At 36.9% G+C, this 249752-nt stretch overlaps 8 protein-coding genes across 14 annotated transcripts; 7 read left to right on the plus strand and 1 right to left on the minus strand.

Moving 5' to 3' along the window:
* Window positions 1-1894: 1894 nt before the first annotated feature.
* LOC129364104 (synaptosomal-associated protein 25-A-like) lies at window positions 1895-34774 on the plus strand. Of its 2 annotated transcripts, none has more exons than XM_055036541.1 (8): window positions 1895-2023; window positions 16784-16889; window positions 17791-17832; window positions 23097-23145; window positions 28280-28397; window positions 31770-31889; window positions 32763-32907; window positions 33475-34774. In XM_055036541.1, exons 2-8 carry the CDS (start codon window positions 16818-16820, stop codon window positions 33541-33543), a joined length of 615 nt encoding a protein of 204 aa, XP_054892516.1. In that variant the 5' UTR covers window positions 1895-2023; window positions 16784-16817; the 3' UTR covers window positions 33544-34774. The 2 variants fall into 2 exon arrangements, with proteins under 2 accessions (XP_054892516.1, XP_054892515.1); XM_055036540.1 differs by lacking the exon at window positions 28280-28397 and adding an exon at window positions 28624-28741.
* Window positions 34775-36523: 1749 nt separating this feature from the next.
* LOC129364106 (cytochrome c oxidase subunit 5A, mitochondrial-like) lies at window positions 36524-39339 on the plus strand. Of its 2 annotated transcripts, none has more exons than XM_055036544.1 (5): window positions 36524-36686; window positions 38151-38267; window positions 38653-38774; window positions 38958-39074; window positions 39216-39339. In XM_055036544.1, the coding sequence occupies exons 1-4, from the start codon at window positions 36614-36616 to the stop codon at window positions 39069-39071; spliced, it is 426 nt and encodes a 141-aa protein (XP_054892519.1). In that variant the 5' UTR covers window positions 36524-36613; the 3' UTR covers window positions 39072-39074; window positions 39216-39339. The 2 variants fall into 2 exon arrangements, with proteins under 2 accessions (XP_054892519.1, XP_054892518.1); XM_055036543.1 differs by having other exon boundaries at window positions 36525-36686; window positions 38958-39080.
* An 11473-nt stretch (window positions 39340-50812) lies between these two features.
* fam219b (family with sequence similarity 219 member B) lies at window positions 50813-57323 on the plus strand. The gene is made up of 6 exons (XM_055036542.1): window positions 50813-51152; window positions 52686-52794; window positions 53129-53222; window positions 53313-53390; window positions 53561-53612; window positions 55319-57323. Exons 1-6 carry the CDS (start codon window positions 51078-51080, stop codon window positions 55466-55468), a joined length of 558 nt encoding a protein of 185 aa, XP_054892517.1. The 5' UTR covers window positions 50813-51077; the 3' UTR covers window positions 55469-57323.
* A 1054-nt stretch (window positions 57324-58377) lies between these two features.
* Window positions 58378-121438, plus strand: LOC129364101 (AT-rich interactive domain-containing protein 3B-like). 5 transcript variants are annotated; one of them, XM_055036533.1, is made up of 9 exons: window positions 58378-58699; window positions 60664-61296; window positions 91173-91247; window positions 91384-91456; window positions 110119-110302; window positions 111856-112115; window positions 113811-114101; window positions 116051-116143; window positions 116234-121438. In XM_055036533.1, exons 1-9 carry the CDS (start codon window positions 58664-58666, stop codon window positions 116431-116433), a joined length of 1845 nt encoding a protein of 614 aa, XP_054892508.1. In that variant the 5' UTR covers window positions 58378-58663; the 3' UTR covers window positions 116434-121438. The 5 variants fall into 5 exon arrangements, with proteins under 5 accessions (XP_054892508.1, XP_054892510.1, XP_054892509.1 ...); XM_055036535.1 differs by having other exon boundaries at window positions 113811-114086; XM_055036534.1 differs by having other exon boundaries at window positions 113814-114101.
* Window positions 121439-122085: 647 nt separating this feature from the next.
* Window positions 122086-139226, minus strand: LOC129364378 (semaphorin-7A). Its single transcript, XM_055036956.1, has 14 exons — window positions 139086-139226; window positions 137516-137649; window positions 137371-137415; window positions 137203-137295; window positions 136893-136977; window positions 136506-136616; window positions 135668-135810; window positions 135389-135567; window positions 134734-134836; window positions 133437-133617; window positions 131218-131333; window positions 130916-131061; window positions 128326-128408; window positions 122086-124586 (listed from the first exon to the last, which is right to left on the minus strand). The coding sequence occupies exons 1-14, from the start codon at window positions 139168-139170 to the stop codon at window positions 124252-124254; spliced, it is 1839 nt and encodes a 612-aa protein (XP_054892931.1). The 5' UTR covers window positions 139171-139226; the 3' UTR covers window positions 122086-124251.
* Window positions 139227-140257: 1031 nt separating this feature from the next.
* On the plus strand, window positions 140258-151041 carry LOC129363988 (synaptotagmin-4). The gene is made up of 5 exons (XM_055036337.1): window positions 140258-140343; window positions 143274-144277; window positions 148019-148190; window positions 150163-150329; window positions 150422-151041. The coding sequence occupies exons 1-5, from the start codon at window positions 140325-140327 to the stop codon at window positions 150569-150571; spliced, it is 1512 nt and encodes a 503-aa protein (XP_054892312.1). The 5' UTR covers window positions 140258-140324; the 3' UTR covers window positions 150572-151041.
* An 18481-nt stretch (window positions 151042-169522) lies between these two features.
* LOC129363967 (collagen and calcium-binding EGF domain-containing protein 1-like) lies at window positions 169523-202276 on the plus strand. Its single transcript, XM_055036318.1, has 11 exons — window positions 169523-169829; window positions 172105-172185; window positions 194721-194773; window positions 196035-196169; window positions 196429-196566; window positions 197166-197299; window positions 197474-197582; window positions 197779-197918; window positions 198831-198866; window positions 199552-199587; window positions 200186-202276. The coding sequence occupies exons 1-11, from the start codon at window positions 169717-169719 to the stop codon at window positions 200366-200368; spliced, it is 1158 nt and encodes a 385-aa protein (XP_054892293.1). The 5' UTR covers window positions 169523-169716; the 3' UTR covers window positions 200369-202276.
* A 28668-nt stretch (window positions 202277-230944) lies between these two features.
* On the plus strand, window positions 230945-234512 carry LOC129364322 (cytochrome P450 1A1). Its single transcript, XM_055036887.1, has 7 exons — window positions 230945-231035; window positions 231337-232207; window positions 232309-232435; window positions 232527-232616; window positions 232829-232952; window positions 233084-233170; window positions 233372-234512. Exons 2-7 carry the CDS (start codon window positions 231368-231370, stop codon window positions 233667-233669), a joined length of 1566 nt encoding a protein of 521 aa, XP_054892862.1. The 5' UTR covers window positions 230945-231035; window positions 231337-231367; the 3' UTR covers window positions 233670-234512.
* Window positions 234513-249752: the final 15240 nt, after the last annotated feature.

The following is a 249752-nucleotide window of genomic DNA, read 5'->3' on the forward strand; positions in this document are numbered from 1 at the left end:
TCAAGGGCTCAAGGGGAAAACAGCTGTGCACACCCAGAGCAATCTCAGAAGGACAGGGAGGACCGTCCAGGTTCATGTTTATGGAAGTGCAGACTCAAGCTGCTGTAAAAATCAGCAGATATTAGCATGTTTCAACTTGCACATGAAAAAAGATGCAGCGAGATCATTGGACTGTCTGCATTTTAACGCCTCTCTTCAGATAGAAATTGTGTTGCTCTGGACGTGATGGTGGTTAAGTGTTTGTGCAGCTCTTGCACCGAGTAAAAAATGCACTGTGATGTTCCGAGTTGGAGTGAAAAAAAGCGAACAGATGGCAGAATCGGTCCAAACTACTCCTCTTTCGAATGCACTCGCTACCTGTGTGCTGAGAATGAAATGCTGGAGTGCATATTTTTCAGAAGGCTGAGTTCAGACAAAGAGAAAGAAGGTCAAGGGTGTAAGAGGTGTGTGTGGAGAAACAAAGCACTGGAAGAAACTGAAAATATCACAGCCACTTGTCACTTCAACACTGAATCTTAAAGCAGAGTAGCTTTTATATGTTTCCTTTTAAAATGTCCCTTGTTTAGATGTAACTATTTTTTGTTGAAAATTAATGCACATTTTTACATTTTAACTCAGTGTCTTTAGATCCTTCTAAAATCTATCTACTAACCTATCAGATTTAGGATAAAATACAAACATATCCAGTTTGCGTCCTGATCTTGTTTATAAATGACAGGGGAGAATCTGTTCACAGGAGACAGAAAGCCAACATGGCTTTGAGTTGGGCTGAGATGCCCTACCTTTTATCCGCTGCCTCTGACGTCAGAGGGCGCGGCCATTTTGTGGGTAAATACAATTCAGGGAAGCAGGAAATTAGAAGTCTGGCTCTTCAGATTAAGTCTTATTAATTTAGGAAGCATAATTTTGCTTTGTATTACATGTATTACAGTAGCATACATGTTCTTTCACAGGGATACATTTCTACTAACAGCAAAAATAATGTAGAATATTTGCATGCATTATGTTTTGGTAAATATTTTCTAGGGTTTGATGTATTTCTAACATAATTTCCACTTTCTAAATCATATAATTACTTATAATATCAGTACTATTACAAATTATGAAACAAACAGAAGCAAAAAAAGAAATATCAAACTCAATTTTGAAGTACCTATTGAAAGTACCATATCAGCTCCTCCTCATTACCGAAAAAACAACAAAAAGTCTCATTACAACAATAAACTTTTATCTATTTTAAGATTTTTGGTGACAGAAGAACGCAAAGTAGTGCCCAACTGTGATTTGGGAGAAACCTGCAAGATCATTTCTTTCCCCTTTCTTATCACTAAAGGTTTAAATAAATGCTGTACAATTTTATTCAACTCTGCAGATGCAATGCTTTGTTAAACATTGAAGCTGTAAATCAAATATCCTTCGTCTTGAAAAAATTCGTTTCAACTCTCGCTGTATCTTGAAGACCATTGTACTGCTGCAAAGCAACCCCACCTTCTCTCAGAACCCCAGTTTGTTCCTTTGCAGCCTTCAGCATTGCATTATCTTTAGCTCCATCTATCTCTCCATCACCCCTCTAATAGCGTTATACTTCCTAATAATCTTCTCCCTGTTCTGCTTTGGGTCTTTCTTGGCTGTTGTTTGCTCATTGATGTTGTTATGCCTTCACAGAACAGATCTGTTTATACTGAAATTAAAAATGTAGGCTTTATTTACTTAATTTGTTGCACTGGAGGTGTTTTTGAGTGTGTGTGCTAAAAGTACTGCTACTGCAAGGCCTGGAACTCCTCGAAAAGGAGTTTCAGAAATATCGTTTTTACTCGTGTTGATTTTACTTCGCAAAGGCCAAACCGGAAGTTCCTCTGTATAAATCCGCCAGGCGGAGCGCGTGGTTCGGGAGGGGGGAGGGTAGCGCGTTTCCACCGAGGTTAGTCTTTTAAACCGAGCTTTGGAGCGGACAGACATTTTCATCCTGTCCACACTCACAGCAAAACAACAAGGGAAAGACGAGAGAAAGAAAGTTAAGCGGGTAAGTTTGACTCTGTCCTTCCCCTCCCCCCTCTTAGTTTTGGCATTTAAATGTAACCGCACCGATAAAAGTTTAAAGAAGTATTCATAGGTGTGCGCTTCATAAGTTCGCCAGTCGCTGCTTGTTTACCAGAAGGATATGCGAATTGGGACAATTCATCTTTTTCGTGAGTAGTGCCGCTTTTTAAGACCTCTGCCGAGCTTTCTTTTTATTTATTTATTTTGCATAAATCCCATTTAGTGACGCCCTAAAATATTACTGTCGTGGAGCTTTTACTTCATGCCACTTTCTGTGTGAAATTCATCGGGACTGCCTGTCTATTGCGGGGATTGTATGGAGGTGGGGAGAGTGGATCTGTGTTCAGCACCCTGGACAGCGAAGCGCTCAGCTGAACTTCAGGCTGCGCTGACGCTCCACCGTTACGGCAGAAAACACGTTCAGAGATACTTCACCTACCAGGCTTCCTCAAGTTCATGAAGAAAATCAGTTTCCCTCTAGTTTCTGGTGTAAAACACAAAAGAACTATATATCAGTTAAACCAAAAAAAAAAAAAGCCAAAAGATACCGACATATACCTTCATTATATTAAATTAAATTAAAGGTTGCGCCATGAATGAGAAAAAGATGTTAAAGAAATGTTATTTCTCAATGTTTTGTCAGTTTGCCAGATTTAGATTAAAACTGGACAATAATTACATGTCAGCATGTGCAACATGCATTCACAGAGCTCTGCTTGGTTGCTGTATTTGTTCGGTTACCAGGTTTCAGCTGCTATGCGTTGAAACCCTGTTTGCCATCAAGTGCCATTTGGCCACTCGGATGAAGTTTCACTGTTTGTCACCACGTCTGATTCAGATCTCAGTCCCCAAGAGCCAGCAGCTCATGGAGAGTGGTGAGGATGAAAGAAAAAAAAAGATTTGATGAAAATATGGGCTAATTGCAATCAATGTCATTGATATTAGTTTTAGGTAAACCAATGTCATGTTTTACCAATGTCATGTTTTACCTAATATCGTGCAAGACTGCAAATAATTTTGAATAATTAGCAGCATGTGCCTTTGATATATTACTTTTTCTACAACATTTACTGAGTATATGATAAACAATTGACACGATTCTTTTCCTGTGTTGTTGTGGTGAAAAGCATGACGTGTGTCAATGTCACTTTATTTTTAAAGCAACTTTTTTGATGTTAATTAGAGATTGGTTCAATTCCAATCCATTCTAAGAGACAGATTTAAGTTCCTGAACAAGCATGTTGTGAACAATATAAATTAAAGACTTTCTTTTTCCAGTAATAAACCTTCAGTGGCTGACAGAAAAAAAAATGCTGCACTTCTCCAAGAGAAGTTTTATAGTGTGAAAAATATGGGTTTAGGGACAGTAGTTTCTCCTGAACCTCATCCAGGGTGAAAACAGCCAATCTGAACTGCTGAGTTACAATAATACATTTTGATTTAGCCAGAAAACTCCCATTAAAGCAGAACATTTCTTTTTCCATCGAGCTTTGATCAAGGTTGAAAAACTAGAAGAAGCGAAACTGAAGCAGTGAATTAAGCAACATGATCCACAGCTTTGAAAATGTCCCTAACTTGTCATGGACAACAACTTTCTTTGAACATGGGTTCATCAGAGCTTCAGATAATCTTCAGCTATAAGCAAGAACATCACAGATTTCCTTGGTTTGTTCCTGTTTCTCTCTGATGAAGACATGCATTAGAAAGAAAGTTTTCATCTCTAAAGCTGTGAAGTTATACAAGCACAGAGTTATGCTCAGCCTCACTCAGATAAATGCTGTCGATAGTTGTTAAGAACCAGTTTAAACTTTTACTACTAAAAAAAGCATGCAGGCCATCCCTGTTTCCTGTTCTGCGTCTGGACTTGTGGTAATACCAGTGAGGATGTAGGGCTCAGGCTGAGTGTTAAGCAGGTCAGCTGCGTATTCTGCCTTCATTTGGCAGCCTGGTGATGTTTGTAGCCAGGAGTAAACAAGTAGATATTTCAATTAGGACAGGAAATGAACACCCACACACAGAGTAAAGAAGGAGTCTGACTTACAACAACAGAACTGTAACATTGATCAACAATGCTCAGCTACATTATCATACCAAAATAAATCAGAAAAAAACTTTCAGACTCTTTTTTTGATATATTTTATGAAAATATATCAAAAAAAGAGTCTGAAAGTTTTTTTCTTTACTAATCCATTGGTTAATATTCATCACATAAAAGAAACAATGATGATTTTTATGTATTTGACAAGATTTAAATTATGAGGCTTCAATTACAGAATAATGTTCAGAATGTTCTGTAAACATGCTAACACAAAGTATGTTTATACACACACTCCTTATTAAAGGCCAAAGTTGATAGATGGAGAATTTAATGCTAAAATTAAAAATGAAAGTAAGATCTTAAGATTTCCTCAAAGTTTACAGTGCAAAATACAAAATCGTAAGTATTTTGGTTCTAGTTTCTAGTTCAAACATCACTAGGAACAAGACAAAACTGACTTGCAACAACTTTTCAGCAAGATATAGGAACTTGTTTTAAGAAAATGATTCTTTAATATTGATTTTTTAAAAACTGGGAGATTTTCACTTATGACATGACATTTCCCCCATGTTTAAGTGAAATAATCTGCAAATGGACCTGGTATTATTTCATCTATATCAAGGAATTATTGACCTGTAACAAGCTCCTATGTCTTGCTCAAGCATTACTTTAGTTGGTATTATTTCAAGTGTACGGTACTTAGATATTTGCACTAGAAAATTGACCAAAAATACATGGTAAGACTTGATGTTTTTGTGGTGCAGGAGTTTACAGAAAGAAATTGTGCTTACTAGTTTTCTACAATAAGTTCCATAGAACAAAAGGGGGAGAATGAAACCAACATTGATTCACCAGCTGTCAAAACTAGGACCACCAGGGTAGAACCACCAAAGAACTGACTTGTTTTGGATCATACGAGGCTGTTGAATTTCTCAGAACAAACTTGAACTTTTGCTCTGGGATTCTGTTACCTTCTTGCCTCTCTTGGCTGGAGAGATACCCAGAGACTGGCCGATGTCGGTTCTGGCTCAGTTCATTGAATATCTTGATGATTCTCCATGTTAAACGGAGAACCATGTTATACATAAAGAAAGGTATTTGCTAAAGGAAGTTACCAAATGACCCAGAGAATGCAGTAAACCATTTGATGTTAATGAAAGTATTAATTGTAATCAAAATAAGTAATTGTAATCTTATTAGACATGGTGATCAGTCGTCCTCTGGCACAGTGAGACTGAGCCTCCAGAGGAAGACTTGAGGAAATCATGTTACACCTGAGGAAACATGGATTCTATTAATAGACTAGAGAAAGACAAAAAATGTAATCAAATCCTCATTGCAGATAAAATACAATCTCATAGCTGGAGTTATTTTCGCACAGAAACTTGGAAACATGGAATTATCCAGGGTTTAAATAAGTCATCCAAAATTAAAATTATGACTTACTGCGTATTCTGAATTGGCAAAACAACATAACTTACAAAATCGTTTTTATTTTGGAGATTTAGTAAGACTGGTTTTAAAAGGTCCAGCGAGAACATTTAAAAGAGAGCTAGAAGAAAACAGTCATTGCAGGTGACACATGCAATTTTACCTGCTTTGTGCACCACAGAATATTTTCCCCAACATTTTAAGGAGAAGCTGTAACTTTTCATCTCATTCTTTCAATCTGAAATGTTGTGATGAAGAAGAAACCAGGCTGCACATAAAATCAGCTTCCTGGTGGGAAAATTGTACCTGCTGTCATCACACATAAGAACCCCATTGCCACCACCTCCTCGTCTTCCTCCTGTTCCTCCTCTTCCTCCTCCGTCACTCCACTCAAAAAAGGTGAGAAATTACCACCAGGCTCCAGTCCAATACTGCTACATCTGTTAAAAATAAGCATTCTGCACACAAGGACACATTCTCCTGTCACCTCTGTGGATTGATCACATTTTTATGTTGCTCACCTGTGAGGTTGGAACATTTAAAGCTCACGTTTTTTCCAGCAGGATGTAATAGTTGCAGTGTATGGCCCATTTTTTGGCAAAATAAATTTGCCAATCATCCACCACACTTTTGTTTTATAATTTAACTTCATATTTAAATGTTATGATACAGTATTATACATGTACCTTTGTTTTTTTTTTCCATCTCTGTTTTGACATCTATCTGTGCGTTTGGTTGCTTGGACATTATTGAAATGATTCTCAGTCGATCCTAAACGTCAACAGGCAACACTGTGAAAGTGCTTCTCACAATATTTGAGTGTTTCATGTGACGGGGAGTAAAATTCATACATTTGTTGAACATGAGGGATCCACACAATACCCTCTGGTGAAAAGCCCTGCTTGTTCTTCCATTTTCTTTCATTTCACACCTCTTGTCCTCTGCGAGCTGAAGTGGCAGCTGTGCTCAGAGCTTTTTCTCTGTCTCACCAACCCCTCTTTCTTTTCACACACAAACAAGTCCCCCCCCAGCCTCAAACACACACAAAATGTACTCCAACTCTAATGCGCCATCAGCCTGTAATCTCTAAGTTCCCTGAAATTGTGACATGATCTCCTCTTATTGATCAGGATGAAGCGGCAAAGCCGAAGTAATCTGATTCCTTGCTTCTTGCTGTAAAAATGCTCCTGTGTTACCTTGAAGGCAAGGTTATTGACTTCGGGGAAAGAAGAATAGGCAAATAATTCCCATTTGGGAAGAATTTATTAGCCTGTTTTAGACACAGATATATGTTTATCATGAAAGAATCAATTAATGCCTACAGTTATCCTCATTTTTGTGTATATTCAATGTTTTCCAATAAATAGTGTAAAAAAAAGTATTGTGCTTTTTACAGTTCAAACCTTTTTTTTGAATCAAAGTCAGTTGCTTCAGATCATCAAAGAAATATTGATATCAGGAAAGGATCAACTTAACAAATACAAAAAGCAGTAATTACATTATGATTTCAGAAAAGGGAGGAAGACTCTTTTTGCCAATTATTGTAAAAGCTCGACGACAATTTTTCCACTAAGCAAGTTTAAGCAGATGTTAATTAGTTTTTCATGTATGGTCAGGTTGATTTGGACTCCTTCTTCCACCCATACAAAAGAAACTTCTCCTTTTTAGCCAAACTTAATTTATAACCAATTTGGAAAACAACAAACATTGAACAAATGCTAAAGATAAATGTGTAAAAAGAGTGAAACACACAACAAAAACTACACTGAAATTGGTTTTGTCATCTGAAACATTTAATTGGCCCCAAGAGGAGTCACTTTTTTATTGCTCTGCCTCTCCCTTTGAAAAGATGGTGCATGCAGATATGCATAATTGACAACAACCATGTAAAGAGCATGTGGACAGGTGTCATCTTGAATGTGTGCATGCTATAGCAGAGAGCTGCAGATATGTTCATGATTGCGCTAAAGTGACCAACAGATGGTTATGGAAAAGGGAAAAATGTTTGACAGAAAGTGAAGAGAGTAAGAAAAAGAGTAGTTTATGGGTTATGCAAGTATTTTCATGCTTGTGTGTATTCTGTGTGACAACAGATTAATCCAGTGGGTTTTATCCTCTGTGAATGGGACAGTGGGACTTTGCCATGATTATCCCTGCAGGCCTTGAATGATTGCTTTGAATCTCCTGTGCTTCCCACATTATCATGTTTGCCTGCCTGCACACAGTTCCGTCTTTCTGCTTCATAGGTAGCATGCTGACAAACTCACTTTAATTGACCAGTCATGAAATAAAAGACAGAGGCTCTTAGTGGCAGCTATAAATACTTGATTTTGTCAGAAGATATGATTAGCCTTTTGAAAATCAATTAAAAGGTGCCAAACGTTAAGGTTTTCATCTGCGTGATCACTCACCTCTTCAGAACTTTGTTTTCTGCCAGTTTATTTAATCTGCTTGTCTTAACTATTGCCTGTCTGCAGTAGCTTTCCGCCTGTCTCTCTTTTGGATTATATAACGAATAAATGCCGGAAATACAATCTGCTCAAATGAGACAAATCATCGCCAACTGCTGGGAAACTCTTGCCTGTTTTGTTTTAGGGTCTGTAACTGCTAAAACTCAAACCTGGCATTTTGGGAGTTTTCATTCAGTGGGAGAGCTTGTATGTCTTTGTTGCTGAGTTGTTTTTCTAAAACCTGAAAAATAGAATCTTTTTGTTTAATTTTTTTCAAGTTTAAGAAAAGGCCTGTGCACTCCTGTTTTGACATGTCTAAAAAAAATCTTGAGAAGTTTTTTTTTAAGTTACTCCATATTTCATCTGTAATTTTCCACAGCAGATTTCTCTCTGTGAGTCCCTCCTGCCTCTCCATAGGGAACGCTTTAATTCAGTGAGGCCATATTGTCACAGCAGGCGCTGCTGTTGGCAGGAAATCGCCTAGTTCCTCTCACACTCAAACGCTGTGCTTAACCTGAGTGGAAATCAGGAAGTTTGATTTTGACACAGAGCAATATTAAAATTAAACACTGCATATTAAAATTGTTGAAAAAAAGACTCGGAATTTGTAGAAATATGAGCTTTTTAGTCTGCGCAGTCAAAGAAAACTGGAAAATGCAATGCATTTGTATATCTCTACAAGAAGCATGTAGTTTAATAACTGTTGTTTCAAAACAGTGTTGTCCTAAAAGACTCATGATATCACTTGAGTTTTTCTTGACAATATTCACAAACAACAAAAATTGTTTTTCTTGTAAGCGAGGGAAAAGTGTACAAACTTCTAACAGCTCAGCTGATGGGCAGTGTGTAGCAGTAGGTGAAGGAGGTGGAACAATGTGTTATATACTGCAATAAAGATTGATCATAGACTATTTCATAAACTCAAGTCTGTTTTATTCATTGCATTCTTAGAAATTTAAAATTTTTTTCAGACCATTTTGCTGTTTCAACAAATCTGCCTGTTATATGAGTAAAAGAAGCTCGTCCAAGCTTTTCTGTCTATACGACTGGAGCTGCATAATATATTATCAGTGAGGCAGAAAGTGGTGGGTGAATGGTCTGAATAGTTTATCCCTCAGGCTATCCTCTTGTTCTCTGCTCTGGTCAGATCTTGGTATATTTACAGAGTATAGGTCAACAGTGGGTTTGCTCTGGGGGTTTGGTTGTTATAATTAGAAAACTGCAACATATAATAACTATTTAACCACAGAAAAAAATGTTATGAACTCTACATCCCCTCTGTGTGAACCCAACTTGACATTGAAGCAACAACAGTGCAAGAAACCTGGGATGTGTGTGTATGTTTGAGGATTTTACATGTGTATATGAGGCGTGTTAGCCTCTCTGATGCTTGGATAAATAAAAAATAATAATGTTAAAGTTTTGAACATGTTGGTGTTGTTGTAACAAAGAGTAAGTGAAGTGTGTATGTGAATAGAGACAGTTATTGAGCTATATTCTGTGAACTAGATCAGTTAAATGTGTGTATGTTTATTTGGTTTGGACAATGTAATCAGTTTAAAGTGAGATTGATTGTGTAACCTACCAATGACAATTTTGAAAATATATTTTGTTAATAAAAGGAACAATATGTTTTGTTTTTAGAGATCAAAGTTGCTGTAAAATAAGCATTTCATACAGAAATATCAGACATACATGGCTGAAATTTCTCAAAGAAATTGGGTAGTTGTTTTTCACAAAGGTATTTAAGAGTTTTTAGTGATTTACGGCAGCTTATCTAACATGAAACATGTAAAAGAAATTTCAAGCATGGTTTGTGATAAAACTGATCAAATTTTTCCATGTCATGTTTATATCATGGATGCCACGTTTTTATTTTTAGATTGGATAATCATTATATTAGTGTATTTCTTTAATAAATTAAGACAAACCATCATACATAGACCATCAGAACAATTTGGGATGAACAAATCACTGTTAATGTTGGCACAGTTTTACCCAAAGAATAATAAACCAAAGACTCCTGTGTTGTGTTAAGTTGCTGGTCCCACCCAATGTCTTTGTGCAGAAGCATTACCCTTCACCGAACCCTGATTATTAATAGCCTGACATGGTGAGTCTGTGGACAATGTGACTTTCACTTAAGGGAACACAGAGAAGTTAGGAAAAGCTGTCTATTCAATTTTAGATGCACAGGTTGCCAGTTTTAATTTGTTGCGGTATATTTTCTTTTGCATAAATTATGAGGTAATTGGCCTGCTGTGCACAGAAAGCCTAAAATTGTTCAAATAAATATTACAGTTGCTTCTCAAAGCTTAAATACTATATGTCTTATTCGCTTTGTTTATTTTTCTTTCATAATATCACAGCGAAGTTTAATGTTTCCCTTTTCAGTTGCATTAGTTCACTCTGTGCCATGCAATTGTGCTAGAAATAAATTTACATGGACTTAGACTAAGAAAGCAATACCAGAAAAAGCAATACTAATTTCACCTCACGCTGTGCTTTCCGACTCATTTCCTTCTGCACCTGGAAAAGATCTGTAGAATCAGACAAACATGCAGCAGCTTCCCTAAAATCACCAGATTTAGGTTAGTGCCTCTGTAAACCCATGAGAAACATGCAGCCAAACAACTGAAAACCTGACCTGGTTTCCGTGACTGTGAGATTCGGAGCAGCCACACAGTTTATCTGGGATGAACACGATTCCTGATTGATAGCAGCCTTTTCATTGCAGAGGCGAGTCAGTTTATCATGACAGAATTACATTCTGCTTCAGCTAGCGATAATTAGCATGGCTCCTTTCTTCTTTTCAGTCCTGCAACCCTGCCAAGCTGCAGGTAGTATCAGCTGTAGTTGTAGCTACCCTGTAAATCAATGCAGATAAATACAGCTTGAAAATGATTTTTTGGAGGGTTTACAAAGAAAAGAATTAACAGCATTTTTCTTCTAGTTATGTTGATATGTGGAAACACTGAACAGTTTATGCACATGACCCCAGTTATCAAGGGCCTGATTGTTTTATCCAAACACTGACTCTTCATAGAAATCTTGTGCTTGTGTATGTTTTTTTCCATTATCCTTATTTTTTTCCAGGGGCTTTTCCCCATAAACCTTATACAAAAAGACATAATCAACCAATTTCTTGAATTTAAGCTTTTCAACCTCAGTCAGATAATTCACGTTCACACTACATATTCTCATTGCTTAGTCTAGAAATTAAACAGTTTTAAAATTTTATCTGCATGTCTAGGAGCTAAATTTAAATAGTGAACTTTTCATGCAACTGTTATATCTGTTCTTCACAAATTAAATAATCAGTATTTTTTTATTTTTCAATTATAAACTGATCTGTTGTTTTTTGTTGTTCTTTTTTTAGATAAATCTATTGACTTTCAGAACTTTGAAACGCATAGATTTTTTTTTTACTGAGTTCATGTAATTGTATAGCAGACACTTGACAGGACTGATGTTTGTTTCACTTCCGGCTGCAGACTGCAGACAGCGATGTGAAGTTAGATAGTTGTAACTTTTCTTAAAAAGTTTTAGAAATTAAAAAAAGGTAAATTAATTTAAAAAGGGCATGCATCAGGTAACACTATTTATGTACAAAAATTACAATAATTTATTCATTTCATTATGTCATCTTGCTGTAGTAACCCTAATTGCTTTGTGGAAAATACTTGATACAATTTGTGGTTTCAGACAGTGATGCATTTCATTTAAAAAAAATCAATTTTTATTGCACATTGCTTAGAGGCCATAACATGAAGTTTAAAATAAATAAAACCTTCAATTTAGAACATAGTTGAGGTTTTATCACACACTAGGACTGTAAGGCTATTTCAGTGCACCATTCAACACATCTATTTAAGGGTAAGTGTTTGCTTTGTTTGTTTACATGCTGTTCAACCAGGTTGGCAAACTCAGTCAATCCAACTCTTGCTTTGCTTTTAAGAGTCTTTTTAAAGATTTTGTGCATCACAAGCTGGTAGTAATGAAGTAGTTGCCTGGCAGAGTCAGACTGACTATTAAAGACAGGTGTAAATAATAATGCGTGTGAAAATGAACTCTTTTTACCCAAATACACCAGGAGAGACAATGAAACAGCAGGCTAGATTTGGAAATGGAGAGGAGACTTTTAATCGGAATCGTTGTTTTGTCTCCTTGGCTCACTTCTCTCCTCTATCAATTGTTACTTTACTGAGGGGTTATATTTTTTTCTGAAGAATGTTTCCAAATCAGTTAAAATTTTTCAATTCTACAGCTTTTAGGATTAATGCTGTTAATACTTCAATCAATAATTCATTGTTGCCCTTTTAGTGTCTCTAGTGTCTCTTTGACTCTATCTGCTGTTATGCTTGGGTTTGTTGCTCATCCCTGCTCCATATCTGGCTCAGTTTCCAAGAACAAACCAACACCAGCTGCGTTCAGCCACAAGTGAAGTCACTTCTGTGCATATTTGTCAGTTAGTGACGAAGAAGCAGACTTTTATGTAAGTTAATAGAAAACATTTCAACTCGAGTCGTTCATAATATACAGTAATGCAGGTGATATATTTATAGACAGAAACGGCATGGACAGTAGATGAAGAAGAGACAAGAAGGCAGGAGATAAAGTCATGAGACAGAAAGAGAGAGAGGGTGAGAGAGAGAGAGAAAGAGGGAGGGAAGAGAAAACAGTGGAGACTAAATCCTCTTTCCCTGCTGACTTTAATCTCTCCATGGGATGAGCCTGGCCGTACAGTCCTTCCAGCAGCTGTCATTCAAGACAAGTGATGGCTCGCAGGGCCCAGGTGGGGGATGGGGACACTCGGACCCTGCTGTATGTCAGCTTTCACTGCAGCTGCATATTTGGATGTGAAGCATGAGTAGCATGTTAAAGAGGAAGGGACTTTAAGATTCAAAGATGATGCCAAAGGGATGGCAAAAGAAAATAACACTGATAAGTAGATATGAATCTGAAATTGAAATTTGAATAAGCTTAATCAGAAATATTTAAAAATATTAAAACCTTACCCTTTTGCTGCCAGTCTCTAATCTATTTTCTTACCAATTTTGTCAGGAGTTAAAACATTTTCTCTCTACTGGATTGGTATTTTGTTTGTAGCTCTATATTCTGTGCTGAATAGTCATTTTATACTTTTTGTGCTGTGGTTTTAAAGATCTTAGGATAGCATTTCATATAAATGTATGTTGGTAATGTATTCTTTTTTATTTTGTTTATTGTTTTGGATTGTCTTCACATTTTTACATGTCAAAATGAACATATTGTGACTACAGCAATAAAAAAACCTTCTACTAACTAGGACTGCCCCAAACTACTGTCTTAAAGCAAATCATTTAGAATTACATGAGCTGATTCAGGACTAGAGGAGGATTTTAGTCTACTAAAAATTAATAATGCAAATTTGTGCAAACTTGTAATAGGGAAGAAACATCTTTATTTTAGTTTTAATAAACTGCAAATAATCTTATAACTGAGAATAAACACTGAAATCTGACTGGAAATAAGAAGAAACTGTGCTGAGGGTGTGTGAGTTGACAGGAAGTGGTGTAACACCTAAGAGAAAATCAATCAGCATTGGATCAATAACAGCAGATCAGTGGGAGGAGGCACACAGTGAGGAGCATCAGGAGATTGAGTATCTGAGAGCATGGTAAAAAGAGATGACTAACAGTTTGGTTTAGGTTAGACTGGACCTGAAACATTAATGCATGTTTCACCAGATTTGACTTGTTTTGCAAAAATACAGTGATATGAGTTAGCAAAACTACAGGTTAATCATCAAAGTTGCATTTTTGCAATTGTTTACTACCACTTAGTTACCTTCCTCTGATAAATGTTTGGACTTGTTACTGTAATATTCTGCCTAATGCGGTTTTACTGCTACAAGTGTAACAATGCAAAGGGAACCAATGTTACAATGAGCTAATTCCATTACCATCACAGCATCATTATCCATAATGTGGTAAAGAAGAGTTTCATTATGATATTGCAAAATAATATTGCTCAATGTTTGTCATAGCTTCTCTGGCATTCAGATGAGCACAATATTTTAAAAATTCATTTCCGTTGTATGCAAGGTATCATATATTGGCAGAAATACAGGAAAATATCGAAATTAAAATTTATGCATAGATAGACACATTGAAATGTTCTAAGACCTTTAAAAGCAGACAACACAAGAACTTAAAAGACAACCTTACCCTTTGGAAACATCCAGGAATTAGACAAACATAAGAAGCAGCATATGCAGAATTAAATTAATCATAGTCTTATTATTATTCACATTAAAAGCAAACACCTTATTTGCAGAAGTAGCATAAATAAAATGTAGCATTTATAAAAGTTCTTGCATTCAAGTCAAAACTTAAGACAATGGTGAAAATACAAAGGCTGGATTAACAGCATCTGAAAAATTTAACTTTTTTTGTTTGAGAACATTAAATTAATAATTATTAGTTATAAAAACCATTTAAAATGGTAGTAGGAGGGATGTGCATTATTTCTTTAAGAACATTAACATTAGTATATTAGCCAGTTCTACTTGTAATTCTCAAACTTGTTAAATTCCCATTTAGAAATACAACATTTTCCCATGAAGAAAACATTTTGCAATTAGATTATATAAAAATACACAGGAATTTGCATGAGTTGGATTAATGAGCACTTAAAGTTTGTGGTTGCAAATTTTATTGCTTGAGGTTTATATTACTTTTGAAATGTAGCTGTCTTATGAATTACTTTCCAATAATGTCATTCAGCATCCACAGTAAGCTTGTCTGCAGCTCTACTGGTGTTTACTTGGCATGGAATTTAAAATGACCTATTAAATCACTATAATTAGACACATGTACAACAGTCGTGCGGTTTGTCTCATAATTGCAAGTTAATTTGTGGTGCAATAAAAAGCATCTAATCCCGCCAAAATGGCAACAGTTTGTCAGATAAACTGTTAATCAACCACCTTTAAATCATGCTCCTTATTACTCACCTGGTTCCTTGTGTCATTAATCCGTTTGGTCCAGTTTTTCCCTCATCAAGTTAGCGTGTTGTTGCACCGCATTCATAGACACACAAAAGCTTGTCAGATTTTAAAATAGTGCATCAATTTGCTCAGTTGTGGCTCTCTCCTGCTCAGCTTGTGGTTGCCTTCAGTGCTGCTAACGTATGAACTCATTGTTAGAATTACATAAGCAGTCAAATAACTAGAAGGTAAAATGCCAACATGAATATTTAAGTGTTTTTCTTGCCAGTCTTTGCAGACAAGAACTGTCATATATCTATATATGAAGAGATGGAACATGAATGTAGGAGAGGAGCACTTTAGGTGGAGCAGTTTTTTTTTTCCAACTCCCCCCTCCATCTTTCTTCCCCATCACATGTTCAATTATTAACTGGTGTGACGACTCCGTGGGGAAGAAGGTAAGAGTAATAAGGACAGAAGGTGAGACAGAACAAGGAGATAATTTATCAAACATCCATCTGTGACTCTAACTGACCTTGTCTGCTCACCTCAGAGATCTACTGACTGACAGATGAACTCGAGGGAAACTAATGCTCAAGTCTCAAAAATCTGCAAGCTATCACAGTTGAGAAGCTGCTTTTTCTGTTTGTCTCCCTAAAATTGTTTTACATAATCTTCTGCCAATGGCATTTTGGATTACAAAATGGTTCTCTTTTTAAATTTTGCCAAGTCTGGCTAAAAAATAAAATACCTCAACACATTCCCTGACAGATTCTGGAAAGCAGCCGACTCTAAGTTCCTTTTATACACTCTGTCATGAAGTAGATTAGATCACATAAAGCTTTAATGAGTCCCGAGCTGCAAGCTGCTGGGTGGTTAAATTTAAATCAAGTGACACAAGAACAGAAATTTTCTAGTATGAGTTCAGCTATTGAAACTAAAATACATTAGACTCCCAAATGAGCTCTGGTTGGAGCAGATCACATTATTTGTCTTGTTGAAGTCTTAATTATTGAGTGAGACAGATGCAGAGTGTGAGGCAGACTGTAAGAAAAGAAAGAATCAGAATAGAGTTGGTTTCTTTTTTCTCCCCTCAGTCTTTGTTGCCTCCATTTTGAACTCCATGTCCCTTCTTCAAACTCGAGAGTAACAAGCACATCCATTTTTCATGCAGTGCACCACCAATGAATCTGTGCATGGTTATGCACATGACTACAGTAAAAATAGACTCATGTCTCTGTTTAGTAGTCAATCCTATGGACATTTTTTCTTGTTCCTTTTGATACTCTTCAGTCTGTATTCAATGCCTCGACAATTGTGATCATATTATATAACATACAGTTAAAATGACATAATTATACTCAGTTTATTTCCCCCTCACTTTGTCTGATATTAAATATGGCTAAATATTTCCTGCATTAGGTCAATTACGATGACCACATTTATTTCTATTTGATCAATTCTAGAATATTGTCGGAAAAATAAGAGTGGTCCCACATTTATCTCTTTAGACTAAACTAAACTGGTAATGACTGGAGAGTCATTTCCTGTGAGTCCTGCAGCAACTTTGGCTAAAACGATAAGTCAGTGAAGCAGTCATTACTCTCAATGCAATATAAAAAGCCAGAGAAAAGTTTACAAATGCAACTAGAGACAAAGAGCTTAATTTTTGGACACACATCTTCTCATCTGCTGAAGCTTAAATTGAAAGTGTTTTAGTCTAAAGACCACTGAGGGGGGACATAAATAATGATAATCTGAATGAAAGCAGAGCAATACAAAGCAAAATGTCTACCCCTCCTGCTCAGCAGTGATCAAAACAATAGTAACATCCTTTTCTTTCTCTCTCTCCAGTGTCTTTTAATTGAAGTGAAGTTCAACAGTCGTCATGGCAGATGAAGCAGACATGCGCAATGAGCTGGCCGACCTGCAGACACGTGCAGACCAGATCGCTGATGAGGTAGGTTTTCAAAACACACAAACCAAGTTATTTAAGGAAAGACAATTCTAATTTTAGAATAATATGCCTAACAACATGTGTTGTAGTTTCTGGCAACCACAGAAAACAAATAAACCTGAATCAACAAGGTAACAGCATGGAAGAGCAGCACAGAGGACAGACAGAACACAGAATGTGAGGCTAAATATGGTCTGCACTGAAAAGAGCATTGCTTTGTGACATGCCAATTATAATTTGACATTTCAAAATGACCTGTTCTTATAAGGACACACAAATGTACTGCCAAAGCTCAAAGACTTTCAGACATAGTACCTCTAATAACTCAACAGTTTCTTGATTCAGCAGTTGGTTCTGAAAGTCTCTTCTTCTCCACTGTAGGTGGGATTAGGAAGAACTTTGGCCTCCTTAATGAGCTGAATGGAGCTCGGGAAGAACAGATAATTCAGTGCATCAGAATAATAGGATGGCTCAAATGGTCTCATTAAAAATTCATGAGGAGATAATGCAGGGCCAAAAGACGGCCATGGATGGAGTTTAAAAAGTTAGTGAGGCAGAAGAAGGAAAACTAGACAAGAAATATTTTGAATGGAAAGAGGGAGCAGGGCTTAGGAATCCCGTTTAAGAAATAAATCACTCTGGAGAATGTTTTTAAGGATTAGTAAACAAAAGGTATAAATTTCACAATTAATGAGTATAAGAACAATAAATAACCTGTGTTAATTACATTACAGGATATCTGTCCACATAATTTGTTTTCCGTTCTCCAGCTTATTACCAATGACTCCAAAAGAATTTGTTTCACTCAGAAAGTCATTGAGATGTCCCTGTGATATGTATTGCAGATTATGCACTGTATCTGCTTTTTGTGCACTTTCAGCTGATTTGTTTTCTCTATTTACAGTCCCTGGAGAGCACTCGGCGTATGCTGGCTCTGGTCGAGGAGGTGAGTCCAATCATTCAATCACATGCGTTTCGTTAGCATTTACAAAACCACATAATTATCAGTTGGGACATTTTCCTTTCTATCTTTTGCAAGTGTAGCAAGGTCGTATATTCAAAGCATTCTTTCAACATCAAATTTTTATTTGTAATCTGCAACTGCACAATAATTTCACTAATTTTACATGAGGCTGATGTTTTGTGTCATCTAAAAATGTGTGAATATTTGCAGTATAAGATAAAGATATAATTTCTTTGCAGGGCAAAAAAAAATTAAACAAAGTACTTGATCCAGCTCATCTCACTTTAAGAGGAAGAAGATGATGTAATAAAAAAGGCAAAACTAGCAATAGCACAAAGGTTAAAGTCTAAGCAATTCTAGTTGTCGGGGTTAGTTTTGTGTTAGGATTAAGGCTTTGCTTATGTCAGAACCAAAGCAAAGAAATTCTAATATATTTTATTATTGTGAAGAAACTTTCATTTATCAACAACTCTCTCTCAGTTTGATGGGCTTAATAAAGCTTTTAATTATCAGTTTGAAAGATTGATGTGGCATTTTTGTGAAACCCAAGATGAGTATATACAGTTTCAAACACATCCTGGTAAATTACATCATTGTTCTTTCTGATAAAGCTTATGATTAAACAGCTCTGACTATTTTACTTCTATAATGATGCAGTCTCACATGTTGAACTTCTTGTTTCTGAGGCTTCTTCAGATAATCTTAGTCCAGTCTCTTGACAAGCTGATATATTTTAATGAGACAAAACAGGGGATGGAATAAAGTCTGACCTGAACTGTTATCTCCACAGATAAAACTTTTCATTGACTGGATGAATATCTGACTTTTAATGTTAATGCCAAGAGAATGGCACTTAGTGGTTCCAATCATCTCTAATATGTCCTGAGATTGGTCTGTGTTTGACATAAACAGCGATGAACATTTTGAGTTCCCAGCATTCAGTATTTCATACATCTGTCACAAAGTGATTCAGCTGATGGCTTTCCCACATCCATGACACTCTGGGATACCCTTAAGCACTTGCTAGTACACTGTGACCGCTGCACAGAGGGCTTACAGTGAAGCTTATGCTAATTGAATAAGAAATCAGAGCAGTGAAAACACACTTGTTCTGTTTCTCATTTCAAATCTGTTTACTTAGGCCTGGCCAGGTTTGGTTTTAATCCAAACTGTTCCCACATAAAATATATTTAAAAAATATTATGCTGTGGTTTCATGGAGTCTTGCTAAGGAATGGCAACCAGCTTGCAAAGTCTTTTCCAATCCTTCAAACTTTAAGGTTTAACTCGTTAGATAAAGTTAATGGATTGCATTCATCTCTGGGTTTTCTGCTCAGAGCTCAGCACTCTCTCTGTCATGAGAAGATTAAACTGTTTGTGAGTGTTGGAAAGTAGATTTTGTAACCTTTGCACCAAGATGGCTTCCTGAGTGCTAAGTAGAAACCAAAGGTTTTTGAAGCCCATGTTTTGATAGTATTGAGGTCTCAGAAGTTGAGACTGATTGTTTACAGAATGTTTTCTAAGCTGTTAGATAATATAATACACATGTTAACATGAAATACAATGATTAACATAGTTTTATATACATATGTCCATATGCTCTCCAGTTTTATATACTTTAATCAGTGAATTAAGCAAATGGATCTCTCTTGACATTTTTGCTAATCTAATTGACGTATTATGTCAGAAGTCTGATTCGAAAAAAAACTTAAAAAGTGTTTGCTAAAAACTGCCAAAATGTGCTGTGCTTTTTTATTTAATTAAAAAAAATTGTATAAAGAGTTTATAAAAACTGTTATCTTTACTGGAGGCCTGCAGTAATCATAAATGAAAAAATAGAAAAAAAAAAAGGATGAAATATGGAGAACTGGGTGTAGGATGGATATTAATAAAGAGAACAAGACCGAAGCACACAGCGAACGGGCTGGAAATGAAACGAGAGGAGTATGAAAGATGAAGAGAAAGATACAAAAAAGTATCTAAGGATATTAAGCTTCCACAGACTCTGAAGCACTTATTGTAAAACTTTCTAAAAGAAATTCTACCTAGCTTGGTGGATGAAGAACTTTAAAGATGAGTTTAATAGCCAAGCACTGGGACAGCAGCAGCAGCAGCTGTTTGAGGCCCACATATTGTTATTTTTATGTACAAAACTTATAAGCGTGTATCAGTCGAGGCATTTTAATTTGTTGGGCTTTTGCGAAGATAACCAACACACATCTATCTGTAATTATTTCATCATATTCCCTCCTCTGCTCAAGCTTTTGACCCCAGCTGAGTGAGAATTAAATTATTTAAGTGAATGCTCTACGCCTCCTTTGTTTTGCTGTATTTTTCTGATTGCATTACGCCACCACAAACTGGCCTGTGCTATTTGCTAGAACACTTTGAGTCTTGTTTTGAGGATAAAGATATTTCAAGAAAGGTGCTGGTCACCTTGCCACTTCACCATTTTTGGTACAACCTTTTGAATCAATATCTAGCCATCTGCAATGGGATTAGGCTGAGGAGTTAGAGACACTACACTGAATTTCCCATGCCTTATATAGGATGATACATAGGACTACCTGTCAATCAGTTCATAAAATAAATGTGTAGAATTGGGACCAAACATTACTCTGACAATAACAACATTTATTGTTACTTTATGTTTTGTAAGGTTCAGATTAATCACTTGTTTTGTGACTAAAGCAGCTCTTCTGTGATCAAAGCAGCTCTCACCACAAGAGTTATAGATGTGATATTATTTCTTTAATCTCACAATGACATTACAGATTATGCTGATAGAGTGACTTAGTGAGTAGCAAAACGACTCCAGACAATAGTTGTGGACTTTGTTTGGCAAGATGATCTGTCTTAAGACAAGGCAGATATATTTGGAGTGTTTGGTACAAGAATCTGTCTTAATTCAAAGACAACAGAAACCACAATAAACCCCAAAGGATCTTTATATAGTCGTCTTCCATCTTTGGATTGATATAATCTTCCACAGAGACCCATTAAACTGACTGGATGAAGTGGCTTTGATGAGCCTCATGAACACCTTAGATAGCTTTTAATGTGGAAATAGTTGAGGGCTGCTGTGGAGCTTTCGTGGAGCCACTTTTATTTAAGAATGTATGTGTCCCAGAAAGAATTACAGTAGAACAAAATAAGCAATATTATTGTCTATTACACAGACAATAATCTGTGTATAATAGATGAATGCATCCGCTTTATGTGAACAAAGGGACTTTGTATTTGTGCCCAGTTATCAAAAAAATAGATCAATTTATTAATATAAAAAAAAATCAAGGTCTACTTTAGATTAAGCATTGCTATGAGAAGCAAGGAAAGAATATATTTATAGTCATGAAAAGCGCCTTTCATTTTTATAATTTTAGACGATTAATTTTGGAAGATTGCTGAACAAGACCAGGTGATTCACTGTAAGGTGTGAAAAACCTGACTGCATATATGCGTGAGCATGTGTGTGCATTTTGCTGGTTGTGTTGGAAGAGTGAAGTCACCTCATATAATGCCAGCTGGCATAGTCTGATATCCTGTCCTGTAGTTTTGAAATCTCAACCTGTCTGTGATTTCCCATGATTCCCTCTGGGTAAACAAGCAGCTCTTTCATCTAAGGTTATTGACTTGCAGATTTTAGCAGAGCTGAACACCCAAAGGCATTCATTAGGTCACAATGCACTCAACAAACTATTTCTTTTGTTAAATTACATTTTCAGTCTTCACGAAATAAAAATTTGTCACCACAACCGGTATTTATTTCACTCATTCCAATATAAGACATGCATTTGTTTGTGTGACATAAATATACGAGACACGTCTGTGCCTGTGTGACATCTATAACTGTTCTAAGAAGGTCACTGCACACTTTGATCAAAATTAACTCATGCATGAACAGAATGGCCTCTGGATTTTAATATCTGTTGTGAAGCAGAACCCCGGAGAGTGCAAAACTGTTGTTTAGTCACATGCACTCAGTGGTTAGCATAGCTATTGTACGCTCGTTAAAGTGTGATATTTAATAATGAAGCTCCTGCTGAGAGAAATAACAACACAGACATGTTGCGGGTACATGTGTTATTATATTTCAGATCGTGTCAGCTTTCTAAGTTGTATTACAACGGTAATACATGGGAATGAAACAGATAAAATACTTACCTTTTGATGACAAAGTTCCTCCCAGGAATCTGTGCAAGAAAATTCAGGGATACGTCTGTGCAATGTTTTTTCTATTTTTAATGTCCAAGTGGCTTAATACTTTTACTTTAACCAAAGATTTTGGTTGCACATTTTAAACAAGCAAAGTTTAATTTGTTTCAGTTAAGTCAAACTTGTAAATGAAAGTGCTTTACAGAAAAATAATTATACACTCATAATGATACAGATTAAAAACAAGAATTACAGTAACAGAAAAAATGAATCTGAAGCATCAGAACAAATCAGAACAACAATTCAGACCTTTTAAGATCATCTTTTGACAAAAAGGGGTTTAGATCCGTCATCTAAGGACGAGTGGGATGTGATCGAGTTTCCTAGTGTTGCCCAGAAGTCTTAAAATTTTTTTAAGATGACAGTAAGACTGTCTATTGTAAATCCACACTCTATTACCTTGTAACAAAAAGGACAAAAAATATATGTTTGTTAAATTTTCTAATCACTATTATCTGATTTTGGTGAAGCTTATTGATATTATCATACCAGGGATCCAAGAACAAAGCCTTGAGAAACTCCACATCTGATCTTTTTGTCATTCCGTTGTTTCTATGATTAAAAGTCTTACATAAACAAGTTCCGATTTTTTTTTTTTTGTGAAATCTGAGTATTGGAGATACTTCTCATAAAACAAACAATAAAGTACAATAAAATATTAAATGTTCACATTGGAAAAAAATAACCAAAACTCACAGGAAGCTATTTACATTTGTGCAACAATACATATCATTAGTATTAATAAAGGAAAACAGATCTCAACATAAAATTTAATCAACTTCAGTTCTCACCATTTTTAGAAAAGGTGCAATGTTCCAGTAGAGGACATGTGTATCAATCAAGCTGTTTCTGCAGGATCATCTTTTTAAATGTGATTTCAAATCGTAATGTGAGTAGTTTTTGCTGTCCCTGTATTTCTGCTCCATTCTGCTTGGTTTGCTGATACTCATCTTTCACTTTTATTCCTCTTTTTTCCCTTTATCTCTTTTCCTTGATACCCCCTCATCATTTCTCCGTCTACCTATCTGCCAGAGTAAAGATGCCGGCATCAGGACTCTGGTCATGTTGGATGAGCAGGGAGGTAAGTTCAGAAAGAGAGTTTGCTGAACACCGCTATTTTGATCCAGTCTTCCCTGTTCCTGATTCGCTCTTGCTGCCTGTAGGACCATCGAAACGCTAGAATATGAAACACATTTGAATTATTTTATGTCTTATTCAGTCAATGTCTGGAACTCTAACACTAATCAGAGTCTGCACTAATATGGCTGTGAGGGATTTACCCCTCCCTAAAAGGTGATGTCTTTGTGCTTCTATATTCCGATTTATTTATTAACTGTATTTTGTTTGGAGGAAGCAACTTGCTTTGTTTGGTGTTTTTGTTTTAATCATTTTTCTTCTCTTTGAGGTCACCTGGTCAGGTGTTGCCATGGAAGCGCGCCCATGAGCAGTGCTGACAAGGACCTGGTGTTTTCAATCAACCTCAGAATCTATTGTTTGAGAGAGGGGAGATGTTTTTGGATTTAATTTGGGCCCAGATTGTTTTTGTTTTAGTTTGAAGATTGTTAGTTGAAATGTAAATTTCTTTCTAGGAATATAGTGTAGTACAAATGTTGTTTTCACTTGTAAGTGTTGACTCCACCCCTTAATTAGTCAAGGAAGAGCCAATGCTTTAAAAGGCAGGTGTGTTAGATCAGAAGGGTCTCTCCCTCTTGTGTGTGAACCTGTCATGATGTAACTGGATGGAAATGTTTTTGGAAAAAAAAAAGATAAAACGAATAAGAGCTCTATAACTTCTGGACTTTGTTTGATTTTTTTTTCGATTGCAACCCTACAATGGCTAACAAGATTATACTCTGTTGTGGAGCTAGTTCTCTGCTTTGCCTCATCCTGCACTCAGTCAGACAAAATACTGCAAATGATGAGTAAAAATCAGTGACCATAGCCGATGCACTTAGAGTCATTTTTAACCCATAGAGCTAGATTTGTAACATCTAAGATTTTTTTTTATTTTTATATATGTCACATTGGAAACCTCTCAGGTTTTTAGCAAGTTTATATTACAGCCATGTAATGTGAAGGATCAGTTTGTGGGAACTTTACCTATTTCAGACTGATATTTCAGGGAATATTAGTCACTCTAATATCACTCTTCCATTGCACAGATCTTAACTAACTGAAGATCAGATTCTATAAATTTGTCTGTTTAATATAAACAATTCAAAATAAGTATCAGAACAAGGTTCCATCAGCTCTTTTAACATCCAAACATTGTGCAAATGAATGAGTGTGTAAATCTATTCATTTCTGAAAGCGATGTGCCATTTGTGCAGTCATCCACTTACAATGAGCACAAATGGACCAGCCTGCTTAACTGATAATCAGGATCACTTTTCAGTAATAAAACAGTTTCACTTCTTTGTAATAAAAGTGCTAAAATATTAGGAATGGGATAAAATGTGTGCTCAGCATATGGATAGAAAACAAAGTAATCTATCTGTTTGCTGAAGAGAGCAAAGTGATCCGCTGTGGATAGTTTGTCACAAAAACTGATGATAAATGTTTCAATGTCAACTCCCTGCACTTCAGGCTTAAAGGACACATGGACAGTCAGTCAGAGAGTAATGCTATGGGATGAATGTTGAACAAATTTTAAAAAAAAAGGAGATTTAATGCTTTCTTGACGCATCTCAAAAGTAAAATATTTTTGTCAGGAATGAAACATTATTGTTTTGGCTATGTGAAGAACAATACTATTAATTGTGGCTGTTTTTACAGCATGTTACTACCGAACAATGCAAAGTCCTGTTTCATTCTAAAACCTTTGCATTAGACAGCAAACGATAGAGGTTTGCATTACAGAAAAATTGTGACAAACACCGAGAAAATGACTTAACTTTGAAATGAACATATGGATGTTTAAAGACTTGAATAGGAAGAGTACATTTCTTTCTAAGAGTCATACCAATATATGAAAGACATATATGTTTGCAGGGTGTTTGCTTTTTGCTGTCTCCCTGACAGAGTAACCTAATTGGCCTGTCAAAACAACAGATAGCCTGTTATCCTCCTCTCGCATGTTTTCCTGCCTCTCTGAGGAACTGCTGCTACAGTGCGCAGCTAACCGCTGTTATCACAGGACACCAATCAATTCTCAGACTTAATTTCCTCCGCCCCCAAGCTAATGTCCCCTATACCTGATTCCTATCTCCTTCTCAATCTATCTTCCTCGTCTTTTCTCCACTTCATGCTGTTTTCAGTGTTTGTTTTCTTTCTTCGACCTCTGCACTTCTCTTTGTTGGATCATTTTTTGTTTTATGTTTATCTTTATGTAACTGTGTCTGTAGTAATGGTGTGACTATTCCCAATCTCCCATCTTTGACAGAGGCTGTTAGAGGTCATGTCTGATTTGACCCATTATTTACTTCCTGCTGCATGAAAAAAAGCTTCTAAAAGCTTGCCAGGCATGTCATCATTAATACAGGCTTGCTTGGCTTTAAACAGGGGTGTGACTAATCCCTTTGCCCTTTACACACAAGGCTGTATGCACACATAAAGCTCACACTTAGGAGGAAATATGTCACTCCTTCCAGTCATCTATTACCTGTGGTGGAGGTGTCACAGACATTAATGAACCCCTCCATGCTTGGCTCGTACATGCACGATGGCCTATATTTCAACAAGACTGGCAGCTGATGGATTATGGTTCTGGCTTAGAGATCGTCCTGTAACTCCAAATTTTACGTATTTTCTCAAACGGCAATGATGCCCAATAAAAACAGCTGCTTTTATGAACTTTATAATATTGTCTTGCTAATTACAAGCCAGACTATTGCTTTTATTAAATGTTTATATTTACTGTCTATGGTGAGAATAAGAAAAATATTCATTTTTGTTCTCTTTGTTATTTGGAGGTGTATAGTAACTAGTTATATATACTTTAGTCACTTTTTGAGAAAAAATTACATCTAGGAGTAGTTTTATTACACCATTCTCTTTACTTTAGCTTTTACTTTATTCTCCTGTTGGCAATGTTTTGAACCTTGCCTAAGTATTCAGAGCCTTAAAACGTTTTCTGGTTTCATTATTGTGCAGTAACAAGTTTTAATGTGTACATCAATACTTATACAAGGAAAACATAGCTTTTCTTGCTCTGTAAATGCATTTATTATATTTATCAAGTCAGTAGATCAAGTTAAAATATGCAACTTAGGTACTTGGGAAGTGTAAATGTCTCCATCAAAGGCCAGATTCAAAGAACAGTTATTCTTTTTTCTGTGGAAATGAAACTAAATGATATTTCCTGTATTACTTGGGGCATAATCAGTACCCAAACCTCATTTCTGTTGAGGATCAAATGGTCTCCTCTGCTTGATGGTAATTATAATAGACTCTAAAAAAAGAGATCATATCTGAGAGTAGAGTGTGAACAGCTGAGGAAGTGCTTGTTCTGACTGATTGACAGGTTTCATTTATTCGTTTTCAGAAAGCGATGTTGTTGTTACTGGTACATGCATACAATTTATTGCAAAAGTACTCATGACTCGTGAACCTTTTTACAATCATTGTTCTGTTGGAGATCAATCTTTTGGAGCCTCCAACAGGTTTTCTCTACAGTATTTACCTCCATCTATCTTTCCATAAATTGTGCCCATCATGTCCCTGTTGCAGAAAAGTATCTCCAAAGAATGATACAGCCAACACCATGTTTCAATATGGATTTAGTATGTTCAGGGTGGAGTCTGGAGTGCACCCTTAGCTTCACTTTATTCATTGCCTTTTTAATGTAGTGTAATTGTGTCTTAATTTAACCCAGAGCTCCTTGTTTTACCTGTTTGCTGTGCCCAATAAATAACTTGCAGCAAACTTCAGGGGGGATATTTTTCCTGATTTTTTTTTACAACCATTTCTTTCTTATCAGCACTGTTCCATTAAGACCATTTATGAAGTGCAAAACTCATGTTTTCACCATCACTGAACTTAATTAGATATTCATTTCAATAATAACTGATGACGTGACCATTTTATAATAAGGTTGTGCCTGATTTTTTGTGCAACCACATTAGTTAAGAGCAGTGGATGTCTTCAGCTTCTCCAGAGTAACTGGTCTCTTAAATGACTCTCTAATTAATACCCTCCTTGCTCGGCTTGACAGTGTAGGTGGAGAGATGTCAAGTTTCCATTTGTGCCATGCTTTTAATAGTTTTGAATGACAGGTCAAGCAGTGCTCCTTGAGATGTTCCAAGCTTGGGATGCTGTTTAAAAACCTAAATCTGCTTTAAACCTCTCCACAAATTTATCACTGACAGCCGTTGTGTCAGTGATCATGAAGATATTTTTTCGCTAATATGTCCAAACAACTCTGCTGAGACTAAATTGTAGACAGGTAGACAATATTTGCTAATTAAGTGATTTCTGCAGACAGATGACTCCATTGTACTTTTATATAAGGGTGAAAGATTAAAAGAGGATGTATGCATGCGAAAGTCACCCTTCTCTGATTTTTATTTGTGAGAAATGTTGAAAACCTTATAATTTCTCTCCCACCCCACAATAAAGCATCACATTGTGGTGGCCTGTTGCATATAAAACAAGTAAAATGCAACTGAGATTGCAGCTGTGGCGGAAGTTCAAGTGGTATGAATACTTTTGCAAACATAGTTTATATAGGAAACTATTTGTTACATTTCGCTCAGTTAAATACTCTATTTTTTTTTTATGTCTCTGAGATCTTATTTCACACTCTTCAGCTGTTAAGGTTTACTTCATTGGGTCGGTCATAAATTCCTCCTCATTTCTCACTCTGTTGTCCTCTACTGGAGCTATGTTTGATGAGCAGAGGCAGTGAAGCAGTGGAAGTGGCAGAATAACCGTCTTTATGTTCAGATGCAGTTCTGGATGAGGCACTCGGCTGCTGCCACTCAGATGAAATACTCTGAGAAAATCAAAATGTCCTTCGGGATGGAGGTAGGATGGAAGACAGAAGCTGATGCAATCTCAAACAATCCAAGAGACAAAGTTGCAAGGAAAGTGAAAGACGATACCGCTGGAGTTCGTCTAGTTTCAATTCACTGCACAAGCGTAAATATGAGGTTCTCTCAGTCCTTGCTGCCCGCTTTGCCATCTGCATTTAGTCTCTTGCCCTGTAGCATAGAGAGCCAACTAAACACAAACTAGTCAGCTTCATTTCACTGCTCTCATGCCTTTGTCCTTACCAGAACAACTTGATCGTGTGGAGGAGGGCATGAACAAGGTGAACGCAGACCTGAAGGAGGCCGAGAAAGATTTAAAAGATATAGGACAGTGCTGTGGTCTGATATGCCCATGTGTTAAAAAGTAGGTACCGGCCAGGAGCCTCGAGCTCTTGCCTGTCCAGTGCTGGTGGTGGTGGTGGTGGTGGTGATGTCTGATGTCTCTCTTGTCACAGTCTATGTCTTTTTTTTTGTCTCTTCTCCTTTGTCCTCCCCCCTCTATCCCCCTTTCCGTTTTTTTTCCACCTCTCTTCTCTTCTTACGTGCTTTCGTTCTTGTGATGGGATAAATGACAATGTGTTGCTAATCAGAACAACTGGAGCGCATCGAGGAGGGGATGGACCAAATCAATAAGGACATGATGGATGCAGAAAAGAATTTGAACAATCTAGGACAGTTCTGTGGTCTATGTTCATGTCCCTGTAACAAGTAGGTGCTGCCTGTGTCGCCCGAATGCATGTGTTCCAGTGCCTACCTGCCTTTCTATCCATCTGCCTGCTTCTGGTGTGTAGAGCATGGTAATTTGTGTTGTGAGCAATCAGGCCTGAAGTCACAACGACACACTGTCTGAACAGGTACAAGCACCGCATGCACAAGCACGTGTGCATGTCTGAATTAAAACTAAGATCACCAAATGATTGTTGCATGCATACAGCATGTACTACTTGCATGTGCATAAGTGTTCTTTTAGTGATGTGTTTGCCCTCCAGTCTTCATGATGGTTGCCATCAAAAGCCCTTCATTCCACAATGGATGAAAAATTCCCTTCCAGCAGGTAGCAGCATCAACGAGGATCTCGACCACAGCATGAACCCACCTTTTAAGTCCATCCTTCACTCCTACACCTAACCCAGTAGCTTGATGCCTGATCATCATGTGTAGGCTTAACCAAGCGACAATTCAACTAAATCCATTGAATATAATAATTCTGTGTCCATTTGAAAATCAAATGATCGCTAATCTAATTTATGTTTTTAAATTCCATTAGGGGCTCAAAAGCTGCTTCTAAAAGCAACCCAGTCATTTTTGGCAGTAAATTAATAATTTTTGGTGTCTGGAAAATGAGCAGTTTTAAAAACCTTCCACTTTGTAAGCCACAATCAACTTAACAATGAGAGCGCCATTAGCTAGCAACCATAGCTTGGTTTTACCGTTTAATGCATTGTACAATGGCTACTGGAAAAGACAAGTTTTTGAACCACTGTAATTTCTCAAATCTAACGTCAGCACAGCTGTTGAGCAGAAGGTATTACATCTCTTTTGTCCAGATTTACGGAGATGCTGTTTTTCTACAGGACTTTGGTACTGTATGCACTGTAAAAATGATCAAAAACTGTTTTAATATTCATATTGAAGGGCCAGAGTCATGAAGACAAAATCCTAATAAATCGATTGAGATAAATATCTCTGTTTAAAGATGATAGAAAATGATTCAATGATGAATGAATGGGGATTCAGTTTATTTAAGTGTCCAAGTTGGGTAACAAGTTAACATTACATTGAACACACTGGACCAAGGTGATCTGTTAAATTTATGCAACCATACTGTAATATTTATTCAAGATTATAAACTTTGAGTACATGATGCCTCAGTCTCCTTCCTCAAGACTTTCTTACATTGTAATATTCCACAAGAGTTCAGTTAACAGGTTATCTGAACTCAAAATGTTCAAGTTAAACCTGTAGTTTGACAGCTTAAATGAGTCCCGTACATCTGGCCCACAACAGCCAAACTATGGCCATTGAGTCATGTCTGTGCACTTTAAACCTGTGTACCTATGCATGTGCTTTATTTAATGTTCTGTCTCAGAGCTATAGAAAACACAAGTGACCTACAAAAAAGGAAGGAAATAAGAGAGAGAAATAAGACATAGCAGCTTTTGACACTGCTTGATGATTTTTTTAAATCATTTTTTATAGGGTGTCTCCATTCGACCAAATTTCTCTAATGTCTTCTTCTAAGGTCTGATGCCTACTGTTTCAGAAACTTTACATATAATTAGATGCTATCTGTTATCCCTTGTTTTCAGCAAGTTATCTCCTTCTGAGCTATGTGGTACTACCATGACATCTTGGACGTAACAGAAATTAAATGTATTGTTTGGTGCTTTGACAGTACAAAAAAACATATTCTCCAGTGCACTGGACTAATGGTTCAATGTTTATCTTTTTTTATTGTTTTCTTATGTGTATAAACAAAATGTGTAATTAAAATTTTTGGTATTTAATCCCACAGTTGATATTTTGACAATTGATCATCTTTTTCTCCAAAACTGGGCTGGACTGGATGCTGGCAGTCAATAACTGATCTTCCCATTTAGGACTGTAGGGATCAGTGTAAAGGAGTTGTAGTTTTTGTCAACAACTGGCACATAATTTTTTATTTGTTTTCAGGTTTCATCTCTTTACTTGATCCACTTTGATTCAGCTTCCACATGTTACTGTTTTGGTTTAAGATCTTGTATATTCTATAGCTCTTTGGTCCTTTTCTTCCATTACCCACTTGCTATATAGTCTTGTGGTTGTAGACTCATGTTTCATTTAAGACATATTAATTGAAAGCATTGGGTGAAACAGCATGAGACGTCATTTTCTTTTCTTGTTAACAGTCTAACTGGATCACCTGATAGGTGTGAAAAACCAACACTAACAAAAACTGCTAGATAATTCAGAAAATCAGTGAAAATATTTTTTTTCAGTAATTTAATTCGAAAGGTGAAATGTTGGTAACAAGGCAACATGTTGGTAATTATAGGTCACAGTTGATAAAAAAAAACAACACCAAAAAAACAGCAAATGTAGCTGTTATGACCTCCACAATAATGGAGAAGACTCCTGACAACAATTATTCAGTAGGCAATTACTGACACTTCTAATCAGAATGATAATGTTATAAAATTTTTCTTTCGTTTTGTGGGGATTTTTGCCACATGGACCTAACAGCTCAGCTTTCTTTGATAGCTACAGCACCTGTCTGATTCCCACTGTGTACCAAGTCTCTGCATGTCCACTCTACAGGTTTTCATGTTTGTGTGTGTGTGTTGTGTTCTCTGTGTTAATTGTTTTTGTGTTTGAAATTCTTTCTGAATGTAAGCAGCACTTCAGCTTTTTACGTTCAATTGATCTGCATGTTGGATCAATTATTCATCAACATATTGCATATGCATGTAACGAATGTGTATCATATGTGCTTGTCGTGCTGCTTCTGTTAGAATGACTAGTTTCATGCCATTTTACATTCTAAACATATATGCACATATATGTTTTCATAGAGGAAAACATGCATGCACATTAGCGTTTCACATTTCAGTGAGCAAACAATACATGTGGACCTATAAAGATGTGCACATTCACTTTTACTAACCAGTTAACATACAGACTTTCACCACACACGTTCATCAACATTTCTAGCTTTTTGATGCCTCCCATGGCCCTGACTGAAATGTGTCTGTGGTAGGATTAAGGGCGGGGGCCAGGCCTGGGGATCAAACCAAGACGGAGTGGTGAACAGCCAGCCAGGGGCTCGAGTTGTAGATGAACGTGAACAGATGGCCATCAGTGGGGGCTTCATCCGCAGGTATACATACATTCTGTAAATGTGTGTATGTGTCTTGTTTCCAGATTCGTTCATACTCAAGATATACAGATTTGAACATGTGTCGCTGTTTATTTATAAATGTAGGTACTTAACATACATTGATTTGCTTTTTCATGCTGGTTTATAATTTTGTCTCTTGGAGTTACTCTTTCTTCTCCACAATGTATCAGGCATCCTGTATTTCTTGTAAGTACATCAAAAGAAAGTTGCAAGATGTATTGCAAAACCTTAGAGGCAGTCTTATGTCTCATCAAAACATATCTGAAGTGTTGCTTTTATTCTTTAATACATGTCTGAGAAAGCCTTAAATCTCCTCTGGCAACCATTCAGCAGCACTCGGTCCCCCAGACTGAGCGATGTCTTTGATTATGAGGCTCCTCCGCGAAGCCAAAACGACAGAGCAACCCTACCGCTTCCCCACTCAGCTCCTTCAAACTATCGGCAGCAGCAATTGGGAACCACCTGATGGAACTGCACATCTGCTGAATTCATTTTTCAAGTTGCTTTTCAGTGAAATGTTGGTAAAAATCTTATTAAAGGGTTAATAGAGGACCGATGTGATAAAACAAAGAAAGAGCTGAATTTTCTTAAAGAAACAGGTCAGTTTCGAGACATCAAATTATGAAGTCAATTTTCTTTCAAATCATATTCAATTCAGCATTTTTATAATAACTGAAGGAACTATTGCTGACTTCAATTATAATAAATGTCATAAAATGGCACTCTGTGCCTGAAAAATGCATGACACTGCCCTTTTAAATTTCTACAAATATGGTTTAACATTTCTTTTAGCAGCTTGTAGCTCATGTTTTAGGTCCAAACCAACAAGCCACAATAATTTGTATTCTGCAGGGTAACAGATGACGCCCGGGAGAATGAGATGGACGAAAACCTGGAACAAGTGGGCGGGATCATTGGCAACCTGCGTCACATGGCCTTAGACATGGGTCAGGAGATCGACACGCAGAACCGCCAGATTGAAAGGATCATGGAGAAGGTATTGCATTCATTCATATCATTACCTTATTATTTCAAATAATCAGGCATCTGGTTATTTGAAATAATCAGATACATTTTAACCTGTTACTGTTTTTTTTTTTTTTTTTTTTTTTTTAATTATAAACTAACTGACTGAAACAAATCAGTTTCCATGTAAAAGTATTACAAAAGAAAAGAACATTGCTATTCTTATAAAATAGAGTGACAAAATAGAAATTTTTCTACAAATATATATCACTGTCACAGGTTAAAACATTAATAATTACTTTTGCACCAATAAATATCAGTAAAACAAAGAAAAAACTTTATTCTACAAGGTACAATTTAGCTAAATTATGTTTAGCGTGGATTACAGGATGAACATAAGGTTATGTTCTGATTTCAAGCAGATTTATTCACTAATGGACCAAATCTGATTTACATACTGCCCTGGGAATATCTGATCTGTTTACGTTCCGATTTATAATACTTTCACTGAAATAACCCTTCCACATACCTCTTGTTTATATTTCTGTCTTACCTAAACATCCTGAAGTCTGTAAAAGCTGCTGCTTTTCTCTTTCAGGCTGATTCCAACAAGACCAGGATTGATGAGGCCAACCAGCGAGCTACAAAGATGCTGGGCAGTGGCTAAATGGCAGCTTAAAGTGCTCTCATCCCTGTTAAACCCCAGTGACCCCAACCAAACCCAGCCCTGCCCCCAACACCAAATGCCGACAGCAGGCGCTGCACAGTCATGCTTTAATTGTGATACTGGTAGAAGTTTGCACACATACACATATCATACATTGCTTCCCTCCCCTCCTCTTACCCCTACACCTACCTAACACTCCATCCAATCCCTGACCTTCTTGTCAATGTTGCTCTGTGACATCACTTTTTGGATTTTGCTAATAAATAGTTTAGTTAGGCTTCATCCACTCCAGTCTTATCCATGCTGTACATAGTCCATCTCTACTGGCTTCTGTGCCCCTGATCTCTCATCATCTTCTCTTCATTACTTTTTTTTAAAAGTCTTTGTGTAAAATAAACTGTCTGTAAACCTTATTTCCACATTATCCCGTCCCAGACTTGGTATAGTATTGTCTGCCTCAGATGCACTGCGTATTGTCAGATAGGATATTTTATGCTATATGCTACGGCTGTATAAACAGTAAACACTGAGCACTGTATAAATATATCTACATGTGAATCTGCTCAAAACTTAATAGTTACATAATAGAACATGAATTTTGTCTCCAATGTGACTGTCTCTGATATGTATGACATTGAATTACCAATCTTATTATCGGAACAGTATTATAACAATTTAATGCCACAGATGTTACACTGCAAACATTTTCCTCAGGGACCTAATCTCACTACACAAAAGCAAAGTTTGAATTATCTGTTAATGCATTAAAATCAATCAAAAATACATATTTCTATCATAAGGCTCATTTTGAAATGAGATAAGTAACAGTTGCACTTGTTTGTGGTCTGCACAGCATTATTGGGGAGCAAATATTAGGTTGTAACAAAGATCTACAGCAGTGAGTCCAAGTATATGGCACATTTCAAAAAGTGTCAGCAACATCTTTGCATAAACTAAAGACCCATTCCACAACCAAAGCAATAGAGCATTAAGTGCATTATGCATGTTTTCAGCTTCTCAAAGCATGAAATAATTCATTTATCCAAGAAAACATCCTAACTTGGCAACAGTGTGCTACATCTTGAAGAATAAACAGAGAAGGAGCTTATATCTGTTTGCAATAGTGCCACTCAGTTTTGTGTCTCCTTACCTTTCCAGACTGTGATCATCACTGTAAAATAATATGTACCTTGTTAAATGCCAATAAAACTATCTAAACTGTAGGACCAAATCCAGTTTTTCTGTCTGTTTTGTTACATTGTACCTGAGCAAAAGAGCTGCAAGGTTATAATGTGAAGCCCAGACACAGAACTAAAGGAATTGAGTCAATGGATCTTATTCACATTCATTGCTTGGCAGTATCCTAATTAACTTGTGAAGATTTGCGAGCTTTCGTATATTAAAATATAATCAAAACGAAATTGTTTCAGAAACTTAAATTCACATATGTCAGAATATGACATAGATCAGAAAATGTACAAATGGCATCAATCTGTGCAATACTTGTAAAATGACAACTTTTTATAGACCACCAGGTAATATGAAAGCATGTGTTACTGATATGCATATAGCAACAGGAATGCTTTCTAAATACTGACAGATTTTCTCTAATTTTTTTAGCAGTTTGTGTGTTCAACACTCATTTAAAGTGTTGAACTTTAAATGAGTTCAACAATGAGTTCAAAATGAGTTCAACACTTATTCAAATTGAAAATTATAGACTAATTTGTTTTTATCATTTTGAGTGTGAACTACTTGGATTGCTGTTGCCATGTGGTATAAAATTTACACAAATGGCCTCATTAGAAAAACTTCGAATTGATACTTATTTTACCAGCTTTTTAATTCTTACTCTACTCGCTCTCCACAGGAAAATGAGAAATTAGATTTGTGTCAAATTCGGATGCAAAGGAAAAAACAGAAGTAAGGTTAACAAAGAGACAAAGAAGGAAAGATGAGTAGCAGCACATTACACTAATGGACATCCACAGTGCTGCTCTGGGCTTAGGGAGGATTAGAGTACACCACGTCACTAAGAACTGAAACACTCTCTCCCACACATGGGGCTGATGGACTATAACTTAGTTACATGTAATACCAGTCCCATTGCAAGCTTGTCAGTACATGTAAATACAAAATGGTGGAAGATTGCCTTATACTTTATTCCCATAAGATATAACAGTTTTTTACTGAAATAAAATATATTGATGCTTAATATTTCAATCTGTCTTTTTTCTTTCTTCTTACTCACTCTTAATGTAAATGATTGCAGAGTTAGGGTTTTGCAGTTAGACCTGGAAACATAAGACATTGTGGAAAAAAAAAAACAAAACACTTATTTGTTTCTCATCTAATGCAATGTCTCCCCCTACTGGAAGTTTATGCAATTTTGACATGACCACAGATTTTTAGGGCAAAACGCCACAAACACTTAAAATAGCCTGTTACATAGACAATATCAACAACATAGTAAACCGAATTATTTCTGCAAATATTGTAATAGAACTATGTACAGGGTGAGTTTTCTAAGCAATGTGAGGGAGAAATGAAAGGTTCCAGAGATGTTTGGTGGTGAACATATCAGTTACATTTTTAATTAGGATATGCCATTAAAACAAAAGTTTTTGAACCCAATCAGCATACCAGCCTACTTAGGTCATTAACAAAATGATTCTCCGTTTATATCTTTGTACAACTGTTTATAAATATTTATAGCCTGAATAGCACTTCTGGATATATGCAAACTACATTTCGTTGCTTTGTACATGTGACAGTGCAATGACAATAAAGTTGAATTCTATTCTATTCTATTCTATTCTATTCTATTCTATTCTATTCTATTCTATTATTATCATAATGTCTCGTCAGTATTTGAACCTATTGTAAGTGTGGTTTACGTCTAGAAAACAAGAATTGGCGTTTCGAAATTACGTCAGGTTGACGTCCTCGACGTAGAGGCGTTCGGCTTCCTACGTGAATCACGTGACGACTGGCGCCCTCGTCGTGTCTGTCCGTCCAGAATCTCCCCCTCCACCACTAGCAGGACGGTTAACATCTCCTGTTCGGCACCATGTTTCGATCCCTTTCCCGTTTATCGATCTCAGGTTTCCGAAGTGTGGCTCGGACACGGACCGGTTACTCGGGTACGTAGGTCCGCTTAACATCCAGTGCAAAATCTTCTGATAAAACTTTGAATACGATTGGTTTGCTCGGCTAGCATATAGCCACAAGCTAACACAGGGTGACATTGAGGCATTTTGAATGCAGCTGTTTCTGTTAGTTTCGTATTATCAGTGTTTTGTTCTTTTACGGTTCATTTTGTATTTTATTTGGATTCTTGGACTGAAATTTAAAGAACAGGCATCTCGACCTTGTGATGACCCCGTTTAGTCAGTTCAGAAGAGTTAGCCGCAGGTTAACACAACTATGATCATCACTCATTGTGGTCTGGTCTCTTTAAACCCGTATAAAGTTCTTCTGCTCAGGTGAAAAGCTTTTTAGTCACTGAAAAGAAACAGAACAGAGTCTATGTTGATGAATGGCGTTATAAAATAGTCATAAATCAATAAGTCAAAAGTGCAGAATTGTGTTAGAAGAAGTTGAGAGTTAAAGAAAATGGAAGCACCCTTCTGTTCCTCGACCTGACCTGAGACATTTCACCCCTGAATAAAACCAATAGCGGACAATATTAAGCGCACAGATCTACTGCTGGTTTGATTTTATTTCTTTGACAACCTTTAATGCTCATTTGGGTTCATAGTTCATCTAAAGTATGTTCAGTTGGTGATTAAAGTCAGGCACAAATTTAGTTTGTGGTCTGACAATAACAATTGTGCAGTGGGGTCATTTGGAGCAAAGTAGTTGTAGCATTTCATTCATTATAAATGACAATTATTCAAAGAATTAGATACGGGTGAGTTACTGGTATCAGCGTGTAAAAAATATTTGTGATTTTGAAAAGTTACCTGCTCAGGTAACTTGAAAACCCTAATATGTCTGAGAATGAAATACAGAATAAAGCATTTTTACAATTATAAAATCTCAAAATGTATTTCCCCAGAAAAGTAGTTCAAAACTAATTTTAATTAGCAAATATTATTTTGTTGTGCATGCGATCGTGGGGAAGGTTGCTGATTTGAGACTGTCCCTCCAACTTTGACAACTTATACAAAAGGTAATTGTTGAAAAATTGTCTAACCTGGGAGGAAAATGTAACGTTTCACAATTGCTGAAAATTTCATGTTTTCTTTATATACAAGGCTGAGAAACTGTCAAGGTGACTGGGGTTTCCCCAGTTGTAGGGATTAAAGTAATGCAACTTAAGCACTATATTACTGGCTGGTTATGTAATAATGGTAGTCAACCATCCAACAACAAGTTGACATTCTTGTTTTACTCTATCTAGAGCAGAAGGCAAAATGTTCAGCACAAGCACTTAGAGCTTCTTCCTTTAGTTGTTCTGTATTTTTAAGTTTAGTTTTCTGTCAAATGCCTGATTTATTTACATAAAATCAGATGTTATTTTTTGCTGCAATTTTGTCATTGTTTATATCTTTAATTAGGAAACAGGTTTTGCTTTATAATAATTCTGCACTTGTGTTTTCCAGCTCCCCTGGCATCCAGATGTTATTCCCATGGGAAAGTGGAAACGGAGGAGGAGTTCGATTCTCGTTGGGTCACATACTTCAGCAATCCTGACATTGATGCCTGGGAGCTGAGGAAAGGTGAGTGTACTGGTTGCTGTTACCATTAAGAGAGTTTCCTGGTGGTTTTGCTCTTAATGTTTTGGTTTGTGTAGCTTTTAAAACTCCTCACCAGATCCTTGGGAAGACTGGATTTCTGAGGAAGTTTTAGGGAAATTCAGCTAATGTAACTTAAGAGTTTAATACCTATGGAAAAATCTTTCTTAATAACAGTAGTAGGCTGTTATTGTTCTAGAAGCCCTGGAAGGCCTGCACTTGTTTGTGAGATATAGTAATTCTTCTAACAGGAAGAACAGGGAGAATATTATTCTAACTTTGGAGGAAGTTTTGTTGATGACATCAAGTGAGACTGTTACTTCTGAAATACTTACTGGCTGGTAAATAAAAAGGATTTTATCAATTACAGGCATGAACACTTTAATTGGATATGACCTGGTCCCAGAACCTAAGATCCTGGATTCAGCACTAAGAGCCTGTCGTAGGCTGAACGATCTCGCCAGCGCCATCCGCATCCTTGAAGCCGTCAAGGTGAGTCTCACTCCCTCCTTTGGCTAAGGCAAGAGTTCAGTTTCTTTTCTAAACTTTTCATTTAGCACTTCCAAACCGAAGCTCTAATAAATACTCACAAAAATGGCAATGTTCCAGCATTTAGTGTCCTGAAATGTACTTGTCTAATTTGCAATAAATTCAAGCATATTCTCCTGTTTGCAGGACAAAGCAGGTCCCCACAAAGATATCTATCCCTACTTGATCCAAGAGCTGAAGCCCACCCTCACAGAACTTGGCATCTCAACACCAGAGGAGCTAGGAATTGACAAGTTGTAGACTGTAAGGGTGAGAAAGTATTACACTACTCACTGGCTCACACCCATGTTGTGTTTGTTGACTGTTTCAAAGTGTAGAACTGTAATGCTGCACATAAAAATACCTGTGAGTAAAAACATGTCTCTCTCTTCTCTTTTCTTTCAGGCCTTGTTAAGTGATGATTCTCCCGATTGACTCCCATTGGAAATGTCTTTATTGTTGATTTAATACATTCTGTGCTGTTGTACAAATTATTGGATATAATTAAAAAAAACAATTACCAAACGTGTTCTGTATTTGGAAGAGAACTACAATTATTATATGTGCTGATAAAAATATTAGAGGGAAGTCAGAGAAGTGCAGTTATAAATCAGAAATTCATTTTAAAGTGAAACTCAGACTCATTGCACACACTGTGTAGTAAACACAGCACACTGGGTGGTAATGTGCTTAATACATATATGTAGTGTTGCTTGTCTGTATCATTTCTTGTGCCTGTTATGGCTTACAGAAAATGAAAAGAGAGCACCAAGTTTTTAGGAAAATTGTTGCATATGATATGAAAGGATTTTTTACTGTTGTGCTCCAAAATAAAATGAAAGACAGTTTCAGTTTTGTCAAAATTCACAAGGAAGGTATGCCAGAAAAAACTACTGCTAAAGAAGCCTCGAAAATGAGAAACAACAGACCCAAAGATGAAGCAAGCTGTGAACTGCAATAAAGCAACCAGGTCTTCCTAAACACCCAAGCAGAGTTACAGGGTTATCACCTCCTTACTATGCTACATTGATTCAGAAAGTCAGGTGAAAAGATACCTGATCAATTATAGAAAGCATATAAAGTGTAAATGTTCTATTTTTTAATATACAATGAGATCATTGTATATTAAAAAATAGAACATTTACATTTTCTAAGTGCAAGAGTGCTATGAAACATTAATTATGGTAAACACTAAGTTTACCCTAATTATATGTATGATTTTCCACGGTATATTTTTTAATGAATATCTTTGTTTACAAATGCAAAGTAAACAACTTTGCAGCAACTCTGCAGCAACTTTGGCTAAACGATAACTCAGTGAAGGAGTCATTACTCTCAATGCAATGTAAAAAGCCAGAGAAAAGTTTACAAATGCAACTAGAGACAAAGAGCTTAATTTTTGGACACACATCTTCTCATCTGCTGAAGCTTAAATTGAAAGTGTTTTAGTCTAAAGACCACAGTTACATTTCAGGGGGGACATAAATAATGATAATCTGAATGAAAGCAGAGCAATACAAAGCAAAATGTCTACCCCTCCTGCTCAGCAGTGATCAAAACAAGCATTAACTTAATAGGCTCTATTGATAGAGGAGAAAAGGAGGCAGAGATTCATAAAAATCCATACTTATCAGAAATACCTTAGCAGCTCCTGTATCATCATTTCTCAGAATGAATAGGTATGCAAGGTAAAGAAAATGGCCCCTGGTGCCCATTATCCTGACAGATTTGTCTGAATCACAGTTTTATTTTTTATTCCTGTCAGTTATTCATAACAACTGTAAATAGATATTTTCTCCTATTCTCATGGATATTTTCTCAGCCTTCAAAACAGGCTCAAAAGAAGTTCAGCATACCAATTGTACATGAAACAGCAGGAGAGAAGCAAAATGAAACCATTAAACATGTGGCCTTCTGCTGCTCAGTTAAAGAAGGAGGGCCCCAATTTCTGCCAGTGTTTATCTGCCAACAGACTACGAGAAAACAAGGCGGCGGGTGCAGAGTGTGTTTCAGACTGAAACAGAGATGGTGCAAGATGCTTAAAAAGTAATTGGGTGTGAGCTCACAAGACAGTCAAGGGAAAGCACTGTTTAGCTTTCTGCGATTAGCCAACTACAATCTACATTTGCTATTGTATTTTAAATTATATTTACCAGTAAATAAATGAAGTGACTATTGATTTACAGTATTTCTGCATGTAGGAGTGACAAGAGATCCTGCGCCTGTTGGTAAACTATTATTTTGTTCACTAGAATTCAAGTTATAGGAAGAGGTTAATATAACTTCACATAAGGTCAGATAGCTTTTGTCCTTAAAGTAAAAAATCATTAGTGTCTGGGTTAGCCTAAAACAATTAAATGTACAAAAAACTGAAACAGAAAATTACATGAGCAATTGTGTGATGAAGACTTAGTGGTAAAGGAATTTGTTATTCTAATGCCTAACAGATAATATTGCAATATTTTCATATTGCAAGGAATACACTACAGTAACTTTCTGGCTCTTTTCAGAGACGCTACTTTTGAAGAAGCTAACTAAAATCTGTCTTGATTTGGTTTCCGCTGTTCTATAGCAGTGTTACGGTCACTGACCTCTAGGGGCTCTCTTCATGAGAGAGTCCTCTCTCTCTGTGTTTCAGATGCACAGGTGAAATGTGTTGGAGCTCATCAGCCACTCCATAAAGAGCTTCATACAACCAGTGTTGGATCCCTTCTTGTTTGGGCCTTGACCTGATCTGACACTTTACTGGTGACTGAGTGATTTTGGCTGTGAGCCTTTGAAGTGTGTTAACCAAAACCTGTTGTTTGTTTTTTTTTCACAGTGGAAGCTGGTAGGGGTTCTCTGCCATTTGTGTTCAACCATTTTTCTCCTGTTTTGATGGCTAGCCAGGGAGTTCAGGTTTTGTACTTTCTTTTTCCTATTTACCATTAGAAAGTTCTTTTTAATTTCTTAGCTAGACAGGGGGGGGTGTTTTGTTTGTTATTTTGGCCTTGGAGACCCTGAAGATAAATACTTCCCTGTGTTCTGTTCTTTGTTTTAGTTGACTTACCTGCACTGTAAATAAATGATCCACATTTTGCTACAGACAACTGTTTGTTTTTTTTTGTGTTACAACCAGCGCCAGATTTTACCCTTATTGGTCTTGGGGGGGGTTGTAACATAAGTGGGGGCTCGTCCGGGATTATTTTGTTTGTGTATGGCGCAATTTAGTTTGAAGGAGTTTTTAGATACTCCAACTGTACAACAGTTTGATGTCTGTAGAAAGGATGATTTGTATGAAATTGCTTCGTATTTTGGTCTCCATGTCCCTAAGTCTTTGCTCAAACGTGAACTGAAGTCTCTTGTCTTTAGTGTCTTGGTTGAAAAAGGTGTGCTCTCAGGAGAAATGGAGAAAGAGGACACCACCTGTTCTGAATCTGCTGATAAGCCTGAGGAGGTAGAGAAGACACCACCTGTTATCAAGCCGGATGGGAAAAAACCACCAGCCTCTCTCCCACGGGTTGAGCCCTTCTCTATTGAATCAAGTCCGACTGTTGATTCACGTCTGAAGGTACGTCTAGTTCGTCTAGAACTTGAAGCTAAAGAACGAGAACGGAAAGATGAATTTGAATTCCAGCTTAACTGCCGGAGAATTGAAGCTGAAACTGCCATTAAGTTGCGTCAGCTGGAGCTACAGTCTCATAAGCCAGCCACTGTTCACACTACAGGTTCTGGTGACAATGAAGACATCATTATGTCACCAGATAAACCTCCCTCTTCTCTAGCGTCGTCTACATTTGACCTCAGCAAAAATATTTCCCTGGTCCCACCATTCCGGGAGACGGAGGTGGAGGCATATTTTAATGCATTTGAACGTGTTGCTGTTGCCCTTCACTGGCCCACAGATGTCTGGTCTCTTTTGTTGCAGTGTAAACTGGCTGGTAAGGCACAGGAAGTATGTGCAGCACTCACAATTGAAGACAGTCTTGTGTATGACAAAGTTAAAGCTGCCATACTCAGGGCATATGAGTTGGTGCCTGAGGCCTACAGGCAACGATTCAGAGCCTTAAGAAAATCCTCTACACAAACATTTGTTGAATTTGCAAGGGAAAAAGGAATGTTATTTGACAGATGGTGCCAGGCAACTAAAGCTGCTGATTTTACCTCACTACGTGAGCTGGTATTGTTGGAGGAGTTCAAAAACTGCCTTCCAGACCGCACAGTTTTATACCTAAATGAGCAAAAAGCCTCCACCCTACAAGAGGCAGCTGTCCTGGCTGAGGAGTTTGCCCTTACTCACAAAAATGTTTTTGTGTGTAAATCTGACCAACCGTCTCGTGACAAGACATGGAAAGATGTGCCACCATCTCCAATTAAGAACCCTCCAATTTCCAAATCAGAAAGACAATGTTTTATTGCCACAAGATGGGGCATATTGTTTCTGACTGTTTGGCCCTGAAACGTAAACAGGCACCCCAACCACCAAAACCAGCTAAGGGGGTTGGCCTAGTCAAGACGCTCAGATCTTCCCACAACTTTCAAACCTGAGTGAACCTGATGACTGTTTTAAGCCCTTCATTTTTGATGGTCTTGTCTCATTAACAGGTCGTCCTGAGGATGAGAAACCAGTGAGAATACTGAGGGACACGGGTGGTTCCCAGTCATTCATCCTGTCTGGTTTTCTGCCATTCAATGCTGATACTTCCTGTAATGCAAGTACAGTGGTACAAGGAATTGGAATGGCTTATGTACCGGCACCTTTACATCATGTTCACCTAAAGTCCAGGTTGGCCTCTGGATTCTTTAAAGTTGCGGTGAGAAACTCATTCCCTGTTCAGGGGGTTGAATTTATAATGGGGAATGATCTTGCTGGAAACAAGGTTCTTCCTGTACCTGAGGTGGTGGATAAACCCAGTTGCATGATGGGTGAAGATGAGTTGTTGGAAGCCCATCCTGATGTGTTTGCTGTCAGTGCTCTTACCAGGTCCCAAGCCCGTAAGCTGAAGGAAGTGAACTTGGAAGACTCTGTTCTAGGCTCTGCTTTGATGGAGGACGAGCTGCCAGCAGATGACCTTGTAGAACCAGCACCCCTCAAGGAGGACTTCACCCAAAAGTCTGAGGTTTTTATCCCGCAATCAATGTCGCGTGAGAGTTTGAGCCAAGCTCAGAAAAGTGATGAAACTCTCATTAAATGCTTTGAAAGTGTGAGTGATTCAGTAAATAATAAGGCCCATAAATTTTATGTTGAGAATGAATTACTCATGAGGAAATGGATCTCAAGACCTGCCTTGCAACAGAAAGGTATTGGAGAGGATTGGGGAATAGTATATCAAATTGTTATTCCTCAAAGTTATCGTGAACAAATACTGCAGATGGCACATGACCACTCATGGTCAGGTCATTTGGGAATCACTAAAACCCATGACCGTATTCTGCAGCATTTTTTCTGGCCAGGCCTGAAAAAGGATGTTGCCAGGTTCTGTAGGACATGTAAAGTTTGCCAAATAGTGGGTAAACCTAATCAGAGGGTACCACCTGTCCCTCTTAAACCCATTCCTGCAGTTGGTGAGCCTTTTGAGCGTGTCCTAGTGGACTGTGTAGGTCCTCTGCCCAGAACAAAAGCTGGTAATCAATTTCTCTTGACTGTCATGTGTGTTGCCACTCGTTTCCCTGAAGCCATTCCACTGCGGAAGATTACAGCGCCCACCATAACGAAAGCTCTTCTGAAGTTTTTTGCAACTTTTGGTCTGCCTAGAATCATACAAACTGATCAAGGTAGCAATTTTCAATCCAAAATCTTCAAGCAGACACTACAGTCTTTTGGCATTAAACATGTTCCCTCAAGTCCGTACCATCCCCAGTCACAAGGTGCTCTAGAAAGGTGGCATCAAACTATCAAGGCCATGATGAGAAAATATTGCCATGAAACAGACAAGAGCTGGGATGAAGGCCTTCCTTTTCTGCTGTTTGCAGCCCGAGAAGCTAAACAGGAGTCTCTTGGTTTAGCCCTGCTGAACTTGTATTTGGGCATGGTGTAAGGGGACCACTGAAGGTTCTGAAGGAGCAACTCCTGTCAGCTGAGACGCAGCCACAATCTAATGTCCTTGAGTTTGTCACACAGTGTCGGGAGCGTCTATACCATGCTTGTTCGATAGCAAGAGAGTCTTTATCAGCTGCCCAAGGGAAAATGAAACATCTATATGACAAAAAGACTGTAAAGCGGTCATTTGAGCCAGGTGATAAAGTGCTCATGTTGGTGCCCACACCTGGCCCATCACTTTCAGCCCAATTTGCAGGCCCATATGTGGTAAAAAGCAAAGTCAATGACACTGACTACATTGTCCATACTCCTGATAGGAGGCGCAAAATGCGTCTGTGTCATATAAATATGTTGAAGTTGTTTCACTCCAGAGAAGAAGACAAGGACACAGGTCGTGAGGACTCTCCGCAACCTGCATCAATCTCTCTGGTGTCTGGACATACTCCCCATGATGGTTTGAAGAAGAATGATGAGGGCCAATGTGGTAGGCTTTCGAACTCTGTCATTTTGGATTCCTTGGATGCATATTTGTCCTATCTTCCCCAGGGTGAGAAGGAGGATGTGGAAGAACTGATCAAGCTTCACCCTATGCTTTTTGGCGATGTGCCCTCTAGGACCTCAGTACTGGAGCATGACATTGATGTGGGTAATACCCCACCCATTAAACAACATGCGTACCGTTGTCCCCCAGTCAAGAGGGAAATGATGAAGAAAGAGTTCAGTACTTACTGGAAAATGGGTTGGCTGTACAGAGTCATAGCTCCTGGAGCTCTCCATGTCTTCTGACACCAAAGTCAGATGGTTCTCAACGTTTCTGTACAGACTTTCGAAGAGTAAATGCAGTTACAGTCCCAGATTCACATCCATTGCCTCGTATGGAAGACTGCATAGACAGTATTGGTGCAGCCATCTATATAACAAAATTAGATCTGCTGAAAGGGTACTGGCAAGTTCCTCTGACTGCCAGAGCTTCTGACATTTCAGCTTTCGTCACACCAGACCATTTTTTGCAATATACCGTGATGGCATTTGGAATGCGAAATGCACCAGCTACCTTTCAGCGACTGATGAATGTTGTATTGGGAGACATTAAGAACTGTAATGTCTACTTGGACGACATTGTAATCTATTCATCAACCTGGACTGATCACATTAACACTCTGAAACTGTGTTTGCTCGTCTAGCTCAAGCCTCCCTCACCTTAATCTGGCAAAGTGTGAGTTTGCCAAAGCGGTGGTGACGTACCTTGGAAAGGAAGTGGGCCATGGCCAGGTACGTCCGGTGAATGCAAAGGTGGAGGCTATCCTAAACTACCCTGTGCCCACCACAAGACGTGAGCTACGCCGTTTCTTAGGATTGGTTGGCTATTATAGGTGTTTCTGCAGGAACTTCTCAGTGGTGGTGGCTCCTCTGACAAATTTGTGTAGTCCAAAGATGCCATTCAAATGGACTACTGCATGTCAACATGCATTTGACTGTGCAAAGTCCTTTCTATGCAGTGCTCCTGTATTGGCAGCTCCAGATTTCAGCAAGACCTTCAAGCTGGAGGTAGATGCAAGTGCCACTGGGGCTGGGGCAGTGTGCTCCAAGACGGGACAGATGACATCAGTCACCCAGTTTCCTACTACTCAGCTAAGTTCAAGCCTCATCAATTAAACTATTCCACAATTGAGAAGGAAACATTAGCCATGCTATTGGCTTTGCAGCATTTTGAAGTTTATGTGGGTTCAACAAGTCCTGTGATAGTCTATACGGACCATAATCCACTGGTTTTCCTGAACCGCATGTATACCCACAACCAGCGGTTAATGCGTTGGGCTTTATTGGCCCAAGAATACAACCTAGACATTAGGCATAAGAAAGGGGTGGACAATGTGATAGCTGATGTACTATCCAGGATATAATGTTTTATCTCACTGTGATATTGTAAGTTGAAGAAATGTTTTATGTAGGATTTTATGGGGGAGGGTGTTACGGTCACTGACCTCTAGGGGCTCTCTTCATGAGAGAGTCCTCTCTCTGTGTTTTCAGATGCACAGGTGAAATGTGTTGGAGCTCATCAGCCACTCCATAAAGAGCTTCATACAACCAGTGTTGGATCCCTTCTTGTTTGGGCCTTGACCTGATCTGACACTTTACTGGTGACTGAGTGATTTTGGCTGTGAGCCTTAACTTAATAGGCTCTATTGATAGAGGAGAAAAGGAGGCAGAGATTCATAAAAATCCATACTTATCAGAAATACCTTAGCAGCTCATGTATCATCACTTCTCAGAATGAATAGGTATGCAAGGTAAAGAAAATGGCCCCTGGTGCCCATTATTCTGACAGATTTGTCTGAATCACAGTTTTATTTTTTTATTCCTGTCAGTTTTTCATAACAACTGTAAATAGATATTTTCTCCTATTCTCATGGATATTTTCTCAGCCTTCAAAACAGGCTCAAAAGAAGTTCAGCATACCAATTGTACATGAAACAGCAGGAGAGAAGCAAAATGAAACCATTAAACATGTGGCCTTCTGCTGCTCAGTTAAAGAAGGAGGGCCCCAATTTCTGCCAGTGTTTATCTGCCAACAGACTACGAGAGAAAACAAGGCGGCGGGTGCAGAGTGTGTTTCAGACTGAAACAGAGATGGTGCAAGATGCTTAAAAAGTAATTGGGTGTGAGCTCACAAGACAGTCAAGGGAAAGCACTGTTTAGCTTTCTGCGATTAGCCAACTACAATCTACATTTGCTATTGTATTTTAAATTATATTTACCAGTAAATAAATGAAGTGACTATTGATTTACAGTATTTCTGCATGTAGGAGTGACAAGAGATCCTGCGCCTGTTGGTAAACTATTATTTTGTTCACTAGAATTCAAGTTATAGGAAGAGGTTAATATAACTTCACATAAGGTCAGATAGCTTTTGTCCTTACGGTAAAAAATCATTAGTGTCTGGGTTAGCCTAAAACAATTAAATGTACAAAAACTGAAACAGAAAATTACATGAGCAATTGTGTGATGAAGACTTAGTGGTAAAGGAATTTGTTATTCTAATGCCTAACAGATAATATTGCAATATTTTCATATTGCAAGGAATACACTACAGTAACTTTCTGGCTCTTTTCAGAGACGCTACTTTTGAAGAAGCTAACTAAAATCTGTCTTGATTTGGTTTCCGCTGTTCTATAGCAGTGATTTTAAAAACCTTTTTTCTTAAGTTCCATGTTAATAAAAGTCTAATAATCTTTGAGGTACTACTCTTAGCGCACACATAATTCATGTCTTTAATTATCGCTCTTTAGTGAGAGAGACTTCAGCTCATAATGAAACATTTACTTTTTCTTATACTGCTGTAAGAATAAAGAGACAGATGTAATATTTCCACTTTTTCCTCATGTTTTGACAGAACTGAATGTAATATTGAAAATAGATCCTTCTCAACCCAACAGAAAAATGGTGGGCAGTACGGTGGCGCAGCGGTTAGCGCTGCGTCTTCACAGAGACCATCTGTGTGGAGTTTGCATGGTCTCACCGTGTTTGCGTGGGTTTTCCCCGGGCGCTCCGGTTCCCCCCTCATCCCCTACAACATGCAGGTCAGGTCAGTTGGTCACTGCAAATCGCCCCCAAAACAGTTTATAAACTCCAACAATGTTCAGTTTTATTGTTAAACTTGTAAAATTAATTGGCATTTTCCTTGTATTTTCCAGCGGTCAGTTGAGAGAGTGGATAGAGGTTTGATAGTTTGGATAGGAGAGTTTGGATAGTGGTTATTTAGTTTGAGACAGTTAGTTTGTGTTTGGAGAGTTTAGGAGAAAGAGAGAGAGAGAGAGAGATCGGAGATATAGGAGTGTGTCTTTTCAAAGGCTGGAGAAGTAGTGTCAAAAAAGAGGAATCGTTTGAAACCAAAAACTGTGGAGAAATTGTTGTTTCTTAATAAAAATGCATAAAATCATCCAAGTTACACAAGCATTAAGCCTATTCACTGCCCCCTCCCTAGTTCCACAAGCACTTTCACTGTCCTCTGCCTGATTAAGCCATTTTTCTAGAGTCACAGATAAACATTATTACACAACATGCCATATGACATGACACGACTATTTGGGGAAAAATTACACACAGAGAATACATTCAAACAATATTTTATTATACACATATGTATATAATTAATTTATGTAGACAAATGATTTCGTCCGACACCTTTTGTGACGTCATTCCCAAGAGCCATAATAGACAAAAATTCAATGCATCACACGTGTTGAGATACAGCTGGCTGTGATTATACACCTGGCCAGTAGGTGGTTTCGTGAGCACATGAAGATTCAAGAAATGAACCCTTTCTCGAACCAGTTGGCAGTGTCAATGTACTTCTGTGGGTTATATGCACAGAGACAAAAAGGCATGAAACCACTGATTGATCAGTGCAGACAGAATGAGAGACAGCATATTGAGAGGAGACACTAATGTAAAAACAATGTGCAGTCTTACTTCTGGGACATCCATCAGATGAATGTGGACTGTCTTTTTCATCTATGTTTCTTGCAAGTCCATTCGAGTTCTCTAATGGACTCCGGGCTCCGTAAAGAGCATGCTTGACAAAAGTTCACATTCATTAATCATTACCTGCCACTTGGCGCTGCAACCTCTACCATCTTGGTTCATATCACCTCGTCCAACTCTCTCAGACTGGAAAACCCATTATTTCTCTGTAAAGTCCTCTGTGCAGCATTTTTGTTCATCTCCACAGGCATAAAGCCTCATGCATTAGCATTATTCTACCTTAGGTGACTATTTACAATGGACTTGACCATGAGATAGAACTCTAGAAATACTGCAAAAAGAATACCCAGCTGAATATTAATCGAATATTGATGTCAAAACAAAAGACTGAATATAATTACATTTCGATGCACAGAAACTCCTATGAAATCTACAATACACTTTTTTAAATGATCACAGCAAGGAATTTTTGCTCATTTCTGATGGCATCTAGGGGACAAGAGATATATAATCTGCGTCAACTCTGAGCATATCCTTTATATAAAAAAGTTGATAAATGAAGAGTGATTAGTAATTTTCCTTCAAACTTCATCCAAAATTTCCTCGTAGACAATCAAGCTATGGGGGTAAAAGAATAACTCCAGGAAAAAAAATAACCCCTTAGGAGGCCTTTGGAGGCAAAATAAAAGTAATAGATTTGTTTTTTGACAAATCTGCAATAATAAGAGACAGCTTTGAAAATAATTTACAGTTTCATTAGTTTTGCTTTGTTAGCAGCAAAGAGAAAAAAAAACCCAATAAAATTCATCAGGCAGGTGTGACCAGATCAGCTCTATGCAGCATTAGCACAATAATGATTGCAGGTGTTCTTATTCACAGCTCAGCTCAACTACCAATCAAAATATTAACACCTTTTTCAATGTATTCAATTTAACTCTGCAGAACTCCCTGCCATCTCCCTTTCTAATGCCCAATTTCTCCCTAATTCATTCTCAATGTGGGGAGGACATGTATGTGCATGTTCATTGTGCATTCGGGGCCCTTTGATGTGCCATCCTTTGTAATTTCAGCCAAATTCGACAAGCGAGTAAGGAGGTTGTACTACGTCTCATTACGGTCCAGAAAACGGCTGCGTCATTGTTCTGCCAACAAAACAATATGTTAATCCGGTTAAGGCGTGAATATCTGGGAGATTAATTAGGAGTGAAACGATTTTCTCAGAGGGACGAAACAAAAACAAACAAACAAAAAAACGACTACTGTGTAAACAACAAAGAACTGTGGTGCCACAGACCCCAGATAAACAAAATGCTCACTTATCCCGTGCTGTTGAGACATTCATTATTTGCAGTTAGTCACCATCTGCATAAATACATTTCACGTGCAGAACACAGTCATACAAAAGCAAACCTTGCCACTAGATGGCGACAGACTGCTCAAAAGCAGGGCAGGTTTAAATATAGCAAAAGAAGAATCAGTGTAGCATTCGTAATTTAATACTTTATTTGTTGTTACAATTGTTTTAAAATTAATTGCTAACTAGAATTTGTCCTTATCTTTTTAAATGTATTTGCATTATTTATGGTCAATCTTTAAAACTCTGGAATCGTTATTTATTTTCCCCCCGGAAGTAGAGACCCTGGCTAACACTAATAGCAACAGTAGCGGGCTAACAGAAGTGCCTAAAAGTAATCACCACGTCCCTCCTGTGGGACTAGTGTTATAGCTATGTTGTGGAATACATTGTGACAACTAAACCGAAGATGATGAACGACATAATAGAGGAGCCTGAAAAGGACACACTCCTGGAGGCGCCGCAGGAACAACAAGTTTTGTCGGTAATGTGAGCTAAAGCTAGACTGAAGACAGCTTGGATCAAAACAGAAACTGGGAGTTTAGCTAGCTAGCCTACCATGTCATCTTTGACAGTTGTTTACATTAGACCGTCTTCAGATAAAAGCTTCTGAGTTTATATATATATATAACAATAATGCCAGCATAGTGATTGTCATAGAAAATACGTCTTTCTAAACCGCTTTCTCCTGTTCGAACAGTTAGGGAAAGCTAAACAAATGTATTTGTTGTGGTCACAGTGCTGTTTATTTGTAAACCCCCAAAAAATCTATTATAGGTTGCTCATCAAATGTGTGTTTCAAGACACACTCTTAATATTTATAAGTTCACATATGAACTTAAAAGTTCCAACTTTTCCATATTTTGTCACGTTGCATCCATAAACGTCAATGTATTTGAAGAGGAAAATTGATTCTTAAGATAACTTAAATAAAAGTTTGACAGAGGGGTATGCTTTTGTGTTTAGCTATTGTAACTCTTTTTAGTTACAATATTTGTCCCTACCATTTTTACACTTTTGGAGGTTGAAAATGGTGTTCCGCAACATATCTCATATCTCAAGCTTAATCAGATTCAATGTGTCTGAAAATCAATTTTCAAGTCTGGCCAGAGTGTCTGTGTTCGATAAATAACTGGACTATGATTCTTACACATGAATATACTTTGATCCAATCCATTCTACGGTAGTGCCGGCTGCATGTTTAGGGTTTTCCACTGAAAGTTGAACTTCTGCCCGAGATTCATGGCTGCTACAATCTCACATGTTTTCTTGCATGTATTGAGCTTCATGCATTTTCATGTCAACTATAAGCTCAGTCTCTGTTGAAGAAGAGCTTTCCCAGAGCATGATGCTGCCTCCACTTTGTTCCCCAGTGTGGATGGCATGTTCTGATTATACAAAATCCAATTTATTTATAAAGTAAAGTGCAAGTGCAAGTATACCAACTACAAAAATAAGTTAAGAAAAAAGATATGAAAATCAAGTTATTCAATAATTATTAAAACATTTATAAAGTAAAACAGACACAATAAAAAGACCATGTCAGCTTATATGGTGCCAAAAGTTATTGAAAAAGAAGGAAGATAATTCTGGAGTAAATCAGAGAGGTGCAGAGAAGGAACACCATTTAGGCATTTATAAGAAAACAAGAATTTTGAAATTAATTCTGTGATGTGCGGAGGCCGGTGAAGAACAGACAAAATAGCTGAGAACAGACACACTACATTTGTTTATTCTGGGCTGTCAGTTTACATGAATTTCCAAGACTTGGTGAGGTTACAGTTTGGTTCAGTTTCCTTTTTTTTGGAGTTAGTAGCAGTGTAATTTACCAAGGCGTGTCTTAATAAAGTGGCTATATGCAAATGTATGCACACCTTTCATATTGTTGTGTAACATAAACGAAAACAAACTTGAGTATCTAAGTTAATTCCATTGAGGTTTGTGGTTGTGGTCTGACAAAAACATGTAACAGCTGAAGGGTTATGAACCCTCTTTATTTGAATTTGTGAAATTTCAGGGACCAAGTAACAGCACAAGACCTAAGATTCCAGATGGAGGCATCCGGCCGGTGGAAAAGAGAGGACCTTATATCATGTCCAGAGCTCCAGCCATCCACCTCAAATTACGTGAGCATTTTCATGGATAAAGCAAGGAGAAAGATGAGAACAAGGCTACAAACATCTACAAACTTTCAGTGACTTATATCTGTTATATTTAACTATTTAATTGAGGTTAAGTCCCTGACTTTTTAGAATGTTTAGGGTTTATTTTATCCAAGGTCATAGAATGCAGATATCATGTGCAAACATTACAGACCGACTTTAAACAGGCAAGGATTATACATTAGAAATATGTGCACAGTAGCACTGATGAATCTCAGTATGGTTTAATCCATAATGTGGTTGTTGGTTTCAATCTGTCAGCATAAGGATGACATTTCTTCTTTTTGATCATTCAAAGAGAAACACAGGGAGATGGTGAGGAAAGCACTAAAGAAGAAAGCCCTCTCTGCTGGTGTCCCAGTGGCACAACAGCCCAGACCGGGAGTCAAGAGGTGGGGAAAGAGAAAAGCAGTTTTTTTTTTAATTGTGTCACATGAAACAGGGATGTTTAAAGAGATATTTTTCTGTACCTTGTTTTTCAGGACGGTGAAGTTTAACAAGGGCTATGCTGCTTTAAGCCAGAACGCTGAGGAAATGTTGGTGGCGCTGGACTCAGACAGGTGGGGAAAACAGAAAGAGGCATATATCAATCAGATGATGCCGTTGAAGTCAAAATGATCTTAAAAGCCGTATTTACGGCTGATAGTGCTATAAAGTTGGCACTGAACTGCTGATTTAGTTTAACAGCTAAATTTACGACATTCACAGTCTCGTTTCCTGATGTTTACAGTGATGAAGAGATCGATTTTGAGCAGTATTCCTCAGGATACTCTTCAGCCGAGGTGAGTTTGTCTCACTGGACATTTTTCAGATTTGTCAGATTCTTCTTTGACATATTGTCAAACTCGCTGCGGGACTGTTGGCCTGTGGTTGCGAGAAGATCATTTTGCTTTCTTTTCACCAAGGCCTTCATTAACTCAATTCGTGCATTTTTTAATCCTCTGTGTGCACCTTTTCACACTATTAAGAAAGTGGTTTATTGGAAGCCTTGCCTTCAGAATAATTATTCAGAAACTATTGTGCAATTTTTTTTGCAGGACATCTGTAACAGATATATAGATTTTTAAAGCAAATAAGAGGTAAAAGATAAATGAAACAGTTTTTCTTATGGCACTAATAGAACATTACTTTGAGTTATTTCAACTAACAACCACGTCACAGATGACAATTTTTAATTTGTTTTACTCAGTAGTCATTGAGTTAATGTCACAGTAATTTATGTGCATAGTTGTTTTCTTTTTTCTTCTCACGCCATTGTTTAAGGTAATATATGACATATGCTGTACAGAGAAATTGCTTGGCCTTATTTCCTAGAGTTAGGGCTGAGCTCACAAGGGCTGAGCTTGTGCATTTGTTTTTTTATACAGGCTCCCCACCACAGTATTTATTTTTTTTTCATAGCTGCTCTCATTCTTCTCTATTCTCTATTCATTTGGAAGAGATCACTGTCCTGCATAAAAAGTAGTCTAGCTGTGACTGTCAGATGGGTTTGTTTTAATTGTAGAATATCTTAATGTACAGAGAAGCTGTACATTAAGATGTTTGTAGAGCTGCAGCTCAAATCATCAGTCCTACACCACCCTGCATTATATTACATATTTCAGATATGAGCAGACCTGTCCTCCTATGTCAAATCCAGATGTATATTCTTCATTTCTCATCTTATAGGCTCTAGTTAGAAACTAGAAGTCTTTTTCCTGCAACTCCTTTGAAACAAGCCAAACTTGTTTATCATCTGTTTGGACTCTCATAACCTTTTTTTAATTTTTTTATTTAACATACTAACTGAGGGTCTTTTTAAGTGGAGTTTTTTTTAATCTTTTGGGATTATGCAGAGCCTTGTAAAATATCACTTCTTGGTAAACTGACTGAAACATCCACACACGGGAAGATTGGCAGCTTTATGCAAATGAAATGTCATTATATTCTCATGATGAACTGGCAATCTTCTCAAAAATTAGTTCTAGATAAGCCCCCAATCAGTCATCTAGATATCAAAAACTGCCACTTTCCCCTTAGTTAGTTCTGTTTGGTGACTGGCCTGAGAAATACTGAAATATCTTGATTTATTGCAAATGCCTATCAATGTCTTGTTATGCACTTTTTTTAGTTGAAGAATCAGACAAAAAGGAAAGGGCAAGCATGTTCTGGATAAACCAGTTAAACTTGCATTTTTTTTATTTTTAAAACTCGTCTTTGTCAATACACCTGCAGCATGTCTATATTTCTCCTGTTTGTTTTAGTCCTTAAAATGTTAACTTCAGAGCTCTCAATTTGTTAAAATTTTGGAGGAAAAATGCTCAAGCTCTTTTTTCCTAATGATCTAATTGGGCAGGAAACTTCTGGAAATTGTCTAAAAAAACCCACATATTTCCCTCATCAGTTCTCTGCATGGGATAAAAATAACTTCAAATATAAACTCACATTTTTCAGCTTTAGCTCAGGTGTTCTGTGAGGTTCTAGTGTTTTTTTTTTTTTTTCTTTCCAGGTCCATCCTGATTTAAGCAAGCAGCTGCTTCAGGATGGCTACCACCTGGATGAGATTCCTGATGATGAAGACTTGGACCTGATTCCCCCCAAAGCCATGGGTTCTTCTATGTGCTGCTGCTTCGAGTGCCCGTCTTGCCTCATGCAGTGATGTCGGTGCTGTGTCTTGGACTTTCTGAAGGTCTGACTCTTTATTCAGCTCGCTAGTCGCTGGGGCCAAAGCTCTTCTTTCTAATGCAGCTCAGCTGCTGCATGTTGCCTGAGGAAATCCAGGTCTGAGGCCTGATGCTCGACTGCTAACATTGAACACCGAGATCGCTCAACTTCAGTGAGAATGCATAAGGACATGAGAGCAAGCCTTATCCACTGTGACTCCAAAGCCTAACTAATTGTATTTATTTATCATGTTCTGGCAGCATTCACAAAACCGTAACCATGACCCTGGTCTGAGTTGAGTGATGGAGCATTGCAACAATGTTGATAAGAATTTTGAGTCAAGGAGGAGCTGGCTGGTTTATTTCCTCCATGGTGAGCAGCTCTGTAACCCCCAAGAATCCCACCAGTATGAAGGTTTGTGTGGAAAGTTTAACTGACAAATCTGAAATGATCAACTGTTTATCTCTAACTGTTAAATGATATGGGAATACTGGCAGCAGCTCAGTGCACAATAGTAGTCTTAGCTTTATTTTTACTTCCTCTGTCATTATAATCTACATCTGATTCTCTCTCTCAAAACTCTAAATAGCAAGGTGACCATACAGATGTAGCGCCTGTTTCAACAAATAAGAGCTCAGAACAAAACTGCAACATACTAAGAAGCACTCCGTTTATACATTTTGCACATTGTACAGCTGCTGTTTATGGTTCAAAATGTATTTCTGGCGACGGAGCTTAAATTGAGGATTATATTTGGATCTTGTCATTCACTTTGTCACAGATCTACAGTTTGACTTGGACCTACCTACCAGCAATGGGAGCTGTCTCATACAGCTCTTCAATACATCTGAAGAACAGATGTATTGAAGAGACTGAAGATTGACTAAATGATTCTTAAAGGTAAATTTCTTTTGATTTGTGTAGTATTTTGGTTTAAACAACTTCTACGAAAACATGTCTCCACATCAGATTTGAGTTACATTATTTATTTATCATTGTATTTAAGTGTATGGTAAAATACTTGTTACAAGTTATTTACAGTTGTAATATAATTTACATTTAGCATTTGTATTCACACATTTATTTGCTTTGTGTTCTGTTGCTTTTGTCTTCAGGACATCAGGACACATTTATCATTGATATTACAGCATTAATTGTTTTCACTTTTGGATGCATTTTAAAATTATCATCACCAACTGTTTGCCAGAGATGAAGAGACTTTGCCGTCTCAGGAAGTTTTTATGCGCAGTTGCACAGGGATCGGATAGACTGTTGCATATATATTTAAAATTAAATTAGAAAATTACACAACTGCTCAAGAGAATAAAATAATGCAGGCAGGATTAAAACCTTCCTATCTACTGTTGCATATATGCATAGCAAAACAGTTCAACACATTGAGGAAGTATAGGACTAGAACAAAAACAAAATTCTGTGCAAGGACAATGTAGGAAGAGCTGAAAGCGGGTCATAAATCCTGAATTGGAGAGTTGAGATACGCAGCATAACCTTAGGTTTCATAGTTTTAAGGCAGGTTTCTGGTTTGAGCAGACTGCTTTATATGGACCTTCTAAATTAATTTTTTAACCCCATTTCTTGCTCTGTGGTGTGTTTCGATGTAGATTAAATTTTGCACTTAACACCAATTGCCAGTAGCAAGTACACTTGACTCACCTGTACTATGCAACGATGGGACAATCTGCTTGTTGTACAACATTGTGACAAGGTTGTGTTATTGAGTGCTGAATGCAATAAATAAATGTTTTGTTGTTTGTTTTACAACTGTAAATACTCTGTTCCCATTGTACTCTGTTGGTTTACATTATAAATAAAAAAAAATAAAGAATTCACATTACAGGGAACCTCTTTCTTTTTGGACTATCACAATCTATTCAACCACTTAAATATGTGAAATTGCAGCTCTTTCAGAATAGGATGACTAAAGCATTGGCTATCCAGACTAATGCATGTAATTTAAACAAATTATTTTCTCTAGAAATGAGTAGGATAAGCTTTCAAATTATTTAAACAAATTGTGAACGTTAGCTACTTCCTTTCTTCTAATTAGAAAAAAACATTCTGATTTAAAGCAGATCAATGAACTCTGCTATGTTATAAGGTTTGAATCAATTTTATACTTCAAAAGATTTTGGATCAAATAGCACATCTTCTCACTGACTTCTTCAATTGAAACAAACGCTTCTGATGCACAGGTGTCAAACTCCAGTCCTGGAGGGCCATTGCCCTGCAACTTTCTGATGTGCCTCTGCACATCAGAATTAAGTCATAAGCAGGGCTCTATACAAGAAGTAGGTCATTAAGCTATTTCATTCCAGTGTTTTCGACCTGTGGCGCATCTAAAAACTGCAGGCCAGTGGCCCTTGAGGACTGGAGTTTGACACGGACATGAGTTTCACTTTTTAAATCGACTTACCGACATTCATTTCCGGAAGGGGGCAGCATAGAGCTGTGCTGCTTGAACTACCTGTTGAGGTAAACATATTCCACCAAGTTTTTATAACATCTCCATTGAAAGATTTTTATGCTACAGAAGCAAAATGTGTAAATTGTGCATATACAGTATACGCCCTGAAATGTAAAAATGTATTCACTTCGGCTTTAAAAATATACACGCGACGATCAATACCTGTGTTTTTATTTCGATTTACTAAAAAAAAAAAACATACTTATGACGTTTTCGCAATAACCGCGAACATGTTCTTTGTAATCCTCAATCCGTTGAGGAATAATGAAATTACTGTCAGATAAAAAGCATGTATTAATTTAATTAAGTCGAAATACTTGTTGCTGTCGTTGGGCGGGCCTAACGCTGGTGTGCGCCATGCGAGGGGGGTGTCAACTCCACTGGAGGAAAAAAAAAAAGAAAAACGACAGGGAGTTACCTCAGCGCTTTTCGAGGTATGAGATTGGGTCATTTACCACCCTGCTCCCTTATCTATTAAAGGAGGAAATCACGAATTTTACGAAAGCGGTGGAAAAACCGGACAGAAACACGGGCAAACCTGGAGAACTGGCCCAGGAGAAAACGTCGGATTGCTCCTTTTTCTCCTTCTCCCGGCGGATCAGTCGGAATCTGAGGGGCGTGCACGCGCGCATGCGTGTGTGTTTACAAGTGTTTGAACGAGTGCCAGAAACGAGGGAAGAAGGATAAAACCCCAAGGAAAGAGGGATGGTGGACAACTCCAGCAGCAGCAAGGCGCAAATGGTGAGTGGTGGCTGTGCTTGTTTGTGGCTCTGCTCTTCTCTGACCTGGCAGCGAGCTGAAAAAGCCCCCCGACAGTTCGTTTTTACGCTTTTATTCACGCTTGCCGAGAGGAGGAGGCTGCTGATCGCGTAGTTTCCCAAAGAAAAAGGAGAGCAAAGTTTGGAGAGGTAACATGACCTTTAGAGCTGGTTACTTTTCATTCGTTTTTATTATTGCAGCTGCTGCAATTTTTATTTTTATTTGTATTCTCCTAAAAAAAAAAAAAAAAAGCGCAAGTTGGCTGACTTGGCATGTTTGCATGTTATCTCCTCCTTATCTCATGTTATCCACGTTATTTTGAGGATGTGGCAGCCAGCACGCTCTAATACGGAGGAGGTGCTTTAACTGTACGTCTGTTTTGCCCCCCACTTTTGTGGTTGTTTGCTATTGAAAATAATGTTGATCAAAAGCTAGAACCTAATTGGGGACAGTTTTCACATTGGTATAGCGTGATTATAGTTTAATTTATTATGCCAAGTTTGTGTCCATCCCTCTCTTTAACGATCGTCCACTTCCAATACCAGTCCAGGTTCTGGTCATTTTACCTTCTTGCCATTTCCTACGTTTTAAATTTTGCTTGACTATTTAGGCTCGGAAAGGTGGGCGTCCTGGTAAGGTGACCCCCATTTATTCTTCTTGTCTTTGAAGAAATTGCTTATCTATATATTATGTATTTATTTTATTATAGATGAGTGTTTATGTTAAGTGTGTGGATTATTGCGCTCACCTATAGTTTAATTCAGTTGGATTTTATAATCTTTTATGACGTCTTATTTCCTCTGAGTTTTGGTTCTAATCTCAATTTGGGCCAGATGACTGGAAACGCAACAACTGATCAAATCAAAATAGCAAACCCGTGTGACCTTCTGCTGCTAGAAAATATTGGAGATTTATAATCATATTTCCTTTTAGAAGACCTTCCAATTTGCATAAAAAGCATTGGAAATCATTTGTTGTCAAAACGGGTACAAAACACCTCCTCGCATGAATTTGAAATAAAAAAATAGCCAATGCTGAGTGGGTAAGAGGGATAAATGACCAGTACCCTTGTCAAGTGTCAACCCTGGGATTGGAAAACAATTTTTCAAAATCACTCGAGTCATTTTCTATTATCTGCTCATATATGTAGGGAAATGTGGCTATGAATTCAGTAAATAATATCAGCAGGACGTCACTTAACATTGTCTTGGTTTGATCAAGGATCATAATTTATCAAATTTCCAAAAGTCAGCGGGAATCATGAAAATCCTCAACTACATAATGAAAAAGAAGAAACACTTCATAAAGTGCTTCACAGCGGGATAATAAATAGCCCAAAATAAGTGAAAATACAATTTTAAATCCTATTTTAATAAAATAAAATTATATGTCAGACTTGTTCAACAAAATAACTGAGAGAAATTGTTCATGGGTAAAGATTCTGTGACAAATTTACGTGGAGCCCGAGTCCTAAGAGTCATTGCAGTCAATATTTATCTGCCGCCTCTGTGCTGTTTTCTATTTAAAAATGAATTTGTTGCCTGTATCAGTCATATTAATACCTGGTTTATTGTAATCTGCTTAGTTGTTGGTTTCCTTTATTTAGAGTGTGTGTGCATTTACACTATTTGAGTATATATATATAGATATATATATATATATATATATATATATATATTATATATATATATATATATATATATATATATAATATATATATATAAAAGGATAAGAGTGGAAATATTTTAATATAGAATCTAGCGCATAATGTCCTGGATTTATTATTCTTTTATTTATTTATTTTGAACCCGGTTTGAACCCTGAAAACATGTTGTTTGGTTATTTAGAAATGTGTTTTATATATGCAAATGTGTTGCTAGAGTATCTTTACAGAGAGAGTAGCTTTATTTATCTGTACTTTATGGTTCTTTCTCTTCCCTCCACAGCCAAGCATGTCTCAGGAGCCCAGTGTGGCTTTTCCACAGAGCACCTCTACAGGGGGAATGAAGCTGGAGGCAGTGATGGAGCAGCTCCAGCGCCAGCAGCAGGCCCGTCTAGAAATGGAGAGGAAGGAACGGAAGCTGCGAGAGGCCCACATCATGTACGCTCAGCAGGTTGCAGCCCAGCAGGCCATACTGGCTGCAGCCCGGGCTTCCGGGGCAAGCTTCATGGGCAAAGGCTTGGCTGGAGGCGTTCCTGCAGCCGGCTTGCCTCCTCGGGTGTCCAATCAGAGCAGCGTGGACTCGGAAAGAGAGGAGGATGAGGACAGAGGCCGGGATTCGGGGGATGAGGATGACGACAACGAGATGATGGAGGGGGACGAGGGCAGCGACGAGGATGAGGGAAACGCCAGCGGCCTGGAGTTTCTCCGCAAGCAGACCCTGGCTCTGCAACAGAATGCCTCCCGCATCCCAGCCCGTCCGTTCGCAGGCTACTCCATGTCGGCCCCCCAGAGAGCTGCCTCCCCACCTGTTAGAGTGAAGCAGGAACCTGATGAGGGCATGTCCCCTGCAGGACCAAACTCATCTGCCTCTCCTAATGGACAGGCCGACTGGGGATTCGATGACCACTTCAGACAGGTTAGTTCCTTCCTCTCTGTGGCTCCTGATGCTACGATGCATTTTCTATTTAATCTTTCTTGACTGCAAATTGTGTTTTGCTCTTTTCCTAGTCATGTCCTCTAAATATTGTGTTTCCTCTGATAATATTAGCTCTCTTAACATGTTCCTGTCTTTTGTTAAATTCTGTGAGCTTAGTGTGATTTCTCTGCTAACCCTCCTGCTGGCAAAGACAGCTTAATCTTGACTGCATCGTGCACTGCTCCGGGAGTATCTTTGTAAAACACTTCAAATCTCTACAGGGGGTTGACCGCCGATTGGCTTTTGTGGTGGGTAAAAAAAAAAAAAAGAGCCTCTTGAGTGAGTGTTGGCAGACCGCCAGGCCGAGGTGCAATGTGTTCACGCTCGCCAGTTTTCTCCTCCTGCACTCAGATTTTGAGTGTGTGTATCTTGCTCTTTGTCCCTCTTGGCGCTTTGCTTGGGCTCTGGTTTGGCTCTGGTTTGGCTCTGGTCCAAGCAGCGGAGTCAGGCGGGGCAGTGCTGCTGCTGTGAGGCTGTGGGTGGCTGCCTGGGTCAGCTTGATGATTTTGGGTGGGTGGAAAGGTTGGATGTAGTACACAGTAGCAGCCACCCCAAAAGGTTCGGCTGTGTGCCAAGTGAACTTTCCCTTGAAGGTAAATATTGCCTCGGCACCGTGTTACAGAACACTGACATGTCAGGAGGGAACCGAGCCAAGCGCCATGTGGTTTAACATCATAGCTACAGACGGAGCAGGTTAAACACGGAGCTCACGAGCCTGTAAGTGAGATAAAAAGCTGTAGCTGTGCAGAAGTGGAAAGTGCAACAAGACATGTGATTGGACAGTGGGCTAGGATGATTTGGCTCTCATGTACTTCTATTTTATTATCTATTTAAAGGCAGTGGCCATTTATTTCACTGGGGAAACAGATGGTTTCAGGGACGCAGTGCCTGGAATCATGTATTAAGTGCATGATAACTCTGTAAAAATATCATGTTGTCATAATATTTTGGAACACTCAATGAGCAATCCGAGTTTGATCCAAATTTGAGTTAAAACAAAAAGATTATTACAACTGTTCTTAAAAGTAATCTAACAAATCTGTTACATTTATTACTGTTATTTCAACACTTGAGGAAAAACATAAAACAAACACTTAGTATTGCTTCTATCATGTGAAATGTACATTTTTCTATTCTGCTATTTTTATAGTAACAATGGAAGTGTAATGACTTTATATTAGCTTGTTAATTAGTTTACCTTCCTGCTCGGTTAGCAAGCCTACAGATATAAGTTTTGCTGTTTGGTTCTGCAAAAGAATTATGTCCAAATGGTTAAATGTGCCTTTTTTGTTAGTTTGGTGAACATATAGTAGCCTTTTTTCAGCAAGTTGATAGGCTGTGCATGAAAACAAGTGAGTGCTGGACATCGCTGCGGCACTTTACTTCATGCATCCAAAGAAAACTCTGGTCATTCTGACACACTTTAAGGTCTTGTATTAATAGGATTTCAAACCCTACAGGAAGAAGAATCATTTTAGGTCAAATCCCAAAAAACAAAAAAATATTCTTTTAAAAATAGAACCCATCCTTTATCATGCAGGCTACTTTAAGGTTACATTAAATGACAGTTGTATTACTAAAGAGAAAACAATATTTAGATTCAATCATAGTTTCAAATATGTTTATTCCCTCACTGCATCAATGGTGTGAAAAAGTATATAAAGTAACAATCCTAATTTTAAATGTTTTTAGGGATCACCAAAAAACATGTGGTGATCCATATTGTTACTGTTGTGGTGAAAAAAGATGCAGTAACTCTTATCTTAGTTTCTGACATGTTTGTAATTGTAAACGGCATGCAGTCATGTTTTGTGAACCAGCTAATACCAAGTGTTGCTCTATAATACGACAGAATTGTAATATTCTTCACATTAACCACAATACAAGTAATACAACATTTTTAAGATGTTTACTCTATATGATTTGTATAAAGAAGTTAAAATAAATGTTTCTGATATTTTCACATAGGTGAATTTTTGTGTAAATACTATGAAACTAGTATTTTTATTTATTTTTTTCATTCAAGGTCATCACAGGGGAATGTCCCGTCTGTCTCAGCCTCCCCAAAAAATATTACATCCAAGCTTTTTTTTATGCCTCTTTACAAAAAGATGCATTCAAGCTTGGCCAGAGAAGACTCCTTGTCATCTCAGTGTGACTCGTTAAAGAACTGAGCCGTCATTGGCTCTGCGCTGCCAGTGAAGGTAGTCATGGAGCCAAGTTGACGAGTAGGTGTGAAGTGGGGAATTGCATGAACATTGCACTATTATATCCATATTGCTGTCATTTGTTGCTTCTCTAATGCCAACTCCACTTGTTCAAGCCCATTGTCTGAGGTTGAGATGCAAACTTTGCAGTTACATGCAGGTGTTCAATTGCTGTGAAAGTGAAATAAAACTTTTTGCTTCACTCATAAGCCAGCAATTGTGAGTTTTCTGAATTCTTTGACCTGGACTTTTGATATTTAATGTGAACTAGATCTCATCTCATGGATAACTGCAGGTTTGCACTCCTGTCACAACTGAATAATAATGCCATTATTGCACAAGAAAGACTGCACTTTTTTTTATTGTGCGTAAAGGAAGAATTCTTTGCAGAAATAAACTACAATACTACACAAATACACATTGTTTTTAATTTAAAAAAAAATCTACTCTGTCAACACTTTTCCTTTTTTACAAAAGAACAAAACACCCGATGATGAGTGTGAAATGAAACATCCTGGAAACAATGGCATTCTATTTTGCACAAATTCGCCAGAGACTAAGAATAGACCAGTCAGGCTCCCATTCGGTAATAGTAATTTTTGTTGTTATTTTTTTCTTTAAAAAGAAGGAAAAATGTGTTTTCGTGGGGGCGGGGAGGTTTTGCATTCAATGAGCAGAGGACATTTTTTTATGCAACCTATTGCCGATCAGAGCTAAGCAATGGGAAAATTACTCAATTTTGTTTACTGGCAGACTGATTAGTGTGTTTCCTGTTTAGAAAGGCTTGTCAAAGTAGACACAAATCTTGGACTTGCAACAAAAATTAGAACTTTTTTAAAGAAATGTACACGTATAAAATCTTTTTCTTTCAGAGTAAAAGATTTGAACATTTTTGAATTGTTCCATCCAGACTGGTAAAACAAAACACTTTAGATAATTCAACTAATGTACCTGTTGTGACTTCTGTCAACATAAAAAATAAAAGCTGTCACAAACTTTAGCCCTGGCATCTGATCCATGGCCCCAGTTTTGCAAACTATTATTTTTGGGCCAGTTGCTTATGGTGTGTTTATCCATGTGGGCATGTTGTCCATGCATACTTGGCGGCAGGCACAGAGAGATTAATATTTATGAATGCAAGTAGAGGTCTTGGGGCTAAAGATAACTGCCCTTAACCACATTTCCAAATTTAGCTTTGGACAATAGAAAACAGGTCATGGTACTCCTTTAGTTCAGAGAGTTTAAAGGAAACCAAGTTCCACAAAATTGGTCGAACTGGTTACTGTTTCCCTTGAGGTCAAATACTAGGTTATTTTGCTTTCTAGGGTTTGAGCGTCTCCTGAACAGTAGATTGTAACAGCCAACTTGTAGCTGACCAGTGTCCTATGTGTGGCCTGGCGTCTTTTATTAGGAGAGGTGGCCAGAGCCTGGGGGTTGGGGGCGGCATTATGGGAAGAGAATTGGTCTGGTCTTTTTTTGTTTCCTCTCTTTTATCTTTCCTGTCATTATGTCAGCTCTGCAGTATTTAATGACGGCTCATCTCTTCAGGCAGTTTCAGGTTGCACCGCTGTAGGGGGAGGGGATCCGTATAGGCAGGGGAAGTGTGTGCTTGTGTGTTTATTTTTTTATTTTCTTTTTTGTTTTGTTTTGTTTTTTGTTATTGTCTTTGAAGGACCACAGTCAAGCCTGACAGGTGCCACAAATACAGACTATCTAAAATTTTAGAAAAGGACATTTGCAGTATTCTGAAAGACAAAGGACAGATAGAATGACTCACTAAAGGGAGATTTCTATAGATTAACTCTTTGACATGTCAGTGTGTGTCTCATGTAACCTGTCACACTGGATGGAGACTTTTATCTAAAACACTTGGTGGATGAATGCTGTCAAGAGACATCACCATGGTGCTGAAGCCTCGCAACCCATAATTAGAAAAAGTTTAGGTCCTGATGTTATCCAGAACAATTAGGTGATTAAAATTTGTTATGTGTATTTAACAAAGCTGCATAGTGCCTTCTCTCCCTGACTTTCCTTTTTTATTTGTGCACAAACTTGTCTAATGATGACCTTATTCATTTCCATGACCAAAATTAAGAAATGTGTGAATGGGAAAGTGTGTAAGAAGAAAAAACAAGGCACAGCTCTAAAGTTTGTGAAGAGTAATACTGGGACATTTTTAATGACAAACTCAGGCATCAGTGCAAAGACAATAACCAACCAAGATGAAAGCAGTAATGGCAGTCAGCAACTTGAATTTGAGCTCATAAATTGAAGATTTATCTGGTTATTTATCCAGGAGGCTGAGGCAGAGCAGAGCCTTGGATACAAAAAATATCTCAAAAAACTAAAATTGTAGGATCATTCAGATTGGCATTGCTATTTCTGCTCCGATTCTGACCATCATTGTTACTCTGATGTGCACCAAAAAGTTATTTTAAACACTGTCTCAACAACAGCCTAAGTTATAATGAAACCATACAGTGATTGTACAGGTCAATAATTTGTTAATTTTAGAATTATTTCAGGGAGACAATCTGTCTCTCCATTCAAACTTTAAGCTAGTATGTAGTTAGTTTCCCCATAACATGTGGGTTTAGTCCTAGAAAGTCACTTCTCTTCTCTGGTTGTTGAATCCCAGTTGTGCTACCTGTGGCGTAACCTGCGTTTCATCTTCCCTCAAATTGTACTTATATTGCTCTTTAAAAGGGTACAGAAAAGATTCAAAGTGTCACCAATAAAAAAACTCTTTTGTAGGTCATGTGGAATCAGCTAATAAAGCTAACCCCATGATGCTTGCAATGTTTTTTTGTAACAAAAGTCCTCACAACATTGTGTTTTTTTGTTGCTCCTGATTAGCTTGAAAACAGCCATTTGACACATTCCTGTTTAATAAATGATTTTTTTTCCCTTTATTAAAGCAGTCTGCTTTATCCAACTGTCATCCAACAGATAATGCAGACACGGAAAACACATCATCGAAATGTGGCACTCAATTCCTGTAAAAAGGGGGGAAAAAAAAACATGATAACATGCGCTTTTTTTAAATGATCAAAAAATGTTTCTTTAATTGGTTTGGAAAAACAAAAGGAATAGCCAAATTTGATTTATTAATGTTTCATTAACTATACCTTTTAATAGTTATAGGTTTTATGACTCTAAAATATAATTTTCTTACTGAGGTCCATGGCTTTTCTTCCTATTTTTCCTCCCAAATGTATCAGTTTATGTGTGGCAAAAACTGCTACATTGTTTTTAACTGAATGAGATTTCCCTAATTCCTTGAAACAATTTGACTGACAGGCATTACAAATAATCCATCTTGCAGCAAAGTACTCCTGCCTATTTGAATGAATGAGAACGTCTTATACAGGGCAGATGGGTGTGGACAGACATGTTAACCAGCGTTTTCGTGTCAGTGATGTATGCATGGTGACCTCAGCCCTCTCCTAAACAGCAGAGTAAATGAATGTCAAACAAGAGGATGCACAAAGGTGCCGTGTGGAGCGAGAGATGAGCTGGGCAGCCACAGCACCCCGGTCTCCTCTGCAATAGGATGAAAACTACGTGACCTCTGTCACTTAGCATCCACATATGAATAAACTCCACCTCTCCTTACTGTAATTTGTTTGTGGTTATAGATAGTGTTATTTTGCCTTTTTACATAATGCTGAAACCAGATGTTTACACACATATTATAAAAAGACTCCCTTTGTTGTCACTGTTAATGAATCAGACTAACCTTTTCCCCTTTTAGGTCAGTTGGTGTTACCAAGTTTATTTCTATTTGCTGGATACCATAATAATAACAGAACATGTTGTAGTTTAGGGCAATATTTTGACTTTCAGACAATTTTGTTCTCTTTTTTTTTGGCTCAGATGGGCTACCTCCCCCCCATTTAAGTTATCAAAACTTAAACTGACATTAACACAATAAAAACTGCATATTCTTTGAGGTTAGCAAAAAATCTGATAAAGATTAGGGTTGGTGATGCAATATTCTTCCCTTACCTTATTTTCATTTATAGTGAAATCACAGCATATTTGATTTTCTTTCTTATGTTGAGTTTTTAATTACATTTTATTGCCAAGTTCACACTGTATAAATCTGCATTGGATTTATACAGAAACCTGTATTGATTACTGAAAGCCTGACTGACTGACTCCCAATCTCAAACTGATATTAGTGAATCTCACGTCATTCACAGACTTAAGATTTACATGGGCTTATTTCACATTTAAAATTTAGTAGTTCATTTTGATTTGTGCTTTTTTACATTATATGTTTTAATATCTGGAAACATTCAGACGGGTTGTTCTTCTTAGGAAGACATTGCACAATTTAATTCTTGCCTTGTATTCCGTAAGCAAGTGTAGCACTAGCTTTTCAGATAATATCTGTACTCCTGGCTGGAAAGATAATTATTTATTTTCTTTAAGAAAACAGAAAAAGACAACTAGTAATTTATAACTGTTAAATTAATGAGTGCGACATGAAAAACTTTTTCCAGGAAAGCTTTATCCACAACTCAGGCAAAGAATGCATTTAAATGAAAGCTGCTTGATCAGTATTGGTCATGTTGGACAAAATCTGTTTCCTCTCTGTAATTGGGCATCGGCTATTGACGAAGCGCGGGAACGCTTGCCACTCTTGCCACTCTTGAGCCTTGCTTTTCATACTCATGCACTGAAGCCTGTCTGTTGAGGCAGCAGCGTTGCATAATTTAGCTGTCGCCCCAGCAACACATCAGTCAGGAAGTGGGGAGCTGCACGGCTGCAGCAAGTAGATCGATAAGGATTGTGTGTAAGCTTTAAGAGGCAGGAATGTTTGGCATTGTTTTCAGCTCGTTTCCACAAATGGGGAGGAAATTGCATTTAGCAGATGGACTCAATGCTGTTATTTTGACAATAGAAAGTGGAATAGTTCTGCAATCAGTGTGCAAAAACACTATATTTGGCTAGAGCATTGTATTTTGTTTTTGGAAGCACAGTTTCTGTAGTTGTGCTGCATGAGTTGATGTGCCCCACTTCATGCGCCAACTTGACCTGGTTTCTCTCTTTCCGAATGTTGTCTCAGATGCCATTACTGTCAGTGGCTTTTAAATGGAGTACTTAGTATTACTCCGTTTACTGCACTTCCTGTTATGTTGATGTAATAAGACTGGAATTACTGTCTGACCTCTGCTTGTACAAATTGCCTGCAAATGGAGGCCATTCAGATGAGAAATAATGAGGAGGGCTGTGGTCCATTAAAACCTGTTGCAGTGCTTGTTCAGAACAAAGAGCGACTATAATGTGTGAGCCCTGGAATATCTTTCTTTGCGCAATCTCCTGAACCACACAGGGAATTGAAAATCTCAATCCACACAGTTTACAAAAACAGAACAGAAGACCATATATGTATGTAAAAAGAGGTACATTCAACCCATGCATTACAATGGAAAGCACTGAGACTTAAATGATGCCTATGGAGTCCATAGGCATCTTTTTGACTGCTATTTAAGTTTGACCTGGCTTTTATTTAGCCTAGTAAATATTTTTTAGCCCACAAAGGTGTTGAAAGTCAGGCTTGGTTGGCTCTTACCAGCGACCCCCATCCGCCCTTCAACTACATTTAGATTTAATTGATCTTTATGTGGATGTAGTCATGTTTCAATCATCACTGAAACTGCGATCTATTTGGGAGTATAATAATTTGTACAAAATAATAACAGAATAATTGTTGTTCTGTTTTGGAACTTCAATGCCGTTATTCCATAAAGAAAAATGAGAAACTACTAAAACTTGCATTTGTTATACAATCTCTGCTTAAAAACTATTTGTTGGTTGTTTTTTGTTTTTAGCTAAAGCCATCAAGAGGTTTATGGAAGATATTCAGAATCCCTTGTAGTCACAGTTTGCAGTCCACTGATCTGATACTTGAACTTTTTGATTCAAAAGCTGCTGATAGTGTGCGTATCAAATTGAAATAAATCTCCCTAATTGTTATTTTTAAGTGCCAAATTTCTAAAAAAATAAATAAAATAAACAAAAAATGTCAATCACTCTGACATTAAACAGCTTTATCTTATGCTGACCTCTTAACAGCTAAGTGTGGCTCCACTGCCCCCTCCCAGAAATAGAGGTATTGAATTTAGTAGGAAGATGAAGGGGGTAGAGGGGCTGCAGGAGAGTGGTTAGTGGTCTGGCTCTGCACGCTACACTGCCCCACCCAGAGGAAACATTCCAGACAGAATTAAAGAGTTAACTCTTCAAACAGTGAACATTCCCACTGGGGGCTCCCAACAAGAGACAGGGGGTTTGATGAGGGTGGTTGGGTGCATGTCCATGTGGTTGTTGAGCCTCTCATTGGTGATCTTTCAATTCATTTCACCCAGTGTTGCAGGGGCTGTAAAAGGGGGGGAAAAGCCAAAGTGCCTCAAAGGGAGGAGCTGGAGGGGAGTACCCCACTGCTGAGGGCAGAGACAGTTGGGGTTTTTTATTTGTCTGAGTTCTAAAGCACACATCTGCTCACAGACAGGGGGAGGCTCCTCAGAGTGACCGCAGTCCTTTAACCTCTGTCACGCCATGCCCTGGTCAAGCGCGGTGTCTGTTTGTCAGTGATGACTCTGCCATCTGTACAAAAAACCTCAGGATTCATGCTAGTTTAGGTTTCAGTACTGAAGTGACGAGCTGTGCTGCTCCTTGAGAAATATGCCAATATTATTTGTAAATAGTTAATTGTTTATAACAAAAATAATCATTATATTTTCATTCTTTGTTTCATTTCACCCCGGTAATGGGGGTATACTGTTTAATTGTACTGCTGACTACAAATTGGAAAAAAACAAACAAACAAAAAAAAAAACACCTGTTGCTATGCACTGCAAGACAGCTGGCTTAAATAATTAAAGCTACACTTTTCCCTCTCTGTCTGACTTGAAAATTAAAGGAGAGCTATCCACTACTCTTATTAACATAACCCATTTTAAAACGATGGTTTACAACTTCGGGGCAGCATGTCTATTAAACGGCAAATTAATTAATCAGCTATTATCAGATTATTCTTTCTGTCTTTGTTGATACAGGGCAAATCAGGGTATGATATTGTGCACAAAAATGATTACTACTGAGTTTGCCTTGCCTCCTCTATATCTAAGAAACATTTATGAGCATCAAAATTAAAATGGGTAATTGCCAAATATAAAATCATAACTAATAACCAGTATGTTAGATTATTTTAGCAACAGTAGTAACTTTATCTTTTACGGTGTTGTCATTATGTAAAAAAAAATGTGGTATTTTCTTCACTTATTTGCTGTTCATAAGTGATAAATGATAACAAATGAGTATGATGCGCCTGTGAATCATACTCACTTATTCAAAGACATTACAGTCATATCTCTGAACAGAAATTTAGTAAAGAGTTTGAAATATCCTTTATTTCACTGCAGTGTAGGGACCAGTCTTAAAGTCCCTACACTGGCTCCCTGAAGTTCAGATAATAGACTTTAAAATTCTGTTGTGAGTTTACAAATCACTGAATGGTTTAGCACCACAATACATTAAAGATCTGCTGTTGTTGTATCAACCTTCCAGACCTCTCAGGTCTTCTGGTTCTGGTCTGCTCTGCATCCCCAGAACCAGCACCAAATGAGGAGAAGCAGCTTTCAGCATCTATGCACCAAAAAACTGTAAAACAGCGGAAACCCTGACTTCCTTTAAATCTCGACTAAAAACACACCTGTTAAAATAGTATTCGAAACTTAATCAATTAAAAATTTAATGATGGAACAATGTATTGTTTATTCTATGTCGCATGACATTGTGTATTTGTGTTTATGATGTAAAGCACTTTGAAATGCCTTGCTGCTGAAATGTGCTATACAAATAAAATTTGATTGATTGAAATATCCTTTATTGTTCCTCAGTGGAGAATTCAGGTGAAATCATATTTCTCCCTCTTGCTTATTTTTGCCCACAGCCTTTATGTTTTACAGTGACTCCTGCAGCATTTTTTTTGTGCTGTGGTATTTATGCACAGTCCATAAGTACCAGTTTCAAAATGCCATAAAACCATCTACATGATACAACAAGATTTGGATGTGAACAAGCTTACATAATGTGACGTAGATAATTGTCCATATTGCTTTTATTTGATAATTGTTTTCTGAAAATGTGATCTTATTCTTTTTAATCAGTGGATACCGTATGTTACTACACCAGGGTTTTTAATTAGGTTGTTGTTGATATACTGATGTGAATGTTGACACACACTTGAAGCTTGAAGTGATGGTCCCTCTGTGTGCAAATAAGGGAAAGCTACATAGAACTAAAAAAAGCCAAAAATATTCAGTCTCAACCAGGACATGGGCAACATAAGACCTGCAGCTCAACTGTCATACTCTTTGACCCAGTATAAATACCACAAAATGTAAAGAAGCACAAAGGGGATTTCCCAGACTTTTTACAACTGAGCCCTGACTAATTAAATGAAACAAACAAAAAACTCTCCTGCACTACCATTATGCTACATTCAACCAGTATGATGTATATATTGACAAATCAGACCTTATAAATTACAAAATACAATAATTGTAAATAGGAAAAAGACAGTAGCTTGGTATAAAATGTACCATACATTATTTATCATACATTACACAATGCAATTATTGATTTAAGAAAATCTGATCCATGGGGAAAAGGCAAACTGAGGGGGAAAACACTAAACTTAAACCCACGTCATGATTCAGTGGCTTGTAGAAACACTTTTAGCAGCTGTAACTTATACTAATTGTCTTCTGCATGACCTTATCAGTCTCTCACTACGTTGTGGTGGAGATTTGGCCCCATACGTCTTTGCAACATTGCTTCATTTGCTACATGATTTACAGGTATTTGTTTAAGGTTCCGCTCTGCCACAGCATTTAAATCATGTTAAAGTCTTGACTTTGACTGAACTACAATGTGATTCTCTCGCTTTTTTTTTCTTTTTCCAGTCAGTCTTTTCCAGATTTGTTCAATATTAACTAAAGTCCAGTAATCTTTTCTGTGCTACACTAGTTAAATGAATGAAATGGACATAAAGTTAGCTTGAGCTATTTTTTCTCCTTGTATCAGTCATTTGTAAGACTACAATGCAAAATATTTTTGGTTGGTTGTGTTTTATGAAAAGGTTTTCTCCCATTTATTAAGTCTTTTTGCTGGTTTTTTGGTTTTTGGTATACAGTACTAAATCAGTGTTTAATTTTTATCAACATATAGTAGCATTCAAATGCAAAAGTACTTTTTTTCATTTTGTGGATTTGTTTATAATTGACATTGTAATCTAATGGACATTTGGTCTACTTTTTTCAATAGAGCATTTGCATTATGGTATAGCGGCTAGCTAGTGAATGTTTCAATTGACACAACTTTCTTCTTAGGAGTTTAACATGTTGATTACTGGTAGCAAAACAAGACAGGTGACATTTTCCACTTTTTTGAGAAATGGATGACAATCTTGCCATATATAAAGAACTGTTGTGCAACCATATGTTGCAGCACATCCACTGTGCTTTATCTGATGGGTGCACTGTCTTATCAGTTCACAGGTTCACTAGCAATGATATTATTATTGGTTAGAAATCACTGCATTGATTAATAATTAAAATTTCTATTTGTGGTTTGTATATCCAGATGGGTAAAAAGTTGAAAGTAAAGTGCAACCCTTGCTATTTAGTGTGAATTGAACTTTTAGTTTTACACATAATATAATGGATGATGCAATCAACCTATTCATGCCTTGTCAGGTGGTGGAGGAGGGGATTTGCAATGCAATCCAACCATCCAGCATGTAGATAACTTATTTACCTTTCAACCCTAATACAAAGTAAGCAGTGAATCATTTCAAGACACATGAACAATAACAACAATGGGCCAAAGTTAATAATTTATGAGAGAAGCTAAAGGCTTATTTTTTTCTTTATTTCTTTTTTTCCCCCAAAAGCAGAGGAATATATGGGTTCTTACAACTGCTTGGCTTTTCCTGTAAATCTAGTTGTTTTTTTAATTAAGCTTTTTTATGTAAATGTTCAGCCAATCTTTTGGTTTAAGGCTGCAATTTCAAAATGTAACATTCACAAGCATGCTTATTGATAGGTAGACTGCATTTTCCTTTTTAATTAGGCTAAAAAAAAACCCCTAACATTTACTTGGAAGGTTGTGAATTTGAACTTAATGTTTTGTTTTGTTTTTTTCCCAAACAGACCCTTGGAGATAGTCTTCCCTTCACTGAAAACTGAGATACTCAGGTCCATTGTTATTTGATCAGTTTGTAGTAAACCCGAAATCCACCCCCCTCAACACACACACAAACAGCTTTGCCAGTTTCATTCATACTTTACAACCACTCCCACAAAACGTATCTCAACACCTGCTCTTTAATGAAGGCGAACAACATAAGGGGGGAAGCCAAATGAGAAAAAGACATCCACCAACGCCTTCAGCAGCTGCAGTGAAACATGGACAAGGTCATGTTACACATTATGATATTGTTGCTAAAAGTTTCCGTGAGTTTTCATATAGACAGACAACATTGTGTTATATATAATAAAGTTTAATTATTGTATGCGCCTTCTGTTATTGTGAAGAGAATAAACTCCTGTAATGTAAAGTATTTATAAATTTGGTGACTAGAACACCAAACATGATTTTCTATTTGACTCTGATATGGAATTAAATTTATATAAATTTTAAATGTAAAAACAAAATCTTGTGATCTTTTTGGGAATTAACATGCTGAAAGCTAGATATTTTTCAGAGCATGATATAGGTATGTTTTTGAAACAACAATAATTATATTATTTATGCTTTTGAATTTTTGTGTTGATACTTTCATTTTCCAGCAATTTAAATAACACTTTAAATTGCTTTTTGAAGGAACTACTTTTAAATACATTATAAAGTTTGCTTTATTTTTAAGATTAAACAGTAACACAATTTAAGAAAACAAAAACGAAATAAGATGTTTGCTGGATTTAGTAGTCTCAAGCTATCCAAATTTTATTTGAATGGGAAATCAGCTGTCGACATTTGACACTATGTTTAAATAAGGAAAACTGAAAGGAGGTGGCTGCCTTTCTTGTTTTTGCCCTCTTGCAGTGTAAGGAGATTTACTACACATTTAGTGAACAATTTGAAAGTCTTAACACTTTATTAGTACAAACTGTACCATGCCTTCAAAGTATTAACAAGTTTTTGGTTTTTACATGCTGGAATGTGAAAAACAACGTAGTTTATTGAGATGTTTTGAATAGGCCAATACAATAATTTACAATTGTGAGCTGAAAGAAATATCAAATGTTTAATTTTTTTTTTAACCAGATAAAACTCTGGGGTTGTAATCAACATTTGCATTACCCACATTATTCTTTTGCCCCTGAAAAAAAATTCAACACAATCAAATGTGTATATTTTTAATGTCTACATTGACAGACCAGATGACCATTCCAACCAACCGATTGTGGTCAACCTACAAGGAGAGTTTAAAACAGAGAAACTGCCGGGAGAGTCATGGTAACTCTGGAGGAGCAACGGAGTTACTCCTCCAGCTCAAGGGGACACAATCTGTCAGGAAAGCCATTCGTCTATCTATGTAAGAGTAGCAAGATAGTTGAAAGAAAGTGAAAAGACTTGTGGCAGCTGGCCAAAACCCATGTAGGGACCAGAGCAAATGCGTAAAAGATGGTGCTCTGTCCAGATGAGATTAAGAGAGCTTTTACACAGTAAGAGACCAGGATGGTCTGTTTTAAGGTTGTTCCCTCAGCCCTCTTCATTTGGAATAGTCAGGTGTAAAAGCTCAACCATTGTCTGATGCCGACAAAGCAAGTGAATCTTTGTGCGGTTTGTCTGCAGAGGGAAGGAAACTGCCTGTCTATATAGAGAGCGAATGAGAGACTGTGAGCCAAAGGGAGGAAGTGACAGGTGATTTCAAGAGTACATGAGATGTGAAAACATTTATATCCTTACTATACGTTGCTCTGCGTAACCATGAAACAGAAACAGTTCCTAATTTTTCAGCGTCTTTTTCTATTTTGCTCCTTTCTTCGAATGTGTAGAGTATTGCACTCAATAGTCTGTTGCCTTAACTGGTCATTCTGGGCACATTCTTGTGGTTTGATCCTAAGTCAACAGCTTTTATAACTACATGACATAGTCCAGTTTAGTCCACTTTGAAAGAAGAAGGTTTAAAATAAACCAAATCAAATAATGTTGTCTGCATTCCCTACTCAATATGTCGAGTTCCCTGAATTATTATAGTGTGAAAGCATCTTAAAATGGAATTTTTGGCTGATATGAAAAATTTAATGTGTGGAGAAAAAGAAACACATCTTGAGGAGGAACAGGGAAGCTAATCAGACTGGGTAGAAATATTGATGGAAGTAATTGTATAAAATTATTCAAGAAAAGCTGTTTGTGACTGAAAAATGACTTGAGACTAGAGTAGCGATTCACTCTCCAGCAGGACAACCCAACGCATACTGCCAGAACAACAGAAATGATTTAGATCTAAGTTATATTTATGTCACAATCAGCCAAATGTGCAAAGATGGGAGAAACGTAATCTAAAATGAAATGTATTTCTGCAAGCAGTCAAAGCTGGAGTTAGACACAATTGTGTCACTTTTTTTATTCATTAAAAAGACATTATTTTGCTGCCCACTTCACAATTGTGCACTGCTTTTTTGTCTGTCACCTAAAACTACAGTAATATACACTAAACTATGATTGTGAAAATGCTAAGGGGTTTTTAATGCCTGTGCAAATTATTTGACATTTCTGCTGAGTGTATATTTGTAAAAGTCAAGGCGCACTGAACAGACCAATCCAAAAACTCATCAGAGCAAGTGTTTGAAAGACACAATGCACCTGAGCTCAAGGCCACTTCAGGGAGCAAAGCGACATTTAAGATGCTTTTTTTTTGTAGCCTAAGTGTCTTTTGATAGAAAACTTCTGTTTGTTGGTAAAAGACCCTACAAAAAGGGGCCAGCTGATGTAGAGGTGTGCAGTGAGAGTTGTCTATTGTTAGTGGCTTTCTAGGCCCTCTTCTGCTACTGCTTTGGCTCAACTCCAGGCTGCTTTCCGGGGCTTGTAAGCGCTAACTGGGCCACTGTGTCAAGGCGCTTGGGTAAACGCAGCAGCTGACTGGAACCTGGCACAAAGCCACACATAGAAGCAGTTGGAAGTGCTTCAGAAGGCTTTCCTTACCCTGTTGCTTCCCTGCATTTTGGTCAGCGTCGCACTGACTGCCAAAATTTCCTGCAGTTTATAGTAGCGTGTGGCTGTGTTGTTTATCTTCAGACATAAACTAAAGGTAATCAAAGTCTTGTAAGTGGGAGAGACCACCATAGGAGGAAGGAAGAAAAAGAATCTCCTGGCTCCAACCCAGGAAAAGTCACATTACACTAATAGCAATGTGTTTGCAGCTCAGCCTCTAATATTTTAATTTGCCCTTTACTCTAAAACTGCTTGCTTCCTGAATCCCAAAAGAAAAACCACAAGAAGTGAACTGTAAGTGGGATGACTATTAAGCATTATATTTTTGCTAAATGAGGATCACATATGCACAGTTTTCCAAGTCTTCTATTTTTTTCAGTCTGATTATTTTTAGTTACAAAGCATAATGTTTTCCAATAAGTTTCCTTTACTTTTTAATTACCACTTATGGTAATTAAAAATGACTTCCAAAAGTGCTAATATCATCTGAAAATTAGAAAGTGATCTTATGTTGTTGTTTTTTAAAAAATACCTGTATGGAAAATGTACAGATCTATGTTACTCTATGTTGCAAATCTACACCTTTATGTTGCAGATTTGCAGTGTCCAAAATAAAGTCAACTTTATTTGACCTGTAGCTGTTCTGGTTAATAGACAATCAAATTAGATGGAACTATGAACTACGTAAACTTTAGTCAATAATTTCAAAGCCAAAGTAGTAAATGATTAAAGCATGACATAGAAATTTCAAATATGAACTTGAGATTCAACACAGAGTTTATGCTTTTGACAAAAATAACTGTGTTTATTGTCCAGATGTTTAGCAATAATCTATATTACAAATGCTTACCAGATGTTAAAACTCTGATATGATCATTCATATTAAACTTGGTCTCATAATGTCTGAAGCAGATTTCAATGTCCCCTCCACACAAACACACACCCACTCCCAGTAGAGCCGGCCTTGATTAGTCAGCCATCTGGTCAAACAAAGACGTCTCGGGTTTTCCTGCTCTATAAATGTGATTAGAAAAACCTAAGACTGCCCATTGCTTTCAGCATAAAAAGAAAATATAATAAGATTGGTTGTTTAAAAGGTAGGTAGAATAATGCATGCCAAATACATGGATCTTTTGTTTCATTGATGTAATGGACTTAAATGGAACATTATTCTTAATTACACCATCATCATAGAAAATAATATGTCCCTCCCCCTGAATAGTTTCTTTTGCAATTTGATAGCATTTTGCATGATTTGGATATGCAAATTTAAACATTTAAATGAGTTTGGTTTACGCACACTTTTTGCTGCTGTTAAAGCACATTCTCTAAATCCGGTTTATATTCTCCTATTTTACGTTCTTAGCTGCTGTAATAACTTTTTTAATCCTGTTTTTTTATTTTTATTTTTAGACATCCTGCAGTGCTACATTCAGTTCTATAAACTTTCCACAACCAACTACATAATTTCAAAAAATATATATTTCTTGAATTCAAAATGGACAAGTCAGCCAAATTCTGCCAGTCTTTTTCTTGATCACTTCTGACGGTGTGGCAGGTCAAATACTGCAAAAGCTAAAAACAAAATTCCCCTTATTGATCAAATCCTCCCTGCATAGCTGTTAACCTTGCAATTCTTTGACGTTCCATTAGATTTAAAACTACCACTTCTATCAATGTTTGTTAAACTGAACATTGGCGTCAATCAGAAAAAGCCTAATCGGTTCATCTCTGACCGTTGGTTGTTAATGCTACCTCACAAGATTGATGTCTTTCTTGTATCCTCCAGGCATACCTCTGCTTTTAATTTCTTCCCTTATAATGGAGGCTATGCATTGCATAAGAGTATACTTTTGTGTTTTTTTTTATATAGTTTTCACTTTTACACACATTATATTCTATTTGCTCAGCAGATATATAAAGCTCAACTCATTCATATCAGCTCTAATCTGCTGAGTATCCAGTAGAGATGTAGCTCCCCGCTGCCTCTGGAGATGAGCTCCAGATGCGTGACGGCCAGCAACATCCAGACCTGGTTCCCAGGGGGGTACTGGCCTGTCAGGGTTGGAATGCCCCGTACACTTAACGCTCACTGAGAGGAAACAGATACCTCTTGCTTTGAGCGGAGAAATCGCTCCCTATCGATTTAAACTCCTCTGAAAAGCTGTGAATTGCGCTTATGGTTTGAACATTTGATACTCCGGATTCATAGAAGCGGTCATAACAGTAACTTTTCTGACAGAGGAAGTCCTCCCACTCCCTACACTTCTTAACCATGTCTCACAAAGAAGCCATTTACCCATCTGACTCCAGGCGCCATGACCTTTGTCATTTTATATGTAATTAAAAGTTTTTTTTGTTGATTGTGAATGTATCAAGTTACTGGCACTGGCAGTAGACTGAGAATGTGTACAGACTTATCAGAGTTGTGCGATATCTCCCGTCACCATTAGCTTTGGGGTGAGGTGGATGCTTGCCATTTGAAAGCTGTGAGATATGCAAGGTATTTTCAGCCAAAGCTATTGACGCAAGAGAAATGTCTTATAGCTGCTTTAAATTTTGCAATATAAGTCCTAACAAAAAGAGACAGGAACCCTGAATATTGTACAATTTCTGCTTTGATGTACAGTTGGAACATAAATTTGAGTTGTTTGTAAAATAACTACTTAAACATTCTGGAGAAATTATTATATCTGTCACTGTAGACTTTTACAGAACAGAAACAAAATATCTAAACCAAATTATCCTTAAGTGGGGGCCATGAAGCTCCTTTCTTGTTAGTAGTTGAAAAATTTTGTCTCTGCGGTCTAGTTTCTGATGGCCCTGAAACCGCAGAGGAACGGGTTAACTTATGGAGCACCGTATTTGATGGCACAGATGTGATTCACTAAAATATTTGCTCTGCCTGTGAAAGGCTCTTTGAACCAATGAGTGTGAACTCCTGGCCACACCACCCTATAAACGTTGCATTTGTGTGAGGCAACGAAAGGGGCCATCTAGTGTAATGGGGGATGGGACCTCTGCCTGAGGAATGTGGTGTCTTGGTGAAAGGGCTGGAGCTGAACAAACGCACTCCGTTTATTTGGCAAACCAGACTTACAGGTTACCAGCAGACATGTTTACTCTGCAGCTAATATCAAGATTCACTTCTTCTTTTTTTTCTTTTATTTGTTTTTCTGAGTGATTGAATTCACAATCTCTTTCTACTTGTGGTTCAAAAAGTAAGTGCAAATAAATTGTTGAAAAATGCACACAGTTGTTATTTTTCTCTTTTTGTATGTTCATCTACCTGCCCATTTGCCTGTAGGTGTCTCCTGTCTGCCCCCTCCCTCTTTTCTCTGTCTTTCTTTTTCAGCTTTGTAATTGGAGTGATTAATGGAGGGAGGGGTGGTCTTGCCTGGAGGCCTGTTTTTCAGTGGCCTATTTAGAGGTGCAGCACCGCTGAGGCCAAGACAGGTAGCAACTTGCTCCGCTCTTGGACGTTTAGCCCCTTGTCCCCGCCACTATGTCTGTTCCCTCTAAAGCCAGAAATCTCTCATAGCTACAAACATGACTGGACACTCAGGGGCAGGAATGCCTTTAGGTTGTGATCTCATCAGTCTGATCTCATAGGATCTGTAGAAATGCTGTTAATATTTTCTTATGAGACTGTACAATCATGAGTGGACATGGCTGTCAGCAGAAACTTAACCATATATTCCTGGCTGCCAGTGAGATTTACTTCCTCCTTGTCGCGCATGGAATCACGATTATCCGGAGCCTTTGTGGATGGTAGCGTATGGCCAGTTCACTGTGAAATCCTTTACAGTTGTTGGCAGGTAAAAGATGTGATCTCCTCTGCCCTCCTCCCTTCTACACTTCCCAGTCGGAAGAGCTTCAATAAGTGATCACTACAGAGAGATCAAACTCCAGTTATTTCATGTGGTTGAACTATTTCTGACCCCAATTGTGCTACTTTTGTCAGGCATGCTGGGAGAGAAAGCAGATTTGCTTCAGGGCTGTCACTTATTTTTATACTTCAAATGATCCAGCATTTTTATTCTAAAAATGTCAATGATTTAATTTTGACATTTATTTTTGCATAAAGATTGTCTTCTGAATTAGAGCTAGTTTTCCCCCTCATACAGCAAAAAGATAACTGCCTCCTATCCTCCAGCCCCCACTACCAATTGTATTCTTGCTATTTTTTTGTGCAGACTTTTTATTGTTGATGTATCTTGACTTTTTATGCATTTGTGTTCCATTGGCAAGACGACTACTGATGATGCAGTTGTCTTCTCATGTACAGAAACTAAAATCATGCGAGTATAGTACATTTAGCCATCTGTAAAAATGATAATAATAATACAAAAAACTCCCAGGTTCTGGATAGACAATGACGTGTCAGTGTAGCATCTTCAGATTCAGCCCATGAAAATCTTACTCTTAACTGGTCATGCTTCTTTTTCTTTTTTATTTTACTTGACCTAGAGACTATGTCTCCTTACTCACCATAGCTTCAGCTAATAAAAATCTAACTATTTTGTTTCCGGTGTTTGGTGAAGTTGGCTAAAGGTCCACAATCACTTTCCTGTTCTTTATTTTGCTTGGTTTTCTTTATTTTCCTTTTGTCCTCCGAAGAGCTGCCTCACACTTTGAAAAGCCATATTTTTTGACTGGTATCTTAAGTCAGCCATCTTGTTGACAATTCTTTTTGCTTATGCTAAAAATATGTTTTTTGTATTTGAGTTACTCTCATTGTTAGGATTGCACAATCTAGCGATGACAACTTTATTAGGAAATATTGCAGTCACAGTATCAGTTACCATGTATGCCTATTTTCTTCTTTCTTTCTGTACCCCATAACTCTTGTGACTGTTTACAAGTTTTTGTGTCCAGTGTTAGGATGTGCTGGTGTGAGACTTCGTCCAAATGGCTAAATATTATATTTGGATGGAATATTCAAGTTCATAACAGGCGGGATTTATTAGCCAACAATTATTTTGCTCTAAATAGTCCTTTGCGATATAAATGCTGCAGACGTTGCTATTGCAATGACAGTATTTTTGCAATGTATTCTGCAAATATATTGAAGAAAAATAAAAGGATGATGAAATTAATTATGTTTTGCTTTCCTTTTTGTGTTTAATTTACAGAAGTAGGATAACTTGGCTTAAACCACAAATCTATTTTAGTAGTGTAAACTTATTTTCCGATTTATTTTGGATCTTGTGATGACTTTCTTAACTAGTACTAGGAATAAACTTTTAATTGTAATTTACCCTCTAAATGTTACTTTTCATTCACAGCATTGTTATTGGCTGGGATCCAGATTTCCGCTTAAGGCCAAGATTGTGATTAAATTACTGCTGCCATGTCTGTTTGAAAGGTTTTCTTTGCTGAGCTGTTTTGACAGGCAGCAATTTGGCTAAAAAAGATTAGTCTAGGAATGAGATGTTAAGAGTACCTGTGGGATGAGAGGGGCTATCCTGTTATTGTTAGGTCCTGTTTCTGGGGTACAGGAATGTTGGCGAATTTCACTAAAGTTGCCCTCCCACCTCAGTCCGTTCTAGCAGAGCTCATACTGGGAACACTGCAGCATTTGGTTAACTTTGATTTACTGCCCAGGGTTGCTATAGCAATCCAGCTTGCATGAGCATGAATTGTGTGTTCTTTGAGTATAGGTGTGGCTGTTTACACAGTTTCTTATAGATGGCTGCAACTTGATGAAGGTTTCCCTTGGAAACCCTAACCATGTCACTTGAAGTTAGGATTTCTTGTTGGAGGCGCGGCGGTTAGGTCACCCTGGGAGCTATGATCCAGCCCTCATCTCAGTTTCCCTGGTGTAGTGGTAGATGACTGAGGATGATGAGTATTGACGTTTGCAGTGAGATTGCGTCCGGAGGGGGGCTGGGGACTTCCCTGTGTTTGCACATCCAGGGCTATTGATTTGAGCTGCGTGTTCAATAGCTATGGCCCTGGGGATTTGGCATGTACCTCTGTAGGGTGGGGTACAGAGAGCCCTGACAGTACCCTGGGACAGTTAGCTTTAGGGCATTTGAGGTATGACTAAGGGCTAACATGACCTTACATGGCAAAGATGTGTTTTTGACTCTTAAGTTTTTTATTGGGCTCACAGGATTAAAGTGGTGGGCTGCTTGAACAGATGTTTTAGATCAGATGTGGTGCTACTTGTTTCCATCAGTTCATGTGTAGCAAGAAATTTCTCAGCTATTTATACACTGAGTCATCTTTATTTCAACGAAGTATTTACATAATTTTTTTAACTACATTTTTGGCAATTCCAAAGTGGACAGTGAATGTCTTATTACAGCATTTAAGAGCTAGTTGAGTGAAGAGAAATCACATGATGCTTTTATTAAGGGTAAGCCTCTTCATCTAATAACAGCTGCACTATCAAATTGGAAAAGTGCTGTCAACATCCTGAGCAATCAATGCCATCCACCCCCCAGCTCTCCAAGCAGCAGCCATTAACCCCTCTTGTTCCAGCATGCCTGGCCTCAATAAAATGGTGGCTCTTCTCTGGACATCTTTCTATAGTGTCAAAGTACAATTTCCTGAAACAAATGCATTAGCATTCATGTGAGAGAGTATAGTGTGAATTGTCTGATGGAGTGCAATGAAGAATGCCACCCTGCTGAAGTTTGTTTTCCATAAAACATCACAATAATGGGACATAAATTCAGTCTACATTTCACATATATTCTTTAAGAAAGTTCTACACTGCCTAGTTTTCACTGTCTTGCCTTCTTTTGCAGTCAGACATGCTGTTGATTCATTTGATGCAAACATCAGGCTAAGTTTGGCATCCATTTGTCTTTGAGGTATTATCTCCTGGTTGCAATTTTGGCTAAATTAGTTTTTTAGTTATTGTTTTCTTTCTTTTTCCCACCATCACCATTGGACCATCAAGAAAAATGTATTCAGTTTTTTACTTCACATTTTAATTTGCTGATGAATGTTCGTCTTTAAGTACGAACGTTGTAATGATCCTTTAGTGCATTTAAAAACATTTGCATGTTAGCAAAATATTCATTTTGGTGTTTTTCTTCCTGATACTGATTAAGGGGGATATTCCGTGAAGGACTTTTGTGGAAGTGCATCCTTTTTTTCATTTTCTCCTCCTAGTGATGTCCATCTTTGGCTAACTTTTAGTGCTGTGTTATTCTTATCCCTGATTTGGCACTGAACCAGTTGGTCACGTATGGCCATAATGTAATTAGGCCACCCACTGCCTGGCCAGTAAACCCTTTGACAGCACAAGAGAAACAGACACAGTGGCTGTTTGAGCATATGGTAGCGTGTGCAGATAATTCACATGCATAGAAGAAAGGCATGAGCAGCTATGAGATTCTTACATGATAATCTTGTGTAGAAATACCACAGTTTCACTGTATTACAATTTGAAACAAGAATACTTTGGTTCTGAGTCTAATTATTATAATAATTTAGCATCTATAAATATATAGCCTAGTGTTATTTTTATTCAAATACATAGACTTGAAAGACTTGGTTATTTTCAAGGGCTTATTGTTTAGATATACCTTTTTGCCTTTATTCTATTTCTAGATTAACAGTGAGAATCTGGTTTTATTATTGCCTTAATGGTTGTGATGAATATCATCTCTTTAGACACAGAACAACTCAGACATCCTGGCTGTCTGTATTGTTTGTGAATCCAAATATTTCCAAAGAGCGAATGTGATTTTCTAAGAAGTAAAGGGACAGTAAGGTGCATTGCTACTAGTGGCAATGTCAGTGGAGCGTTTCTTTAACCTGCATAAAACTGTAGAGGTCTTGAGTTTCCCTTGTGTTTAAGTAAAATCAACCTTAGGAATGTATATAGAATGGAAATTCTTTATGATTTCAGAAATTACTTATTTAAAACCTTGGTTTTAGTTACTGGTCAAACAGCCCATGCTCAATTAATACTACAGCTATGTATAGGATTGTTTGACCATGTACACTTTTTTAATTTTTATTTATTTTGGACTGTCATCTGATCACACTTGTTTTGCAAAATCAAACTGGAAACTCATTGCATTTATTCTTCACAAAGAACAGAGTGACTGTTGTGATATTCATAAGCCTAAGCAAATGAAGACACAAAATAGTCATTACTCACTGATGTACAACATGGCTGCATCAGTACGTTTCAGAGACAGGTGAAATTATTCTAGAAGCAACATTTTGATAGTTTTTTTTTCATATTTTAGGTGAACACAATTTTTATTTACTTAATAGAATTTCAAGTTCAAATTCAAGTTTCCATGAATGTTGAAAAAATAGGCACAGTCCAGTAGCTTCTTGCATGACATTTACAAGTGAAGATAGAGGCCAGAAGATACTCATTAGATGCATCTGATTAACCAATCATCAATCTATTCATTGTTCGACAGGAGAAAATGCATCAGCAGTGCCTTGGAGAAGCAATTGTTGCAGTGTTCAAGAAAATGCAACTAGCAGGACTTATGTTACTTGTGAAAATTCACCACATTACACTAAGAATCAGTTAAACAAATGTAGCTTGTTTGAAAAAATTGTCTGGTTAAGGCCTGTTCTCTCAAAGAAGAAAATGGCAAGACAAGTTTACAAGTGTGAACCTAAATGGACTACTTATGGAATAATGTCCTTTCGACAGATGAGACAAGAAAATAAGATAATTGACTATAACGCATGTCATACCACCTGAGTAGGTGACGATGTGGATTTGCTTTGCACCCAGAAGAACCTAGTATCTTGCAGTCATTGAGCCAATCATGAACTTCTCTGTATGCCAAATTATTGTCGAGAGTTAAATGTGAAGCAATGCAGCAGAGATCTAACACCTGCGCACATCTTTTACCGGAGAGATGATTCTAACAGGAAGCAGAATATCTACCAGAATTACCTTTAAAAAAAAGAAAAAGAAAATGCATGTTTGGCCCATCCCATATCTAAAATAAATACTGAGGTCATTTGTTAAAAGAGCTGTGCTGAAATGACTGACAGCAAACCTTGAAATTCTTCCACAGTTAGTCTTATTGAAAACTTCAGGTTATACCTGCTAAAGGCAGTTCAACAAGCTCTTGATTCATAGAGTGTACATCCCCCCCTCTTTTAAACCATTGCTGAATGCAGCCTTACTTGTCAGATAAGTCAGTCAAAAATGTAAAGTAAATGTAAAAGTAATTTTTTCTAGTAAAGAGCTGTGGACTTCTCAGATAGGTGTTTGTTATATATGTGTGTGTACATACATCCACCAGTATTTTCAACACAAACAATTCTTATTAGTCACACCCATACTGACTCCATATGAAACTCTGCATTTTTGTGTGTGTACATCAAGCTGCAAAGTTGTGTCCTGCTGAGAGCAAAACAATTGTCTTTACAGTTTTAGTTGTGATGGATGTCAAACAAATCTTGCATCAACCAACACTCGTGTAAGAGGTTTTTGTGTTACACTGCTTTCAATAAAACAGTTATTAAATACATTAGGCATGTCAAGTCATGTACACATCTTCCATAAAATGTGGGAAGGTGTGGGAACTTTTTTTAAAGTCATTTCTGGGTGGAGTGGTGGACGTGATGAGGGGGCTGAGGTGACTGATCATAAGGAGCGGACCAAACACATCAGTAGCCACTCTTAACTTTACAAGGAGCAACATGGTGTTAACATTCCTCAGCTGACCAAGGTCTCATTTCAAGAGCCAACATGTCTACTCCTGGTTATTGGCTCCTGTTATAATTACTTTGCATTTGTGTGCATATGAGCGTTTTCTTCACCAGAGACAGCATAAGTAAAATATGTAATGAAGCAAACTATTAGTCACAGTGAGTAACATTGTCCACAAATCACCCGATCAGACTTATTATCAATTCGATGTAATCATTTTTTAACAAAGTAAATTCAATCTGAAACTCAACCTATGTGTTATCTCAGTTTACTAACCAGTACACAGCGCTGATTACCAACAAATGTCAATATAATGCACTCAGACAGATTGAAAGTCAAGCACATAGATTCAAATTGATCCTAGTTATCAAACAATGCAGTTAACTTGAGTTTATTCATCACATTTGAGGAAACCTGACAGACTGCAAGAAGTTCACCATTCACTTCTCCTGAATGAACAAGAAACAAAAGTGGGCTTGCACTAGGAGGAAACTAGTTTTAAACGTTATAAAAATTTAAAAATTCTTAATATTTTTAAGCTTTTTTATATATAAAATAATAAGCAAGGACAATCTTTTGGAAAAAATGTCACATCATTTATTAATTAGTAAGATACAACAAAGCAAATAATTAAAGATGCAAAAAAAATATATGTCACAGCATAATTAGAGGTAATTAGAGGTAAAATAAAATAGGAGATCTTTTTCAACAGGTCAAGAGAAATAATTTTTGGTGATGTAATGATGAGTTTTGTGATAATAAGTAGGAGATTTGTAAAAATCCAGCAGCATTCACATCACTGTCGGCTCTGGACAAGAGTAGAAAGCGCTGATTGCGTCCAGCATGTGGTAAAGTCAGACTCTCTGCTTCGAAACGCTTTTTGACAGCACTGCTTCAGTCAGCCAGGAGTGATCCCTTTCCGAAATGACAACCGTGGTCTCTTTCATTCCCAGCTTTGGATGTCCTGAGATTTTTTTATGTTGGATTTCGAACAGGGATATTGATGCAAAAATCGCATGCTATAAGACTAACTTCTGACTGAGCATTGCTCCACATAAACAAATGTAGAACAAGCTTTTATTTGGAGTCTGAACAGGGTGATTCTTATTGACTCAGTTGTGTCCGGCCTCTTTGTTAAACAAAAGTTCTTTGTTTGTTCGGTTCTTTGGATCCCTCCACAGTAGGACTTCCACCTCCAGCCAGACTAGGTCATCCAAGACCGATCAGCCACTAAACCTTTGGGTGTTGAGAGTGTTGGGTCAGATATCCTGACATTGACATTAAGGGAGTCTGAATGAAGCCAATTATAGAAGTTATTTCTTCTTCTGTTCCAAAAATGTGTCTTTTGATCCACATTATTTCCTGATATAAACAATCTGGGTGACTTTGCACATTTAAAGTACTTTAACTGTGCTTCTATTTTAATGGTTGACTGCATTTAAAGTGTCAGGTGAAATCAACTAAAAAGTTGCTTCAATATCAATGTTCAGTGAGCTGAACTATTTTTGATCTGTGTCTTCCCAGATGTAACGGGAAGATAGGATGAAAATGATTCCTAAAGAAAGCAAATGGTTTTCTTCTGGTTGATGTTTACCTCAATTATTTTTCTACTAATCTACCACTATATTTAACACAGGCTTCTCTGCCTCTCTCCTCCCACTCTATAGTCAAGTTTGTTTTAAACTACTTGGTAACTGTTTTGTCCACTAATTACATTCACACAGGCTTTTCATTAAAAATTATTTTTTCTTTGAAAATGCTCTTAATTCTGAAATATGTTTTGGATTGAGAGGTAAAAAAAAAATGTTTCGGTAGCTGAACTTGGCAAGACAATTGTTGCATCTCTGATTTATTATTGCATCAAAATCATTGTTTTCTTTAAAGATATCTTATAGCTTAATATTTTTTAGCTCATGGGAAATGTAGTTAAAGTAGAATAAATATTTATGCAATGAGTTGCATTTTGACCTAAACTTCTGTTTCCCTAAACAACTTCTTGTTTTTACTGCAGGTTCTTCTTTATTGTGTGTGTCAGTTACCGAATTTGTCTGTTTCAAAATTTTACTTTTACAGGCAACTTGGAAAAAACCTGAGTTTTGGAAAAAACCTGAGTCGGGTGACTAAAGGTTTTCAGGCACTTTAGTTGCCAGAAAACTGAAGGCAACCTTTAGTTTTCAATATAACGTACTGACTGCACAGTAATACTCGGTTACCTTTGTTCTCATTTGATGTCACAACACCTTGACCCTGGCTCTCCCATAACAGTGTCCCTCAGGGAATAATGATTGTGTATGTGTGTGAAAGTGTCCATGTGGTTTGTGTATAAACACATTTGTGTTTCCTTAACATTTCCAAGTCCAGTGACCCGCCGGCTACTGCCTGCACCTTTGCACCTTCATTCGGTTCTAATCCTTAGTTGCATGTTGGAATTATCTTTGTTTGTAAGCTAGAAATATGTCTTTGGTTTACAAAAATATGCTTTAGTTTTGTAATAAAACTATTAATCCTTCTTTTGGTTTAGTTAATTAGGGCTTGAAAAAACAACAAAGGACACAATTAATGCTTATATAATTCAGAGTAACAGCTTGGCTTCTTAATGAATAAAAGACCACCAACAAATTGGATAATTCATTGTTCTATAGTAGAGGAGAAGGAGGTTTCTTCAAGAACATTAGTAAACAAGTAGCACAATAAATACTAGGGAACAGTTTAAAGCAGGGTTAGCTTACAAAATGCACAATGGCACAAGTATAAACTTAGCATTAATCATAGAAGGAGCCAAAGGAACACAACAAACATGTATGGAAGAAAATTAACACTGCACATCGCTCTAAATTCACCATTTCAATGGTAAAACTTGGTGGGTGCAGCACCATGTCGGGGGATACACTTCCTCAAATGGAGAGTACTGTGAAACAGCATTTCAGATTAGTTTGTCATGATCTGATGAGTTGTTTCTTTCATGCTCAGCAGTGTCTACTAACTAGCACACTAATTATCAAAATGAAGGCAACCTTTAGTTTTCAGTATATCGCACTGGTTTCTTTTTTGGTTAGTAATGTGAGTATGCAGGAGCAGATTTTTTTGTTTAGATGGCACTTTCATCATGTCTTTTTCCAATGCAAAATATTTTTATCTTTCAAGTAGCACAACTGAAAACCTACCTAAACAAGGTCAGAAGCCTATAACAGAAGCCTATAACAGTCTCTATATGCTTATTTAAAATCTGAAGTATCTTTAGTCATAATCATTCATAAAGGTTAAAAGTTTAACAAAAGCGATCAAATTACAGTGCATATGGAGGCCTTACTGTCCTTTGCACACAATGTATGTTTTATGTCCACATAATCAACCAGTTGTAATCTTTGTCACATGTCAGATTATGCAGTTTAATAGGAAAAGGTGTTTTACATTAGCACTTTTTTAACACTGAAGGCTTAAAAACATTTGCCTTAGAAACATGTTGGACATATATATTTTATGTATGTTGTTATTTATAAAAACACTTTGTGTGTATGTGTGTGTGTATGCGTCTGTGTGTGCGCGTGTGTGCGAGTGCGCGCGTGTGTGTGTGTGTTAGGGGGGCATGACTGCCTTTCTTTCACAACTCCTCATGCGTTTATCTGGTAACCTTGAAACAGACCATCTGCAGCGGTTGTCCAGGTTGATGGCTGATGAATATTTGTTTAGGGAGCATGAATGTTGACAACAGTTAGACACACGAGAGTGAGAGGGTGAAAATGACTTGCTCTCAGAGGCCTTGACAACCTTTGCCCTCCTGGCTCTCATTTCAGGGCTTGTAATTGCCACTGACCAATAGGCTCCTGGTTGAAACTAGACCCCGTCCTGCTGCTATTAACGTCTCCCTCCAAAAGGATCTTGTTTTGATTCCTGATGCTTTTATAGGTTTTGTCTTTAAGAGACATTCCTGGTCTGCACATACCGTGCACTCCTTTCTGCCTTTATTTTCTTTCTTCCCGTCTTGTGGGGCCATTATGCCCCCCTCACACCTCCTTCCTACACTCACAAACATGCACACATTGATGATTAGCCTTTGCACATTTATGTCTGTGTATGTGGGTGTATGTGCAGGCCTGCAGAGATGCACGCTAAGGCAAGTGTCCAGCCCACCCTCCTCTGGCCCCTCCTGACAGCCAGCTACACTCTATGAACTTGGCCACCCGTCACAGCTGCGTTAAGATTGAAGGATGGGGGGCCCGTGTATCCAGCTGGGTCGGAAGACCTAGTTGGGGGCAGGGCAGGTCCAGATGCAGATGGTTTAGGTCAAATAGAGATGTTTGAGGATGAAGGGGGAGGGGAATTTAAGAGATCAGGGGTATAATAACTCCAGAAGTTGCTCTTTCAACCCCTGGATAAATGCATTTTTTAGCTCCGAGTTTACATTAGTTTTTTGTTGGGTTTTTTTCCACCAGTTTTTATAGCTGGATGTTTGTTTTAGCTAATTTATAGCTTGGTTTTCTATTCCCTTGAGTCCAGCACAAATGTTTTGACCTGCAGTGAAACGAAAAGAACCAAGTGAACACTTTTAGAAGAAATAACATCCAGAGTTCATTCACAGCAACTAAAATTTTATACATCTCTGTGATGTGTTGTTTTGGTTCTACTCTATCTGTGTTCATACAAATTCTCTGTTTGATTGGCATAATTTTTTTCTCTGTTTTTTGACCTTTATGTTTTCTGTGTTAATTATTGTGTTTCAGAATGGCAGTGCTGGATGGACAGATGAGGCTGACAGTAACAGAGGAAGAGGAGAAGCCTCCAGAGACTTTGCTAAGGTGAGCTTGTTAAAGTCAACAAAATCTGGGCTTAAAAATGACACGGTTCACTGAATTTTGTATTAAGACATCCTTGTCTACAGCAGCCACAAAACTTGCATTAAATTCCCTGATATGTTTCTGTGTTGACCTGCAGCTGTATGAGCTGGACAATGATCCGAAAAGGAAGGAATTTTTGGATGATCTCTTTACCTTCATGCAGAAACGAGGTAAGAACAAGACATTAAGCAGCAACAACAGACTGAATCAAATATTTTGTGGCAAAATTATCAAAGAAAGTGAAGGTTTGTTAGGATTGGTTAACAAGGATTAAGGATTAAAAAAAGAGAATTGTAAACATTTTTACAATTTTTACAATGTTCTTTACATGTCTGTCAGAACAACAGTTGGTGTGGTTTGTTCATGGAAAGGAGGACTTTTTGTGGTGTTTGCATCAAGAGTATTTCCCTGGCTAATAGTAGGAGGGATTTGCTCTCGTTTCATATTTCCAGTATGGACTGAATATTTATCATCTTGTTTTCTGCCTGTTTTGTCTAAGAAGTGTGCAGTGTCACTTTGCAGCTCCAAAAACATTTTACATTTTACACACCACACAGGCAAAAACATGTCTGGCCACCAGTCCTAAGATTATTGGCCATAAGGTCTCAGCAGGTGAGCTCTGCCTCAGCTGATCCTTAGTAGAGTGAAGTAGATCGGGGATTGGCAAAACTCATTTAAATGTTTGTGAATTAGACATTCAGGGTCCATGAACTGCTTCTACACAAACTGTTGGACCCTTCAGATTCCCACTGCTGATGCAGCAAGACTTTCATCATACAAGCCTGCTGCCAAAAAAGGCATTTGGCTTAAGTAATATCTCCTACAGTGAATCTCATTGTGGTGCTCTAGATGTGTGTGTGGTTTATGAGATAGTTGTATTTAGTGAGTAATATGTGTATCTTGCAAAAGTATTCATACTCTTTGAAACTTTTCATCTTTTGTCACATTATAACTATAGATTTTAATGTATTTAATCATAAATTAAGCTGCTAAACCTACAAAAAGGAGAACATTATTTTCAAATGCTACAACTGATTGTTTTTTTTGATCTTTTCACAAAAAAATCTGAAACATTTGCTTTGCATTTGTGTTTAGCCCCCTTCACTCTGATATCTATATAAAAGGAATAGTCAATAGACTAGTTGTTTAGATTAGATAGACTGCTGAAGATCTGACACTTTACATCTCAGCAGGACAACAACCTTAAAAATACATCCGGAGCAGCAATGGAAAGGTTTAGATCAGGGGTCTTCAACTCCAGGCCTTGAGGGCTGGTATCTTGCAACTTTTAGATGTTTCTTTACTTCAGCACACCTGAGTCAAATAATGAGGTCATTAGTAGGACTCCAGAGAACTTGAGTGCATACTGAGGAGGCGATTCAGCCATTTGATTCATCTAAAACTTGCAGGACATCGTCCCTTGAGGCCTGGATTTAAAGCCCCCTGGTTTAGATCAAAGAGTATTGGTGTGTTGCAATTGCCCAGACCCAGAACCAATTGAGAATCTGTTGTAAGACTTAAAATTTATTTACGGATGCTTCTTATTCAATCTAACTGAACCAAAGTGATGGGGAGAAATGGGCAGAAATCGCAGTCTATATGTATACTAAGCTGGTAAAGATGCATCCTACAGGAACTTGAAATGTACTTGTAGGGTTTTTCTACAAAGCACTGGCTTGGGGGAGGGTAAATACAAATGCTCACCACATTTTCAAAGTTTTGTTGGTGAAACATCGTTACATATTTCTGGGACGCCTAAATGTTGAAACATTTCAAGTTCATTTCCAAAACTTTCTACAAACATTAGTTCTCTGTCTATATTTACATTTGACATCATCAGTAGGATTAAAAACAGTATCAAAAAGTTTGGAAAGGTCATGCACTAAAAATAAGATGCAAGCAAAACAATCTCTTGTAGCTATTAGTAAATGTAATCATTTCATTGTTGGGTCTTTGGTGGCTGATTTCCAGAACAGGCTACATATATTGATGTTCTGAAACTCAAACTAAACTCAGACTAAAAACATGTAACTAATTTTTCTCTTTACAAACAAATGCCACAAAAATTTATGATTTTTGAGCTTGTCTAATGCCAAAGCACCATCTACAAAACAGCGGCCTCTCCTTGATCTGGTCTTCACACCTGGAGTTCTTGTTTAGACTGTAATGGATTGAGCAGAGCCAGAGAGACTTAAGTTTTTCAGGTCCTTTGAACTCAGGACATACTTCTCTCAATTTCTCTCAACCTGGTTATATACTTCTACAGTCCTAAGTTTAGATTTAAAAACAATAAGAGTTGTGCTGTTTATCTGTGCAGGAGTTTGAGCCAAATTATATTTCTGGTGTGTGTTACAGAAAGCGTTAGAGGAGTCGACTTGCACGGATCACGTTCCTGTGTCATCTTGTACAAGTGTGAGGTAGTGAGGGAGTGCAAGGGTCAACAGTCAGTAACAAATACTACAGCTTCTGGAGATTACCTAAAATTTTATCAATTTGTGGCCACACTTCTTTTGTGATTTTATACGTTTTAGGTTTTCTTTCTCTAAAATGTTTTATTTGACTTTTAATCCTAATTTTTGATTGAACTGTTACTCTTCAAGTTCTGAGTTCACATCTTTTACTTTAAAGTCTCACAAAATAATTTGAATTTGTTTTCATTTTGTTTTCAATTTCATCAAAAATTTGATTTACAAAACTAATTTATTAAGTAAAAAGTTTAGAAATACTATTTTATTTTGTGAGGTTCAGCAAAATTCAGTAAACTCTTGAGATGGGACAGACAAATGGTGAGGTGATTTTTCCCACCTTGGCAAGGGGCCTCTGAGTCTTGAAAGGAAAGCAACAGCGGAAGGAAAAATTACGAGGGATTCCCATTTCCTGCCTCTGCAGTTTAAAAACATGCCTGTGTGTGTGTTAATGGTGAAGGAATTTCAGCAGCTGTCCTAAATTGTGTGAGGGGCCCATTGATGCTCTCTGGATCACAGATAAAGCAGAAGCTACTCACAAACTGCCTCTTCAACCTTTACCTTTTTGCTAACTTTTCATAATAGTTCTTATCTTCTGCTGGCATCTTGTTTTGCATTTACGGCTGAACTCAGTTGTGTTTGTTGTTTAGTAATTATTGAGCATAATCTCAGCCTTAATCAACCCAAGAACCTCATGTATATATTAATTATTTGTTGCAGGAGCAAACATTAGCTAATGGCCTGACATGTACATGTAATATAAATGGATTAGAGCTGCCCACATTGGAGGAGTCTACATTGCCCTGATAAGTTACGACGGCTATTCATTAGATCCATTATGGTTCTCCTGTCTCGATTCTACTCTCTGTAGGGAAGGAAAAAGCCTCAATCTGGCTTGTCACCATTAACCGCCTTAAGGATTTCGATTAAGCTGGAGAGGGATTGTCCTGCTTGGATAACCAGTTGCTGTGTCATCGTGGAAAGGGGGGACAAGAGAGGAGAAAAAGTGGGGCTGCGAATTAGGGGTGGTGTAAATTAGTCTACATGATGAAGGGGAAAAAAGACTGATGCTGCCAACTGCCTTTCAGCGCTGTCCACTTGAGATGATTAATGGCCACAGACTGTGATGGACAGAGCCAAAGAGAGAGGCTCCTGTTCATTGAAATCACCAGTCAAGAACAGAAGGGTGTGGGGAGGGGACTAAATACAACAGTTCCTCCTTTTCCTCTACCTATAAAAAAGGAGAAAAAAAACTTTGCATGTCACCATTTAGAAGGGCAAGTGATTTCTCTTCCTTTTTATTTATTTCCATGTATTTATTATTTAGATTCAGCTTGAGTTTTGTGAAGCTCTGACCTGCAGATACTAATTTAATCCATTTACGATTTCTTCTTAAGAAATCAGAAATAACACACTTATCTTTCTTCTGGCTGAATACAATGAAAAAAATATGGTCTTAATTTAAATTTACAATCAAAAAAGAAAATTCTCAAAAACACCCAAAAGTTGCAGAAATGTGTCTCTACATCACTGAAATCAAAACGACTGTAAAACGTTTCAGATTATAAAAAAAAACACGTCTGTCCAAATAAAATCAAACCAGAAATAATTCACAAGATTTCTTCAACCTTTTTCTACAGGATTCATTCCAAATAAATACCAATATTTTTTTTTTTAGCAAAAACTATTGGTATTAATATTTAGGATGTTTAAATTGCAGTCTGATTCATTTTGTGAATATATATTGGTCGTAACTGTAAAGTAGATAAAACAAGCTTTTTCATAATGAATCATTATTTATATTAGAACAGTCGGCATCATACAGCTCTGCAGCTATTGGAGGGTTTTCACTGTCATTTTAGTACAAGCTCAAAAGGTTACAAAGTTTGCATTTTAAAATGTCTTTATTTGTTGATTAGGATTGTTCGAGTGAGGGTCTAATATTGCTTTCCGTGAGACAGAGAGAATCAGATTCTCCAAAAGAAAAAAGGAAAAGTGATTTTGCTCTAATTATTTCAATTTCCATTTATCTGCTGACATCTCGCTCCACGTTGTGTCGGCCTGAATGAACAGACGACTTGCTGCTGAAGGAAATTCAGTTTCCTTTTCACAGCTTTTTACAACCGTTTTGTGTTTCCTCTGACTTCATTTTTAAACACCTACACTGACACTGAAAATAGCAGATGAGTCTTCTTCCTGCAGTTACTTCTCCTGCTCTAAAGAATGTCATTGTCCTGGTAGAGCTTATGTTTGGAGAGTTCGCTGTTTGGAGAAAGACCAGATTTTTTTTTGTTTCCTACTAGCTAATTGACAGTCATAGCTGTTCGAGCGCAACATTGTCAGTGATTTTTTTTTTAAATTAATTTATTTTTTTATGAGTTTTATTTGGAAAAATGCCATATGTCATAAAGTTTACTTTAACTGTTGAGAAGTTACATTTTATTTACTGTTAAACTTGGAGATAATACATTTTTTAATTGCTGCATTTTCTGCAGAAGTTTACACTAAACAGGTTAAATCAGCATCACTCTGCATATACATGTAAAAAACACTTTTGAGTTAAATTAGTAAAATTAGTTGAAAAAAATAAAAGACAAAACATTTCTTATTTGAGGTGCTAGGAAATCTGGGTTTGTTAAATTTTTGGAAATCATAAGCACAATTTGTATGTTTGAGCATAAGTTCTTCATTGGCCAAGGAAAAGTTTTAGGGAACATGAGAAAATAGCTGGAAAAATGATGAGAGATGACAAAGATGAACAATTAAGGTTGTGAGAAATGTTGTAAGATCTGCTTGCTCTGATCAAGGTTGCAAGAGTGGCAAATTTTGTTTCTTGAATTAGGTTTTTCTAGAATGAAAATGATGTGTGTTGGTTAACTTATGCCATGCACAGTTTGAAAAACAAAATACAATTCCTTAAGGACAAATAAACAAAAATATTCCTTTGCCAATTTTCCAATATTAAAAAAAAAATTCTTTAGTCCAGATTTAGCTTTTTTTTGCAGCTGTGATGGGATTTGTAGTGTGGGAAAAGTGCCTTCGCAGCAAGGCATTAGAGGAAGTTCCCCAACTGTAACCCAGAGACCCAGAGCTCTGTCCACACCAATTACACCATGAATGGGCTCAGGGGGATCCATGTATGCATTATATGACTCCCCTGGTCAGCTTCACACTGGTGCTTGTAACAGGCAGGCCTTCTGTACAAACACCACATCACAATGGGAACATTCGCTGGCTCTTTGATATGGCCTCATTTTCCTTTAGTTAACACCCCACAACTTCTGGAAAGCGGCAGCACCTGGTTGGGTTGACAATAAAAGCACAAGGTATTGTGAGTATATTTTAGATGAAGTGTTGGTATTTCATTTAAAAAAAAGTTTTCCATTCCAGACAGATTAATTTGATTGGTTAGAGATGGCTATTAGATGGATCCAATACTCTTCCATAAAGATAATCCTGGTAAGCATGTTTTACTAAGAGAGAAGCAATGAAATGTAATGAAGAACGGACAATTGTTTTCCTCTCTTCTTACCTTGTGACTCCAGCCCCTTCCTCTTCTACCCCCTCCAAATGCTACTTTCCTCTCTGTTTATTGTGCTACAGTTACAACCACTGAAACTTGATAACACCACGGGGATAAGGGTGGAGGGCCGCACTGCGGCCTGCTTGGTCAGGTTCGAGGGGGAGTGACTGGATTAAAGGGCCTCCTGTCCTACACAGCATGATTAATGATCTCTAAATAAGTGGGGTCCAGCGTTTTTGATAGGGAGCCCTTGATGGGCAGCAGACAAGGGAGAGACCGTTGTGTGTCTTAAAGTGTGAAAAGAGAGAAAATGGAGAATAAGGGATGAAAAGGGCAGACATGGAAACCACAGGAGGAGACAAGGGCAGACAGGGTGCCAGGGTGACTGAGCAGAGGTTAAAGGAGACATCAGCCAGCCTGAGCAGAAACGAGGCCTTGCGCTTTCATTTCCCTTTCAAGGCACTTTGTCAGGGAGCAGAAGCCGCCTGAGCTCACCAGTCAGACAGTAAGATAATCAGGAAAACATTAGAAAACCAGAAGCTGGAGCAGAGGGGTCCGATTTTCAGGAAAGGGTGGCAACCTTAATGATACACTGACGCCAACCGCAGCTTTTTAATCATTGCTCCAAGGAAAACTCAAAAAAAGAGGCAAAACGTCTCTTTTGAACACATCCTCCCCCAGCATTTGCGATCAAACGTGTTGCGGCTTCCATCTTGATATATTTGGGTGCTGACGTTATCTTTAACTCTGTGGCACTCCACCCAGTGGCTGGCAAATTACAGCCCCGTCTTTGTGGAGCTTACATCTTCAGGGTTACGCTTTTCCTTCAAAACAAAAGGAAATAGTAGTTTTCCTGATGGTTTTGTTTTTATGCTTGTGTTGGGGGAGGTTAAATGGAAATCTTAAGACTTCATTTTCTGTTTCTTTCCAGCCAAGGCTGCTCTTTAAGTCCTTTCCTCTGCTTCCCAGCCCCCAACCCCATGCACCTCCTTGCTATTTCCTTTTTCGTTTGGGGAGACATTTCAACATGCACAGATTGCCTCAGTGCTGTTGATCTTTTATTATGACTGTAATGTACAAAGATTTGGTCAGGTTCGGAGCTGAAAGACTCTTAATCGCGATGCACTGCAGAACTGCAAAAAATATCCTTGGGTGCAGGAACATTATAACGACACCGTAGTAGTTAATTGTCCTCTTTTATTTATTGTGCTGTATATTAGAAGATCTTCAAGAAATTGTTATTGAAGGCTTTCAGAAGCTTATTTCCCTAGAATCCCCCCTCTGATCAACAAATTCCCAAACTTCTGCTATCTCTGCATGTCTTGCTTCTCCATCTGTGTCCTGTGTGTGCTCTTAAGGCAATGTTTCCTGCCCTCCACACCCCTGTGATGGATGGTATGAAATGCATTACAGCCCCCAGAGGAGCCCTACACCAATACAATAGCCCTGAGCTCACTTCCAGTGCGGGCTCTGCAACGACGTTCCATGAGCCGCACAGACACCAAGATGTGAGTGCAAAGGGGCCTAATGGAAAACAAGGGCCCAAGTGGATGTGAAGCACAGATGCTACAATCTCTGCCGGTGACATTTATGTTGATGTGTTGTGTTTTTTTTTTTTTTTCATTTTGTTTAACAATCTGTATAGTGGATATCCCATAGTTCCGAAGTAGCCTTTAGAAATTATAGTATACATTCTGCCACAGTGCATGCTCCCATGTTTTTTTTTTTTTTTAGGTTTTATTTAGAACAATAAGATCTTAATATAATGATAGACTTCTCTTATACTTGCCCCTGTCCATTAAATGCCCTAAAAGACAAATGCCTAACACGGTGTCATGGATTCCACAAGCCAAAAGTAATTTGCATTGATGTGAGTTAAATTTTCCCGGATGGCTGTGTAACCCCCCACATGCTCTCCTTTGTTTAAATATATTTGTCTTTCTCCTCGACGTATAGCTGCAGATGTCTCTCTCATATTGATCACTGCTCCAAATAAAGCTGATGGCTTTATTTGTCAATCTGGGTGGTTATTGACTGAAGCAGTTAGCTGTTTTATGAAGCTTGCTTTAAAGGACCAACATGTCTCTTTCTTGCATTGCCTTTAAAACAGAAAATAATCAGTTGGACTTGTAAACTACCACCAGTCTTGGCAAACTGTGTTAGATTCTTATAAATGTACTTTTCTGTTTGACTTCAAATTTGCATTTATCTTTGTACAAGATTGTCATTCTCTCTGGCTGTTGGTGCTTTGTTCTTTCGGTTTTTTTAAATTGGAAAAAAAAAATCTGCAGCTACTGCCAGAGTTCCTCCCTTAATAATCCATTGTTATGTTGCTGTCACATAAGCATTCTCGACATTTTCTGCTCCATCATCAAAGACGGCTGTTTACAGGGTCAGGCTAAAGGGCTATTTTTCTCTCTAAATTTTCCATTGCATGTAAATATGGAGCAGAGGTCATCTTTTATGTTTCTGAGAAACCAGGTATTTTGAAAATCTAAACTTATCCCATCCAAACACACCAAAACAGTGAGTGAAACACTGTATTTACTCTTTGGTTTTCTTTAAATGTGTTTTTATTTTTATTTTTGGCTCACCTGCTGAAAACTAGGATTGCACAACATCAGGAAAACATGTTGTGTCTGATCATATTGGTGAATGTTGCAATGATGATGTGACTTGAGATGAATTGACAAATAACTAAAGTACTAACATTTGTCAACTTTGAGTTCATAGCAAACACTGACTCAAAAACAATAAATCTATACAGCTACTTGGGGGGGGATAAAAATGAAATTTTGATTTCACATCAATATTGAGACTGAAAGTATTTAGGTTGCATTAAACAAATATATTATATATAGAGAGAGCCTGATTGCTAGGTATTTGAAAAATTAGGCAACTAATGTTGCATACCAGGAAGTTGTTTGCGATATCCATGTTGCATACAGTGATATTGCGAAAAAGATCAACTTGCATTGTATTATGCAACCCTCCGAGACAGAGATGAGAAAACTGTACCTATTTACCTCTCTCTGTTTGAGTTGAGCAAAAAAAAAAGGAATCACAAGATTATCCCTGCTTATATATAGGAACGATAATCAAAATAAACCATACAGCAGGATAATTTCAAAATCTACAAATCTTTTTTTCCCCTTACCCTGTGGAATTAAATCAGATTACAGTTTTCTGTTTTTAGTTTATGCGTGATAATAAAAACATTTTTTCTATTTGTTAAACAGCACAATATGTTTTTTTTTTCTTGATTTCATTTGAGAAATTGTCACTTTTTAATTTCAGAATTTTCCACATGTGCATGCATTACATTTTGTGTAAAAACAAGTTGGGAAAGCTCACATTATGAACTCAAATTTGAAATTCACTCTTGAATTTATGCCAAGACAAAACCTCAAAGCACTCTGCTTCTTTGTGCAACATAATGGAAAGAAATCAGAGAATTATGGACTATATCACAATATTTATTCAACCACTCTGACCATCATAATATCAGTGTTCACACGTTTTTCAAATACAAGGTTTTGTTTGGATGCAATATTTGCTCGGATATCATATGTAAAGTGCCATGCAGGAATATCTGATTGCTCTTAGACATCATTGATACTGTAATTTTTATTGTCTGAGATACTAAGCCTCACAGAAAATTTGAAGAAAGAGGGGTAAAAAAATGATGACGAAAGAAAAGAGGCAAGAAAATAAATGTGTTTCAAGCACCATTAATATCTGCACTCAGAGAAGATTAAGTTATTATTTCAAAAGCAAGAGAAAAAGCCAGATCACAGTTTTTATAAAGCTACACAGACAATGACCTTGATTTCTCACGTCCTGTGAGACTAAAATTGAAGTGTTTGACCTTAATGACCTATGCTAGAATTGTTTGCAAAAAGTTTGCAGCCTTCATGGGTATTACTGCAGTGCGGATCGGTAGGCTTCACAAAATAGGCAAGATTGTATTGAAGCAATTATTGCTATTAAACACAAGCCCCAAGTTAAAGGGTGGACATACATATTATTTCTGTTGGTTAGCTACATCTAAAAAACAACACAGGTAGGAGAATATTTCATGGAGGTAAGCATTATGCATTATTTGTGAGTTCCTTTTCTTCTTCATCCAAATACAGCACCTGCAATTTGCTGCAAAATTTCTTTTCAGTGCTTCTCTGGACTTTCTTCTGAGATAATTGGTCTAATGAAAATACTCTACAACTTGTTTGTGTAGCTGTTTGTGTCTGATTACACTTTGGCCATCCTTCAGTATGTCCATGCAGCCATGTATTCACCCATCCATCTCTCATTTGGCTCCATACCCTGTGCTGTTGATTGGGGTCTTGTCAGTTGATCTGCCGGGTCTCAGGGGACTGACGGGACTTGGGTTACAGTTGGAGAGGCCATCTCACTTTTCGTGCCATCCAACCTTTTCAATCCCCCTCCTCCCCTATTTCACCAGGTGACCCATCGTTATGACCCATGGAGAAGGACTCATATTTCTCCCTTTCTTTCTCCTTTTTGTGCAACTAGACATCTAGCACTATTTTTAAAGTACTTGGGAAGCCTGTCAAGGTTTCACTGCTCACAGCATTAAAAAATGGAAAACAAATCTATCGTCTTTATGGGTAAGAACGATTTACTGCCAAATTGCAGCGGAAAAGCTTCTAATCATGCAATTCAGTTGCTAATGGTGTCATTGTGTGCAGCCTGACAGGCTTCCCAATGATTCGACTAGACACAGTGAGATTTGCAGCAGCTGACCTTTGTTTGGAGCCTCGCCAGTTTTTCTCTCCTTTACACTGCACAAGACAGCTCTTTTATTTACTGGCTTCTGGCTCGCTGTAATAACTCCCAGAAAGAAACTCCCTGACTCATCACTCAGTTGAACAATTCACTTTTAGATTCTTTGCCAACAGCAATTTTTAGGATTAATGTCAGCTCATTGTTAAAACTCCATTAGAGCTTTCTCATTACAAGGTTTAAGCTGTGGCACAAGAAGGCTTTGTTTGGTTCTCCTTTTCTAGACAGTGAGTTAGTCAAGAAATCTGTCCACTAATTATTCAATTTATTGATTATTCAAATAATCTAAATTAGTGCTGCACAAAGTCAATATCAAGATTGTAATAACTATATAGATTACAATTAACATTTTCTGTTAAGTTTTACTTATTTAAGAGTCAATTTTGGCAACAGAAAAATCAATAAAACATATTTTATTTTTTTTTCACACAAAGGCTAAAGTTTAGAAGTAGACTTGCAATTGTGCTCTAGGTCATTCCTCTCTTGCATAAGTGAAAGTGGAATGGCAAGTTTCTCCTTCAGGATTTTTTTTCTGGACAACAGAATTTGTGGTTTCTAAAAATACAGAAAGTTATTCATGCCTTGGAAAAAAAAAAAACAACAGAAAAGCAATCATAGACCACAGACATCACCATGATGTTTGTGGTCATGCAGGCTTCTTGAAATCATCAATACTTTAACAACTGTCATGCTGAAACACTTCCTTGTTTAATGAAGTCATCTGAAAATCTGCGACACAATTCACAGCATAAATCACAGGTATCTCATTTGTCCACCGAAATTGAATATTTTCCGCATGACTAATGGGCATGAGCATGTTTATTAACTACAAATATGGATTTTAAGATCAATTCTTTTTTTCCTCTGCTGTGCAGAGATGAACTCTGTCGAACTCAGACATTATAAATCACTTACAAAACATTTTCTGTGGTTCATGTGTTAAAAGTCTGTCACAAACTTGTTAAAAAGCCTATGTGTGGTCCTTTATTTTCTTCACTTCTAAGTCATTTTTGCACAGCTGAATTAGTTTGATCTAATAAACCCACACATACAAAAAGTCACTCATTGATTCTGTCTCCATTAAGGAGCTCTGCAATGGAAAATTGAGCAGAGTAAAACTTTTAAGTGGAACCATAAAGCAAATTTTTTATTGTTGTAACATTAATACATATGCTGTTCATTTTCATAATAGTTGCCTAAGCTGGTAACTTTATTTCTAAGAGTTACGCAAATTATTTTGGGTTTTTTTATGCATACAATTCAGTTATTATTGTCCATGCATACAGTCAGAAGACTCCAGTGTTGACCTTTGTTTGGAGAGATGTCAGATTTTCTTCGTTTTATTTTTTTCACACCCTGAAAGACAGCTCTTTTATTTACCGTCTGCCTGCTCAGTGTAATAACTGGCCCTCTCTTTAGTAAATACAGCTTCCTTATTGACTGTTTACCATTTTCCTCCTTAGTATTGGCCTTGTTGACACAACTTGAAGAGAAGAATCTCTTGGATTTTATTCCAGAAAGAAAGCCAGACTGGTGCTGAAATGAATGAATTTATTGATTGATAAAATAGAGAGATATTGCAAAGTGCGTGGGTATAAAAACTTTGTGACGTAATCTGACCTCCTGTTCCAATACTTCACTAAAGAAGGAAACTATGGTACTTTATTATACCTTTATAATTCACAAGTATGTATGCACATAGCTTTAACATTTCTGGGGTTGTTAAACCTGTTTGACCTGCCTTAATGCACATAGAAGGTCATTAGGTACGAGAGTTACTCTTCTTTTTAGGGTTTATCTCATTGTGGATCATAGTCAACCATCAGCACATTTCATCCTATTTTCTTTTTTTTTATCTCATCAGTAGTTCCTCTTTCCATTTACCCACCTTTCTCCATGTGTTAGTAAAGATTTTTGAACATATTGACATGACAGGAGCTCTCTATCTCATACAGCCAGATCTGTGGAGATTATTGACTGGTTTATATTGAAGAATTTAAGAGAAGGCAGTCCTCACCTTCTCTGTATGTCGCTGTGTGTGTGTTAACCAGCTGTAGCTTTAAATCATGCTCAGAATAGCAATGTATCTATATAGTGTTACATTACATTTAACTTCCCTTATGTGGAGGGGTGGATATCTCAACACATGATATGAATTGGGTTGTCATTCAAGTGGTGGCTCTGCCTGCACTAAAGATAGCAAATTCCATGCACTCAAAGCTTTTTTACCTTTTATGTACTCAACCGTGCATCAAAAATAAAACAAACATGCCCCCGGCATACAGCAGGGTCCTGACAATATGGTGGCCCAACATAAGAACGTATAAACTTAACAGCTGGGGTCTGCATGCATAAAGTAAACTCCCAGCATGTGGAAACCAGACGCTCGTCTCTTCTGTTAGCGACTCTGTTTGATGTTAAAGAATATGGACGGTTGTCGGTGGATACTCGCTAAAAATCAAACAGTAATTTTGTGAATATTTTTGCCTTTTATTATGAGGAATGAAAGTTTATTCATCTTTTAACATTTTCTCTTATTGACAGCAGAACAATGGGATGAATATGACATAAGAAAAAGAGGATTTTTGAAGGCAATAAAAACTTTGCAATTGCCCTGTGTAATTTTTGTTCAGACTTGTAGGGCACAATATTTATTTCCATGTCTAAAATAATAAATAAGCATGAAATAGAAAAAGCTACCATTAAGAGCAGTTATGTCAAGATAAATGTAGCAATATTTTTACTTTTTTTTGGTCAAAAATGAAAGCTTTTTACAAGTTATGTGATGATGAGAAAGTCAGGAGAATTGCTGATGGCAGTAATGAGGATACTTAAGAAACCAGCTCTTTTAGGTAATGGTAACAAATATTTCTGGACAATTAATTGTCCCAGAAGTTTTAGCAATGAAGTATAATATTGTTGGTTTGAGAATATTTTCAATTAATATAATACTAACTGCATAGTAATGCAAGTACACATTCTTGGCGATCAATAAACTTTAAAATCTAATCAGCATTTGACACTGAAAAGCCTTTTAAATATCCAAGAAAAAGCAGTGAGGTGATTGTGAAAGTCTTGTTTTCCTCCACATAATCAGTGTGTGAACTTAACTGCAGTGTTGTTACGTAGCTGTTAAAAACTGTTCCAAGGTCAACTTTTATAACATTCAAACTCTGTAGGCCAGTTTACAGGCATACCATTTGTTTCTAAAGAAAAATCTCTTCCAGCTAATCCTACAGATGTAGTGGTTGGGAGCTCAAATCCTCAGATTGCATCTGCAGTCAAACATTCTCTCGGTGCTCTAGTTGTTTCATAATTATGGGGGGAAAAGGGTTTCCAACAAACAGACTGTTGTTGGTGAGTGAAGAGAAACATGTCTGATTTGCTCTGACAAGAAAAACATCTATAACCCGTAGTCATATTTCATACTTTTAATTTGTTTTTTGTTTACTGGTTTCAAAATATCATGATTGTAAATACCTTTTTAAATGTGTATCGAGAATGTCTTGACTGTAATGTGGTTTAAAATAACAGCAGTGACTTTATTGGTTGTTTCTGCTGTCATACAATCAATTCCAGTGTCTGACACAATTTAAAAAAAAAGAAAATGTTGCAAGCTTCAAACCTTTTTTCATAAGTTGGATTTGTAAAAGAATGTGAATGTTGATATAATTACAGTTGGGTTTGATCTACTTGTTATTGTCGTGATTGGGAATAACGAGGAGGAAGGTGTGGATGGGTGGTGGGGTGTGGGTACTCTTAAAGACTCAGACGCTGCCATGAGGCCAGGGGCTGTTTGTGTTGGTTGACACCTTCCTTACAACCATAATCCAGTCTTTCTCCAGCTGGCTAACTACTACTCCTCCCCCTTCCTTTTCCTTCATCTGTCCTTCTTCTCCTTATAAAGGCAGCAAAGGGACACATTTTACCCCATTTTTTCCCATTATGTCTCATATCTATTGCTATGATTCTTTTGTAAGATTTTTGTCTTGATTATGAAATAAAAAATATTGAATCTCTGAATGAGAAAGCAGCAAGGGATAATTTGTTTTGCTTTCTACACTTTTTTTTTCGCCCTTCACAGTAGATGGCAGTGAAACCTCACACCGGTCAGCACTCTCATTCAGTAAAAAATTCATTTCCTGTGTGTTGGCCGCTGTACGGCTGTCGCCTCGTCTCATAATTATTTAAAGAATGCCCATCAAAGGAATTCAGCAATATTTAATTTACCACCACTGGCGTCAGGGGCACCCAATTGATTTATTACAGAGTTCATTTTAATGTGAACAGCTGTTTGCAGCTAAAAATTGGGTAAGGGTCAGATGAAATGACCTTGTTTTTGATGGGTTAACTAACTAGCAGCTCTTTTGTTTTGTTTTTTTGTGGACTGATAATTCGCTTCATTTTCTGATTGACAGAATGGGTTTACGTCTGGTTACATGTTTTACTTTGAGATTTTCAGAGACAAATTCATTATATAATGCAGTTTGCAGGCATGCATCTTAGGGTGAAGGTATTGATCATTCTCACACCCACACACTTCCAAATATGAATCCTTCAAAGGGGCTGCTGCCTACTTTCTTCCTGAAGGCCAGCCTTTTGAAGATCAGCCGTGTGGCTCTGGTGCTCACTGTGGACATTTGAGGAAGGACTTAGGGAGTGGTTCAGGGGCCCTCAGCCTCAGCACTTCCCACCAGAGCGACCTCTAACCTCTGGTGCCATTAATCACTAGGCTCCTGATGGTCCTGTCCCTGGGGGAAAATCAGTCCAGGGCAAAGGATGATGGGAGGTGAGGCCTGCAGCCAATTACAGATTGGCTCATAGCAAGCGGCTGGTCAAATCAGTGCTTCACAGAGAGATGAAATATCCAGCAGTTTGCCTTCCATAAGCCTCGATGATCATATTGTATCTCTGGCTTTCTCAACAGCATTTAGCAAAAAGTTCTATGTGTGAATAAAAACTGCCATTTAGAGTAGATATGGGGCAGAAGTGGTGTGTTTTACTGATCGAAAGACATGTTTTGGGCTGCTCTAATTAGAGCTGAATGTCTCCACGGTTAGAAACAGCAGATGTTGAACAGCAAAGCCAGGCTATGTGCTGACTCTTTCAAATAAGAGAAGTCTCTCCCTAATTGACCGAGTGTTATGAATGTGATTTTTGTTGAATTATGATATTAGTGTAACTGGTTTCCTCAGGCCTTTCATGTGGGGTAATCAGAATTTGAAATATGAAACTGAAACCATGTTAGATATAAATATGATCATATTCACACTGCAAGCTTTGCTCTGCTTTGCATAAAATATGACACATTTTACATTTTGAGTTTTTCTATGGTTGCAGCCACTACACAGAATCAGATTTTGATTTGACAGCAGATGGTGACAAAGGCACGGACGTGAATTAAAAGCTAACTAACTGCTGGCCTGTCACACTGGGGCCAGCGCTCCTGTGTCTCATTTGTTGTTCTGTCATTGTTCGCGAGCGGGCCAGTATGGAAACATGGCTTCCTGCTGACCTGCAGTTTAATTCACACATCAATAACCCCTGGCTGATCTCTGACCCCTGTAGTTGTACTAATTGTTTAATGCAGGATTGATGTCCAACGCTGCGTTAGATAACTGACAAAGCACTTGCAGCTTGAAGCTGGGTTTGTTCTGGAAATTTTGTGTGTTCCCAGAAGCAAAAAGTGGTTGTAGTTCTTTCTATTTGTGTCATCTGTCTCGCTTCCTTGGCCACTGGTTTAAAATTGTTCAAAAGAAGGTGGCATTAACAGATTAAAAGATTTATTGTGAAGTTGATTCCACATTAACACAGTTTCTAAATATTATTTGATTTCTAACTATTATTTTGCTGCTGAACTTTATCAAATTTAATTCACTAACTAATAACGATACTATATTGGCATATTCATATAATAGCTTAAAATAGTTTTAAGTTATTTTTCTTAATTAAAAACCAACTTGTTGTTATTAAACAATAAGAAATGTTCTGAATATAAGCAACATCCCATTTGATTACTGTGTTTCTCTAACTATATTTCTCTGATTGTTCAATTTAAGTGGTATTTATTTGGATAAAGAAATTACCACAAACTTCATTATATTTTATTGGAGTGTAATGCAACAGACCAACAGGAAGTAGCAGAAAAAAAGAGGCATAGTTTCAAAGGATTTTAGAAATAAAAATCTGAAAAGTGTGGTGTGCACTTGCACAACCTTTGAGACTAAAGAACACAGCAGACCGGTCATGGAGAACACTGCGAAGAAGATTATGATGCGGTTAGGGTCAATCCACCATCTAAAAATGGGGAAAAAGTCATTAGACATTCATGCCCAATTAAACTGACAGGTCAGGCAAGAAGATTGTTAATCAGAGAAACTGATAAAAGGTTCATGGTTTCTTTTGCAAACATGTAGAAGAAGGTGCTTTGGTCAGATGAGAACAAATTTGAAACTTCTGGACTGCATGCAAAACATTTCATCAAACATTAATGCTGCCTACCACCCTAAACAAAACATCCCCACAATAAAACATGCATTGTGATACTGCAAGAAAACTTATGAGACAGGATTGGACATTCACCTTTTTGTATGGACCTGTGCCACAAAGTCCATAATTAATTTAGCAATAACTTAAATCTAATCTTCATAGATGCTCTCTTTTAAATGTGACTGAGCTTAGCCTCTACATATGCTAAGCTACAGTAGTTGTGTCATTTCCCCCAAAAAACTTTGAACTGGATTTAATGTAAGAAGTGTTTCTGCAGATTTTTTTTACTTTGACTTGGGGCTGAATATTAGGCCTGGTTCATTTTGTGGGAAATTTGAAAACCGCATCAGTTTTTCTCTACATCCCAGCGAAGCACTACATTGCATTGGTAAATCATATAAGATCCAAAAAAAATATGTTGAAGTTTGTGTTCGTAATTCAGAACATTTGCAAAAAAGTTCAATCACTCTCCATACTTATTTACTTTTTTGTTTTTTTGTACCTTCATTTTCCTTTTTGTGTTTGAGTGATTAAAGTCCTTTAACTCTTTTTGAATGCATCCAACATGCCTCCTAACTAGAAATTAGCTTGTCTGCCAAACACTGGCATTGACTAAGGCATGTTCAGAGGGTTAAAATCGCTTTCCTTATCTCCACTCCACAGGACCATGTGCTCACCTTGGCCTCTTTCACATGGCTTAAAGACATGTTACTAACTTAAGAAAATGAATCAGGGCTAATCTGTATGGTCCGATCACGCTGCTATTTTATAAAGTCATTAATGAGCCCAGGTTAAGAGCAATCCAAGGAGGGGCTAAAGGATTGGTTGGCATTACCCATGAAGGCAAATCTGCACATCTCCATGCACTGGGTCCGGCACTTGCACAGAGGGGTGTGGATTTACTCTGCACAATCCTCTAAATGAGCTTCATTATACCAGCCTATCCTGGAGCCCACATCCCCTCCTCCCCACTAGTTCTTAAGGGTTATTAGGTTGTCACAATCCCCAGTCCCCTCCTCCCATTTAATGCTTACACTATTGCCCATTGCACTTTGATTTGATACCGTCACATATGGGAAGCGACGGGTGCTCCTCCCTCCTCCGCCTCCACCTCGTTTCCCACTGCACACGTTCCCTGCGAGCTTCACTGCAGATAAGCTGCTCACAAGATTAATGCATCTGTATCAAAAGTCTCGAGCAGCTTTGCTTTGTGTTGTTTGTGAATCCCCTTTTCCAGGTCAAGCCAGATTGCCTTAACGGAGCTAATTTGTTTTCAAGCCAATTTTAATGGATGTGCAAGCAGCCAGCTCACCACTCTCGTCTTGTCATCATCCTAGTAGCACTTAGATCAGGATTTAGAGGTCAAAAATAATCCTAGGTGTTTCAGCATTGATTGTTTGATGAGCTAATGGCAGGATTCTTCTTGTTCTGGCATTCTGTCTTTAGAAAAAGCCTAGACGGCCCCTAAACCAGTCACCGTTCCTCAAGATATTCTAAATCACATTAATAATTTATACTGTATTGATGTACCTTGTTTATATATTTTCTGTAGGAACCCCGGTCAATCGTATTCCCATCATGGCCAAGCAGGTCCTGGATCTGTACATGCTCTACAAGCTGGTAACGGAGAAAGGCGGCCTTGTAGAGGTTATCAACAAAAAGATCTGGAGAGAAATCACTAAGGGACTCAACCTGCCTACATCCATCACCAGTGCTGCTTTCACTCTGCGCACACAGTAAGTCTTTGTCTGAAAAGGAAACAAATTACTTTCATCTGCTGGAACTAAGTTAAGAACATCAAGTGAGTAACCTTCAAACTAGAAGCAAACACCTTTCCCATGTATGCGTGCAGTATTAAGGTGCGCTCACGTGTGACGCATGTCTTTTAGATGAGATCTCCTCCAGTTTTAATCAGTGCAGCTGTCTTTACAGACAACAAAGGGAACCATGCTTTGGCTCAGTTAATTGATGGTCGTGTGCAAAGCTAAGTAACAGCTCTGTTTACACCCTGCTGAAGTAAATGCGCGTTTGTACACACATATGGGAAAATAATCTCCTGTCTTTGTGTTTATTTGGATCTTCTTGACATTACATCACACCCAAAGCTCATTGATCTGTGTGATCTATCGATGTCATTTGGGTCAGAGTACGAAGTGTCTAAGGTGGGGTTGAACTGACAGCTTACACTTTTAGCCAAGACTAAACCTCCTGTTTTTTATGGACACCCGTCAGTAAAAGTAACACCTCTTTATTTTCTTACACTTTAAGAAGCACGGTGTATTTTTTATATTTTTTTTATGTTGAAAGGTTCTTGTACAGCATTGCTCACCTCCTTTACATCATAGAAACTGCTTCTCTTGTGGCTTATGCCGCAAGAGCAGAGGGATGGAAAACATAATGGAGCATAAATCTAGAGCTGCAGTGATGTGATCCAAGTATGTTTCCAGTTCCACCTGTCAAACATTATTGTTCCAGGTGTTGCTATAAATTTAGATGTTCTGGAAAATAAAATCACACTTCATCAGATCATCAGAAACAGATTTAAGTGCACATTGGAATTGAATTGGGGAAGAAAAAAGCTAATATGAGTTTTCAAAATTTGACAACCAAGTGTGTAAACTGTGCTGGTTATATTTTGAATATCTTGTTTAATTTAGATAATCAAATAAGAAGAGTAGAAAAACATGCTGATCTTCTGTGTCCAAATTAATTATCTTACCACATTATCCTAAATGTCGGTAGTCCCATCATGCTTTGTAGATGATTTTATTCAGCTAGAACAAGGAAGTTGTTTAGATTTGATGAGATGAGTGTAGCTACAATAAGATGGTTTAGATCAAAGTATTTTCACTTTTTAGAATGGGATAGTCAAAGTCCTGAGCTAAATCCACTTAATAATCTGCTGCAAGTCTTGAAAATCTATGGTTGGTTGCTTTAAATGTAAATGGGGAAGGGAAAGCATTTCAATTTCTAGATGTCCAAAGCTGATAGAGAAACACTCCATAAGAATTGTCGCTGATATGTTTGAAAAAGAAAAACCTGAATGTGCAGCAACATTGTTCTAGAAGTAACTGATTCATTAGGCATACATTTGGAAAAGTTAATGTAAAGAAAAATGCATTTTTCTCATACTGAGTAAACAAAGTTAATTGTGTTCACAAAACAATTTAAAAAAAAAAAAGCATATGTGCTCCAAACACATTACATACATGAGTGCATTTTTCACATGCTTGATTTTGATGGAAGGCTTTCTCTCAGCCTAACAATAACTTTGCATTTTCTTGTGAAGGTACATGAAATACCTGTACCCATATGAGTGCGAGAGGAAAAGTCTCAGCTCCCCGGGTGAGCTGCAAGCCGCCATCGACAGTAACCGACGCGAAGGCCGTCGTCCAAGCTACAGCAGCAGCCTCTTCCGCTTTTCTCCTTCTCCAAGCACAGCTCCCCACATCCTCTCTCCTCCCAAGATGCATCTGGCGGGCCTTGGCGCCGGGACCTCAGTCGCCCTCAATGGCCTGCAGGCTTCTCCAGGACCCTCTCTGAAGAAAGGTTAGCACTGTCAACTTGCACAAAATAATGTTATTTAAGTTCTAGAACAAGACAAATTTGGTTCAACTTCTGTAATATGAATTTCTAAAACTTAAGGAAAGGTTTGGAAGTAAAGTGCTTAAGATTTTTCCACTTTATACACATGCTTCCAAACTGTTTTTAATGGTGATGGAAGGGGAAGATGCAAATTAATTATGACTTTATAGGTTGGGTAAATTACTACTTGGGAGAGTTTAGCTGCTTTGATGTGGAAAAATGGCTAAAGTGCTCAAGTCTCTCTTGTACCAAGATTCTTATTGATAGAAAAATACTGCCCTCTATCGCTGTGTTTGATAACTGCATCTTACCCACATTGTCCTTCACAAAATTTCAAAGAACCTTGATTCTTTTCTTATACTGGTGCATTTTTGTTGCATTTTTGTTGCCGTTTGAATCTTTTCACATTTGCATTGCCAAATTTGGCCATCACACCTCTGCCACCATTATAATATAAATTTTCTGTTTGGCATCATTTTTCTGTTGAGTAGCTAGATTACGGTCTAATCTCTTGATCGCTTTCTTTATATTCAGTAGAGCTCCTCAACTGTAAAACAAGCTCAGCTCATGGTCTCCCAATCACCGTGCTGTGTTGCTTATGTACTCTTTGATTTTTGTCGAAGATGGTGCTTTTGTTGTTCAACCTTTCATAAAAAGCCACACATTATTATTATTATTATTATTATTATTATTAGTATTATTATTATGTTCCAGTTGTACAGTTTTTTTTTTACTTTAGTTTTTACATATCAACTAACTCCAACAGAGTCTTGGATGGATTTCTTTTGTTGTTGTTTTTGACATTTCTCTGAGCATTTCGGAGTCTGACCCAGACATAAATTTGTGAGAAAATCTACTCCTGAACGGATTTGTAAGCTCATAAAACTACCAAAATTAATAAAATTCATAATGTCTATGCCTACTGTTTTAAGTCAAAATATATGAACATTGTCACATTTCAGCTGTTCTATATACTGCATCACCCGTAAACATGTGTGCACATTTTTACTGTTTGAATACGAACTGAGCAAGTTCATGTCATCCATCCAAGTGTTTAGGAGTCATGTGAACCTTTTCTGCCCAAGGCTGCTGGTAGCCCCCTCCTATTTAATGATAAATAACATGTTTCCCACACAGGGGAGGCCACTTTATGAACTTTGAAGCTTGTGTTTCACATTAAGAGGACTCCTGCTGATAACTGTCATTATGCTGTTGTTTTATCTGATGTGGCTTAGCCTTGGTTGGAATGTGACTGCGCTGTTGACCTCTAACAGTGTCTGTGGTTTGACTTGAGTAATGAGCTGTTCAAGTTCTTTACTTTAAGTGGTCATGTATGATGAGTATTTGAGCTTCTGTAATCGCTGTCGGGCTCTGTGACATAAACCAGTGCAGAATTATCTTATATTCATAATCTTTAAAGTCTGGATTCAATGAGGCAACTGCCAATCTAAAAAAATTTAAAGCCATGGTAAGCAGCATAAAAATAATAGCTAAAAATAAAGAATTTGAAGCATCATTTTATTCAGGATATATTTATTTGGTAGTTTGTGAAAACAGCTGTTCACTTTGAATTGATTTCTGTTCCTGTTTCAGTTTTACAACATAATTGTTAAACACAGTTTCATGTACACTTGTTTTTTTTTTTTTTTTTTTCTTTAGAAGATCTGACCCCTGCGATCATGGCTGCAAGACCTCCTCTTGCGCTGTCTCTGGGTCAGCAGCAGGTGGCTGGTTTGGCGAGAGCCGCCACCTTGGAGCAGCTCAGAGAAAAACTGGAGACCAGTGGGGGAGGTGAGGGGCCAGAGAGAAAGATGGCCCGCCTTGCAGAGGAGCAGCAGCGCCTCATGCAGCAGGCTTTCCAGCATAACCTGCTGGCCATGGCATCCCATATGCCCATGAATCTGCGCTTGGGAGCCCCCACCATCACCACCAGAGGTCAGCGCTGCCAAGGTTGTGAAGAGATAAAAATATTATTTGAAATTATGTAAATACTGACTTTGTTTTTCCTGTGTTGACATAAATTAATATATCTCACCGTCTATCAAGAATTAGTTTGAAGGATTAATTATTTCCTCCCTATTACACCATTTCTATCAACAATATAAAAACAATTTATTTATTGTCAATCAAAAATAATTACACATTTATTATAAATAAAATTTAAATATTCCAGGTATTTACAAATTTGAGACTTACTTTTCCTTTTAATCACAGTCTCCTTACTTATGATTTAATTTAAAATCGAAAAAGAGACACAAACTGACAAAGCTGATTCTACACTATGTGGTGCCAATAGAAGTTAAAAGAAGAAGTCAATGGCTGGAAAATTTAATATCAAGAATATTAAACTGATCAAACAACTAATAGTCATTAGTGGTTTGCTAACCTCTTAAGAGATTAAAGAAACAAGCTTTAAGCTTGGAACTCATGAACTTCAGTCAGAGAGAGAGAAAAACAGGAAGAATTGAAAACAATTTAGAAACAAATTTGACCTGTAAGTCTAAAACCAGAACTGATATGAATAGACTGGGGAACTGAAATCTGTTGGTTCAGAAGAGGTGTTTTGCTTCCTCAAAGCCAACTTCCGTTTCTGCTCCATGGTTTCATCAGCTCTAATTTGATTTCAGATTCAGTTTTTATCCTCCGGTACTGGTAGCACTAACTTTCGGCTATTTTAGTATCATGATCACCCACCATGCTATGTAAGAATTAGCATGTTGCCTAATAACTACAGTGTGGGAGTGAAGGGCAGTAAAAGTATATCTTGTAGGCCAAAAATATTATTGGCATGTAGAATTTCCTTGCATGGGATTGGAAAAAAAAAATCCCAACCTTCCAAGCAGTTCTTCGTGATTGCACACACTGATTTCACCAAACCAACTGCAATTTGATATGCTGTCCAGCTCCAATCAAATAAGTCAGCGAAAATAGATTACATTTGAATGACTTCCACATGTATGACAGGCATTGACAAATCTATTTTGAGCATAAGACCTGAAGGTCATTGTGACTTGACCTCAAATGTCTGCCAGCATATTTGGAGGAAAAATTGACAAAATTAGTTAAAAAGCTGGTTTGTTAGGCTATGCTCAAACAGCAGGTAAATGTGACCCAAATGCGCGTTCTTTGCCCATTTGTGACCCATATCCGACTTTTTCACGGCAGTCTGAACAACCTAATTCCCATCTTTTCACCCAAAACAATCAGATCTGTGCCATTTCCATACTAATATGATTACATATCCAGATGTTTTCAAAACATCTGCATGTCTCATTTTATCCATCTGTTGTGTTATTGACATGAAATCATCTGATTTACAGATACTGTAAACCAACACATAAACAATGGCTGAAAATGATAATTATGGACTTACAAAAAACTCTGTCACTGAAGTGTATAACATTCCTGGCTACACATCCAAACAGACTTCTCTAAAGAAGTTGCAGTCAAATAGTTGTTGCTTTATTTGTGCTTCCTTTTTATTAGTTTCCTTCATGTTACTGTCGTTTGATGATACTGACCGTTGGCTCTCATTACTGAATAAACCTTAAAATTGAGCCAAACATGGCTCTTTCCATTATTACTTCTGTGAACAATGGGTTTTTCTGTGACATCAAAACAGCCCATTCTTCTGTGCCTGCGGGTCAAGATGGAGACGTAACTTGTTCTCACTGAAGTGTGATTGCAGTCGCATTTAATTAGTAGAGTGGAAAGTGACTTAAAAAAAAATTATTAAATTTTAGCAAAACATCAGAATTGAGCATCAACACACGAAGTATGAACGTTGCTGCAGTATTTGCTGCACTTTAAAAAAATTTTTTTTTAAATGTTTGGATTGAAGTGATAAGAATGTTCTGTGGACAGATAATGGATTAATAAGTGCTTCTGTGTTTGTGTAGATGAGAAGCAGCAGGATATGTCTCTTAGCATCTCCAGCAATGGGAATGCCAGCATCACTGTATCTGTGGAGGTTAATGGCACAATCTACTCAGGTGTGTATGAAAAAGATCAGAACCTTGAATTTGTACTTTTTACTCTGGCAGAGATAAAAGCAGTCTGTGGACATTATTGCTTTTATTCAGGAACCCTGTTTGCCCAGAAGTCCAGCGGGGCACCAGGGCCTGTTGTTGCTGCTAGTGCCGCCTCATCATCCCCTGCTGGACCCAGCTCAAGCTTTGGCTTCTCTGCTCCCCAGGCCCAAACCCTCAGCCCCACACCCTCCTCCACCTCGTCCTCGAAGGGCTCTGGCTCTGCTGAGCTGGCGCCCAGCGGTTCCCCCTAACTCGAGCTTTCCTTTGTACCCGCTCCCTAGGCCGCTGCTCCACAGCAAGGCCCCAGCATGAATATACAGTACAATGAGAAACCGATAAGAATAAGAAACTGTTGCACAACAAATACCTCAACAACCCTGTCAACCTTTTGGCTGTCCAATCATAAACAGAGCCCCAGAATATCACATAAACCCACTTCTCTGCATTAAATTCATCACATGCATAGATATACACAAACCAAAATACACAATCTACACACTCATACACTTGTTAATCCTAGTGTACATGCTAAACACAATCAGCTCAGCCAAAACCCACTGACAGGCGTATTCACAACTGAACTTGAAAAGTTTTACTTTAGGACATTTTGTTTGTTTTGTTGCCATTTTGTTGTCTTTTTGATTTTGTTTTTTTTTTAGAATGATTTTCTTTTCAGTTTTTCTCTTTTTACATACCTCAAATCAAGTAACCTGCAGTGGAGTCTTTACCTCAGGAGCTGTAGAATATTTAACCTGAATCAACTTTATTTTTGTATTCTGTTTAAACTTGTTGCAATCAGGGGAAGTCGGGTATCTCTCACCAACACAACCTCATGTACAGCGCACTCACCTCACAGCAATAGGCCTCCAACCCAGGCCACTCAGGTCTGTAGCTTTGTGTTGAACTCAGACTGATGAATGATAAAGATGATGCTGTAGATCGGCAGATTAAATACCTCATTTCACAACTACCCTCAGTAAGAGAGCTTTACAACAGTTGGAAGCACTAACCTGTACAGGAGCATCTCATCAAGTTCAAGTATCTTTGAAAATGTAATTTAAGTCAAGAAGGGAAATCCGCCGCCTCAGAGTCATGCATTTCAAGTGTTTATTTCTGTTAGTTTAATGATTATGGCTTGCAGTTAATGACGAAAAACGAATTTCAGTTTCTTAGAGAAAAAAATATATTTCATGTACAAATATAGGCTTACTGAAAAATATGTCCACTCAGTACCTAGTTGCTTTCGCATGAATTACTTCCATCAATGCGACCTGACAGGGAGGTGATCAAGCTGCGGCTCTGCTGGTCTCTATTATTGGCTCCAGTGTCTCTCATCTTTTACACAACAGCACCCCGGTGGGTCTCAGATGAGTTCAGGTCAGGCCAGTTTGCTGGCCAGTCGAACCCAGTGATACCATGTTCATAAAGGCACATACTGGTACTTTGAAAAAGTACCAAGTCCTGACAAGTTAAAGTTTCTTGGTAGATGGCTTGTTCATGTCCTGAATAAGTCTTTGTGTGTCGGGGGATTCTTCAGGGCTAATCCAGGCTGCAGGCTATGTTTCGTGAAAGTCCCCCAAGTTTTTAAATGGACATTTTTTCCTGCCTCTGATCTTCCCTATGCTTATCAAGAGCTTCTGAGATTCTGCACTGTGTTCACAGCCAACTTCTTTATCAAGAGCTTTTACTTTCCTAACACACTTCAGAACCACAAAACCTATTATTATTAGTGTAGTTTCTAGTGCAAATATATTTAGTGCATTTGAAATGAGATAAAACCAAGCCACTTGTAATTTTTTAGGAAAATATTGGAGGTTGATTCAAGTAAATCTATTCATATAAAAGTCCTGTTTTCCCTGGCAGATTATTTCACTTATAATGAGACACTTTTCCTTTGTTATAAGTGAAATAATCTGCATGTGGAGCATTATTGTGATACGCTAACATGAAATTTCTGCACTAAAAGCTATATTGATAGATTTTATTTAATCATCTGAGAAACTGAATTTTTGGGTTTCATCCCTGCTCTTTAACCATAATCATCAAAACTAACTAAAGTAAATACTTGAAAACATTGATTCTTTGTATAAGAAATCCACATAATGTAATTTTAACTTTTTCGAATTGAGGCGCTGAAATAAATTAACATTTTGAACATATTTCTATCAACTGAGATGCACTTTTAGTTCAGTTGTTCATAGGCCTGTTTTTTAACAACTTAACGCACAAAGTTCGGGGGCGGGGGGACAGCAGCTCTTGTCCACCAACAAGCCCAGTAGACCCTGAGCCCCTGTCTCTAATCAGACCTACTGTGGCATTCCAAACCCAGCTACACGGTCCCATTTTGTCACCCCCATCCTGTATTTTAGTTTGCATCCTTCCACCTGAATGTCCAGTAGGACGGCGTCTTCATCAGTAAGTAGTTCCCAGACCTCACACTGGCCTCTCTCTTCTGGAGGGCATCTCTCTCAGGAAGCAAAGTGACAACCGCAAGGAATCACTGATAATTTAAAGAAGATTCATTCGTGAAGAATGCACAAGACTACGTGACTGTTTCAAAGAAAAAAAAAAGAAAATACCTCATTAGACTCTCTGAAAGCGAGAGCGACACTACATACCTCGGCTGTGAAGCCAAATCCTGCCTGAACTGAAACTGAGATGGATGTACTGACACACTGCGGGTGGGTTTTGGGGAGAAAAAAAAAAGAGTTGGGAAGGGTTTGCTTTCTTTCTGCTGTATTTACTCATAGACCCTGTTTTATGCATTCTTTTTTTACTGCTATTTTTTTCCCAGTGGGTGGGATTTGAGGTGGGCGGGGTGGGTTGGAGGGATTTCATCTAAGGGAAGTGATATATGCATTTTTTTTTTCAGGGAAGAGGAACAGAAATGTTCATTCCTCACTGTTGTACAGATTTGCAGGATTGTGAGATTTGATTGCGAACAGAGGAATTGCAGTTAATTCTTTCTTGGCCGTTTTGAAATGAAATGCATGTGTACAATCATGTGACCAGTGTTAGATCACATCAATTTTCTGGTTATTGCACAGCTAGATACCAAAGACTAGTCCAGCTGGTCATCCTCGTACAATCCTGGTTGCATGTGCTGAGGTGGATCGAAAAACAGATCCGACAGTCTGTTGAACTGCAAAACAAAATCCCACCTTACCTCTTACAACCTAATCTTTGAAATATTTGTGAAAACTAATGTCAGGTGAGGTGCAAGTCCTTTTTTTCTCCACATATTATGACATGCATTCACTTCCTGCTCACAATTTAAACTAGATGAAATCAAATCTGAACGTGTAACATGAAAGGATGGTCATATGCTGGCTGTGCAGGAGGAGTGTTATACAGAACAAAAGCCAGATCTCATGTCATGTTGAGCTTATATAATCAGATATTTTTGGGGGGCACTGAACAAACCATCTGTCTGCAAGCTCAGGCAATGCCCCACAGTTTCAGTTCCTTCCAGCCAAACACACTTCCTGGTGGTTCAGACACAGAAGGCATAAGATGTTTTCCTTCAAGTTGTTTTCTTTCTAAAACATTTCATCAGTAAGGTTTAGAAATAGATTTTCCAGCTTCTCCTGTGTTGAATATAAGGCTCGGTCTTGATGCTTGACTGTATCTTTGCCACTAAATGTGAGTCCAGCAGCTTTTCATTTTATTTGGTCAAAAACAAGCTCATAAAGGAGGGAATCATAGATGCTGCCTTAATGTAGTTGTTGGTGAGATCTGGTCAGGGCAGGTTTATCACCTGCCGTTTGGATAGATATTTTCCACCATTCATACTGTTACCAGATGAGTTCTGATATTTATTTGTATTGTTTTATTTGTCTTGGCTGAAATTGTTTAGGTAAATCATCTAAACTGCATCACTAAAACATTTTTAAGTTCAAACTGTCAGTATCATTTACTTAATTTTTGGTTTGTAATTGCTGTTTGGTAGAGTAGCTTCACTGCCTTTGTATGTCTCTGTGTTTGTGTGTGGGAGTGTGTGGAAGCAGGTTTAATATATTATTCAGTGAGCATCATTGTAGTAACATTAAACAGCTTGCAGATGGCGCCAATGTTCTACCTGGTAATTCCTAAAATGATAGTGAGCTTGTTAAGTTGTCAGTTAGCAACTTTTCTTGAGGCTGGCACAGTTTCGGTTTACTGGCAACTGCCTGCCACAAACACAGACCTGCATGTGCTGCTTGAGGTCTGATCAGAGAGTGGGAAGTGTTGAGGGTTGGTTCGTCATATACCCTTCTCCAGTGGATGTAGTTAAGGCTTCCTGGCAGTGTGTGGCATGTCTGTCGTTCAACAGTACCTCAGGACGAAGCTGCATAGAGTGACAAGTACTGATGAAAGCTCTGATCATTTTGCTTCTTCAATTTTGAGTTGCTTTCTGTTTTATTTCAAGCTTTCTGTCGTCACCAACTGCAAGGCGACGTCTCGTCACTCAGGAAGCTGTGAAGTTGGAAGTCTGAGGAATTTTTAGGTGTCTTGATTTTTGGAATAAAATACACTTTTCGAATGTTTAAGGACTGGCCTGATCTGTGTTTAACAGGTGCATATGCAAGTGGTTATCAAATACCTCATTTATCAATTTTATGTTGTTTTGGCTTGTACAATGCTCCGTATATTAATTCAACTGTGGGGTTTGTGCATATTTTTGTACTGTTATAATTATTATTATTATGGACATGACAATAATATTACTGATTATTATAGCTTTCTCTTTGATTAATGCAAACAAAAAATTGAACAAAACACAAGAATGCTTGTAAAAACTGGTTTGTGCTGATTGTATTTAAGAGGAGCACTTTTCCAAAGTGGTTTTCACACATTCAGTTTTGTTCATATTAGTTAATATAAAGATATGGTTCTCAGGGCTTTAAACTTGTATGTCATGATAAAGTTTTACTTTATATCGTAATTTTGTGTGTCTGTTTCCTTTCTTCTAAAATCAGTAGACTTGTTTCTTTTTTATAGATTATTTACACTTGCTGCTGTTAATCAATTTCAGCTAAAGCTACATATACATTTTTTTGTAATCGGTTGTCACACAGAATATAGTCATTGGAAAAAGAAAGTTCATCCGCGTTAAATCTGCCGTTATCCATAAAAGGACATAATGTAAATCTAATCGGAATATATAATCTATATCTGTATATAAATTGGATGTGTTTTGTAAAGTGCCTTGAGGTGACATTTGTTGTGAATCGGCGCTATATAAATAAACTGAACTGAATCGAATGATGATCAAGACCTAGTCCTAGTGCTGTGCAGTTTCATTTGAAAAGTAACTAAACACGTTTCAAAATGTCGGTCTATTTTATAGTAAACACAGACCAATGTGTCTCGTATCGTTAAAAGAACAAAGCAGCAGTAACACTGTAAAGAGAAAAGGGAAGCATCTAATTATAACAGGAAAGCATTCTTTTGTAAACAATGATTCGGTCGTAATTGTTTTGGAAATTTAGGCCCTTTGAACAAACAAAAGGGCAGTCATGTTGTGGCAATTAGAAGAAAAACAATTGTTCTCCATTGTTTTGGGTAGAAAGCTGTGTCATATGTACAAGGCAATACAACACCGTTCATTGAAGGAAATACCTCAACTAATAGGGAATGCACATGCATTCTCTACCTGCATGCAGTACTTCTATTATTTAATGCAATTGTGTTTTGTATTAGTATACTAAAAAGTTTTAAGTTGAAGGGCTTCTTTAAAAAAAAAAAAACCTGATTCGGAAATCTGAAAAATGTTACCTACATTTATATTGAACCTCCCAGAGTTAATATTTTGTAGAGCCACTTGTCATTCAATATAAATTGAGCTGCAATTCTTTTGGGATATTTTTGCCCCCTTTTCTTCTCTCATGTATCACAGAGGCAATTCAACTCAGAACAGCAAATTGTGAAGATTGTTTATTAAGAAAATAAGTAGGATTCATAAGAAATAATTATCAACAGAGTAATGATTAAATAATGAAGGACAAATTCTTTCAGTCAACCTCATCACCCATCAAATCGTAGAGGAAAAGACAAGATCACATGGTTGAGATATTAAAAAAAATGTTGTTTTGTCTTTTTTTGGCTTTATTAAAAGAATAAACTTTATTACACAAAAAAGACAATAATTATTATAATATAATATAGTCATAATTATTATAACATAATATATAATATAATAAAGACAAACTAATCAAACATTATTTGAAGAACACAATGTTAGGCCAGCTATCTTACATTATGTATGAAAAATGTATTTCTAAACAACATTTCAGAAATGATGACTCTCTTTTTATTTCAGTTCTCTAGAAAAAGACATTCAACGATACAGAATGGCTCAATGTGGTGAAATTCAAAGGTCATGGTCAATGAGGTAGTTCCAGTGAAAGTTCAAATGTGTCCCTATATTTACTTTTCACGCGTGACATAAACATATTGGTTTGTGAATTATTAAGACCACATGCTACCACACATAATTTCTCTTGATGATGGGGTATGTAACACTAACCAAACTTTTACATGTTTGTACAATATGAAATAAAGATCAAATTAACTTTACACAATTATTTGGAAATATGTTTAAACATTAAAAAGTAACTGAAAGATGCTTAAAGATGAAAACAAAACAATATTAATGATCATTTTAATGTTGAGTTTGCTATGACTGACTACAGGCTATAAATGAGGTTATTCTAAAATTAACTAAACCCACTTGTAAAACACAAAAATGGATCTTTAATACTGATGTCAAATGTTGCCTTATTCTGACTACAATCGATGTTTCTGCTGTCGGACGATCCAACCCAGGTGTTTCTTTTCACAGTAAAATCAACAACAAACATTCTATTAATCAAATACAATGTTTGGAGCATTGTGTTTGATTAAGGTTTTCCAACCGGATGTCATCTTTACCACACAGTGACTGACTGATACTGATACTAATAATTTATTATGGCAATTGCCTGCTTGAAATCATGCTTTTAAAACTCCTGGCTGAATTTTTAACAATTCATAGCAAAACTGAGACACAAAAATTAATTTTAACAGACAAAATGAGAGTGATAGAATAAACATCATAACTACAGATATTAAAATATAATTGAAAGTCATTGAAGTAAATACTGCAGCGTTGGCTCATTATAAACATTAAGCATATCTAGAAGTTGATTCTCATGATGGATGACATCAGTATGACTAGATTGACAACTTCTCAAACTTGTTATACTTCTTTAAACAGTAGACATATTGTGCCAGATATGCAAAAAAGACAAACAGATATTGCTTACATGACTGATGAAAGATAAGCTGCTTGCATGTCTGCCAAAAATTTTGCATCATCTCTCGTACAGACAAAAGCACAATTTTAAAATGTCTCTTGTGATATCATCCCTTATCCACAGCACTCAGACAGCAAATATGTCTTATTGAAAAAAAAATAGCATCATATATTTAAAAAGCCCACAAACTGAAATAACCACACTTTGCAAAAAAATATTTATATCTCTTCGACACTCCCATGTGGTACAAAGGCGTTGGGCCTTTCTGCACCTGCCTGGTTCTGCTGCTGTAGCATGTCACTAAATTTGTCTTAATTCATAATGCAAGTTTACAATCCCTCTCCTAATAGCCCCAATCAGAGTTTTGTATGTCTGCCGTCTAAAGAAACTAAGATACATTGGAGACGTCAGGTGGCAGGTAAATGTAAATTAAATGTTTTTTTTTTTTTTTTTTCAACATTTCAGACCTGTGTTTTGTGGCCAAAACACACTTCCTTTTGTACTGAAAAAGGAAGTACGGACTTCTTATTTCAGGAGACCTATACCAGGATGCTAAGACTTCCTGAAGTCCTTTTTCAGCTTTTAACAAATGCGCTGAGCAGTTTTGCTCATGAGAACATGAGAACAGTGCTGGTGCTAAAGTGACCTTTGAATTTGTTTCACATTTATACATGACTATTTTTCTCTCTTTTTGCAACAATATTTTCACTTTGGCGAGTCTGTTTCACCACAATGACATCAAGCTCTGTTGGAGCTTGTTTTAAGATTAAAAATGTGGTTAAAGGCTCTAAACTAAAACCAGACAATTCTCAAAACAGCTGCAACAAAAATCCAGACAGTTGGACAAAATGTCCGGCCTGCAGATGAAGGTGTCAGCTCGTACTTTGCCAGGACTTTTCGATAGCCCATTTCCTCAGACTCGCATTTATACATTCCCTGATGATTGGAAGTCATGCTGTCGATCAGCAAAAGACACTCGTCATACTTTGGGTTACAGGAACTGGAGCCCTCAGGAGTTTTCCAGGTATACTGGGCATAATGGGATGAAACTGGACATCGTAGAAAGTAGCTGGACTCAGAGGTAACTGTGATCTTTTTCATTGAGTTGTCTACGTGACTTTTGGTGCCTGAAAAACATAAGAAAAACATAAGTTCAGAATTTATTGCATCTTTGTTTCTGAAATGTGTCCCTGATTAATTTGTTATTTAACTTGGATCACTGCTCTGCTTGTGATCTAACCTTCTCCTTCAGAACAGGAAGGACAAGTTAAATTTCACTGACAGTGGAAAGAAAGTAATGCATTCACTTTTATCAGTTTGGTGTTTTGCATATTACCCTTTTACTTTGTCACATTATGATAAAGTTAATTTCACTGGAATTTTGTGGGTAGACAAACACAAAGTAGCACATAATTGTGAAGTGAACTAAAAATTTTGCATAGTTGATCATTTTTTCCAAATAAGAAGGTGAAGTGTATCAAAGAATACTATGCTAAAATAAGCATTAAAGTAAAGAGTATAGCGGGTTTTTTTATTTTTTATTTTTTTTTATATTGGACACCAGATACGTGTAAGCAGTTGCTCTGCTAAGACAAGAAAGAAAATTTGGTGGTGATGAACATCCTCTGTGAAACACGGTGGTGGCAGCATCATTCTGTGTCATGATCTGTGAGTGTTGGTGGTGTTTGTCATGGGATTTTATGCTCCACAGGTTTCTGCTATTCATACTCTTTGCTTCTTTGTTTGTGGAGTATAGTTGTCCTCTTGTCATGTTTTTTTTCTCTCGGTTATTTTCTGGGTGTGTTTGGAATTTTTTATTTAAATAACATTATTTTTGTTTCAGTTAGTCTCTTGCTTATCTAGTTCTCATGCCTTCACTTCATCAATTGTTACTAGCTGGTCCTCGGTCATGAGAAGATATCTGGGGCTAAGTACGAGGCAATAGTGGAAGAAATGTTATTGTAGACCGGAGAAGAGTTTTACAATTCCACTCGAAACATAACCTACAAATGCAGCCGGAATCACAAACGTTGAGATTAAAACATATTTATATATTTAGACCGAAATCTAACCAGGGATTTCTGATCGTATCTGAAAATTGGTGCTCAAAGAGACACTTTCTATTCACGCTGAAAGAGATTATGCTACTTTAAAAAGAAAAAAGTAGAAAACTTCAGTCTGTAAATGTGCAAAGCTGGAGGAGGTAAAGGACTCACAGCTGCAGTTTAGTATAATGTGGTTCTACAAAGCAGTCAATACAGGGGTAAGTACAAATAAAAGCAACACATTTATATTTTTTACTTCTAAAGGAAATTAAAATACAAGTTCATTTCCAGTCTTCTACAGATTGATGCTACTTCCTATAAAGTTTATACAAACAAAATGTGTATTTGATGTATTTTGAGCATTTGTTTTCATGATTAAAAGATAACTTCTCTTTAGATACAATCATAATTGTAACCCAGCATACGTAAAACAATTCTGAGAAGACTGTGGCTACATAGTTACTAGGGAAGTAGGCCACTAAAGATTGGTTATTTTTACCAGATATGAAGTGTGTCATGCTGGCAAGCCCTCAAGGTTTGGTCTGTCTGTGTACAGAACCATCTATTGCAGCAAAAAAAAAAAAAAAAAAAAGAGTTCCTTTTTTCTACTTTGAGTTTTTTCTCATATTTTCTTTGTTTCTCTATGTTCTATGTTCTGGTTAAGTAATTTTCCTGCTTTATTTTGTCATTGATCTTCCTTCCTTTTGTTATAACCACCTTCAGTTTAAACATGTCTGTTCATTTCCCTACACAGCTGCTTCTTTCCAACTCTGGGATTTGATTTCCAAATGAAAAAAACAGTACTTCAAAAAGAGAGTCTACTAAGCAAAAGTATCTTAGCTGATCAAATTCTCTTCACAATTTGATCAATTTGATCCATGCACAAGCTTATTTATGCCACAGTTATCACTGTTGATTGTGAACTTTTTGCTCCAACATGTTTTCTTTGCAATAAACGGTCCAGTAACATGCTTGACTACAGTATTTTTCTTCACACCCAGCTTTTCTGCAATGACCTATTGTAGCCTACTCTCCTGTCAAAAACCTTTGAGAATATTCTAAGTGGTTTAGATGAACCTTTGGTAAAACATCATAAAACTTCAAAATATTAAGCAGATGTCGAACCAAAATTGAGGACAGTTTTCAGGCTGTGGGAACCAAAGTTATTTGAAAAATAAAAAGGAAACCCAAAAAGACTTTACAGAAACCGTAAACAACTGAAATAAATCAAAGCGTGGAACGAGAAGGAACAGGATCTAAATAAGAGTAACATAAAACGAGGGATCGCATACTGATGGGAAACTTAATAAAACATTGTCATTGAATGTGATGTGTTTGGTAAGGACAACACCGGTTTAACAAGAACAAGAAAACAGAGCTAATCTATATATTTGGACATTTGGAAGTTGATCAAACAAAATCCAGATGGAAGGCATTTTTGTGGATGCTGAAATCGTCCATTATAGTTGGTGGTGAACTCTGTGCACAGGAAGCTCTCTCAGCACCATAGAACAGCTGGAGGATGTGAGATAAGATAATATTGCTCAAATTAAACAAGTTTGTATAATACACTTTAGTTGTAGTGTAAACGGAGACCAAATGTTTGGTCTCTGTTTTTTTCCACAGGAGAACAAGATGCCTATTTGCATAGTAACAGAAATGTGATGAATCCAAAGTTAATAGTCCCCTTAAGACAAAATAACAGTATTTACCAAAACAAAAACTGCGGTCATTTTGTTAAAGAAAATTTGGAGGAAACTGCTTTAAATGGTGAACAGACTTATAAGGGAAGTCTAGCACTGGTTAAAGTCAAAACCATAACAGAAACTTCATCAAATTTGCTATATATTAGATTTGTTTTCACCAAGTTTGTTTCAGAGGAAGCTGTCCAGCTGGGTGTCTCAAGCAAGCTGCCCTATGATCACACTATAGATAACCCAGTCTTGCATCTCGCTAATAACAAGACCCAACAAGAAGCTATACAAAGGTTGGTGCAGAGCTTATTGTAAAGAAGGTGTTGCATAGCTAACTGCAGAGAGCAGACTGAGTTTGGTAGTTATGAGAGCTAAATAAAGAAAAAAAATTCTGCTATATTATGCTAAAGTTCATTCAAACAGCACGATGGATTATTTACAATATCTTCTACAAGTAGATATGCAGGGTGTATACCAATAACAAACTGCTGTGGATTAGCAATAATGGTGAATCACCTCCATGCCTTCCCTGTTGACGCAGTAATTTATACAAAAGGGTCCCTGCCTGCATGTATCCATGAACTGTTTAGTATATGATCAAACTATCAGCAGGGCAATATCAAAGTCATATGGTATGAAACTTTTACAACTTACGGTTAGGGTTAGGATTACTGGTTCAGTGGAAGCTTAACATTAATGGCAAGTGGGAGAAGCTGCTGATAAGTCAAATGACACAGGAACCAAAAAAATACAGAAGTCACAAAATGGCTCATGATGTTTTATCTCATGAGAAAACAGAACCCTGCATGACTCAATGTCATGTTAACCTAATTTTGGTTTGCTTTTGTTGATTGGTTAAAGTGCATTTGGTTAGATCTTGCTACAAAAGGTAAAATTACCATTTTCTGAATGTAAAACACAAGCAGGCATATTTCTGAAAATGTCCTTAGTTTTTTACATTTTGAAACAATAAACGTACTTTGAATGCATTGATGTTAAAGGTAGTTAATTCGGTCACCCTGAACCCAAAGCAAAGTTCTTTGTCAAGTGTTCATGTTTATACATGAACACTTGACAGTCTTGATTTTCAATAAAACAGGCAAGTTCACTCATAAATATGTCAGTACCTTCAGCTAAGCGTGGAAGTGATGATGCTTGATCTTCTAAGCAAATGCTATGGTTCCCATGGATGACATCCTGAAGTGTACCACTGCAAAATAGAAGGAATATCAATTAGAAATGCTACAGGAAGTGCTTGCTATCTTTAAAAATGCAAATTGTATTTCAACTGCACACCTGTAAGCTGTTGCGCTACAAAATGGCACAAGCTTTGGTGGAGCAAAACATTACAGTGGCTCAATGTCGTGAGCCACTGTAAAGTCCTGTAATTTAAACGCTATTCAATTGAAACATACTTTATTTATCCCAAAAGGGGAATTAAATGTGGTGTAACTCATATTACTTCAAAATCTTCAAAGAGTTAGTATGTTTTCCACATTGTCTTCTGTTAATCACCCTTTGTCAGCCGTTCCTTGAGCCCACAAACACAGTCAGTGGCATTAAACTGACTCAAGGCTGTGAATGAAGTTTTATAACTCAATCATCTAACACCCATCCCCCTTGGCTCTCCTATTCAGAGCTTGCAACCTGCTGCACTACATACTGTGAATGCATATACTGTTCTGTGGTTTCAGAGGGTCTCATGTGAAGTAGAAAAAAAGGTCGGCAACGACTGCATTTCCCCCCATGTGCACCAGCGCAACAATGCAGCAACTTCAGTTCAGCTTTCAGTTTGATGTTCAAAGGGTAAGCAAATGTCTGTTGCAGCTTTTCAACTTTAGACTAACTAACTAACTAACTAACTAACTAACTAACTAACTAACTAACTAACTAACTAACTAACTAACTAACTAACTAACTAACTAACTAACTAACCTATTTATTTTTTGTTTATGATTCACATGCAGTCACATTTTGTGGGTAACTCCAAACTACCACATAATGAGGGGAAAAAAAGTTCCCATTAGTAATATTTTAGAAATTAAATTCATGTAATAAAAACTCCTGTGATAAAGAGTTGAACAAAGATTTTGTTGGATTGAGGCTTACAATTTGTTATTACAATTTGTTGTAGTAGCAACAAAAACTGGAAAGTCATTTACTCTATCAAAGTCAGCTGGGTCACCTTAGATTGACAGTTTTTGATTTAACTGGATGACTTTGGGATGGATTGGATTTATCTGAACTGATTTTAGACACAGTTGGATTCCATTATTTTTTTAATCATTAATGTGCCCGTCTTCTACGGAATCTTGTAATTACATTTAAAGCTAATCTCTGTTTTATAAACAACTGAAATGAATAAATTCCTATAAAAATGTTAGTAATTTTATCTTGATATAAAACGACTCTTTGATATAAAATGACTCATTCTCATGGAGGTGTGTTTCTGCACTCACACCTCCATGGGAATGTTTAGGTGGGTGCGAAGTGTCAAGTAGTGGGTTTTCCTTTCAAAGGTGCTGCACTGTGAAACAAAATGCTGCTGAATGATTTATGAAACCGACCCAGTTGTGTGTTAGTCAATTTTTTGAATTTAGGTAAACCACAATCACTGATGCGCACCCTTGATTTAATATAAAGTGGTGCATAGTTTTCAGTTCTTCCACAGATAGTTTGCAAATCCCTATGAAATATTTCTACTCCCTACTGTTTACGAAAACATGCAGAAAGTGAAAATGCCATGACATATTACAGTCAGGAGACAGAGAAGCAAGTCACGCATCTGACGCAAGTCACATTACTGGTCAGAATTCAAAGTGGTGTGCAAGCAAAACTGTAATGTTTTCTGCTACACTGAATTCTGACCAATAAGCTTCAGCATTGGTACAGAGTTAAGTAGCAAAGTGGTTCACAAAAAGACTATTGTTACAACTGGGTAGATAAGAAACACAAAATGTCATCAGATTCACTTACTTGTCATATGTGTATGACCATGAAATGAAAAGCTGCTGAATGATTTTTCTATATTTAAATAATCAACACTATATTGTTGATATATTGTCAAAGAACTGCTCTACCTTCCTTCAGTAGGTGCAGCTTTGTTGTAACTCATGTAGCAGTTGGTCCAATTACAAAATAAGCATCCAGTGATAACTCTGCAGGCTTGGACAGACCTGAGGAAATACACACTGCCGTGTATTTCGTCATCAAGGATGTGTCACAAGGTTTAGTCATTATACAAGCAACGCTTTGTGGCAATGGACACTGACAAAGTGGAAGAGCTGCAAACTGCTAGTTAAAAAATGTGTTTGGTGTTCAGCACCTTCAAATCCTGCAGTTGACTTCATTTCTTATAGTCATTTTTTCTGTTACAGAATAATTCACTCAAGTTTGAATTAAGGATAAAATATACAAAATAATAGGATTCAAACCCTTAATGGCACACATGTACATAATCCTCAAGCATGACCTAATCCTTTTTTTTAAAAAAAAAAAAGAAAAACATGTGTCAACCAGATTATAATTGTAGTAATGTTGTCAAGTTAGTCTTCGGAAATATACTTTTGTTTTTAGGTAATAAAAATAGTTAAAGTTTATTAAATGGTTTTATTGTACTGGTAAGAGAGTCTGTGAGGTGTCAATAAACCTCTGTGTTGGATTATGTTTACTCCAAAAGACAGAGATCGGTGGTCGAATGAAGCCTTGGGGTCTTACCTCGTCTCAGAGGTGCATTGTTTCTTTTTCCAGCCACAGTATGGATCTCTGGACAGAACACAATCCTGACAGTTGTTTCCATACTGGCCACAGTTTCCCACGTCAATTTGGACCAGCTCAGTTTGTGAGTTCACATACAGCTTTTTCTGTAACAAAGATTCACACACATTTTAATAATAAAAATAACTATTTCAAAACAGTTTTTTCATAATTCTTTCAAACCTGGAATAATATCTCAATAAAATCATTCCAAGCACTAACTCCTACTTTTGTGTGGGTGGATTAGTTCACTTGTTACTCACAGTAGAGGGGTTAAGGACGAGGTTGAGAATGTGGGCTGAGTGGTTGAAAGGTTGATACTCAGCGATGACAAATGAATGACTTTCCATCTGTAATGCCTTGTGAATAGCACCATTACCTGGTTAAAGGGCACAACATAAAGGGAAGATGATGACACACACCTGCCTTCACACCCAGAACTTTTTGTCCCCTACGGGTGTAAATGAATCTTAACTTTTGACTTCAGCGTTCTGCAACACTTCCCGGACAAGAAATTGGGAAACAATCATTGGGAAATCCACAGCTACATCAAATCAATTATTTCGTTATTTATAAAATAACCTAAGGCAACCAAAGTGATGTACATGTCTTGAAGACATTAGTAATAGAAAAAACTGAACAAAATAATTATTATACAGTGCCAATTAATAAGATTAATTGTAAAAGTAGATTTTTGAAAATAGCTTTTAGCAATTTGTAAACATACTTTACGTTTATTCACATTTATGTTTTTCTTTTTGTATTGGTATGATGCAATAGTTGAGCTTAAAATATTGTTTTATTATTAACTGGAAATACAAACGTATGATTCTGTGCTAAGAATAGAATAACTTTGTGTAAAAGCTATTTTTTAACTTATTGTGGTGATTCAGGAACCATCATTGGTCAACTTCACAATGATGTCAAAATTTTCATAGCAAATGTTTGACTGCCAGGAAGTTACACATCAATGATAAATTTAAATGTGTAACAGAGCCCAAAAAAAACAGACACTCCTTAGACAAGGATCTAAATGCATGTTAGATCCTTGTCCCAAAAGAACCAGTCTGCTTTTTTAATAATTATTTAAAGCTAACATAAAATAAGAATATTAACCAAAAATCCAAAAAATCAAAATTAAATAAAACAAGTTGATTTGTATGTCACTAAAAATAAATGAGTTCTTGAACCCCCTCGCACAACACATTTTTATTACCCTTAAGCTCACAATCTGTCTGTCTGTCTATCATTATAATGTTTTGCTGAACTGAATTTATTCTGACAACAAAAAATGAAAATTCTTATGATAACATATTGATCACATTAAATGATAAACAACACAATAAATGCCCACCTCTAATACAAATCAATCAAGTTTGCAGGTGAACATATAAATAACTAATAAAAGGCTTGATACAAAATGCCACGGTCGAAAGAGACCAAAGTCAAGTTGTTTTATTTCGCCTTCGCTCTCTTGAGTTTAGCAGAGAAATGTTGGATGTAACACTATCTGAACGATTGAGCCCAGAGGTGGAAGCATCACGCTTTGGTTCGTTCAGCACAACTTCACAGCCATTCGCCCAAACATCTTCCCAGAGAATCTTCTTCCCTCTGCTGATCAAAACATATTCAAAGAAGTAACCTCATGATGAGGATTATGGGAAACTCGTACAGAAAACCCCAGACAGCCGAAGCTTTAAGTGGCAAAACAGGCAAAACATTTGGACTTTCTAGATGGGTTTTCTAAAAGAGTCACCAATGATCAAAATGCATTGGAAAAGGAGAACATGCTTCTTTATCTCAGTCACATGCAAAATTATTACCATGCAATTTGGACTTTTTCTTGACACTCTTTCCTTCCCCATTGTGATGAAATCACCATGGGAATAAGGGACTGTTTGTTTTTATATATATAAATGAATCATTAGGGAATCTAATGATTTCCCCTATGGTAAAATCAAAAGATACTAATCCCTGAGAGAGTTAGTAGTTCAGGTTGAATTAGCTTTAGGTCCTATATTAGTTCATCTCAGAAGCACAAGTTTCTCTGCTGTTTTAAAAACCTGATGTGTGAGCAACAAGGGGAAGAGGTACAAAATGTACTTGCTAACCCAATACAAGTTATATTTAAGCTTTCAAGGCATGACCATAAATCTAAAACTAATCAGAGAGAGTTCTACCAGTAAGCAGAAAACTTCAGAGAAGTAAGAAAAAAAATTAAACTAAGCTGAAATGAATCAATTCTGTGAAATGAAATCAACTAATACAGCAAGATTCCCACTTAGTCATTATTTAGTCGCACCAAAAGCCCAGCTTAAAATTCCATAGGTCATTATTCATTCAGCTCAGCCCAATTCTACAGTGGCTTGACTCATCTCTACTTTTTGAATTTACAAACTTACAAATATTTGTCTGACATGTTCTTAAGGTTATTTGATAACTTCTGCTCATTTCATAACTAGTTTAGAAAACTTGTACTTACTCAGAGAGAGAAACATGACTGTGTGTTGATTTTCTGGGGAAGCATCAACTAAGATTCGGGTGTAGTTGTGATGGTTGAAGAGAACTGGGCCCAACTTGGGCTTCACCCACTCCTTCATCTCTGAAACTTTTTCGACTCTCCTGAGGATGTCAGTAGAAATCTTGGTGCTGTCAGGAACACACTGAAGGCACAAAGTTCATACATTAGAAAAAACATGTATCAACATGTTGCTAATTAAGAGGTGACTCCCAGAGGGGCTATTTGTTTTCACAGATACAGACAGGCTGATTTAAAATTCAAAATACAATAACTTGTACTGAGAAGGTGTCACAGGAAAGGAAATATTTCTAGTTTAATTTGTAACAAAGTAAATGCAACTCAAATGTAATGCAAACATAGAATAATTTCTAGAGAATACAGGTCTATCTCAGTAAGTAAGAATTTCATAAATGTTTTGCCTCATTTATTACACAGAGTGATGTAATTTTGTCATTTATTCTGGTAATTTTGATAATGATGGCCTTTAACTGATAAAAACCCCAAAATTAAGCATGCCAGAAAATTTTAACAAAACAGGAAACATGGAGTGCTCAAAGATTTACTGGACTGACTTGGGACTTCATAAAATGGAATGAAATGCAAAATTTGCTTTCATCTGAAGTGACCTTTAGACCTGAGAAATAGTCAAATCGTTTTTCAAGATCCTTCTGATATTGTGTCTGGTTGGATAGTTGAGTTCCCTCAACCATCAACATCAGTTTCAAGCAATGAAATTGATGTCCTGAACTGATATGTAGCTTATTTCCTAGATACAACCATCTGGTGATTTTTGAAGGAGTGGCTCTGGCTGCAGTTCTTATCTTAAGAATTTCCCTCAAACACTTAAAACAGGCTTCTTTTTTAATCTTCTCAAGTCTGCAGTTATTTTTGTTATTGGTGCACATTTTCTAACACGTTTTCCTTATCTGTCAATATGTGTGGCAACAACATCCTGAATGACCAGCTTCTTCAGCAATGCCCTACTTATAGAAAGCGTCAGTGACCGTCTGCTGCTGACAAGTGTCAAGTCAGCGGTTTTCTCTGTGATTTTGTCAGACAGAAGACACCGTTTTAGCATTAAAATTCTTTTAAAACATTTTTTAGACATAAACACTGAAAAATAATTACTCTATATGTAGTGGAGCAATTGAATTTAACTATCAAAATTAATTAACTTTGGACATTATTCTGAGTTCTTGAGATATGCCTGCACACTAGATGGAGCATTTCATATTACAAATTAGTCTCACTTATATACCTTTTTCCTCTCCTCGTCGTTCTTGTCTGAACCAATAAATGGCGATCTGGTGAAAACTTTTTCAATGTCTCCTATTGTGTAGATGCACACAGCACTCATGCCCCTGCATAAAGAAATGATAGTCAGCAGAGTTTACAGAGACACTGCTGCAAAGAGAAGCTGCTCTTGGATTAAAAAAGATTGCAGACCTGAAAGTGGTTAAGAAACACTGTGAAAAGTTAACGCACAAATGGAGGAAGTGTTAGCAATGACCATGTTGACAGCTTTTCAAAAACAAAGTGCATAGGTAGCATAGAGTATTCCTCTTACTTTAGCTCAGAATTTATATTGCACATTTCAGTCTGCACAATGGGTGTATGCGGCGGTGTCGTGTTTGCTCATGACTGCACATGATTCTTGCAAATGTTTATCATGCAAACAACAGCTGAGAAGTCATTCTGGTTATACCACAAGTGCTACTTTTTAAATAGTGCCAGAGAAACACTCCAGGCAGTTCACAGCTTTAGCAAAATGCACATAATTTAATTTACGTTCATATCAAAACATGAACAACTTAAATTTCATGTAACGGTTTACATAGCTTTGATTTCAGTCAATATAACAATAAGAAAGTTTTATTTTTCAAAGTGACTTTTCTTGCACATTGACATCTTACCATTCATTTCTGAATAGTGCATAAACTCTGGTGTCCTGCCAATGGTCTGAATATACAGTAGCCACATCTACCAGCTCAAAGAAATGTTGTTTGTTGCCTGGATTACCACAATAGAGCCTTGCATTCATCAGAGACGTCCAGCTAAACTGCAGGTTGTTCTTGGGACCCCCCATATCAGCCTGGAAACAGCCACCAGATGAGTGATCAATCATCCCGATCCAGATTTTGGTTAGCATGAACAGTGAATCTGATTACATTTTCTCATTCTGAGTATCTTACCGTGCAAACTTGGCTGACAAAGGGGAGCCACATGTTAGTGCCCGGGCTTATGTCTTTGTTTTTCTGCTTATAGAAAGAATAAACTTTGTTCTGCAATGGCTCATCTTCTCTTTTGCTCAGAACCAATCCCAAATAGTACTGCTCTACAGACAGGAAAAACAAAAGAATGTAGACTTGGATTACATAAAACAAAAATTGTCAATAAGTCACCAAATCGAGAGGCTTTTAATGGGATTTTTTGTGCCTGCCCAACATAAAACATCAATCATAATTGTGATGTTGGAACCTATTTTTCAAAGCAAACAGATCAGACTGCATCTTCCAGCATTCATAGTGCTGGAAGCCATCTTGATGTCACAGCACCTTCATAAGCTCAAGTGAGCTCATCTAATAGATTTGCACATCTATTGTTCCCATTTTTGTGTGGAAAGTAGCTTAAGATCAATTCAGATTGGAAGAAGAGCTTTTGTGGGGAAAAAAAACATTTTTCAAGTTTCCCCAACTGATTCACAATTGGATTTAGGTTAAAACTTTGACTGGACCATTTCAACACATGAATATGATTTGGTATAAATAATTCCAGGATTGATTGTTGGTTTAGGATCATTGTTCTGCTGGAGGATGAACATCTTCTACAGAGACCTACCCCTCTTTTAACTTTCTCCACATCGCCTGCTTCATCTTCTTGATACTCTTTTTTTTGTTAATGTTCTCCAACAGTTGGATTCATACTGAGATAAAATCAAACACCATATATACTATGTATATTTGCTAATGTTGAAAAACATGTCATGTTAAAGAGCTATAAAAAAAAACATGTTATACTGTGTGTAAATACCGTTCTCGTGATTGGCTGGGATCACTCTTTTACTTCCAAACTTATAGATGCCAACATACTTGTCAGTTCCAGAAGAAGAAGTAAGGTACAGATCTGTTTTTGCATCAGTTTCTGAAACAGAACAGGCACATATTATATGTCAGATTCAAATTTGAGGTACTGTCTAACAAATACTACATAGATTAGAAGCACAGCGAAAGAGAATACCATTAGATCCAAGCTGAGAGAATTAAGTAACAGCACAGACATTGAAGAAATGCAGTGCCTATAAGGATGAGGAGAGTAAATGTTCCTGTGAGAATTTAAATCTGACAGGATCTGAAAACACATGAAGCAAATAGCAGAAACAGCAGAGCGAAACAAAAAAGATTGTGAAAATAAACTCACCATCAAGAACAGATTTTTCTCCCTCCTTAATGTTGAATTCCCTAAAATACTGGATTTTACCACATGTGGGTGACCCTGATGAATCCTGTAAAAAAGAGGAATCACAAATCAATCTTGCAACACAATGTGATTTAACAATAAATACATGTATTCTTGCATCCCCCCCATTAGTTAAAAAAAAAAAAAGGAACATTTCCTATTTTGTCTTGAAATTATTACAAGCCGAGCTATTGTCTTCTTATCATAATGTGAAATACAATGCAACTTCTTCTGCAAAACTGTTCTTGTCAACACTTCTGCAATTTCCTACCAGGTCACAGCAATCCGTTGTCCTGCGTTTGGTGGTACAAACAAACAGCGGCTTTCCTGCTTCCCTCTGATGAACCATTGCAATTTTGCAGTCCTAGATGACAAAAGAACATTTTTCTTTATAACTTTGGAACCAGAACCAGAATAGATGAACTTCTGTGATGCTCACTTCTCCGGGGCAATCTTTCCACTGGATCGTCATGGCTTCAGGATCCTGTGAAGGACAATATGCTTCTAAATTAATCTTACTGACAGAATAGTTCTGGAACGGTTTAAGTTTCTCAGTTTTAGTCATATGTAAATGTAATAACTACCTGCTCGGTGTTACTGAAGTTGTAGAAAGTCAGGTTGTTCTTTTCAACAGATGTAACATCAGCCGGCCATTCTCCCGAGAGAATCTGAACTGGCAAATTTTGTTCACTCAATGGAAACCTTTTCACTGGAGCCTCTGCAAATAAGGACAAGTTGAGGAAATATTAGCCTTGCAATATATATACATCTGCAACCAATGTGATCTGCTGTTGAATATTCCTGCTTGATCAAAATATGTGACATAATTTAACAAGGAGTTATGAAACTAATCACTCTCCAAGATTTTAATGTGAAATGAATATGACGAACATCTAGTTTATTGCTTTGTTTATTTTGCACTTTTAAAACTCACAATATGAAAATTATGTAGATCTGAATACCCAGTGAGCTTGGAGCCATGAAGTTGTCAAGCACTCAACCATATATGGAATTGGTGAGTAGTGAAAACATTGTTGTTTTTATTGTTTGGCATGTTGGTGGTGGTAGCCAATGCTAATTGTTTGATCATTAATTGTCACATGATCTAACTTCTTAAATTCAATGTATGTGTTTAAGATAATGTGATAAATGCTGATATCTTTATTTTGTCTTGAAGCTACTTTCCACACAAGAGTCCTACTTGAGTCCCATGCAGGATACATGCGGTCCTGCATGGGACTCATGCGGTTGTTCACCTTCCACCAAGATTATTTGAAATTTGATGTTCAAATAATCTTGAACATTTGCAAAGAAAAATTGGAAGACATGACTGTGTTCAGATGGGCAAGGCTGGTTGGCACAGCTATAATTCCTGTTCTTCTTTTAATGCAGCAGAATGGTGATTACTAACACATTATATCTAATGATTTTTTTTTTTTGTGCATAGACATATCACGGTTTTCCCTACACATTACTGTTATGCACTATTCTGTGTTTGTCTATCTATCCCACTAGAATATGCATAAACATATCAAAATGCTCCTCCATATTCACTTATAAGCAGGTCTTGAATTTATAATATAAACATTTTATTTGTTAAATTTAAGACCAGCAACTACCTTTATATCTTAATTTAGTATTTCAAAGTGGAACAACATTTAACTGAGAATATCTACCACTCACAAGGCACAAAGATCAACTCAAGATTAAGGTCTTTGCTCCTGAACTCTGGGGATTAAGTTCAAAACTCTCTTCTAGGGTGGGACTGTTTGGCATGATACGGTCCATTTAATGGTGATTAAGGTGTGTGCCGCACTGCCACCCATCTACAGGGATATAATATTTTAATATTATAGCTGTGTAGACTAAAAGTATATATTGCAATATGATGCCACCATTAGTGCACGGTTTTATATTGGATTTAAAAATGTATTTGTTTTGTCTTTCTTTACAGCAGCCTCAGGAAGAAGACCAGTCTTCAAATCCTAAACTTATGAGATCCATTCCAGCTCCCTCCAGTCAGTTGCAAGGCTTTTATGGTCCGAATCGTTCACTTTCTGGCTGCAGTGAACGTCGTGCTCATGTGTGAGCAGTTGATATGAGATGAACTTAGTCCCTTTACAAAAAGAAAACAGAAATAGAAATATGTCTTACCTTTGTATTTGAACACCATCCTCGGTGAATGGAAGCTCGCTTTGTTTAAACAAGAAGAGAAAAGTAGAAGCAGTAAAGTGAACATTTTTGTCAAAGCAATTAATTCAGTACTAAGACGTCCGTCGATCACACATGGACTAAATGAGATGGGAGGGGTTGGAATTACACCCAACCCCAATGAGATAAGAGTTTTTTTTACTGACGATTTCAAAACAAAACCACTGTCAGTTCAACTACAGTTATTTATTTTCTTACTAAACTGTTTTCATTTACAATTAAAGTAATCTTTAAGACCTTTTCAAGGACATACAAACTGTAAAGTTAAAGTTTATATATTAGAACAGACTCTTCCTCTGATTAAAACCTTGTTCAATTTCTGCCATCTGGTGGCAGTTTGCCACATATCCTTTTTTGTAATGAAACATTCATCTCAGTCTATTTTATGCTTTAAACCACTGAGTAATCTCACTATTTTGAACCTAAACTGATGTGTTTATTTTTTAGAGATACTATCTGCAAATTGGAACATGAAATGATTTACTGAGATAATCGATTGAAGCAACAAATTTCAGTCTTGTGAGATATATATATATACATATATATAAAAACAGCAACAACAACAAAAAACAAATCCTGACTTTAAAGTCAGAATTCTGAGATTAAAGCCAGAATTTTCAGATTAAAGTCAGAATTCTGAGATTAAAGTCAGAATTTTCAGATTAAAGTCAGAATTCTCAGGTTAAAGTCAGAATTCTGAGATTAAAGTCAGAATTCTCAGGTTAAAGTCAGAATTCTGAGATTAAAGTCAGAATTCTCAGATTAAAGTCAGAATTCTCAGATTAAAGTCAGAATTCTTAGATTAAAGTCAGAATTCTCAGGTTAAAGTCAGAATTCTCAGATTAAAGCCAGAATTCTCAGATTAAAGCCAGAATTCTTAGATTAAAGTCAGAATTCTTAGATTAAAGTCAGAATTCTCAGGTTAAAGTCAGAATTCTGAGATTAAAGTCAGAATTCTCAGGTTAAAGTCAGAATTCTTTTTTTAAGGTGAGAAGCGCCGTGAAAATAGTCGGATCCGCGCCTCTCTGGCTACAGTGCGCGTTGTAATATTAAAATGAAAGGAGGTGGGGCTTCTTGACGCAGGTTCACTCAGAAGATGAAGCAGCTGCTGGATGGTTGTCAGATCGCTGCGCACTCGGGATGCTCGGCTCTCTCTGACCCAGCTCTCCTCAGACGCTGAAGATGTCGTATTCTCTGGGAGGTACGATATGTTTTGCATGTCAGACTTTATCACGTGTTACTTTTGTAATATCGGATTCTAAAGCATAAGAAGGAGATCACTCCAAAAATCTTACCGGGCTCATTTCCGTTCTTGAGTGTAAAATTGAGACGGAAAAAAATAAACTTCAATGGGTAAATTAATATGATATCTAACTATGTTATTTCTTTAACATAATAGCTGTTGCAACTTCTTAATCTTTCCTTACTGACTAAATTGGTACCTTTCAGATTAAAAATTAATGTAATGTTCAATGACTGGCCCTGATAGCATTTTTTGTTTTAAATCACTGATTTAGAGCACAAAATTGACACACACACAAAAAAACATTTTGCAGGAGAGTAAATGTTAGCTTCAATATTTCATAACAATGTTAAAAGCAAGAACTTTTTTTTACTTCGAAATTCATGTGTATATTACAAACTCTATATCTATATAGTGTGGGAAATCAAATTCTTTGTTTGTGCACAAACCTCGTTAATGATGCTGACTCTGTGTCCAGCAGAAAATCTTGTTGTTTGTATGGTTGAAACTGCTTAAGAAATAATTATCTATTTGTTGTACAAGAATGCAAAGGGATGCACGAGTTTATTTTCAAAAACTTGTACAATTACAACAAATAAGCAACCATTTCCACAACAGAACTGAACAAAAATATGACGTTTTTAGTAATAATGTATAAAGCAGTACAACAGCAGTGAGAATCTGAGCCTCATGTCAATGAGATTTGCAAAGGTTGATGCTAAACTCCGGGAATTGTAATAAACAACTAGAATTGTCTCAAAAACTTTCTGGGGAACCTGTTTGGACTCTCATGCTGGATGAGCCAGCCATAGATTCAGGCATGAGTTCTGACTTATTCTCATCCCAATACAGCTTTTCCTTGATGTTAGCCCTCAAATCCTTAACCTGTTTTCCTTTTTGGAAATTCTTAATTTGTTTTCATGAGTGTCAAATTTTGCTGTTGTCACATTAGCTAGAGTCATACTCTTACCATGTCGTGTAAATATAATGTAGAACATAGAATACTCTGTAAAGTGCAGAAAAAAAATTGGAGAATTAAATTTTATAGCTTGTGCACAGCTGAATGGGATGCTGCCTTTTAAATTTTGCATTTGTCACATACCTGCACCTCAGATGTTTTTCTTCTTACCGGTGAAGAAAAACATGTGAAGCAAAACACCAAAAACCAAACAATCAGGTGTACTTGTAGGACTTTTGTACTAAGATATACTTTGAGCACTCTAGATGCACCACTAGAAACTAAAAGCTTTCAGAAGTACTTTTTCAAGATTCATTTTATCCAGTTATTTAATTATTTATAATAAAAACAGCAAAGCAAACTGAGAAACTGAATATTCTTTGTTTTTTAAATATAAACTAAATGTAAAGTTAGTTTAATTAATTTTTAAAGCAACATTAACGCGCTTACGTTCACATACAGCTTTAGGTAGTTTTGTTAGTATGTTTCAAGTCTTCCTAAATAAAATGATTTAAAATTTGTACACCAGTTGTATTATTTTATTATCTTCCTAACAGCTAATTGAGATTCAAACTATGTTTTATCAGTGTGATTCATTGCTTCTCAGGAGATTCATCTCTTAATGGAGAGGAGCCGCCAGTTGCTCTCTGATGGGGCTGCTGGGTCTGTGCTGGGAGAGTTAACGCTCTCTTGATGAATAGTGATCTCATCTTTATGGATGTTGATTGGTTTCATTCTCAAGAGCTTTTACAGTCTGATGCGATGATCTTTTTATTGGAGGAACGCAGCTCAGGTTACAACAGCTTATAGTTAACCTTTTTGTCCTCATGGAGATGTATCTTAATTTTACAATTGACAGAGAAAACATTTTAGTATTTGTTGATCTCAGCATGGTTGCTGGCTGATGTGATTTTCACAAAAATCCAATTATGGAGGATGAGTCATCTTAATACACCCCCACCGTGTGACGTTAAATAACCGCAACAGCTTATGTGGCTTCAATCTCTTTTAAGTCTAAAAAAGAAATGCACAATTACATGCTAATAGAGATGACCGTGAAAATGCAGAAAATAAAGTCAGGGATTGTAATACAAAATACGTCAGTGCTATATCGGTCTTTATTTTTAGCTTTTAAAAATAGAAACTTATGGATGACGCAACCATGATTTTGAAAATGTAAACTAAAACTCTACAAAAAAAAAAAGAAAGAAAATAAATCAAAACAAAAAACAAGCACAGATGTCTTGCTTGAGTGACCAACTATATCATTTTAATTATTTCAACATTTCCTCTTTGATTTCATCAAGCACACAGATTGCAGACAAAACAAGATAATGGTTCTCAGCAGGATCCTCTTGCAATGAATTCATCTTCATTTGGAGTCAAACTCTGGAGACGATGTCATTTGTCAGTCTATGATAATCCTAATGCTTGTGTTTCCTTTCCTGCAGCCTTAATCACACAAACAACAGTTAGCTTTTTATCATGGCTGAATTTTTTGTGACATAAATAAGGACACAATGCCGGTGAAAGTGCATGAATCCATTCTCATTTTTTAAGTTATTTTTTTCTCTTTATAAGCAAGAATGCATTAATTCCTGTTTCTCTTTCTTCTTATTATTATTCAATGTTTACACATTATACTGCATTTTAGTACTTCTGCCAACTTTAACCAAATGTGCCAATTCATATGTCAAAACATAGTTTTTTCTACCTTCTCCCTTCTTCTTATGATTTGTTTTGCTTTTTCTTCAGTAATCATTCTGCAGATTTGCATTCTCACGTCTGTTCCACTAGGAACAACAATTTTTCTAGTATAAGTGCTATTTATTAATTGGTGTCAAATAAAGCTGTAATACTTTTAACTTGTTAAACCAAATAACTATTGAGCCTCCTTTATCATGCCTATTTGTGACTTTTTGTTTTCTAGTCCACTTGCAGGTTGTGCTGGCTGTGGGTCTGGCTGTGTTCTGCTACTGTCTGGTTCTTGGCTGCATCCTTTGCTGTCGCAAACAGAAAAGCCTTTCCTCTGAAGATAAAGAAGCAGCTTTTCTGTGCCCTCATCCTGCTGAGAGTGTGACTGTGACATTAAGTCACTCTCCGTGTACTCAACCTGTCAAACAGCAGTACGAAGAGCTGGATGGTAATGTGTTGGAGTGCCCTTCTTCTAAAAGTAGCTCTTCTCCGTCTGAAGATGACCTCAGCACTCTCCCATTCGACAACAGCCCCTCTAGACCAGCTGAGCTGCCGCAATCTTCCAGAGCGACTTTCCCAATGCGGCGCCTTAGTACTTCTGCTCTGCCCTGCTCTCCCAGTAAAGCTGCTAGTCATGGCAGGGCTTCCTTGCCCTCCCTCACCAAGCTCAGCTTTGTATCCAAATCCCGCCGGGTGATAGGCAGATGCAGAACTGTTAGTGGAGAAAGCTATGCTCTCAGTGAGAGCAGTCGGCTCACAGCAGGTGCTCCCAGCGTTAACAGCCAGCAGGGGGAGCCATGTCACCCTCAGTATGGCTCCAACTCCATCTCTGCCTCACCCAAACCGGCTCCTCTTCTGCACTTTTCCCTGCTCTTTAGCTCCAGCTCTGGCACCTTAGTGGTGAACATCCTGGGGCTTTCTGGGGACACAAGAAGACGCAGTGGGGTATTTGTTCGCGCCAGCCTCCCTCCACTTCACCCCTTGCTCCAGCAGACAGCCCCACGCCGACGCAGTCTCTGCCCAGACCTTGTCAGCCAGAGCTTTGTGCTGCAGGTGGGCTCTGTGGAGGAGCTCTGCACCTGTACACTGAGGCTGGCTGTCTACAGCAGGGACTTCTCTGGGCTGAGAGAGGCCGCTCTGGGGGAAGTGGAGTTACCCTGTGAGGAGATTGAGTGGGAGCCAGACTCCAAGACTACCCACGCCAAGCAGCTCATCCCAAGCAAAATCAAGCTGAAAAAGGTACACAGAAAAAAAGCTTTAAGAAACTGTCTTAAATGTGTGTTACCAAAATTACAAGTTTCCTACATACTGCAAAAACACAAAATCTGAGTATTTTTGGTTTAGTTTAAGGTGGAAAACTTAGTACACTGAACATAAAACAAAACAAAATTTTAAGTAATTTTTCAGCAAGAAATTAGCTTGTTTTCAGTCAGTAATTAAAACAAGCTAAGCGCCTTATTCGTTATACAACGCCTATAATATACATACATTCCTGTATTTTATAAACCTACTTACTATATACAGTATATTATACCTGATAACCTACGATAATACTTCGACATCCTTGAAAAGATGTTTTAGATAAGAAATGGTGGTCTGTCTCCTTTTTTTCTTATTACACAGGCAGATTATTTCAGTACTTTTTCATCAATATTGAGGAATTATTGACTTAAAACAAGTTCCTATTTCTTTTTGAAATGTTACTTATCAGTTAATGTCTTATTTTAAGTGTTTTAAGACAGTTGCACTAGAAACTACACAAAAAATAGATTTCGTTTTTCTCTGTAATGTGTCTGAGTCCTATACTGTTACAAAAAGTTGTTTTCTTTCACAAAAGTGAAAAAAAGTACTTTATATATATTGATTCTGTTGCACAGAACAGATACAGTACCTCACTTTGAAAAAGTTTTCATATCTCCTGAACCGTATGATTGCAAACATCAATATATTTTACTGTTTTTTATTTCCTGATTGTGCATTATTGAGAGGTGAAAGGAAAATATGCTGCATTCAAGTTACTTGGGAAGTGGGAACATGGAACTGGGTTTGGTGTCGGATCTGAAGCAACAGCTTTCTTCAGAAATTGGAATTTCAACATGGAGAGACCCATCAATATAGTTTGCAGTAGTTCTGACAAACAAAATTTAAAGTTTTACTTTCCATAAACAAACAACACTTTTAATTTGTTCAGTTTAGAGTTGCAGTTGCATGTGCGTTTTGCAACATAAACACATTTTCACCACATCTTACTACTGTTGACGCATGGAGTGGCCATACTGAAACACAAAATCCACCTTACAAGTCATAACTGGGGTCAGAGTTGCTCCCACTTTCCCAGTGGGAAAAATAACTTTGGAGGACATTCCCGTTAATTTTCTGACAAATCAACAAAAAGATGCTAATGCCCTCAAAAAAACAACAGACAGACTGCTGAAACAAAATTAGATACAGTTTAAAAATCTTTTGTTTTTTTTCCTTTTAAAATATTTCTTTTCAACTAAATTGCACAATAGAAATATCACACTATTAGAAATAACCTAACAAAATGATTTATAAAGTGATTTATTGTGGCCATATTTTTCATACTATAAGAATCTATAATTTTAACAAATGTATCAAATATGTTTGTGAGCTGCTATGTTTTTTATTTGATTCTTGCTTTTGTTTACTTTGTGTTCCAGTGAATGCATCATGGATTCACTGGAGAGAAATAAAATAAAAGTCTTCCCAAGGTCTTTGCAAAGTCTTCTCAACTGCGTTAATGGATAGGGAAAGTTTTCTCGCACCCTGTTAAATAACATATTTAATCTGTGGTCACATCCAACATCTAATCAGCTATGCCATTAGCCAGTTTTCCATAGATGTTAGTCATGGGGATTTTGTTGATAGAGACTGCAGAACAAACAGGCCGAGTGAAACAAATTGGATGAGCGCCCACACAGTGCTCTCTGTGACTCAGCTCCAATGCTGCCAAAAGGCATTAATAACAGCCTTTTGGTGGGGGGTGAGCCTGAGGCTTCAATGGTCTGTATTCACTCACGAACGCCACAGTTCTTGTTGGGAAAGCCCATTTCCTGTCCCCTTCCCCTTTATATAATGGCCAGTTATAGATTATTGATTCCATTCCACAGCATCATCTTCCACAGTCTCGGTAAGAGCAGCTGCTAAATGTAAACAGGTGGATGTGGACTGGCTATAGAAAAAGCACGGTTGCTCTGCCTCCTGGAAAACAGAGAAAGAGTGGTGTATAATTTGGTCAAGGCTCTGTGGCTCAAGCTTTGATGTCTGCCCATTCTGAATATGAACTACTACATCACTTTTCTAATCATTGTAATGTAACCAGTGAGGTTACTGGCAATAATTCATCTGCCATTTCTTGTTTTGACATGTTATTGGAATAAAAGGTTTTGAGATTACAGGCATTTTGAGAAGAGGCCAATCAATGATTGTTAATGTTCTGTGATTGTTTGCATGTGCTCAGTTTTTAATGTGAGTGTCCAAACTATCTACAGTAAATGTCACGTTTATCTCAGTCAGCAGATAAAAACTTTGCATTTTTTTTCAAATTAAATAATCAATTATATATCTAAAAAAACAAAGAAACACACCTGCTTTCATACAGGGAGATGTACTGTCCACATATACACAGCTAAGAGATTATTGGAATTTTATTTGATAGATCATCACAATGCATTGCATTATATGAATGCAAAATTTCTTTTGAAACTTTGCATTTTATTTTATTTTTTCCACATTCAACTTACACTCTGGAAATTAAATTTCAGTGCTCTGACTGCCTCCAATAATGCAGACAACTGTTTATCTAAAAGTAGGATGTGCAGTCAAATTCATTTTCAAGCATCCCACATGCTAAGGTGAGTGGATTTTCAGCAGTACAGTCTTTGCATAATATTGCTTGCATTTATTTTTGGGTCATTGCGCCACTATTTTAGTGACAGCTATGTAAATGCTGTAATATGTATGTCACAGTTTTGCAAATGATTATCTCATGAATAAGTTGTTAGACTCTCTGCTCTAAGCTGAAACTGGGTGTGGTGGACAATTCTGTTCTTGGAGACACCGGTTTCAATCGGCTCAGAGGGACCACTGCTCCTTATCTTTAAATTTCTGTTTTATGACCGACCACCACTCCGCTTTCAATAAAACCAGGCTAACGCAGGGAGGCAAGTTGGAGTTGTTATGAGGCACCACCATGACTCTTCCCCTTTGCAAAGGCTGAAGTGATAATGCTCTCTGTTTGGTTCTTTATATGTGCAGGTTAAAGTACCCTACAACGTATGTGCCAAATGTGCATCAGGGTAATGCTATCATCTTTCTTTGTTACTTAAACACAAGGAATCTGTTGAGATCAACACACTAAGTGGATTTACATTCACAGTGAAAAGTAAGCATGTCTATGCTGAGTTAAAACTGTTACTTAGAAAGGTGTTGTTCACATTATCTGAGGTGAAATGATAGTGACAGCGGCAGTGAGCTGAAAAATACTTTTTGAATAAAATCACCAAGCAGTCAAGCAGTCCCTGTTGGCCTTCAGTTCATTCATCTGACAGCAGAAAGTGACTCATTGGACTTTTCACAGTTCAAGCTGATCAGAGTTGACATAAAATCAGATGGAAATTATAGTGAGAAGTTCACACCAGTTGCTTTTATCTAAAGTGACTGAGAACATAAACATCTATTATTTTTTGATGGGGAGTCAAATGAAAACAAGAAAAATGAAAAAAATATGACTATAAGCTTTAAGTGGCTCACAATTTAATCATGTAGATAAGCTTAGAATGGGAGGATTTTATTATTTATTCCTTGAATCAGATATTGCTTGTTGTTAATATAAATTCTGTCCTAAAAAGAATATAAAGTGCACATCTGTACAGAAAAAAAATAATGTTCTTCCTCACACGAGAACCATAACATTTTTGTTTTTATAACCTGTAGATCTTCCTTATTACTTGTCCTCAGAGTTTCAGTTCTCAGGAGACTCTGGGATGCAAGAAAAGCTCAGTCTGCGTACCACGGACTTTGGGCCAACTGTTCATCTTGCTGCAGTACCAGATCCTGGCTCAGCGAATCAAAGTGATGGTTCGAAAGGCTGAAAATTTGGCCAAGCTGACGCGAATCCCAGGAACACCAGGTAAAGATCCACTTCACATCTAAACAAGAAAATGCATGTGTCGGGACACTTTAACTGTGTAAATATCCAAGTGCTTAGGTTCTTTGTAGGGAAGGTTAACCCTCTGATGTGTAAGTGGGTCCTTTTTGATGCGGTGAGGTAATCTTTTTGCAGTATCTTTCAAATGAAAAGTTTTCATCACTTCATATTCCAAGTATTCCTCAACAAACGTGTTATTGATATCATGCAATTAAAATAAGTAAAAATAAAAATCCATAAAAATAAATACACTAATAAATGAGCTGGAAAAGAATTGAGTGCCTTCTCTGGGTTGGATAGGATATTCTGCCCCAAGCAGAGGAGTTCAAATATCTCGAGATCTTGTTCATCAGTGAGGAAAAAATGGAGAGAGAGATTGAAAGGCAGATTAATTGTTACCTGGGTCAAAAAAGACGCACTCACAGAAGACTGTATAGTTAGTCACTCACGCATCAGAGGGTTAATGAGAGAATTAAAATAAAATAACTTTTGACTTGCTCAGTTTAATGCACATATCAAATCTGACATTTTTGTATAATATCTAACAGCTTCTACAAAGTCTACTGAAAACATAAGCAATAGACTTTGTAGCTTTTAGCTTTATGAGGTTGTTATTCCAAACTAATACTTATTTATACTCTTGACAAATCTAGATTTAAAATTGTTTTCATTCACCCAAAAAGTTTCTTTCTCATAGAAAATGTGACAAAGGTCTTTCTAAAGATAAAACAATGCAGTATAAATTTTAAAAATTGTATTTTAGTGATTTGGCTTTGATTATAAGCTACACATTTTTGAGGTTGGAAGGCTTCAACATCATTTTTTCTCCAGCTCTCTGTTTCAAGTTATTGGCATTAATTACAGTCACAAGGAACATTCACTTTAGAGCTAAATCTGCCTGCATCCCATTAGTCCACTATAAGTTTAAAGTTGGGTTCATTCCCTTTATTTGTAAGGCTAACATGAACAATACAATTTGTCAGAATGTGTGTCAGTCTCCTGCTTGGTTCAGCTGCAGTCATCATACCAGTTCCTTGTTTGGCGTGTGGCATAATTAAATCAGAAACTGTTCAGCCCAGAAGTCATTTCCCCTCTTGTCTATGCCATATCTTGCTGCATCTGATTTTCTGCTGGTTAAGATTGGAGGATGCAGGAGAATCTGTACAAAGAAAAAATGTTTCAGAACAAATGGACAAGAGCCACAGTGTTTTTCTATTATAGTAAATTTGATAAGGTTTCTTAAATGGATTATCAACAGTGATTATATATTCCAGGTGATGTTGGAGATATGCAAAAGCGGAGCCACGAGGAAATAAACAAGTTTGTTTAGATTATGTGAGTGTAGCAACGGAAGATTTCTGTAAATAAACATTCGCTGCAAATAATAACATAAATAATTGCATTTGATTACTGTAGAAGAAAACTATAGACAGAAACAATGGAATCTAATTTATCTTTTTAAATAACTTCTAACATTGAAAAACAATGTTGAAACAGTTTGACTGCCCGAAGAAGATGCATTCGTTTGTTTTTCAGTATATGAGGAATGCAGGGCTAAGAAAAAACTAACAATTTTCTCAAATCAACTTAGGAAAAGTACATCTGAAACAATACACACAAAACATTATTCAAGTAAAAATAATTTAAGACCCATTGTAGACTGTTGAAACCCTAACAAACTTTGTACCAGGTACTTCTATGTGCAACTGAATAAAAGATAAAATGTTTTCTAAGTCTTCACATGGTAATGATGAGCAAAGTTTTGTGACAGGTCCACAGATGAGTTACATTTGGAGGAACTAGCTTCTCGCTAGATCATGTAATCCAGATAGTCACTTCAAACCGGCAGGTGAAAATAAAATATTTAACTCAAAGGTTAAATTAAAGAGGTGTGTGTCGCTAGCAAGTAAAAAAAAAAAAAATTGCCTTTTTTTTTTCTTTTTTTTTTCAACAGATCACTATGTTGTCATCAACTTACATCAGGATGGTAAAATAATTGACACAAAAGAGACCAAAATGGCCAGTGGGCCAAACCCCATTTGGAATGCTCCCTTCCTGTTTGACCTTCCACCTGGTGACATCACCCAGCTGCCACTGGCTCTCGAATTCATCGTGATGCAGGTTTGAGTTTCAGACAAATGAAATGTGTGCTTTAAATTTACCCGTGATCGATGAAAGCTCAACAGTAACTGACTCTGGATTTATTGTTGCAGGGCCGTCTCTACACTAAGAACAGTATTCTGGGGCGCATACTGATTGGCGGCAATGCTTCAGATGTAGGACAGGAGCACTGGAGGGAAATCTGCGGTCCAGGACAAACAGAAACCACTCGGTGGCACGCCATCCAGTCAGATGCAGTGTAGGACAAATTATATGTAAAATGTAATCGGAGCAGAATCACATTTATCTATGGGACTATAGAAGGTGAAACACTGATCACACTGGGAATGATGTGTAAGAAGTTTGTCTAATTTAGCAGTCATCTCACCATCACACTACTTCGCTGTGATTCCTTAATACTGTAGCATTGTAACAACTTGGATGTACTGTGAAACCATACTATTATAGAACTGTTTTATTTTGTGCCAAGAAACTACAAATTTCAAAGCTTGCTGGACAAAAAGGCTAACATGCATGTGTGTATTTTACATCTTTGACAGTGTGTGACTTTTTTCTTTCATCTGTAATTGTACCAATGTCCCTCTTTCAGACTCATATCTATCAATCTGTACAGATCTGTTAAAATTGCATTGTTATAGTTGGAATGTCTGCTAATTCTTCATCATTTTATTCTTTACCTGGGGGAAAAAATAAATAAATGAGAAAAATTCTACTTTACCTGGATTCCTTAGTTCACAAAGTCAGAACTGCCAGGTTGCAGACAATCCTTTTAATTTTAAAGATAAATGTTGCTTGCAGTAACACTTATATAGGCCAACTTCTTAATAAAGTAGAGCAGCTCTAAGAACTCCGGGACATCCATAACCATAATTAAAGATATATTATTACGCAACACATGGAGATCTCTGCAAGTATCTACAGGTTAAATATTTTACGCTGAAGAAAGGCTCACTGAAAGCCAAAATGTCTGACATTGATTGGATTTGTTTCTTAAATATGAACAGCAAAACAAAATATTACAGCAAACATAAAATAGCAAATTCCCTCAAACAGAAAACACAAGTTGATCCCAGATTGCTTATTACAAAGATTTTTAAAAAATCTTAAGGAAGGACGTATTTTTATATGTCAGTACTGCAGTGGGCCATCAGGTGTCAGCAGAACCACCTCTCTATCCATTTGAAGATGGATTGGAAGAGAGATGATGCTCGGTTCTTTTTAATGAAATCCTTTATCTCAAATTTTGTGACCAAATGACAGCTGTTTAAAAACTTAGGAAGTAATTTGTATTCACACTATGTAATATTTTAGATGATTGCTAAAGAGGTAAATTTGAAAGCGATGGACATTTTCTCTATACTTTCTGCCTGTCAAGAGATACTCAAACATCCTGTTATTATCTAGGTTAGTATGGTGGTGTTTAATTTTGTTGAAATTAAATAAATGTAATTTACAAGAAAGCAAAAGTAACAAGTTACTAATTTATTGTCATTTCATGTAAACTCATTGTCCACTTTACACCTTGCTAATACTCAGTTTGACCCTTCAGAACTTCCTTCATTATTCCTGCCAGAAATTTAACAAGGAGTCAGAAACATGTCTTAGAAAGTTATATTTACATGACAGTATCATACAGCAGCTGCAGATTTGTGTGCTGCACATCCATGATGTCCTGTTACATTACACCCTCGCATTTGTGTCTTCAAATTTCCATATCCAATTAAATTACTTTATTAATCCCAAAAGAAAATTAAATTTTGTTTCATGACACATATGAGCCAAGTAGATTTAAAAATTTGCTGTTTATGGTGATGGTATGAGGATCTTGGGTAGCGGTCAGTATTGCCACAAATATGAATAAGCCTCTGACTGAAGAATATGACATGACTGCTAACAACTAAATATTTGGTCAGCTGAGATAACATGTTCTGGATGACACTGTAAGTTATTGGCAAACACTGCTAATCCATCTCATTTGCTTTTGGGATGATAATCAGCTGTTCTCTGTAGTAAAAACAATGCATCATTGGCATGGGTACACAGTTTAAAAAAACTGTCCAGCTGCACAACATCCAAAACCAGAAGAAACATCCAAACATCCAATGCTTCAACCAAAAAAACTAAGAGATGAAGTCTACAAAAGTAAACAGTCAGAACTTACTTAACAGAGCTACTCCAGGCTGCCAACACGAGTGGTGCAATTTCATTTAATAACTGACGAAACCATATTTAGTTATATCAAACGTGTTCTCACTAATGAGCGCCTCCCTATCCATGGATCATTACACAAAATTGCTGTGGTCTTGGCATGAGGCTGTACAGCATTTGACACTAGCATTCCTCCCTGTTTAGACTCCTCAGATGTTCCCACTCTTCTGTGGGAGACAAACTAAATGAGATGTTGCTGATGCCTCTGCAGTCTTTTGTCTGTGTGGCCCTGCAGTGGGGCTGCTGCTACAATCATTTCAGATCACTGTTATTTTCTCTGAGGATGAACATAAAAGCTTTTCACTGAAAACATCAAAGAAAAAAACAAGAAAGTTTTCTTATTAAAAATGTAATGTAGCGCATCCTTTGGCAGTTGTTTTGTGTGCCTAAATGAAAGCCACAAATATCATAAATCCAAAATGTGAAAAAGTTATTCTGTCGCTCAGAAGTTCTGTCTTGGGATTAAAAAATGTTTTTTTTGAAAAAAAAACCTAAAGGCTACATTTAGTCTGTTGGACTCAAGAAAATAAACATCATCCAACATCCAGGTATCAGGTTCAAATCAAGAGAGCAGTCTGTATCTAAGGCCACCACATCATCCACATTAGCTATACTGATCCACAACTTGTTTATCATCTCCCTGAATTTCAAGTATTTACTCAGTAACTCAAAATGCACAACATGGTAGGAAAAAAAATATAGTTTGGCGGAAAATTGTGCCAACTATGGGAAAACTATCACTATTTTTGAACATCCATTGTTTGCAAATCTGCAGTTTCACAGCTTTAATAACATCTTTGACTCTGTATGGCATATGAGTGACTCACTCCTTTGTTTCAATTCTGTTTAGAAAGCCTGACATGTTCTGACTGTCAGTGGATACCTGCTTTCATCGGAAGAGACAGCAGGGTATTTCTGTACAAGAGAGGGGGGAACATGATGTTCTCTGTTGTAATGCATAAAATTGCATGTCAGACTTCTCCCAACAGTCTTAAGTTTTGTGTGTGTTTGTTTCACTGCCATGAGAAAAAGACAAGATATAAAAATGTGTTTGGAAGTTTGTCCAAACCAAACTAAATCTTTGCCATTTGATTTTATTTACATTTTGTCAAACCCAAAAATTATAAATTTTTCTGAGGTTTTATGTGATAGTCCAACAAAAATAATCATCTGACAACTGTAGAATCTATTTGTTTCCAGCCCTCCTTGATCTAAACCAGTTGTTCTCAAAGTTCGGGGATTTTCATCAGAAATTAACCCAAATACCAAAAACGAAAATGAGAAATGTAGGAATTTTAGAAATGTTGTAAAAAAAATAAAAAAATAAAAAAAAAAAAACAACAGCACTTAAAAATAAATAAACCTAGCAGCAACAACATTGATACATGTTTTTTAGTTGAGAAAATGGTGAGAAAAGCAAAAAATTTTGACAATATTGATTGTTTGTAAAACAATTTTGTATCATTGGGTTAAAATTCTTGCTGACTTTACAAAGGAATCCTCAAAGGTTCTCCAAAAAGAGGATCAGAGCTGCTTGTTTTATTACAGTTCCATTATGGTTGGACCATTTCTGTTCATTTATTTCTCAAAAAGCTTCTTTTAATAAATGTATTTGTTTCACTTATCACTTTTTTTTTGCAATATTAGCATAATGGAAATGTTACTAACACTTATCCACCCTGTATGCACATAAATACTTTCTGAATTATTTCCATAAATATTTACGTTCATTCTACAAATTGAATAGACAAATATTTCATTCAAGACTAACATTAATCTTTGAATCAGTGTGTACTCATACAGCTTTTGAATGCTGACACCTAGTGGATTTCAAAGATATAGCAGTTATGGACCGAAACTGAGGTCATATTCAAAAAATCTGATTATGCATCTTAATCTTGTTCATCAGATTAAAGGTAACTTTTAAAAACAGTAGCCTTTATTTATGTACCAAATACAATTTTTAAGCCCACATTTCTATGTAGTGTTTCAGTTACTGAAATGAGTTACCGCAATAAATAAGCATTTAAATAACATTTTACTCCATTGAATATGACTTGAGATGTATGACTTTGTCGTTAAGTTAGAGATTGCATCAGCTTGACTCAAAATTGGCTACATCTGTGTGTATGCGTCTCTGTGTAAAAGATTTTAGACAGAGGAAACTGCTGGTGAGCAAGTAATTATTCACATTTGTTCACTTTTTATTTAAAAGAAATAGGCACATATGCATCACTGTGCCCCCTGCTTCTGAAAGGTGCAAACCTTTCAGTAGCAGGGGGGTTTTACTATTGTATTTTTGTGAAGTCTTGTTGAGATGTTTGAGTGTGTGAGTGATTAACTTCACAGTCAGACTCCACATCTGTAGACCACAGCAGACTTAAAGAGCTTCAGAGAACCACAAGCAAAATCAGTCTTCCTTCTTCCCATTATCAGATGTTTCTGTGACTGTGATAAATGGTTGCTCTGTCATCATCTGGCAAGTTTTCACCCTCCCTTCTTAATGGTTCAGGTTGCTGTTGACCTTGATACTGCAGCCCGATCAGAGGTCTCGAGTTCAACTGCGCTAGATCAAATGGCAGCCTGATGAAAATGGACAGAATGCAGCTAAGTTGACTGAGACCTTGGCTGGCAGGTGGAGGAAACATGTAAACATGGAGCCACTTTTAGGGAGCCTCAAGGAACATCCACATATCATTAACAAGGAGGGGTTGAAGCCAACCTAATACATGCTAACTCATTCCCTTTCATTAAATTTATGGTTTATGCATATGTCTATGAATAAGCACTATTTGTGCATGCAAAATAGGAGACAAATCTTTAAGCTTCACTCTTAATTTATCCATTCATGATCTATTTCTGTTTGTCCTTGCAGGATTGTGAGGTTGACGCTTGCCTCCAATGGTTGGTATCAATAAATTGAGCTTCTTTAAATTTCAGCATTCACAAGCATCCAGTTTCCGTTTTCTTTAAGCCAAACATGAAAGCATATTGACAGTTCTATGGGATGTTCCTTAAAACTTAATGTCACTATCATTTCAGTTTAGCTTTACAAAAAAGAAATCCCTCAAAAATATAATTTTATAACCTTTTGACATTTTGACTTCTAAATGTAGGATAGGTTGATGGAAAAGGCAAGAAATCAGTCACGTATGCCCCCCGCTGTGCAACCTGTGGGACGGCATGGTGCATGGTTACAGCTGCAGAAATATTCCACAACAGCTGGACTCAGTGTGTTTCTCTGCTCGCAGCGTAAACAATGGACCAGGCAGCACATAATCAAAAACACATGAGATTCTTTCACCCAAAGCTATTGTTGTGTTTTCTGACAAGCCCATCAGCGTGAAACACATTATCGAACCTCAAAGAATCTTGTGAAATTTTGAGAACAATGTGAAAGAGGTGCCATTAGTGGTGTTTCCGCCCCAGAGAATATCAAATGCTTTGAAGACCACATTTCAATAGGAAGAACCACATTGTGGGCATTTACATAAAAAGTACAAGGGAACGCCAAAGTGTGACTCCAAAGTATTTAGAAAATATTATTTGGACAGATATTCTCAGACTTCGATGCTTGGGTTGAACGTCAGTGATTTTCTAAGCAATTCACAAGCCTTTGAACCTTTTAATGTACTGTCGTGCAAACCCGGTTCATTTGGCTGCCTTAAGCCCAAATGCTTTGTGGCATTCCTCCTGGACGAATGCCACAAAGTTTATTTTCAGGAGGGAATGCTTTGTGACACTCCTCCCTGAAAATAAACAATAGTTGAGTATTTGTCAGCAAGTTTCTCTTTAGCTGGTTGTAAAAAATTAGGCCTCACAACATATTTTAAGTGGGATTAATTGGATGAAACAAAGGAAGTACAATGAATTAAATGTGACAATAGGGAGTGTGATCTAGAACTAAAACTCCTCTTATAAAGTGCTGTTTGAACATGACTTATTTTCTCCTCTCTCCTTTTTTCTCTCCTGTTTTCCCATTTATCTGTTTGATGGAAATCCATAAAACATCAAAAGATCTGACTTTACAGAGAAAACTGACAGTCATTCTAAAGGAGAAAGACCATGTGGACAAATGTATCTGCTCTATCATAACAATTTTTTAATGATATGTTTAGTCACCTCTGAAAACAATCGGCTGCATCAAATTTTACTTAAGCATATCACAATAAAAGTATGATACAAAAGTTTCCCTGCCACAATTTTTAAGTTTATTTGTGACATAAATGAAAACCATGAATTGCTTTTTCTTAAAAATAGATGCAAAATGTTGTTTATTCTTAATCCTAAAGAACCTAAGCCTTTGAATTGACCTTTTTTCAAGTGCACTCATATTTTAGAATAAACATTTAGCCTAAGGGAAATACAAATTACAACAATAGATTTATGAACTCCTCTTTGTTTCAGCAAATATACTGTGCCCGCAGCTTGTTTGAATTAAGGCAAACAGCCTGCTACACAAATATATATATGTACACAACACTCTGACTCTGTAAACCTTGTTGACTCTGTGTCATTTCAGGCCCAAACCTATAATGCAGGTCAGATGATTATGTGACAATGATGTTAACAGAAACATTTGAAGTTGGATGGGAGCATTATGTGAAATAAAACCTCTAGATTTGAGATCTTCGAACAAAACAGTTCCAGTCTGCAGGAAACAGATATCTTATGTTGTAGAGTCCCCTGGTGTTACTTTGAATTTAAATTAGAATCATAACTTTAAAGGGTTCATGACGTTTGACCACAATATGTTTTTAATTTGAAGCATTTGTTCAAACCTGTGACAGGTTTTCTGCCTTCCAAATTAATGTAAAACACACAGAGGCTGAATTTCAAAGACAGAAAACTGGATGCCAGGCAAAGATTTTTATATCATTTAAGGTTTTTCATATTTCCAGGACAACATTCCATTGTTTTAAAGTAAAAGTGGGGATGGCTGAATGTTTAAGGTTGTTATCCTCCAGAAATATGAACCTCCAATGCAGCTTATCATCACTGTAAAAGAAAAGAGAAGCATCCCAACAGCATGACGCTGCCATCACTGTGTTTCAGTGTTAGGAAGTTACATTCCAGTTGACACACATCAATAGCTTTTTGCATCACATGGTGTTTTTACATTTGATGGCTTGCAAAAGTATCCATAGCTCTTGGACTTTTCCATTTTGTCACATTACAACCACAAATGGTATATAGTTGTGAACTGGAAAGAAAATTATACAGGAGTGCAAAATATTTTTTACACACAAAAAGTGCTGCATCCAAGGTATTCTGCTCTCTGAGTCAATACTTTGTGGAATCTCCTTTTGCTCCAATTACAGCTGCTAGTCTTTTAGGGTTTGTCTCAACCAGCTTTGCACATCTGTTGACTGAAATTTGTGTCCATCTTCTTTGCAACATCAAGATGTAGAGCGTTAAAAAAGCAGTTTTCACATCTTGCCAAAGATTCTTGGTTGAGTTTGATGCTGCCACCACCGTATTTGACAGTTGGGGTTGGTTCAGAATGGTGTGCTGTGTATGTCTTTTTTTTAATTCAAGGAAAGTTGCAAACAATTCTCTAAAAAAAAATTCTTGCTAAGTTTTATGGCATTTAGGAAACAGTATTACTGACCAGAAAAGATTTGATCAGATTTAACAAGTGAGATAAAACGTCATTGTGTCTTTTGATTCAGTGTATGTTAATATCTGGTTTCAAATGCAATATATCTTCCACTTCATTATGTTTGCACTAGTTTGACTCGGTTTATCACATAAAATCCCAATAAAATTGGAATTTTATTGGTAAAATTTGTGGTTGTATCAAACAGTGTGTGAGAAAGTTTAATATGCTTTATTCCTAATTAACTGCTTTCCTAAACAAGTTAGCCAATGTCTATTACTATAACAAAGAGCAGCATCACAGAAGCAGAATACCATAATATACAAGGCTGTTGAACACAGAAATACACATGTTTAACCACATGCACTCTCCATTCTCATCAGAAACTATGTTTATGTTGGAAACTTCACACAACAGCAATCCACACTTGATCATTTTATCTCAGTTTTGCGGATCGGGTGATTTTTCTCTGGTTTGTTTGACAAAAGCACGACCTTTCAGTGGTGCTAAATTTAAATTGGAGTTAAAACAGGGACACAAACAATCACTGTTATGAGAAACTGCTATTTTTAATACCTGGTTTAGAAGCCAAAGAACAATTTTAAATCAATAAACTGAGCTTTATAAGCCATGTGGTGCTTACCTGCACATATTTGGAATGTAGTTGAAAATGGACACATTTTCCTGATTTGAATCCACTTAATTAGCATTGTTACAAAGAGTGACCCTTAAAAACAGATCCAGACATTTGCAAACAGTAAAACCAGCCACCTGGAGTCTAACTGAATGGACGTTTTGTTTTAAATACACATTATTTCAGATTAAGCAGTAACCAGTCAGCCTATTTTTATTGTTATGGTAACAATGTTTATTACCAGCCTACTTTCTTTTGTACATTTTTGAAGATGTGTAATCGACGTTATAGTTTGATTAATTTTAAATAAAAGGTATTCCCAAATATATTTTATGAGATTAACTCAACAAACTATTGGTAATATGAATTGATACACTCTGATAACTGATTCCAATTAAGCTTAAAATGTTTATGATGAAAAAGCAGATGTTCACTGCCATATAAATAATTAACAATAGAGAAAGTATGAGTACAGGAAACAATTTAAAGACATAATTATTTCACGGATAATCTGATGGTCATTATCATGAAATCCTTTTTAATGTAAGACAGTTTGAGGTTGGTTGAGAGTTTTCTCCTTCTGACTTCAAATAAATGAGTCAGAAAGCAAGTCCTGTTGAAACACAGACTATGCCTTTTAGGTTTTATAAGCTAAAGGTTACCTTCTCAGCTCTGTTTCCCTGCAGCAGACCGACTGTCACTCCTCGTCTTATGGTTTCGATTAAGAAAATTGATTGGTTTTAATCTATCCCAAACTTGTTTGCTAATGACACAACTTCCTTGTTACTTGCATTCCTTGTTTTAGTGTGATGACGGCATTCGCAGAGAACTGTGGAAACAGCCAAAGAACTGGACTAAACACTCACATGTTGTCGTGGCCCACACATCGTGTCAGATTTGTCTCTTGTCCTCTTTTACTCCTGCTTAATTTTGCCTTTATGATTTTAGGTTTCCTCCTATTACCCAACCCAATTTTTAACCCAAAAAACCAAAACAACCTTGTTAAAACAAATGCACACATTATATGTTACCATAGGTTCTGTGTTCTTATTATTTGTTTAAATTGCATTCCATGTGGTGGGCATACCTACCAGGTTTGACCTGTGACCCTGTGGTTACCCGTGCTTAGCTGTCAAGAAAAATATGAGAAGCTGCCTTTTATTTGGGTCAGTGATCATGGGAACACTGTTGGTCTGTCTTGCGTTTAGCATGTGTGCTGGTTGCCGTGTAAGTGAAAGGAAACTGTAAAACAACGGGAAGTTTCAAACAAGCACTTTGATTGGTTAAAGACATGCTCCAGTCTGAGTGCTGATCCCTCATAAACATGGTTAGTGTTGCTTAATAAATAAGAAAAAGGAGGTCTTGTCAAGTCGTGTGGTAACTACAAATTCTGAGTTGGTTTGTAATCAGCTTCCATGTTGTGATCTTAGTTGCTACTTGAAAAAAAAAAGATTTGTGTTGTCTACTTTAGAACAAGGTTTGGGGTTTATTGACCAGATTTAGTTTTCTTGATTTGCTAAGAATACCTTTTTGATTGATTGATAAGATGACATTATTTCTTAATTCTTTCTATTATTTTTAAAATGAAGAAAGTATCCTTTTTTCACTGGATAAAAATAAACTAATATGTCTACATTCTTTAACAGAATATCTTCCACTGATTTACTTTTCCAGATCTTAAGCAAAGCTCTATGGGAATGTAGTATACCTGTGTAATTATATGTCAGCATATAGGAGAACATCCTGTAACACATGCTCAATGTTTTGCAATGGTGTGTGGAAGGAGTTTGGTTTTAGAGGAATATCAAATATTTACGTACAACTTCTCTGTGAAAACTTTTAGCTAATGTCAGAGAGCTCCATTACCTTTTTCTAAATTGAACTAGACTATGTTAGTAGCACAATAGTTAGGAGAATAGTACAAATTCAAGCATGTATTCAAGCATGTATAGTCAAATACATGCTTCAACTATAGCACATCACAGTAAAAATGCTGGTCAGAACTAGAGCAGAACATGGTTTTGTCTCCAGCTTGCTCTCAATGCTATTGATTTTAGTTGATAATCTGACACGCAATTATACCAGCATTCAGTTCACCAGATATTTATTTATTTATTTTTTTCTCTTAGGTGATTCTCAATTTTCAGTCAAAATACCATCTCGCTCAGTTTCACGTTTCCTTTGATCTGAGAATGCAATTATGAATAACTGCGTAGCATTGTTTGTATAATACATCTGGACAGGAAAAACTGCAAAAATGCATGAGCGCACTAGTCACAGACTATTGCAGCACTTTACCTTGTTTGCGTTGCACACACATACAGAACACATGGCCACATTGTGCTGCAGAAAGACCTCACATGGGGCATGAGATTTAATGTGCAGCTATAAATGGCTGCTTGTGGGTTTCTCTGATATGATTAACATCAGATCTGTAGGAAGCACTTTTAATTAAAGCACAGTGATTTAGAAGTATTGCTAGCAGCACTGTGGACGCTGGTTCTGAATGTGTGTTGAAATAAATGTTGAATAAGCCTGTATTTTCCATTAAGAGTGCTCTATCAACATTTCTGCCTGTGACTTACCGTCTGTTGTAATATTTCTCCCAGGCCACACAGCTGTGCAGTGCAGTCTGAATTACGACAAAAGGTTTCACATTATCTTCCCAGAGTTTGCCGTTTCAACCAGGGAATTCACACATTTTTCTTGTTGCGTACCCCGCTGCATGTTGGCAATGCGCAATGCAAAATTGGTCTTGGGAAATGAACTTCAAACATGCACATTTTTTTACTGTCTTATCTGACTTTTGTCTACATGTGGTGTAATGTAGCTAACGGGGCATGATTCTGAAAGGAGCATGGCTGGAAACTCAGCAATAATACATGCTTCAACTGTAGTTCAATCAAGCCACAGCTGCTGTCAGAAAATTTAAAGTTCTAAGGTCTTACTTAACAACACTACCGAGATACAAAGCAGTAATATAAACTTGTGTTTTCCTTCCACCTCAAATCTAAAATATTTTTATTGCTCTTTTGTCAGACCGGAGTCAGTCAGCGGCGCTTGGTAAACATCATAAACCTTGTTAAGCCTGATAGTGCAGAAGAGTAGAGGCTAGTCCTGTTCTTCCAGGCTGTGACCCCGTTGGCTTGCTGATCAGCAGTTTTAAGGATCTGCTCACCGTGCAAGGAAAGGTTGGTCCTCTCCCACAGCTTGTAATCCCTCTCATCCAAGGAGGTCATGGCTGTGTTGGGAAACATTCCAGACGTAGCCACGCTCTCTGCCCCATTAAACCAATCGCTGAGCACGCACAAAGTGGGAGATCTCTCTGGATCATTGGGTGATGGTGCTACAGCAGGGGGGTGCCACCTCTTTGGCCTTACTGGTCAGGGTGTCGAATAGGGTTAACCCCCCTACATCGGTTTGAACAGCTTTGCACTTAAGCCACTTACAACGCCACCCGCACAACTAATGGAGGTCACACACAGGACAGGATCTGTTTGCTAGAGACTTGTAAACAATTTTACAAGTAGCTAAATAGTGATCGGGCTTGTCATTCCTTTTTGAGTCTGAAATACTTCTGAAAAGTATAAAACACCCAGGACAAGGCGTGTGTTAGCTGAAAAGAAAGCCAAAAGATAACATACATTTTTGGAAGGCTGGGCAACACTGCATAATACAAGACAAAAGTAGTGACAGCAGAAGTTGGTGTTTGGTTAAGTTTCTAGATCTAATTTTAGTTAATAAATTTAATATTTACATACTAATTTATCCAGTGAGGAGGTGAAATCCAGGAAGAGAAATAGAGAAAGAAGTGACTTAGAGACACATCATACCAGCATTGTATAAGAGGTTTTAAAAGCCAAGTCTGTCACGCACAACAGTGGATAATGACAAAAACTGACAATTTAAAACTCCAAACTCCTGATAATACAAGGACTTTTGGAATACTGGCTTTAGCTTGTGCATGTAAACAAAAAAATGTAAAACAGAAAGAAAAATCTAAACTTCAATCACAACCAAATAAGTAGGCTGATTGTCATTCAAAGTTGGAGAGGTTTGTTTATTAACATGGTGAAACCAATCACTTCTGTCATAATTTTTTGCCAGTATTAAAGTGCACACGTTATGCATATATTGGACAGATGTGATTCTCTGACATTGGCTGCAGGTGATCTAACTCCAACTTCACCCCTCGAACCATGAGCATTTGGGGTAATCTTGTTTACCGTGTTACATCTTTCCAGTTGTACTCTCTGCGTGTGCCTTATTTTCTCGAAATGTTTCAGTAATGAGCCTGAAACCCTGAGGTCATTGCTCCTGTTATTCATTTTAATGACCTGCCTTTAATGGTCGGATCAAAGACATTCAGACATTTCTCACCTGCAAAAGCTTTTTGCATTTTGGCCAAAATAAAATCCCTCTTTATTTTGTTTCCTACTAATGCAGGCTACGTTATCACGTGTTAGACGGTGATCTCTGCAGTGGACAAGGCAACATGTGTTCAGACTTGAGTCGTGTCAGAGCCAGACGAGTGAGAGTCTGTGTTCTCAGCTGCTGACTGCTGGGTGCACCTGTGAGACCAAGAGAGCCTCTCACTTTCAAAGTGTCTCACAAACTATAAATCACACAAGATTGTGCTGCTACAATAGAAGTGGGAGTTTTCATGGGGGCAAAATGGGGCTATGAATTTACAATAATGAATTATGCTTTCAACGGGGGACTAGTTTTTGATGATGGCAATTTGTTCAAAATACAATGATGATTGCCTGAGGGTTAGAACAACAATGCACAAAGTTTGTATGATTTCTTCACAATCGTTATGTCATTATATTAATATTATGTTAAGAATGAGCCTTTACTGTTTAACAAAGATTGAAAGGATAAAAAATCCTAAATGCCTGCAGAAATTGTCAAATTTATGTTGACAGCATCATTTTATTTCTCTAAAAAAGAAAACAAATATAAAAGAACATAAAGGTGCTGGTTATCTCATGTTTACCAGCACCTTTAGTCAATTTATGTCCAAAGCATAATCTAAATTAAATTCAAATCAATTCAGTTTGTTTCAATACAATCCAATTCACTTCAGTGAAATCAGAATTAAGACACAACTGCCTATTTTTCAATTCAAGTCAAATATTGTCAAATTTATTTGGTGAAAAACTGTCAGAAAGTCCACATGATTACATTGAATAATTGCTTTTGCTTGTATATTTTAGATATTTTACTGATTTCATTGTAGAATAACTTGTGAAACTTCACTCCAAAGCTGAGAGTTTGCCACTCTCCCTGCCTTTTCTAAAACGTCTTGGTGATGGGAGAATACACTTATTTTAACTTCTAATGAACTGCTGTTAAAGTGTCTGGAGTCTTTAAGTAGTACGGGGAATTATTGCAGAGGGTTTCTTTTTTTAGTCACTGTAATATAAAGTCACCTCATTAAAATTCTACACTCAAACCAAATTAATTGAGCTGACTGGAAGGTTTTATCTGCTTAAACTATAAATCTGACTTCTAATGTTGGCAAAAGACTCATTGTAGTGCTGCTCAAACACATCATTTAAGGTGAAGAGCTTACTATCAAGATTTTTCTAAGCTTTGGCTTTGAATCTACTGTCAAATACACCAGTATAACACGCAGTAAATAATGAAAAAATGTCCAACCTCTTTCATGCAGCGAGTCGTTTGTAAAACTGAACTGCCAATTGCTGAACAGCACTTGGAGAATTTGAAAGCCAAGTTTAAAGCCCCTCTTTCCCTGGCTTTGTCACATCACTTTTTAAAGAGCTTTTGCCAGCTTGCATTTCATTTTGTAAGTTTGCTAATTTGTTAAGAAATGTACAGTCTCTTTTTTGTGGAAAGGATAAATAATATCAACTAACAGTCTAGAGCTACCAGGGCACAAAACTTCAAATTTATTTTTCCTGTTCAGAACAGTTTGATTCCCTTCAACACAGGCAGAACTTTGTCTGTTTTTGCATTGGTTTTGTTCCTTTGTGGCCCAAAAATCTATTATATAATTAATAACACATACTAATGTTTTCAAATAGTTACACGAGAAAAAACACACTTGCCTACTAAACCAATTTCTTCAAGTCCAGCTCCATGTACACAATAAAAGCCTTGTCACAGGACATCTGGGATAACATCTGACCAGGAATGAGCTGCAAAGCTGGACGAAGCTTAAAGAATGTGCCAGCTTTTTAATACGCAGAAACATAAAATGGCAAACAATCTCCCTTAGTCTAGACCACCATGCAAAATTTTTCCCTTCCAGTTTGAGGATGATCATCAGCCGCAAAGTTCGGTGGAAAGATCATGATGTGGGACTACTGAAAGGTAAATGTTCTGTAAAATCTTAAACGAGAACCTTCTTCCCTCAGTGACAACACTGATGAAGTATCATGAATCTTCCATTATGACAATGACCAAAAGCAGAGGGAGAATCCAATAAAGCTCAGCTAGTGTTTGAAAGTGGATTGTTTTTTCAGTCTCAAAAACTGAAACATTGAGAAAAAGGTGAATCAAATCCATCTTCCAAAGCTCAGCCAAACATCAATTTAATATCTTATTTCTGCAAAACAAAAACAAAACCTGAATCCTTTGTGTGGTTTAAATTTGATCACAGAACAGTTTCATCAACAAGAGACCTGTTCTGATTCTGAGAAGTAATTTGTCTGTTTGGTTTGAACAATCGGGGTTTCATTTTGATAAGTGACGTATGCAGAACATATTCCCAATCTTGTTCTGTAACCAAGTTACAGACATTTGATAAAAACTGCAGGACATATTTCATAAGTGTCTTTATGAAATATAACAATATTTGAAAACAGTCCTGTTGATTCCTGTGGAAAAGATCTATAACAAATAAACCAAATAAGTATACAAAGAGCTCTATGTAGAGCATCTAAGGAACAAAATGTGTCTTATGTGTCTCCCTAAATAAGTTATCTCTGTGAAGGTTATGTCATGAGCTCATCCATCTTATTTTATGTTCCCAAAGTTGAAAGCTTTGTGTGTCTTTTGAAACTTGCTCAATATAAACATATGATGAATTGTTGGGATAAAAGGCATTATTGGTGAAGGGAGTTACAGTAATACCAGATTTATCTTAGAATGTCAGTGGTTTTATGAAAATACAAGTTAAAAGATATATAACGTGGTTTCCCATATGATTTTTGATTTGCTGGTTTTTCCTCTTATGCACTGTCAAAAGGTAGTGGTCTCCAAAAATGTTTGCTGTATTTTGGAAAATATGATTCAGAATCCTACATGGGATAATAATGCTCAAATGCTAGGAAACTGCATCTTTCTTCCTTTGGGGCGTAACAGTTTTAGATCAGGAAAATCCCCACAAACCAGCAGTGGATCATCCACTGCTGGATGAAAACATTTATATAAATAATCATTTTATTCACAAACACAAGTTGATTCAGGATAAAGAAACCGTTGCTCCTCCTGTTATACAGTCAGTGTGCGTAATGTGGGTAAATACAAAATAGAAATAAAGTTTTACTTCAATATATTGAAGCAGGCTTTTAAAGTTCAACACAAAATATTGCATAATTGTATAGTGGAAAGAGAATGGTGCAGTATTTTGCTTATATGTTTTTTCATAGATGTGCTTTTATAAATATACTTTTCAACAATTGTATCACAGCAAATGCATCCTCAGCACCGAATGAAATCCACATTTCCTCTCTGTGGCTTGTATCCAGATAGATACTACATAAAAACCACAAACCAAGGTAAAGGAGACTCTCCTGCGTGGGAAAAAGAGAAACCATGTCCTGTGTGGTCGCAATAATGAGGCAGAGGCCTCCATTTCAACAGCTGCCTTTTTGCTGCGGTTCCTTAATAATGTTGCTTTATGTATTTTATGAATTTATTTGATTCTGGAGGGAAATGGAGCCAAAGGAGTCCGCACTGTTTAATTTGATGTGCTGGATACCACATGAAGGCGTGTACTCAGTGCATGCGTACTTCCAGTGTTATTCATTTTGCTGTGAATAAAGCCAGATGTTTCTATTTAATGGCATGGAAGAAAACATCCACCACTAAGTGCAGAGTTACCTCGCATCATCTGATGATGCACTGACCACTTGTGCTATTTGGTCCTCAGAGAGCATGAGTGGTCAGAGTTCTCTCACACATATATAATGTTTGTTCTGTATTGTTTTTGGTACATGATCAAAGCTTGCAACAGGTAAGAACACATACATGATCCATGCAGATGTCAGAAAACTGTAGCATAAAATGCATGACACTTATTATTAAATCTATTTTATTGTATGTTTATTTTTACATTTTTATGTTTCAGAACATTTGGCTCCAATTTACACCTATTACTCAATAACTTTGGCCTTAATAAAAATAAAAAAAAAGCCGCTAAATGCTCACTACATATCACAGCCTCTCTTCAGCCTGGTTTACAGTAATATTTGAGACATGTGTACCAAATAAGATGAATTTTTCACAGAAATAGTTAAAAAAACACTTGGTGCAGTATATACAAATCTACAGTTTCTGAACTGACATACCACAATTCTTTCTTGTGTGTGAACAGAAAGGAAATGAACATAGTACACTGAGTCAATCAGATTTCACCGTGTTCAGTCAAAGGCTAAAGCCCATAGCAAACTTACATCTCAAGCAATCAGGTTGTGATTGGATGTTTGCTTCCAACAACAATAATAATGACTACATAATTATTATGAATTAAAAAGATCTCCACTTATAGGTTTGTTTCTCCAAAAACATTTGTTCTTTTTTCCAGCAGACACCTTCACCCTCCACCTTCAGCAGCTTTTCCAAGATAAACATTGACAAGGCTGTTAGTCCGGCAAAACATTTCATTGAGATATTTCGTCTAATAGCAAAGAAAACACAAGTGAATAATTGCTACATTTTGGTATGCTAATAAAGCAATGCCCATAAGCAAGAACCATGTTACAAATTCTGTTTAGGAACACTTCAGACAATTATATTACACATCGTTATGTATCATGACGAAGAATGGATTTAACTTTTGACTATTTGTTTTTATTTGTTGATCTTCACCTTTAATGAGACAGGTAAGGAGTTGAAACGAGGACAGACTTTTAAAAAGATCCAGTTATTGTTTAAAGAAGTCTTAGGGATGGTGATCCATATTGCTACATCAGTTAATCTGTATTTGTTAGTATCATAACCATACTGCACACACTCAAAAAAAAAGAACAATTCAAATGTTTGGTTTAAAACCAAAATACATCCTGAGGGTTTTTACCAAAACACTTAGCAAATTATAACAACCTCTGTCAGAGAATCATACAACTTTCAAATCCAAACACAGTTAAACTGCTTGAAACACATAATTTTTGGATTTATTTTTCCCCTTTTGTTTGTTTGCTAAGCATATTTACTAATTTGCTTAAATGGCTGTATATCACCATTTAAAACATTTATCCCTCTTGTTTCAGTGGAACAACAGCCCAGGTAGTCAAAGTTTGAAATGACCCAATGGTTATTCTACAACCTGTTCTTGCTCTGCTTGATCTGAGTGCAACATGTCATACTGATAAGTTTTTTCAACTTGATCAACGTTATCCATGTACCTTGCAGTTGGAATTTTTAGTTTCTATTTGCGGTTGAAAAGAGTCAACATTGCTCGTGGATTAAATTTTAATCCTCATATCTGTGATCCCTTTGATCTTTAACACCAAGGAGGAGTTTTGAACAAATTAAAAGGTTTGAGCTGACTGTTCCCATCTTAAAATATCTCATTTGGTTTCAGGTTAAGTATAGTAGTTATGTTAAAAATACTTCTCAATGTTTTCAGAGCTCTGAATATCTCATCCTCGTAAAAGTTTACAAACTGAATCTGTCCACACAAGCCCTTTGGATTTTCAAGTAAAGGTCTTTTGTGGTTGGGTGTTCTGGATTCTCTGCGACGAGACCTGAGATGAATCACAACAGCATCTGGCTTTAAAAGTAGATGTGAAACATTTATTTTCTTAAAATTTCAGCTAAGCCTTTTTATTTATTTATTCATTCATTCATTTGTTTATTTATTCATTTATTTATTCCCTGTATTTCTTTTCAAATTCTATATAAATGCATATATATGTGCACATTTTGCTGTCAATGATCAAGGTTGTTAATATTTTTATAAGTTTATAATTGATTTTTAATTAATTGCAATTAATTAATTAAATGCCAATTAATTTGTTATTTTCCCATCAGTCTAAATTAGATTATCTTTGTTTTCTATTTTCTATTTTTTAAAACGTTTTTAATCTTAAATATTCACAGTAGTTTTATGAAATATGCTCTCTAAAGTTTAACTTAAGTCGTTTAATATTTTAAGACTTGACGGTGGGATGCAAAATCCATTAGTCAACCAAGGCTCTATTTCTCTTTTATTTATTTATTTATTTATTTATTTATTATGCACATAGGGATTTTTTGAAATCTTATTTGTGTTAAGTTTTTTTTTCACATCTACTTATCTATTTGTTCACATCTGGCGCCAAATTTGTGGAATGTAGTGAAATAAGATTATTTTAAAATAGAGTAATAGGTCTAGGTCTCTTTTATTGACATCTTGGCATGTGCAGCCGCCAGCATTGCGCATTTTGACTGGATACTCGGTTGCCTGAAGTCTCTTCTTTGGAGGCAGGAATGTAAATCCAGAGGGATTAGTGGGAGCGCAATGGGCTGTGAAGCCTTCAGCGGCTCTCCAAGGGGTCTGGCTCACTGCGTAAAGTTAGGAAACGGGGTCCGGACACACTGCGCACTGATCCCGCAGTCTCTGTGCGTGTCACCTCTGCGGGACACTTGACCACGATTTCTGGTATTTTGACTAACATTACCTACGCGGGTCACTGACACATGAAAGTAGAGGAGTTTGGCGGGTGCAAAGTGTTACTTCAGCAGATCATCTGTCCCGCAGCGCAAAGAGGGACATGGGTCAAATTAATGGTGCGACTCTTCTACCGTTTGGGGCTATCTGTGCTGTTTTCCTGTGGGAATCTGGGGCCAGCTCTATCAGGACGACGATTTCAGTGGATACGTCAAGGTAAAGTGACGAATTATTTGCATTTATTACCAACTTATTTAATTTAGTTTTCCGGCTAAAATCACAGTACTTAGACAAAAAAATGTCCCTCCCTGAAGTTAACAGTTTATGAGGCTCAAAGTCTGGCAAACATTCTTGGCAGAAAAGGTTAAGCTTAATCTAATTTAAACTTCAAACCAGTACGTAACCCAAAGTTTAGAGCACGGACCCAGTTGCGTAATATGGTTTGTGCTGCATTTTATTGGGTTTTGCGAGCAAGCTGTCAAAGAGGAGTCTCCTGGATGAACCACTGCGGCGCGTCTAATTTAATTTGATTTCCGATGAGACGCAGAGAGCAAAACTACCCAGGGTTATAGGTGCAGAATAGCCAGCCAAGTGTTGCTTCTGCTTATATATAACGTGACGGATGTTATTCAGGTACCCGGTGGGAGCAGGTCAGGAGGTGAAGAGGTGGCTGTCAGTCAGATGCGACCCGCTGAACATCAAATTAAACCCCATAGATGAGAATCTGGTAGATTGAAAGGAAAATGAAATATGTCAGGGAGAGGAGGCTGCTTTTTTTGTCACTATTAAAATATGAGAAAAAAAGAAGCTTACATTTATATTCAGCACCCTGATTGCTAACCTCTAAATAAATTGTGTTGCAACAAACTGCTTTGAGAAGTCACCCTATGACTAACCAGAGTCTTCCAGTTACTAATGTAACTTCATGATTTGTTGTTTGAGAATGAACAGCATCATGAAGATAAAGGTAAACACTAAACACTCAACAGACAACATTAGGCAGCACTCAGCCTAACTTGCCTTAAAGAGGCAGGACACATGGTGACTCTGGGGGAGCTGCAACACAACTTAAATGTATTTACCATGCTGTTTTGAAAAAAAAAAAAGAAGAAAGCTATTGCTAAAAGAAATCAATGAGAAATCCTGCTTAAAGGCTTTCACAAGTCATAGAGGACACAGAAAGAAACACATTAAAAATGTTAAATGAGGTTGGCAACAGTAAACATCTCATTCTCCTAACTAAATAGAGTTGTGGCAGCATTGTGCTGAGGGAAATGTTTTTTGTCAGCAGTGAAAACACGAAAACAGGTATGAGTTGTTGGGAAGGTTTAATGGAGCTAAATACAATCCTGAAAGAAAACAAGTTAGAGGTGGCAGAAAATGAAACTGAGTTGGGCATTAACTTTCCAGCACAATGAGACTACACATAAAACCTGAGCAACAATGCCAAAGACGAAGCATGTTCATCTCAGAATGGCCTAGTCAAAGTAAGTAAGTTAATCCATTGGGAAATATGGGGGAAGGCCTGTACTTTGATGTTTACAAATGTTACCTTTTCAATCTGACTGAAAAGGTTTTCTGCAAAGAAGAATGGCCAAAGATTTCTCTAGATGTGCACAACTGTATGAGACGCAGCAAAGGGCTTTAAGCTAAAAACATGGCACAGAAGTGTGTCATGTTTTTAGCAAGATAGTGACTCAGGTGACGTCCAATCACACCAAGCTGCAAGTAAGTCATTTTAAATACCATTAAATGTAAAACAATCCAAAATAAATTTAAATTCAAGGCTCCAACTAGACTAAATTTAAAAATGTTAAATATTGCTTAACATACTTTAAAACTCAGGCTTCTTAGAGTCAGTCTCTTAGTGGAAACTATATCATGGCCTTTACATAAGATAATGCTTAGAATAGTCAAATGAAGTGGTCACACTATGATCACAGTGACACAAGCCTTCAAGTAACGTAATATCAAATATACTAGACTAGCAGGAAAAGAAAGTTACTTGATTTTGCAGCTGCTGTGTATCATATGAAAGTGAGTTGATGTATTTGTGGTGAACCACACTGTGACATTTTTATGGGATGAACTAATTAAATGTTTGGTCCATTTAATGACAGAGTAATGTCATTAAACGGACTGTTGACAACTTGGCAGTCACCAAGTTCCAACGTATGTATTCACTTTGTTCAATTTATAGCAACAAATATAAAATACTACTATGAAGAAGATACAAAATAAAATAAAATCTGAGTGAATTAAACTCGGTTTCAGAATATGTCAATCTGTTTTAAGGCCTTATGTCAAGAGGTCATAGTTCAAACTACAAAGGTGGAGAAAGTAATAAACTTGAACCTCTCCTGGATCTTTGGGGCTCAGCTTTCTCTTCGTCTCCACTTGCTGTTTACAAAGATTTAGTTTTTAGCACTACTTTAAAACACCGGGGGTCAATCACGTCCATTTTTCTTTTCTTGTGTTCTTCGTTTCGTAGGATGGAATGTCCAGATAATAAAATCTTGACTGTGGAGTATCCCTGCATCAGAGCTGAAGGGAAGAACGGGACTTGTTTCAGGTATGTGGTGTAACTTTTCTCTGTATCGCTGCTGACATTTCCTACTAACTTTATATGTCTAGACCTTAATACACGTTTACATTCAACGATTAAGCTCACTTTTGTTTCCCAGAGCAGTGATTTGCTCAAGGACTGTTTGGCTGAACAAGTGGCATTCAATGTCTGTCGGGAGCTCTCACTCTGATTTATTCCAGGGTTATGGAAAGGTTTCAGCAACCACTAACCCACCCTGCTGTGTCATTTCCACAACTTCACAACACATCCCTGACTGGAAACTCTAGCACTCTCTTGAGAGAAAAAAAAAACTCATTTCCTGAGAATGAATAATAATTTCTAGTGTCTGTAAATGTGTCATTATACATTATATATTAGCCATTAGCAGCTACTCTTTACCTTGTCTCAGTTATTCATCACTCTGTTCGTATTACTATTTTAGAGGCATATTTTTAGCCTTTAGCACATTATTATTCCTTTCCTTGCTGCTTCCATCTGTGCTGGCTCTGAAACAGCAAAACAAAGCCCGAACTTGAATTTTCTCAGTTTATTTCCAGAACTAAAACATTTTGGGAAGGCATGTCCCTCAAGGGGTCAGAGCTGCATTCTAACCTAAAAAGCAGAAGTCTGACAAGAGAGAAAAGTCGTAGTTTTCAAACTTAATAACATAAGAAACTAGGCCACAACACAAAAACACCAAATCCGATGAAGATGTTGAATTATTAGGAAAGAAACTGGTTTCCAGTGAGTTTAAATTGATTACAGGAAACTTATAACAGTTTTAAAGTCTGGCCTTATAAAGCTCTTGGCCCCATTTTACCTCTTTGTTCCATATTAAACAGTTTCTAGGGTTTGACTTTGGCAGCTGCCATTAAATCACATAACTTGAAGTAAATATATCCTCCATTCTAACATAACTGAAGACATTATGCAATATTCAATGTAAAACAGGTTTTATGACCTTTAGCAGATGATATATCATGTATGACTATGAGATTCTTTGGCTTAGATTGTGGTTGTTGGCCTAAGAAGATCCTTGAATAAATAAGGCATCAGGTCTGGGGTGATGCCAGGCCATGTGATCTGTTTATTGTCAGATGTAGACCGTAATGGGCTCTGAGTCTCGTTTAATTTCTGGCTTAGGCAGAGATGTGTGGAGCTAGAGGAGTCCAATTAGATGAGGTTGTGTTTTCGTTGCCATGTTTTCTTTGTCTGCCATTCAAAACAGACCAAGATCAAATGGACTTTGTAGATGACTTCATGTTACACCAGATTGATATGTTACATGTGAATACAAATATGACTTTCTATTTCATTTTAGCCCAGCCAGAATTTCGCACTGCCTCATAATTCTGTCTCATTAAATGTACTGCAAGCTTTCAAGACAAGTCCAAGATTCTTACTCCAATTTATTATTTTTATTACAATCAATTGAACGTCTCTTCTGCTGAAAATGTTAAACTGCCTCCACACTCGACAGTGACAACAGATGATGATTCACTTTTGGGAAACTGAGACAATAAGGACTTGATTTCTGGTAGTAGTAGAAATAGTAACCTCACTTTTTCTGGAAAACAGGGAGATTTATGGGCAAAACAAGAACAAATAATCTAAAACAATAATTCTCAAATTCTTCATGAAAAGTAACAAAACGGTAAAAACAAATTTGTCCAATTATTACTGAATGAAGAGCTTATTAGGATCCTAGGTTGTTTTGGTGTTTGATTATTTTATTCTACTTTGATCATTCTGCATTTCCAAGTTCCTGTTTCACTTTAATTCAGTCCTTCCTTACTGAATCTAGTTTATGTTCATTTCTTGTTTCTAGTGATTCTTTAGTGTTAGTCATTCCTAGTTCCCTGTACACTCTCTGTCTCTCTCTTCCTCTATCTCTATTTTTCTTTTTCTCTCTTTCTCTCTGTCCTTCTCTCTCTCCTCACACCTGCAAACTGTTTCTAATCAGTCAGCTGTTTTTTATTCAGTAATCAACCTCCCCAGTACATATACAACTCATTCTCAGTAACTCCTTGCTGGCTCCCTCAACATCAGGTGGTCTGTGAAATATTTCTTCCTGTTCTGCTCTGGCTCCCTGTGGTTCTTGTGATGCTTGTCCTTGTTGTTTTTTCATTAAACATTTTTCAATGTGATCCATGCTCCCCATTCCAGGCTGCATTTTGGTCCAACTTCAGACTCGCAAATCATAACCCGAATATTCTATTTTGTTTTGTAAGATAAATTAAAATTAAATATAAAATGTTCCTATCCTTTGTCATAGATGGTTAAAATGTGCAGTACAATTTTAATCTGATTTCTAATCTGATGTGTTAAACTCCAAGTTTGAAAAAATTAGATAATTGCATCCTGATGTCACATTTGCAAAGTTTGAGAATTTTCAACAAATTCTCAAACTTCAAAATGAATTTTTATTTAAAACATAATAAAGACAGCAACATGAAAAAGAACAAAGTCTTTACTAATCATTAAATCTCACTGGTTTTCAAACTCTACTGGAAAACGTATGAAGTTTCCAGTAGAGTTGTTCTCAGTACAACTCCCATATCCAGTAATAATATGTTCCTGATTCACTGTTTGCCCCAGTTTGATCGAGGATTTATCAAAACCGTCTCCCCTGCACTTAAACATCTCATCTTTTCCTATTTGTGCTAATCTGTTCAACATCGACGATTCTCAATGTTCACCATGGGTATTCTGGCTTTATCTTATAATTCCAAAACATTACTGTTAGGATCATTGATTTCTCCAAATTACCATTTGGTGTAAATGTAAACACGCTAATATACTGTGAATTAGTATGTTAAAATTCCTTTTTTGGCTTTCCACTTGATTATTAGAGTGTATTAAGTAATGCTTCAGTTGCTTTGGCTGCAAATGTTTTGGATTTTCACTTCAAAAGCAAACCATGTAGCTAAATTTGTGTGGATTTAAGAGTTACTGAAGCATAGCTTTCTTCCAAACACTTATGATGTGGTCTGAATTCACAAACTAATAGTTTAATCTTATGCTAGAGAAAAAAAAAATCTGTCTTTTAACCTTATATTACATCTATCGTGTGGGGATTTGGAAGAGGGATTGTACTTATCGGCAATGAGGCTTTTTGTCTTCAGCCAATATAAACTGCAAGACATTTGGAGAAACCTGAAGCTTGACAAACCTGCCAGGTGTAGTTATGGTTTCTGACCTTTATGATTTTAAATTTCTACCTACAACGCTGCTGTGTTGAGACAGGCTCCACATTTTTTCTTCATTTTGGGGTTTTCTTTTTTATTTCTTTTTCTGGCGTGAAACTTGTTTTGCATCTAAGCAGTAATGTGAAATTTGGAGGAAGGTTTTATTGAAGACGACATGTTCACTCTCTTCCAAACAAACTGGTCTTAGTTGCAGAAAGATATGAAGCAAATCATGGTTCTTAAACATGCATGATTGCTTTCAAGCAGAAATACTTCATTTGTGAGTGCATCGTGTTACATAGTTTTAATGTTTAGTTTTTACCTTGTTTCCTTATACAGAAGCCTAGCTAATATCTTAGAGGGAAAAATAATTGAACAAAATACTTCTGGCTCATAGGTTTTTGTGGGTTTGTATAAGGAGATTAGCACTGAAGGACCAGCAAACTGTCAAATATGCTTTGTATGAGTTTTTTTTTTTTAAAAACAGACATCATCACTGCATCACATTTATATTCTAAACAGTTGATTGAGTCCTATTTGTGTGCTAAGGTATTGTGAGTTCTGTGAATCCGATTAATTTTAACATTTCTCCTGTTTTACTCATGCTCAGTTCTCTGGTGGTCACATTCATGTGGTGACAGCCCTAATACCCACATGTTTACCCAGACTGAAGCCTGAGTGATATTGAGTGTCTATGAGCTCGCATGTTTATGTGTGAATTGTTTCAACATTGGCTGTGCTGCTGGCAGCTACAGTAGGTTTGTGAGCAGAGTTAATTTACTGACTTCACTCTAAGCACTCTCAGCTGCAGAGTCTGATAGAAAACTGATGACCTCAATAAACTAAGCTTTCACTTGATTAACATGTTCTGGTTAAGAAACAATGCATGGTTCATTTCTGCGGATAAAACCTGCGAATATGTGATCAGGCAATTACTTAGACAAAAAAAGGAAAATTTAAAAATATGTTGTATAGACATTTTAAGGTGGTATTTTGTTAACAGTTTTAATGTTGGACTTTAAGTTGTTTTTTTGCTCCAAATGATTCTGGGTTTTATTAAAAACATTTTTCTTTTTACATTGTACATATTCAAAGGACACATATTATGATTTTCTCTCATTTGTCTGACTTGTTGCTCTCAATGAGTCAGTCGGTCATTATTTCCATGACCAACTGACCCACGTTTGCCCACTATTGGCCACGTTGAGGACTCCTTGTGACATAAACAATAATAAGAACCACAAAAGTTCTGGCAGCATTCAGGTTAGCTGCTGCAAATTCCGCTGAAGTTCTGACCACTCTGTTATGTCATGTGGTCAGCTAAGGAATTCCCACAGATATTTACTTTCCTTGGTCAAGTCTCATCTGGGCACAGAAATGTGTAAGCAAAACATTTCTAAGACTTAATTCTTAAAATTAACTTCCTGTGTGGGAAATGAATGGAAGTAATAAATCAAGTGGCTTAGTTAGTTCATTCATTGTTTGCAATGATACAGAAACAATAGTATGGTTAACTTGTCTGGATCTGGATTTGCTTAGCTCCCCAGAAAACAGCTTCTAATTTGATTTCCCCAGCAGCCTAATCCATTGTCTATTTGGGTAATCATCCAAATAACAGGCTTTTTTTATTTATTTTTTTATTTTAAAAAAGAGGTTTTATTGGCTAGTCAAAAGTGGGTGATGAGAGAAGGGGAACACATGCAGCAAAGATCGCCAGGCCAGGAATCGAACCTGCAATGGCCACATCAAGGACTAAGACCTCCATATGTGGGTTGTGCTTAACCCCTGCACCACCACAGCACTCCTGAAATTACAGGCTTCTGTTTGAGTTCAGTTTTATTTTAATATGGTGGGATAAAAACCTTTTGTTTTGCTGCAAGTGGTTTTTTACCAAATCATGGAATGGTGTGTTCTGTCTGTGGTCTTCCAAATTGTCTGTCCTTATTTAGCATCACACCTCCAGGAAAAACTCATCAGCATAAGCAAAGCAGTGTACACCTTTCCATGATGGTGCATTTGCAGCTGCAGGACATTTGAGCTCCAGCCATAGGACAGGCACATCATCCAAAATGTAGAAGAATTTCTTATTACTCTTAACAGAGGACAGCATTGTTTTCTGACAGTAGAAGTTACTTTATTAAGTTACTTTATTGCAAAGATAACAAACTCCAAAACCAATGAACAGAAGCTTTCCAAAATGTAGATCTCTGGACTTCTCTTGCAATAAGACATGCAAATCTGCCTGAACTTTGTCAACAAACAGCTGATCAATCATCCAGGCACATGAAAATCGCATAACATTACACATACAGAAAAAAAATTGGAAATAGTATATTACTGAATTTAGATTTCTTTTCTCTCACAAGAGAGACACAGCTTGTGAAAATGCATGGTCAATGTCTCTCAGCAGTTGCAAAATGACAATACTATCAAAGTTAATCACTTTATTTCTTGAAAAAACAGTTTCACGAAAGGCTCTTTTTGGCTAAATCTTAGCATGCAGCTGGGAAACCGAGAGGGGAAGATATGGCAAAGTATGTTTGCAAGTGAATATTCCAAATTTAAAGGCTGATTGTAAATAAATGTTTCCGATGAAAAGAACCATCACTCCAGCATATTATTTTTCTATGTTCAAAGCTGGATCCTATCAAAGATAGAAAACCTGCACAATTAATTAGATGAAGAAACAAATTGCATAATGTCTCATTGTTCCAATATTAGTAACAACTACATGAGGAAAGTGTTTCTCACTACAACTAATTGTTTCCTGAAGAAAAAGCTGAAACACTTGATCTTATTAAGAATAGTTTGATTTTGTCAATGGGATTGAGTCCATGATAAAAGCTTGCTAAATTATTTGGAAGAACAAGAACAAAGAAAAAAAGAGTTTGGCAAGTGATCTGGGGCTGTAAGCCAAGGAAAAGTTTCTTGACTTTTTCTCCAAGAACCCTTCAAGGCTGAGTCATGCAGACTTTGGACATTTTGAATGGAGTTTAGTATCTGAAGCATCTTTGCAAGGGTTCTTATATCATTTTACTGTTAGCCACCTTCTTTCATATTCCCTAAAATTTATCTGATCGTTTTCTGCGAAACAACTTCCCTGAGTTATTCAGTCACTCTCTTTGTTGTGCATCAATATAGCTCTGCTAACTTCACTACAGCATTTTCATTGTCACTTTATGACTTTCAATAGTTGACACAAAGAATTGAGAAATAACCACAAAGATAAGTATGCTTTTCCAATCCCATGCTTTGACCTAAACTTGGCCCCAGTAGAAATGTTCTGCTGAATGTATTTGATTATGGAATGCAGGTTAGAAAGGACAGCAAACATAAAACAAGACAGGTATTTCTACTCTTTTTACTCTCTGTGCTATAAAACAGAGCTGAAATGCTCCAGTTGGTGAGGGTGTATCACAACTGTCTTCTTTGAATCATTTTAGAACTTGTGTAAGACTCACCCTGGTGATTCAATGCACATTTTACCAGGCATGTGCTTACATCTTCTTAGACAAACTTAAACTGCATTCTGTTTCGCTTTTCAAATAGTTTTCTGCTTTTATTTACGAGAATAAAGATGCATTGTGAAAATCTTTCTGTCATTAAAAAAGATCTCTACCAATTATTTTCCATGCATTATGTGGTCTTAATGTCAGTGAGAATTTTTTGTGTTGCCTACTGCTTAAAATGTTGTTGAATTGAAATTTTCGCATTACTCATTCCTATGATCATCTAAGCTTCTATCAAGTTGTACTTATTTGCTTTCCTGAAAATAATCAAACATCTAGTGAAAATGTGTGTAGACCTTATAAAGAAGTTTATGTTTTCCAAATAAGAAATTTTATGTAGAAACTGCCAAGATCAGGAAAAAAAATCCTCTGGAGAACCCTCTGTGGTCATGCCACATTATTTTAATGTCCTGAAAGTTTAGAATGATTTTTACTTTACTAAAACAGACCTGATGAAATCCTCAACATTCCTAGCAGCCTTTACGGAAAAGTCCAAGTCCAATCACCCCTCTGACATCACTCAGAAACATCTTAAGTGGTCATTACTGAAACGTGACTAAGACTGACTCTGCTCTAGGCCTGGACTCCATCTCGACCTGCACTCTATGGCTCCCGTCTTTCTGGCTGGACTCTGAGGGGGTCCAGTAAGACAGAAGCCAGACTTCTGCCTTGTAGCTCGAGCACTAATTCTGGGGTTGAGGTCAGGTCAGGTGTAGGCTCATGTTCAGACATTTAGCATGTCTGAAGGCTTACCACAGACTTTGTGATTTCAGAGAGGTTAGTGTTCAGCAGAGTTGGGTAGTAACTAGTTACATTCGCTTAGTTACTTTCACTTGAGTGAATTTTTGGGAAAAAAATACTTTTAGGAGTTATTTTATTCAGTACTTTTTAATTTTCCTTAAGTAATTTTGCTGTGAAGAATAGCTACTCTTATTTCCGGGCAATCTAACCACTGTGAGTAATTTAAACAAATAAGGAACAAGCTTGTTTTATCCCTAAATTCACCAGACAGGCACACCCCTACAGGTAGTGATCACGAGGAAAATCTGTAACAAACTCTGTGTGGTGTTGGAATGGTGATTAATGCTCACGTCATATCTTCCATCTGGACGGACTGCTTCTTATTTAAGTCTGGAATGAAATGGTGGCCGTTGTTTGAAAGGCAGAAAGGAACTACAGCCTGTTGTAATGAAGGGCTGATGATGTTTGCAATAAAAAGGTTGGCCCACACCCTGCTGCTGCTTTCATCCCAGATCTAACAATATGCACAAATCAGTACATGTTATACATGGACATAATTTGTTTTGTAGCAAACACCAATATGAGAAAGAACTTGGCTAGTCAAACAATATTTTTAGGAGTTGATGGATGCGGAAGATATTTCTTAAAAATGTAAAAAACAAAACAGATGTTGCTGTTTTATTATTCATAATATCAGTTTCCCTACAATGACTGAGTTGAACAGTGATTGAATTGTTTTGTAAATTGTAAAATTTGCTTAAAAAGTGAGAATTTGAATCAGCATATACATATTTCTTTCACACTGTTACCAAAGAAAATGCAAAAACAAGAAAAATACAGTGGTAATAAATGATGAGAGAAAGTTTTTAGTCTGTCTCACTCCCAGTAATGGATTTCCCTGATATTGCTAGTTTCCAAAAAGTAATTTTTCATCCAATTTTGGGAGTTTAGCTTGCCAACTGGTGCCCAGGCCAAACACAAAATGGTATTCAGTTTAAACAAAAGAAATATAAAATGAACACAGATGAAGATAATAGTTAAAGATAGCTGAGAACTTAGCAGCTTCAGGAGAGTGTGTGAAAATAGAAGAGCAGGATAACAGACTCAAAAGTTGGCAAGCAAAACAGCAGAACTAAATCAAATTGGGAGACTGCCAACTGGCAGGCAGGTTGAAAGCAGACATGCAACTCAACGTTGGCTTAGTTTTTCAAAGGAAAAGACACAAGAAAGATAGCAAAGCTACACAATGGAAGCTCCTAGGATTAGCTCTACAGCAATAGGCAGATGTATCTGGGTCAACTGCATCACTGTCCAAATGCATACCAGACATGTGTCTGTTTAGCAGGTATATTGGACTTCCGCCACTACCTACACCAGAAATCCTACTCAGTTCAAGAAGGGGAGGCTAATCTGCACTTTATTCTTTTTATGCTTCCAGTGGGATTCAAGTCACAAAAGTTTGGTGGTCAATCAAAAGCAGAAACACTTTGGTCATCTTGGCAGGTTTTGGTGTCTTTGTGGACAGGTGCCAAGTTTTGCTTGAAAACAAAATCAATCACTCCATGAAGTTTGTCGGCAGAAGCATGCATTAAGTGCTCTAACTTTTTCTGGTATATGTCTGAGTTTACTGTGGACTTCATAAGATATAGTACTATCAGATGACATGGTAACCTAAACCATCAGTAACTGTGGAAACTTCACACTGGACTTCAAGAAGCATACAATCAGAGCCTCTCCACTCATCTTTCAGACTCTGACACCTTGATATCCAAATAAATACAAACTCTGTTTTTCATTTGTAAAGAGGACTTTGAACCAGCCCTTCTGTAAGAGTCATCTGTTCATAATGGCTGTTGAGGCACTGACACAGACTCTTAGCCTGAATGGATTTTGCATGACAAACCTTTCAAACCTTCAGTTGTCTTGACTTAATATTTATTTAACATCTGTCCCAACAACATAAATCTTTTGATTTAGGAAAAAGTTCTGCAGTTTTTCTTTTTTGTTATTTACAGTTATCATGCCAAGATTAAAGTTTCTTGACAGAAACTCCAGTTTCCAGCTCAGTCCAGTTGTTTTCTTTTTCACATAATGTTTTCACATAATGCTCACCTAAGTTTCATCGGCTTCCAATTTCTGGGATGTCTAAAACAAGAACAGACAACAGCAGATCACTTTTGCCACGTGAGAATGAAACAATAGCAACAAACTTGCTTTATTCAGACCGCTTACCAAGATCTATAGCAGTGATGTAAACACCAAAGCTTGGGGATTGTAGTGAAGAATGAGAAACAGGCAGAATAAATCAGTAAAGTGTGATTCATCTGCTTGTGATTGTGGAAAGCTTTTTGCTTTTTGTAGCAGGTGATGAGAAGCAGACGTTTATATGCATTTGTGTGTGTTCATGTCCACATGTGTTCTCTCTTCCGTCTGCTACATGTTGCATGTGTGGCTCAAAGGCTGCAGGGCTGAACATGGAAGGTCTGCTGGGATCTGCAGTCAGAGTTCCTCCCTCTTACAGGCTATAAAACAATCCATTATATTGCCTCTGTTAGTTTTTTGTTTTTTTTCCACAGTTTTACCTTCCATAGATTGAAAGGATTGGCTATAATAAGATATATGGCAATTGAATTGCAATAAAATAAAATTAGACTTTCCAGTGTCTTTATGTTTTTATTCATTCCTTTTTCTTAAATTTTGATTGAAATTGTTTTTCTCTCTACAAATTCCATCACCTGCCAGTTTGTCCCATTATATTTGTAATGTGTCCATGGATGGTTATACCACTTTGAACAAATCACTGCCTGTTGTCTTTTATTGGACCAATTATAGAAAAGCTGCCAGCTTTTCTGTAATCTCAAAGTCTTACTCCATACAAAGACATATAATTGGGCTGTATTGCAGAAAACAAGTAAAAATGGTCGGTTTTCTTTTGGTGCTGAAACACCAAATTTCCTGTCCTAATGAGCCTCCTTATTGCAGTGCACATTGGTGCAGTTATGTTTGCATCATTTTTCTCTGGGAAAATTTTTTTCTGTAGACTCTACCAAATAGTCCTTGATAAACTGACTGTATCTTACAGTTTTGTAAGATATCACAGATTGTCCTAAATGGTGCATCCCTGAAAAGTGGAGCTTTGTAAAACATCCTTGTCTCTTTCTCAGTTTAACAAGCAAGACTTCTTATTCTTGACATTCTCTGCATCTGTCAGATTCTTTATGTCTCTCTGTGTTTATTTTGATAATGGCATCAAATTGTCTTTTTTTAATATTGGCTAGCATGTCCAAGTAACACATTTACTGGGATGCAATGATGATGTCAAGAAAGCAATAATAACTTCAAAATAAAACCCTTAGTATTATATTTTGGGCACCCATAGCAAATTAACTAAATTTACACTGAAGATATTGTATGGTGAAGTTTGCTTAAAGTTTGCTGCAAAACATTTGGACAAGTCACTAATATAGTGGGAGAAGACAGAATGTTCTGATAAAATCAGATTCCACACATTGTGTTTATAGGAGGAGTTACATTGAATGTCACCTAAAAGTAACATATTGGGAGTACAGTTTGAAGGTCAGGTATCGATTTATGGAGGTGTTTTTATAAGAAAAGTATACTGGCAGTCATGTTGTAATTATAAAAAAGATGGATGGAAAACGTTGTGAGAAGCGTTTGATGAAACACTGAGGAGGAAACCAAGGTTGATTTGGGCACAGCGGTGAAGAGCGACCCATTTATGGAGGCTTTAATCCTTGATGTGGCCATCACAGGTTCAGGACCTGGCCTGTTGACCTTTGCCTCATGTTTTCTCTCTCTCTCCCAAACTGTTTTCCTGTCTGAAAATTGATAGATAAAGGCTCTAGAGCCAACAAAACGTTTAAAAAAAATGTAGTTTCGATTTAGCACAAACGGAAAATCCTTAAGCTGGTTTCAGGAAAGGAGACTAAAACTTCTGCGATGGTCTAGAAAAAGTTGACAGAACCTTCAGTATCTGAAAACAGTTTGTGATAAATACATGGTAAAAATTACACCTTACCTACACTTTGACATGTTTTAAAGTTTCATAGGTTTCACTGAGTATTTAATGCATATTGCATGTGTCATTCTACTCTATGGAGTAATTTCTTTTTAATTCATTGTATATGTGGAGTGCTTGGGGTCATTACCAACATCTGCTGTGAATTTAAGTCCATTAGAAATATATGAAAAAAAACCATTGACATGCTCAATACTTACTTTCTACACTTTAGATCTGATATGCATCCACACTGATATAATTAGTGATAGTTACTGGACCAACAAAAAAAAAAAAAAAAATCAGACTCGGGTCTGAAACAACCTGGTTTCATTTTGCTACAAAACAAAAAACAGACGCAACAATGAATATACATCCTCAAACAGATGTTTGTAGACTGTTCACCTAGCCATTTGTACAATGGTACAATTTGTGGTTGTCTGGACTGAATATTGCTACATTTGATGCAACGTATCGACTTCAGCCTGTTTGTGTGCACAGGTGCAGATAAATGAGATCACCTTTATATGGTTGTAAACCTGTGTTCACAGCGATAAAAACGCTGCCAAACACTGTCTTAGTTTGTGAATGTCTGGTTGCAGTGAGTGGGACCAAATTTGATAAACTGTAAACATATGTGCACCTTTATGCTTTTCGCATATGATATACCAGCATGTGTGTTCTAGAGGTTCAGTTTCACCTGCCAGCAGTCTACTGTTAATCCATCTGAGGGGACTTCAGAGAGGCACTGACAGCTCCAAGTTTAGTTCAGCTCTCCTGGCCTCAAACTGTTGTCTCACTGTTGTGTGAAATCTCAAGTGGAAACTCATAGTTATCAAACACAATACACTTAAAGATTGTTTTCAATCCACTGGGCATCTTGGCTTTTATTTTTTATTTTTTGCACCATTTCTCTCTCTTATCCTTTTCTTTCTCTGTATACTTTGGATTGTGATCAGTAAACTTCAAGGTGTGGGATCCCTAACAAGCCTTTTTTTTTTTTGTCACATTTGGACTTGACACAAGATTTCTTTTAGCCATTTTGAACTCCATTCATAGTTTAGGTCTTTCCCTAAAACTTAACATGGTTCTTCATCTTTTTCCTTCAGAAGACATTTATGAGGCCTTTGCTTTGAGCTTCCTGTGTTTAATAGTTTTTTAATTGTCTTTGTTGAGCTGCAGACCCAAATTCAGACCTCCCCAACAACTTTAGCATCGTTGTCCATCTTTTTTTGATTAGTGCACACCTGAAGACCCCTCTGGACACAAACATTTAATGTTTTTTGCAAATAATCTGCTCCAGATTAGTTCTTTCCAAACCTTTTATGGCTTTGCTGTCACTGTCGGATACTCAGGAAAAGAAATCACCAGCCTATTGATAACAGACTGGAACTGTATTGTTGTCACAAGTATTGTTTGATGTCGACAAGCACGGCCAGGAGTATGTGCCTGCATATATGAAGCTCTGCTTCATGTAACAGAACTGAAATATGAGAACAGGGGTCGTTATTTGGCACTGAACAACCAGGGAGTGAAAGATAAAAACAGCTATAAATCTTGCAATACCTCCAGGATTTTTCAACATCAATGGCAAAGTGAGACCATTTACAAGAACTGGAAAAGCTTCCAGGCCTTATCGGTCCATCACTTTGAGCATTAGCTACATTTTGTAGTAGAAATGTTTGCCAGAGTTTTTTTTTTTGTTTTTTTTCTCGTCTTTCATGAAAACTCACAAACCCTTACATGTGATCTCTCATTAGTTTGACTTCATTTCACTCACCCTGGTAAAACCCTTCTGTCCCAGTTTACCCCGGCCGGATGGAGCTCAGTTACTGTCACTCACATTTTAATGTGAAATCCTTTGCCAGTCCATAACTGGATTTTTATTAATTTACTCATGCCAATATGCTCTTCCAGAAAATCCTGCCGTGCCTGACAATGGAAACACATTGCTCTAACACACAGCTATCAGACTTTAAACTCTGGCTTCCCAGATTATTTTATAGGGTCTTGCAAAACTATTTTACTGTAATGCATTTCATTGGGATTTTATGTGATAGACTAAAGCAAAATACTGCATAATTTTGTTGTGGAAAGGGTGCAAAGGATTTCAAATTAAGGTCTGAAAAGCGTACCGTGCCTTCACATTTAGCACCTCAGTCTGTAAAAGCTCCTTTCACTGCAGCTACAGTTGGAAATATTTGGGCAAAGTCTCTACCAGATTGGCTCAGATAAGGACTGAAATGTTTGTCCATTCTTTGGCAAAATATTTCAAACTGACTTGGATAGGATGGAAAGTGTCTGTGAGCATCAATTTACAAGTCGGGACTTTGACCAACTCGCAGATATGCTTTGATCTCAGCCGGGTGTTTGTTTAGGGTTGTTTTCCTGATGGAAAGTGAACCCCCACCCCTGCCTCAAATATTTAGCAGTTTTTCTTCCAGGATTACTTTGTATTTAGCTTCATGTCTTCCCAGCTCTGACCAGTTTCCCTGCCAATACTGAAGAAAGGTATCACCATAGCATGACGTCACAACCACACACCCGCAACTCTCTGCATGACGTGTCTGCTGTATCTACATGATGCTGTTTGTTTACTAATGTTCTCTTACAAACCTCAGTGGTCTTTCCAGAAGAGCTGGGATTATACAGTGGGATTTATTTACAAATTGGGTAATATTTAAAAGTAATTAGTGGCACACTATTTATTTTATTTTATTTTTTTACAAGAAATCTTGGAAACTTCTTTATAAAGTTTCTCTTCCTCAAAATGCTATTTGTTGTTGAAGCTGTCACAGAAAATCCCAACAAAATAAACTAAAGTTACTTTTTTGCACAAAATGTAAAATGTTCAAGCTTAAATTAGTTTACAAGGCACAGTAATAATCATTTTGTCACTATTATAAAACATTACAGCTCTTAGAAAAATGCATTTTGCTTTGTAAAATTATCTCTGATCACTACACTTGCTCCAAAAGGTGATTGTATGTTGTTGCTGCAATTACATTTACTTAAATCTTTACTTAATAATGGAATAGTTCATTGGAGCTTCAGCCTTCGAATAGCTGTAAAAGTGATATATCTGTACTTAATCTGAAAGTTATGCATTTCAAACATTACGTGTTTACAGATTTGTTGTTGACCTGGACAGGGGGAATCATTTTTGGGGGGTCATAGATGCTAAATTTCTGCAGAGACATTGAGTCTGGACAGGGTCACAAAGGCCAAAGACCACAAGGAGAGCTGTGTCCGTCTCCTAAACACCACAATAATATTTTCAGCCCTTTTCACCTTCTTCATATCATCAATGATTGCACAAGTATAGTTCTAATGCATAGCCCATCTAGCTAAATCTAAATGCCTGTACGGATTTTTGTGGCTCCTATAAAGTGAAGTAAAACTGGGGGGAATGTTCATGATGCAATCCTTCAGCACAATTCTTCCTTCATGTTCCAAGTAAGCCAATAAATGTTCTGCTTGCATATTGCCAGAGTTTCTTTTTCCAGCCCTAAACCCACAACAGTTTAATAAACCACAACGTTTAGTGAAAACAAATCGCTGTTTTGGGGAAATCTGGTTAGCATTTCTCAGGAAATCATGCTTGAAATAAAATACACGATCGCTAGCATCACAATAAAGTGGTGGGAAACTGCATCATATCATCAAACAAACCATGTCATTGTTTGATGATATGGTTTGTGGTGTCTGAGGTTTGGTGTGAGACGGCACAACCCTCAGTAATAAAAAAATGTAAAAAGTTGGAAAACAATGGGGCCTATCGTGTTCAAACACTTGCATATTGACTTGCATATAGAGGCCTGGACATACAGAAATGAAAACTTTCTAGAAGGGAGGGAGAGATGGTGTTGCAATTTTTGGAGTGTTGAGGTGAAGCAGAGAGGAGGAGGAGAAGCGCAGGTTGGATTGTATTCTGGTCAAAGTGGTGCAGGCCTCATTTGAAGAGCTACCAGTCAAAGCTTCCTCTGTTAGGTGGCAGGACTGATGCTTCCCCTGAGGCCTGGGCCCTGGAAGTGGACTGGCAGAGCAAATAAACAGAGAGGAGGTGCTCACACTCAACACCTTAACACATGTATACTAACACAAGTTAAAAAGAACACACATGTATGCCTCTAGAACTGACCTGCTGCTGTGCTAACACCCTATCATCTGTAGGAAGAAGTTGCTGTAAAACCTTTGGAGAGTTTCAACAAAAACGAAACCTGAGATATTGCAAAGAAGAAATTTTAGCCTTTCGAGTATTTTCAGATGGATGTCAAACATACTGAATTTCTTGCTTCTATTGTGAAACCAAAGGGAGGTAAAAGTATAAATAATGGTTTTCTAAACAGGCTTTGAATGAGAACTGTGAAAACAGTTGAGACACCTTATAAACTTCTCTCACCTCACAACTGGCAGAAAATGAGCAACGTGGTGAAAAGACGTAAACAAAAAACTGTCTGTGTATGAAACAAATACCGACTTCAAAAAAAAAAAGAACATGAAGACGTGGCTCCCCTCCAAAATCCCGTCTTATTTGTCTCCCTCATCGTGCTAATGTGTTTCAGTGTAATGCATCACCCCACAACCATGCACAGTGCAATGCAGCGAGCCAAGTTTTACAGCTCTCTTCATCTACAGAGGTTTTAAAACAAATAAATCACTTACATCTCAGCTGATGAATACAGCATGCCCTAACTGTAACATGTATGAGCTTCATTAGTTAGATACATCCATCAAAGTGGCACACATATGGCTGAGCCCTTGTCCTGGTATGTCAAGAGGCCGTTGACCTCCACTGAGCTCCACTTCCTGTGTTCCTCCCACAGCAGTCCCACAAGGGAACGCTGTGAGCTCACAACAACCGTCATCCCTGAATCAAAAACCATCCTCCTCCTCATGCCAATGTCCTCTACTTCCTTTCTTACTTTTATTTTGCTTTCTTCTTCATCTAAATATCATCCATATTAGATAAGCTCCCATGTCTACTGCTTAACATGTCAACTTAAAGGCGTCATATAAAAAGGTCTTTTAGCAAAAGATAGTTGCTCTTCTTGTTTGATTGTTTTTTTTAGATCAGGCAGGTCAAAATTAAAAAGTAATTTTGGTGTTTTGTACATTTCGATCTGTTGTTGGACTCTGCATACCCACCTTCAACTAGTTCAACCGGCTTTTTCCTCTGGCTGAGGTCAAAGTTGGGGCCAGAATTGAACCAGTTTTTCAGATAAAGAACCAGCGCTAAAACCAAAAACTAGAACCTGGTTAGTATAACCGGCTTAATATAGAAACAAAAGTGGAGGCTGTTTGAAATAACAAGCGATTTTAAATAATAAAGAGGAAACTGATCATTAGGTCTTTCATAAGGCTATTTTGATCAAAAACATATGGTAAAATGTACACAGAAATATTTCACCAACACATAATCAGACTTCTTCCACTGTCATCCAGGCCTGCCTACCATAATCCTACAGAAAATCTGTGGGGTGAGTAGAAGAAAGTACCTGGATATTCTGAGAGATTGTGCAGAGAGAAATTATATATCCTTTCCTGTGGTCGCTCTAACCTTGAGAAATGTTATAAAAGACTAAAAGTTGTCTTTTGGCCAATTTGGGTGGGGGCGCATAAAGTATTGACAGAAATGTTTCCATGTGCTCAAATTAAAGATTTAATTTCTCATTTTTCCACTGTGAGATTACGCCACTGCAATAAAAGATTCATTTTGTGTGTTTTTCACACATTTTACCGGAGGTGATCATAAATATGTTATTATATCTCTACCTATCAGTTGGGAGGATTGGGCTTGTTATGCATAGTTAACAGAGCAGCATTAATGGAAAGCTTCACCCAGGCTGTCAGGACAACTGCAGTGCATACCGGGGTTAAAGTCAATGAGGGTTTACTCTGTAATATCCTTTTTAGTGCATTCCTGTCTGCAATTGCTCAAATAAATCATGGCAAAGCTGCAGCAGAAACCATAATAGAGAGCATCTCCTCTGTGGGAGGAGACCACTTTCTAAAGTACATAATTTTCAGTGTAAAGTGATCTGGGTACATGCCTGCCTCTGGATCTTGTCTTTGTGTTTCTAGCCGTGCTTTCAAGCTGATTTTGGCTGAAACTGCACCAGCAGAGTGAGGTTACACAAGAGCCTGCTTACACCTCTTACTGGGTCAACTCCATAGCAGCTGAGATGACTGGTAGAAGGAATTTATTTGAAAAAGTCAAGATCAAAAGACAGATTTGAGATGCAGATCAGTATACTCTGAATTGGTTTGGCCTACATTTATATCCACATTGATTATTTGGTTTAGCAACTATCTGTTAGATGTTTGATTGAATTAAACCCATAAAGAAAAACCCAAAGTTCAGATAAAACTCTTTTCCCACCATTAATCAAAAAGATTATTGCTGTCTGCTGCTGTCGGTGTGTGAGATTTCTGCTTTATTTGTATCTATCAAAACTAATGGAAGTGTCACAGTGCATAACTCAGGGTGCACAATGTAATAACCCAATCTTTGGTTCTGTTTATTGTAATTTATTGGCTCAGGGTACACAAGATGTCAGACCCCACAGCCAACTGTCATGGTTGATGATACCCATATTGACTGTATCACTCGAGGCCAAGAAGGACTGCTTGATCATGTTCACTCTGTTTTTGTTATTAACACACACTTTCAATGCCTGATTTACTATAAAACGAGTGGGGCTGCTAATTTCAAAACATGAACACATAGGTTGAGCCAAAACTCGACACCAGAACAGCATTAAAAAGACATAAATAACTTCAACATGGCAGCCATTTCACTCTAACACTTACAGTATACAATTTGTTAAAGAAAAGGCAACTAAACAATCCAGTGCTGCTTCTTATGATGCAATGGATGCTATCCAAAGAATCAGTTTAGAAAATGAGCTCACATAAAAGTGGTACTGTTGATCACAGTTCAAGAATGTCATGTTGCATTGCCATATTCTGGACCCCTGGAACAGTTACTGTTCCAGGGGCCTGGAACCTTTCATCATACAAAGAGGCAGGTTTGGACCCAAAGGGTAAAATACAGTTAAAAACCATTACAATCTATTGAACATAACATTACAACTACCTACCTTATGGGATTTCTTAAGGCATGGACTTTACTAGACTTCTAATAGTGTGCTTCAGTGTATCTGGCACCAAGATGTTTGCAATAATGTTAAGTACTGGAGTTGTTCTAACTTGGTTCTCCAGGACTTTCCAGCAGCTTGATTTGATAGAGTATTTGGATACCAAGTCTAAACTGGTTGTTCTGCTTCTCAAACTATTTCCTTCCTGTTTCACTTCTTTGTTGCACTATTTTTGGTCTATCAAAATATATTTGAAAATGTAGAAAAGAGGCAAAATCTGAAAGCGTTCTGCGTTTTCAAGATCTACGTATGCAAGGCAGTGTAATTCAAAACTTTACTATTAAATCAAAAATTATCTATATTTTTTAGACCTAAAATATATATAACATTTCTCCAGTTTAACATTCTGTTGAGGTCATGTCCAGCAGGTGGACTTTGCCCATCCACCTGCTGGACATGAGCTTCTCTATTTGACTCAGCTCCTATAGTAATATAGAAGTACATGATCTGACTGAATTAATTCCCTATAAATACAAAGTCATCTAAGTAAAAATAATGGAACAGTCCAAGATTACCTGGAGCTAATGGGAAACTTTCAGAGTATTTCACTCTAACTTAGGATGACAGTGGCTTTCACTGTTTGAATAACTTAAATGAAGGCAACCAATCATGCAACAAAGACTCTTTTATATAAAACCAGCTGTTGCAGGTTGGATAAGTCCTGGTCTAAGTCTAACTGAACTTGATGGATATTCCTTTGTAGAAAATAGTAGGAACCATCAGGTCACCCCCACAAAGAGAGAGCAACATTAGGCCAATAATATGTCAGTCAGACTAGAAAAGGGGAGAACCAAATAGAGAAAAATAAATTATGTCAACATTTAGTGAAAGTTTAGAATGATCAGAGAAATACGATGCTGACGTTGGCCAAAATATATGTTCGCATGTCTCGAATTCAAAGTTTGCTGAGAGGATGTGAAAAAGAATGCCGGCAGAGAGACGATTTGTTAGAGTTGTGTCTTGTTTAATTAATAAATCTTGACTGACGTTAAAAGGCTACACCTCATTACTGGATAATATCACAACCCTCACACATCACTTGGGAGTCAGAATATTGTAATGTTGCTTTTTAAATTAGACTAACAGTCTGCATTTGATGCCAATAAAATTCTTCTAACTAACAGAAAACATTTTTACACACACTGATGGAGTTCCAAAGCAGTAACCTATATTTCATTTGAACTTTTTTTCAAAGCTTATGTCAAGTTGAATTGGCCTGCAGGTTCTCTAAACAGTTTACATTCACCTTCCAAAAGCAGAAGCATAAAGTGTTGATCCTGCACTCCACTCTTCCCCATCCAAGCTGCTGCTGTCTTGTGGGATATGTCTCTTAAGGGTTATTTCTCAAAATATCTCAAACTCAGTTATATTTGATGAAGAACCTCTGTGAATATTTTTCATGTCTTGCTGCAGAATCACAACTGAATTTAAGTTGCACATAAAGTCTGTATAATTAGGGCAGTTGTCCTTCTGTAAAGTGAACCTCTGATTCTTTCTCTAATTTTTTGTAACCTCTAAAAGGTTTTTTTGCAATTCTGCCAATTTTATGGCATGAAGAGTCGGATTCAATATATCAATATGTGATATAATGAAGCAGACATAGCTGGCCCTTTTACACATTTATTTGCAGAAAAAGTTTAAGTCTACTGTGTTGATTCTGTTTCCTTTGTTTAGGATTCTTATTCTTCGTTATATCTTGTTACATGGTTTCCCAGCTTTCCTACATTTGAAGTGGCAAATAGAAAAAAATCTCTGCAGCAAAATGTTTTTTTTTGTTGTTATTGTTTTTGAAAGAAGCATGTACACAAACCAAGCCAGCAGCACATAAAGTTATCCCACAGCACATAAGTGTGCCCATTTGACCAACACTTCATGAAAAAAAAACCTCAAGAATTTCAGGGAGGATTATTGTGGGAAAGGAGAAATTCAGACAATTCAAATTCTGCAGAAAAAACAGGTCAAACTGACCTTAACATGCAAATGAGGCAGACCTTATGTACAATGTTCTGACTCTCAAGTAGCAACATTTTTTCTTTAAAATGAACAAATCCAAAAGGTTTAAAATTAGATAAATTACAAAAGGTGGTCACTTGAAACTTTCATGGTCCTATCAGATAAATTATACAAATCAAAGGCAGACTTCATAAACATTTATATTCCTGCAAAGTGAAGAACTTTCAGCATCTGTAACAGATCAACGCATCTCAGAAGACCAACTGACTGACGGACTGATTGACTGAATGAGTGTCAGTCTTAATCTCAGCGTTAACCCTCCCCTTTCTCCACTTCACCTCCATGTCTGGCCTTATCCAACCTTCTCAACACTCCCAGCTACAAGCTGCAGATTAAAGCTACCCTCATCTGGATCTCATCAGTGTGGGCCAGCCGTTGTGTTTTATAGGTTATTTTTCATTCACAAGAAGGAGGCATAGAAGGGGACTGTGATTTAAAGCTACATTTTAGTGAGGCTGGAGGACAATAAAAGCAACATTCTATCAAAGAGATGTTCATAGATGGGGCATCATTTTAAGTCCCCTTCTGCCTCTTGCTCAAATGTCTGCATGAGTTTCATGTGTAATATTTGTACCGTGGCCACTCTCTAAGCCACTTCTTTGCTTTTTCTTTCCTGCTGTAATGTCTGTAAAGTGTGGTGAATTGTCGTGGGCTGGCTGGATGAAAAATCATTTGTGGTAAAAATAAAGAAAAGAAAAGAAAATAATCTTCATATAAAACACCCCCAGCCTTTGCGACCCCCACCTCTGTGAAGAGAGTATGCATGCATGCTCTACAACTGCAATCTACACCAATCAGAGGGAAATGTTCCGAGTTTCTTCTTCATTGTGCTCGTCAGTCGCAGGCTAATTAGTACACTGTGGTCTGTAACAGAATCTAATAAAACAGGAAGGTGTAATTAAGGGCTGTAATTTATACATAAGTGGGCAAGTTACCAAATGGTGAAGTCAACAAAACGTTAAATATCCAAATGAAAAAGTAACTTTCAAAATAAGAAGTCAATTTTGAAGGTTTTAAATAATTAAAAAGTGAAAAAAAATGCATAAGTTAATGTTCAAAAGTAAATAAGTAAATAAAAATTAAATTAGATACAGAATGTATATAAATAAATGGATGGATGGACAGAAATATATGCACAAATCAATTTTCATGACAGATAAGAAATCAGACAAGCTATAATAAGAGCAGCTTTGTTTTGTTCTTTTTCTGTACTATGCCTCTATACTATGCCTATTTCTGTACTATGAATAAGAACTATGCCTTTCACAGCAGTAATTTGGAAGTAAAAAACACATTCCATGAGTATAACAGCTTTCACTCAGTTGAAGGGTGAGTGAACTGCAAGCCGTACTTCTAATGAGTGTGTTTGGTGCCCCAGATCTCCACAGCTTTTCTGTAAATGATCTATAGGTCACTCCATCAGCTGCACACATTCCTCTGTGTGGTCTGTTGTCCTCCGACTTCCAGATGTGAGATATCAACACGTCTCTCTGCCGCTATTCTTAACACAAATGCAGTTGTTAGCACAACAGTTAACTCTGTTTACTTTTTATTCGCCAGCCTAAAAATTTGCTTCTCAGTGGGGTTTTGTCTGGATAGAAGGAAGTCTTTATGCTGCCTATTTTGACACTTGTATTATCAATTATGCAATTATTATGCATTTATGCAATTTTATTCTTTTTTAAAAAAAAAATTAACTGTCATGCTGTGACTAATTAAGCTTTAAAAATATATCTTATGTTGTGAATGCTATGCCAAAACCTGCTGTATCGTTCCCAAATAAATGCACTGTGGTTATTGGAACACAGAAAAAAAACCTCTCCCAGTAGAATAACTTCTATTGAATGAGACAATGTGTTTTCTGATCATGTTAACGAACCAACATTTAATTTTCTTCTCTCTTGTATTGCAGGAGGAAGTGCTGTGATGGATTCAGGTTTGTGATGGGCCAGTGCATACCTGAAAGTAGGTAAACCATACTCTGATCTGTCCTCACTAATGTGGAATTGAGCAAATAGAAATAACTGCAGAAAATTCCAACCGATCTAAAACAAGAGAAGTTTTATCTGAGAGGAAACAAAAGTGATGAGTCTTAGTGTATGCACACTTATGTCCAACTGCAGATTACACACACACAAGCTGACATTTTGAAGCATTGATTTCTATCAAATATGATGATTGCAGCTAATAAAAACATTTAAGATACATTATATTAATGTAGAAAGCTGTGCTTAGAGAAAAGAATGTTTAGTAGCTGGTTGTAATTTTCCCTGGTGCTTTAAATTTAACAGATGAGCATATCAGACCTCATGTTCTAATTTTTTTACTATGATTTTACATGTTTTAGAAGCAGCCTTTCATGAGTAAACTATGCTGACAGGGTCAGAGGAATTTCTTTACTTTCTCTGAAATTGGTCAGGAAATAAAGTAAAACAATTAACATTTTCAAATAAAACCTCTGGAAGATCTCCAGAAATACTAATAAATAATAGATCAAGGCCACTTTGAAAGTTTAGCTTACTTGTATTATATTTAAGCATTTTTTTCACATTATTTCTGACATGCATTAAATTTATTTTGCATCAGCCGCTAGATGGTGCTGTGCCTCCAAGCTGAATATAAGCACTTGCAATGGAGTGATTTAAAAAAAAAATCAGCATTGTGGTGAAATCAAACGTAATGGACATAAACAAGGGGAATATTACTTTCAGAAAAGTAAACATTACTGTGTTACTCTGTTTCGCAAAATCTAAAGAGTTAAAGGCAGCAGCAGCTTAAAAAACGAGGCTCTTGGGAGTCAGATTGTAGATTTTATGTTCGCTTTATGGGTGGTAACAGTTACTTCTAAGCACACTACAGAGAGTTATCTTACTATGATAACATTGAGGAGAAAATTAACATAATTTCACAGTAAAAAAATGTATTTATTTATTGTTTTAAATAGTGGACAAACAATTACTTCTACTTGTTCTAAACTGATGTACTGGTTTTTATTGGTGTTCATGGCATTTTATACATTGTAATTTTTAACTTTAATTGTAATATTCATATGCTTCTTTCATTTTACATTTTTTTTCCTTCTGATCTTTGTAGTGTAACACAATAAAAGGCGGATTTTAGCTCGTTAATAAGTCGCATAAGTTTGACTGTCTTGATATTTTCTTCCATGAGCTGCTGGAGTATTTCCCAGAAGTGCAATGAGTCGGTCTTCTCTAATTGTCTTCAGGTGTGGATGTGTGCGCTGCGTCACCCTGTGAGCAGCAGTGCACAGATAACTTTGGTCGAGTGGTCTGCACATGTTACCCAGGTTATCGCTTTGATAGGGAGAGACACCGCACCCACAAGTCTCCCTACTGCATGGGTCAGTATGGCTCTCTCTTAGTTCTGCTACATGTGCCAATGTCAGGGTTCCTATAACTTATTGTCTCTAAGGACACAAACATTTTCATATTATTTGAACAATGAACACCTCTTGTTTCAGCCTCCACAACCCCTTCTGTGTAAATCATATTATGCATGTAAAATATCAGACATTTCGCTGATTTTTATTGGTTTTCATGTCACAGTTTATATCTGTACTTCCTCTCTTTGTCTCTGTGCATGTTTTAATCTGCCTACAGACATCAATGAGTGTGAGGTCTCTGGTAAAAGTCCATGTGACCATGAATGTGTGAACACAGTTGGGAGCTTTTTGTGCCGCTGCCACACCGGTTACATCCTGGCACCAGACCAGCGCTCCTGTATCCTAGTGCACAACTGTGAGTAGACATGTTTTCTGAAACTTATCTGGGCATTTTGGACATATACAAAATATCTTTGGCATATGATATTCGTCTCTTCCACTTGATGATTGTTATCTGTTGTTATGAATCACACGACAAAGTTCAATTTTATCTCAGTTGTGTCCTGAGTAAGTTTTTTATCTTTGCATGTCCAGTGACTACTATATTTTGGTAAAGTAGTGGTTATGCAACTTTGTTACTAGATATACTAAAGTTGAAATCTGGCTAAAGACTTTTTAAATGGTGCCAAAATAAAGGCCTATTTCCCTTTTTTTTTTTTTGTTTGTTTTTTAAAGGAATTTAGACTACATTTGACAAATAACATTATAATTCCCAAAAAACAAACAAGCAAAAGAACACAGATCCTTTAATGTATAAATGAGAAACCATTCTTGTACTTGGAAAAACACAAGATTGAGCATTTTTAAAGCTTCTTAGCTTTGAGAATTTAGTAGTAACTTGCCTCATTTTTATGACTCAAAGTCGTGTTTACGAAAACATTAGTAGTGCATATCCTGTTTAAATAGGTGGCCTTCACCAAACAGAAGATAAAAAATGTTTGTTTTGACGTGCAGTGAGTTCTTCGGGAAAGTCCGACACCTTGATGAGTGCTGGTTCCTGCTCGTTCACGTGTCAAGATTTCATGAACATGAAAAGCAGTCTGTTTCAACTCAAGCTGCGGCTGGGAAACACACAGTCCCACAACCAGGTAAGGAATCTGTCACATTTAAAGCACTTGAGCCAAAAATATCATAAGAACATTTTAATTTTATGCTGAAGGGTGACAAGTGAGTTTAATGTCATGGCTTAAGATCACTCTTACTTGAATTTAACTTTTGGCTAATTCTTCCAAAGACATATTCATCTTCTGGTGTGTTTGCAGGTATCTGGTCTGGCAAACAACAGCAACAAGCCGATTCGAGCGGGAAAAAGTACAGACAGCCCCTGTCTTCCTGGATTACCTGGCCCTCCAGGTGCTCCTGGTCTCCCAGGTAAAAATGAAATGACAAGGATGCTTGTGACAACTCAGATATAACGTATGCAAAACACTTTATGGAAGAGATTGAAACTATAGTAGTTTATTTCATTTAGACAAATTAGAGTGGCATTTTGTTTTACTTTAATATTACCACCGACTCCTCCATTTTACTTGTCCTCCATTAAATAAAATCTACCTGTCTTCATCAGGGCATCCAGGAGAACCAGGAAGCAAAGGTGAACCAGGGGAAAGAGGTCCACCTGGTCCAAGGGGACCACGGGGAAACATGGGGCCCATGGGACCAGAACCTGACCTCAGGCACATAAAGAGGGGCCGCAGGGGACCAATGGTAAGAAAAGTCAAAAAACAATTGACATTGTAGGTCACTAATTCAGAACATTAAATAATCATGAGATCAAAACCTTAGTCAAACGCACCTGTACATCATAAAACTGGAGTACATGATGAGTTTATGACACAACTGTTCCACCCAAAATACCCCAGGTCCATTTTTTTTTCTGCTTCAGTTCACATGCATTACTTTATATTTCAATAAAAAGTTCGCAACCTTTCAATGGTATCACAGTTCACAAGGCACAATGGAAAACTTTGAAACAGACAGTGGAGTTCCCTCCACTGTCTGTACACACATATCGTGATCACAGCAGGTAAAATGAAGAACCTGCACCTCTGAAAACAAGTCAGATCTTTCTGAGTCTTTTAAAGAACTGAGGAATTCTTTGGGGAGTTTATTAGAACAGTAGAGAAGGATGCCACAGGATTTCTCTGCTTTGAAAAAAGTATTCCTCTCTCTAAAGATTTTCCACATTTAGGCTACAGCAGCTACAAACTTCAATGTGTTTTACTGGGTTTTATGTGATGGAAAACCACTTTGTTTTGCATTGGCGTAGAAGGGAAATTAAGTCAGTGTTTTAAAACTAACCTACAAATAAAATTCTTTAAATTGTGGCTATATTTGCATGCTGACTCGCTTAATCTGAGAATGATGAATACAATCCCAAAGTCACCTAATTACAAACTACTGACAGCATTCTGAAGACCCAGGAACAGCAGGTAGGTCAGGGAGGTTATAAGTCAATCCACCACTTCAAAATCCAATATGGCTTCTTTGTATGCGACACTTGATAGCTACAGTAAAAACCTCTTTATTTGCACTGCGGAGGATTTGTACTCATTTGGATAATAGGTTTTATTAAAGTCAAAATTGCTGAGAAATATCATGTCCTTATCATTTTAACAGGGACCGCCCGGGGCTCCAGGAAGAGACGGACTAAAGGTTGTGAAAGTACATGTTTGTTTTTTAATTTTGTCTCTCTTCTTGATTCTGCATTTATGTGCAACTGCAGTCGCCACCTGGTGCCTGTGTTTCACTAATGCAATGCAGACACTTACCGGCATCTCTGACTGCGCTAACGTTGTAGTATCCATATAGCACATGAGATTTTATAAAAATAATTTAAAAAATCACCCTGGTCCAGCATATAAACATTAACCACAAACTCTGAGTTGAACAGCATGACTTGCAGATCCTTATTTAGCATCCAGTATATTCATACTACTTTAAAAAAAACAACTCAATTCAGATGCATTCACTTTATTTGCAGTACAATGGCAGGAGTTCTCCACAAAAGTCATCTGTTGATTCTTAGCAAAGTGTACTAACAGTATAATATTCGTTAATTAATTAGCAAATATTATATCAGTTCCATTGATTCAGTTGACGTTATGTGGATAAAATTTAGGCTTATCCAATAAAATCAAATCTGTAAATGGTAATTCTGTATTTAATTTTAATATTTAGTGAGCACACATGGATAGCTTGCATTATTGGATTGGTATTGTTTCTTGTTCATTTTTAGTTACTTTGACTCTTAAATGCCCAAGTGAAACTTTGCATGTGTGATAATATACTCTGTACAGTTGAGAGAAACTGGTTCATCTTTGCTGTTTCCTACCAACAGGGTGACAGAGGAGCTCCAGGACCCAGTGGACCCCCGGTGAGTATAACCAAGTGAATTCCTGAATCTCAGCTTGGAGGCAACTTCTCAGCATCTTCTGCTACTTCTGAATCTGGAATCAGACATTTACTACATCCCACTCCTTCCTGTTTTTAAAGGCATCTGCAGGCCCTATCACTAACACCATGCTCATTTTTACTTTGATATTAGTCCAATTACATTTCCTACATGTGTTTTACACCATGCGTTATCAGCTTGAGAAAATAACTACCGCTGGAGATTTTTGAATACAAGTAATGATAGAATTGTGTGATAAAATCCTGGCAATAATGCATGATGTTTTCTTTAATTGGAAAACAATTGACTGGGATTCCACCCAGTAAAATATCTGTACCTAGCAATTACCTGGGAATTTCTGCCTGCTTGGGGCCATGCGAGTTTCAGTAAATTGTTTGTGAATTTACACTGGTTGCCCAGTAGATGGCAGCGACATCTAGAGTCCAAAAAGTAACCTTACTGCAGAGTTTTGAATATAGGTGTCCACTGTGCTGACCATGTTGTGTAATATGGTTTAAAACTTGCATATATTCACTATCAAAATAATCATTTAGATCTTTATATGATTTTTTTTTTACAGGGACCACCTGGCTCCTTCGACTTCCTTCTGCTAGTGATGGCTGACATTCGCAATGACATCATTGAGCTCCAGGAGAAGGTGTTTGGTGAGCGGAGGGGAATCTCTCTAGACAGTCCTCCTCATTCCAGCGGGGAGGAGGATTTTGTTGAATGGTCCTCCGGACAAGGAGATCTCAAAACCTGAGCCTTTCACAGCCAGCTTAGAGATCGTCATTTATGCATTCGAGGCCAGAGAGCCAAACACAGTGCCTATCTTTTAGTTTTGTTCAGGACCACCCCATTAGCAACCTCCCAGGAAATGAACATGTCACTGTGTGGAGCAATGAGTCTTCTTGGAACTCTGACAATGCTCCAAACTGTGCCAATTAGACATAGCAGACATTTAAAATCTCTCTGAAACTGCTGCCAACACAGTTTTGCTGCCTTTCATTTCTGTGGGTGTGTATGAACCCTGTGCGTGCAGGACATCATGTGAGAAAGATACAATATGAGCCCGCCTGTCTGAGCCTCTGAGCTCTGCCTTTGAGCTGAACCACTTCAAACGATGAATTTTATCGTCTGCATCTTTTCCTCTTCCTGTGTCCGTCCACGGAAGCTCTACTTTGCCACTGATGAATTGCCTGTGGGAGCATCGGTTATGGAAAAAAGAAAAAAATTACAACATAGGATCTGCACGGCTTGTCTTTTCTGCACCTGCAGTGTCTAGCGCAGAGGTTTGACATTTGCAGCCGTTCTCTGAGGCAAACTCAGAAAATATTTCATGAGATTCATGAGCTTTGTGTTGTTGTAATTGTATAAACATCAATTGGGGCTTCATTTTTCATTAGAAAAAACTCTATGCAACAAGTGAAAACTGGTGGCATCTGTTGCTTTAACATTATGATTCAGGAATTAAATACAAAATATGGTTACTGACATTTTTATATGTAAATAATATAACGCGATTGATATTTAAAATATGCTTTTATACTCAGTATTTTATTTTAAATTGTATTGCTTATGTAAGCAGGTTAGTGACTGCACGTCTCCTAGATGTAATCCAAACCTAGCAGATGTATCATAGAAAACTTTGAAAATAGTATTTTTCTTTTAGTTTTCCAAACAGTTGCAAAGTACCATACTGAATTCTTTTGATTATAGTTTTGTGAAAAGGAAAAAAGTGTTAAACAAAACTCAATCTGAAAGCTGAATTTATTAAAAAAAAAACATATTTTTTTGCTTGCTTTCATTCCTTTGCAACTCAAATCTATCAGGTTCTTGTAAAAATGTTTTAAAGAAGATCACATTGAGTTGCAAAGGAATGGAAACCCATAAATACCTGAGTAAAGCTTGGGACATGCAATGCCAGTTTTTTGTCTGAATTTACCCAAAATTTCCATCGCAGGAAAGTTTGTCTCGGCCTGGATTGTTGTGGTCAGGCAACACAAACCGTTGTTAGTGTGAACACCTGTTCTTCTCAGAATCTGTGATGACTGTTTAAAAAAAGCATAAAATCCAAATGAAGGGTTATTATATTTTAAAGTTGATTGGATCATCTAGGAACTAATCTACTGTATGACTTATTGCTTTTTAAGGTTATAAATCTAACATGATCCTGGAACCCATTAAAATAAATAAGAGAAGAAAACATGCCATTTCATCTCTATTGGTCTTCACTCGTGCCAAAAAGCCAAAAATGGAGGAGCATTTGACCTCAACTTGTCTATATCTGCAGTCAGAGTGATACTCATGGATTGTAAAACAAATGTCATCATGTCAAGTCAAAAGGATGACAAGTTTTCGGTTCAAAAACCACAGCACATATGAACCGTTAAGTCTAGTATCTGTGATGCTGTAGGTCTGTTTCTTTTCCAAAAGCCTTAGAAACATTATAGTGCAATAAATCACAAACTCTTTCAAATTCCAGGACATTAAAAGGAAAAATTATGGTGGCCTTCTCCAGAAAAATGAAAGTGTGTGAAAGTGTTTTAGAAAAGTAATGGCTCAAAGCAAATCCACAGAGACAAAATCAAACTTCTTTTATGATCATCTTGTTCATCAAGCCATAATCATCTGGAAAGTTGTGAGACAAAATAAAGATGAGAAGAAAGAACTTTGTGTGATTTCGAGAGATTATGCCAAGAGGCCAAAGATCACTCTCACAGCATGTTCCAGTCTCAGTTCTGACCATCGGACATCAATCAGTGATTTACAAGAAGAGCTTGCAGAGAATGTTGACAGCAGAGGTACAATTAGATCTTTCAGTGGGCATTTAGTCAAGAGAAAAACAAATGAGTTATTAAATCAATGTTTAAATTGTTGTAAAAGAACATCTGTGAGATAATGCTGCTGTAATGAAAGATCAGTTTATTTGAATGCTTTTCACACACAGCAGTAGCACTGGTGCCAACATCTGTATGTATTTGGCGAATATTTACAAATCTAATAAATTGAATATAGCAATACTTGTTGCTATTTTGCAAGCATGCAGATGTTCCAATATTAATAACTGGAACTAGAAAATATTTCACTGAGAAAGAATGTTTCTATGAAAGCTTTAGTTATTCAGACGTCAAAGCAATTCCCAAAATTACAGGTTAGATGCTTTAGAGCCAAACCCAGCTGAGAAAGCTTTGTCAGGTAAATCAAACTCTGAAGCTGTGATCTTCCACATTGAACAACAATCATAAAGCACACAGTACTGCCAGCAGAGGGTGCAATAAGTTACTAATAAACTCCAAAAAAATCCTTCCAAGGAGTTGGACTTTAAGTTCTTGGAAGGAACTGAACTAAATTAATTTGCCATGTAAATAATTATCTAGTCTCAGAAGGAGTTAAATAGATCAAAAATTCACATTTATCATGCCTTTACACTAATGTGGCAAGATGTTTTTTCTTCCAGTCTATACATTGTGGTAAAGGTAGATGTCAGAGGTCAGGGCAAAAGAATAGAAAGAGTTGGAAGGTCAATCACTAGCCATATTCTGTTAGTGAGGGACTGTTTGGGCTTCAACGCACTAACAAATTATGAGTAAAGAAAATAAATGTTAATTAAACTTTCACAATTTACACAGCTCCTATGATCTGGTTCACACTGTTGGATCGGAGTATTTTTAAAGTTTCAATCCTGATTAACAGTTCCAGTGTATTCCTCTGTATTTTATCCTGCACTCAGAACAAATGCATTTTCACATGGATTTTGCTGATATGAAATATGCAGGTGCATTTTTTATTTGTCTTCTAGTACCTTTGCGTGCATGTTACAGGTTTCTCACCTGACGGCTCCACCCCCTGCCGTGCGGTCACAGCTCTCAGTACAATCTCTGGCAGGTCAACAGGGATCAGGAAAAACAATGTGAAACAATTTGAAAACCGAGTCAGCAAGAGAAAGGCAAGGGACTGAAAGAGATGATCTCATTTCCTTCACTGCTTGTCATGCAATGGGAAACTTCACTCTCAGTCTGTAGGGGACAGCAGAGGCAAAGTTCTTGTAGCATTAAGATTAATACACCATTTGCATCTATTGAAACGTGGAAAACAGCACGACAAAAACAATCCTATATTTATTTAAACATACAGGAGTATCTCAAAGAAGATATATAATTCAACAGCTAAGTTACTTCAGTAATTTATTTCAAAAAGTGAAACACATACATTAAGCCGATTTATGACACATTACATTCCATGACATTTTAGTAATTAATTTATGTTCATTTGGCTTTCTATGACTTACATCTTATGAAAGCACAACATTCAGTTTGTTCAAACAGCAGCGTATCCAAGATAGTACTGGAAAGTTAGGTGAGAGGAAAAAGTGTGCTGGGTAACAACAGGGAAAACTTACTTCAACTTAATGTTATTGGGTTGACCATGTTTGATAGTCCATGCAGATCTTACCTGGGTTCAACATCAGCAATGAATAAAACACTTCAAAGTCAAGGGATCGCTTTCAGCGTAAAATTTATTTTGCCTGACTATCTGGAATTACTTTCCAGATATCTAAAAATATGATACACACCAGCATATTCTGACTATCATGAGTGATGTGTCCATTTACATTCTTACTAGTAATAAGAAAAATCTATCTTTAAATACATTTTGTTGAATCAGAATGCCTCTCAAAGATCAGCAGAGATATTTTAGTTTTTTTTTTCCTTCTGACACACACATTAGACTTAAAACAAATTTGAAAAGCTACAAGTACTTCTATCAACCTATTCCCAAAGTGACAAAATATGATTTTTTCTTTTTTATTGAAATTTCCAAATGCTAAGTAAATCTGGAATGTTTTGGCCAGACAGAGTAATCAGTCAGAATGTTAGTTCACAATATCTGATCTAGAAAAGTTGTCTAGGTTAAAAATATTCAAGATATTTCTAGTTAATTTCAAGTCTAATTCTTAAAGTCAAAAAGACAGTTCTAGATGTAGCCGAGTTAGTTTTGCCTAGTTATTATTTGCTTTCAAGAAATTAGCACTTTAGTTTCTGCTTGTTGAATCTTTTGTATTGTCTATTTAAAAGTGCATCTAAGAAATTTCTAATATTGATGTTATTGAAGATATATTTAACTGAAGTTATGATTTGCCAGAACAAAAAACAAAATATCTCTGAGTTTCTATGACTAGTCATAATTTAACTGTCCATATAAACTTTTGTAGATATCTGGAATTGTAGGCTCCATGCAACTTCACAGTAAATCAGATGTCATTTATACTACTCTGAATTTAGTGTTATCTCAAATAGGTAACTGTGTTGAGTCAAAATATAATTAGAGCTATTTTAATTAACTAGGATATTCCAGTCAAATCAGTTTCAGTTGTCTGCCATATAATCCCGTGTTGGGTGTTAAGTATTTATTTCCAAGACACTTTTCTATTCTTATGGGCTCCACACACAAATGTTGGTTTTGACCTCAGCACTGAGACCATGGCGAAGAAACATCCATTCAAGAGTGAAGAGGAAATTGACAACGGGTGAATTGGCTGTAGTTAATGTTACTGAACCAGGAGCAGCATTAGAGGCCTCTTACCTGGCCTTATTTGCTTTAAGTTGGCAAAGTTTTCACATTCAGTGACAGTTTGGAGAACCATGTCACCTGCAGGTTTTGGCCTACTGTATTTAAGCAAGTCCATAGTGAGTATAACCATGTACCAGAAAGTTATAGAACACTATAACTTTCTGGTATAAATCACAAACTCTTTCAAATTCCAGGACATTAAAAGCTTTCTGGTATAATACTATACCAGAAAGCTTTATTTGTCTAGTGACAAATAAAGCTTGTCACTAGACAAGCTTTATTTCCATAAAGCTTGTCTAGTGACAAGCTTTATGGAAATGCAGATTTTTTTAATAATAGGGCCTCCGCCAAAAGCAGTGCCAAACAAACATCAAGGTGCTTGTTTGGCCTCAAAACTTGCCTGAACTAAACCTCATCCAGAATCTATCGAGATAAGAGACATCGGAGCCAATACAGACCGACCGCCAAGGCCACTATTAAAGCAAACCGGGCTTACTTGACGCCTCAGGAGTGCCAGAGGCTGATCACTTCCTTGTCACAGCAGGCAAAAGGAGCCCCAGCTAGGTACTGTGTATGTGTTCATGTAACATAAAGAAAAATAAATAAAATAAAATATATATATATATATATATATATATATATATATATATATATATATACATATATATATATATATATATATATATATATATATATATATATATATATATATATATATATATATATATATATATATATATATATATATATATATATATATATATATATGCATCTGTGTCTAAGTATCTACATAATAAGAGTAAGTTTTTATATAGGATTATTGAAATAAATGAAGTTTATAATGGAGATCCACCTACATTGTAAATGAAGTGTTATATCTTCAGAGGTTAATGAAAACAAATTATTTTTGTTCTTGTTGTGACTGATGATATGAAATAAAACTACCTCAACATAGCTAATAACGAGTTACGAAAAGAAATGACAAACTCTACAGAGTCAGATTGATACTAACATGAGACACAGAAGACTCTGCTGTTCTTTATCCTTCAATCAAAACATTTTCGCATAAATTTTTCTGATATGAAATATGCAGCGTGTATTCGTGTCCTAGTATCTTTGCGTGCATGTTACAGGTTTCTCACCTGACAGCTCCACCCCCTGCCGTGCGGTCACAGCTCTCAGTACAATCTCTGGCAGGTCAACAGGGATCAGGAAAACAACGTGAAACAATTTGAAAATCGTGTCAGCAAGAGAAAGGCAAGGGACTGAAAGAGATGATCTCATTTCCTTCACTGCTTGTCATGCAATGGGAAACTTCACTCTCAGTCTGTAGGGGACAGCAGAGACAGAGTCAACAGAGCTCACATTGCACAAGTAGCATTGTGAATAATACACCTGTTGCATCTATTGAAATGCAAGAAATAGCATAATAAAAAGCAACCCTATATTTATTTAAACAGATATCTCAATAAAAATGTCATTTGAACGATAGTTTAGTAATTTAATTCCAGAAGTGGAACCCATACATTGAACTAATTTTACCCTTTTCTGTCAATGCTGGCTATGACCTCAGCACTGAGAAGATGGTAAAGCTGAAACTATTGATGTGTCTGTGAAGTTCTTAATAAAATTTTCACATTCAGTGATGGTTTTGAGAACCATGTTATTTGCTGGCATTTGGTCCACTGTTTTTAAAACACGTCCAAAGTCCTCTGAGGCTCCTGGCACCATAAAAAAACCCCTGAATTTATCAGATTTTCAACCCAAACTCATGGGATGCCAGACTCCAGATATGTTGTACAATGAGCTAAGTTATGCAACTATCTGCTGACATCTTTAGATGACAATAAAGATACAACTCCCTAAGCTTTGCCAGATGTTTCCTCGTATGAAAGGAATTTCCGCACTGACACACTGCGGCCACCCATAAATGCATCTCTTGCACGATGTTACTGCTGCTCCAAAGAGCCCGACTCTGTTTGTGTGCATGTGTCTAAATGTGTGCAGTGTACAGTGCATGAGTGTGATCAAAACGAAGAGTCCATAAACTTGGAGTGTGTTTGAATGTATTCAAGGGCGTCAACAGGGAGTTCATATGGTGATCATATCACTTTGAGCCATGCTTCCGTATTGTTTCTTTGGCTAATCAGGCAGCACAGCACAAGAGACAACTTTGCAATATGACATTATTGCAAGAAAATGATAGCAAGTTTATGAGTTCTATGAAAAAGAACAATATATAAAAGTATTGAAATAATTTCAGAACTTTGGAACAGCCTGGTGGTAATAACAACAGCAAAGGCCTTTATTTGGGGGTAAGTTTTCTGTGTTTCATGCTGTTCCCAACCTATCTTCCCACATTTCCTGCTGCCCTAAAGTATCTGTCATCTAAGAGTTTTCAAAACCATTTCATACACATAACTTACTCTTCAATAAACATAAACACCTTCCGTCCATTCACTCAGAAAAAACTTTATTAAAACAAATTTTAGGAACACCTTTTACTGTTATAACTAGATAAGGGAAGCCCCTATAAATGAAAACCTTATTCAAACTTGTTCTATTTTTGAGCTACAAAGGGAATCCAGTAGATGACTTATCACATCAGACGGAACCCTTGGCTGGTGCGTCAGTTCTTCAGTCACGTACACATTAAAAATAGCTCATCTTGTTTAACTTTCAAGAAACATTAGCAAGCTTTTGATGCAGGTTCTCAGAGACGGTTGACATAGCTGTGATTTTATCACTCACCTACTTTTTTTCTTGGTAAGCTTCAAAGAAGCCACCATGAGAGGGGACACATAGATTACAGAGTTTCGTTTTTTTTAAAATGGTCTCTGCCTAAAATAACATAAAGTCAGCACATGTTTGATACAGACATGGCATATTTTAGATCATAATCTGTAATTTGCACCTAAAATGTTTGGAGGGCACAGGGTAATAGACCAAAGTTATGGAAGCACATAAATATGAAGTGAACCTTAAATCATTCATGGTTTTGAAATTGCTTTTTTGTTGTTTTTATTTTGCAGAGAAATACTGTAGATAGCAAGTAACCGTTTTTTTTTTTTTTTTTTTTTTTTTTTTACCAATATACATGAAACCTTTAATTATATTTGTGACATATAATTTATGGTCTTTCTTACAAATTTTATTAACAAAACTAGTAATTGTGTTTTGGAGCTTTTCATGTGTACGAACCCTTATTTCAAAGGAACCTTAAAATCATATAAATTTTGGTCCATTCTTTGCCACCTAAACAGTCTGAAATTAATCCAAAAATACCATGATGCATCTCATAATCAATCTTCATTTAATATTTCCAATATGCGGTTTTGGATTTTTTTTATAGTATCTACTCTAATTTCTCCTGACGTCTTTGCGCACATATTATTTGAAGGTCCTAAAGCTGCTATAAAGAGTAATAAATCTTCCTGCCATATATGTTGTAAATAAATTTAAAAATTCTGAAAAAGTCTAAAATGTGGACATAAGTAAAACCTCACTTTGATGTAAAATCCTATCAAAGTCTCCGCCTCATTTAATGACAACACCTGTGCTTTTAAATCAATTGTACTCATGTCTTTATGATGACCAGGAGGAAAAGTTAGAAATGTTCGAATACATTAAGGTGCAGCTTCAATCCTCTTCTCATCTCTGTTGCAATCACAAAAATACACCTGCCTGCAGCAGACTCACACGCATCAACAGAACCAGTTGCACATAATACATGCTCACAGATAGGTCCTGAGTCTTCAGTTTATATTGGCAAGTTAAAGCAAAGGGAGAGGCATATATTATCAATTACAGGTCCCACACTGACTGACACCTGTGTGTGACAGCTCCAGCTGAGCTCACACGCAAATCTGCACACAGTTTTCGTCAGTCTTTGACAGAAAATGGCACGACTTTGTTCTGAAAGTGTTCGGTTTTTATTTTTTCTTGAGCAGAATACATATTGTTTAGTAAATGTCTACAAAAGCTATACATGAATATCCAAGGCCGTGGCTCCATGGGAAAATGAGAAGCTTAGTTGATAGAGAGGATAGAGTCCTCAACAGGACAATCCTGTGTTTGATTCATGGGCCATTTATTACACATCTTTCCCGTTCTCTTTCTACTGCTTTTCCCGTAAATCGGTAGTTCAGTAAAGCCCTGAACCTTCTGTACATTTTCTGTTAAAAAGCCCGGGATGTTGTAAATTTCTTTATGCTTCCACAAAATCTGAATTTCATCAAAATCTGCAAGAGCTGTTGATCAGTACTTGTTGGGCTTTTTCTTTTAAAAAGTTGCAGCATCTTACATCAGTTTTTTTGTTTGTTTGTTTGTTTCTGTTTTTTTTTTGGTAGTATTTTTCTGTGTTCAAAGAAATTTCATTTTTGCATTTTAGCCAACTAAATAAACAATGTTTTAGAAAATTGTACTTTCATCCTAAGTAATTCTCAAGGAAGCATAGTAACTTGTACTAGGACTTGTGTGTCTCTCAAGCTTGAAAACAAGTGCTTTGATTTTTATCGGCATTTTAAAAATGCCACTTTTTAAGAAATTTCGCTTATTTTCTCCACCAATTCACATATTTTTCATGCACGCCCAACCTAAAATGCTCTAATTGCCAGCTGAAGAGGTTTTACAGAGATTAGTGCAAAAAACTTTCAATGACTTTCAGAAAGCCTTGCAATGCATTGGTGATGAGAAGAAACTTTAAATCAGGGGAAGCAAAATATAAATCATGTTTGAAAATCTTGTAATTCTAAAGATGACAATAATTATGGTGTATAGCAGATACACCCATTTTGCTCTCCATAAAACAGAAGACTATATACATAAAAACGATCTAGCATTGATGTACATAGATTCCCCTTTATTATAATGCATTTAACCAAATTTTAAAGCTTAGTGTACTCATGCTCATCATCTACATTAAATGTTGAACCAGATCATGAACCACAAAAACAACAGCAGGTTTTTAAGTGCAAGTATAACAATTGAAAGTGACACAAAAAGTTTCAACATTAACATTTTATTTGTCTGCTAAAAAATAAGTTAACCACGGCCATCTGTGACAAAATACTTTCTATCACTAGTTCTGGGAATGTGCTACAGTTGCAAACATTGGGTAAATCACCTGTGTCTATCATCACTGGAGAATTCAGATGCATGCAACGAGAAGAGGGAGCATGCCCACATATTGCATGAAATCACACAGGCGCACACAAAACACCTGACAGGTGCAGGCGTGGTCTGCTGCAATACACGCTATCTTGACACGCTAACTCATTCTTAAATCTGAGCTACGTGCCTGAGGCCATGAGCTATAAACACTCCAGTTTACTCTGAAGCCTGTTTCTCCTCCTGTGCTTGTCTTTTGACGCACCCTCTTCCGATTGTGGGCCGTCTTATGTCGCTCTGCTCGTAATAGCTTTGCAAAGACGCCTGAGAATTTAGCTTTTCTAATGAGTAGTGAACCTATTAACATTGACAAAAGAATGGCACCAATCCCTTGATCAGTATGTTATCTGTACATCTGCATTAGGCTGTTAAAGAAACTGCAGACTGATAATCTCATAGAAGGACTCATCTTTTGGTGAAAAAACTGAAAATACCAACACTTCCTGACTCTGAAGCACAAAAACTGCAAGCTAAGCTCCTGGTCACATAAATGTACATATGATGCACATGAAAAGAAAATGTTTGAAGCATTCTGTGTCTGTATTGTACAAAAGCAAATGATTTTCACATCCTTCCACCAAATGAAAAGCAAGATTTATTTACTACTTTAATGACACAATCTGATACACCACCTTAGAGATTCCAGGAAGATTTTAAACAGAAAAAAATATCGCATTGTTCAAGAATGCAAAACCAACAATTTGTTTGAAGCCTTTTGACTTAGTTTCACAAGAAAGTTGCTCCTGACTGGGATGGTTATGGTAGAAACAGATTGAAAAATCTGAGAGGGTGGATTAATGGCAGCAGGCTGTGTAAACTCCCTTGGCCCGAGGCATTTGATCTTAATACACCTTGGCTTCCTCTGTCATTTACAAGCTGTTCGCATGCACACAACTCAGCAGTCAGTGTGAAAAAACTGGATGAGCAAGTCCTCAGCTCCCTTTGTCTCTCCTGGACAACAAAACAAGTGCTGCCTGCAGTTGCAGAGTTGCTTTGCGTGAGGACAAGAGATTCATCTTCTTACTTGACCCCTCGCTCTGGCCTGTGGCAGCAACAGTTTTACAAATTTTATCTTATCAAAGGGATGCTCATTAAAGGTTATTGGGACATTCATAGTAGCGCTCTCCTGTTCTGTCTTTTTGTATGTGATTGCAAGTATCACTATATGCACATGAAAAGACACATTCCCATTTTGTCCTGATTATTTGCTAAATGTCAAAGATCTTGGGGAGAACAAAATTATCTCTGCCTCTGAGCAAAACCCAGATAATGATGTCATGGCTTTGGATACGTGTTGGTTAACTCATACATGTGAGTTTATTGGGGGAAACACTTTTGAATTACGGCCACACCTGGAACACACTGCTTTCTTGTTTGACATCATTGTCAAAGTCAAAGGAAATCAGCTGCACAAATCTGGTTCATCTTTGGGAACCGTTTCCAGATGCTTTAAGGTGCCGCTTTGATCTGTTTAAACAAACAATTATAAGCAAGTAAAGACATGATGGTGATGTCCAACCATCATAATACTCAGGAAGGAGATGCGTCGTATTCCCAGAGATGAACATAGTTTGGTCCGAAATGTGCTGAATGAATCCAGAACAAAAGAACTTGTGAAGATGCTGCTAAAGCTAGTTAGACAGATTTATCCACAGTGAAATTTGTCCTGTACCAACATGGGTTGAAATACAACTCAGAGAGAAATAAGCCATTACTTTAAAAGACAAGCCATATGCAATTTGCAAATGCATACAGGGGTAAAGAGCTTCATTTATGGAGGTTTGTCCTGTGGTCTGATGAAACTAAAGTGGACTTTAGACAACGGTGGATGTTCACCTTCCAGGAAACTGATGTTCAAAGACTCTTCATTCACGCTGACTAAGCCAAGGGCTGCCAACAAAAGAATGAGAAAAATTCAGTCTTCAAATGTATAAAGTTGATGCATACATACAGCAAAAGAGTCGCAGCTGATACTGTCGAAGCTGTTTCGAATATGTACTGAATGAAGGGGCTGAATGCATTTGCACAGCACATTACATATTATTCAGATTTTGTAAAAACAAATAAATCTACCTTGAAACTATGTATCATTTTTACCTCCCATTAAATCACATTGAAATGCACTGAGATTTCTGCTTCTGTTGTGATTAAGTCTGAAATTGTCCAAGGCCTGAAATTGTTCAGTGCTTTGGAAAAACTACAAATAGTTTCTCCAAAGCACTGAAATCCAACATGAATGTTATTAGAATCACTTTGCTCTTATTTATGACTGTGAGTAGCTTGTACAAATAAAGTCAGACATTTTGCTGAGGAACTGGTTTGTGAAAAAAAAAAGAAGAAAAAAAAGCAGAAAGTCTAATAGTAGGAAAGGTTATGAGTCTAGTGGAGATGTGAATTTGAATCAACTTGTATGCTTGTTTGCAGAGGGTTTAGAAAAGGTCATTAGAGACTTCCAGATTGTAAAATTGAAGCAAGTGGTTACATGTTTGTGGATTTGTTCATTGTTTGCCTCTTCTTCAGGGATGTTCACATGTCTTGTGTTTTAGCTCAGTAAGCCCTGAAGATTTTCCATTAAGACAAAATAATTTTTTCCAGCAAAGATAAAATTACTTTTGAAAACATAAACGTTTCAAAACAACATGCAGGGGCATGATAGCTAAAATGACTAAATGTGTCATCCATTGAGCTAAACCCTAATTGCAAATAACTATTACTAAGTCCTAACAGAAAAAGTTGATTCAAACTCAATGATTTAATGGTTATGTCAATGCAACTCTTTAATGAACTTCTGTAGACATCCATTTCATATATGTGTTAAATTAATCTGACACATGCACCATGAGCATTTTTATGTCTACCATGATTGTGTACATGTGCATGTGTGTTGACTTGTTTGGTCAGACATGGGTTTTTTATCTCTTAAGTGCTAACTGTGGGTGGTCTGAAGGCTCCTTGATAAAAAATTAAAAACATTTTTTAAAAAGTTTTATGTGAGATGCCAGTGCTACCAGATGTCTATCAAAACTGGCACAGTTCTTGCAAAAATATTCAAATTCTAAATCATAGCCTCATGCATCAGGTCTATCAACTAGTCACATAGTTGTGCTCAAGTTTGCAAATTTTCATAGATATATTCATTTACATATCTGAAAGTAAAAATCTGAAATATGAAAATATGTGAGAACAGGGCAGTTTAGAAAGCACAAAAAAAAAAAGAAAATTAACTCTGTTTGTTTTTAATGCACCACTGTGAAGGCACTTTTTCTTTAGCCAGGACAAGCAAGATGGTTACCCTATAGGAGGATAGACCAAACTAAATATAATCCTGAAAGATGAAAAACATATAAAATACCTTGAAAACTGGTTTGTTGTTTGAAAAAGTGCAGAAAGCACAAAATTTTAAACAGTGGTATTACATTTGGAGACAGACCCTGAGTCCAAAGCGGTATAGTTGGGTGTGCACGTACTCTAATGTTATTAGAGCATGTGCAAATGCCTCCCCAGGTATATCGCCTTCACCCTTCTAATGTATTGTTTTCAACCAGTGTAGAGATTGAAAACAATACATTTGTATTGTTGCATTAGTACTGAAGCTAGTTGTCATTTTTGTATTTAAAGGGCAAGAAGTTTGGGATGTAAGACGATGGAGGAAGTTTTCAACTTCTCTGATCATGAAATGCTCTATAAGGAAGTTGTTTATAGTGCTCAGTCTTTTACATAAGTCTGAGCACAGGCTCAGAGAGAGAGCTAAGCAAGATCACTGATAGGAAATCAGTGTGCATGATTAATAAAGATTTGCGTGAAGCTAGTAAATCAAGAGAAATCATTTCTCAAATCTTTTTTCACTTGCCACTAGCTGAGTTCTGCACCAAAATGCTTCATTTACAATTTCAGTATTGCCAAGTTTTAAGTGTGATTAATCCATGCTGATTAATGTTTGGAGACTGTCTGCTCTCACAGCTGCCATTCTCTCTGAAAAGTCCCCCACTCATCAACTTCCTTGTCAGCAGAACAATAACAGTTTTTCACATTGCCCCATTTTATTCTTTAAGAAAATATTAATAATACTTTGATGACATCTATCCCTGAAGTGTGCACATTCTTCAAAACAAGTGCAGGTTATAACATCTCCTGCATGTCAAGTAGCTGGAGAATTTTAGTAGCAGGTAATCAGCTGCATCTGTCCCACAATTATCTTTACATAAGTCTGAGAGCATGCTGATATTTTTAGAGAAGACTAGAGCTGGATAATGGTGATAAAACTGATAACCTATAATGGCATGAGTTCAATCTCAACATAAATCAAGACTGGTGCGTGCACAGTACCTTATCTTGCTGCTGATTCAGACACGTACAGCACAGCACCACAGTGTGTTGCTTTTGGCTGGGACAGACAGGACTTTCTATCTTGACTCTCTATTAGTGTATTTTCAAAGGAGCTTCATCTGGAAAACAGGCTGACAAATACATTCACATAAGGAGGGTGCAAATATTAAGATATGACAGCTTTTCTATCAATCTTTCAAAAGTTAGACATGTTGACTTATGACAGATGACAATAGCAGCGCAGAGAGGAGGTGGAGAAGATCAATTTTTTTCAGATTATCTATCTCATACTATACTTTTATGACATGGTGATAGTTTGAACAAATATATAGAGAACATATATTTTTCAGCTTTAAAAAGAATCGGGATTTTGTTTTGTTTTGTTTCCCTCTCCATGTTGTGGGTTGATTAGTATTTGAGATCCTGGGCGTATCAATCAGAAAATAAACTATGTTTCATGTTTAATGTTAAGAAGTTCAAACCACCAGTTCCTTGCATGATGCTCAGTGTTGTGTTGTGTTGTGAGTGAAAGGAAAGTTGGACAAAACATGTTAAGGCTGGGAACTTTCTGCATATAAAACTATTTGACTAGTAGCTGAAAAGGTCTTTAGATTTACAGCTCATTTTGGAAGTCAGGCAATGTTCAGAAGCAGTGCTGGTATTTCATCATTTCTCTTTGATGGATACATCCTGAGGGCAGAGAGCCACTTACACTGCAGGAAGAGCCATAAAACTTTGTCTCATTAAACTACATCAAAGAAATGAATAAAACTGGATTCAATTGTGTCATGGTTTGCCAGAGCAACACTAAAACATGTTAACTTCTTCCTTTATATCTTTTTTTTATCCCTAACTTGGTTCAAAATGGGAAAGTAGACATGGGCAACATAAAAATAAACTTATTTTTCTTGTGTTGTTGAGTGGATTTATGGTATATGCATAGAATATGTTTGGAAACATATTTAAATTTTTGCTTTTTTTGTATTGGTTATGTTGTCATAGTGGAACGAACAAGTCCCATGGCTGTACTGAGAGATTGCCTAACTTCTGCTGCAACTAAAGAAAACATCGCAGAACTCTGAATGACAGACGGTTCCTGTCATTCAGAAAAAAAGCCAACAGTTTCATTCATGTGTCACAGGGAGTGTCTTTGTGTGCTGGGTCTGAGGACTAAATATTTTCATCTAGTCCTTGGAGCTAAAGTAGGGTAATCTATGAAGATTTTATATATATATGCTTGAATGAAATGAATATTGTTCTATGAACTACTGACAAAATGTTTCCAAAATTCCAAGCACATCTGCATCTTTTTCGTCAAATAAAAAAGATGCAGTGCTTTCAGATAATGCAAAGAAAACATATTAATTTAGAAGCAACAATAATAATGTCTGAAGTCAGGAAGAGTTCAGAAATCAATATTTGGAGGAATAACCAGGAGGTTTTCAATGGGGTTCAGTGCAAAATGGTCTCTTAATTTTTTCCAGAGGTGGAAAAAATTAAGAATCCAAAGCTGTTGTATATGTACGTGTGTGTGTGTGTGTGTGTGTGTGTGTGTGGTGTGTGCGTGTGGGTGGGTGTGGGTGTGTGTGTATGCGTGCAGGAGCATTTCAGAATACACGTAAATATGATACAAATATTTTATATGCATTTGCTTAATGATTACTTTGTATGTAGAAAAGAACCTAAAAATTATTATTGGGCCACTTTCCAGTTCTCTCTGCACATTCTGTCTCATGGTAACATCTTGTTAGCATGAGACATTGTGCATCATAAATTGCTTGAAAGCAAATTCGTGACTCATACTGAGGGAACTGGAAGTGCACATTGGCATAGTTGCATACCTGCACTGTTGCACACCTGCATTTGTGCAAAAGGAATTGAGGCGTTTACTTAAACACAGACAAAGTTGGCACCACACCCAAGCAGGAACATTTCTTACTCTTTACCCATCCTTTAACACTTTTCTATGCACCATGCATGAGTTTTCATGCAGTTTTAAAACACACTTATTTCAGAAAACAAAGGGGTTGTATAAATCATTATTCATATTTATGTGTTCTTCATATAGCCTGTCGACAACTTTTGAGTTGAAAGATGATAAACAAACATATCCAAGTGTTGCTATGTCTAGAAGAATAACCTCTGCGTGACAGTGATTGGTAGCCCAGTAATACTTCTGACACCTGCATTGTACATTATCTTACAATACATGATTATATAATGTCTTTGTTTAATGTAATGCTCCACTGTGTAGCTAATTGTCCTGTGTCACAGGTGGCTGACCAGTGACACAATGGCTAGTGATTCTGTGTCACGACAAAGATCTGTACAGTCATATTTATAAGGTGATTCATGTGTGAAGCTATGCGCGAACAGATGTTTTTTCTGCCAGCTCATGGATCAGAGACCTAGCCTTTGATTTGGTGTAATTTGGTTCTGGGGTTGTGAAAGTTCATTCTTGACAGTTGTTCTTGCAGTGTAGCCAGAATAAAATGCTTTGATTTATATTCCTAAATCACCACTTCAAATACTTTTAACTAAGTCTCAGCTCTGACTTAAACAACAAACACATTCATTAATCATAATTTGTTTGAAATATATATATATATTATATATGTTTAGAAGATCATGTCATTCACTTATTAGTGTATAGATTTTTTCCATTGCCTGTCATTTGTTTTATTCTTTTCTGTTGTTACTCGATAGTACGATACTTTACAAAGGCTGAATTTCCCCAACAATGGCCTTCTCAGATTTTAAGTCAAATGAGAAGAGAAAGGAATTTTGACTGAAAGGTTTCCATTTAAACTGTGTAACTCTGGCCACTTTTAACTCTATTAAAACCATTAAAATGGCACGAGTTATTGTTCACTCTTCAAATTACTACTTTATAGTTAAAAACATAAAGTAATACCAAGTTACTGATAAATTTTGAAAGATAAAGCAGCTTCGGTCAGTAACAACAACTTGTAGCACATTTTTAGAAAAAAAAAAAACATTTTGAAACATCAAATTTTAATTAATTAAAACCTTGCTTACAATTTTCACTTAAATAAAATCCTGATTCAGTTTAAGCATATTAAATGATGCATTTTTAAATCATGAAAATGAAATACATTTCTGTTCTTTCAGTAACGTATCCTGTTCCCCACTTTCTGTCAATAAATAAATCCAAAAAATCTAACAGGAATAAACCCTTAGTGTCACCTCAGCAATTTTAAATTGTGAGTGTGCAGTTAATATTCTTTTAAGCAGCATTGTTATTACTGCATTGTAGCCACAATGTCAGCAAGGCTGCCACTGGGCCTCTGACCACCACCAGCAAGCCGGAGTTTGAACAGGCAACCCATTAGATTAAAACTTTAACTCCTGAGCCGCTGTCTTGCTGAAAGCAGCAGGTATTGTTTTTACTGTTTTATGACTTTAACAGTGTTGTTAATGTGTTTTTTTATTGTATTTACTGCAACGTGTGCGGTTTGATCTTTGTATGGGTTTTTCCCTCCCCACCAGGTCGTTATTGTCAATAAGATTTTTTTTGTACTAACTCACCTGACTAAGAAAAGGTTAAATAACATGAAATAAGTTGAACAGCTTTTTTGTGTGATATTTCAGTTATTTTAAAACAACCTGTTGGTTCCAGGATGAACTGTTCTATGAAGAAACAACTCAATCTGAGAGGCAGGTGCAGTTTTACGACAATTACTTTTTTATTTTGGGGACAACTGCAATGCTGATTCCTCATAAATCACAGCTGCGATTGATTGAAATCCTTCCTCGCCTGACGGGCTCAGTAATCTATTTGTAACATCATTTGATGTGGCACTGCAGGGCACACTGGATAAAAAGACTTTCTTGTCACTACATGTCGCTTGACATGACTAACATTTCCTTGGAAAAGACCTGTGCACTTTCTGATGCTCTTTCTAACTTTATATGGAAAAGCTGCAGATTGCGGAAGGCGATTTTTCAGCAAGCATGCAGACAATTTGGAAAAGAAAATCATGAAAAATGAGTTTTTACAGTTCTCTTCACAAAATGCACATGTATCAGAAATAAGTGAATGACAACAAGCGTTGGCCTGAAGGGATCAAAATTTACTTAAGCCATGTTACACCCATTGGCAACAAACAACGAGACTGTTTCCTGTGTCATTTTCACACACTCAGTTATGTCTGCTGCATGCACGCACCTATAACCCTGCAGATACCAGCAGCAACAAAAACAATAGCATTCTAGCATGCGGCCATTGTGATTTATGCACAGGCCAGGCGTGGCAGCTCCTTCAGTAGTTTCTGTCATGTCTTTTGAGCGGTGCCGTATCACGATCACCATCTTTAATCTGCTGGTGTGAGAGTACACCAAGCCATTGGATTACTGCCCTCATTTATCACACATGCCAAGGCGGCTCACAGCAGCCGGTGATGTTAACACACTCTTTCTATCTGAGTCACCCTGAATTGCGTAACAGAAATGCTTTCTGCTTGTTTCCCACTAATGTTTTATCCTTGGAGCATAAATTGCACATATAGTTGCAGGAATATACAATTTTAAACATGAACAAGGACTGAGATGTGTTGAGAGTCTATTCATCTATTTTTATCGACACGCTGAGACACAGGAAAATTAAATGTTGGTAGTTCTCAATAATACACACAAATAACATATTCCCCCCAGTGCAAAAGAAAGGGGCTGTGGCGGTTGGTTTACATCTCTGCCCTGCAGCTAAATCAGCACTATCAGCTGCTGTGTCATCATTCTGCCTCTGTTCGTTCTCCCACTGCACGTAATAAATCCAGTGTCTGAGCACCTGGCATGCACAAATGATTAACTAGTGGCAGAGAGAACTGATTAAGGAGATAAAGCTTGGCACACAAAAAACCTCAGTGGTACGCATGTACCTGTAGAACCAGAGCTTCCTCACGCAAGGGTTTTTTTCTTCATCTCTTCTTAGCATTCCATTAGATTCTCTCCGCTTTTCATCTGAACACAAGGTATATAAATCAGTAATGGCTGTGATTTTCCATGCACCCTCCTTTGGTGTGTCTTCAGAATTAAATCATAGAGAGGAAGAGCAACTCTTTGCAGCTGTTCAGAGACACACAATGAAGTTTATGAAAGAAGACGAGGTTTTTAAAAAGATCTGTGGAGCATTCAAAACAGCCGCAACTGGTGCAAAGTAATATAAACTTTCTTGATCAAGTGTGCAAAACTTTCTTGATCAAGTGTGCAAAACAAGTGTGTGCAAGGGTTATCTCAACAAAGTATTCTGGGCAAAAGATATGACTGCTCACTTTTCTACACTGCTGTACTGGCAGGATAAATATGAGATGTGACGGCTGACTCCTTCTGCATTGTGCTTCTCGTTAAATACATCACTTTGCACTTTATTGTGACAATCTAAAAAAGAAAGAACACAATGTACGAGACATGTAAGCTGTTACACAATGCATTTAAAAAGTACTCACATTTTGTCACAGAACAGCCACAAACTTCAAACCATTTTATTAGATTTTTAAGAGAAGGATAAACAGAAGTTTAAAAAAATTGAAATTTGGAAGTAAAAAGATACATTGTTTTATAAGAAAAAAATTTTAATTACATCCTTAATTTGTTTTTAATCACGCGCTCACCCTGTTTGTCCAGGCTTCGGAAAACCATGTCTTGTGTTTTTATGTTGCATGTCCTTTGCTGCTCATTCTTATTTGCAAAATAGATTAAATTCAGTCAGTCTGAAATTGGGAAAGTCTGTGAACAGTCATTTCCAATTCTACTCAATTGCAATGAATTCTCAATTAAATTTAGGTCTAGACTTTGACAAGTTCATTCTAAGACATGCATATTATTTTATTCTAAACAATTCAATTGTTGCTGGCTGTTGTTTATGTTTCTTCCTTTATTGTCCTTAATTTTAATCTACCCCTATTCCCATCAACCTTGACTATCCTTCCTCTCCCTGCTGAAAAGAAAACTTTTAGTGTCTTATTACATGATGTACAGAAGAGAACAGAACACTACCTGCATTTATACTGTTAATGCATTTGACCTCTATGTGCAAATTAAGTGACTTCTCAAGGCAGTTGGTTAGGCTGGATTTTTAAAGGGCTGCACAGTAAAAGGGTGAAATAAAACACTTAACAGATTTTTATTCATAAAGGAACTTTACACAGTTTTTTATCCACTGAACAGTATGTTATTTTAAGCTAAAATATAAGTTACATTCAAAAGTCCTAACATTTGTGGTTGAAATATGTGGTGGAAATATTTGGAAAGTTCAAAAGGTGTGAATACTTTTAGAAGTTTTAAGCTAATGGTTGATTTTTTTAAAATTATTATCATCACCTTGGTAAGTCATTGTAACAGCGGGTATTATCATTTTTTGTTTGTTTTGTTTTTGTTGTTGTTTTGTATTATTGCTCTGAACTGAATTAAACTGTATTTGGGGGCTTATTTGATCATCTAAATATTAAAGGGCCATGTTCTGTTGTCTAAAGTGGTGCTGATCCACACTAAAAATGCTGAAAATGCCAGCTTATTAGTGAATATGGGACACAGAACTGATTCAGCAATTTTAGTAAATTTGGGTTATGTTAATCCTGCCGGGCTAGGTAAAATAAAGCACGTTTTCTGAAGTCTTAAAAAAATGCATAAAGTAGAAACGCATGTGAGGTACTCCAAAATACAGAACTTTATTTATTTATTTATTTAGGCTATTTCTCTGTCTCTTTTTTTACCCTCCATCCACAAGAAAACAACCAAATATATTAACAACAATGGTAGACAATAACTTTGTTTTATAAACAAGGTTGACCGTCACCTCTGTCCGTTCTCAACTTCCTTACACTAGTCTTTGTCCGAATAAACACAGTCTGCACGCAACGCACGATCGTTAAGTCGGAGATCGTCTATTTAGAGTGATGCTCACAACGTGCCTGTTTTGTAGTCACAAAAACATATAAATGTCATAAATATGGGGGCCGTACTTTAACAAAATTAGGAAACACTCTGGTTATTAGAAAAAACTCAATTTGATGCTGAAATATGCTTTTGTATATGTTTAGTTATACTTTGAATATTATATTGTATTTTGTAGAACTGCTGAGCTACTTTCAAGCCATTGTTTCATAGAGTCCACAGAAATATGTACCCGGAAGTTAAAATTTATTGTCTCTTTAATAATATTAATAACATTGTAGAAGTCCAGATATTTAATTTCTCTGGTTTAAAAATCAGCAGAAAAGTAGTCAGCGTGAGCCTTCTTCATTAACAACAGTCTGTCTCGCTCTCTCTCTAAGCCCGTTGATTGGCTGACTGGCTAGACAGAGTTCATCCTGCGTGAAGGTTCGAGTGGGACGATGTCCGTGCATGTGTGCATATGGGATGAAAATGTTAATATACTGTATGTCATACGTGACTATTGTTGCGTGCTAAGCTCCTCCATTTGCTGTTTCCTCACAGTAACTAAGGTGACCTGTAATATTTGTGTTCTATAAAGAAGTGTCTGAACAAGAAGTGACACCTTCTGCTTCAAAAAAAAAAAAAAAAAAACATTGAATGCTTTTGTGAATATGTTGAATAAAATATAGGTGAATGTATAGAAGGTCATAATAAGATGAAAAATGCTTGTTTGAAACTAAAATACTAACATTTTCCACCTGTGCAAAAAGAAAACTGCAAATATTTTTATTCAAGATCTGGACATCTTGGGTAATCCAAGTACAATAGACTAACTAAATTTTTTTCCCCCTTGGATGAGATCATTTCCAAATAATTGGAAATAATTTACAACTTTCCAATTCGGAAAGTCATAAATTGTCCAAAAACCGAGGCATAAAATTCCAAGTTGTAAAATTCTAAAACTTCCTGCTCCAATGGCATTTTTATAAAATTTTACTCAAATTGCAAATGTCAATGTCATCATTGACATTTGCAATGTCATCATATCCATCACTAAAATAATTGGCACATTGCTGATAAGTAATAGTCTGATTTACTATTTGTGTAAGCAATAAAAAGAAAAAGAAACAAAAAGCTAGTAATTTGCATCTTGAAGTAGTCACACAGCACAGAGTTGTACATTGGTGAAGTTATAAATACTGTTGCCTGAATGCAACAAGAAGCCGGGGGTTTTCTTCATGGATGCATTTCCATTAGCTGAATTTCCTCTTGGATATACTTCACTCATTTTAGTTGCTATTGCGCTCTCTCTTTTTTTTTTTTTTTTTTTATCTCTGTCAGTGTTAGTCATGACTCTACTTAGACATGCTGTCTTGTGATTTTTTTTGTCCACTCTGATCTCTCCTTCCTTTCCCTTCCCTTTTATGTTCAGTTATGACACCTCCGTGCTGTAGAGGGTAGAGGGAAAGGTGACAGAAAGATAAATGAGCAAGATATTTCCGCACGCAACCATTGTTTCTGCTGCAGAGTACGAACGTGCTGGCTTGCAAGGTAAGAGGAGAATAGCAAGGAAATCGTTGGCTCAGTTACTAATCTGGTATTCACACTTCATAGGGGAAGGAAGGAGATCTAGTAAGCACCTCACAAAACACACGTTGCCCTGAACACATACACACCAGCATGGAAATACATCAAGACTTTTGCGTTCATGGCATGCAAGTGTTGGTGCTGCATTGGTTGCGTGCGAAGGATATATCAGTGTGGGCTGTTCAGCTGATTTTTATGACAAAGCGGCAAACTCACTTTGACCTGTTGTCGACTGATTACATTCTTTTGTTTTTACCCAAAATAACAATTCAACCCCTGCCACAAAGCCCTGTAGCTCCAATCACTGACCACTAGACAAAGCACAGTCTTATCTCTTCCTAATTATCTCAAGATCACTTAAAAGGAGTAAGAACATAAATATCTTCATGAACCTAACCATGATGTTTTTTATTGTAAGAGCTCTTAACATGTTAACTACAAATCATAGTCATAAATTCAAACTATATTGATCTGCAAATCTCATACATCCTCATTTGATGTACACAATGCGCCATTGTGTACATCAAATGTAAATAAACTAAGAAATGTTTCATGTTTATGAAATAAGAGGTAATTTTGTATCAAAAGGCAATTTCAGAAAATCAATACAAACGATAAAATAAAACTAGTAACAGGAAACAAAACTGAAGAGGGCATAACAATAAACCAAGAGAAGATGATACGAATCAAAGAAAACTAAATGGAAATGAATTAAGAACAAAATGCAAGAATTAACTAAGAAACTAAAGTAAATACAAGGTTGAGAAACACTATGAATGTAGAATTTATTCACAGTTAAGAACTGCAGACAGCCAATCAACTTCCAATACACATCAGCAGCAAGACATCATAAAAATGTGAAGACAGGGTCATGTATTTTCAGTCTTTAAACATCATAGAAGCAAAGAGATTGTCATTTTTGTCTAATTCCAGTTTACTTTTTCTGAGTCTTCTTCACCAGGCATTTTTCATGATCCATCAAATTCTTCTCAGTTGGAGTGAAATCTGGACTGGAGGCAGGTCAGTATAGCACCCAAACTTATTTATTCAGAAGTTGTGCCATTTTAATGGATACAATATTTGGTTTATTGACACATTATTGGGATAGATGCAAATCTTTAAGTTTGACCTGGAAATGTCAGACCAACATTTCAGCCAGTATTCACATATTGCTTCTTGTACAATGTTATTGTTAACAAGAGCAATGTTTTAGCTTAGCAAAGTTACATATTATTGGCACAGCTCTGTTGCTGTCACATTACATTAATTATTCAACCAGTAATTTGTGCTGACTGTCTGGGAATTTTATTTTATTTGTGGAGACAGCATTAAAAATTAGAGGTGTAATCAATATGAAAAGCTGCGAGCTCTGCATAGGAGAAATGGAAGCTATTGTAAAAGCCAAAAATCAGAACTTGAAGTCTCCTGTAATATTAACGCCAACTATCAAAGTGGTTGTTGTTGAATGGAACATTTTGGGGGCATTTGTTCAGAATGAGTGTTTAAGCTTTTTTTATATATGTTTTATTTTTCCATGTTGCTTTATGGACTAGTGAAAAGAACCAACTGAACTTTTTAGCTCCACATTAATTGGGTGAACCAAGCAGAGATGGAAATGTGCTGTGAGTTTATATTAGGTCATGACAACATTCATGTGAGGTGTCTTGACCTGCAGCACAAAATAATCCTATTAGCATTTGCTCGATGGGGCACACGCAAGCCTGGGAGGCTGTTTGAAGGTGTCCTGTGGGCGCAGTTATTGTTCTCATTTACAGAAGAATAGCCACAATGTTGTATCTCAGTTAAAGTGAGGTTCCACTTTTAAGAAATATCCTGATATATTCAGTAATACGAAGAAAGTATGAACCATGATGTTTTTTTTTTCTTCTGCTAGTCAGAACTTTGGTTTCTATATCATAACGTGCAAAACACATCTCTCATGGAATGTGACACGGGAAGTTAAAATCACCTCAGATTACCTGCTGTCAAGGAATACATCCTGCTCCCATAAACACAACAATTTCAACCCTATACCGCGGTTAAACAAAAAGGAAAAGAAAATTCGTGATGATGTGTGTGATTATTTTTTTGTGGCCATCTCAAACTGCTAAAGTTTCATAACTTTGAGGCCGTAGGATGCACTTCTTCTGATGCTTAAACCTTAAAATCAGTCACAAATAAAAAGAAACACTTCACAAAGCTTGTCTGCACCAGAATAGATTCAGGCACAGAGAATGGGATCCATACCTGCACGCAATGTGTATGCGTGACAACGTTTGCATGAGAAGACAAAAACCTTCTCAGTCATTACACTCGCTTTTATGTCCAAAGACTCTTTGAGACATATATGACTGGAGGCAAAACCTTTTTTTTTCTTAATATTTCTGCACAGTTCTCATAAAATAGACACAGAGAATCTAACATTTAAAATCTCTTGGGCTTGGCGTATGCTCCATTTTACCTGCTGCACTCATGTTCACACACAAACACACCTGTGGATCTGCACAGTGGCACAGATAATGTTTTGCTGTTGCCTTTAATCTCTTTAATCTTTTAAAGAATTTATTAACTACATCAGTCCCTCCATGATCTTCCATATTCTTCATTACTTCTTCCAGTCACCAATTGAAACCTTCCTGTTCCATTCTGGGAAATGCATCAAAAAGCAATTATTTATACTATCAATGAGACAGAAGTGTACGATGCAAGTTGATCTTAATATATCTTAATTTAGTTTTGTAGTTAAATTCCAATTTGAAGTTGTACATTTCACACAGGGTAAGATTTCTTGTACCTTTCTATTGATGTGAATGATTATACCAACAAAACCCAAATTAATTTTCTCAGATAACAATGTTATGTAAAAGTTACATGAATTGAATTTTATTACTTAAATGTAAACTAAAATTGATATCCATGTACTGTACAGTCCATCTCCTTTCTCAGTATGTGGTCAGGGCTCATTTTGTGTTAGCATAGCATGGTATGGAGGAAACAAGCCCAGCTTTAAAAGGGACGTTCTGCTCACCTGCAGGCTGTATCCGAGCCTGGTGTTTCTTGGCTTCCTCTTGACAAAAACCGACAGCATCTCCTTAAAGCTTGTCTGCAGTGAGATATGTCAAATATTCTAATATTGTTAGGATGATATTGTTTTTCTACCACATTTATTTCTGCTTAAACTTTGTTATGGTTGGAAACAACTCTTTGAGCAGCTGGCTTCTTCAGCAAATGATCACTTTGTCAACTCAAATCTTTAGTTGCCTTTTAAGCAATCACCAAAATGAACACAACTATTACACTCAATCAAAATATTTTTATTTATTTATTGGGACAATCATAAAAAAAAGAATAAGCCATTAAATGTCATCCTTGAAGAAGCTGACTGTTCAGGGTGAAATACCCAAATAGAGGTTCGGTAGAAAGACAGAAAAAACTGCAATAAATAAATAAAAGATTTCCAGAACAGTGTAGAGCTGGATCCAAATACAAAACAGAGGCAGAAAATTGTAACTATTTACTTAACTAAATAAAGAAAAGAAATCAATACTACGGAAAAATACACAAGGACCTGAAACCATGCTAGAGGTAACAGGAACATCTGACGCAGAACTGACTAACGTGAAAGATATTTCAGTTGGAGCATTAATTGCTGAACAATGAGCAGGTGGTTGATTAGAAACAGGGTGCAGCTGTGAGGAAAGGGATGTATTTGAAGCTGAGCTGTTGAAGTCGCTGATACAATGTTCTGGGAAACAAAGAAAGAGAAATCCGAAATGTAAACACACTAGACACACAACCCAAGAACATAAGAAATTATCAAGATTCAAAGCAAAAGCGACACAAAAACACGACAGAAATATGATAAATAGATAACCATCAATCTATCAAAATTATTACAAATAAATACATTAAATAATTCAATTTTTGTGTAAGTTTTACAAATTTTGGAAGTGGAATGATGTAATTCTTCATTTGAAAATGCCATACTCATCCAAACCAATTATTATGCTTTTAAGCGTTTTAGTACAAGTGCATCTGAATAAATGTGAAAAGTTAATGTATTTCAGTTATTTTATTCAGAAAGTATAGATAAAGCTTCTCGCTATTGACAGCCTGACATTCACTTTGAAAGAAAACTACATTACCATAATTTAATAAAGAAAAAATTATATATATATATATATATATATATATATTATATATATATATATATATATATATATATATATATAATGTCTTACACAACCACAGGGAATATTGTTGACTTGACAGCTGCCCAGCTGACAATCTATAATACCCTTTGTAAGGAGGATAAGCCACAAATGATCAATGATCATTTTGTGATAAAAATCACTTATTATTCTGTTTACTGTGAAATTACTTTTTTTCTTTTTTTCAATTTTGTCGAAAAAAAGGAAAAAAAGTATGTAGGCTATATATTTTTTTTAATGATTTACAATACAAAAAAATTTAAATGTAATTTAAATTGTTATAGTCCAATTTTTATTGACATTATATTTATTTTTTTCAAATTAACTTTTTGTGCAGAAAATTGACTGCTATTTTTTTAGTTTTCTGAAATGTCATTTTCTTTACCTCTTTTACTGTTTTCCATAAATGTTCCATGAAGCAATGCACTTTGAACTATATAACGTGTGGTTGGCGTGGTGAAAGTAAATATGCCTCTTTCCAAAAATGCATATAATTTTGGAAAGAAGTGATGTCAATTATTGTACATCTCTAGATGATATGTTTTGACGTTTGAAATCAAGTATGTAGTTTTATTAATTTACTTATTTAATCTTGTGTTATTTGTATGAAAAAGAAACAGATGCAATGAAATAAAATTAAACTGATTTTTTTTTTCTTTGCATCTTTTTCATTTTAAATCATAATTATTAAGAATTATGATTTATTGGTTGCTCTCCTTACCAGCGGGCTCAACTCTTGAAGCTTGTAAAGGTCCGGGAGGGGTCACGAGGTCATCTTGTTCAAAGTTTTCGTGATTCGTTTTGCCCTACAGCGACCTCAGCGTGTTGCATGACTGCAAACAGTGAAGCCTGAGTGGCAGATTGCATGACTCCAAAGCTACAAGAGCCTCTCATTTACAGAAGCCACAGCCCGCGCTCGAATACACGTGCACCTTCGTGCGGGCAATGAGTGGGGCGCGTAAAAAAAAAAAAAAAAAAGGAAAAGATTTGAGCTTTTTTCTTCTTTGTTCTACGAATTTAAGACCTTTGTGTCTTTTCCAGCCTTCGCGTGACTTAACCAAGCAGATTTAGGATTGTCCAGAAGACGGAGACCCTCCCCTCTGGACGGCAGCTCCGTTTCTCACGCAACCTGCTGCACCAGAGGCGAAGCGTCGGAGGGAACGCACGGAGAAAGAAACCCTGCAGATTCAACACATGCAGCCCCTGAGGGGATCGGGACAGCGCTGTTCATCGTGGACCGCAGGGAATTGGCGAACAAATTAAGTTATGGCTTTTGGACACTATTCAAAAGAAAAAGTCAAATTTTCTTTGAGAGTTGTGCCCAAGGCAGTTGGATCTTGGTGCACAAACTGTCTATTAAGAGAAAAAAAGTCACACTATTATTATTAAGAATATGAATGGAAGTAAAGGAGATAAACGAGATATAACGCCCTCCCTCGGCAAAAACGTATTTTAGCAGTCTTTTTAAAATAACCAAAATAAATATTCCCATCTGATTGCTTGTCTTTTTATTTGAATAAAGGTTGTTTTTTTGTGATAGAATTCTATTATGGGTTCTCTAATTTTTGACACCATGTTCCTTCAAATTCTATAGCACACACACAGAATAACTGTCACAATTACAACATTGCTGTATTGTTTATAACAGCAATGTTTTTTTTTTCACAATATGTCACCTAAAAGATATATCAGCAAATAATTTCAGAAAAAGTTAAGTGAGCACTCATAGATCCCTTACATACAAGGTGATACATTCCAAATGTTTAGTTGTGAATATGATTTACAGTAAATGATGACCCACAAATTATTTCCTTAGGAAAAAAAGAACAACAACAATAAAGGATTTTTAAAGTAGAAATAACAGCCAATGGACTTGGTCTGAACTTGGTCTGTGTCTATCTTCTCTCCTGATGTTTACATGAAAGCAAAATTTGCTTTTATTTATAAAGAAAACGTAGAACCACTTAGCAAAAGTCATTTTAGCCAATGTACACTTGTGACAGACAGTTCATCTGCTGGACTCAAAGTTTTGTGTTTGTGCACTTTCTTGTAGATTTCTTTCTTCCAATAAACTTTCCATCAGAGTGCTTTGATACAGCATAGTGTGAATATCTTCTAGCAATAATCTTTTGTGGTTAATCCTCCCGGTAGTTGGTGTCAGTGGATCTCCAGACAACAAGTTAGATTTCTTGTCCATAACCATATATTGCTTTACATGTTCATAACTTCTACATAAAAAACAATTTAACTTCATCTGTCGTAAGAAAATTTTTTTCCTGAGGAACAGTTCTGACTTTATGCTTTACTTAATGACTTTGTTTTAGCTATATGAGACAAGATTTCTAAATTGTTCAATATTCTATTTTATGAAGATGCATGAGCTCTGTCAGAACATGTAAACATAATCAACTGCAGATACCTGTGAGCTTTTCCTCCCTTCTTGTCCAGCATTAATTCAACAGATTAGAAAACAACGTTTTCCCCTTAGCGTGAGCTCAGGGGGCAAAAGGTTTAAATTCAATCAAAATAAAAGTGTAGCTGAGCACCAGCTTGGTGCTCTTAATAATGTGTTGTTTTTTGTTTGTTCATGTTTTTTTTGTTATTTTCCTTTTACACATAGTTGGATTTGAAGTTGCTTCGAAGTTGTACCAGTGCATTAGTTAAGCCACTCATTACACAGCGCTTTATTTAAGTGTATGAACTCGTCTAGCCTTTTGCTTCGGCAGCAGCGCCGCCTGCCCTCCGCCCTCCTCCTCCCTCTAACTCTGCCCAGCATCCTCCTCGAAGGGGAGGGGAAGGTTTGATCTCTGCGCTCTCACGCAACTGGTCAATCTTTAACTCCTGCGAAGTGCATACAGGTACAAGCACGCAATGGCATCTGTTTTTATCAGCACTGTGTAACTATGCCTGGAAAAGGCTGGCATGGTCACCAGTCTCGTCCTCACTTCCAAATCTGGAAGGTGAGATGGCTGAAAGTTTGTTTGATATCACAATCACAAGCAAATAACCCGTCTCAGTTGCTCCTAATTAAGTCCGCTTAATGCAAGAAATCCTTATAGTATCAAGAAGCTCCTTCACCGGGCATGAACTCGTCTGCGGTTATCCTGACAGATCACACTCGCAGATGGATCTCTGCGTCAGCAAATATCCTACCTGCACTGACCGAGCCAAAGTGCATTTAAGTGTATTATTCGTACCACATATCCTACATTAAAAAATGCAAAAACTGTTGCACTGAAAATACATACTGCAAAGTTTGAAACACCTGCAAAGCAAGTGCATGATGACTGTCTTATCGCAGATCACACACTGATTTACAGCCAGTTCAGTGTCTCATGCACACCTGAACTTGAAAAAAGCAGTGGAGCATTTCCAGTGCACATGAATTGTGTATTGTAAGGACCACACACAGACACACCCACCAACTTTTTTTTTATGTTCCAAACTTCATTCATGGCAGAGAATTAGAAAAAGAGAGCCACAGAAATTTGGAGGAGGGGAGATGATGTCACTCACAACAGCCAATCAGATTGTGCAGTGCTCTATAAATTATAAGTCCACTCTCGGTTTTGAAGACATCAGCAACGTAAAGGACACCTTTGCAAAACATTTTTATGTTGTTGGATACACATTTCTGGAAATAGTTTTCTTTTTGTCATTCAACAGAAGGTAAGATGACTACCTGCATAAGTAATTTTTAAGATAGGAACAAGACTAACAGTTTTTTATGATACTTGACTTTATTTTAAATTAGTAATACTTACATACTAGATGTCCAAGACATCTACTACCGCTGTGCCTAGTCTACAGGTGTATACAGATCACTCTGCTGCATCAATGTGCAGCAGAGTCAAACACATGGCACGGTTCTCACTAACTTGAGATCTTGCTGTGCAATCATTATGTTGCACAATGTTGCTTTCTTCTCTCTGTCAACACTGATCTAATGCCCCTCCTATTTAATTCACAGGTTGAGCAGAGAACAGAGAAACGTTGTCATCATGGCATTAATGATACTGCCATTCATCGGAGCACTCTCAGTGTCTGAGGGTTTGATAGCCTTGGTGACAGTGTGTTTCGTGTACCTGACCCTTAAGCAGTTCCGCAGAGAGATCCCAGAGGGGCTTCGTCAACTCCCCGGCCCGAGCGCATTTCCTATCATAGGGAATTTGATAGACTTGGGCAGCAAGCCTTATTTAAGTCTTACTGAAATGAGCAAGCGCTTTGGAGATGTGTTCCAGATTCAAATCGGCATGCGTCCAGTTGTCATTCTGAGTGGTTATGAAACAGTTAAACAAGCTCTCACCAAACAGGGGGATGACTTTGCCGGCAGGCCAGACCTGTACAGCTTCCGCTTCATCAATGATGGCAAGAGTCTGGCCTTCAGCACAGACCAAGCTGGCATTTGGCGTGCTCGCAGAAAGCTGGCCTACAGTGCACTGCGTTCTTTTTCCTCCCTGGATGGAAAGCTCCCACAATACTCCTGCATGTTGGAGGAGCACATCTGCAAAGAGTCAGAACATCTGATCAAAGAACTCCAAAATGTCATGAAAGCTGAAGGCAAATTTGACCCATTCCGCTACATAGTTGTTTCTGTTGCCAATGTCATCTGTGGCATGTGCTTTGGCCGTCGCTATGACCACCATGACCAGGAGCTAGTCAGTTTAGTGAACCTCTCCGAAGATTTTGTCCAGGTGGCAGGCAGTGGCAACCCTGCAGACTTCATCCCTGCTATGCAATATCTTCCCAACAAATCAATGAAGAAGTTTGTCAATCTCAACAACCGCTTCAACAACTTTGTTCAAAAGATCGTCACTGAGCACTACGCCACCTTTGACAAGGTACTCTACAGCATAAGTGATAAAATATAATGCACCCCAGTCTTATTTTTACTTCTAAGACATAGTTTGTTTAATTAAATGGCCAAATCATTTATTTCTAGGACAACATCCGTGACATCACAGACTCCTTAATAGATCACTGTGAGGACCGGAAGCTGGACGAGAACTCCAACATCCAGATGTCAGATGAGAAAATTGTCGGCATTGTCAACGATCTTTTTGGAGCTGGTAGGTTTTTATGCATGCTGAGTGGTTGGATTATAGGCAAACATTATTTTGTACAACATGGTCTTCCTCACTAATGTATTTGTTCTCCTAGGTTTTGACACCATCTCCACTGGTCTGTCATGGGCAGTGATGTACCTTGTGTCATATCCAGAAGTTGAGGAGAGACTTTTTCAGGAAATCAGTAAGCTACAGCTTTTTCCTTCATTTTTTTTTGCCAATTTTATGTGGCCAATAATAAATCTTACAAAAAAAAAAAAAAAACAATCCATGGTATTTACAATTTTGCTCCGGACTCAAAGTAGAGTGTGATTTTTTTGTTGTTGTTAAGAAAACAACTCATACAGTTTCCATCTTAAATTGGATTAATATTTTACCAACTCTTCTCATTTTTAGAGGAGCAGATTGGTTTGGATCGTACTCCTACTCTTGCTGATAGAAACAACATGCCATTACTGGAATCTTTCATCCTGGAGCTCTTCCGTCATTCCTCATACCTACCTTTCACAATCCCACACTGGTAAGATTGGCTTTTTTTCTACTTATTGTTTCAAGAGCTAGTTGTTAGTCGGCAGTGTATGTAATGGAGGCAATAAAAGAAATCAACATCAACATAGGATTCTCAATTAGCTTGATCTTTGCCTTTTTCAGCACTACAAAAGATACTTCTCTGAATGGCTTCTTCATTCCCAAAGACACTTGTGTCTTTATCAACCAGTGGCAGATAAACCATGACCCGTAAGTTTCTTGATAGCTTTTAATATTCAATTTTGAACTCTCTTAGAGTTTTTACTGCATCAAAACAAACTCTTGGAGTTTTTTACTTTGTCATGTAACGTTTTTTACTGAAACATTACATGACAAAGAAAACCACAATTTTAATAAATCAGGAATCAATAGGATAAAGCCTGAATTTCTTTTGATGTTGTTGCCTTTCAGAGAACTCTGGAAAGACCCCTCTTCATTCATCCCAGACCGCTTCCTCAGTGATGATGGCACAGAGGTCAACAAGCTAGAGGGAGAGAAGGTGGTCATTTTTGGCATGGGAAGGCGGCGGTGTATTGGCGAGTTTATCGCACGAAATGAAGTCTTCCTCTTCTTAGCAATTATCATCCAGAAGCTGCACTTTTACAAGTTACCTGGAGAGCCTGTGGACATGACCCCAGAATATGGCCTCACAATGAAACACAAACGCTGCTGTTTGGGAGTTTCAGTGAGAGCTAAGGATGATCAGTGAAGCTATACATTATTCAGAATGTAAGATTCTGAAGGTATCTCACACCTCAGAGAATGTGGGAAGGTGCCTCACATTCTGTGATACTACTATAGACTGTGATACTATAGATTTAGAGTTACATTAAGTGTGAGTGAAAGAAGTATTTTTCTAGGACTCGAGGGCACTGGATGACCTTTATCTATAGAGCTAATGGCATTGAGGCAGGTAAGAAAAGTTGTATTATGCAGTCTATAAGAGATGTCTACATTTGGGTTTATCACTTTGTAGTTTGAGGCTCTGTAAAGCAATATCTCTGTCCATTGTCTCTGATTACAAATGAAGAACAAGAAGATGCATATTGCTGTGTAGTCCTGTAATCTAAAAAAATTCCATGCAGAAGTGATTAAGGATACAATAAGAGTTGTTAGTCTTTTGGATGGAGAATAAATTTTAGGTATTACTATGAAGGGCACTGCAATCTACACTTTGTACCAGAAGTCACTGTAGCAAACAGATATTACAGTATGATATCATTCCATTCAAGTTTGTAAGCTAATTATTTTCATTTCACTATACTATACATGCCAACCCTGAAGCTATATTTGTATCCCTAAATGTGATTATGTGTGTGTGTGTGTCTATATTTTTATAGGTCATTTTTTTAAATTCAAGCTTTTGTTTATGCTTGAGGTGAACTACTTGTCTGTGCCAAAAAAATGATTAATCAGGGCATTTCAAATGATTCTGGAAAAATATCCTGATGCTGTACAATTTTATATCTTATATTATACCTTGCATTGTATAGAAAAATAAAGGTTGGAATTATTTTATCAACAGAAATAAAATAAAATGCTGTGTATAATGCAGTTGTCTGGCTCATTTTAGCAGACATTCACGGGAACCATTATGATATAATAAATGATGTACTAAAGATATGATTTCTCACGTGTTTTAAGTCCATTCACCTTCCATCAGGAAGCGGGGAGAAAATCACAACAAACTCACGTGGTTGGAACGACACTGCGTCAACCGCATGAGCCATGTTTTCAAAGTTTAGCTTCACGCTAGTGACGTATTTAAAGGTGTAAATCTTTCTGTTGCCAACGAATAATACAGAGGCTCATAATTAAAACATGCCAGTTACTTATTTACAACAATCATCGAAAAGAAAGGTAGTTAACTTCTATAATAAATAAAGCCGTTAACCTGCGGACTAGCAGCCTCTTTTCTAGTCGTTCCGCATCCTCATCGTGCGTCATCTCTGCCGCCATGTTGTGAGTGGCGCCTTTTGTTACAATCCATGCTACAAGCTGTGTAACGTAATATATATTCATTTTATATTTCTTTTTAGTTTAACTACTTTTAGTGTGCAGTCTTTTATGATGCAGACGGAAACATTTCAGAGTAAATGGATAAATAAAGTATGTCATTTTATTTCATAAATTTGCATTTGATCCCTCTATTCAACAATGCCTTGAATAGCTTTGTAAGCTTTTGAACAATTATTTTAAAGCATTTGATTATTGAAAAAAAAAAAAAAAATAGGCATACCTGTGTGTCTATTTTAAGGCAAACCGTCAAACATACTGTTCCTCAATATGACATAATGAGAAAATAAGATATTGGGAAGGGAATTGTTAATCTCCAAAATTATTTTTACATTTAAGAGAACCTAACTATAATGCTCTCTTAAAACATTGTTTTGGAAAAACAACTGCTCTCTAAAGCTACTTAGTGTGCATTGGTAATGATGTGGAGAACATGAAACAAACATGAGTGAATGAAATGTTGGGAGTATCTCAATAACTCATTATCGTTTTAATTTCTGCAGACTATCTGAGAGTTCTTCACAGTTTTGATTGTAATAACTGAGATTATTACAGCCTAATAATCTCATTTTTTCACTTTTAACATATGATCAAATGTCATGTCTCTTTCTTCACTCGCTATCAGTGTACAATCTCCCATTGATTTCACCCCCTAAAAGGCCATGACTTGTAGCATCTGGGAAAATTATTTATACCACATCAGTTGTTTCATTACTTGGGATTTTCTGTGGGAGAAAAAGACATGGTTTTCAAAACTTTTTTTTACAAGTGTAAATCTGAAAAGTGTTGCATTTGTTTTGTTAGCACTTTGTTGAAGTTTTCTTTTCACTTTCAAAGGCTTGTTGTGGCAAATCTCTACCTGCTTTGCTTGTCCAAAGACACAGTTTTTGCCAATTTTTGCAAGGCAGCTCAGGTTGACTTGCTTGGTTCATGACCTCTGTGAAAATATTTGGTCAAAACCAGCCTTTACACTTTCCAAAAGAGCAATATATTGTCTATACCTGCAGATTTCAGTTGAATGTACAAATGATCTTATTAGTATGGCCAATGTTAGAAGGAATGAAAAAAACCTAATGAACTGATAAAATGTAATCTTATTGCTGTAAAATAAAACTGAGATTTTTGTGTAACAGAGTTTTTACCCTTGTGATATCAGTTTCTGCTTTAGTCTAAACAAATGAGCAACAATGTAACAGGAATGCAGTTCAACAGTGGTCCTAGCTAAATCATGCTGCCATTGTGTTATTGTTTATGTTGAACTTTGCACTGTGATGGTTTTTTACTGGCGCTTTGCAATGGCACTTAATTTAGTTGTTTGTCATGTTAAGTTTCAGCTTCACACCGGCTTCACAAAATGGTCAGCTACCAACTAAGGATACACAATGGTAGATTCTAATCATAAAATATTAAACTTTTTTCAAAGAGAATTTATACCATCATGTAACATTTCTTTTTACACCACGACTGGATCTGAGTTATTGAAAAGAAAATCTAATGGCCATCCAGAGTGTTCATGTAATAATAAGTATCATTGAACCTTCCTGATTAAATCAGCTCAGAACAATACTTCCTGCAGTCGACATCTACCAGCAGGAAGTCTGCTTGGATGGCTCGATGTTAAAGTTGGTTCACTTTGGCATTCCCCATCACCAAACAATAGATGAGTAATAGCAGCTAAAGCACATTGTGTGATTTTCTGCAACACTGTTGCAAAATAAATCTTTTGTGTACTAAAATTAAAACTTACACAACATGACATAAGTTTTTGTTCCCCTCCTTTTTCATTTAATGACAAAGCTATTTTGTGTTTGGAAGTGTATGTGTGTGTTGTAACTGTGGTTCATATTGAGAAATATGAGCTTGGGACCGAACAATGACCTCCCCAGCATAAGATTCCCATAGCGTGCTAAAGGCTTGTACCACAGTTCCTCTTTACAATATATGTGTGACTAAAATCAATAAACATTCCCCCTCCTTCTTAGTGTCTGCTCCTAAAGCCTGGCTTTCATGCCTCTGTACCCTCCTGTCCTCTCTCTCCCTATCTCCCTGCCCTCACTCACTGTTGGCTCGCACAGGAAATCAACACCCCTCCCCAACAGGAAGCCACGTGTCCCAGTGTGCTCGGAAGGCCAAACTGATATCAATTGTGGAAGCAATGTTTACCTTTTTAGTTTTTATTTAATCTCTTGCTCTCAGGCCAGTGGCCAGGGAGCTAAAGCCCAAATTGCATGGGGCCAAAGGGCTGAGTGGCTTGGGCAGGGCCAGTCCCTTCACACGCAATGCCATGCTCCCAAGAAGTCCCCTTCACAAAGAAGGGACAATAGGGTGGACTGTTGCTTTTACAACATCAGAGATTCCAGGAATGGTTTCTACATATCAGCCATTGATCTCTTTGAGGGAATGGAATGGGGCTTTGGAAACTGGCTGCTTTTTTGAATAATCCAAAGGCCTGTTGAAGCAGAAGCAAATTCCATCAGACAGTCAAGAACTAGTGCTTTGGTTAAGCAGACTGCAAACTGTGCTTACAAAATGTGCTTTCATAACCAGCATGCTGGCTTGGTCTATGAAATTAAAGCAAAATCAGGGCTAGAGTTTTGTCAGCTATTCAGGACTTGTTGAGTTTACAAAACTTTACAGATTCATTCTTTAAAGTCCACACTTGAATTACAGAAACATTTTTCCTCTGTTAAACAAATTCCAAGCATTTGCAGTTGAGTTTATACGTGAAATACATATTGGAAAAGCATCTGAGATTATCTGATTCATATTTTCTGTTTGCATTTTGGTTGGTGCATGGAGAAGGAATTTTTAGCGCTGTTGCAATTGCAGGAAGAAAGTCCTGGATGTGAATCCAAGTCTGGAGTCTTTCAGCATGGCATTTGAATGTTCTGTCTGTGCATGTACCAGTTCTCTCCTGGTACTCCAGATTTCTACCCACAGTCCAAAGACATTCTTGTTAGATTTATAGGTCTCATCAAATTGCTCTTAGGAGTGAATGTGAGTGAATTTGTGTTTGTTCTTGTTAGGCCTGTGTGTCTCTATTTTGTCCTGTCAGTGTTTGGCAACCTGTCCAAAAATGTTAGAAAACATCTAAATATTTAAGCATATATTATATCAATGCATTAATAAACAAGGGCTGGGTAACAAGGCACATCACAATGTGCACACTTCTAATTGTAAAAAATGTTTTTAAATGTTTCAAAATATTGTAATTTTTTTTTAAAAACAATAAAATTTTAACATTTGTTGAAATTAACTTTAGCAAAGCTAATTGGTGTAGTGAACTAATCCATTTTTTCTAACCCCCTGTCAACAATAAAGTTCTATGCAATTTTATTCCATTTTCAAAATCTCATCATTGAGAAAATAGATTTTGTATGTCATGGTCAGAGTACATATACTTTTGCTTTAAAGAATGTGACTAAAAAAAATCAAATGCTACAAATGTTGGTAAGATCTACTGGGAATATGTGAGATGAATCAAAGATTATGAAGACCATGATTTGTCACGTCTTCTTCGCTGTGCCTTGTCAGAGATGGAGTTACAGCAAATCTGTTAGTTTTGCAATTATGAGTTCTGCAGCAAAATTTCATCTGAACTCCTCTGTGCTTATCCAAATTTGTGGTGGGAACGTTGTTTGAAGTAAAATCAGTGTCTGCCTACTGTTCCTATTATTCATTAGCCTTCTAACTTGGATCTCTGCCCAGTTCATTCAGATTTTTATCCAGTGCATGACAAAACACTTCCTTGTAAATAAATACAGCTGGTTTGTGGTAAATGGGACACTAGCTTCTGTCCTGTTCACAAAGGGTGAATTCACTAACCTACAGTGACTTACATATATATTAATCAAATGTCACTTTGCTTGCTTCCTTTGATTGAAAGGAAGCAAGCAAAGTTTTGATGCATGTTTAATCACATGCATCAAAACTTTTTATGGTGTTAAAAGTTAAAATAAGTGCATGGCTTTGCTTTTTGTAATTTTTTTAGTATTTCTGCAAATGCTTCTTTAATGTTGACATACCAACTCTTTGCTAAATGATTTGGAGTGTTGTGGAAAATAATTTAAAAAATGCAGTTGGTGAGAAGTAAACTCAAAGTTTACTAACAGGATTGTATTAACAGTGTGCAACCACTTAGTTTCCCAGTATCTTGCGTGAGAGAGTCCAAAGTACCTGTCACACTGACAGTAGCGTGCGACGCTGCCTTTCTGTCTCTTGGTTAGCGTGAGAGCTGAGATGATTGGAGTTGAAGGCCAGGTTTTTCCAGTTTTTTTTTCTCTCTCTTGGTTCATTTTGCTTTTTTGTTTTGTTCTTATATTTATGTAAACTTTATTGAATGTCAGCTACTGCATGCTCAGTGTGTGAGCTGTAAAATCCTTCCTGTGGTAGCTGTTCACATGTTTCTATGAGAATATGAATAGTTGGCTATCACAATCAATGTAAGATTTCAATCCAGAATAGAAAATGTATTGTATAATATTGTCTTTCAGTCATATTCAGTAAATCAGAGTATGAGTTCAGATGAGGTCTTTTTGTCAGATTAAAAGTACCTTTTGAAAATAACATTTAAACGCATATTAAACATACTTTCTATTAAGCCACAATTTCTATAGTACATATGTTTTGTTGTGGTCTGGCATAATTTTCTAATATTAAGTAGCTTGTTTTCAGGACCTGTAGATAAAAAAAAATCATCATAATTAACAAAATAAAGGGTTCCAGACATTCATCTATATAGTGTGTTTCATATCTTTATAAAGTTTCTGAAATAAAGTGGTTTTCAGTAATAATTCAGCAATTTATTCAATTTATATATATATATACTGGGTCATTTGTAGAAAAGAATATTGGTTTTACAATTCAACTTTGTAAAATTATTTTAGTTCAGAACTGATTGTGACGTGATCTGTGATAACAGATGAAATGTACAGAAGAATTTTTTATATTTAAAATGGAAAATATAATAAAATGACATATGATGCTCTCACCCCAAAGCAGGGGTAAAATACAGTGTAATATATGACGTATATTTAGTTTTTACACAAGATGTTGTGTAATTTGAATAAATATGTTCTGAGAGTACAACACAACACAACTGAAAGATAAACACGTATTTCTATATGTAAATCTTTAATCTGGGTTTGAAAATACTAAATATGCCACTTTGTGGGAATTTTCACAAACGAAAGAAAATAATAGATGTAAGCAAATGGAAGAGAGTAAAAATCTCCAAAATTTTGTATCTCCCAAGTGCTTACTGTGTAGAATATTAAGCTGAAAGTTGAGCTATCTGCCCATGTAGAGCCTTCAGTCAGTTGCATAGAGTTTGTCTTTCTTTTACCAAATGAAAAATGGTTTAGGTATATTTTCTTCAGCCAGCTGACTGGGAAAATACAGAAATAGGTAGGAAAGGGGCAGTGCTATGCTCCACAGATTGGAAGTTATCTTGTCAAATTTTTCATCATGCACTCTGTGTCTGATGAAAACTTTTCATACAGTTAACCAGCCCATCCCTAATTAAGACTATTACAAACTTGTATTATGTTTGTAACATTAGATGACATAACTTACACGTGTTTACCAGAAGGTGTGTTGACCTTTTGGACAGACTGCTTATTTTGGATGAACACAATTTTTCCACTGTGTACTCCTGTCCAAAGCCGAAACAACACTGGCCAAGAGGACAGTCTGGTTATGTAAGAACACTGTTTTGACAAGCACAGGAGGGAAGGACTCCAGCTATTTTTTAACAGTGAAATCTGCACAACATTTTTGGGGGCACCTGATGCGCAACACTGTATAAGCTCCTAATGCTTTAGAAGAAGGGTATGATGTGTGTGTTCTATTTGAACATAAGCTAAGAGATAAAGTTCAATACAGAGAGCTTTTGATAAAGTTACGGATTCTTTCAGACTTGCAGTTACCCTCAAATTCATTCCAGGATTCTTACATAAGTGGCTAATATAACATACACATGTGACATAAAGGTAACAGAAACACAAACCCCAGAGTCCAGGTCATGAGAGGTTTCATGATTATCACCTTGCAGGACCTGAAACAGGAAAACCACTTACAGTAATACAGGAAAGGCTGAGATCTGTGGCCTGTAGCTTGTAATTGCTACACCACAGCTAACAACTTTAAAAGTCATCATTTTGTAGAGCAATGTTTATGGTTCTAAACTCTGAAAACATGTGGAATAATGACGAGAAACAAATTTATGAGGCAAACATCTGTTTTCTTTTTTGTGTCTCATTTTTTTAAATATATTATGTTGGCTTTCTTGAGCGATTTATTCCAGATATCCTTAAAGTCATCACTGTAACAGAAGCTTTATAAACAGGACATCCCAAACTGTGTCTGCACTCACAGCAGCACTGCAGTTTTACAAACACTGAAGCATCTTCATCTCTTTTCCCTCTGTAAACAAAATTGCAGACAACTGACTAAATTTTTAAGAAATCAACTGTTTGGATTTATTGAAATTAAAATAGTCTTTTCACCTCAAAGTCCAAAAAGGGCCATATTGGCCTTTTTGGTAATTTCCACAGAATAAACAGATTTGGTTCAGCTCTGTGTTACTGTCCACAGACGATAACTTCTACAGATAACTGTATCAGCTGACTGATAGCAGCGTTCTTGGAAAGAATGGGTGTGCTCAACAGACCAATCTCAGTTTTGTGACTGTGTCTGCTCAGGGACATATTAACACTTTGACCTCTTATTCTGTGTTTTACTACAGAAAATGTAACAGATACTGTACATACCAGGCAGCAATCTGCCTTTTCAGAGACTATGTGTGGAAACAGCTAAAAGCTGAATTTGAATGGGGCACAAAATCACTTTCATTCGGCTCCAGAGTTCCAGTTATAAGGACTTTGGAGCTCATCAGCTTTTTTTTGTTGTGCCTGCTGGGAGAAATCTCTGAGGTGATGTAAAATCCAGCTTCTGTGAAGCAGATGAGTCAGAATCATGTTTTTAATCCTTTATCATATGTTGGCTTGAGAAAAGCCTAATCTTCACTCTTTGTCCTCTTGTCAGACCAAAGGAAATTTGGCTTTTCATTTGCCCTAGAGTCAAGAGAAAGAGTGGAAAATCCCAGCCAGTGATTCTTTAGGAAGCATTTGTTATCTGCTGGTATTGGTCCTCCTATGTTCTTCCAGGAACTTATGAACAGCTCATGTTTCCCTTGGTTGACATGCTTAATAAATGCTAATTTAATTTTGTAGGTGGACTTGGCCTTTCTCTGCACAGATTTAATAATCTTGTTATCACTGAGTTAGCTTGACCAGTAAACTGGATGATCTAAACCCCAGAGTATTGTTAAAACGAACATCCATCAATGCAGACAAGCTAACCATTGCTATTAACACAACCTGGGCTTCCATCACAGCTCAGTAGAACCACAGACTGGTTGCCTCTGAACTGAAATATATTAGTTTGTATGTTAGGATGCATATATATATAGACTTGATTAACTCTCTCTGTGTTTTATCTAGGGCTGAAAGGGGATGTTAAAAGGCAATTTTGGTTTCTTTCAACCAACAACCGTTAGGTTTTCAGGACTGTCCAGCAATTAAATTAACAGCAGCTTCTATGATCCTATTATGCTAAACAGAAAACCCTCCAGAACCCAAAGAAACTAAAACATTAACCAATTTTTAGTGGAGGTGTTTGGCAGTGTAATACTTCTGTTTTGCACATGTGGCAGCAAATTAACTTTAATGACCAACTTTATTGTACACTTTAAAGAATTCATCCTCTGAAAAAAGTTCAAGTTTTCAGTTTTGGTTCATTAATGAACAAGGGAGATAATCGCTGGCTGACTTCTATCCCTGACTGACTCAAAGGTGTTTGAAAACATGTGCTTAGATCTCAGTGTGACTTGGCATGTAAAGTGACCCAAGGATTTCCCAGAGCTAAAACTGTTTACAAGAAGGAATGACACTTCACACTTTGATATATTTTTTCTATGAAATTTTATGATTAAGGTGCAACAGGGTTGCTCAGTGGAAACACTTGTCTACCGCTTGACAGGTAGCTGCCAAGTGGAGCTTTATTTTCTTTCCATGTAGACAGATCTGCTTCCCAGGGCTGTCATCATAATCCCCGTCCTCCGCACTCTGTAATTATAATGCCGCTGTACAGCCTTACATAAACAGCACCTCCAAAGGAGGAACAAACTGCAATGCTCTGGATCTGAAATCTTTGCCAGTAAACAGATACATCAACAATGCGAGAACGTAGAAAGAAAAACAGTGCCCAGCTGTTGGTTCTGTTGACATAACTCAGTGACATGGGGATTTGGCAAGACTTTTTCAAACGCCATTGTTTATTGTAGAAGTCTGTAAGTTTAGATGTGCTATTATCTAGTTTGACTTAAGTGAAACTGGAGAACAAATAAGCCAGACAGCAGCTTGCATTGTGATGAAGTCAAATGTATCTGGTTTCTGTGATTTTATATAAACAGTCAAAGAAAACAGCTGCTATATGTCGGGGTGCATTTACTATGTTTTTAAATATCCAACTCTTCGAGTGAAAAAAATTTATGACTTTTGTAACTAATAGTTGTTTTGTGCACACCGTATCAATATTAGGTTGTTATGCAGGAATAATATTACCACAATGATTTAAAGTAATCACACTCATTGAAAATATATGTTTCCTCACATTGCACCAATTTATTGACACCCAATCTCTCTCTCCAAGTTCCAAGTTGCTTTAACCCAGCTGGCGTTGTTGGCTGTCTGTTGCTTTGCTTGTCATGCTTCAGGAACTGTTTCGAGCTCAGTTTATTTTAGCGTTTCTACTTTCTCATTGTCACCTGCTTGAGATACCTGACTATTGAGATTTGTTTCTCACAGCAGAAAGCGGATGCGTGCGTGTGTGTGAAAGGGAGGAGATGGCATGTGTTTGTGGGGGTGGTTTTGTGGCGGCAAAGTGTTTGAAAAGTAGTAGTATTTCCTCTGAGCTTGGCAATCAAATTAGCACTTTGCATGACAACAAATGGCTAACATTCCGATGCTTATCATTCACACAGGGATCTGCATGTTCCACATTTCTGAAGCACATTATCAGACTTTGTGGAGGACCAATAAAAATAATAGCAGAGGAGAATAGATAAGCAGCGGTATTAGCTGAGGCCCAAGTTCATTGTTTTATTTTTTGTGCGTGATTTGTGTGTTATTTTAACCAAGTTGAGTTGCACGACTTGTAACTGTTGGCACCGTCATGGATGAGGTGTAAATTTGTGTACACCCATGAGGCTGCCAAATTCCCAGCAATCACCCTAGAGATATGAAGCAGCCATAAGAGAATAAACTGCCTCCCCGCAGTTTTATTTATCAAAGACACTCTGAGCCAAACTCAACTGCTCTCCTGGTTTGACTTTCATTACCCTCCTAATGTGCCACAGGCAATAGATAGCTGAAGATTAGCAACAACACTGGCAAGATTTACTCTAACTTCAGTTTTTATCTGAATTCACATAGTGTTAAAGTATTTAAAATTTACACAACAAAGGACGAGTCTAGTAGTGTAAAGTTGTGCTACGTGTGGTCAAACTAACTCAGACCCCCCTACTATGTGTTGTTTGGATGTCCATCTTTCTATGAACAGCACCAAACAAAGCCTGGAGTTTTTCTTGGGATTTAAACTTTAGTTTTCTGTTTTGGTATTAATGTGGTTGAACTGTCAAGCATTTATGGTTTTCTGATGGCCCAATTAATTATTCTGGTTAGGTAAAGTGAAATTTTAAAAAGTGACATCTTTTAATTGACAAAATTTTCATCATACAACTCGCTTTAATATGCATATAATCAGTAGACAGATGTTTGAATCTCATGCTTTATGATCCTACCCATTGCTCTGCATGCACTTTTTCTGTATGCACAAGAAAGATTTGGCCTTTTTGAAAGGCCCTTATTGAAATATCGGTGCTTCAAAAACACAGTTACTTAATGACAAATGACATCTGTTAATCATGTATTTACAGGCTGGTTGATAACCCTACTAACTGATCAGCTAACTTTGGTGAAACTCTGCAAAGAGCAGAAATAAGGACTTGAAAATAACTATTATGACAAGACCTTTTATAAGTATAAAACAATGTGTGTGTAGTATATTTTTGATGAGGTCTATGCATTCTAAAATTTGCAGATGGTCTCCAGCTTGATTTTGCAAACAGGAATGCTAAAAAATGTCAGTCTCATCTTTTGCAAAACTGGTAGAGACATACCTTACAAGACTTACAGCTGTTATTAAAGCCAGAGAGTTTTTTTTTTTACTGTGTATTGGCTCATATAGGGGAATAAATACAAATGTACCAGATATGCTCTTGGTTGTCTATTATTTCTATCAGTCTGTCATAAAAAAATGTCAATAAAATATAGTGGTACATTTGTGGTAGTAATAATGCAAAATGTGGAATTGCACTTCAGTGAGTGCCTGGAAGCCATGCCTCTCTACATCTCCTTTAAGTCCCTCCAAATCTCTCACCACAGGTTCTTTGTATACAGGTGCAGGTGTTCAGGTATGTAGGATGTTTCTCATTTTTTGTCACGCCAACCCTGCTGTGTGTTATGACTGACACAACCACTAATGTGGGGGGTCCAGCCCAGTGCAGCTCAGTCCCAGAGCAAATCACTGGGGATTGGTCAGAAATTATGTGATTGTGCGTGTGAACTCAGGGTCCACTGGGAATGGGCGTCTCACTCTGAGCACCTCATGTTTGCCATGTTTTGTAAAGACTGCCTGTCTTCCTTTTGTTGCCACAGACAGCAGTGACAAATGGCAAAGGAAAACAGAGAATGTTGCTAGATGGGAACAAGATTTGGTCAGCCAGAAGATTTTTATTTTTTTATTTTATTTTTTTCACTGCAGGATTGTTACAAACAGGTAGTTTTTTTTGTTGAATTCAATTAAAAGTATAAACAACACAAAATATTATGGAATGTCAAGTTCTGTTATTTATAGAGACAATATTTGAACCTGTATTTTTCCAAATGATGAACAAATATTGTCTTCCAACAACAGCTCCTGTAAGCATCATACACAGTCCTTTATCCATCCATCCATCCATCCATCCATCCATCCATCCATCCATCCATCCATCCATCCATCCATCCATCCATCCATCCATCCATCCATCCATCCATCCATCCATCCATCCATACATCCATACATCCATCCATCCATCCATGTTTGTTTGCTTTTTTAATCTGATTAATTATTTAAAGCCTGACCACCGTAGAGGCCATAGTGACCTTTTAGTTATGCAATGAAATTAAATTAATTTTGAAGTTTGATTCTGGGAAAGTTTGGACATTTTGAATGGAAACAGTCTTTCATTGTAGTAAGGCCTTCTGAATGAGAATGAAGTTGGTTATTTACCACTCACAGTTCTTAATGGATTATGCATCAGTTTTGTTCATATTTTTAAATTTCTATATGTGTTAGGGATTTAATTCTGACCCTTTATGTGATTTGTTTGATGCAACAATATTTCATAAACATCTTCATAGACTAAAGCAGTGTAGCTCAGTTTTTTTTCCTTCTCCTTTTCTAGAGTTTGTCTTATTCAAGATCACAGAACAGAAACTCAGTGGATCACTTAACAAACAGGTTTGTCTCAGACTTTTAATAAATTTTTCACTGTGATTTGGTGTTTCTCAAATGTACATCCGGAACTACTGAGAGCTCAGATCAAGTTGAACTTAGCACTGCTCTGTCAGGATCAAAGGTAAGATCAAAGGGTGTGCCAGGACTTCTGTCACTGTCATCAATCATCAATTGCTTCTTCATTCAATTCAATTTAAAATAAGAAGAGATGTAATCATTTGATAAAATTATCCTCAAAATTCCTTGAATGTACAAGCAGTAACATGTAGCTATGAAAATATAAAAAACTTGTTAGTATTGATATGTTTCTGTGTTTCAAAGGAAACTTACCTGGAGTTTTTACTTTTAAGTGTGTAACAGAAGAAGTGCAATTATTTTAGAGAAATTAATTGTACTTTATTATTAGGTTTTACAGGGAAGCCAGCTTATTTTTGGTAAACAATTTAATTAATAATAAAAAAACAAGTCTATTGTTGACTTTTGGAGTTTAATTTTGGAGAAGCCCATTCACTGTTAAACTAGCATTTAGTAATTTTTAAAACTATTTGGCTCGAATAAATTCACTTCAGATTTCATGTATTTCATTAATATTAATAATAAACATTACATTAGAAGTAAACATGCCAACTCGGACCTTTCGATTAAGCTTTTACAAAAGTTTTGTTAATCTTCATGAGTTTTTTGTTTTGTTTTTTTGCTTAATGTTTTCTTAAGTACTTTGTTCAGGTTAAAGCAGTTATGTTTTAACTCAGCGTGTCATTATTGTTAAATGAGGCACAAAGTAATTTTATTTATCAATAACAAAACCCAGCTATGTGTAACTTATGCTCAAAACAAATAGCGGATATTAGAGAACATTAGGGACCAAACATGAAAACAAACGAACCCAGTCAAAAGACAAAGAATACAGTTAAAGGGAACTTTAAAGCAGGGTCGAATTGTAAAACATCAACATCCTGCTTTGGGTATCCGTTTTTTTTTTGTCAGAAATACTGAAGCCAGTCGGGATTGATGAGATGAAGGACTGAGCTCTAAAGAGAGCAATTCAATTTAGGACTGCATAGTTTTCAGATTGTATTTTTTGACATTTTTGAAAGCCTTATTAAACTTTTCTTGATTTTAACAGTTTATGTTGTTCAGTTGCGTAAATTCTCGTTTAAATGCTTCACAGTTTGCAGTTGGTAACGTGACAAAACATGAAAGGGTATGGATTGTTTACCTTGGCACGTACCAGGTCAAACAGATTATGTACACAGAATAGAAATAAGGAAATCCGTTATTGGTTGGGGATTTTGACTGTTCCAGTCTTGTATAACTTGTTTGTCTCTTAGCATCTTTTTCACTTTGGCAGTCTGTTTGTTTCCTTTTTTGTATGAATTAACTGTGATTAACACAGATGAAGAAAAGTTCAAGATATAGCCCACAAGAGCAAAAAAATACATGCACAAGAGGTCTACGTTCCCAAGCCAAGTTAGTCAACCAAAATCACTCAAAATGCGTTGTGCATTCAACCAGAAAGTCACAAAAGAACCCAAAACAACAACTGAAGCGCCACATGCCTCTCTTGCATGTGTTGTTAAAGGTTTAACAATAAAAATGAAGCTGAACAAAAATGACCACCAAAGGAGAACTCCAACGTCAAAGCCACTAGTAAACGAAATAAATCTGGGATGGCAAACACTTTTTCACAGCACTGTACCTTTCAGCACAATGAATCCTACAGATGAAATTATTGTCTAAATAAATCCTAGAGAAGCAAAATATATTTCAATGTTTAGATTCAGTTTCTACGCAAGTCGTAGTTGCAATGATGAAAAGATCTATGATTAGTAATGAACTCTTTGTACAGTGATTTGTCCTCTGCTGCATACTTGATAATCAAAAGAATGTCGCCATCTAGTGGACAATCTGAGAAATATTTTAAAACTCCTAAACTTACGTCTCTAAAATATCCCAACCTAACACACACGAGAAACCAATTTTTATAAATAGGATGGAAATAGTTTTCTATAATAACGTAGTTAAATAACTCTGAAACATTTTTTGATTATTTATTCTGTCCTGTACATGTCTGAGAACCACCTCAGCAGCCACCAAAACCAACTGCAGAGGGGACAGGTCCTGGTGGCCCAGTCAACTACTGATCTAATTGATCCTTCATTGTAAGCAGCTTCTGGTGATGGAGTCAAAATGGAGCACATCTTTAGGTTTTTCTCAACTTTCAGTTCCACCTGTAAGATATTAATGTTCCCAATGAAGTTTTTTCAGGAACCACAATCAACTTCCACTCACCCTTCAGATGTAAATATGCCATCTCTATGCAATCGGCACAGATATCAAGAAGGTTTTAGTTTGATTTACCAACACACAGCACTACATACGTTCCTGCTAAATGACAAAACAAAACTTGAAATATATTCACCATTTAACCACATTTTGGAAAAACCCCAATAATCTATTGCTATACTGTATTTAAAATCCTTTTACATTTAACATCCTTTTACAAACAAGTTACATATCTATGAACATCAGGTTTTTTTTCAAGTCGTGTCACAGATTTCCAAATGGATTTAGGTCTCTCCTTTTCAGATGAAAAGGGTACACCATGAATTTAGCTGTACCCACATCTTCAAATAATCTCTGACACACGTCCCTGTCCATTCTAATGAAAAGCATTTTCACAGGATGATTCTTGCAAACCACCTTTAGTGGGGAGGGTATCCTAGTAGTTTGGAGGTTTTTGTGTAGGTCAAAAAGCCTCATATGTATGGTGCATATTAGGATGTCCTCAGGTCTCAGGAAAACATCCTGAGACCTGAGAGACAAAAAGCCATTAGACCTTTTACTAAATGGCATCAGAATAAAAAGTCAACGCAAAAATGGCCTGAGATGAAAAGGTGTCAGAATGAAAGCTCTCAGAAAAATGAAAAGGTCTCAGAAATAAAGGCGTCAGAAAAAAACGACATCAGAATGTCACAGAGTCTTCTCTGTGACTCTAGGAGTCACAGAGAAGCTCCCAACAGGTGGCGCCATTGTCAGGTCGTGTGTTTCAAAATAAGTCATCAACGTGCTAATTTGGCACACCAACTACAGTAAGTGAGGTAGAAATGATAGAAGAACACAATTAGCAATAAATAAATGGTTAAATCAAAAA

This window comes from Poeciliopsis prolifica, unplaced genomic scaffold, assembly GCF_027474105.1.
Source record: "Poeciliopsis prolifica strain line A6 unplaced genomic scaffold, Auburn_PproV2 SCAFFOLD011, whole genome shotgun sequence".
In the NCBI taxonomy this organism is placed as follows: Eukaryota; Metazoa; Chordata; class Actinopteri; order Cyprinodontiformes; family Poeciliidae; genus Poeciliopsis; species Poeciliopsis prolifica.

Coding starts and splice junctions, on each gene's coding strand:
- LOC129364104 (XM_055036541.1), top strand. CDS start 16,818: ATGGCAGATGAAGCAGACATGCGCAATGAGCTGGCCGACCTGCAGACA. Junction 16,890..17,790: donor CAGACCAGATCGCTGATGAG/GTAGGTTTTCAA, acceptor CTCTATTTACAG/TCCCTGGAGAGCACTCGGCG. Junction 32,908..33,474: donor TTGAAAGGATCATGGAGAAG/GTATTGCATTCA, acceptor TTTCTCTTTCAG/GCTGATTCCAACAAGACCAG.
- LOC129364106 (XM_055036544.1), top strand. CDS start 36,614: ATGTTTCGATCCCTTTCCCGTTTATCGATCTCAGGTTTCCGAAGTGTG. Junction 36,687..38,150: donor GACACGGACCGGTTACTCGG/GTACGTAGGTCC, acceptor TGTGTTTTCCAG/CTCCCCTGGCATCCAGATGT. Junction 38,268..38,652: donor TGCCTGGGAGCTGAGGAAAG/GTGAGTGTACTG, acceptor TATCAATTACAG/GCATGAACACTTTAATTGGA.
- fam219b (XM_055036542.1), top strand. CDS start 51,078: ATGATGAACGACATAATAGAGGAGCCTGAAAAGGACACACTCCTGGAG. Junction 51,153..52,685: donor AGGAACAACAAGTTTTGTCG/GTAATGTGAGCT, acceptor GTGAAATTTCAG/GGACCAAGTAACAGCACAAG. Junction 53,391..53,560: donor GTGGCGCTGGACTCAGACAG/GTGGGGAAAACA, acceptor TGATGTTTACAG/TGATGAAGAGATCGATTTTG.
- LOC129364101 (XM_055036533.1), top strand. CDS start 58,664: ATGGTGGACAACTCCAGCAGCAGCAAGGCGCAAATG. Junction 58,700..60,663: donor GCAGCAGCAAGGCGCAAATG/GTGAGTGGTGGC, acceptor TTCCCTCCACAG/CCAAGCATGTCTCAGGAGCC. Junction 61,297..91,172: donor TCGATGACCACTTCAGACAG/GTTAGTTCCTTC, acceptor ATTGTGTTTCAG/AATGGCAGTGCTGGATGGAC.
- LOC129364378 (XM_055036956.1), bottom strand. CDS start 139,170: ATGTTCACTTTACTGCTTCTACTTTTCTCTTCTTGTTTAAACAAAGCG. Junction 137,296..137,370: donor GGAAAGATTGCCCCGGAGAA/GTGAGCATCACA, acceptor TTTGTCATCTAG/GACTGCAAAATTGCAATGGT. Junction 136,617..136,892: donor AGAAAAATCTGTTCTTGATG/GTGAGTTTATTT, acceptor GTTCTGTTTCAG/AAACTGATGCAAAAACAGAT.
- LOC129363988 (XM_055036337.1), top strand. Junction 148,191..150,162: donor GCGAATCCCAGGAACACCAG/GTAAAGATCCAC, acceptor TTTTTTCAACAG/ATCACTATGTTGTCATCAAC. Junction 150,330..150,421: donor TCGAATTCATCGTGATGCAG/GTTTGAGTTTCA, acceptor TTATTGTTGCAG/GGCCGTCTCTACACTAAGAA.
- LOC129363967 (XM_055036318.1), top strand. CDS start 169,717: ATGGGTCAAATTAATGGTGCGACTCTTCTACCGTTTGGGGCTATCTGT. Junction 196,567..197,165: donor CTGTATCCTAGTGCACAACT/GTGAGTAGACAT, acceptor TTTGACGTGCAG/TGAGTTCTTCGGGAAAGTCC. Junction 197,919..198,830: donor GGGGCCGCAGGGGACCAATG/GTAAGAAAAGTC, acceptor TCATTTTAACAG/GGACCGCCCGGGGCTCCAGG.
- LOC129364322 (XM_055036887.1), top strand. CDS start 231,368: ATGGCATTAATGATACTGCCATTCATCGGAGCACTCTCAGTGTCTGAG. Junction 232,208..232,308: donor ACTACGCCACCTTTGACAAG/GTACTCTACAGC, acceptor ATTTATTTCTAG/GACAACATCCGTGACATCAC. Junction 232,436..232,526: donor CAACGATCTTTTTGGAGCTG/GTAGGTTTTTAT, acceptor TTGTTCTCCTAG/GTTTTGACACCATCTCCACT.